The 243,793-nt window shown below is 47.3% G+C and overlaps 7 protein-coding genes, 3 long non-coding RNA genes and 2 other non-coding genes across 27 annotated transcripts in view; 5 read left to right on the top strand and 7 right to left on the bottom strand.

Moving 5' to 3' along the window:
* Positions 1-2,056: 2,056 nt before the first annotated feature.
* LOC105920295 (inactive dipeptidyl peptidase 10) lies at positions 2,057-138,131 on the bottom strand. Of its 2 annotated transcripts, none has more exons than XM_036132600.1 (26): positions 137,946-138,131; positions 64,909-65,023; positions 62,206-62,301; positions 43,381-43,475; positions 41,243-41,317; positions 31,316-31,368; positions 30,200-30,281; positions 26,238-26,358; positions 25,362-25,516; positions 23,858-23,955; positions 23,589-23,712; positions 20,266-20,304; positions 13,529-13,636; positions 13,282-13,373; positions 12,532-12,579; positions 11,756-11,877; positions 11,097-11,141; positions 9,952-10,050; positions 9,805-9,874; positions 8,052-8,246; positions 7,697-7,751; positions 7,529-7,628; positions 7,003-7,061; positions 6,806-6,878; positions 6,458-6,531; positions 2,057-4,838 (listed from the first exon to the last, which is right to left on the bottom strand). In XM_036132600.1, the coding sequence occupies exons 1-26, from the start codon at positions 138,003-138,005 to the stop codon at positions 4,701-4,703; spliced, it is 2,391 nt and encodes a 796-aa protein (XP_035988493.1). In that variant the 5' UTR covers positions 138,006-138,131; the 3' UTR covers positions 2,057-4,700. The 2 variants fall into 2 exon arrangements, with proteins under 2 accessions (XP_035988493.1, XP_035988494.1); XM_036132601.1 differs by lacking the exon at positions 137,946-138,131 and adding an exon at positions 90,839-91,237.
* Positions 38,176-39,118, bottom strand: LOC118561009. Its single transcript, XR_004929718.1, has 2 exons — positions 39,006-39,118; positions 38,176-38,647 (listed from the first exon to the last, which is right to left on the bottom strand). It is a non-coding gene; the product is annotated as an uncharacterized LOC118561009 (long non-coding RNA).
* Positions 138,132-172,881: 34,750 nt separating the features above from the next.
* Positions 172,882-185,825, bottom strand: LOC105922730 (actin-related protein 3). The gene is made up of 12 exons (XM_036132636.1): positions 185,620-185,825; positions 180,532-180,587; positions 180,265-180,389; positions 179,540-179,650; positions 178,594-178,689; positions 178,408-178,515; positions 177,153-177,296; positions 176,561-176,734; positions 176,227-176,319; positions 176,025-176,150; positions 174,914-174,997; positions 172,882-173,503 (listed from the first exon to the last, which is right to left on the bottom strand). Exons 1-12 carry the CDS (start codon positions 185,661-185,663, stop codon positions 173,408-173,410), a joined length of 1,257 nt encoding a protein of 418 aa, XP_035988529.1. The 5' UTR covers positions 185,664-185,825; the 3' UTR covers positions 172,882-173,407.
* Positions 185,826-190,401: 4,576 nt separating this feature from the next.
* Positions 190,402-201,189, top strand: ddx18 (DEAD (Asp-Glu-Ala-Asp) box polypeptide 18). The gene is made up of 14 exons (XM_036132645.1): positions 190,402-190,557; positions 191,863-192,060; positions 192,138-192,275; positions 192,435-192,570; positions 193,825-193,925; positions 193,993-194,192; positions 194,265-194,379; positions 197,171-197,310; positions 198,067-198,228; positions 198,301-198,453; positions 198,527-198,640; positions 198,714-198,770; positions 198,852-199,029; positions 199,843-201,189. Exons 1-14 carry the CDS (start codon positions 190,452-190,454, stop codon positions 199,986-199,988), a joined length of 1,944 nt encoding a protein of 647 aa, XP_035988538.1. The 5' UTR covers positions 190,402-190,451; the 3' UTR covers positions 199,989-201,189.
* A 2,802-nt stretch (positions 201,190-203,991) lies between these two features.
* Positions 203,992-219,648, bottom strand: LOC105922900 (glycerol kinase). Of its 4 annotated transcripts, none has more exons than XM_036132648.1 (20): positions 219,484-219,648; positions 217,056-217,129; positions 215,427-215,533; positions 215,241-215,318; positions 214,374-214,453; positions 214,134-214,271; positions 213,953-214,062; positions 213,343-213,409; positions 211,542-211,577; positions 211,351-211,418; positions 211,228-211,270; positions 211,075-211,155; positions 210,314-210,392; positions 210,106-210,202; positions 209,929-210,013; positions 209,721-209,841; positions 205,343-205,486; positions 205,049-205,129; positions 204,891-204,972; positions 203,992-204,369 (listed from the first exon to the last, which is right to left on the bottom strand). In XM_036132648.1, exons 1-19 carry the CDS (start codon positions 219,535-219,537, stop codon positions 204,899-204,901), a joined length of 1,617 nt encoding a protein of 538 aa, XP_035988541.1. In that variant the 5' UTR covers positions 219,538-219,648; the 3' UTR covers positions 203,992-204,369; positions 204,891-204,898. The 4 variants fall into 4 exon arrangements, 3 of the variants coding, with proteins under 3 accessions (XP_035988541.1, XP_035988540.1, XP_035988542.1); XM_036132647.1 differs by having other exon boundaries at positions 204,898-204,972; XR_004929722.1 differs by lacking the exon at positions 204,891-204,972 and having other exon boundaries at positions 205,343-205,523.
* LOC118561013 (FMRF-amide neuropeptides-like) lies at positions 206,023-209,714 on the bottom strand. Of its 3 annotated transcripts, none has more exons than XM_036132652.1 (2): positions 209,333-209,714; positions 206,023-209,287 (listed from the first exon to the last, which is right to left on the bottom strand). In XM_036132652.1, exon 2 carries the CDS (start codon positions 207,834-207,836, stop codon positions 206,703-206,705), a length of 1,134 nt encoding a protein of 377 aa, XP_035988545.1. In that variant the 5' UTR covers positions 207,837-209,287; positions 209,333-209,714; the 3' UTR covers positions 206,023-206,702. The 3 variants fall into 3 exon arrangements, with proteins under 3 accessions (XP_035988545.1, XP_035988546.1, XP_035988547.1); XM_036132653.1 differs by having other exon boundaries at positions 206,023-209,561; positions 209,597-209,714; XM_036132654.1 differs by having other exon boundaries at positions 206,023-209,538; positions 209,597-209,714.
* Positions 219,649-219,795: 147 nt separating the features above from the next.
* Positions 219,796-231,211, bottom strand: LOC105922898 (high affinity cGMP-specific 3',5'-cyclic phosphodiesterase 9A). 2 transcript variants are annotated; one of them, XM_036132650.1, is made up of 15 exons: positions 231,050-231,211; positions 230,589-230,750; positions 230,382-230,433; positions 230,184-230,286; positions 229,969-230,111; positions 229,834-229,893; positions 228,608-228,785; positions 227,420-227,542; positions 226,652-226,744; positions 226,510-226,577; positions 226,255-226,357; positions 225,000-225,104; positions 223,906-224,052; positions 223,612-223,820; positions 219,796-220,656 (listed from the first exon to the last, which is right to left on the bottom strand). In XM_036132650.1, exons 1-14 carry the CDS (start codon positions 231,135-231,137, stop codon positions 223,635-223,637), a joined length of 1,611 nt encoding a protein of 536 aa, XP_035988543.1. In that variant the 5' UTR covers positions 231,138-231,211; the 3' UTR covers positions 219,796-220,656; positions 223,612-223,634. The 2 variants fall into 2 exon arrangements, with proteins under 2 accessions (XP_035988543.1, XP_035988544.1); XM_036132651.1 differs by lacking the exon at positions 219,796-220,656 and having other exon boundaries at positions 223,469-223,820.
* Positions 223,926-229,306, top strand: LOC118561014. Its single transcript, XR_004929723.1, has 3 exons — positions 223,926-223,985; positions 226,280-226,363; positions 228,755-229,306. It is a non-coding gene; the product is annotated as an uncharacterized LOC118561014 (long non-coding RNA).
* Positions 231,212-237,154: 5,943 nt separating the features above from the next.
* nifk (nucleolar protein interacting with the FHA domain of MKI67) overlaps positions 237,155-243,793 on the top strand; it is a 6,714-nt gene continuing 75 nt past the window's right edge. Inside the window, exons 1-9 of one of the 9 annotated variants that reach the window (XM_036132638.1) lie at positions 237,155-237,394; positions 239,830-239,958; positions 241,448-241,556; positions 241,635-241,870; positions 241,947-242,057; positions 242,168-242,313; positions 242,379-242,451; positions 242,871-242,933; positions 243,150-243,793. The exon at positions 243,150-243,793 is cut by the window's right edge and continues 75 nt beyond it. In XM_036132638.1, the coding sequence (XP_035988531.1) occupies positions 237,269-237,394; positions 239,830-239,958; positions 241,448-241,556; positions 241,635-241,870; positions 241,947-242,057; positions 242,168-242,313; positions 242,379-242,451; positions 242,871-242,933; positions 243,150-243,353 (1,197 nt within the window). In that variant the 5' untranslated portion in view covers positions 237,155-237,268 and the 3' untranslated portion in view covers positions 243,354-243,793. The other 8 variants (XM_036132637.1, XM_036132639.1, XM_036132640.1 and 5 more) reach the window with 8 other exon arrangements.
* Positions 239,994-240,125, top strand: LOC118561021. Its single transcript, XR_004929728.1, has one exon. It is a non-coding gene; the product is annotated as a small nucleolar RNA ACA64 (small nucleolar RNA).
* On the bottom strand, positions 241,913-242,383 carry LOC118561012. Its single transcript, XR_004929721.1, has 3 exons — positions 242,304-242,383; positions 242,095-242,269; positions 241,913-241,979 (listed from the first exon to the last, which is right to left on the bottom strand). It is a non-coding gene; the product is annotated as an uncharacterized LOC118561012 (long non-coding RNA).
* LOC118561022 lies at positions 242,969-243,093 on the top strand. The gene has a single exon (XR_004929729.1). It is a non-coding gene; the product is annotated as a small nucleolar RNA ACA64 (small nucleolar RNA).

Genomic DNA, 243,793 nt, shown 5'->3' with positions numbered 1-243,793 from the left:
ACGTTAGTCAGACGTTAATTAGACGTTAGTCATGAAGTAACAGTCAGTGCTGGTAGTTTAGGGTTCCTGGAGCCCGAGGTTCTGCAGAACTACAGCTTTGGAGTTTCCCGGCTTTTCTTAACGATGTCCAGCTTCTCATGAAAAGTCTGTCCTGAAAAAGGTTTTAACAATAAATCAGCAAACTAATTTATTGCTGCTGTTTCAGCCGCTGTGGGTTGATCTAAAATCAAACTTTGGTTCTGCTGGAGCAGCAGATGAAGCTTTAATATAAATAATAGTTTACCAGCTCTGACTGTCCAATCAAACGGTGCGAATGCGTTGATGTCACCACACACCTGCTAGAAGAAAGTATTCATGGTGAAAATATAATTAACAGCAATGACTGATTGAGATATTTCAGCCTTCCAGGCCCTGATGGTTACATCAATGACTTTAAAAAAGCCGTTAAACATTATTGTTCTTGTAAAAAAATACATTCATGCTTAAAAATACTGAATCTACGGGTTGTTACAATATAAAATAGTAAATAATATAAACATAAAAACGGTAATAAAATGAATTTAGATTATCCAACCGAAACAGAGGATACACTAACATGTATTTATATATATTTCTATTTTCCATAGAGGTAAAAGCAGCTTCCCTGAGCTGATCCAGGTATAATAAAAGGCTCCATGAACTATTTAATTATTATACACCAGTTGTTTTACTCAGATTCCACTTTTCCATTCTAACCACATTTATTAACCCAAACTGTGTGTAATTATGAATTAAATGAACGATAATTCACCAAGTCGGTCTGCAGCCCTGATGAAGGTGAGGAAAAAGCAAACATTGAGTTATTTGGATGATCTGGCATCATTATTAATGCAACAGATGGATTAAGATGGAAACTTCAGCACTGATCAATATTCTAATGTTCACATGTGCTGCTAATTAACAATTAATGAATTATTCAATAATTTATCCAGGGAGGTAACAGATTTAAAGAATAAGTGAAAGGCAGATGGAAGCAGGAACACATGTGGGATAAATAAAAATAAGAATAAGAGCCGGTGGATTACAGAATAAGAAATATATTTTACAGTTATTAAAAGTGACATTCTATGGTGAAGCATCTGAGTAGGGTGGCTTTAAAAAAACCTGTATGTATATTTTATATTTATGCATAACAGCAACAGATTATTAACAAGAATACTGGTGGTGATGTGAAAAGGTGTTTGGTTTGTGGCGAGCAGCGATGGAAGTTTAACGTCTGCTGGGAGGAAGGATCTGTGACTCTGGGTGTTCCCCAGTCAGACACTTCAGCTTCAGTTGGTTATCCTCCAACCTGTTAGCTCTGTGAATCCAGGTGAGCTTTTCCAGCCAGGAAGAGGGTCATTAGTTGGTAATTTTGCTCAAAAATCAGGAAAAAGGTCTGATTTGTTGCACAATAAGCAGATTTAATTATAAACTAGCTCCATATTTAGCCGGTCTTCATAATTAACTTCTACTGGTCATCAGGAAGAAAACCTTCAGGATACTCCTTTTTTATTTTAGCTCAAACCGTCAGACTTAATTATTTCCTAAATATATTTAACTATAAAAACCTGTTTTCCTTTCTGCTGAGTCAGCAAATCAAAGATAATTTTAAACCTAATAATGTGGAAATGACCGTTAAAGCCCATCCAGGTCTTCTTGTCTCTGAGCTGCAGTTTCCAGTTTTCACGTTGCTGATCTTCTCCAGTTTGGTCCAAAATGTTTATTTCCATCAAACCCACAAAATGTTCCAAAGGACACAGGAAACGATCAAAGATGGCGCCCTCCGCAGGCCCAACTCGCTCCGCTTTTATTCTCTGGAGCTTTTAACTGGACGTTTCCAACGTCACAAATCAGAACCAAGCTTGACGGTTCTCACAGGTTTGTTGCTCTCTAAAGGAGGCCAGAGGTCCGGACTTTAACTAGGCCATTAGCGTTCCCATCATGGCGTCCAACCTGATTTAACTCCAGCTCGGTTCCTCCTGATCGCTGGATGATTTATTTGGTTTTCAGCCGCACACATCAGCATAACCCAGAGTTTCTTTCTGTTTTTCTTTATTAATAATCACTAGAGGACAGTCACAATAATCCCAGAATCAGAACCAGAACCCGTCCCTTCCCACTTTAAACAGCAACAAAAACAAGAACAAGCTTTACAAAATCCATCCTAAGAGGAAAATGAACCGCTGAAAGGAAACAACTGAATAAGAAATATACAAGAAATCCAGGAGAAATCAACCCATCCTCATAGACTAAACTTTCTATGAGAGGTGAAGTCTTAAAAATAGATTTATGTACACACTCTGCTGTATTGTACTGTACAAAATGTGGCAACTCTCGACATTTCCCTGTAGAAGGCATGCAAAGACCAGAACTGCCACTGAGACTCTTCCTCTGAATAATTCTCTGTTTTACTCGCAAACGTGTCGTCAGCCTGGCCCGAAGCTCCAGAACCGGATTTCCTGGTTTTAAACTGGAATGAAGGCGGAGAAGCTTTGCAGCGCGGCCCAGACCTGATTAAACGATTAAAGCGCACCATGATCTCTGCTTCCTGTTGTTTTAAAGCGGCTGCTGAGCTCTGGAGGGCCTGAGTTGGTCACGGGTTAAAGGGACAGTCTGGATTTTACTGGTTTGGGTTGTGGGGCGCGCTGACCTGGCTCGGTACCAGCAGCTGGAGCCGCTGTGGTTCTGCTGTCCTCTGACCAGCTGGACGTGATCTTTGACTTTTAATGACTAATAAACAGAGAGACGTGAAGATTAAAGCGTCTGTGGCAGTGGAAATGAGAAATCACAGCCTGGACCCGGCAGCTCGGCCCGCACCTACTCAGGTTTGTTATCTGGACCCGTTCTGACCCGTCCTGACCCGTTCTGACCCGTTCTGACCCGTTCTGACTTATTCTGACCCGTTCTGACCTGTTCTGACCTGTTCTGACCCGTTCTGACTTATTCTGACCTGTTCTGACCTGTTCTGACCCGTTCTGAGCCTCCAGGCCCGTCAGAGCAGAAGACGGCGTGTGATTGGCTGTCAGTCACCTGACGCTGCGTGTTCAGGTGTGCTGAGACTACGGAGGGTCCAGGTTAGCTGCTCTGATCACGGTTCTAAATGCAGTTTTTAACATCGGTTCTCAGCCCTTCACTAACGACCCAGAGGTTTCCTCCTGCTCTTCCTGTCTACTGTCGCCGCGTGCTTGCTGCAAAGCTAATGACCTGCTGCTCCAGGTGGAGTTTTTCCAGCCGGCAGGGAAGTTCCCTGTCTTGTAACTGGGATGGAGAACGTAACGGAACCGGTCTCTGTGGTTCTAGTGGCTGGTTCTGACCGGGTTCTCTTGTAAAAGTCCAGGAGATTAATTAATTTAAATCCTGCCTCTGACATCAGGGTGACAACATCAAACCTCACGGCTGTCCCTCAGCATCATCCAACAGGAGACGTTACTTCAACTGGTCCCGGTCCAAAACAGAGGTCGACCCAGTTCGCTGCTCACCTGGACAAAATCCACAGCGGCTCTAAATTTGGCTGATTGGATCCGGATCCTCTCGTCCGGGTCATGATCCGTATCTACTGACTGTAAAGGAGGTTCTGAACGTAACGCCGGCTCCATCATCAGCGATGCTGCCATGACGCTCCAGCAGCTCTCCTCCTCCAACACACCCGGTTCTGAAGGTCCGTCGGACCCGGCAGATGTGTGGTTCCTGCCAGTCATGGCGTTCTGCAGCTTTAACTTCCTAAAACCTGCGGCGGCGCCGATCTAAAGCTCGTTAGGCAGAAAAGGATCTTTACTGTTATTTAGGTCAGGGTTGAAATCAGGGAATTAAAACTATTTAAAGTTCAAAACAACAAAAAAATTAATTTTCCCTTTATATTCAACCTTCATAAACTACTTAAATGTAGAATAATGACAAATAAAACCTTAATATCATTTCAACATATTAATGGATAAAGATTTCTGTGAAGATTTACATCTGTGGCCCAACTGGAGAGTCTGTGGTTTATTATTATTATTATTATTATTATTATTATTATTATTATTATTAGCTGTCAGGGTCACTGCTGGTCTCTGTAGCTACAGGCTAAGTCGGACAGCTGAACTGGACCTTCGGTTCTGGAGCTGGACTCGTCTTCTCCTGTCGGACCATGCGGGTCAGAACGACACATTTAGGATTTGCTGCTTCAGTCCAGGAAACGTATTCTGGTCCATTTCTAGAATAAGGAAAGTAAAAGTCGAGGAGTGGCCCAGCCCGGTTCTGCGGGCCTTGAAGGTCCAACAGAACCTGCGTGGTTGGGTCTGCTGGAGCTCGCCCTCTGCAGGCGGAGCGTGGATGTGCTGCTGGGAAGGATGTACAGTGATGGAGTCGGTGCTGATGCTGAGGCCCGGCGCCGCCCAGAGACTCCCTGGGGGCGGGGCACCGGGTCGGGTCGGGTCGGGTGGCTGCAGTCTGAAGAACCTGGAACAAACGTAGGAAGTTTTCCGTGTGCTTTGCTGAGAACGTGAGCTTCCCAGGACTAGAAGAAGTTGGTGCTGGAGGCCCAGCGGTGTCTCTGTGGCGTCCTTCAACATATTTATACATTCACACAACAAAGTGCTCATCCAAACCGGAGGGAGTCCAGCAGCTCCGTCACTGCGTCCGTTTCTGGCTAAACACGCGGTCCAAACTCTGGAGGCTTGGAGGGATTCAGGGAACGCTTACTCCTCCTCCTCCTCCTCTTCGTCGGGCAGCGGCTGCAGCTCCTCCTTTAGACACTCCCTGTAGAAGCTGCTCAGCGTGGCGAACAGGTGCTGGCGGCTGGGCAGCGACAGGAAGTGGCCTTCGTCAGGGTAGATCTGAAGAGGAAAGCACAAACACGATTATTCTATGAGCTCACCAAGACCCTCGCTGCTGCCGGTCCGATCCGGTCCGATCCGATCCGGCACGGCTCTGATCGGTTCTGGCGTGTCCGCCTGCCAGCCCAAACGGACATCTTACTGAAAACGACCCTAACCGTCCAGGGCTGCTGATCCAGACTACCAGCCCGGTTGGTCCGGTACCAGCAGAACCATATGTTCTGGTGTGAGGGTGGTTCTTTCAGAATGACCCTCAGGCTGCACAGCTTGGTACCAACACCTGTCAGTGTGGAGGCTGGAGCTGAGTTGGTTCTGATTGGGTCATCAGACACACTGTGACGAAAACCGAGCTGCAGACGGCAGCCTCCATCAGGAGATACATTAGCCGATAAATTAGCTGATAAATTAGCCGATAAATCAGACGATACATCAGCCAATAAGTTAGCCAATAAATTAGCTGATACATTAGCCGATAAATTAGCCGATAAATGAGTCGATACATCAGCCGATAAATTAGTCAATAATTAGCTGATACATTAGCCGATGAATTAGCTGATAAAATAACTGATAAATCAGACGATAAATTAGCCGATAAATTAGCTGATAAATTAGCCGATAAATTAGTCGATAAATTAGCCGATACATTAGCCAATGAATTAGCTGATATATTAGCTGGTAAATTAGCCGATACATTAGCCGATAAATCAGCTGATAAATTAGCGGATAAATTAGCCGATACATCAGCCGATAAATTAGTCAATAATTAGCTGATACATTAGCCGATGAATTAGCTGATAAAATAACTGATAAATCAGACGATAAATTAGCCGATAAATCAGCTGATAAATTAGCGGATAAATTAGCCGATACATCAGCCGATAAATTAGTCAATAATTAGCTGATACATTAGCCGATGAATTAGCTGATAAAATAACTGATAAATCAGACGATAAATTAGTCGATAAATCAGCCGATAAATCAGCCGATAAATTAGCTGATAAATGAGTCTATAAATTAGCCGATACATCAGCCGATAAATCAGCCGATAAATCAGCCGATAAATTAGCCGATAAATTAGCCGACAAATTAGTAAATAAATTAGCCGATACAATAGCCGATAAATTAGCTGATAAATTAGTCTATAAATTTGCGGATAAATCAGCCGATAAATTAGCCGATAAACGAGTCGATAAATCAGCTGATAAATTAGCCGATAAATCAGACGATAAATTAGCTGATAAATTAGCTGATAAATTAGCCGATAAATCAGACGATAAATTAGCCGATAAATTAGCTGATAAATTAGCCGATAAATCAGACGATAAATTAGCCGATAAATCAGCTGATAAATTAGTCAATAAATTAGCCGATAAATTAGCTGATACATCAGGCGATAAATCAGACGATAAATTAGCCGATAAATTAGCCGATACATTAGCCGATAAATTAGCCGACACATCAGCCGATAAATTAGCCGATAAATTAGCCTAAGTGCTGCACCTTTACAGGCTCATCGTTTTCTCCATAGAAACAACAGATGTATAAAACCAGGCGGGTCAGAAGCGTTTCCCTACAGAACCTCCAGAGCAGCAGGGTGATGGAAGAAAGCCGGTGCGTACCTGCATGGAGTAGTTGGCTCCCACTTTCACCAGGTTCTTGACGAGCTCAGCAGTGTGCTGGAAGTGAATGTTGGCTGAAAGAAAGGAAACAAGTCAGCAAAACTCAGCCTGAATCCTAATCAGGAGAAAAAAACACAGACCAGCAGACTCTGCCTCCACAAATCCCACATGCATGATTCATCAGCAGCGTTTCTCCTCAGGATATCCCAGCATCAATTTAGATTAGCAGCTTTTCTTTCATCTGCTGATTAGAAGCTGGTTCCCTCATCACTTTTCAGGATTGTGAGCCTCTTTGTTCTCGGCTGCTGCACATTGTTTTTATTTCAGCGCAGATTACTGTTGTCTCACCGTCTGCTGTGGCGTGCACCAGCATCAGCGTCTGCTCCCGGAGAGCCTGGGCGTTCTGCAGCAGGCTGGAGAACTGGAGGCAGAGCAGAGGCAGGAGATACCGGGTCAGGACCGGGTCAGGACCGGGTCAGGACAGATGTGAAAAATAAGCTGCAGCCTTCAGAACGCCTCACTGTGACGAGGAGCAGAAAACTCACCTGGTACCTGCTGTCGTCCCGTAACGGCATGCCCAGGTAGCGCTCAGAGAACGCCGACGCTGCAGATGACAAATGATGGAGCGTAAAGGATGCTTCAGCTTCAGCTCATTCAGCAGCAAATAACAGCTTTACTCTGATTCTGAGTGACGTTCTAAAGCTCGTATTAACGTTAACTACTCAGTTTTATCCATTTGTTGGACAAATAAGGTTTCATTTATACACAATAGTTATTGTTTGACTTCTCTAGCTGAATAGCTAAAGGCTGATGGAGCGATTAACTTCACCTGGTCTGAAAGCACAAAATCTGTTTGGATTTTATCTGAAGATATTAATATTTCCTGTGCAGATAAGCTTGTTGCTCTAAAGAAAGACTCATTGCTGATGTCTCTCCATCCTGGCGTGGACTGAAGCTGTTTGGTCCAGAGCAGCAGACGGCCAGAGCTCCTGACTGCTTCATCATCAGTTAAACCAGTAAAAGCTGAGCTGTCTGTGGCCATGAAGTCGTTTTCTGAGGGTTTCTGCTCACCGTAGAGTTTCCAGTCTGTCACCGGCGAAACGGCGCCGGCGCATTTGAAGAGGCCGTCAGTGGACCTGAGCATCATCAGCGTCAGGTAGGCTCCGTAACCCTGGAGAGGAGAAGAGTCTGAGAACTGCTGGCTCCATCATGCAGTAAAACAGCTTCTCCACTGCTTACCTTTCCAAACACGGCTATCCGTGTCCGGTCTATGTACGGAAACTTCATCATGTATCTGGAGGAAACACACATGATCAACGTGGAGAAGCTGGAACCAGGCGTCCTCTCTCACTTCTGCCCAACTTAAATAAACTGATTTTAATTTCACGTTATTCTCTTCTCAGTGATTAATTTATTCAGAAGCTGCAGGATGTTTAACATTCAGAATGTTAGTTTAGCTGCATTTCAGTTTCAGCTGACTGCAGCAGCTTGCAGTGAGAACAGGGACAGTGAAGCGGGACAGAACCAGTGGAACCGGGCCTGTGGGCTGCTGTGAACCCATCAGAACCAGAGCAGACACTCTGAGGGGACTCACTCCACCGCGGCGATCTGGTCCTGGACGTCCACCGTCCCCAGCCTCTGATGGACTTCCTGCAGGATCCTCTGGCCCTGGAAGCCGCTGCCCCGGCCGTCCAGGCGGGCCACGATGACGCTGTCAGAACTCACCAGCACCGAGTCCCAGCCCAGAGAGAAGCGGTCGCTCACAGCCTGGCCACCGGGGGCGCTGTCACTGCACCCAGAGCACACAGCTTTGGTCAGAGGGGTGGATTAAGGTTCAAAGGTCACAGCTAGAGTCGGACGCCCTGAGCCTGAAATCTGCTGTGATCCACCAGGGAAGTCTTTCCCGTTAACTACCGCATGTTTCTGACTGTAAGTCAGGTGTGACTTATAGATTAATTTTAAATGGTAAATCATACTGACCAACATGAACCAAGGAGTAAACATTACCGTCTATATCCACAAGAGGGCGCTCTAGGCCTGAGAAAACTATATGCAGCCCTTGCACCATTTAAAAATGAATTAAAACATTATAAACAACTGAACACATGTACATATGTTGTTTTCCTGTTTCGTCTGTATTCACGCAGCAGAGCTGAGGAATATATTAGAGCTGCATATTAGGCTGTATGTGAAGCTAATAGCAGCTAGCACTAGCTTACAGCTCTGATGTTACAACTTCGCTGATGAACATCCGCTTTATGTTGCTCTGAAACATCCATGTCGTACTGTTAGCTTAGCACGTAGCACCGTTACGCTCACGGTGTGATTTCAGCGTAATTAGACTGAAATACTCTGACCAGAACTTTCCTGGTTGGCATTTTTTAGCTTTTTATGCTAATTTACTCCATCCATCCTGCCAGGTGTGTTCCAGGTTATTCAGCAGGTTGTGGATGAAGCTGATGATTGAATAAATTGCCTTAACAGATTAAATGTCAGCTTTTAGTCTTTGATTGTGTGAAATAAATGGCTAAATAAATGTTTATAGTCCGGTGTAACTTATATATGTTTTTTCCCTCTTTATGATGCATTTTTTGACTGATGCGATTTATAATCCGGAACGATTTATAATCCGAAACATACGATCATTTATGGACTCCTAAATGGCTTCAGAGTAAAAGCTTTAAACTGTAAATAAACAATTTAAAGTAATCTCAGAAGGACTTAATAAGAAAAAACAAAGTCATGCGACATGCAGGGTTTATCAGGAATTTAAACGAGCTCTAATGAATCCTGATGTTGCTCAAACGTCTTCAGTTTCCTAAAAGCGTTAAATGAGCCGGACGTCGTTTATCGTGTCGAGTTTCTTCAGCCTGAGACATCTCAGCAGTCGTAGTCAATAAATCAGGTTCTGGTTCTGTTGAGGCCCGTCTGTTAGGCTAAAGAACCTTTGGAACATCATTAAACAGTTAATAAACATATCATTTATTAAGCCCATATCTCTATGAAAATGCGTTTTCTTGCTCTGTTTTATTCTGATCTTTAACGTTGTGTTTTAATGGAAGCCAAAAAAATCATCACCAGAAATAAAAGCCTGAAAACATCAGTTTAGTTCTATTTAATAAAAAATATGATTTTTATTTAGTGGCATCAGTGAATTAAATGATCAATAATATTCTCATTTATTAATTATGACTGTATTTATTACTCAATCTGAGAATATCTGCTGATTAGAAGTTAATGAAAACATCTGTTTCTGCATGAATATGAAGGCTGGATGCTGCAGATATTATGAATAAAACAGATAAAGTGTCATTGAGACGGTGATGATGACATCATGGTCTACTCACATCATCAGCAGCAGGCCGTAGTGACGGGACTCTGAGAAGTCCAGCGGATAAGAAATCTGCAGCGGTAGATCTGAGAAGACGGAGAAAAGGCTTTAAGCTGCGGTTCCTGCGTTTATCTGCAGGAGAACATCAAGTCGTCCCTCTCACCAAAGTGTTCTACTGGAACGGTTCTGTAGTCCGTCAGCTGGATCCGCTTGTACTTCAGAACCGCCTTCAGCAGCGAGTTGTTCTCCAGGATGTAGTAATCTGGGAAGAAGATGGAGATAGAAGACGTGTCAGGGTTCTGGAGCATGATGGCGGCTCCTTCAGTGGACCAGAGAACATCTACTGCTTCTCTCCACATAAAGAACCAGAGCATGAGGCCGGGTTCCTGCAGCGTTCCTGATGGAGACCCAAACCAACAGACAAGCTCAGTGATTGGCCGGCTGTCTGCAGCACCGCCGCTGATGACTGGAGGCGTTGAAGCCGTCCTGGATGCTGAGACGTCACGCTACGCTACGCTACGCTACGCAGGAAGCTAACGGCTAACGAGGAAGACGAGGAAGAAGACGAGGAAGACGAGGAGGAGGAGGCCAGACCTGGACTTCCTGAAGGGGATGGAGGTTTCTCTGAAACCTGAAACCAGACTGGACCGGTTCTGGCCGTGGTGCCGACCTCCTTACCGGTCCTGCTTAAGGAGAAAGGTTCTGGATGGTTTCCCTCGCTGAATGGACCCAATAAGGCTGAACCAGCTAGAAATGGTTTCAGAACCAAAACAATGCTGGAGCCATCAGGTTTCTACTGCTCCCCCCTCCCCCACATATTGCTGCACACCGCCTGGACGACTGGGTGTGAAGGACGGCGCCGTAAGTTCTGCTCTAGCAGGAAATCTTGAAGCTCTCGGGTTTTGGACCAGAACAAAGATCCAGAACTGCAGCAGTTCCGCCTCTGAAAGCATTTAGCCCAAACCCAATGAAGCTTCTGCAGTGGCCTAGTCAAAGTCTGGGTTTACACCAGTGGAGATGCTGCAGGCTGTCCGTCCAAACCACCGAGTCAGAGCGGGTCCGGTAAAGACTCAGAACCCGGTACCGGCTGTAGCCGGGTCAGCTTCAGAGGGTTAAAACTTTCCACGGCAGGTTTGGATCATTTTATCTCCTGATAGATGAAACCGACCAATGAAAACCCTGAAAAACGGTCCGTGTTGTTCAGATTGGTCCATCTGAAGGGTTCTATCACCAGAACCACAAAGTCAGCCCCCGGTTCCCCCGGTTCCACCAGAACATGGACCGGCCCGTTTCCCCCCCCCCACTTACTTGAGTTATTGAGGCTGTGTAAGATGACGGTCGGCGCTCCTGGACCTGAGAGAGGAAAACATAAAACGGACCCGGTCAGAACCTCTTTAGTCCTTCCTGTCAGACCAGAACCTCTGAACGCTCCCCGTCCGTCCCGGTTCTTTAATCCCTCTGTGGATCAGAACCACCAGGTTCTATTGTTTGGGCTGTAGAACTAAGTAGCGTCTTAAAGCAGCTGTCCGGTTCCAGTAAGAGTTAATTTCAAAGTTCTGATCCGATGAATGAATGTAGAACTTGTCTAGAACTGAAAGGTCCGATCTTGACCCGTAAGCTGAAGTTCAGCTCAGTTTGAACATTTCTTCTGTTCTGGTTTCTGTTCTGTTGGGCCGGTGCTGATCCGGCACCACAAAGGTTCAGTCACTGTAGGTGAGAGCAGTGACTGAAGGTCCGAGGTACCGGACAGAACCTACAGGGACCTACCGGAACCAGGGAGGGTTCTGCACTGGACCGGATAGAGAACTTTGATCAGGGAGACTAGTCATAGTAGTAGAACCAGGAGGAATGGACCGATGACGGGGAGGGTTCTGTTGCATGGGCTCACCCCGGTTCCGGACGTTCAGAACCTGGCTGCAGAACCTGGCTGCAGAACCTGGCTGCAGAACCTGGGTGTTCTGACGTACCTTTGCAGTGGAGCAGAACGTGCTGGGTGGACGGGCTGATGTCGGCGCTGAAGTACAGGCAGTGGGCTTTGCTGAGCTCACAGGTGAGACACCTTCGTGGGAACAGACCCACAGTTTTAACGCTGAGGAGAGGAAGACACAGAACATCTGATCAGAACCGTCATTCTGGACCCGCTGGGCCCGTTGGGTCACAGCAGAACCACCACTGACACACTCTGATCTGATGCCTGTTAACGTTTCCGGTGTCAAAGATAGAAATACTGAAAACTTAGAAATAACTCAGAACCATAAGATTCTGAAAGGTGGTCCGGTCTTTTATCCAACAGAACCATAACAGAACCATGAATGAGGACCGTGGAGTAGAAGACACCATCTGTCATCTGGACAGGGTTCTCTGAGTTCTGCAGAACATTTAACCTAATTCAGCCTGATTCAGGTCATCAGGAGAACCACAGGGTACGCTGCTCGCCTCAGAACCTTTCACTTACATTATAGGTCTTAGAATAATGATAATAAACATAGTTCTAGATTCTGGTACCGGTTCCAGGACCGGTTCATGATCATTTAGCCTCATAAATCCCACACATGAGGAATTCACGCCGCCTCCTTGTTGCTGTGTAACCTAACCTTTAAATCATTTAATAAATCACCTTAATCACTCTAAATAATAACGAATATCTTCTAAACTGGACTAGACGTGTTTTTAGCAGTTTTTAGTTCTTGTGTTGCCAATAAAAATAAAACCTGAACTGGAGGCAGAATAAAAAAAGACAAACCTGTAAAGCTGCCGTCTTCGTGGCGACCCCTCTGTACTCAGGAAATAACTACAAAGAGTAAAGACATTCAATAATAACTATAAAGATTAAAGACAGTAATGAATAAATATAAAGATTAGACATTAAATAATAAATATAAAGATTAAAGACATTAAATAATAAATATAAATATTAGACATTAAAGAATAAATATAAATATTAGGCATTAAAGAATAAATATAAGGAATAAAGACATTAAATAATAAATATAAAGATAAAAGATATTAAAGGATAACTATAAAGAGTAAAGATATTAAAGAATAAATATAAAGATTAGACATTAAATAATGACTATAAACATTAAAGACATTAAAGAATGACCATAAAGATTAAAGATATTAAATAATAAATATAAAGATTAAAGACATTAAAGAATAAATATAAAGATTAAAGACATTAATGAATAAATATAAAGAGTAAAGACATTAAATAATAAATATAAAGACATTAAAGGATAAATATAAAGATTAGACATTAAATAATAACTATACAGATTAAAAACATTAAAGGATAAATATAAAGATTAAATCAGCAGCAACAGACACGGTGCATTAATGCTGTTAATCATCTTTGTTCTGTGGTTCTGGTTCCCTCTCTCTGGTTCAGCTGTAACAGAACCAGTGAAGTTCTGCTCTAACTGGATGTACTGGGTTCTGCTGCAGGTTCTGAACGTGTGCTTCAGCTGTGGAAGCGGTACCGGTCCAGACTCACAGGTCATCGGTGTTCTCGTCGTAGGCCAGGATCCGGGTCACCTCCCAGTTACCTGAGGTCAGGTGTCGCACCTCGTTCTGATCCGCTCTGAACTGGAACAAGCAGAGCACAGGTTCTGTTGGGAACAGGAGAACCCTGCATGCGGTACCGCTGACATCCCAGAACCAGAACATCGGGCCGACTTCATGGACCTCTGAGGCCTGAATGACGTCCACCTGTGTGGAGCGCCGTGTGGGCGGAGCCTCACCTGTGTGGTGAACATGGCGATGTGATGAAACTCTCCCCGTCCTCCCTGTTTCACCGGCACCGTCAGAAAGAATCGGTTCCCGTCCTTGGAGAACACGGGTTCCTGGTTCTGTGGAGAGAGAACCTGAATGAGGCGTAGTGCTGAAGCTGGCGGGGAGACGGCCTCCACGCTGAAAACACCTCTGAGCATGAAAGCTGCAGGTGACTGACGGACTCAGAGGACGCTGATGAGGAGCAAAGAGCCGCAGAACGATGAAGATAGCAGCTCGCTACTGAAATAAACTGGACCGAGTTCTCCATTAAAATATGGAGTCAAGCTATTTCCTTCTGGATAATTTTCACCTAAACTAGTGCACTCTCACATCTCCCACAGGTGCTGGGTCCCAGGTATTAAGTGTTCACTTATATACAGAAAGGCTATAATTTATTTATTTACTTTCTTTCACTTTCTTTTTTCAAGTATCACATTACACATGTCAGCTTAAATAATAATACGTATGATTTAGCAATGGTATGAAGGTGTTACACGAGTGTATCTGTTGCTTTATGTCTGTTGGTTGTGCTGTTCTTCTTGTGTCTCTTTCCAGGTGATGGAGCAGACAGAGAACGTTTTATCACTCTCTCCCTTTTATCTCCTCTTTCTTTCACCTCTACTCTTTTTTTCTCTCTCTCACTTCTTGTTCTTCCTTTACTCTCCCATTGTAGTGTCCATATAATTTGAAATTCTCCCTGCATGAATCATAATAAAGCTATTTACATGCATAAATCAAGTAGAGCACTATGGCGAAAGCTGTTTGCTCCACTTGTAAAAGTAAAATCTGTCGAGATCTATCTGGCATTAAGATATCAATTTTTATTGCCATAGTGCTAGACAGGACACTGGAAGAATAAAAATATGGCGTCATGGTACAGATGGGAGCGGGTTCAAAGATCATTGGGTTTTCAGGACGTCTTCGTTCCTCCGTGATGTCAGAGAACAATTACAATATTTGATTAGGTTTTAAACTCTGAGGGTCGGAGCAGAACCAGGTCCATCAGCGCCCTGCAGAACCAAACCAGGAGGAGAACCAAAGCTCCAGAACTCCAGGGTTTGGTCAGTTTGACACAACGTGATGAAAGAACATCCTGGTGACTAGCAGCTGGTTTTCTAGCAGAGGAACTGAATAATGAGGAGAGGAGGCTCTGATATTTATGACTAGATAATTTCTGACTAGATTGTGAGCGGCTGAGACGCTTCTGTTATGATATATTTTTCTGGGATGAACCCGGACACAGCACGCACACACAGAGTCAGTTCTTATGAGTGAGTTTTATTGAATAGTTTGGAAGATGGAGGATGAGACCAGAGTCTTTCAACGGACGGAGGTGAAGGGTGTAGAAGCTGGCTGGCAGGAGGAGTGTGGAGAGACTGACCGGGAGGAACTCTGGAGCCGAGCACTGGAGAGCAGGACATCTGAGCAGAGCCGTGGAGCGCAGAGCATCAGAGCCGAGCAGAGCAGTGGCGAGCAGAACGTCAGAGCCGAGCAGAGGCGAGCAGAGCATCGGAGCCGAGCAGAGCATCAGAGCCGAGCAGAGGCGAGGCAGAACGTCAGAGTCGAGCAGTGGCGAGCAGATCATCAGAGCCGAGCAGAGGCGAGCAGAGCATCGGAGCCGAGCAGAGGCGAGCAGAACATCAGAGCCGAGTAGTGGAGCACAGGACGTCCGAGCCGTGCAGTGGAGGGCTGAACGTCCGAGCCGAGCGGTGGAGGTCTGAACGTCCGAGCCGAGCGGTGGAGGTCTGAACGTCTGAGCTGAATACTGGAGGAAACAAAACTGTCGGAAAGTCTATGGGCTGACTGTAACAAGACCAGGTGAACGGAGTCTTCAGGCTGACGGGTACAAACGGAGCTGACAAGAAAAACTGGCAGGGACTGAGCGGGAGTGAACGCTATGGACCGGCGACGGGAACAGAAAGAGGTGAGTCTGATAAAGCGGTGGAAACAGGTGGAAGCAGTTGTGGGTTAATTGCAGCCTGCCAGGTGAAACTGATCAGGCTGCGCAGGAACAAGAGAGAGGGAGAGAGGCTCAGCATGCAGCCAATAAGCTGCATCCTGACAGTACCCCCCCCCCAAGGCCGGACACCGGACGGCCCAGAATCCCCACGCCGGGCGGGTGGAGGGGGCCCAGGAAGGCGGGCAAGAGTCGAAACCGAACACTGAGGGACCAAAGAGCCTGCAAACACAAAAGGGGCCAGAGAATACGGGGAACCAAAGGGGCCAGAGAACACGGGGAACCAAGGAGCAAGAGAACACTGATGTGCCAAAGCACAATCAGGGGGCGGCACATCAGGGAAAGGCACGAACGCTTGACTGCGCCGGGGGAAAAAGCGAGTGCTTGACAGCGCTGGGGAAAGAGCGAGCGCAACACAGCGCCAAAGGGAAGGAACGGGCGCAACACAGCGCCAAACGGGAAGGAACGGGCGCAACACAGCGCCAAACGGGAAGGAACGGGCGCAACACAACGCCAAAAGGGAAGGAACGGGCGTACACAACGCCAAAAGGGAAGGATCGGGCGTATGGAAACGCCAAAAGGGAAGGAACGGGCGTATGGAAACGCCAAAAGGGAAGGATCGGGCGTATGGAAACGCCAAGGGGAAGGAACGGGCGTATGGAAACGCCAAAAGGGAAGGAACGGGCGTATGGAAACGCCAAGGGGAAGGAACGGGCGTATGGAAACGCCAAGGGCAAGGAACGGGCGTGTGGAAACGCCAAGGAGAAACAACGCCGAAGCGTGAGAGGAGCGCTGGGGCCCAAGGGGCGAGATCGCCGGGGCGTGAGGGAAACGCCGAGGCGAAACGGACGCATGACAGCGTCAAGGGGAAAATATAGGCGTACGAAAACGCCAAGAGGGAAGAACGGACGTACTTAACGCCAAAGGAAAAGAACGGGCGTACAAAACGCCAAGGGGAAAGAACGGGCGTACTTAACGCCAAAGGAAAGGAACGGGCGTACTTAACGCCAAAAGGGAAGGAACAAGCGTACTTAACGCCAAAGGGAAGGAACGGGCGTACTTAACGCCAAAGGGAAGGAACGGGCGTACTCAACGCCAAAGGGAAGGAACGGGCGTACTTAACGCCAAGGGGAAGGAACGGGCGTACGACAACGCCAGAGGGAAGGATAAGCGTACGACAACGCCAGAGGGAAGGATAAGCGTACGACAACGCCAGAGGGAAGAACAAGCGTACGACAACGCCAGAGGGAAGAACAGGCGTACGACAACGCCAGAGGGAAGAACAGGCGTACGACAACGCCAGAGGGAAGAATAAGCGTACGACAACGCCAGAGGGAAGAATAAGCGTACGACAACACCAAGGCTCAACAACTCCTGCTGGAACACGACTGGTGTACAGAAACGCCAGGGGAAAACCCGCCGGGGCGTGAGGGAAACACCGGGGCTTGGGGAAGAGAACGCTGGGGCGTGGGGAGAACGCCGGGGCGCCAGGAAGAAGAATGCCGGGGCGCAAAGGGAACGCCGGGGCACAAGGGAAACAGGAATATCTAAAACACCAGGGAACAAGAACGGAGGGCGTACTAACACGCCGAGGAACCGAGAAAAGAGGGCGTCCTAACACGCTGGGGAACCGAGAATCAGAGGGCGTCCTAACACGCCGGGGAACACTAAATCTAAACGCCAGGAAAACAAGACCTAAACACCAGGGAACTAGAGGGTGTGCTAGGCAGCAACAGGCCAAGTGCGCCAGAGGGCACAGACAGCGACTAAAGCACTGGAGGGCTCTGGCGGCGACCTGCGTGCGCTGGGCAGCGACAGGTTGGCGCACCAGAGGGCTCAGCCGGCGACATAGGGGCGCCGGAGGGCTCTGGCAGCGCCTAAACAAGGGAATAACAACAAGAGGGTGAGCTAGGCAGCAACAGGCCAGGCGCGCCAGAGGGCACAGACAGCGACTTAAGCACCGGAGGGCTCTGGCGGCGACCTGCGTGCACTGGGTGGTGACAGGCTGGCACACCAGAGGGCTCAGCCGGCGTCATAGGAGCGCCGGAGGGCTCTGGCGGCTACCTGCATGCACAGGGCAGCGACAGTCTGGCCCACCAGAGGGCTCAGCCGGCGACATGGGTGCGCCGGAGGGCTCTGACAGCGACCTGCATGCGCCTAAACAGGGGAACAACACAGAGACACTAGGGCAAGACAGAACAAAACAACTACGGAAGGGAACTAAACTAACCTAAACAGGGCAAAACATACAACGAAAACAGGAGAAGGGTGTAGGGACCTAGAAAGCGCAGGGCCCAAGAGAGCGCAGGGACCTTAAAGAGCGCTGGACACCATCCAACGCAGGAACCCATACAGCGCAGGAACCCATAAGGCGCAGGAACCCAGACACCTAAATACTAAGGGGGAAAAAAAAAAAAAAAAAAAAAAAAAAAAAAAAAAAAAACAAACAAAACTAAAATAAAGAAAAAACAAATACAGAACAAGACTAGAACTACCGGGCTAGGACAGAAACTACAGAGGCTAGACTGGAATTACAGGGGCTAGACAGGGACTACAGGGTCAAGACAGGGACTACAGAGCTAACGAAACTACAGGGTCTCAAACTGAAAAATCAAAACAAGACTAGTAAACTAGGAAAGGAACCAAAAAGCTAAAGCGAAACTATGAAACAAAGCAGAACCGGGAGATGAGGGCAAATACAGCTGAACTGATGAAAAACTAGATAACTAGAGCTAGAAATAACACAAACCAAAACAGGAAGTCTAAGGTAAAAAACTGGAACTCAAAAACAAAACTCAGAAAACTAACCTAAAAAATAGAACCGAACTGGATAAACAAAAGCTAAATAAAACTCTAATTCTCAAAAGCAACATAAATCCCAAAAAGTTCTAAGTAAACCAAAATCTAAGGTTGAGCCAAAACAAAAGAACAGAAGGTGGAAATAATTCTTCTAAAACAATAAAAAATATACAAAAAGACTAGAAATTAAAGCAGAACTAGAACACAACAAAACCTGAATAACTTTAAGAAATCTAAGAAACGTTAAGTAAATAAAAAATAACTCAAAAACCAGGACCCAAAAATAACTTTAAACAAAACAGAAACCAGGACGTGCTGGACAGCAAAGTCTTTGTATGCTGGGCAGCGGCAAAAGTCAACGCTGGGCAGCGACGACGAGGAGCGCCGTCTTTAACGGCTGCGCAGCGGAGGAGGCGGAACTTGCAAAAGACGAACCAGGAAACAGAGTCAGAAGCGGGGCGTCGCGGATGCGACCCCGGCAGACGAACCGGAAGCGTAACGTCGCAATCCAGCGACCATGGCGAAACAGAGGCAAGGCGTCGCCGCACGGCGACCCAGGCGAGGCGAGACGGAAGCGTGGCGTCGCAACTTTGCGACCCAGGCGAGACGAACCGGAGGCGAGGCAGATCCTACCAGCTTCTACACCAGGCTCTGTGCGTGCTCGGGTTCATCCCTAGGCCGGTCCATAATGTTATGATATATTTTTCTGGGATGAACCCGGACACAGCACGCACACACAGAGTCAGTTCTTATGAGTGAGTTTTATTGAATAGTTTGGAAGATGGAGGATGAGACCAGAGTCTTTCAACGGACGGAGGTGAAGGGTGTAGAAGCTGGCTGGCAGGAGGAGTGTGGAGAGACTGACCGGGAGGAACTCTGGAGCCGAGCACTGGAGAGCAGGACATTTGAGCAGAGCCGTGGAGCGCAGAGCATCAGAGCCGAGCAGAGCAGTGGCGAGCAGAACGTCAGAGCCGAGCAGAGGCGAGCAGAGCATCGGAGCCGAGCAGAGGCGAGCAGAACATCAGAGCCGAGTAGTGGAGCACAGGGCGTCCGAGCCGTGCAGTGGAGGGCTGAACGTCCGAGCCGAGCGGTGGAGGTCTGAACGTCTGAGCCGAACGATGGAGGTCTGAACGTCTGAGCCGTGCAGTGGAGGGCTGAACGTCCGAGCCGAGCGGTGGAGGTCTGAACGTCTGAGCCGAACGATGGAGGTCTGAACGTCCGAGCCGAGCGGTGGAGGTCTGAACGTCTGAGCCGAACGATGGAGGGCTGAACGTCCGAGCCGAGCGGTGGAGGTCTGAACGTCTGAGCCGTGCAGTGGAGGTCTGAACGTCTGAGCCGAGCGGTGGAGGTCTGAACGTCTGAGCCGAACGATGGAGGTCTGAACGTCTGAGCCGAGCGGTGGAGGTCTGAACGTCTGAGCCGAACGATGGAGGTCTGAACGTCTGAGCCGTGCAGTGGAGGGCTGAACGTCCGAGCCGAGCGGTGGAGGTCTGAACGTCTGAGCCGAACGATGGAGGTCTGAACGTCTGAGCCGAACGATGGAGGTCTGAACGTCTGAGCTGAATACTGGAGGAAACAAAACTGTCGGAAAGTCTATGGGCTGACTGTAACAAGACCAGGTGAACGGAGTCTTCAGGCTGACGGGTACAAACGGAGCTGACAAGAAAAACTGGCAGGGACTGAGCGGGAGTGAACGCTATGGACCGGCGACGGGAACAGAAAGAGGTGAGTCTGATAAAGCGGTGGGAACAGGTGGAAGCAGTTGTGGGTTAATTGCAGCCTGCCAGGTGAAACTGATCAGGCTGCGCAGGAACAAGAGAGAGGGAGAGAGGCTCAGCATGCAGCCAATAAGCTGCATCCTGACAGCTTCATGCATAGAAACAGCTTCTATGTTCCTCAGTGGCAGAAGTTTGGAGGTGTGAGGATGAGGATGAGAGGATGAAGGTTTACCTGCTTGGAGAGCCAGAGCTCGGAGCTTTCCTCGTGTCTCTGGAAATAAAGAGAACAAACTGAGCGTTACGTTTTTCCTCCTGCTTCCCAGCAGCGTTTCAAAAAATTACATCAGAAAAAACAAACAAGCGCTGTTTTTCTATACTGAGTGAAATATGTTGTGGTTCTGCAGTCAGAGGCTCATTTCCAGCCACATAATAAACCTCCTTCTGCTGTTTATTTCCAGCGGCCTCTGGGAAACACCACTTTCAGTCTGTTGTCGGGTTTAAAGCAGCGAGCAGCAGAAATGGGTTCTGGCAGCCAGGACCGGCCCGCTGCGTCCAGAACCCATCTCTGCTGCCGCTTGGCCGCCTCACGCCTTTGTTTGTGCACAAATCGAACAAATTCAGGAAACGCAGATCTGGAGAGCTTCCCGCTGAGCCCTGCAGTTCAGCTCCAGGGTTAAATATGCAGCGTGTCGTCCAAACACAGAGATTACTGAGAGAGTTGACTTTATGCTGCACTTTTTAACCACAAACGTTGCTAAAACAACTAAAACCAGGCCAGCTGCATCAGAAACTGTTTGTTTCTACGGCAGCGCTCAGAGCCAGACATGAAAACCAGACGCAGCATCTATTTATACGTCAGCGCAAACAAAAGTCTTTAAACTTTAAGCTGACAGAGAGGTCAGGGGTCATATTCAGGCTGCACATCATCCAGTTTTAACAGTTCTAGGCCTAAAAGTGTCTCTAAAGTCTCTGAGTTAGTTTTCTAAATCAGCGTTAATGACGGGAGAACGTTCCCCGCCTCAGCGGTTCTGTTTCCTGATCCGACGCCGTCTTTCCTCTCCGTGTCAGAAGCAAAGCTTCACATCAGGAAAAGATCCAAAGTGCTTCATGGCACACGTAAAACATTAAAATGATAAAACCCTAAACAGACAGAATGTGTTAAAGCCAACAGGAGCAGAACCTGGAACCAGGAGGAGAACCATAAATCAGGAGGAGAACCATGAAGAATGTCTGAGGACCACTCATAACCACTGGAAGCACAAACAGGTTCTCCTTCAGACCCGTCCAGGTCCACATCCACCAGGACCCCAACAGCACCGCCTCATCATGGCAGCCGGGTGGTGGTTCCAAGTTCTCCAGGTTCCCCTAGATGTAACTCCAGGTTCTGCTCTTCTGCTGCAGACGGTTCTCTGTAGACCTGAGAACTCTTCTCCTGGTTCTCTAAGCATGAATCCACAGCACCGTGCTCCATCAGCTGGAACCCATCAGGATCAGCACCAACCGCTCCTTAACCAGCTCTGGACATCCGTCAGGTGGATCTGGATCAGACCAGGAGACCATCGGCTGAGAGCCCATCATGCCGTCCTGAAAACTGTAAAACTGCAGCCGAGGTCCAGAGGAAACCTCCCAGGAACCTGAAGGAGATCTTTAAAGGGTTACAGGACAGCCTGAGAAGAAGAGACCAGATCCAGACGTCTGAAGAAGCTTGTAGCAGGTGAGAAGACGCCACACCTGGAGGAACATCTGACTGTCTCCTCAGGGTGATCAGGTGGTCCTCCCTGGAGGAGGAGGACACCCTGGATCTGCTGCATGCTCTGCAGGAACCTGATGAGGAGCACGGCGCTCTGCTGCTCGGTGACGGACATGATGGTCAGCTTAAGGAGACGTGAAGCTGGAGGTGAGAGATCATGGAGGAGATCATGGAGGAGATCATGGAGGAGATCATGGAGGAGATCATGGAGGAGATCATGGAGGAGATCAACGAGGCGCTGATGATTCACTTTAATCATCTTCTGCTTCTCAGATAAAGCTTTTATCGCCACGTCAAACGTTGATATCTCTGCAGCGCAGGTTAAATATTCCTGAGCAGAGCAGATAAGGCGGTGTGATAAAAACGTTAATGAGAGCGGAGGAAAAGCTTCTGCTGGGTGAGAAGAAGCTTTTCCTCCTGCTGCTTCAGCTCAGAGACAACAGAAGACCATCTGTGGAAATGTTGCTTCTGTTTAGCTCTCTGCTGATTTTCACTGAGACAGAAGAACATGAACTGGAGAAGGAAAACATTTCACAACTAAAACGTGTATTTATGCCACGGTCTGAGAGAATACTCCATTCTGATTGGCTGCAGGGCGTCCCTCATAAAGACCATTGGTCCAATAGCCTGACTGATCTAAATTATGGCGCGGGCTCAAAGGCCAGCTGGTAACAGATTATTTAAAATAGTTCTCTCAGCTTCTGGTGAAAAACTTTTAACAGTGTCAAAACATATTAATATTAATAACTAATTTAATATATATTTATCTCTCTAAGTGACCATAGTAGAAGATCGTGTTCTTTAAGGTAATGTTCTTCTGAGAACGTACACCTCCTCTGGTTTTATCCCTCACACCAGAACCAGAACCCAGCAGAACCTCCTCTGGCTGCTGGTCTCCAGCAGCTCTGGACGTCTGCAGACTGACGTTCTCTCTAGAACATCTCCACCTCAGTCACACTGGATGGAGAACATCCAGGAACATCAGATTTCACACATTCTCAGTGAGATTTAAATCTGGACTTTGACTAGGCCGTTCATGCTCTGATCTAAACCATCCCATAATGCCTCTGGCTGCAGGTTCAAGCTGGTTCTCCTGCTGGAAGGAGAACCTTCAGCCAGGTCTCAGGTCTCCTGCAGCTTCTACCATGTTCTCCTTCAGGACGGTCCTGATTCATCTCCATCCATCCTCCACCTGAGCTGTGGGTCTCTGCAGCTCCTCCAGAGCCACCATGGTCCTCCTGCTTCTCTGATCAATGCTCTCCTGGTCCAGCCTGTCAGTCCAGGTGGACGTCCATGTCCTGGTAGGTCTGCAGGTGCTCCATCCTCTCTCCAGGTCCACATGATGATCAGAACTCTGGGAGGTTCTGTAGAACCTGACCTGCTGGAAACTGGACCAGAACCTTCTGCTGGATTCCTTGGTGTCCATGATGCTGGATGTTCTCTAGAGAACCTCAGAGGAACAGAACCAGAACCTCTGCAGATTAAAGAACACCCAGCTGGGCTCTGGCTGCTGATCAGGTGACCGTTGAAGGTTTAAATTGATTTTACTTTTCCTAAACCGTAGATTTGTAAACGTGAAACGCTGGAATCTTTTTCCTTCCACTTCATGGTTCTGATCCAGAACTTCATGGTTCTGGTCCAGAACTTCATGGTTCTGGTCCAGAACTTCATGGTTCTGGACCAGAACCATGAAGTTCTGGACCAGTTGGTGTCGGCGGTCACATGAAGTCCTGAGGAAATGTGAAACATCTGCAAACATCTGCCAGGCAGTGAATGCTGGTTCTAGAGATTCTGCTGGGACGGACCGTAACGCAGGCTCCGGTGGTGGTGTCACACACGGTCAGGATGGAGACGTTCTGGGCCCGGTTCAGCCAGCGCACCGCCGTCCTGGTCTTGCTGATCCACTTCACCATGGTCACATAATGTTCCCTGGAAGAAGAAGATCACTAGCATCAGGCTGCAGGTGCAGACCCAGAGGGAGAAACTAGCAGCTCTGGTTCTGGAGCGGCCCGGTTAGAGGCGCCACCTCTCTGGTCATCTGACATTTAAAACATCTGGGTGGTGAAAGTCTCACCGCAGCTTCAGCGTCTCTGGAGGCATCAGCTCCAGCGTGTGGGTCGGCCCGTAAATGTTCACGACGAAGAGCTTCACCACCGGGTTGGGCTGGCCGGCCTGCAGGACGAGAGGAGAAGGTTCAGAACCTGCAGCAGAACCTGCTGGATAAAACCCAGAGACCCGCCGCGGGCCTCAGGAGAGGCTGAGCCAGGAAACGTGGCTTAAAACCTTCTGGATCGTCTCACATCCAGTCTGTGTGGGGGAAGGAGGGACGTTCAGCAGAACGCTGCGAGCTGATTGGGCGAAGCGACGCCTACTGCCCGCCTACCAGCAGGTGCTTCCTGCTGTTCTATCAAAGCAGAAAAGGTGGATTCTGACCAATCAGACGTGACATCTATGTCCCGCCTTTAACCTTGATACTGCAACGTGATTGGCCCAAACCACTTTGGGTTCGTGCCCAAAGAATTGAGATTATTTATGATACAAAATGAATTCTCATGTGTTTTTGAACGCAGAATTCTGCTTGCAGCCAAGATTAAAACTCAGCTGCACATCTGAGAGCAGAGAGCAGCGACTGCTACGGCTGGTAAGGACCAACATTCACGTTTATCCAGATAAATATTAACAGTCCGTCCTAACTCTTGTTCTCTCCTTCCAGGTCTGAATCTGACGTTGATCTGAAAATCTTTTGGCTTTCAGAGTTTCTCCTGGGAGGAAAAATTAAGAGAAGAACTGGAGATATTTTAAACTCTATGTAACCTCTAGCCACGAGGGGCGCTAGACCTATTACCTCCAGGTTTAGCGCCCCTGCAGGCCACTGGCAGTACTGCACTGTCACTGAATTAAACAGTCTGCCTCCGTGTTTTGGAATCTGATAGCAGAGCAGTTTGGAGCAGCAGAGTGAGACGTTACTAAACACACTGCCACATTTACCTTCTAGATTAAATTCTAATCAGAGAACCAGAAACATGTCTGATCAGGTAAATGTGTTAATCTGTTCTGTTTTGCTGTTAACCGTAACCCAGAATGGTTTATGTGACTTAGAGCGCCATCAGAGACAGATGGGCCATGGGCGAGTTATTAAGAATGGCATAGGTACACAACAACTGCAGTACATGGACTGGAAAATAATTCAATCAACCTTAAATTATGTTAAATTTAAGGGTTAAAACTTACACAGAAGAAAACATTCAGATAAAACCAGATGTCCCACGTGGCTAAAAGCTGAGAGAGAAAACGTAAGTCCACCCTGTGATTAAAGCAGCTTCTACATCCTCATCACTGAGGAGGAACCTTCCTCCACTCTTCTCTCCAACGTTGCTTCAGATCATTGAGGCTCAGCTCTGAAGGTCCACAGATGGTCTGGAGGTGACTAGTTGCTACTCTGAGGTCATTACTGACATGTTTAGTTAAATAAATGATGACTGAGAGTAATATGATCTGAGGAGGATCTTTTTAATAATACACTTTATTATGTGAGCCATCAGAATTATGGCATGTATGGTTTTTATTGTGATGGTTACCTTGGGGTAGCGGTACTGCTTCTGTTTTGGGTACGTTGTGCCGGTGAAGCGAGGTAAAACCATGATGGGGACCTGAGTGTCGTTGAGGACCAGGAAGGCCAACCTCTCGCCATCAGGAGACCACCAGTGGGCCACGTGGTTCTGCAGGATCTCCTCTGTTCAACAAAAGCCTTCAGTTATTCTGGAGAATCAGCATTTAATGTCATTCCAAGCTCAAAGTCTCTAAATGTGTTTACTCTCTAGTACCTCAGCTGTACACGTTTAGAAATCATTTCCATCAGATTGATGGTTTTTAGTTAAAATATCTAACTTCAACAGTCTCTTGTTTTAAATGATTATACTTCATGCTGTTAAAAAGCATCCCAAATGTCATTTTATCATGAAAATACTCACTTTGCCACTAATGGGCGACTACACACTGAAGTAGAAGAAAACAGCTGCTCGTTTAAAAAAAAGGCAATCAATTCAGTTTTAATTTAGCACCAACCATCACTTATTGGTATCTAATTATACTTCATAAAATAATTAACGCTGAACCAGTTTTAGCAGCAGCTTTCATGTTTAGATTTAAAGTCAATCTGCTTCAGTCTTTTCTTCAGAGAAAGTGTAAATCTGAGGAAAAACACATAAATCGATTCCTCACAGCCAGAGGGGAGAAATCTGCACTAAACCAAACGTGATGAATATTTCATGAGTGTCTTTTATGCTAAAATATTCCTGTTTGTAACCAGCAGCCTTTGCAGCTAGCAAAGATGTTAGCGCTGACTGTATTTAACACCATGAGTTATTATTATCTGACGGGAACGTCTGACTGACACCAACAACCTCCCCCAGGATTTATTTGGATGAACCTGGTTCTGTTTCTATGGTCAGCACCTTCATACAGCCAATCAGCGAGGCCGTTGAAGATCACGCCTTCCTTTCCTGAAGACGTCAGCCGCAGGGAGTTGCTCTTCACGTGAGAGCGGTAGTAGATGTTGTTTTCAAATATGTAGAGCTGCACACATAGAGCACACAGTCACAACACTGATCTAAAGTAGACACTAAAAAATAACATCCAGTGGAAAAATGTCTTTTCTGGGACATTAACAGGTTGTCCATTAAGCAGCCAAATGTTAGAACATCTGGTTTACATCGTTTTAGGATGTTTTTATGTCAGGATTACATTTATTCACAGGGCTTAGAGGTTAGTAATGCTTTTATCATCTATATGAAAAATAAGGCTGAAGAGTGAATTATTAGATCAAGGACTTAATCACAGAACCACGAACTTAGGAAACCATCCAGGCCTGAAAGACTGATGTGAAACAGTACATGTCTGGTCCATGTGTAGTACATTCAATTCAGTTCAATTAAATTTTATTTCTATAACTAATCCATATCATCATCTCAAGTCTCTTTCCAGAGTCAGCCTCCATCAGATCCTCCAGGTTGGTGAGAAAGTTTCCTCTCTAAGGAAACCCAGCAGGTTGCATCAAGTCTCTCCAAGCAGCATTCACTCCTCCTGAAAGAGCGTAGAGCCACAGTGGACAGTCGTCTGCATTGTTGATGGCTTTGCAGCAATCCCTCATACTGAGCATGCATGAAGCGACAGTGGAGAGGAAAACTCCCCTTTAACAGGGAGGAGAACCTCCAGCAGAACCAGAACCAGGCTCAGTGTGAACGCTCATCTGCCTCCACCCACTGGGGCTTAGAGAAGACAGAGCAGAGACACAGAAAGCTCAGAAGCTCACATTGACCCAGGAGTACTTTCTATGTTAGAGAAGACAGAGCAGAGACACAGAAAGCACAGAAGCTCACATTGACCCAGGAGTACTTTCTATGTTAGAGAAGACAGAGCAGAGACACAGAAAGCACAGAAGCTCACATTGACCCAGGAGTACTTTCTATGTTAGATGGTAATAGAGGATGATCTGCCTCCCCTGATGATGTCACAGCTAACAGAACGCCAGACCAGGTGTACCTTCTATGAAGAGAAAAATGACAGAGTACAAAAAGTTAAAGCTAAAATAACAACAAACAATGCAGATTGGAGAGCAGTAGGAGAACTCAGCAGAGAGAGAGAAATAGACCCTGATGTCCTCCAGCAGCCTAAGCCTATAGCAGCATAACTATAGAGGTAGCTCAGGGTAACATGAGCCACTCTGACTAGAAGCTTTGTCACAAAGGAAAGTTTTAAGATTAGTCTTAAAAGTAGACGGGGTGTCTGCCTCACGGACCAAAACTGGGAGTTGGTTCCACAGGAGAGGAGCCTGATAGCTAAAGGATCTGCCTCCCATTCTACTTTTAGAGACTCTAGGAACCACCAGCAGACCTGCAGTCTGAGAGCGAAGTGCTCTGTTAGGAACATACGGGGTAATCAGAGCTCTGATATATGATGGAGCTTGATTATTAAGGGCTTTATACGTTAGAAGGAGAATTTTAAATTCTATTCTTGATTTAACAGGAAGCCAATGAAGGGAAGCTAAAATAGGAGAAATATGATCCCTTTGGTTGATTTAGTTTAGATTTCTTTTTCTGTTTGATATATTTATTTTTATTTAACCTTTATTTAACCAGGAAGTCCCTTGAGATTAAGATTTCTTTTTCGAGGGAGACCTGGCCAAGATGGCACACCAGTTAAAATACAAACAGAAGTACAACATAGATAAAATCTCACATAGAGGAAAAGACAGGTCACATAGGGCATTACATGACATTTTAACATGGCTTTAAATTCATTCAATGGGATTAGATAATTTAAATGGAGCAAGTTTTGTAAATTATTCCAAGACCATGGAGCAAAGTAAGAGAAGGATTTCTTCCCCAGCTCAGTAAAAACCATTGGAACCTGGTAAGAGCGCCACCTGGTGGAACGGAGATGAAAGTGACTGGAATTTAGCTTAAGGAGATTACATAAATATGCTGGCAGTTTACCCAACATGGCTTTGTATAAAAAAATATACAGATATACAAATGAAGTTGTCTACGTAGACTTAGTGATGGCCAACCTACCAGTTCATACAGCGTACAATGATGAGTACAGGAATAAGAATTAGTTAAGAAGCGCAGAGCACTATGGTACACGGAATCTAACAGGTGGAGAGTACTAGAGGCTATAAATTTAAGATTATTGTGGTAACTCTGGCTTGGATGATTTTAAGATCATTTTTGCACAGACATAAGTCCAGTATCTGAGGCCATGAGAATATCATTAGTGACCTTCACCAGAGCTGTTTCAGTGCTATGATGAGCTCTGAAGCCTGACTGAAACTCCTCAAGTAGGTCATTACTTTGTAAATGTTCACATAGTTGATTAGCAACTACTTTCTCAAGAATTTTAGATAAGAAAAGAAGATTAGATATAGGTCTGTAATTTATTAAGTCGGACGGTCCTCACGGATCAACGATCTTCAGCCTTATCGGTCCTCTTAACAGTATTTTTAAGGTCAAACTCTTTTTTAAGGGAGACTCCAAGCGAAACCTTGTTTTGCCGATCTTCTCCTGCTGAAGAAACACGTCAGGGGACTGGTGGGAGGGGCCAACGTTCTGCTCTCATCACACGTTCACCTCGCTCATGTTCATCATCACTGACCGCTGCCAACTATTCACAAACTTTTCAGACCATTCTAGTGACTTTTCTATTCAAACGTGACAAACAATGAAACTCACGATTGTTTCCTTTTTGTGTGAGACTTTGGCAACAAGTAAAGACGCCGACTGCTCTGGGTTTACGTCTTCATCAGCTGTCCGTCCCGCTTTAAAGTCAGCTTTAAAGTCTGTTTTATACTAAAACGAGTCACGCATGAGCAAAGCTTCCACTAGATGACACAGCAGAAGTAAATATATCATAAATCTTTAACGGCTAATGGTTTTTCTCTGAAGCACTGAAGCAGCCTCTCATTTTTGCAGCTCATCCACTGTGGGGGCCACTGCTATCTTTTGCTTAAAATTTATCATATAAAAATGTATAAATGTAGTTTGGATTCAGGTAAAAACATTATACCTTCATAATACTTGAAGTTCTTTTTTGTTTTGAGCATATTTAGAGTGTTTTTAATACTTTTTTTTGACTTGTAAATGTAGTTCTCTCTCCTACAACATACGTTTTATTCAAGATATAGTGTTTTAGCCTTTTTTATGTATAACATTATTTATATAATGTTTTTATTGCTCTATTTCTGTAAAAATGTTTATCTTGTGCTTTTATTTAGTTTGAATTTTATTTAGTTTGAATTTGTTCCAAATGTTAAAAAAAATGAACCAATCAGTGATAATTTTTTTTTTTTTTTACCATTTAGTTTGATTTAAAAAGTATTGATAATGGTACCAATAAAAGAGCGGAGCGATAAGGAGCATCGTTAAGCGTAGCAGCATCGATAAACGATCCCCATCCCTGCATGAGAGCAAGGCTCTCCAACCTTCTCTGCATTTTTCAGATCAGTTTCAGCTTGAAGAACCCCAACAGAACACAACGCACCAATAAAAGGAGGATGAGATGAAAACACCCGCTGGTTCTGATCCAGATTATCACCGCCTCTCTGGAAATCCAGCATCTAACTGGAGATGGAAAAGTTCTTTGATTTTTCCCAGTTGAACAAAGATGGACACTTAAAATCTGCTTGTAGGTTCAGCACCAAAAACAATCTAATGATTTTTATCTTCACCAACTTTTATGATAACATGTTGCATTTAAGAGGAATGCAACCTATCAGATACTAATTGGATCCATTATAATTACCACAGCGGATGTCTAACGTTCAGTCAACTCATTCTTTAGCATCTTCCTCATTTTGCACTTTAATAATTATGAGAATGACGTGTTTGAAGTTGTTTGAGGCTCGTGGTTTGGATCTCACCAGTTGTTGGCCAGAGACTCCCCACGCAGCGTACTGCAGGACTGAGTTCACCACCTCTGGAGGGTCCAGCTCCCAGACCTCCCTGAGAAAATACACAAACAGGAAATCAAACTCATTTTAAGTTTACAACCATATAAAATATCACTTTTCTCCCAAGCAGCTCAGATTTGATGTCTTCATCAGTCGAGCTCCAGGATTTCTGAAGAACAATGAAAGTTTTGAGGATTTGGACTTTGGCTGATTTCAGTTTCAGATCTTGTAGTGAATTGTTCTTCAGTAAAACTTTCCTCTCCACTGTCGCTTCATGCATGCTCAGTATGAGGGATTGCTGCAAAGTCAACCACTCAATGCCAGCATCTGTCCGCTGTGGCTCTACGTTCATCGCTGCAGGTCCGTGACTGGATGCTACCTGCTGGGTTCCTGAGAGAGAAGCTCTGAGCTCTGGTTCAACTGATTTAGTAAAGAGCCTGGAGATGACGCGTTGTGAATTGGTGCTAAATAAATAAAACCTAATAGAAAAATAACTGAGGCAGCAGGTCCAATAAAGAAGCACAGACATCTCCAGCGCAGGAGGAGATTAAGGTTCCAGTTATCCAGACGGAGAACTGGTAGTCCATCTAGAGATGGTGTTCTACAGACCTGGGGTGGAACCAGGGATTCTTTTAGCTACATCTAGAACCGGTGGTGTGTCTGTCCTCCTCCACTCAGTTCCAGCTGCTGGATATTTATCTGTTTCAGACCTTGCTCTGTAAACCTGAGAGGTAGTTCTGTCTGAACATACCAGATCATCAGGTTCTGATGTCCTCCTGTCTGGTACAGAGACAGATGCCATGTTCTCAGGTTCAGTGAATCCTTCTTCATGGCAGAAGAACCGAGCAGCTCACATTACTGCAGACATCAGATCCTGGCTCTCAGCGGGAATCCATCCATCAAAATCTAAAGCTATTAAACTGCAGATGCTGCCCTGAAGCTGATGTTAGCATGGACATTAGTCTGAGTGTCCAACATCTGGAGCAGGACCAACATCTGCTTTTCTCCCACATGCACACGTTCCCCATGAAGAGAAGGTCCTGCATCCATCAGCTGTGATGGCAGGTCGATGCTTTAACTACTCACCGTGTGTGGATGTTGTAGATGCTGTAGGAGGCCATGTAGGAGTGGCGGTAAACCTGCAGAGACAGAATCCACGGCACAGAGTCAGAGAGAGAGGGAGCAGCAGCGCCACAAATAATGACATCAGGAGGAAATATTCAAAGGAGCTCAGAATCAAACAAAACAGACTGCCAGCTGTTCTCTGTGATACAATCTGTGGACAATCTCATTTGCATGGGTGACAGCTGTGGGACGAGACATTTTAATTCCCTCTGAGAAACACATGGTGGCAGAAAGTGTCTGCAGGGAAGAGACGGAGACGGAGGGAGGCCTTTATCAAGACGGAGGGAGGGAGGGAGGGAGGGAGGGAGGGAAGGAGGGAGGGAGGCCTTTATCAAGACGGAGGGCTGGAAGTGAAGCTGTCTGCTGACGGCTGGAGAACAAAACACGACTTTACAGCGAGACCATCACAGTTCTGACGGAACATCACCAGCTCCACCAGCTCCATGGAGGGAGGAAGGGAGGGATGGAGGGATGGAGGGATGGATGGATGGAGGGATGGAGGGAGGGAGGGATGGATGGATGGATGGATGGAGGGATGGAGGGAGGGAGGGAGGGATGGATGGATGGATGGAGGGAGGGATGGATGGATGGATGGATGGATGGAGGGATGGAGGGAGGGATGGAGGGAGGAAGGGAGGGATGGATGGATGGATGGGCTGCCGTGTGCGGTGCCTTAGACTTAGACAACTTTATTTGTCGTTCTGTATGCACAGAGTGTGTACAGAACGACATTTCGTTGCATACAGCTTGTAAATTGCATTAAAATCAGTAAATTGCAGTAAATTAATCGGAGATGTACGTGTAGCTGCTGCCTAAGGGGGGCGCCGCCGGAAGTAGGGGGAGCAATCTGGGGTTAAGGGTCTTGCTCAGGGACCCAGAGTGAAGGTGGTGGGAATCGAACCGGGTACTTGCATCCTTCTCAGAGCGCGCTGCTCTGACCACTAGGCTACGACTCCACTAATATTTTATGAATGATATTATATTATCATTCATTGCTAACTGTAAGATTATCAATGTATTATTATTATTTGTTGCTAACGGTAGCGTTATTATTTTATTATTATCATTTGTTGCTAATAACAGCATTATTATTTTATTAGTATTCACTGCTAATAGTAGCATTATTATTTTACTATTATCATTTGTTGCTAATAGTAGCATTATTATTTTATTATTCGCTACTTATAGTAGCATTATTATTTTATTATTATTCGTTGCTAATAGTAGCATTATTATTTTATTAGTATTCACTGCTAATAGTAGCATTATTGTTTTATTATTATCATTCGTTGCTAATAGTAGCATTATTATTTTATTATTTGCTGCTAATAGTATCATTATTATTTTATTATTATTATTGGTTGCTAACGGTAGCATTATTATTTTATTCTTATTATTCGTTGCTAATGGTAGCATTATTATTTTATTCTTATTATTCGTTGCTAATGGTAGCATTATTATTTTATTCTTATTATTCGTTGCTAACGGTAGCATTATTATTTTATTAATATCATTCGTTGCTAATGGTAGCATTATTATTTTATTCTTATTATTCGTTGCTAACGGTAGCATTATTATTTTGTTATTATCATTCGTTGCTAACGGTAGCATTATTATTTTATTCTTATTATTCGTTGCTAACGGTAGCATTATTATTTTATTAATATTATTTGTTGCTAATAGTAGCATTATTATTTTATTATTATTATTCGTTGCTAACGGTAGCATTATTATTTTATTAATATTATTTGTTGCTAATAGTAGCATTATTATTTTATTATTATTATTCGTTGCTAACGGTAGCTAGCGTCGTTACTGGGTGTATTTGGGTCCCACAGCAGAACTCACTGAGGGCTCAGAGAAACCTTCTGACACCAGGTGAGAAAATGTCCTGGACTGGAAAACTGATGAGCTGACGTCAAGAAGCAGGTTTGAAAGGAGGCGGTACCAACTGGACCAGCACCTTTAGCTTTTACCACAGATAATAAAGCTGGGAGCTCAAAGAGGAGCCAGCAGAGCTATTAGCTCTAACTCTGCAGCTTGAGTGAAAAATGTTCATCACGTCAGAGACCAATAATCATTTTAGCAGAAACCAAAGTTCTGATCCACTTCAGCCCTGGAGAAGTCAGCTGTTCACCGCAGAGACCCAAGCAGAGAGACAAAGAAGCAGATCCTGTCAGATCAGCCAGCAGCTGCCTGGACCAATCAGCAGAGACGCAGGTAAAGCAGCAGCAACAAAGCTTTCTAACAATGGGACACGAGCAGCCGACAGCGCCCAGCATCCTCACATCATCTGGTTTCCATGGAGACGCAGCCTCTCAGATCCAGAGTCATAAAGCTTTGAAGCTTCCCGCTATTCTCTCTGTTTCTCTTCAGAACACAAACACAGGAACGTGCAGAACGAGCCCCAGCAGGTGGATCTGAGAGAGAGGACTGCAGACCAGGCTGCTGGCTTTCAGTCAACACAGGAGAGATGGACCGGAACCGTCCAGCTGAACGGCACCAAAACCCTCCAGTCCAAACAGAACCGACTGCTCCAACCTCCGCTGAACAGAATCTAAAACATTGATTAGCCTGAAGCTCGTAGAAAAAGCTGCAGGAAAGTACGTCTTTAGTTTGTAGAACAAACATCCTGATGCCAGGCGGACGATGTGGAGATGATGTTTTTGCTCTAAATCCTCTGCTGTTTATAGAAATAACAGGAAAACATCGATGGCTTCTTGTCCGTCTCTTTCAGAGAACTGCATGACTGACTGAATATCAGAACCGGGCTCCTCAGGTCCAGACAGAAGATTCTCATCAGCAGGCTGGCCTCAGTGTCTGCATTAGAGCAGAAATCAAATTAATTAAAGCGCTAATTGATAAGGAGCGTTTTTGGGTTTCAAACCTGATTAATCTGATCATTGTTTGATCTTAAATCCAGATTTTTATCCTGATGTTTGTTGATAAATGATCTGATGCTGACTAGTGGTTCCTAATATCTGACCTTCTCATGTCTGGATGCGGTCTTATGCAGTCAGACAGGCACCGGTACCAACCCAGCCGGTTCTGTTTGGGTTCAGCCGCCATGCAGGCAGACCTCTGATGAGGTTGAGGGTTTGGATCTGAGTGGCATCCTGAGTGAAGGTGGAAGCAGGCAGTTACTGTAGCGCCCAACAGTGAGTGAAGGTCTGCAGACCCAGAAACGCTCTACCAGAACCTGGTGAGGGTCACACTGCGGGTTCCATGATGCAGAACCATATCATAGAACCGTGTCCAGATCAGCGCCGGCCAGAGGTTCCCAACCCGCTGATGGATGGAACGCCATGTTTATTTGGACTTTCTTCCTCAGGATGGACAGAATAAATCTCTTTATAACCATTAAGGCAAGCAGAAGCTGTGTGGATCCTGAGGGGTGTGATTATTTATGATCCTCAGATTATCATCATTTAGTTCTCTGTTCTGCATTTATGGTAATTATATATATCCTGGTATTTTTAGAGTACATGTTTATTCTTTCAGCAGTGCTGTTACGCAGATATTTATCTAATGCATGCTTTTAGTTTAATATCTGTTCTGTTATTTATCTGCTTACTGTATTCTTGTTACTAATTTATTTATTTAACAGACTCAAAGTCCACATATGACATAATAAAAACGCATCAAAGATCATAAGACATGTTGGAGGACAGGAGGAAACTGTCTGAGTCTGTCTGCTGATATTTTGGGCCTTCCAGCTTCTCCTCCTGCCGTTTTATTGGAGGATCCTGACGTGTTCACGGCTTTAATGTGCCGCCGCTGCTGTTTTCCACCAGAACCTTCAGTATCTGGAACATTTGGCTTTTGTGTGTGAAACAGCAGAGGCGCCCTGTTGTTTCCTCCCTCTCTTCCATTCAGCTCATCAGTTTTTTATTATCAGCAATTGTTCCTCCAGGTGGGGCGCTGAATATGAACTCATCTATATAATGAAATGGAAAGTTGTGATTGTTTTAACACGGCTTATTATCCTGTGTGCTGTGCAGGCAGAGTCAGAGGAAAATAGCTTTTCACGTTCTGCGCTGACAGCTTGAAACATGCAAAGTTTTCTGTTGGTGCCGTACGGAACAAATGGGAACATTAAAGTATATCTGGTTCTGGTTCTGATCCAGCCCGGTTCTGTCACTGCCTGCTGGTGGTGGTCAGAGGGTCCGGTGGCGCCTCAGATGGCCGCCTCTGTGAGTAAAGCGCTTAACAAGCCCTTTAGCATTTACTGCTATGCTATTCCTCAGATTAGTGTTGCTTTTAAAATGTTTAAATGTTTTGCTGTCAGAAGGAAGTTGTAGTTGTCAGATAATGTTCTGTTAAACATGGCGGACGCTGAGACTCCTCCCTGTTCTCTACTACGGTGGATCTCTCAGGCTGTAAGCAGTGGATCTGCTTCATCACTTGATCCTGAAGTCAAACCTGTCGCTGGATGCTGTTTCTACCCAGTAAGGATTATTGGCGGCTGAGCGATATTACAGCTTTGAGAAAAACTGTTTACTATCTATCTGTTCTATTTCTGTTTAACACGCTTAAATCTTCCACTCCAAACTAATTCATTGGGCAAACAGAATCCTGGAGCTAAAGCTTGGCTGGAAGCATGATTCATGATTCATGTTTCACGTTGCCTCTTTGCTCATTTCCAGAAAAACAGCTTCATTTATTTCTGGAGCGAAAAACAAGTGGAGCCAAAAGAGAACAGATAACAGAAAAAGATGGAGGAATGGATGGATGGATGGATGGATGGATGGACGGATGGATTGATAGATGGATGAACAGATGGATGGATGATGGATGGATGGATGGATGGATGGATGGATGGATGGATGATGGATGGATGGATGAACAGATGGATGGATGATGGATGGATGGAGGGATGGATGGATTGATGGATGGATGAACAGATGGATGGATGGATGGATGGATGGATGATGGATGGATGGATGGATGGATGGATGGATGGATGATGGATGGATGGATGGATGAACAGATGGATGAACAGATGGATGGATGGATGGATGGATGGATGGACGGATGGATTGATGGACGGATGGATTGATAGATGGATGAACAGATGGATGGATGATGGATGATGGATGGATGGAGCCTCATTTAAAGCTTATTGATTGTTTGCAGACTTGCTGACGTTGGTTCTGGTTGTGTGAGCCACGGTTATTTTAGGCTTATTATTAATTATATAAATTATATAAATTATATAAATTATATTAATGATATTAATGATATTAAAGATACGCGGCGCTGGTGTGAACTAGCAGAACTAGCAGAGGGAACCTTGTTCCTCGTTAAGAGTCAGAATGAGGTGAGATGTTGGTTCCTGCAGGATGCTGGGCGGGTTTTCATCAAAGGAACCCTGCTGTGCACGTCTGCAGCCTGCAGAGCTACCAGCATGTTCACAGTGGGAGGAGCGATGACAGCGCCGCACACATCAGAACCAGAACCAGGCAGCAGAACCAGAACCAGAACCAGAACCAGGCAGCAGAACCTGCTGACCTGCTGGTTCCAGCGTCTAAGAGCGGCCATGTTGGACCAGCTGGGCGCCTCGGTGGTCACGTTGTTGCTTCCATAGATATCCATAATAAAGGCTAGATGTCTCGTCCGCGCTGCTGGCCAATGGGGGTCGACGTCCGCACGTGGCGGCCATCTTGCCACAGGCAGCTCGCTCATTCGTAACATTGTGTTTCAATGGCGCATGTACTTAAATAACCGTAACTTCCTCAATTGTCTAACGATTCTCAAACTGTTTGGTTTGTTAAACAAAAGTCAGACATGTAGTTATGACACTGCACACTTATGAATAATTATAACCATGGAATTTCATATGAAAAGAACTGAATAGAACATACAGGTGCAATAAATATACACATGCACAAGGTATTTATGTTTATACACACACACACACACACATATATATATATATATATATATATATATATATATATATATATATATATATACACTTTTATATATATATATAACACTTTTATTTGGGTAAGATAAATAATTACACAGTCCTAATTTATGTATATTTACATACAGGATTAAAAGATGTCGGACATCTATGGGTCAGTCCGCCTTCTCAGTGAAAGCATCACATTTATGGAACTCTTTGCCTCTGGAGCTTAAGTCACAGACTGATGTTCGACTATTCTGCACAAGATTGAAAAAATGGTTCAAAGACAATCAAAAGTGTGAACACTAAACTGGCTTGTACTGTATTGTTTCTTTTAACTTTTCTTGTTTTTTATGTATTTGTGTGTTTTTACTAACCTCCCTCCCCCGTAATGTTTACACCTTTTAAAAGCCTAACCAGGGACGAAGGCTGCAAATTAGCCCATGGCTACAAGCCTTATGTACTTGGACATCGGCCACCTGTTTGGTTGCAATGTTTAATTGTACTGTCCCTGCCAAATAAATAAATAAATAAAATAAAATAAAACATACTTTTATAATATGAATATTACTGTTATAATAAAATATGAAATACTGACAAAAAAGGCTTATTGTGTGGCAACCTCTTGGTGTAGAAGCATAATCCAGGTTTCAAATTAAAGGTAACACTTAGAAGTTTCATGTAGACTATTTGGATTATATATCAGGGGTAATTACACAAAAGTTCCTATTTTTAAACCATTATAAAAGTGACATTTATTTGCTATTAAAATTGGTACAATAGTCCCCTTCACAAGTATATATAGATGTAGCATGTTGAAATCCCCACCTGTGATGGTATACACATGGTATACTGTGATGGTATACACATGGAAGACAGAGATTTAAAAAAATGACCCAAAAAACATAGCTTGGCTAATGCCCTTTGAAAAGGACGGTTTTATTGAGCTTCTGTCGCATGTTGTTGCTCTGTAAGCTAAGGTTAGTTATTTTGGCAATGTGGTGCAGCCTTAACTTAAAAAACAAGGACACAACCAATGTTAACAGCGTATGGTGGTGGCTGTCTATGCCATACTGTGTTTCTCCGATGTGCTCTCTGAGCACAAACACATCCTCTGACCCTGTCCTCTTCCGTACAATGTACACGACCTCTAGCACTTTGATGGGCTGTGATCGTCTGGTACATGAGGTCTGACGAATGACCCACTCTGCTGCCCTGACTACCATCACTGTGCCTTCTGATGGAATCACCAGATTTCCATTGTTTTTTTAACTTCAGCAGGTGGTAGCTCTGGTCCTTGATGGCAGATGCAGCATCTGTTAGCAAGCTGGCACGGCAGACATCACAAGACAGCTTTTTCAGAGCCCGTCGCACAACAAATCCTGAAATAAGAGTTGGTATATTAAAATAATTTAATAATTAATAATTTAATAACTACAACCACATCCACAAAGATTGTAATTTATGCCAAAGATTAATTATCATACAATCGTTATTGGTGTCAGTAAAACCTATATAATTAACCAGTGGTCTCAGCCTTGATAACTTGCGCAAGTAGCCGTGATGCACAACTATGCTGCACGATTAAGTCATTTTTCGACAAGAAAATCTGCAATTTCGACATGTTCAAGCGTCAAGAATTATAGCCACGTTCATAACGTTTGTAAGAAACCAAACTGTTTGTAAATCCGTCAAGAATTAAATGAGATAAGAGTATTTGTGTTCGTGCTGATCACTCACCTTACATTAGGTACCCCAGAGCACGCCAGAAAGCTTGCCTGAGGCAAGATGGCCGCCGGTGATGACGTTTGAGACTCCGCCGTAAGACATCTAGCCTTTATTATGGATATCTATGGTTGCTTCTCTAAACGGACTTCTTCTTCTGTGGTTTGCTGTTTGTACGGCTACAGCCCACCGGCTCTCTGCTGCCACGTGGTTCTGCAGCAACAAGCGGTTAAATGGAGAAATAATCCCTCCTTCATAACGGAGGATCCTAATAAAGCTCTAAGTCTCTCATCCAGGCCGTAGTTTAATACTCATGACTGCTTTTAATCAGGTTCTCCCTCTTCCTCCTTATGGACTTATTTTATTCATGGCTCACTCTTCAGGTCCTCTAATGTCATCAGCTACACAAACGTTGTTTTATGAACACATATTTTATTCTATATTATGTATTCAGGCCACAGAGGCAGATGAAGAGCGATGCTCTGCTTGGATCAGACGGGTAAAGACGCAGTGCTCTGCTACGCCAACAGTTTAACGCATTAACTATAACACATGATGATGGCGCTATAACCGTGAAATAAATAAAAAACACAATAAATAGAATTTTCCAGATGGTGATTAAAGTGCCAACAGGCCAAACTTCCTGTCTGCTTCCAGCAGGAACCAGAGAGTCTGCAGGAGAATCAGGTTTTCCTGGTTTTCCTGGGCTTTGGTTTCATGGCTGATGGAGGTCAGCGTGGCGGATGCTGCCTTGCCTTGCCTTGGATGCTGCAGCGCCCCCTCATGGATCACAGAGGAAGTAAACAGGTACGCAGGAGTCAGTTAAACCGAAAACTGCTGTTTGTCCTTTAATCATGCGTCCAAATTAATTAAATTATCCATAATAAAAATCAAATGTTCAGCTGAAATTCAGTATTCACCAGACTGAGGTTTTCAGCCTTTTTAATCATTTAAAGCAGCGAAATCTCAAAGCAGGTGAATCTGCACTAATTTTAGGAAGAAACTATGAAAATCTGATTAATTGACATTTTCTAAATGACTGTTTGTCTTTTTGTCCAGATCTTAAATCTAGAAGATCTGTAAAGGATTATCTAGAGACCCCATGCAGCCTCTGATCAGAAGCGCAGCAGAGTAACCTTGTGCTAAAGCTGAACGTGGCTCTTTATGCTGTTTTATTCCTAACCCTCATACTGAACATGCAAATGAGCCGTGATTAATGGCCGTGTCACTAATCCCCACAGTTGATCCCCTCCACAGTGGAGGGTCTGATCTGCATATCTCTGCATCTCCTCTGTCCTGACGGAAAGCTGGTAATTGGGTGAATGAACGTGACCTGCTGGTCTCAGGTGGACCACGCAGGAATGCTAATCATCTGCTGGAGGCCTGTGAGACGGAACATACTGGTTCACGAGGATTTCTCTGGTTACAATAAAACGTGTCAGAGAAACGACGTGCAGCCTGACCTGTGACTGGTCAGCTGCGTCTCAGAAAGCAGTAAAACGTCTCTGAGCGCCACAGCTGGACACAGCTGGACACAGCTGGACACAGCTGGCCTGATAAGCTGCATTTTAAAAGCTGGAGGTCAGCAGAACATCACTTCCAGGCCGCTCTGCCCTAGCTCCACCTGTGGTCACCCAGGTTCCTCCATCCTGGACGTTAACCCTGATCCAGAACCCGTCTGCTGGACCTTCAGGTCCCGTTCCAACTACCCCTGGTGGTGATGAGAGGAACTGCTCCACTGATGTACATTACCAGTTTATAGTGAACGCTTTTATTTCTGGGTTGGTTAACCAGAACCAAGCCGACCCAGAAATAAAACCGTTTATTAAAGTTTTTCTGCTTCCATCATGCCAAGCTGCCGTGTCGACGGCTGAGAGACAGAGATGAAGATGAAGAGGAGCGGATGGACCATTCATGCTGATAGAAAAGTCAGAGGAGGAACTTTTATTTCTTCTGGTGTAAAATGCTTTATTGTTTACAGAACGCTGAAAAACTCTAATTTCAGGGTCAGTTCTCAGATTTAAACAGGTAAATAATTATTCTCTCAATTTGATGAGTTTATGTTTATGCCTGAAGGTGAAAACATTTTATTTTATAAACCAAATGTAATAAAATCAAAGAATTTAAATGTGAGGTTTCTTCTCAGACTGACTAAATAAACCCTGAATGGAGAGCAGGAGATGAAGGTGTAGCTGTGGATGAAGGTTACAGCGCTGCTCGTCATCATCAGAAGATACCTGCAGGTGACTCACCTGTTTGACATCGTAGGCGAAGAGCACATATTTCAGATCAGGAGACACCGAGTACTTGGCCACGTTGAAGTTCACCTGGAGGGAAACAACAGTTATTACAGGAGGAACTCAGTAGCAGAGGTGAGACAGCTGCAGGGTGTTCTGGGTAAAACCCTCGCAGCTGACTGCAGGTCTTAATTATTATTAATCTAACTTTAGATGAAGTGTCTCCTCGCCACACCGTGGCATTTCCACCGTTCACCCAGGAAATAACACCTGATTTCTAAAGGTCAAAGATTTATTACAAGAGTTCTTCTGCTTCTGTCTCCTTCAGCAAAGAAGCCGTGATCATCAGGGACAGCGGGGGGGGGGGGGGGGGGGGGCTGGGGGGGGGGGGGGGGGGGGGGGGGGGGTCTGATTTTGGAGTTCATCAAGTCTCTCCAAGCAGCATTCACTCCTCCTGAAAGAGCGTAGAGCCACAGTGGACAGTCGTCTGCATTGTTGATGGCTTTGCAATAATCACTCATACTGAGCATGCATGAAGCGACAGTGGAGAGGAAAACTCCCCTTTAACAGGGAGGAGAACCTCCAGCAGAACCAGAACCAGGCTCAGTGTGAACGCTCATCTGCCTCCACCCACTGGGGCTTAGAGAAGACAGAGCAGAGACACAGAAAGCACAGAAGCTCACATTGACCCAGGAGTACTTTCTATGTTAGAGAAGACAGAGCAGAGACACAGAAAGCACAGAAGCTCACATTGACCCAGGAGTACTTTCTATGGTAGAGAAGACAGAGCAGAGACACAGAAAGCTCAGAAGCTCACATTGACCCAGGAGTACTTTCTATGTTAGAGAAGACAGAGCAGAGACACAGAAAGCACAGAAGCTCACATTGACCCAGGAGTACTTTCTATGTTAGAGAAGACAGAGCAGAGACACAGAAAGCTCAGAAGCTCACATTGACCCAGGAGTACTTTCTATGTTAGAGAAGACAGAGCAGAGACACAGAAAGCACAGAAGCTCACATTGACCCAGGAGTACTTTCTATGTTAGAGAAGACAGAGCAGAGACACAGAAAGCTCAGAAGCTCACATTGACCCAGGAGTACTTTCTATGTTAGATGGTAATAGAGGATGATCTGCCTCCCCTGAGCAGTGACTGTACAGTGACTCTGCAGTCAGCGGTGACTCAGCATTTAGCAGTGACTCAGTAGTGACTCAGCAATGATTTAGCAGTGACTCTGCAGTGACTCTGAAGTGACTCAGCAATGATTTAGCAGTGACTCTGCAATGACTCAGCAGTCAGCAGTGACTCTGCAGTGACTCTGCAATGACTCAGCAGTGACTCAGTTGTGACTCAGCAGTGACTCAGCAGTGACTCAGCAGTTAGCTGTGACTCAGCAGTGACTCAGCAGTGATTTAGCAGTGACTCTGCAATGACTCAGCAGTGACTCTGCAGTGACTCTGCAATGACTCAGCAGTGACTCTGCAGTGACTCAGCAGTGACTCAGCAGTGACTCAGCAGTTAGCTGTGACTCAGTAGTGACTCAGCAGTGACTCTGCAGTGACTCAGCAATGACTCAGCAGTTAGCAGTGACTCAGCGGTGACTCTGCAGTGACTCAGCAATGACTCAGCAGTGACTCTGCAGTGACTCAGCAGTGACTCTGCAGTGACTAAGCGGTGAATCAGCAGTGACTCAGCAGTCAGCAGTGACTCAGCAGTGACTCAGCAGTGACTCAGCAGTTAGCTGTGACTCAGCAGTGACTCAGCAGTGATTTAGCAGTGACTCTGCAATGACTCAGCAGTGACTCTGCAGTGACTCTGCAATGACTCAGCAGTGACTCTGCAGTGACTCAGCAGTGACTCAGCAGTTAGCTGTGACTCAGTAGTGACTCAGCAGTGACTCAGCAGTGACTCAGCAATGACTCAGCAGTTAGCAGTGACTCAGCAGTGACTCTGCAGTGACTCAGCAATGACTCAGCAGTGACTCTGCAGTGACTCAGCAGTGACTCTGCAGTGACTAAGCGGTGAATCAGCAGTGACTCAGCAGTCAGCAGTGACTCAGCAGTGACTCTGCAGTGACTCAGCAGTGACTCACTAGTGACTCAGCAGTGACTCAGCGTATAAAGAAATGAGGCCTAATGCTGCAGGAGGACTTACAAAGGTGGTGTTGGTCAGGATGATCTCCGTCTCGTTGGTCAGAAGGTTGAACTTGATGACGTGGCCGTCGCTGTTCCTGTAGATGACTTCAGAATCTGCAAAGAGAAACACGGGCATGAGAAACGCTGCCAGAACCCGCCAGGATGGGTCAGAACCGCCCCGGTGTCATTAGCAGCGTGACGGGACACAGGAGATTTAAATCAGGTCTGAGCAGCTCTGATTTATGGGTTTAAGGTGAGATTTATCTGTGGTGCTGTTCAGATGGACTCACTGGTTTGGGTCGGGTCAGAACCAGAGCTGAGAAGAACCTGTTTCCACAGAAACACCTTCAGACCAACTCATCAGAAATTAAAGCGTAAAGATTTACTCTTCATCCATCCATCCATTCATTTATCCATCCATCCATCCATCTGTTCATCCATCCATCCATCCACGATGGCTGCAGTGGTTTTGTGGGGACGGCAGCAGAGAGCAATTAACCGAGATCTTTATTATTATTATTATTATAATTATTATTATTTTATCTGACCAGCCCAGTGTGCCATGAAAAGGAGGCGCAGGAAGGGAACGCCTCCGCCTCGTGCCACAGTCTCTTTCTGGTTCATCTTCAGACGATTCCACTTTCTATAATAAACTCCAATAAACTATTTTTCTGAGTTCGGCTTTTAGCTTCGCCAACTTCTCCTCGGGACTCGTTGGCCGGTGCCAGTAAAGGCTCCTTTGAGTTCTGTTTGAGTTCTGGCGCTGTCATTGGATGCCAGAACCAGGTAAACCTGATCGGTGATCCAAAGCTTTGGTTTCAGGCTCAGTCCCTTTCTAGCGGCGCCTTTCATGTGCCATGTGTCTCCTCCCAAGGCAGCCAGATAACAGGCGCCCACTTGGATCGCCGCAGGCTGCTGGGAACCCGCTCCAGTTCTGGACTACAAAGCAGACGGGCTCAGCGGGGCGGAGCAGGCAGAACTTTGTAGAACTTTACAAACTGGGCGCGGTAACTTATGCGCTGATGGAGGAAAAGCAGGAGCGGGTTGGAGCTGCAGCGCCGCTGTCCTGGTGATGCATTCTGGGACGTGAGACGATGCGATTGATGCGTTGATGATATAATGGCTCAACGACAGCCCATTGGTTGACAGGCTCAACCCTCGTGTGATCAGAACCGGCCTGGTCCAGACAACGTTTTGATCCGTGCTGCAACCCGGATCTGATCCGAGGACACGACTGCAGAACCCGGCACCGAGACAGGAACCCAACACCAAGACCCGCAGATAAAAACCAAGGTGAGACCAAGTCTGGCCAAGGACAGCTGCTCCTTATGGAACCAGAACCGCTCCCCAGATGGATCCAAGAGGAGCAGTCTGGGTTTCCCTCATGAGCCGGATCCATTTAGCCTCAAACAGCCGGCGAGGAGCAGAACCATAATAAAATATCTGGTTTAGGTCCAAGCGTAGACAAACCGTCACAACAGCCGACCAGAACCAACCGGTTTTAGAATAAACTCATAAAAAGTTTATGAGACCAACAGCAGAACTGTGGAGGAGGGGAACCGATCCACGTAGCTGGAGTCCGTTTGAGTTCAGCTGCGTTTTATCTGGCTCCCAGAAACAGAACCGGCCGTCTACAGAACCAGCGGGTCTGGACTCACCGATGGAAGGTGCTGATGATGCTCAGAGCCCACAGACCAGCAGCATTTATAAACTGAACCACCAGATCTGTTCATACCAACGGGTCCAGATTAAAACAGAGACTCTAATAACTCCATATCCCTTCCTAACATGGTTTGGTCCACAGTCCAGTTTGTTCTTCCTCATCAGAACTGAGGAGGAGCGAGGGAACGGCAGCAGGTTCCTGTGGGCCCACAAAGCAGAGAGGAGGTGAGAAGGAGCCTCAGAGCCTCAGAGGGACATCTAAGCATGGTGAGAATAAAATTCTGTGTACCGTTACCTTTGATGGTAGGTTAGCGGTCACCTGGCTGCGGTGCCGCTTCATAATAACAGGTGAGAACAGGAAGTAGAGCAGCGGCTCCTGGAGTCGCTATAACTGAACGTTATGGGGTTCTGCAGCAGCGACTGTCTCACACCAATCACTGGTGGACAGGTTCCACACCCAGAGGCTGCGCTCATTGTTTTAGAACAAATTCACGTTCTACTCAGTAATTATGACTATCGGTATGGCAAGTCATGTTAACATTTAATCACTAGACTGGATATTTATTACTGACATTCAGGACACTTTATTTATGGCATATCAGTCAGTGCTTGATGGTTAAATACGATAAAACACCAACTGCCTATTTGTTGAGTGGTTAGTTGAAAATGTATTTGCAACCATAGATATAATAACCACCCAGTAAAATTACAATAATACAACCAATAATAGACAATTTACCTAATTTACCTCTATTACCATCTAACATAGAAAGTACTCCTGGGTCAATGTGAGCTTCTGAGCTTTCTGTGTCTCTGCTCTGTCTTCTCTAACATAGAAAGTACTCCTGGGTCAATGTGAGCTTCTGAGCTTTCTGTGTCTCTGCTCTGTCTTCTCTAACATAGAAAGTACTCCTGGGTCAATGTGAGCTTCTGTGCTTTCTGTGTCTCTGCTCTGTCTTCTCTAACATAGAAAGTACTCCTGGGTCAATGTGAGCTTCTGAGCTTTCTGTGTCTCTGCTCTGTCTTCTCTAACATAGAAAGTACTCCTGGGTCAATGTGAGCTTCTGTGCTTTCTGTGTCTCTGCTCTGTCTTCTCTAAGCCCCAGTGGGTGGAGGCAGATGAGCGTTCACACTGAGCCTGGTTCTGGTTCTGCTGGAGGTTCTCCTCCCTGTTAAAGTGGAGTTTTCCTCTCCACTGTCGCTTCATGCATGCTCAGTATGAGGGATTGCTGCAAAGCCATCAACAATGCAGACGACTGTCCACTGTGGCTCTCTCTTATATAGGAAATCTTTGACCAATCTGTATAATATGATTGATTTGACTTTGTAAAGTGCCTTGAGATGACATGTTTCATGAATTGGAGCTATATAAATAAAATTGAATTGAATTGAACTGACATGTTTCGTCGTTAATCATAAACAAGGAAAAAGACTGGCTGTATTACCCCAGAACTCTGAAGAACCAGAACTCTAAAGAACCAGAACTCTGAAGAACCAGAACTCTGAAGAACCAGAACTCTAAAGAACCAGAACTCTAAAGAACCAGAACCCTAAAGAACCAGAACTCTGAAGAACCAGAACTGTAAAGAACCAGAACACTGACGGTGTCGATAAATGGGACAGAGGGCCACACAGAGATCCCAGCAACTGCCTTGCTCACTGGTAAAGTGACTCAGAATTTAGACCAAACTTTAACCTCAGCCTGTAGGCCAGCTCAGAAGTATTCATACCCCTGGCATGCTTCTCTGACTGGAGGTTAAAGTGAGGTTCTGGAGCGCTCCTCAGAGATTACCGCCCCATTTAGAATCAGAACCAAAGTGCCAGGCGTATGAATAATTGTGGGCTTTTTACTGCAGCTCCTCACATGCAGCATAAAGACGATTCATGCAGAGCTTCATGAATGGAAATTATTAGACAACGTCTGAGAAACAAGCGGGAAAACACAATAAATCCCAACGTTTACAGCCCAGAACAGAATAGTTCAAGTCATTTTTAAAATTATCAACACAATTTTCCTTTAATGTCCTGCAGAGTTAGAGCCTGGCTCCTCCCTGTGGGAGAGAGATGAATATTTAAAGCTGATAAAAAGAAACGGGCTGCAGTGATCTTTAAAACATTACTTTGGCTCTCTGCACTTGTCTCTTTAAATAATGGACCGTTCAGAGCTAAAAAAGAACAGACTCTAATGTATAAGTAATGCTCCACGTCTGTAGCTCCATGAATAATGAAACGCTAACTTTCTTCTCCCTGCCAGACGTGCAGAAATGGCCGCTGTGCACGCCGACGCCGCCCGCAGCTTCCAGCGCCGCCTTTCAGGGCGCAGACGCTTAATATGAAGTAAAGGTCATCCTGCTTCCGCTTAAGAAGATTGGATCTAGATCCATCTTCCTGTTTACCTGCTAACATTTTCCTGCAGCTGAAGCACGTTTTCATCGTCTCAGCGGCTGGAACCGACCCTCCCGGTTCTGAAGCAGCCTCTCAGCCTCGACTGCTGCTGCTAGAGGAACCTCGGCACGCCGTTAATGGGCTTTGTGTGTTTCACACTGAGGAAATGTTCAGAGGACTCCTGTCAGAGTATTTCTGTTCCAAAGCAATTAGAGTCAGACGTACGGCCCGCTTTCTGCAGCAAGCAGAACACCGTGGATCCGACTCACATAGAAACCAGTTTTCAGGCTTTGCTTCTTCTCTAAAGCCGTCAGAAACTCCAAACCCAGTGAAGAGCTTCAGGAAGTTCTCTATTTCCCCCAGGTCCATTTCATTATGGCCCCTGAGGCTAAATTTAAGCTTTGTTACGATCAATAAATAAAATGCACTTTCTTTGGGTCACCTTTGGTTTCGTTTTGGTTCAGTTTTCCTCTCCACTGTCGCCTGCTGCTTGTGGACGCTCATCCATCAGATTCTTTACAGCCAGACAACATCTGGCTTCTCTGCCAGTGGATCCGTGTCATCACTGGTCCGGTCAGCAGAACCTCCTCCACCCTGACAGAACCAGCAGGTCCGGTCAGCAGAACCTCCTCCACCCTGACAGAACCAGCAGGTCCGGTCAGCAGAACCTCCTCCACCCTGACAGAACCAGCTGGTCCGGTCAGTTTGTTCTTTGTTCATGAAGTTCCTCACAGCAGGTAGATTCTACTCTATTTTACTGCAGTAACAGTAGTAATAATATGACTAATACGCAGTAAAACTACTCCTAAAAGTACATTTTGTTTAAAAAGTTACTGAAGTAACTGTAACTGAGTAAATGTAACTAGTTACTCCTGCCCTGTGCTGCCAGCAGGAGGTTCAGGAAGAGGTTCTGGTTCTGGTTCTGCTGCTCCTGCGTGTGAGCAGAGCCGTGGAGTTTCCTGCAGCGCGGTGATGCATCAGCTGAGAGAAGCTTGCAGCATTTACACAGAAACTGCGTCTCTGCACGGTTCCAGCACATGTGGAAGCAGGACTGACTGGATCTGGACTCTGACTGCTGCAGCGGGTCGCTTCACCTCCAGCTTCACTCAGACTGCAGACTCACACCAAAGATCTGCTGGAGTTCCTCCACTCACACTCTGATATGAACCCAGCTGAGGAAATCATTTCTGGATGGATGGAAAACATTTTGCTGAGAAAACATTTAGGCTGTGAGTCTGCTTCCCACAGAACCGCCATGGCTGTGGGGCAGGAAGACATTTAGCATCCAGCAGACTCCAGGCAGCAGAGGAACACCAGAGCAGATGGAGATCCTGCTTCTCCATCGCAGAACAAGTTCTAGTGGCAGCAGAACGCTTTAAATGAATAAAAGCTGTTTTATCAGCAGTTTGCTTCCTTGTCTCTGAGGGTACTGAGGTTAATGTGGACCACTACCAGTGGATCAGTACCAGACCTCCTGGATCAGAGGAGATCCAGAGCAGAATCACAGCTCTGGCTTTTTAAAACACTTCAGTCTTTTCTTGTGTAACCATCTAATCCCAGAAACAGAGCGGGTCAAACGGTTAAATGTAGGAACCAGCAGCTGAGCTAGCATCCGCTGGTTCTGGGTGACCTTCAGCGCTCCTCAGAGCTTCTATCATCTCAGTGGCGGCCTCACCGCGGCGTAATGCTTCCTGAGTAACGGCAGCATGAGCAGCAATCAGCGCTGATTTTAGCTAACCTTGCTGCCGGCGCCGTGGGCAGCAGGTCAGAAACAAAATGGAAGCTGCAGACTCTTCCTCCGCTGATCAGGATCAGGCTGACAGGAGTCTGCTCACAATGCAAGAAGTGAATTATTTATCCAAGGTTTGTAAAGCTGAACGCTGCACCTGCTCTCCCTGAAGGGTCCCGGTGAATGTCGCAGCTGGTCAAGCTCAAAGCCAGCTTGTTAAAGACGGAGCGCTGATATTTGCTCCTGCAGAAGCTGACAGTAAATAAAGCAGCAGCTGCTGCAGGGCAGGATCTGTGGCGCTGCGAGGGACCGAGTCTGACGGAGAATCGCTTCACTGGCTGACAGCTTTCAGTCTGCAGCAGCAGCTCTGATCCCTGGAAGCTCTCTGCGCTCCTCACAAATAAACCTTTGGCTTTAAAGGCTTTTCCTCTATGAAAGAAACAAAAACATGCCATTAGGGTTTTCACAGTGCTAAACTTCCCAGCTCTCTTTCTGATGCGTTTTACTGTTTTCCTTTGTCTGTTAATCTGTTGTTGATACATTTAAATGTTTCTACTGAGGCACAAATCAAAGTTGATTCTAAACTGAAATAAATTGTATTTCAAACCAACGCTAACATCTGCTGCATTCAGAACAGCTTTTTAAAAGTGTAAATCCTGATTTATTTCTGCCATTCTGCTCAGTTTGCTGCATATTTTCTTCAGTGATCGACTCCAGCAGCAGAATGAGTTGCTGCTGGTTCCTTCCTGGTTCTGTGCGCCTGCTTCAGTCCGGCTCCACCAGAACCTGGTATTATTAGCCGCATCAGCCTGCAATAGCTTTCTAGTTAAATGAAGGAGTAATTAAGTGACTATTTATTAGCTGATTAACGCTTTGCTGCCTTGATCTGGACCGCAGCAGAACGGAGGAATGGGGATGTCAGGGCAACAGAACCCCGTCTCTGTGAGGGTGAAGCTAATATTTAAATCTATGGCGTTAGCTTATGTCTTCTATGAGGTTTAACTACTTCACTGTTGCAGATCCAGGAGCTTTACTGACCCGTTTACATCATTCTCTAACATCAGTCCCTTGGCGTTAGCTAATCACATTAGCTCATAGCGTTAGCTGCTAGCATTAGCTGGTAGTGTTAGCTGGTAGCATTAGCTTGTAGCGTTAGCTTGTAGCGTAATCTGAACGGGCCAATTTACAATGTTTTTGACGCTTTCAATAATCAGTTTTTTCAGAATTGATCATATTAAACTGATTATTTTGACAACCTGCAATAAAACTGAACATGTGACAGATGTTGGTACATTCTCTTTTTAAATGAAATCTGCTGATAAATGCAGCAACACGCTCCCCGGTGGAGGTCTGCTCCAGCATGTTAAGTTGAATCTTTGGGGACAAACGAGGCTGCGACCTGATATAAAATTAATGGCACACCAGCTTATTTAGAGTTGCTTGGCAACAGCGTTATAAATACAGACAGCGGTAAGTAGTGCTACAGACGATAACGAGCTGAGACGAGCTGCAGCGTGAGGATGTGAGAGTCACGGAGGCTTTGCTGTCCTACGGCCTTTCAGCGCAACACAAAGACTTTCACACAAGCTGCTGTTCTCAGTTTTTAGTGTTAATATCTGAAGGCACTCCAGATAAATTACCCACCTCAAAGCTGGAATATCTGCAACAAAACTGTTTAATAATTTCAGAAGAACTATTTTGCAGCCAGACCCACCGGCTTGTGTGTATTTAATGTTGCAGACATACATTTGACTCTAAACGGCTTTTACAGTTAGCGTGAAGCCACATTAACCTGGTTCTGCTCAGATCATCCAGATAAAGAAGAGAGCGTGGCCCGGTTTAAATCTGGATCTGTTCCTTTGTTTCACCCACAGGTGAAAGCGTATAGCTGAGTGGAGCTAATTATCCTCTCTACACTCTGACACCTCCATTGTTCCCCTGGCTTCCTCCGGCTGCAGGCTTCAGGCTCTGATGCCAGAGAAAAACAGCAAAGTACTGAGTTCAGCACCTAGAAGAAAAGACGTCCCGCTTTATTGTCCCGGCACCAAAACCAGTCGCTTAAGAACAGGAGTTTGCAGAGTTTAGGTCTAGAATAGAATCCATGCTGTGTTCAGTAAAATCAAGCGATGCTTCATCAGTATGACATCATGGAGATGCAGCCCAGCCACAGACAGCAGCAGCATCAGATTACATCTTAACAAGAGATAATTAAAACATGCCTTAGATCCCAGTACCTGGCATTGGATCAGAGCGTCCCGACCCAGAAGATATAGTCCAGTTTGGACCGACTCTGGTCAACATGTGGACCAGAGACGGCATCAAGAGAGGAGCGCTAACTTCATCAGGCAGTTACCGGAGCATCCGACTGCAGGTCAGAACCGATGCCAGGTACGTGATGGAGAACCTGAGGCTAAACCCAACATGTGTCAAACATCCAGGATCTCTGCTCGCTGCTTTCACTGACCGTCAGACACTGCAGTTACTGCCTGATGGAGCCAGCGCTGATCTGAAATCAGACCTTCTCCCGGTCATTACTGTTTCCTGTTAACGACCCATTAACGAGTTTTAAGGATGGAAGGCCTTGGTTCACCATTAAATGATCCTTCATCTTCAGAAAGTCTGAAACAAAGAATGGAGAAACTGTTTCCGTGTCAAACTGGGCGTTTCTGCTTTTTACGAGAGGTTTATTGAAGGGAAATCTAGCTTCGTAATCCCGTTTCCTCGGGGTTTCAGCAGCTTTAACGCCTGGATCTGTGAAAGTGACTCAGCAGAAAGTGACTCCGTCCTCTGATGCCCGTAGCTTTGAATCCAGCAGCACGCTGTGATTGATGAAATAAGAGCAGACTCGCTCCCTAAATTAGAGCGGCCCCCTGTGACCCACGGGGCCTCCGACTGACTCCTTCTCTCCCGCGGACAAATAAACGAGCAACACCTCTGATTAGATTAGGGCACAGATTAACTCCACGCCTTCGCAGCAACGCCACCCTTTTAGGCTCCATCAATAGAGAGATTTAATTAATTAGGGAGCTTTATTTAACGAGGCGGTCTGAATCATTGCAGGAACCTGTTGGGATGATGTCCAAGGACCCCGTGTGATTGGGTCTGGATCGTTCAGCAGAGCTCCGAGCTGCTTTAGGGATCTGGAAGGTCAGAGACAACCAACCAGTTTTAATCCTCGGTGACGACACGCTCTGCTGATGGGTTCCTCTGGGCAGGAACCGGTTCTGGTACATTATGGCCAACACCAGAGCTGATATTAAAAGAGGAAAAATGGTTCATTTAATTTATTTGTCAAGAGATTGTTTTAAATATTTACAGATGAACCCAAGGCCTGACAGTCTGTGGATGTTGAGGTGAGAATCAGATCAGCTTTGGTCTAAAGGTGAAGAAGATGTTTGGATGGAGTCTTAGGGCTCTCTGCTGCCCCCGGTGGAAAATGGAAGAAGCTAAACTGTTGGACCTGTAGAGAAGAACTGAGCGGTGAGAGCAGGATGCTGGTTTTCTGGGTGGAAGCTGGAGCTGTGGCTTCAGCTCCTGATCAGCTCTGAGTCTCTGCCAGACACAGACATCATCTGGGAGCCGTTTAGATGTCTTCTCTAGCAGGGATGCTAACTCTGAGGATGCTCCAGGAGCAGAGCAGCAGATGGTTCTCTCAGCTTCACGCGTCAGACAGTTGTTCTCCTCGGTGCACGGCTGCTTTCTCTCCTCAGTGGGAAACATTTGCAGCTCCTCTGCAGGGAGCAGCTCAGTTTGCAGCAGCGGTTCTCTGCTGTAAAGCTGAGCTAACCTCGCTCATGTACAATGTTCACAGAGAATCTGAGTATGTTTCATTAATAAGTCTTAAAACTATCCCTTCTCTTCCTGCTTTGAGTCACATTGAGTCTAAACAATGTCAGCGACGGCAGCTTGAGGAGCCGCCGGCTGCCTGTCCTCTGGTGAGCAGCGCTCTGGATCAGTCCTTCCTCCTCAGCGAGGACTTTCCTCCTCAGGGCGGCGCTCCTGGCTCCCAGCGGTCTCTCTGCTGCGTTGTTCTGTGCAGTCAGCAGTTGTTCTGTGACCTGCTTCCCCCGTGGCTCCAGCAGGAACACTCCTATTATCTGCAGCTCTGTCATCAGCGGGTCATCACAGCGGCGCCTGACGGAGGCAGACGGAGGAAACGGCACAATGCAGCTAATGCTGCACATTCAAAAGGGACTAAAAATAGTTTTTATTATTTCAGAGGTTAATCTAAACCACTTCTCATCTTCAGGCGTTATAAACTCCCATTTTTCTTGCTAACATTCAGGCAGCTGGATGGCGTCTCCTGGCAGCAGAGGCTCACGCCGGACACTAATGATGATGATGCTGAAGGTCACAGAGTGATGGAAGCACAGAGGAGGACAGAAAGGAGAAAAGACGCAGATATAACCACTGATATAAGATGTTGCCCTGCTTCCATCTGTAGCACAAATCTGGGTTTTAAAGTGAAGTTTAACAGTGATTTGTCCACTGAGGAGGAGCGAGAAGCCTAATGGGAAACACCAGAGCAGGAGTTTAAAGGCCTTCTCCTTTAAAGTCTAGATGGGGACCAAATAAAACCAAATAAAAACCAGATAAAACCAAATAAAACCCAGATAAAACCAAATAAAACCCAACAAAACCAAATAAAGCCGAATAGAACCCAATAAAACCCCATAAAGCCAAATAGAACTCAATAAAGCCCCATAAAGCCAAAAAGAAACCAATAAAACCCAATAAAGCCCGATAAAGCCAAATAGAACCCAATAAATCTCCATAAAACCCGGTAAAGCCAAATAGAACCCAATAAAACCCTATAAAGCCAAACAGAACTTAATAAAACCCAATAAAACCCAGTAAAACCAAATAGAATCCAATAAAGCCCCATAAAGCCAAATAGAACCCAATAAAACCCCATAAAGCCAAATAGAACCCAATAAAACCCAGTAAAGCCAAATAGAACCCAATAAAGCCCCATAAAGCCAAATAGAACTCAATAAAACCAAATAGAACCCGATAAAACCAAATAAAACCAAATAAAACCTGATAAAACCAAATAAAATCCAATAAAACCCGATAAAACCCAATAAACCAAGGATCTGTGAGACATTTCACTGCCGCCTGAAGTCAGAGCAGCAGAACGTTTTCCCAGCAGGACAGGAACGTCTTCTGCTGTCAGGAGAACAATCGTTGTTGCGTCTGCAGACAGGAAGCGTGACGCTCTGAGCTTTCCAGTGACGCGCTGCGTCCATATATGGTCGCAGCACTTCCTGTCAGGGAGGATTTGAAGCTGTAAAAACAGCAGAAATGCGTCTGGGATCAGTTAGTGCTGAAACCTGATAAATATCTCCTCCATGCCAGCATCGCCCCCCCATCAGCACCTCCTCCCTGCTCAGGGCTCCACGGACGGAGGAGACGCACCTCCACCCTGCGACGTTCCTTCAGAACAGTCGTGGTTCCTTCAGGGCTGGGGAATTGTTGTGGTTCTCAGCGCAGCGGCACGTAAACAGAATTATTGCTTAATGACGGTGGAGGCAGATGAATGGAAGCTGGGCTGTTTGCCTTCATGTCTGCCTCTGATCAACACGCAGCATATTCACGTTCTCCTGCACAGTTTATTCTCATTATTCTGCTCGTGGCTTGCCTTTGATGTCGGGGTGTGAAGCGGATGACTGCAGCCTAATCACATTTTAAATTACATTCAAAGAGAGCACCTTGCTCGGCTGGTCTGCCTCGCAGATTTGCTTTAATTTGGATCCGCTGCGTGTTGCAGAAAGCTCTACCTTCTATCTGCTGAAGTGCTTGAGTGGTGCTTAATGATTTCTGAGACACCCTGCATAGTAAATACAGCGTTAAGAGTGTTCTTAGTATAACCTGAGTGTTTTACAGCCTGATGAAACACAATTCACAGCAACCGCTGCCTGCAAGCTGCTCTTTATTAATATCTCCTTATTTCTGCCAACACGCCCGGAGGATCCACGGCTCCTCTGCACTCTGGGCTGAGGAGCCGCTTTAGAACCGACCTTCAGAACCGACCTTCAGAACTGACCTTCAGAACCGACCTTCACACCGACCTTCAGAACCGACCTGCAGAACCTGCACTGATGGAACCGGATGCAGGATTCAGCTGGACGGCCAAAGAGGAATCAAAAGGATGGATGGCGACCCCGTAGTGATAAGCCCCGCCTCCGTTTCACGCCGTGCCACAGGTTGGATGAAGCTCTGTACTTTGACTAGGCCACTCTGAGCATGCTCTGATCTGAGGACCTGCAGCCAGAGGAGGTTCTGCAGGGTTCTGCCTCATGCTGAGAGACAATGACACTTTTCAGATAATTATGTATAAAATAAAAACTATGGTTATGATTATTCATAAGCCCTGAGTGGTCCCATACCCCCCCCCCCCCTCCAGTCTATTTATATTGAATCCTATTTCTGGTGTTTCTCCCCTTGTTTCCCGATAATATGACAGTCTGGAGGAAATAAGCAGCTCAGCCTCCAGGATCCAGCGCGTTGTGGACGTGTTGATCCAGCAGTGAATCATCAGCCTGCTAACAGCTGAACACGCCACACAGCGAGCCGGACACACAATCCAATCTCTGCCTTTTAATCAGCCGCCTTCAGCAGCCTGAGCAGCCGTAATGGGAAAGTCAGGAGCTGCAGAAATGAAACGGGAGCTTAATGGCAGACGTGTGAGGCGGCGCCATCGCAGCTCACACCATATCCTGTCCGTCTGCTTCCAGCTTCCCAGCGAGGGCGAGCAGCCGTCAACGACCTTCACGCTCCAGCAGAGCCGTGGATGTGAGCAGAACCAGCAGCAGCTCCTGCACAGCTCAGAGAGTCTGCTGTTAATTACTGGGAGGCGCCGGAGCCCGCGGTTTCTAATTAACCCCCAACAATGCAGCCGCGTCCGATGGAAACCCAGATATGCAGCAATGCTACCGATGCGCTGCAGAACCTGAGCCGTGGCAGGGAGCGGCCGGGAAACCCGCATTATTTGGAGCAATCAGGTAACTAATTATGTAAATGGAAGCAAACGAAGGAGAGGTTCTGGTTCAGGTCAGCTGAAAGTAAACTGCAGAATGATCCGTCCTCCAGAGACGACAGGGAGGTCCACCAAGATGTTCTGGGTCGGTTCTGTTCACAGATAACCAGGAAGACTGCAAAAACAGACCTTAAAATAAGTAAAATGTTCTTAAAATTTGGGTTTTTGTCCTTGATTTGAGCCGGTAAATGATATTATCTGCCAATGGAATGAGTATTTTGACCCCTAAAATAAGATAATTAGACATCCTGCACTTGAAATAAGACGATGGAGATGAGTTGTTCCTGTTTTAAGAGCTAAAATCTTATTCCATTGTCATATTATCTTATTTACCTGCTCAAATCAAGGACATATACACTAATTTTAAGAACAATTGACTTATTTTTAGTTCAGTTTTTGCAGTGAAAATGTTGGTTCAGGCTTTCTGAGCCTGGTTCAGGCTCAGAAAGACTCAGAAAGTTCTGCTTCACTTCTGCTGCAGGTCCAGTGGGCCTGATAGAAACAGTACACCCCCTTTAGATGCTGTATTTTATCCGGACAGAACTAAACGGTTCTGCTCTATCGGGTTCTGCTGCTATGAGGCGTTTGACCCGCTGGGTTTGGATCTGAGCGTTATGACCAAACATTCTGGTCCCTGATCATTGATCACCTGGTTCTGCCGCACAGCTTAACGGTCCAATACGTGACTAACAGGTCCAGAGATGAAATTACGGCCGAATGATGCTTTACGTAACAAAACATGAACATCAGAAAGCTAATGGACTAAATAGACTAAAATCCTGAAAAGGAGCCAACGTGTTAATGCTGCAGATCCAGGGACACATTATTCCTGCTGTTTCTGTTTTTACGCTCACAGGGAAAGCAGCAGAGATCGTTAGGAGAGCCATTTCCATGTGCTGCAGGGAGACCGGCCGTTTTCCCATCTAGTCTAAACCTCCCACATTGATTCAACAATAAATAGTTTCATTTTCTGGTGATTGCATGCTATTCCTGGGAGCGGCCAGATTCATTAATCTGTCAACTGGCAGCCTGGAGAAAAGCAGCAGCAGCGCCTGGAAACACAAACATGTTGGGAGATGTTAAGCGGTAAATAGTTTGAAGCGAATGCTATCGACTGCTTATTGACGGGCGGAGCCGTTCAGCCTGCAGGATCTGAATGCTCCTGCTTAAAAATGGCTGCCACCCAGATCCGTGGCCTCCCAGAGCGCCGAGGATGTTTCTGCAGGATGACTGCAGCAGCAGCAGCAGCAGCAGCAGCAGCGCTGGGCTCCAGACAAACTTCTGGATCAGCAGGGAAACATTTTAGGATCTCAAGGCGCTTTAGAATAAATCTCTGACACACCTGACCAGGTTAATGAGCCGCTACGGCCCGGTCCACAGAAAACACCCTGAGCTCAGCTGATACACATCCACCCAATCACACGCACCCACACGCAGATCAGCAGGCAACCTGGGGTTCAGTGCTTTGCCCAGGGGCACATCGTCAGGGGGAAGCTGGCATCAAACCCTCAATCTTCTAATTGCAAAGCCTAAAGTTTGTTCCAGCGGCACAGAAAGACTCAGAATAAAGCTCCATGTGGTCGTCTAAACAAACGCAGCGCATGAGTCAGAGAACGTAACGGATTTAAGGACATGTGAGTAAATGATGACACCACAGCCCCCCCACACCCTGAGAGTAATCTGAGAGTAAGGAGCATTAACACCTCTTCATCCCTCATTAAACTGCTTCCCTCACCTCAGCAGCTCTTTATAATGGTGTGAATACCTGGAGACATTCAGAGCATTTCATTCCTACATGGTCAGATCCATCAAAGATACATTAAAACCAAACATCATGAGGAAACTAACGCATCCTGTCCTGCTGCAGCAGAACTCTGGGAACTGTTCAGAACCCAAAGGAAACATTATTTATTGTTATTTATTACTTTATTCTCTCCTCATTTAGATCCACGTAACTCACACTTTTCAATACGCAGTGGTGGGCACAGCAAACCAAAACGTTAGCTTCATAAACTCACATTTTCCCATTAAAAATGTTAGCTTAACTATCATTAAACCGACGATAAATCAGAGGAAGCTAACGCTAACCGCTAACCGCTAGCTGTCACACGTCTTCAGACAAAAGCTGCTACACTCACAGGGTATGAGGATGCAGTGCTGTATGTTTGCATCTGATTTAGTTCAGGATAAATTACTTTTAAAGTTTACCCTTTACACGGCAGTGTAAGCTAATGAGTAGAATTAATATTCTGACTATCACTCTGTGCCCAGGCAGGGACCTATTTTAAAAAAACGCTGTAAATGAGTGTTACCAGTTCCACTGAGAGAAACAAGCAACCAGCTCCATCACCTCCATCTCGTAAACAGTATAAATTAACGAGCCCAAAGTTAATAATAATTAGCAGACATGGCAACACTGCTGGAAGCCTGGAAACAGTGCTGCGTGTTTCCAGAGGTCCCTTTGCCCTGTTATCAGACTCTTTAACAAACCTGCAGTACAGCAGGACTTTTTGAGTTATTTATTGTTCTAACACCAATAATATTAATATTCTCATATTTAATGTGCTCTATTTTTTAGTTGAAAAGCATAAATAAAAAAATGGTTTCATAATTTCTGTGCAGAAACAAGTTTTTTCTATTTTACACATCCTTGTTAAATGTCCCTTGGGGATTGCCAAAGGGCAGCCGGGCAGTAAGCCAGCTGGTGTTTAGTGCAGAAGTGTTATAATAAATGATTCCCACTGAGCCATGCAGAGAGCCTGAAGTCCAGTCCTCCTCCACCTCACAAAGATGAGGTCTCACTGGAGACAAAGCCAGAAAGCTGCTGACTAATTACAGGTTAGAGTCAGACAGAAGAAATAACAGCAGATACCGCCGTCTCTGTTTTTGAGCAACAATATGAAGACCTGATCACAACAGGAAGAAGAAAACATCTCTGCTGTTAGCAGTGGCTTGTTGTGCTGCTGCTGTGGAGGAGTCTGAGTCAGGAAGTGAGGGAAACGGCTGAGGAACATCTTGTTGAGAACGTTAATGCTGCAGTTATTGAAACCCAATAAATGGACACTAAGCGGTCCTAAACTTAGTGTGAATGTGATGAACAAAAAGCAATTATCTGTTTGAGGATTAGGCGACTGAGGCCACCGCTGCCAACATGCAAACCGACTCTGAGGTAGAAATTAGTCTGAAATCAGCGTCTTAAAACCATAGATGATCAGTTTCCACCAGATGAAGGTGGAAATCTCTCTTCATTCAGAGGAAAAGGTTCTGCTGGAGCCCCGTTCATGTGATGGCTGGATGGCGCAGCGGTTCATCTGCATTAATGCAACACGTTAAAGGTAACACTGATTAAATGAGGCTGATGCACCAAGAAATGCAGCTCAGAGGCTCTGAAAGCTCTGGATTAATTTCTCCATCACTGGTCTTCATGAGTCCGCCTCCAGCTAGGAGTTGGTCTTCAGAGATCTAGTTTTTCAGGGTGTGTTCAGGATGGTGGAACCACAGAACCGCTGCTGAGCTGGTAAAAGAAAACTTCAGAGGGAATCACTGGGAGGAGAACCAGAACTCGCTGACGGGTGGTAGGGACAAATGTTCATCGTTACCACTGTCAGCAAATCAGCCAATCCCGGCCCAGACCTGTGAACTACGAGGAGAACATGCCCCCCCCCCCCCCAGCTGATCTTCAGAGGAGATTAAAATCAGTCCTCTAAGAACAGCATCACCAGCACTTCACACATTCTGATTTCTGCTCCAAACAATTCAACCACATCAACGAGGAAAAGAACGCACCGGGCCCCATCAGTGGCTGAACACTAAACATTCTAGGAACCGTGACTTTCCCTGAGCTCAAACGGGCCAGAACCCGGTTCTGCCACCAGACACAGAGGAGCAAGTCTCTGAGAACGGCAGCAGCAGCAGCAGAAGCGCCGTCTCTGGGTCACCAGGACAGCCACCACAGCTAGCTACATGCTAGCTACATGCTAGCTACATGCCAGCTACATGCCACCACAGCTAGCTACATGCTAGCTACATGCCAGCTACATGCTAGCTACATGCCAGCAACGTGCTAGCTACATGCTAGCTACATGCCAGCTACATGCCAGCTACATGCCAGCTACATGCTAGCTACATGCCAGCTACATGCTAGATACATGCCACCACAGCTAGCTACATGCCAGCTACATGCTAGCTACATACCAGCTACATACCAGCTACATGCCAGCTACATGCCAGCTACATGCTAGCTACATGCCAGCTACATGCCAGCTACATGCCAGCTACATGCCAGCTACATGCTAGCTACATGCTAGATACATGCCACCACAGCTAGCTACATGCTAGCTACATGCGAGCTACATGCTAGCTACGTGCCAGCTACATGCCAGCTACATGCTAGCTGGATGTCAGGGAAACGCCTCTTCCTTTCCGGTCAGACTCCAGATGGTTCTGCTGTGAAACGGTTCTGTAAGGGAGGAGGTGTGACGCTTTGGTCCTGGTTCCCTCAGACCAGGCGTCTGCAACCTGAGGCTCTTTATACCTTCAGCTTTGGTTCTTAAAAACTTAGACCAAAAATGGTCAATGTTTCTAAATGTAAAGGTTCAGCTAACAATTTTAGCAGAACCAGCTGAAGAACCAGCTGAGGATCCGGGTTCTGGGTCTTTACCTGATCCAAAGCAGAAAGACACGACTGAACCTGTTCTCAGGTGCCAGTGATGGTCTCAGCTGGCTTTATTTCATAGAAAACTGTTTTTCTACATGAATAAATGTTCTCAGATTAAAGTCCAGACTTTTTATGTCTTAATTTAAATTAGTAAATGAACTCTGTTCTTCACACAAACAGAAAACAGCCTGAAACGTGTTAATGGTGCCTATTCATGTTCCGGGGATCCTCCTCATTATTCAGCGCATCACACCGACTCGTCTGTTAGCGCAGACAGAAAAATATCAGACAAAGATTTTACTTTACGGCGAGAAATAAATCTCATTTCTGCTCCAAATCCAAGTGATCAATCTTCCCTTTGGCCGTCTGTCTCTAATCTTCTCCCATTTGTTTGCAGTCTATTTGCTCCATCCATCCATCCATCCATCCATCCATCATCCATCCATCATCCATCCATCCATCCATCATCCATCCATCCATCCATCCATCCATCCATCATCCATCCATCCATCTATCCATCATCCATCCATCCATCTATTATCCATCATCCATCCATCATTCATCCATCCATCCATCCATGCATGCATCCATCCATCCATCATCCATTCATCCATCCATCCATCATCCATCCATCATCCATCCATCCATCATCCATCCATCATCCATCCATCATCCATCCATCTATCATCCATCCATCATCCATGCATCCATCATCATCCATCCAGCCCTCTTTCTGACTCATTGGCTAACACCGTCTAGCCTGGGCTCAGCTCCCAGAATGAGACGCATTGCAAAGATAGCAGAAAATGTCACCCAGGAATGAAATATTGATGGACAGAACGGCCTTCGCTCTTCCTCTCCTTGCCTCCGGGCAGAGCGAGAGTCACGCAGTCAGCTGGCAGCGAGGAGGAGAGGCCAAAACAAACAAGCGAGGAGCGACGCCACGCTCGGTCGTCTCCCTCAGAGCTCTGCTCATCACCCCCCCCCCCTGATATCTGATTCACTCTCACTTCTCTGGATGCTGTTTATTTACAGCCAAGGTCTCCCAGGGCCAGCATGAAGGGATCGATCCGCCTTAACGAGCAGCGTGAATAGAAACCAGGACGTCTGCATTTGCATAAGGGGATGCACGGTGACGGCGGGGTGAACCACGGCGGCCTTGTTCTGCAGCGAGGGGGGGGGGGGGCTCCGCTCAACTAGAGCAGCGGCGCTGCTTGCTTCTGCAAAGCGGCCTCAGATCTCAATGTGAGTAAATATGTGAGCATAGCGTGGGGACAGCAGAGGAAGAATGTGACTGCTGCAGACGGTTCAGGCCTGCATCTTTAACCCGCATCAGAACCGGGCCCGGTTCCCAGGGTCCACAGCCACTCACCGTTGATCCATTTGGCCTCCGGGTCGTGCACCTTGAACTCAGGTTTGAACAAATCCTCCACGGTCAGCTTGGCGTCGCTTCCAGCTTGGCTGTCGGCTGCAGAAACAAGCAGAGAAAATCATCCATGATTCATTTTCCTCAGACTCAGCAGAAAAACATCGACAGCTTCACAGCTTTATTCAGCCAGACTGCAACGCCGAGCCATTTAAAACCCTCAAAGCCTGAAACAGGCAACTGTGAGAAAACTTCACATGTTTAAAAAAGAAAATATTTCTGCTGCCTTAAAAACATTCAAATAAAAAGTCAGGTTTCAAAGTTTCTTTGTATCATAATTGCTCCTCTAGCTGAGGTTATAAAAACATCATCAGCTACCATCACTATGCAGACGACACACAGCTCTACATCACCATGTCACCAGGTGACTATGAACCAGTTCAGCCTCTGAGGAAATAGAAGAAATCAATGCAGGAGGAGACTAAATGTTCTTTAACTGAATAAAAACTAAACTGAAGGAATAATTTCTGGACCAATAGAGGAGAGATCCAGAGTTAGCTCACAGCTTCAGCTGCTTCAGCTAGGAACCACTGATCAGGCCTGAAACCTGGGAGTAGTGATGGACTCACACCTGAACCTCCATCTGAAGACAAAGTGGACCTTCTAGAACCTGGAGAACATTTCCAGGATTAAAGGACTGATGTCTCAGCAGGATCTGGAGAAACTAATCCATGTTTATCTTTAGCAGAACTGATCACTGAGAACATGGACCCGGTTCTGAAGCTGCTACCCCCACGACCCGACCCCGGATAAGAGGAAGAGGATGGATGGATGGATGGATGGATGGATGGATGGATGGATGGATGGATGGATGATGGATGGATGATGGATGGATGGATGATGGATGGATGGATGGATGGATGGATGGATGAATGATGGATGGATGAACAGATAGATGGATGATGGAGGGATGGATGGATGAATAAATGGATGGATGGATGGATGGATGGATGGATGGATGGATGGATGGATGGATGGATGATGGATGGATGGATGGATGGATGGATGGATGGATGGATGGATGAATGATGGATGGATGAACAGATAGATGGATGATGGATGGATGATGGAGGGATGGATGGATGAATAAATGGATGGATGGATGGATGATGGATGGATGGATGGATGGATGATGGATGGATGGATGGATGGATGGATGGATGAATGATGGATGGATGAATGATGGATGGATGATGGATGGATGGATGAATGATGGATGGATGGATGGATGATGGATGGATGATGGATGGATGATGGATGGATGGATGACGGTTTACTGGAGACAAAATATTAAAAACATATAATATGTTCTGATGTAATAATTTAATCCTAAATGTTTTTGTGGTTCTAAGCAGAAAACTATAAAGGCCTGAAGCATCAGTCTGTGTGTAATTAACTATAGGATGTGTGTCAGTGATGCTGAAATGATGAACTCTTATTGAATATTACTGTAAATAATATAAAGTTCTAATCATTAGCAGAACATTAGCTGGCGGTAAAGCCTGGGTTGTTTGAACACAGCCTCTAGAACTGTTTCATCTTTAATCAGGACGAGTTGTGCGTTAAATGCCAGCGCTAAGCTGCTGGTTCTGAATGTCAGCCATGTTGGCTCCTCCTCATAACTCTGCACAGCATGTTTGTTTGTGCCGGTAATGAAAGTCTAACCAAGCGTGGGATCCAGCGGAGAGCGGCGAGGCTGCAGCGACATGCGGCGCCTCAATAAAACTGACGTTCTGTCATTTTTCTCTAAAACTGCTGATAAAGTGGCAGAAGAATAAAGATTAGCAGCTGGAAACAAACAAGTTCCCCAGCAGGAGGTCTGAAAGGAGCAGGACCTGCTCCACGGCCCGGTACATGGTTCCTTTCTGCTGCCGGGTCAGAACCAAGACTAGGAACCCAACAAGATCATCCAGAGAGGCTGAGAACTCATGTAGGGTTCCTCAACGTTCCACTCCATGCAGCCACAAGATTGGAGAAGCTCTGCTTGACCTTCAAGGACAAAATGGTCCAATGTGGTCCACCGTCAAGTCGTCTGCTGGTGAAACCATCTGCAGACCTCCACCATGGGTCCCTCATCCAGACCCGTAGCTACAGACCTCCACCATGGGTCCGTGATCCAGACCTGTAGCTGCAGACCTCCATTATGGGTCCGTGATCTAGACCCATAGCTGCAGACCTCCACCATGGGTCCCTGATCTAGACCCATAGCTACAGACCTCCACCATGGGTCCGTGATCCAGACCTGTAGCTGCAGACCTCCACCATGGGTCCCTGATCCAGACCCGTAGCTGCAGACCTCCACCATGGGTCCCTGATCCAGACCCGTAGCTGCAGACCTCCATCATGGGTCCCATGGTGGTCCCGCTGCCCGGCGCTGGACGGCGCTCCCTGACGGACGGCTCAAAGATTTCTTCTTCTGTTGTGGTTTGTTCAGAATCACCTCATGAATTAAAGCGTTTGATGAAAGCTGAATGTGTTTTTAAAACGGATCAGTCAAAGGAAGGCAGGTTAGCTGAAGCACTTTTAGATTTAATCATTTAATGATAAAGATTCTTAGAAGTGCATCTAAAACATCAGATTTCAGGACAGTATTTAAAAACCAGCAATAGAAACAGGGACCCTGACCCGGCGGGTCGGTCCAGAGCTTACCTGGTGTGAGGAGGATGACTGACATGGTGATGAGGGAGCAGACCACCAGGATGACCAGCAGGGCGATGGCGATGCCCTTCCAGTTCCTCTGAGGAGGACTGACCCCGCCCAGGTCCTGCAGAGAGGAGCAAACCAGTCAGAGGAGGTTCTGAGAAGGTTCTGAGAAGGTTCTGAGAAGGTTCTGGTCAGTCCAGCGTGGCAGAAGCTACCTCACAGCTTAGTAACCTCATAGTTACTGTAATCCTCTCTATCTGAAGGGGAAAAGCTTCCACCACGTTCTGGTTCATCATCATAATAATGGAAGGTCGCACAGAAACAGCTGATCATAAATAATCATGTCAGATTGACGTCTCTCAGCATTTTTCAGAGTAAAATATGATTAGAATGTTTCTGGTCTCAGTTACCCAGAATCCCCTGCAGGGATGACAGCCTACCTGCTACCCACCAGCCAATCAGTGCGTCAGAACCGCTCAGTTTATCTTCCTGACCTGTAACACATTACATCCCATAACGTACGGCTGGATGTGAGAGGCTACAGGGAACCATCACTGGGTTCCTCCAGGTTCCTTCTGAGGCGGAGAACCACTGAGACCGAAGGGTCCAACGGGCCTAATGGGAGGTTCTGCTGCACCACTACAGCTTCCCCCTGAGCAATTAACCACGAGGCCCAATTTAACCGTCTGTACCGCCTGCAGGGGTATGAGGGGGGGGGGCCACATCTGCAGCTCCATGCACCGACCCGGCGGCTCTGTTCTGGTTCAGCCGCTGAGACGAGCACCAAGAGTCACACGCCATCATAGAACACGCTTTTATTTTGAAGGTTTATGAAATCAGCATAAAAAGGCAAAGCAAACCTTTGACTGAAGGAGAAAACGAGAATCGGTGCTCAGAGAAGGGAATTTAGTCAGTATTTAGAATATTACAGAGATTACTGAAAGCATTTAATCAGCCTCATTAAATGTAAATTACTAAGTGGATAAATAAGGTTCTGGTCCGGTCCACTTCTCTTCCTCCACTGGAACCTCCATGTTTCCACACAGCAACGCTTGGTGGCAGCTGGACTGATCTCAGTCCGGTTCTGGTGTCACTTTTTAAAGGTTCCCTGCAGAACATGATGACCGGGTTCTGCACAGTAAGCATGCTGCATGTGTTCAGGTAGAAAACAAGGCTGGATTTGTTTGGTACCGACCCAACAGGACCCGTTTGGTGGGTTTTTAACTGAAAACGCTTTTACTTTCCTGCATGGGGTGCAGGTTTGTCAGGTCTCCTGGCTTCTGCATCCAGACTGGACCTGTCTGGACTTTGTCCTCCTGGCTGGATAAATCCTCCTATGACGCCATGTTGGGTCTGGATGTGATGCTGTGACTGTGGCGGGATCACATCTTTGTTTTCAGCCGCCTTAGTGCTTTCTTTGATGACTTCAGATGTGGAGATGCCTCCAGTGTCTCTGTTATTTGGGCCACAGACGTGAACACAGATAAAAAAGGACAGGTTGTATAAAAGCGTGTGTGGCCTTTAAGCAGGGCCAGGTTGAGGAACAGCTCTGGACCTTCTCCAGAACCGACATCTCTGCCTCTGCTGAGCAGACGCCTGCAGCTCGGTGGAGCCGGGCTGAGCTCCGGTCAAAGTGGAAATGTTCTGAGCTTTGGCAGCGGTGCAGCACCATCGCTCAGCTGATGGAGACAGAAGATGTATGAAGCCGCCGTGCAGCGAGGAGCCGGGCGCTGTGGACAGGGCGGCCATGCTCCTTAGCCCCTCTTCATCTCCAGCTCCTCCTCCTCTGTCTCACTGCAGCAGCTTCACATCCAGCGCTGGTTTCAGGACAGGACGGCTGACTGCAGCTGTGTCATAAAACAACACTATTATCTACTCGTTATGTCTGGAAACTGGGCCCTAAGGCCACAAACAAGATTAGCCGGAGCGTATCTGAAAAGGCTGCTTCAGTTAAGCCGCTCTGCTCTACGAGCAACACTCCAGCTCCTCATTTCACCTTCAAAAGCTTCATCTTGATCTAGTTCCTCCACTCAGTGTGAGTCCTCAGTGCCGTCTTTAATAAAACCTGATTTATAGAGAAACGCCGTGTAAGCGGACAGTGCAGCGGATGCTCGGTCCAAATGGGCTGTGTTCTGGTTCTGTGGGAGGAATGTGTGCCGTGCATGAAGTCAGGAAGAGTCTCTCCTTCAGTGCGTTAAAGGTGGTTGGAAAATTAAAAGCAGCTTCTTTATTGATATTTTGTATAAACCCAACATAGCGTCCGCTCGTCCTCTGCTTGCTACAAGGTCAGACGTGTGATAGAGACTCCTCGTTAAAGCCTGGGAGGTATTCTGCAGAGATCACAATCTGCCATAAGTCCTCCCTCAAGCTCAGAGGTTCTCGGTTCTAGGCTTAAATCTCTGGAGTCAACCTGGTAGAGTTCAGAAAGCCTCTTTATCAGAGCCAGACTGAAGATTTCCAGGCCTTCCTTGTGTCATTGTTTAATTGTTGTTTAGTGAAGAACACTGATGTAAGCCAGAGGCTTAGAATTAAACTGCTGGTGGAGTTAAAATCACCAACACGCTACCATTATCAGAGACTTGACATCTCTGCGCCGTTTACTAAAGCTAACATGCTAATGCTAATGTTCACGCTTATTATTTTTATATTAAGAGTATTTTCACATAGAACATGAGAAGCTTCTCCCAGCGTTAGGACCAACAGAGCCTCTACAAACATCTCACGGCTAACTTTTCATGTGCCTGCTAACGTCTGCAGGCTGATCCTGTTAGCTTAGTCATGCTAGCATAATAGCGCTAACATTAGCATCTGAACGCTACAAACCACAGAAAATATGATAAGTAAAGTAGATTAGAGTTGATTAGAAATCTTTTTTGTTGCCTTGTGGGAATTCAGCAGCAACGTCCAAGGAAGCCTGCAGATTCACACTAAAGTGAAAATATATAAAAGCTGAATAAGATAAAAACAAAAACAATATGATTAAAGAAACGTGCAGCACAGTAGGGTGATTTAAAAACAATACGTGCATTTATATTTGATCATAAAAAACAACAAACTACAAGAAATAAAAGCCTGTGCTGTGGTGAAGGTTAAATAATTTTAACACAGAAATAAACAAAACAGCCAAAACATGAAGAAAAAAAGCAACACAGACCGTGACTCAGAAATAAATTAATAAAGCATAAACAAACTCAGCGTGCTGATTGATCTTTCTTGGATGATATATTTTCAACATCAGATTTTCCTTCGCTGCCTTAAGCCCAATGAACCACACAGTAAAAATAATCCGTTATTTTCCAGTAAAGACTTCAGATTAATGAGAAGTCGCACTGCAGCACTTTTTCTAGCCATGTCTACGATAACCTGAAAATCAATGTTCCTCACCACAATACGTCTCTTTCTTCTCGCTCTGCAGAACCTTTTTTCTTTGACTTTCTGTCAGCTTGTCATTCATTTTGCAAATGTGTTCATTTACTCGCCGTAAACCAGCGAGTGTGTGGCAGAGAGAGAAAACAGCGGGTGATAAATAAACTGCTGACAGGCTGAGCGTCACAATAAAGACGACAGCTTCTTTTACAATTCAAAGTGAAAGTAGGACAAAAGCTGCTGTTTCTGTCTGGGTGAAATTATTACTTTGCAAAACTGCATTTCTCTAAAGTTACAGCAAAATCTGTCCGTCTGTGTGAGTATAATTACTTCTTTAATTAGCAGCTTCATTTCCCTAATAGAGAAAAGTGAATATATGAGCTCCTTCTGTGGCGTTCATTAAATCTGCTCTGCTTTCTGGGTGTAACGGGCCTTTTGTTCCCCACTGAAACGTGCTCTCTAAGTTCTGGTCCAGTAGTTATGGGTCAAGTTATTTTACGATACCGTTTCCTTTCTACGTGTTTTGTTGGGTTTACCAAAAATAATCTGTCTTTGAGTTTGAGTCGTCCGGGCTGCTTTTCCTAAACTCTGCTTCCTTTGCTTTATAGAGAAAGAAAACAGCTAATAATCCAGCTAACAAATAACTTGTTTTTTTACATTTCTGATGTTTTCTTGCTTCTAAGGACAGTAATTTGAATAAACACATGCTGAAATGAATGAAAGGATCACAGGATTTACTTTTTTACACCAAAACATGAAACGTTAACCTTCATCTCATATTTAATAACGTGCATCAAAAGCCACGCTGTTGGTTAATGGCTTTAAAGACTAAAAGCAGAGAATTCATAGTTTCCATGCATTTACAAGCAGATTTTTCCATATTCAAGCTGCTGATCATCAATCAGAGCCGATGAAGGTCAAACTGTCGACATCTGGGATGCTTTTGTAGATTTTTGGCTCTGATCTCTGTCTCATTCAGGCTCTGAGGGGAGGACCAGTGTTTTATCAACACATAGCAGTAAGCAGATCAGGGATCTTTGGGTTCTCTGGTACCGGTACATGCTCATCTAGACAACACACACCAGAACCAAGCTTCAGTCCTGAAGGTTCACGTCAGCACCTAACAGCAAAGCTTAAATAAGCAGTCTGGACTGAAAAGGACAACCTTAATGTGTAAAAATGTCTTTTCTAAAACAAATGCACTCAGATTTAAAACCCCAGAGCAGCTCGCTGCCTGCCGGGCCGGACCAGAACCTGGGTTCACCACAGAAGCTGCCTAAACCCCCACAGGTGGGCAGGACAGATGAACAGCTTTATTTATGATTATTAGATATAATTATTCCACGTTTCTAAAGCCAACTGCAAACTTAATAACAGTGGAAACTCACAGCTGCTGTTCATCAACCAAACGTAACAACTTTTAGGATAATCTTCCACATTTCTATCATCACTGCAGCTTATTTGAAAAAAAAAAAAAGATAAAGCTTTAGGATTCTTTTAAATAAACTAGAAACAGATGGAATGATGCTCCCTCCTGGTTTTATTAATCTCTGAGATAAATAAAGTTTTATAATCGCTGACTGGAATAAAAAACTATCCTCAGAAGACATTTTAATTCATGTCCACAAATATGTGCTCCTATTTTACATCCATCATTTATTATTTACTTGTTGAGACGACAGTCAGACTCATCTTTTAATTAAAGCGACACAGATTGTAACTCTATCCGTCTCTCTGGAACAAATGCCATCACACTCAATCAATACGGTCAATTATTCATCAGATCCAGCAGGCAGCAGGAAATCTGGGCCTCGCTGGGCGTTTGGGGGTGAATAAAGGGCAAAGCTGTAAAAACACTGCTGATGCTGTTATTCCATGTATGCAGTCCAGCAGGAGCCATGTTGGACAGGGGAACAGGCACTAAATAATTCAATGCTTGTTTTTAAATATTACTTTTCCTGCCAGGTCAGACTTTAGAGGACTACAAAGCTGCAGACCTTCTCGTCCAGAGTGCTGCAGGAAGAATCAGCGCTGGCATGAAAACCGCAGCAGCCTGATCAGCCTGCAGACACTCCTTCATTTCCTCCAAGCTGTTCTCCAAATGTTTGCATCGTAGTAAAAGTGAAAAAATGTAGAGAAATTAGACTTAAAGCTACATCGACTTAAAGTGTTGCTGTTGCAGCCCTGGTATAGTGCGCCTGTGTCGGGATGAAGGGTGTGGACTAACTAAATGCTGTGAAGTCACAGTTTTACTATTTAATTAACATCTGACCAGCTCCAGCTGATTCAATGCTTGTTGAGAGCGCCTCCAAGTGGCCGGCCAGCATTGGCGACATTAATCATTCCTTCCTGTTACCTGCATGAGTTCTGCTCTCTTTACGCTGGAAGCAAAGCAAAGACGGCTTCACATCTCTTTTCATAAAATATTATTATTTATGCTATTTAAATATACAGGTTCCTCTAATGATTTAATGGGGGCCAAACAGATTGTTTGTTTTTGCGTACTCCGTCCAGTAGACATAAATCAAGGTATTTAATATGGAAATTAGCAAAATCAGGCAGAACTGGATGAAACTCTTAGACGGCAGCAAAGATCGTCTCATTCTGTCCTCACGGGTTTGTGTGGAATATTATCAGCTGGTGTTGGTGGAAGGACCCAGGAACTACAGCTCAATATAACTGCTTTTATTTCATAACACAGCATAAATAGTGATTAAAACTGGTTTCAAACCACTGAATTGGTGTCCAGGCCTGTAATGAAATGGTAGAAAGGGTTTTAAAGCAGCCTAGCAGTAAAACAGCGTTTCTGCTGCGGTTCTGTCACAGGATGGATGTCGTCCTGCATAGCTCCACACATCCTTCTGGGACTCGAGTCCTCCATCAAGTCCTTGCATATGATTGGATAAACCCCTTGTCCGTCATCTTTACTGACGCGCTGCAGCTTCTTGCCAAACCCGGTCGGTGAAACCATCATTTCTACCAACAGCAGCCTTCAAAGCCGTTCTCTGGTGTTCTGTAAAGAGTTAATATTCAGCAGATAGGACGACTCTGATGAAACAGCATCAATAGCGCTGCTTCCTCCTGTGAGCCGCCATTGTTGTCTGAAACAGTCGCTTCTCTGATAGGTCACACCTACATAAACCCCGCCCTGCCATCCTGATTGGCTCGTCCGTTTCATGTGAAGATGAAATCAGTGTTGCCAACTCAGCGACTTTGTCGCTATATTTAGCGACTTTTCAGACCCCTCCAGCGACCAATAATCTGACCCCCACCAGGGGGAGTTAATGACCGACGACCCAACAACCAACAGCAAAAACAACAGAACATGAGAACGTCTGGGCTGAGCACCACCACGGCAGAACAACGGTCAGAACCTAGAAGATCTGCTGGGGGGGCAGAACCAAAGCAATATGACCGGTGATGACTCGGAACCAAACACCGTCCATCATTGTACCCGGTCCGTTTGTTGGGACTCATTAAACATTTTATTGTCCTACAGGGTAAATAAAGCTTTTCTCTGTTCAGACCCGGTAAAAAAGTTTTGGTTCTTTAAAGTCTTCCTGATAATCTCTAATCGATTCAGAACCTTTTTCAGAAAACGCCTCTGAACGCTCTGGTTGTGCTGCCACCATCATCATCATCATCATCATCATCATCTTCTTCTCCTTTATTGGCGGACTGCTAACAATCTCAAAGAACACACCGCCACCTACTGTACAGAAGTAACTTTACGACCTCCACAAACTAAATTAGTTTTTCAGTGTAGTTTCATGTAATAATGTGATTAATGCTTTCCTAACATTATAAATATCTTCTCTGTCTAATATTCCTTTAAAACTCCGTTCTCATCCTGCCTTCTGCACCCTTTCCTTTGATTTCTCTCTTTCAGCAAAATATACTGCCGCCATCTTGTTTCTGCTCACCTGAGGCGCAGATATTTCTGGATGGGCGGGGCCAGGTGAGTGATGCATTCAGGGGCATTAAGGAAAACTAAGTTTCCAGAGATTTAGATACAGGAGAGTAAAGATCGTTGTGAAAGCTTATATCGATAAACAACAGAGTCACTCTCATCTTGTATAAATATCGATGTACCGCCCAGACCTAAACAGCTGCCCAAAATACCCAAAGTGCTTTGAGGCAAATTCACGACAACAGTCCACAAAGGCATCTTCATGCTCCAACATGTACAGTCATTGGCATATTGGGTCTGGTACAATTTAAATATGTAGCAGTTTTAGTTGAAAATGCTGAATTATTCTGAACGACTAACATTTTTCTTTAACAAATCTGAAATCATGTGATGAATGGATTTAACTTTGATGAGCTGATCCTGTAACATTAGAAGTGAAACAACGATGAGACGCCTTCATGGCAGAAGGTTCTGGTTGTGCTTCGCTGTTTTTTTCTGGGATGAATAAAGTTGAACAGGAGAAAAAATGCTTTGGATAAACTCGTTAAAGCTGGTTAGACGCTGACGATGAGAGCTCAGAGGAAGCAGAGAGCTGCTGCATTGATTCTTCCTGGGATCACAAACAGCAGCAGGAGCCGCCATCAGTGTTTTCCCTGTAAATTATAGAACATGGTATCTAAGATTCAGATCCGCTCATGTTCATCAAAGCCCAGCTAATCAGCTGATTTTCTGCTGCGTGCATGTGTGCGTGGTCCAGCGGGTTATTTATGGAGCGGGGAGCCGGGCCCAGCCGGTCCTCTGACCTTGGTGACAGCGTGACAAACGCAGAGCAGCCTTTCAGAAGAAGCTCAGCCATTTGTACGATGACAGCAGGTTGGAGAGGGCTGAGAAAATAACGCCGTCTGTACGCGCTGATTCTGTTTACCCATGAAATACTATTTCTCAGCATCTCAGGGCTCATTGACAGAATCAGCCGAGGCTACGCCGCCGTCTGCTAAGCTAACCCAAACCTGAACGATATGTAGGAATCTGCTTTAGATGAAACGATGATTTAATGCATCAGACAGTAAAGCCAGATACAGGATTCTCCATAAAGTGGTACAAAATGTTAACTTATATGACAATAACACCACAGACAAAATCCTTAGTAGAAAAATATAAAATCTAACTTATATGACTGGTTGATCATCAGTGAAACTACTGCAAGAAACAGAAAATCCTCCACTCACAAATATAAGACATAAACTACTATATCTGAGAAAATGATTAATAAATGCAGTAAAAACTGGTTATGGTCAACTTTTGTATTTTTGCCAAATATGTTAGAAGCATTTTCAGTATTTAATAAAAACTGCAGGAGAAATACTTTGAATTCGGCACATGAGCAACACGTTACATAAACCGCACATTATCCTTGAGAATAAATGTCAATAACTGTTTTTTTTTCCACATAACCTGAGTTTATTATAGAGATGCTCACACCACAAAATACGCTAATGTTCATTAAGGTTCACATCCTTCACATCACTACAAATGGACCTTTTCTTCACTGAAGGGAGATTTTCTTCATTATATTATTATGTTTCCTCATCAGTTCAGAGTTTAGAATGAGCTCGTTGTGAATAAGTAATGAATGTTCAGCGGCCACATGCAGACACACCTGGTCTGACTACCTGAGCCGGTTCAGTTCAGCTCAGGTATGATCGCAGAACCTCAGCCAAGTTCTGCTCGGTCTAGTTTTTACTACATGATGATACAAACTATGGAAACATGTTCTCTTCTATACTATATACACAGTTTACACACCATTATTGTGAAAGAAAATATATTATATGTAATGAAAAGTATTATTAAATATATTGTATGAAATAAATGCAAAGTGACATCTTTCATATAAGTCTTATATAAAGTGAACTATATGAAACATAACTGTAGGTGATTAAATGTCTACATCTTTTTATGTTTCTTCCATTTCTTTTCCATATGAGCAGCATCAGCGTTTGATCCAGAGCAGGAAACCATAAATTTCTGTTTTTCTTTTAGCACAGCCTCTAAAAGCTGAGAATCATTGAGCGTCTCCATCGCCTCTGAGTTCGCTCTGCTTCCAGAAAAGCTCCTGATCCTGCAGCTTCACAACATCTCAGCGCCGTCCTGAGCAGAAACGTCTCATTCCTCCCTCTCTCTCATTTTACACACAATCTCAATTATTGCTGCTTTGTCCATTCTCCCTCCCTGAAGGCTGCGTTCAGCTGAAATATGGACTCTGAATGTGACAACGCTTCTGCTGGGGAGCAATGTGAATAAACAGAACATCTCTGCATTTACAGTGTGTAGAGATAAATCTGTAGACACAGGAAACCGCTCCCTCTTCTCTTTATATGCTCCTATTTATGCAAATAATTCACTAAATCAATGTGATTTTATCTGTGGAGCACTTTCCAAAGCACAGAGCTTCACAGAGAACAAAGGCAGGAGCATCAGCAGCGAAAAGGAATAATCTTCCCTCCAGTTCTCCCTAAAGCACCGCTTAAAGGAGCCCAAAACACCAGCGTGTTAAATATTCCTATATTCCATGTTATCTGCATTTATATTACATATTTACCTGTGCTGACGACAGCAGTGTCCAAACATTTAGCCCAAAACGGTTCCTTTTGTCATTTAAAATGCAAAAACTGCTTATGATTCATTTCATGACTAAACTGGTATTATTTGATGAAACAAAGATGTTAGCAGAAAACTATCAGTAAATGCAGAAACATAAAAAAATAAAATGTTTGCCTCATTATTAAAAGACAATTTGCTCCATTTTTGGGTCAAACATTTTCCGTTTTGTTGGTTTGTTCCCAGGATGTGGGTCAGTCCAGAACACAAACTGCGCTTTGTCGGGTTTCATGAATGAATGAAAAGTTCTGGGATGTTTCCCTGAAATAAAAGAAAAAAAAAATCACATTTTTAGAAGATTTAAATTTGTCTGATAAAACCTTCAGAAAGATCTGGAGATGTTTCCAGCTGAACCAGGTCCCTGTTCTGATTGGTTAGCTTTGGTACCAGTACTGGGTCCGTTTCTGGTTCTGGTACTGGCAGCCATTATCAGGCAGAACCCAAAAAGCTGCCAAGGTTCTGGAGGTTTCTAGTTGACACAGAACCAGTCTATTGGTACCGCTCACTGGTTCCTGCTGGTGCTGAACAGCTCCGGTCCCAGTGGAGCTTCCTGTACCACCAAACGGACCGGGCCTAAGGATGTATCACAGAACCAGGGTTCTCCTGTGGTTCTTGGCCTGTTTCAGAACATGATTACATTATTTTGATGCCAAATAAACGTCTGGAAGTTGTGGCCCATCTCTCAGGGAGCAGTGGGCTGCCACTGGGCGGCGCCAGAGAGCCGTCTGGACCTTGCTCAGGGGCCCAGAGAGGCAGTCTGTGGGATTCAAACCAGGGAGCTAGCATCCTGCTCTAACCACCAGGCCATAACTGATATAAATGACAGACGTATGATAGGAAGTTGTTTTGTAGCCTTCTGCTGACTGATACATTGATCCTTAGTCCAACTGGAGCCTTAAAGCGGCCGACTTCACCAATCTCTACGCCAGTCGCTCTCTGGCTGCACACACAGCTTTTCCAATTAAATTCAAATGTATATATATATATATATATATATATATATATATATATATATATATATATATATATATATATACACATACACATACACACACACCACACGGTTTTTGCTCCATTTGTTGGAAAACAAACCATTTTTCTGTATATGTACCAAAATAAGAGCATGTGACCGGAGGTGAGGCATCCCTCCTGCACCTGATGGTTAATCAAGCAGCAGCAATGGAGCTGAGCGCGTCAGCAACGTCCAGCGCAGCAGAAAGATGGAGGTCCAGTAGCCCGGCTCGGTCTGGGACTCCTCCGGCCGCCTCCTTACGGCGAGGCGCTGCAGGACGGTGCAGCGGCTCTAGCAGCAGCAGCTGGGTCGGTTCTGCTGGCAGACGGCTCTACAAGCTTTATGTCTGCTGATGGCGGCCGTTCGTACCAGCCCCAGCGCTTGGTTACATTGCTTTATTTACAGAGGGACAGGCTCAGTGCTGGTTCTGGGAGGCGTAGGACTCCACTGAGATTTGGTTTCTCCAGAAAACGAGAGTCTGCTGCACAAAGACCATGAATGAAGGCATGAACTGAACCTGAACCTGAATTAAAGCCAGACATGTTTCCCACTGCAGCTTCTCATGGTCACATGTTATGGTCACATGTTCCTCTCTAACACGTGTCGTAGTCTTAAACAATGCGTTGCTGCAAACATAACTTCTCGTTAAAATTTATTCTGTTTTGGTGCCTAAATGTTTCAGATGAATCTAAATTCAGACACAGATATAGACAGATACAGCCCTCTGCACCACGCTTTATCGTTTATTACTAGGATTGAACCATCTACCATGACGTACCATGTAACTCCAGAGAACGCTGAGTAACGTTGAAAGAAAACTCTAAATGGTTGTGTACATTATTATTATTCCTGTTAATTCTGCCTGACTGAAGTCAGTGAAGCACATAAAGGAACAAAGGCTGATTTGATTCAACAAACAGAGGCTGTGGGAGGGAATAATGGGACGTATTCATCTGCACGGGGCTGCCGGACCTATCTAAGCTCAAAGCTCCTACCTCATGTGAAGGAAGCCAGACAACGCAGCTAATTCCATTAATCAGCTTCTCTTTGAATCTCTCTGCACATGCAGCTGTAATTTTATATCATTTACATGGCGGCTGCCAAAGCTTTTGTCGGTCTCCAGCAGTCAAATCTCTGATTCCAGCACAATTAGACACAGCTGACTACATTCCCAGGCAAATTAGGCTTCAGCCTGTGGATAAGACTGCAGCCATTTCCTCCCAATTCAGAAACAAATCTCCTTTATCAGGAGGAGGAAAACCTGAAAGGAGAAGCTGACAGTCAGAAACTATACGTGGAGTCTGGAGCGGGCAGGAAATTGTCTCTCAGGTTGAAAAGTGAAGCTGTTTTTTTGTTTCTTCTTACCTGGGGGTGACATTGGAGGATTTGGCGGGCACTGAGCTATAAAATTGCTAGTTGAGAGGGAATTAGTGGGGATGGAGAGGAGGCGAGTGAAGGACAGCACCGCTGGGAGTCGGATGAAGAGGTGTGCCTTTGCAGCTGATTATATCATCTCACCGTCTGGGATGTTTACAGGGGTTGGAGTGGATCGGCAGCAGAACACAGAAAGGGCATCCGCTAAATGCCAAATGACAAAAACCTCTCTGCACGCTACATCCAGAGTATGAGCAGGCGTCCAGACTGCTGCTAGGGTCTAATTGGTTATAAATGTGGTCCTTTCACACCCAGAGACTGAGGCTGGCTTCCAGTTAATTAGGCTGTTCAGACTTTACATCCTAACAGCATCGTTCCTGCCTGGGTTACCTGAAGCTGCACCTCTGCTCTCCATCATCTTCTCCCTCTTTACCAACGCTGCTCAGCAGCACGGCCGCATAAGAGGAAATAAACACGCTTTCAAGCAGGTATGAACACTCTGAAAGAAAACACCTGGCCCACATGTTCACATCTGGCTGCTCCTGACAGCAGACGCTGAAAGAACTCTGATTGGTTCACAGGGAGAGCGGTCCAATCAGCAGCAGCCAATCACAGGCCGGTACTGTCCCAGTTTGAATGAATGTACAGAGTGGTTCCACAGACCTGTGGTTCTGACGATGATGATGATGATGATGATGATGATGATGATGACCTGAGCCTCCATGAAGAACCTCTGGAGAACGTCTGGGTGAGGAGACCCTGAGGCAGACCCAGAGCTGCTGCAGGTTCTCCATTTCCCTCAGGGAACACGCTGTGGGGGTTTCTGTCATTAGTAATTTACTCATTAGTTTATGAACTGCAAAAACAGACCTAAAAATAAGTAAAATGTTCTTAAAGTTAGTGTATTTGTCCTTGATTTGAGCAGGTAAATAAGATTATTTGCCAATGGAATGAGTATTTTGACCCCTAATATAAGATAATTAGACATCCTGCACTTGAAATAAGATGATGGAGATGAGTTGTTCCTATTTTAAGGTCAAAAATTATTTACCTGCTCAAATCAAGGACAAATACACTAACTTTAGGAACATTTTATTTATTTTAAGTTCTGTTTTTGCAGTGTGAGTAAATTACTGTAGCTGAGATTTTTTCACTACCATCTTCTCTCTTATAAAGGATTGTGTTATAAGTCCATGTGTTGACAGGACGGATCGGGTTTTCACTAAAACGCTCGGCTGAACCATCTAACCTCACATCCTCACGTCCCGCAGACACAAAACAGCTTTAAAGCAGTTAGACATTCATTTTTACTCTTTTTAAGGAGTTACTGGAGCCAACTTTAAATCCCTTCTGTCCAGATTAAAATAAATGACACCTAATCTTTGAGAGTTTTCCAGTTTTCTGACCACATGGAGCTATTTTAACCTTTCCAGACTCAAAGCAAAGAGACGCAGTGATGGATGCTGTTGGTGTTTGCTCTGACTCTGCTGGCAGTAAAAACTCCTTTCACTGAAACACGTCTGCCTCTGACACATGACGGCAGTTAATTACAGCTCCGAGTGTCATACTGGCACCTTCAAAGATGCGACGCTGAGAAAGCTTAAAACATGTGTCTGAGTAAATCCAACGCTGAAACACTCAGTCGACAAAGAGAAAACATGTTTTTATCTTTCCATAAAAGCTGAACAAGACAGCAGAGGACGAATACATCTCAGTTAATGCATTCAGAATCCCGCTTTGTATTTATAAAGTCTTTAGACTTAAAACCTAAAAAATATAAAAGTTATTTCCTGGTTAGGAGCTGAATTAAAGTCTCTAACATGCTTTATCTGAACAAATACTGCATAAGATTATACAAGTTAATCTGTGAAAATAACAAGATCCTTGTGTTTAACATCCAGTTTTTACACTACAACTGTCAGCATGACTCAGCAGATCTCTTCCTTAGTCACGTTCCATTTGATTGGGACCTTGCTTAGTGAGATATATATATATATATATATATATATATATTAGGGCTGGGCAACAATTAAAATATTTAATCGCGATTAATCGCCCTGATTAATCGCGATTAATCGCGATTAATCGCATTGTATTTACAAACTCCAAGAATGAATTCAAAAGTAGTGTAAAGAGCACTTTTATTTTAATGTTCTGCTGCCATATGAACAAAAGTGTTGTAACATTTGTAGCACTTATTTTATACTGGATATTTTCAACCCATCTATTGAATTTAGTGCACTAGTTGATCTTTTCTTCATAAGAGAACAGCAAGCACTGCAGCCAAAATATGGCCTTTTTTGACCTGCTGTATATTAGCCAGTCCCTAAGCTTGATGTATCATGAAACTGTTGACCTTTTGGGTTTTGTGGTTTTTATTTTATTATTACAATTAAATAATAATAATAATAATAATAATGTTATGTTCAGTGTTTTTTTCGCTAATCCACCTCATATATTTCAATCCTTATGTAATTTTGTCTGTGTTGTGTGCACCTGCCTGTTGCTTTAATCCTATAAATTTCCCGGTCGTGGGATAAAAAAAAAGGATTAGCTAATGTTATCTTATCTTAAATAACACTTTTTAATATATGTACTGGGTTCTTTCAAGGTCTTAATTACATGTTATGTGTGGGCTCCAGTAACATCCATCCATCCATCCATCCATCCACTGATCTACCTGGATGTTCCCTGGAGGACTGAAACGCCTCAGTCAGAGACGTCAGTCTGTGGGTCTGTCGGGGCAGTGAGAGAAGTTTTGTCTCCTCTCTCCGTTTCTGGGGCTCGACGTTTTCATGTTTTTTCACGTGCTTAGATAAATTTGTTGTGTTTCCACTGAAATGAACCGGCTTTTTACAAAACATACAGCTTGATTTAATTTACGGTATTAAAATAAAGCCAAACGTTGCTACTTCCCCTGTTCATGTTTTTTCGCTGCTGCGGTCTCTCTCAGCTGTTAGTGTATTAAGTTTGTGTGAGAGCTGAGTGGGCGGGCCAGGCTGAGCCTGCGTGCTGATTGGCTGGCGCCGCTGAGCCATGTACGAGAGGGGAGGGGGAGCGAGAGAGTGCTGCAGTCAGCGCGCTGCAGTCAGCGCGCATGCTGACTGACACTGACTGAAAGCATGTGAGCAACATGCGTTAATGCGCGATAAAATAAATATCGCCGTCAATAGTCTAATGAATTAACGCGAAATTAACGCGTTAACTTGCCCAGCCCTAATATATATATATATATATATATATATATATATATATATATATATATATATATATATATATATATGTATACACACACATTGTTGTTTTTTTGAGGTGCAAAGAGGATGAAAAGATTCAACAATAGCTGTCAGCAACCTGTAGCCTATTGCTAACAGTAGTTAGCCCAACAGCGGCTAGGCTAACCGCTGTTAGCCTAGGCTAACCGCTGTTAGCCTAACAGTGGTTAGCCCAACAGCGGCTAGGCTAACCGCTGTTAGCCTAGGCTAACCGCTGTTAGGCTAACAGCGACTAGCCCAACAGCGGTTAGCCTAGGCTAGTCGCTTTTAGGCTAACAGTGGTTAGCCTAACAGCGGTTAGCCTAGGCTAGCTGCTGTTAGGCTAGCCGCTGTTAGCAACACCTGCCAGCTAGAATGTTTTTGATGGATGCATTGAAACGGTAACTGAGCAGGTTCCAGAGGGACGAGGTAAAGCACCATGCCGACAGGCCGGGTCCACCAGATCCCCCAGAGGAGCACCCTGTTTGGTGAGTACCACCACCGGTAGCTGCGTCTGGATGTCGGTCGCTTCCAGAGGTGCTCCCATCTGTCCAGGACCCAGGATTCCTCCGGGACACAAACTAAAGCTGTTCTATTCCCGCTGCAGAGCTCCTGCCTTTGGTCAGCAAATCCATCAGTGCTCAATAAAAATATGGCTTAATTTGATTAAATATGTAAAAAACATCTTTCACTTCATCTCTGCTGCGTTCCTTCCCACTACGTCACGACCAGATCCAGCCCCTGATTGGCTAAAGCAGCAGGAACTGACAGAAAGTACTTATTGTTGTAGTCACGCGTCCACCGCGCTCTTTAAAGTTTTATTTTGCATCGCTGGCCGTTAATTGGCTCCTGATGGCGCCTTGGCATCAGGCTAACGTGTAAATCAGGGAGCAGCGTGCCGCCGACACTGGGGGACCAATCTGGGCTTAACGGTCTGGCTCAGGGACCCAGAGTGACTGAGTTTCAAACCGTCAACCTTTGGGGCCTTTCCAAGACACAACCCCCCCGCTCCCTAACCACCGCTGCCACACTTATGTCCACCATCAGCAGGTTCCACAGCAGCCATATTGGATTGTGCTTCATTGTGTTCTTAAAGAGATAATCTGTGAACTTTGACGTTAAGCTCAAACCTGTGGCAGCAGGTATACCTGCAGCTTCATCGGCGGGTCTGCAGCCTCGCCACAGATGTTGGAGATAAAGGGAGCAGAAAGACCAGCGGGTCAATCATTGGAGAGAGAAGATGCTCCATGGATAATCTCTGCTCTGAATCCTTTGGCTTTGCCTACAATGATGTGGATGAGAGGCTGATCAAAGCGTGTTAAACCTTTAAATGAGTCGCAGGTCCTCTCAGTGGACATTTCCTCATGTTTACCCCTAAACTGCTCATAGATGAACCTGGCTAATTTAAAACTCTGTAAAAGCTTTTTACTTTGGAGTGTTAATTTTCCTTCAAAAGGCCTCCTGGTATTCAAATGTCCTCTGCGAGATGGCGGTAATGCACATCTAAAAGTTGCTTGCCAACCGCCATAAAAAAGAAGAAGAAGAAATGTCCTCTGCCTGCAAGCGCCACACTTCTGAGTCTGGACGAATTTTCAGAGATGGATGTGATTAAGATTAGAACCAGATTTTTCTCATTTCCTTTGTTACCCAAGATGAAAGAAGTTCATTTTAAAACTATAAATAATATTTATCCCTGTGCAGAGTTCCTAAGCTTAAGATTTAAATTTGATGTTGATGTATGTAATTTTTGTCAGAAAGATTTGGAAACACAAGAACATCTTTTTTACAGTTGTTGTGTGGTTAAGTCTTTGTGGGACAAGATTCATGATTGGATATCAACGAAAAATGGGATTCCTAATTTTGAATATAAAGGAGTTAAATTTGGCATTACTTTTCAAGATAAAAGAGTAGAATTTCTGTGTAATACTATATTCATTATTGGAAAATTCTTTATTCACAAATGCAAATTTTTTAAAATTTCTCCAAATTTTCAAGCATTCCAAAATGATGTAAAGAATTTGTATGCTTCAATCAAATTACTGGAAAGTAACAAAGCCTTAAAGTTTTCAGATTTGATAACAGTATACTTTAGCTAAACCCCTGTGTTATTTGTTTTATTTTCTTTTTACTTTTGATTTAACTTTAATGAGACTATTTAAGTTTATTTTATTTTTTGTCTTTCAAAAAAAAATATGTTATGGCTGCCATATGTTTAATTGTACTTATCTGATATTTTGAAAATTGTATTTTGGATTTGCTTAAATAAATTAAAAAGAAAAAAAACTTCTGAGTCTGGACAGTCAGTAGCGCTCGATGCTTCTCACCTTCAATCAGAGCTGACACACCTGAAGCTGACGTGATGCGTTCAGGAGCATCCCGTGGTTCTGCAGCGGTCAAACAGGCCGTTAACGTCTGTTAACGTCTTCCAGCAGCAGCTAAGCGTACCGCGGCTAACGTTAGCCAGCTGAGGCTAATGGCCAAAGCATGTTTTGATCCAGGCTGTTTGCTTTTATTAGAAGTCTGACTGGTGGTCCAGACCAGTGACGTCATCAGTCAGATTTACTAATATATAAACTCTACAGAGTAGACTCATTATAAAGTGCTGATGGAGACTGATTGAGCCAAATCAATTCACCAAGAGACATGGAAATATATTTATTCTTTGATGAAAAAATAAAACTAAATTATTTGTCATTTGATTGGTAACAGTTTATGAGTTATGATGGATTTCTGCATTTGTAAAAACTATAACCCACATTACGCACATTTCATTACAAAAACAAAACTTGAATAATTATTGCTGTCTTACCTCTACTTATAAATGAAGTCCATGCGCCGCTCTTTCTGAACAAAAAATATCATCATTTTCCGGTAAAAGTTCTCTTTATCTTCTTCAGTTTTAAAAGTCTCTCAGTCTCAGTGGAGCTCACTGCCAGGGAGGAAAGCCTTCCTTCATCAGTCCTGTTCCAGCTGCATGTTTAGAGTCTTTTTAGTGCTTTACTTGTTTAGCAAAACTCGCTAATAAAACATCCATAACTTGCTGTTACTCTACAGTTTTAGGATCAGGAGCGGTGCTCCTTGAGCGCCCCCTGCCTAGAGGCCAAGGAACTGCAGGCCTCACCTACAACCAGCTCTCTGCTGGTTATGATCGCCCAGCAGCACGAAAACATGTTACCTGCACACAGTGTGATGACCAAAACACAATTCATAATCCACATACATTAAATTGTGGAAAATCAGTTAATAACTGTTTGAACAATTGAATTTATGATCTAGAGACAGGAAGTTGCATTCACAGAATGGAAGCCAGCGCAGTTAACATGGGATTGCACAATCCCAGGGGAGGCCAAGCTCACTGCGGCCACCAAGGGTTTACATGAAAAATAGCGAAAACTCTGCGATTTTAAAGAGAATATGATCAAAAATTAGGAAATTAGATTAAAAAATACTTATTACAAATGACAGAGTGAATCAACATTTTATTATGTTATTATATATTTTCTTTCTTTCCATGATGACAATTGAGGCCTGGCCACACTTGCCTCCCCTGACTGCACGTCACTGGTCCAGAAGAAGCAATGTTCAGAAACTGTTAAAAGCCATCGAAACGGCCCACAATGCACAGCAGCAACCTTTAGGAAATGAGTCTTCAGCTTCCCAGATATCTCCTCCTCTGTCTAAACCTGCTGATTTTACAGATTATGGGAAAACTTGGTGCTTAAAGCGTATATTAAATGTAGCTTGAAGGTGAAGGACACCAACAGACCCAATGGGCTCATTAGGAAGGCAGCCATGTTGGAGAGGAGGACCCGGTCCAAAATAAAGACGGTCTCAGCTGGTCAGCCACAGCAGCAGGTTCAGTAAACGGGTCAGTGAGAGAAACAGGAAGTCATTCCTACCTGCGGCAGCCAGGCTGTCTGTGAAGCACTATTTCACCATCAATACTGTGTCTATATCAGTTAGAGGCATTTCATGATCACCCAAATTCATTAATGTTTATTCTTAACTAGGGCTGCCAGTTTTAACGCCTTATTAATGACGCCAACATATTGTTTCCACACGTTAATCTCACATCAAAACACCGTTCCCCATGTTTTTCCCCGCAGCCCTCGCCGGATTGTGTTTCTTTTACGCTCGTCTCTTTCCGTAGTTCCAAGTATGCTAAGTGCCAGATGCAAACAAAGTGTAAGACTCTGCAATGACCTGGAGATTTAAAACCTTTTTCAGACAAAAATATGAAGAAATTATTGTTGTTGATGTGAAAGCTCAGGATTAGATGAGAGAGAGAGAGTGAAAAAAATTAACAATAAAACTTTATTAAAATGTAAAATGTATTAATTTATATGTTAATGCTTAATACCATGTCTATCTTTGTTTAAGAGACAAAATATTTCGGCACAAAAACAGGTATTTATTTACACATTTATTTGATGTATACACATTGTGCAAACATCAGGGCATTAAGATTAATGATTTAGCCATTATTAGCCAGAGATTAACATTTTAAGGCACCAGGATGTTTTCACTCCAGTTTCCGAAACTTGTACAAGCAAGTTTTTTACTTGAGTCATTTATTGCAAATTTGCATATTAAAATGGCCAAATAGGCTTTTACACATTCAGAAATAAAAAGATGAAATATGCAGTTAATTTGCGATTAATCTCAAATTAACTATTGAAATTATGCGATTAATTGAGATTAAATTAAACAACAGTATTTTTAACATATTTTAGTTTATCTGTTTTAGCAGATTTCTTTGCCGCCACATTTTAGACAACGTTGGTCTGAGCCAATCAGACATTACCAAGTAGCATCTTGGTAACTCTTTATTTTCTATTTATACACTTTTTTTGGCTTTTCCTCAATTTCCTTATTTAGGAAAATGTTTCCTGAAGAGCTTCAAGGAGCAGCAATGCATTGCAGAACAGTAGCAGTGGAGGACTGGTACAATAAATTCAAATATCTAATTGAAAATGTCTCAACTTTCTCTATTTGGACATTTTATGGCCTGAAAATGTCAGATGGAAAATCCTAAGTAATGGAGCAGTTATACTGCAGAGGTCTGTGCATGTGCAGCCTTTGTCTCTGGTGAGTGAGAACAGTAGAGAGTCAATGATAGAAAGATGTTGGTGTATCGGCCCGTCTGTGCAGCGCTATCAGTGTCAGTGGCCTTTCAGATGAGCCTTTGATTATCCACCCCTGGGAGTGAAATCGATCCCGCCTGCCCTCGGCGCTTACACACAGTCCTAAAGCTGCAGAAAACCCTGTTTGCCAGAAACACAACAGCACTTCATCCAAGCTGAGCTGATGAACTGGCAGGAGCCAATATATCAATATTAATCAGACGTATTCAGGAAGAAAAATAGCTTTTGCTTAAGTTTCTGCACATAACTGAGACATGAAGCGCATAAAGTATTTGAATTTGACTCAGTTTTACAACAAAAATCCATCAGCAGCTGAAGTTTGTGTCAGAAAAAGTCCAATAAGTGTAACGGAGCAGCAGGAGGGAGCCTATAGAGCCGTGTTTGTCCACGCTACGCAATAAATCAGAGCATAAACATGAAATCTAAAGGCTTGCATCAATAAAACAGACACTTGTTGTTTTACTGGCTCCGTAGTTCTGGCATCATGTCTGCAGGAAGGTTCAGCGTTATGCAATCAGTGCCTGCATCCCATCTGAAGCACGGAGAAGACACCTGCAGCATCCTTTACATGTTAAACACCATCTGACCCCAACACAACTTATTATCCCTGCCATCTCCCAGGTCCTCGTCTTTAATTCCTGCTGTCTCAGGTCTGACTGCAGTCTGATGACTCAAACTCTGTAATTGGCTTTTAATCCGCTGGGGGATTGAGAATGTGTCAGCGCCGGTTAATTCGGGGCTCCGCTCGCCTCGGGACACACAGAGAGGCTTTATGACACAAAGGTGGCTCATTTAGGTCACCACCCAGGACAGGAGGAACACTAAAGAGCTGACGCTTTCTAGCAGCGCAGCACCAGACCCAGCGCTGTCAGCGTTAGTCAGAGAGAAGAAAGCTGGAGGCCAAATCATTAGAAAGAAAAAGGGACATTTTAGGGTAGTAAATAAAGGCACATCTGATGCTTTATAGAATCTGCTTCTCTTTGCTCAGCCTCAGCGTTCAGAGTTCAGAGACAAGATGTGGGCCGAGCATCTATGACCTTATAACACATTCATCCAGAGACACTTCCTGAATTCAAACATTTCTGTCCAAATGGATTTTCTGAGTGTTCTCCAACACGCTGCGCTCTCCTTTAGTCATTTTATCCATTATAGCTTCTCATTAATCTGATGATTGACCGACAAACAACAGAAACCATTCGTTTCTCATTTAACCCACGAGCATCTGGAGCAGTCTGAGTGCATCGTCACTACATGACGAGAACAAGGAGCCCACAGAGAGCATGCCCTGCCCTCACCTGTTAGACTCACCTGCTCACACTCACCTGCTCACACTCACCTGCTTAGACTCACCTGACATCCTCCTGTTCTGAATGGTCTGTTTATACTGGGATCATTGGAGGTGAATGAAATTCTGGAGAGATAATTTTTAGCCAGATCACGTCCCACCAGTTCAACCAGTCAGCATGCTGAGGTGAGTGGAACGGTACCGTGCTTCTGCCTGAGGTTATTAGGTCAACCCCACTACTGGGTCACTGTGGTGCTGATTCTGCAGTGGAGCACACAGCCAGAATTCATGGTGTGAGAGAGAGATGGATGATGGATGGATGGATGGATGGATGGATGGATGGATGGATGGATGAATGGAAGGATGGAGGGATGGATGGATGGATGGATGGATGAATGGATGGATGGATGGATGGAGGGATGGATGGATGGATGGATGGATGAATGGAAGGATGGAGGGATGGATGGATGGATGGAATCACCATCAGCGTCATTGGAAAATCAGTGAAATGAAACTGAGGAGGCGTTTGTGACTAAAATACTTCAGCATCTCTTCCTCTCCCTTCAAGGCGCCAGCATCGCCTGCCTTGCGTCTGCAGGGCTGTTTCCTGGTCTGGGGAAACATTTTAATCCAGAACGGGGAGAACAATGACTCTATCCCGCTCCAGGCCCGGTCCAGATCCGCTGTAACAGCTGTCGGTTTATTTACCCACACTGATAAAAGTAGAAGAAATGAAGCGTTTCAGTCTGGAGAGATTGTGGGTTTGTTATCAGTAAAGATGATGAAGTGTTGAGACTTCACCAACAGCGCCGAGCTGGAAAACCCGGATGCTAACGGTGAGAAATAGAAAGTTATCCGGCTAAACAGAGCCCAACTTTAATCTGGGTTTAATCTGGGAGGAATGACAGTGATTCCTAACCCGCTGCTACACTGTGGAGTATTTTACTGTCCATAGATCCTTTACCAGGGATAGAAATGATCCTTTTTAGAACGTTTTGGGTCGCTGGGCCCGGCAGGGACCTCCCAGAACCGGCTGAGCCGCTCCAGCTCAGGCTTTGGATGAGCGGAGGTCTAAGAAACAAAGATGGAGCTTCTCCCATGGCTGCTTTAAGTTAGAAATGAAGCTGTGAAGGTGGAACAAACCAGTTCAGTCCTGATTCTGGTTCACATCAGCTTTCTTAGAACCGCCTTCTGGGCTTTTAGTGATTTTAGCTGAAATTGACCATAAATTCAGAGACTTCTGAATAAAGGAGGTCTTCAGGGTGCCAGCTCCAGGCGTTACTGTCTGCTGCTTTAATCAGTGGAAAAGGTGAAGATCAGCTGTAAAAATCTAAACGTTGCTGCAGAAGAAAATAAGAAAGTTGACCTCAGAGCTTCAGCTGATGTCTAACGGCGTTTTTATCCACTTTTACCACGACGGCTGTAGTTTCTGCAGACATCAGGAAGTTTAATCCCAGATCAGAGAGGAGATCCAGGTTTAAAGCTCAGGATCGGTGCTCAGCGTAAAACAGACGCCTCATTTGTTCTCTAACAGAACCAGAGGCTGCAGCGTTTTTAGGCTTTGGAAATTATGCAAATAAAGTGATAAATAAAGTAAGTAATTTCAGGTAAACTGTAGCCAAAAGCACAGTTATCCCCGCCGTGTGAGAACCAGGAATGTTCAGCATCCTGTGAATTTATGCTTTGGTACCAGTTTCACCAATGAGGAAATAATAAATTATTTTTGCACATTAAATTATTTATTATTATCAGGAGTATGAAACGGTTGTGTGACTTTATTCTCATAATATTGTAACTTTGTTCTGGTAATTGCTTAATTCTTGTAATGTTCTTTATTCTATTATTACTTTATTCTTGTAATTTCTCCCCTAAAATTGGATTAGGACCATTGCAGATTAAAGAAATGACATTATTTATAAAATATTTTAGATTAATTTCATATATTTGTGAGAAAACTCTTTTATTCAAATAAGTATTCGTCAGGTCAGAATCCTAACAGATGCTTCCTGCCTCCGTGACTTTAACGAGAAAACAAACCCAGTCAGGTTTGCTCTGGCTGTGCACTGCTTGTTAGCTGGCTGAACCTTCTAAATGGTTCCCTTTGTCACGAGAAAAACAAAGTTTAGACTTTTTCCTGGTTTAAAAAGCAGACCAGAGTCGACATGATGTGAGTCAGTAGTAAAAATAAAGTGAATTATTGAGTTATTGATTCTCTGCAGACGGTCAACTCTCAGTCAAAGATAAACTGATGAAAGGAGATTATTGCTATAATAAAGATATCGTCCATTTCCAGTTTATCCGTCTAGCTCCAATCACTACAGATATCATCTCAAGGTGTTTTAATATTTCTCAGCAGGTAACGGGTTGCCATGATGGCGTTGCACATAAACTCAATATTCAACAGAAATATGTCCAGTTCAGCATGAAATGAACCCAAATCCCACAGAGCCGGTCGGTTCCGTCTGCTCCATTCGGTCCAGTTCAGCCCTGATTAGATGATTGACTGGATGTCGTGTGGTCAGACGGCCAGCTGACTGATGGTTATCTGCTGAACTGTTTCAGGACGTCACCTTCATCATCATTTCACCGTATTTTACCTAAAGTCCTTCCATCAGAGCCTCACAGGAGCCAGACTAGGTAGAAACGCTCTGGCTAACCGATGGAAGGCCTTTTATGCACCTCAGAGTATTTCTGTGGCAGCTTAACGAAGAACAAATTGGCTGCTGGAGTTGTGCTATGAAGGATTTCCTGACTCAGGCGAAGCAGAAAGCTGTGGGCTTAAGTCTTATTATTCCAGCACCAAGGTTATTTCTCCAAGGCTCCTTTCCACTCTGCAGTGGAACCAGAAAATAAGCTTCCAGTGAAACAACGCTGAGCTGAGCTTCAGCGCCGTCATGCAGTGAAAAGGTGAGCAGCAGGACGACCCGGTCCGAACACAAACAGCTCCGGTTCTGAAAGCCGAGCCTTCAGAGACGTCACAACAGCTGAGACCCTAAAGGAAATCCAACCAGCAACCTTCAGGAGTCACCAGACCAGAGTCCAGCGCTTCTCTTTCTGGCCTCAGAGGTTCTCCATGGCTGAGCTGGAGACAGAACCCAGAAGACCTGCAGCCAGAGGAGGTTCTGCAGGGTTCTGGTTCTGGTTCCTTCCTCATGCAAAAACCAAAGGGCCTTATCTTGGCACTCAGAACCAGCTCTTCTGAAATGATATTTCAGTGTGAGCGCCCCCTGCAGGAAGAATGTGGGCATCGCCCCAATCTGACTGGACTCTATCAGACTGACCAAAGTACAGGGAGGGAACAATAATATTAACAATAAGCAATAATTAAAGCAAATATCTACGACAGAGTAGCTGGGATCAATGCAAAGGCAGGCCACACTTTTCAGATTTGCTCTGTAATGGTTGAAAGCCCCCCCCCCCCCCCACAGCCAGCTGTCCGTCAGGAAATCAGCCTGAAGCTGCAGGGCGGGGGGCCTGTGGGGGGGGGGGGGGGGCTATATCTCAGGGGACCTGCTGCTGTTTCAGGGATCTCTCAGAACACGGTGATCCAGGAAGAAGCACCAGAACCGGGGGGGGGGGGGGGAGCTGTCAGGTGCAGGGACAGGTGAGCTGTGGAGGTGAGCAGGTTGAACGCTGAGGTGTAGGGGGAGCACAGCGTCACCTACACCCAGGTGAGCAGGTCCACACGCCCAGACCGGGACCTCCTGCAGGAGTCAGTGATGCTGCAGGACAATGCCCCCCCCCCCCCGGGGTCCCTGCGGGGCCCCTGCTCTTCCTCACCAGGAGCCTCCGCTCCTCCTCATCATCTGCACAGAACACTGAACCCGAATCCGCTCTAAAGGCGCTTCTGCGCAGAATCAAGCCGCCGGTTCTGTTGGACCTGGCGGTTCCGTCAGGGAGACTGAGGCTGGAATGAAAGGAAGAGCTCACCTCGTCCTGCTGCGGCTGGTTCGGTCTCTGGTTCTGCTGCTCCTTCGTGGCTGTCATGGTCAGGCTCCTCTCTTTAAACTTGGTCCAATCCTTGTTCCCAGAACCCGCGCAGAACCGGACCCAGTTCAGCCGCGGAATGTTAAACAGGAGCGACGGTTCTGTCACGACTGGAGATGTGCGCGGAGCTGAGGAGGAGAAGCCGGTGCCGAACCGCTGCAGAATCGGAGCAGGACCGGAGCAGAACCGCTGCAGAACTGCTGTAGAACCGCTGCAGAACCCCCTCCGGGAAAAGGAGGAGAGTTTGAGACGCGCTGGTTGTGGAAGCGACAGAAGCGATGGAGATGTTGTCACATCGCAGAGGAGGTGCTGCTGTGGTCTGCCAGAGATTCTGGAGGATGCAGCTCACACCGAGAGGAGGAGGAGGGGGGGGGCGGAGGAAGAGGAGGAGGAGGAGGAGGAGGAGGAAGAGGAGGAGGAGGGGGGGAGGAGGGAGGGGGGGGGGTGCAGCCTCCTCAGGAAACGGTCCTGATAAAATTGTGGAGAGCATGATGACTGAACAGAACCCTGCAGGCTCGGTACCATCAAGCCGAGCCGACCAGTCTGGGTCCACTGCTGATGGGAACCAGAACCAAAGCCAGAACCAAAGCCAGGCTGACGCAAGCAGCAGGTGAAATGGGACTCCAGGCATGAATCAGTACAAAGCGGTTCCTCTCCTGGTTCTGACCAGATGTCAGCACGGTCCAAATCCAAATGAACCAACCCAGAAAACATCAGGTGAACGTTAAATCCGTTAAATCCGTTAAATCCGTTAAATCCGTTAAATTAAGAATAAATCAGGTATCATCTACAGTACAAAGGCGTCTACTGGGACCAGAACTTTCTTCATATGAACCGGGTCAGCAGCAAATTCATACAATCATAAAAAAAAATAGTTTCCGGTGTTCAAAAGTACATTTTATTGTGATAAAACGTGTTTTATTTAAATTCACATGAAACATCAAGTTGGTCCAGTTGGTTTCTTGGTTAGAACTTTAAAATGTTTGTGTTTACTTAATTTCAGACGCACACGGAGACTGGTAGGTTCCTTCTAGGTTCCTCGTAGGTCACCACTGTAACTACCGTCTACGTACCCCTACGTACCTCTATAGCTACCTCTATAGTTACCTATAGAGGTACCCCTATAGGTACCTCTATAAGTGCCTATAGGGTACCTATAGAGGTACCTATAGGTACCTATAGGGGTATGCACCTGGTACCTATAGAGGTACCCCTATAGCTACCTCTATAGTTACCTATAGAGATACCTATAGAGGTAGCTACCTCTGTAGGTATCTCTATAGGTACCAGGTGCGTACCCCTATAGGTACCTATAAATGCACCTATAGAGGTACCTATAGGTACCTCTATAGGTACCTCTATAGGCACTTATAGAGGTACCTATAGGGGTACCTCTATAGGTACCTCTATAGGTACCAGGTGCATACCCCTATAGGTACCTATAGAGGTACCTATAGTGGTACCTCTATAGGTACCAGGTGTGTACCTCTATAGGTACCCCTATAGGTAACAGATGTGTACCCCTACAGGTAACCTGCTGTATTATGTGGCTGAAGGAATGTGGTGTGAAAGCTTGCAGGCGCTCTGCATGGTGTCGTCTCATCTGTGACGAGGACTCACTCCTCCACCTGCCCCTCCACCTCCTCCATCACCTCCACCTCCACCTCCACCACGGTCGGCGTCTCACAGCTGCAGTCCTCCCTGCTTTGTCTAAGCTCAGCTGTAAGTTGCCTGAAGCGTTGGGCTTAAATGGTCAATAAAAGCAGAACGGGTTCATCTCCTCGCAGCTCGTTAACAGAGAGGGGCTGAGGAGGCATCTGGAGCACTTAGCAGAGAAGTGACACCTGCAACGCCACGCCAGCCTCCTTATCTGACTCACAGCGGGCCGTGGAGGGAGGCGGCTCAGCCCGCCGTTTTTAGACCCGTATCTGTTGTGGCCAGACAAGGATCGATGGTTTCTATCTGATTTAGACTCATGGTGAATTACTCAGCTTGTTAGGGATCATGAAGGGAACGGCTCACACACATTCAGCCGTTAACATGTGGAGCAGGAAGAGCCCTGCTGCTCGCTGAAGCACTGCTTCCTTATTTCACTTCAGGATGAATTTACAGTTTTTAAAGAAATTAGACTGAAATCCATCGTTTTTTCTCTCATGTCAGTGACTCTCTGGATTTAAAAAGATTATTATTCATCAAGATCTAGTTGCTTTAATTAATGATAGTCTAGAAATGAACTGACTCTGTAACCCTTTATTATGGCCACTATTGAAACTGATGGAAAAAATGCTCTAAATGTTTGAACTCATTCTCAGAATAGAGAAAGCAGAAGCAAAGCAGACTCAGTGTGTCTGCTTAACTCACACATCCCAGCAGGAAGCTTGACTTTCACAGCAGAGCAAAAAGCATCTCTGTGTTTTCAGCGTTAAGAGGGAGCATTGTGCATTCATTTAATATTTCAGTAATTAAGGCGTCCAGTGATGGCCACCAACACACCAAGAAAGCCTGACTGTAATTTTCTCCACTGTAATCTGACAATAAACAGCAACATCTCTGTAGAAATCCGGTTGTTACACTTTGATATTCAGCTCACTAACATTATGCTTACAAAAAACACTGCAAAAAGGGAAATAACAGTATTTTGTCTTGAAATGAGTGCATTTTCCTTCGTTTGATCAAGTAAATAAAAACATTTTCCAATGGAAATGTTTGCACTTAAAATAACAACAATTCATCTCCAAGTGCAGGATATCTAATTATCTTATTTTAGGGTGAAATACTCATTCCATTGGCAAATAGTCTTATTAGGCTGCTCAAATCAAGGAAACATAATTTCAAGACATTTTTACCTCCTTTTGTTCCTTTTTTGCAGTGAAGCCCAGAAGATGGTTCCTGCATGGCAGAACTTTTATTAAAGGAGGTCCTCATTGCAGAGCTTCATGCTAAATTTGCTCCTTTGAGCCCAAACAGTGAAATAAAACAAGGAAACAGCTGAAATCCTTCTCTGGCTTCCTGTCGCCCCAGAGCAGGATCGATATTCAGATTTCTGTCACTCTCCAGACGTCTGCAGATTAAAAACTGAGAGGACATTTGAGTGGAGAGCAGCAGCAGCGTTGAAGAACTGTTTGATCATAATAAAGGCTCAAATTGATTTGTGTAAGTCCATTTTGTGGACAGCGGCCATTAATCTGATCTGAGAAGGAAGCAACACTCAGTGCTGCTAACGCCGCAGCAGCAGCAGCAGCAGCAGCTCCAGATACACATGCAGATATTTAGATGCTGCAGCTGCTTCCCTCAGCGTTCTGTCTACTGACGCCTTCTGTGCTCATCAAACAACCTCCAGCATCTTCCAGTCATCAGCCGTCATGTGGGCTGAGCTGAAATTAGCCTCAGATCTGGTTTAGTTTAAGGCCAGAGGAGCAGAAAGTGCTGGTATCCCTCCAGGTTTCTGGACCCTGCTGGGATTTGGCTGAGCGTGAGGAGGAACCGGCCTGGACTCCAAGCAGACACAGCGTGATGTCTCCATGTTGCTTTAGATTTCCTCGTGTTGCTCTGTGTTTAATCACTGTCTGAATAAAAGCCACGGCTGCTGCTTTCAGGTTAGTTTAACCTGCTTTTATCTCAGATTCCTGGTCCACATGTCAGCCAATAATAATCAGGATAATACATCATTAATGCATCAAGGCCTACTTCGTGCTGTCATGCTAACTTCACCCAGACAAACCTGGACAGGTAAGCTAGCTGCAGCTCCATTCATCGCAGCATTTAACCAGCAGAGTTCCTGTTAAAATAAATATTGCTTAAAGGAATGATTGATGGATTTAGGTGGAGTTACATGAACAAAGTATTTTTTACCGTAAAGTAGCAAAAGAATTACAGATACTATTGAGGCTGACAGCTAATTACAAGGCGGTGAAAATGTGGACTTCCATCATCAGCAGCAGTTTTAGGAGAAGTTTTTACACTATTTGAAAAAGATTTAAGGAATTTTTCTACATTCTGCTGTAAGGATGTGCGGACATGACGGTAAACCAGGTAGTAAAGCAGGAGGAGATCTGCCGTTATTTCAGGATCAGCAGGGACAAACGGGCCTGGATCAGAACCAGAATAAAACAGGAGTAGACAGTAATACTAAGCATTCAGATAACATACAGTTAAATTAAATCCTGACTCTTTACATCATTCATAGAAAGAATTAAAAAGCTAAACTGCTTTGGTTTGAGAACAAAATGGAATAAAAGGGAAGCTGAAAAGTAAAAGTGAAGGTGAACCAGAGCGCCACGTGATCCAAACATTAAACTAGATTTCAACTTTAACTTAACCATTAATATCATAAACGTGCTTAATTAATAGAAGAAATCCTATTCTACAGACGTCTTAATAAAGCAGGACCAACCCAGGGTCAGACGTTGTTGCTATGATACCAGATGTGATGTTAGTGCTGACTCACTTCCTTAAATGAGCTTTAAATAAAAGTTCAGCGCTGTAATAATCACCAGAGTGGAGACTGAGCCAAAGATCCACAGAAGATCTTTGTTTGACAGTATAGTTGGCTTTAAGTTAATAAATCAGCTCATAAAACCTTCACATGTAAAACATTTGCTCATAAATATGTATTTTTCTAGCATCAGTCATGACGACGGACAGATTTCTGGTCAAACCAGTTTGCCTGTATGCAGATGATGATGCGTTTAAAGCAGGTAGACAGTAACTCTGGTCATTTCTCATGCAGATTAAATGGGACTCTATAGCAAACCTTTTTCAGATGAGCTTTAAATGAAAGTTTTCTAAATGAATCAGACCTCCAGGAACAGCTTTTGATCTCTGGTCTGCGTCTACCTGAGAAACACTCCCAGGATGTTCCAGACACGTTCTGCTTCAAACGTGGTTCTTTGGTTCATTCATAACCCGGGTCGCACCGGCACCATAAATAAATCACAGTACCCTCTGCAAACATTAGAACATACAGGTGGAAGATGAATGAAGGTCCAGGAACCGAGCCCTGTGGTACACCTGTGGTACACCTGTGCACCTCTTCACGCAGAACTGGACCTGGTACCATCGGTTCTGACCAGTCGGTAAATACTGACTACTCAGAGCAGCAGAACCCCTCCATACGGGTCCCTGGAAGGAACAAGCTTAGCAGAAACATTTATGGAACCCTATGAGTGAAGAGAAAAGCTTTAGTGATCTTCATCTACTTTGCAGCCGCCTCCCTTCTGCCGGGTCAAGTCGTTAACTTCCAGCAGAACCCAGGCGGCACCAAGCGGACCTCGGACTGTTCTGGCCCCCGGCGCTGTGTGAGGTGCTCCCAGCTCTCTGAGGCCAGCGCTGTTAGAAACAGGACCAGAGTCCCAGAGAGCGAGCACACCGCGTCCTCCCTGCATCTCCACCACACAGCAGCGGGACATCCTGCATCCAGAACCTCTTAGAGCTGGAGACGGGCCAGCAGCAGAACTCTGAGGGCAGAACCGCCACGTTCTCACCCTCATATCAGCGCTTTGTTTGTCCCTCTGCAGCAGCAGGGTGACAGGAAATCATTAGAAAGCAATCACCCTGACAGATTCTCCTGAAGAGAGGGCTGGACATCCTTTAAGGTCAGCACAGGTTCTACCAGAGGTTTTAGGATGAGGAGAACATCTCCGTCATCCTGCTGTGGGGGAGCTGAGAGCCGAACAAGAGTTCAGATTAGCATAAATTCCTCTTAACCTTTGCTTCTGCGCGCCGCCCACTGACAGAGACTAATGCAGTGGACGAGTGGACAGAGCAGGATCTCCATGGAGGAGAACTTCTACAGCATTGGTTCATCTGCAGGTGAAGGTTGGTTCTCCTTCAGAGGAGCAGGACGTCCGTTTGTCTTTGTTAGGCGGTGACGCCCCCGCGGGGACGCCGTGGGGACGCCGCGGGGACGCCGCCGCGGGGACGCTGACTCAGGCCTTTTAAATGTGAGGTGCAGACTCCAGGCAGGAGGACCTCAGGATGGAGGCAGGAGGACCTCAGGATGGAGGCAGTCAGGTGTGGAAGGAGACGGAGGAAAGAGAAACTACAGCGCTTTAAAGACTGTTTAATCTGAAAAGTGTGGAGTGCCTTTATATTCATCCTCTGATCCAGAACCCTGCAGAACCTCCTCTGGCTGCAGGTCTTCTGTCTCCAGCAGCTCTGGACGTCTCCAGACTGACGTTCTTCTCTAGAACGTCTCCACCTCAGACTGGATGGAGAACATCTGGAACATCAGTTTTCACAGATTCTCAGTTAGATTTAAATCTGGACTTTGACTAGGCCGTTCTGACCCATGAACCTCCTCTGATCTAATCCATCCCATAATGCCTCAGGCTGCAGGTTCAGGCTGGTTCTCCTGCTGGAAGGAGAACCTCCACCGAGGTCTCAGGTCTCCTGCAGCCTCCACCAGGTTCTCCTCCAGGATTCTCCATCAGCTCTGACCTGCTTCCACAGCATGATGCTGCCACCGCCGTGCTTCATCATGTAGATGACGTGTTCACGGTTCATCAAGGTGGACCTTCATGTCCTGGTAGGTCTGCAGGTGGTCCATCCTCTCTCCAGGTCCAGATGACCTTCTCCTCCTCTCTGGTTCCTGGCTGCTCAGATTAAACGGGTGGATATATAAACACACCTGTCATGACGGTGGAGTCTGTGGAAGGAGACCACGTGTGAGAAGATGTTTGGCTGTAGGCCTGCTTCACGGTTCTTTGCTGCATCATTTCTGCTCAGTCCCACTGTTCCTACACCAACAGCATGAAGAGCTGCTGATCACTTCCTGTGAGTCCAGCTGTCCTCCTCCTGCAGCGCAGCTACAGGCTGATTGCTCTCAGATCGCTGCAGGACCTCGTTGGGATTTCTCTGCTCTCCACATCCAGCTGCTGCGCTGCTTCAGCTCCAAATCATCCACAGCTGATTCTTTTCATCTGTGCTGAGAAGCTCCCTGCTACTGGACCCTGACTGGACCCCTGACTGGACCCCTGACTGGACCCTGACTGGACCCTGACTGGACCCTGACTGGATCCCTGACTGGACCCTGACTGGATCCTGACTGGACCCCAGACTGGACCCAGACTGGACCCAGACTGGACCCTGACTGGACCCAGACTGGACCCAGACTTGACCCTGACTGGATCCCAGACTGGACCCAGTCTGGACCCTGACTGGACCCACACTGGACCCCTGACTGGACCCTGACTGGACCCACACTGGACCCACACTGGACCCTGACTGGACCCAGAATGGACCCAGACTGGACCCAGAATGGACCCAGAATGGACCCTGACTGGACCCCTGACTGGACCCAGACTGGACCCAGACTGGACCCAGACTGGACCCTGACTGGACCCAGACTGGACCCAGACTTGACCCTGACTGGATCCCACACTGGACCCCTGACTGGACCCTGACTGGACCCACACTGGACCCACACTGGACCCTGACTGGACCCAGAATGGACCCAGACTGGACCCAGAATGGACCCAGAATGGACCCTGACTGGACCCCTGACTGGACCCAGACTGGACCCTGACTGGACCCAGACTGGACAGACTGCTGCTCTGCTGCTCTGCAGGTGGAGGAGATCCGAGCATCAGGTGGAGCATCAGAACCATCAGAGCCATCAGAGCCATCAGAACCACTAGAACCATCAGAGCCATCAGAACCACTAGAGCCATCAGAACCATCAGAGCCATCAGAACCATCAGAGCCATCAGAACCACTAGAGCCATCAGAACCATCAGAACCATCAGAACCACCAGAACCATCAGAACCACCAGAACCATTAGACTGCTCCTCTGCTCTGCTGCTCTGCAGGTGGAGGAGCTCTGAGCATCAGGTGGAGCATCAGAACCATCAGAACCATCAGAGCCATCAGAACCACCAGAACCACCAGAACCATCAGAACCATCAGAACCACCAGAACCACCAGAACCATCAGAACCATCAGAACCACCAGAACCATCAGACTGCTGCGCTGCAGGTGGAGGAGCTCTGAGCATCAGGTGGAGCATCAGAACCATCAGACTCCTGCTCTGAGCCTGAAAGCAAGGCAGCCTGGGATGTGGTGAGTTTCTACATGTGAGTGTTGAATAATTGATGGTGGAGAATGAATGATGAGGCGATGAAGGAGCAGGATGGGGAACACCTGAGGTCTGAGGGGGGGGGGAGCAGGTGGAGCAGGATGGGGAACACCTGAGGTCTGAGGGGGGGGGGAGCAGGTGGAGCAGGATGGGGAACACCTGAAGTCTGAGGGGGGGGGGAGCAGGTGGAGCAGGATGGGGAACACCTGAAGTCTGGGGGGGGGGGGTGGAGCAGGTGGAGCAGCGCCTTGTGCTGAGGTGTCTGCTGTTGATAAAGTATTCATGACCCTGGGGCAACTTAGCGCAGGTACTCAGAACTCCTCGCCACTGATGAAAGTTTCATGAGTGACCTGCTGCGTGGCGGCGAGGCTCGGTGGGAGTTACTTCCTGTTCAGAGCGCCGTTATCAGAGCGCCGTTATCAGAGCGCCGTTATCAGAGCGCCGTTATCAGAGCGCCGTTATCACAGCGCCGGCCGCAGCCTGTGATCCTGACTCTGATGGCAGGACGGCTGCAGCCTGATGAACGCCGCTGCTCTCTGCAACAAGCTCCTCCTGCTGAGTAACTCCATTATGATGTAGATTATCCACATTTACACACAAGGCTGACGTCTCATCAGAAAACTGGGCTAAACTCATCAGAAACATGATTTATTTAGTCAGAACCTGCACAGCTAAACCTGATCCAGGATCAGTCAGGAGACCCATAATGGAACCGTGGTGGCATTTTCACCCATCAGACAGAAAGGTTCTGGTTAAACGTGGTTAATCCTGGTTCCTGGTCTCAGGCCGTGTCCACATGCAGGAAACCAGCGAGTCTTTCTGCATTCTGGCTTTCATCAACATAAAAACTCAGGTTCACGTCACTAAAAAGGATTATTTCTGGAAAACACGATTGATAATTCTCTGTTTTTGAGGCGTGTCAGCCTGGCCAGTCCGAGCGTTTGGGTTCAGAGTTTCTTCATGCAGCAGCAGGGCTGAGCTACCTGCAGCTACCTGCAGCTACCTGCAGCTACCTGCAGCTACCTGCAGCTACCTGCAGCTACCTGCAGCTACCTGCAGCGAGCAGCTACTCCTTTCAGCCTCCGTTTGCATATCTTCAGCCTTTCCATGAGCACCGACTCCAAAATGCTCCAGTTTGGGTTTGCCCCCCGGGTGGTGGGCATCAAAGGGACCTTCTGACCAGCAGAAGCAGCGGCGCTCCACAGAAACGCTGCGCTGTGATTGGAGGCTGCAGAAAGCTTCTTTTCACAGAAGCCAATCAGACTCCTGCTTCCACACATCTGAGGCGTTTGGTCAGAGCGAGCGGCTGCAGGATCTGCTCCATGCTGCTCCTCCATCAGTGGAGTCGCTCCCCTGGTGGCTCCTCCACCTTCTCCTCCTCTGCTCCACCCTCGCTGTTGCTCCTCCACCTTCTTCTCCTTCTTCTCCTCACTGTTGCTCCTCCACCTTCTCCTCTGCTCCTGGATCAGACAGAATGTGTGTTCTCCAGCTAAGCCGTTCCTCAGGACCTCTCGTCAGATCGGTTCCAGGCCTTCCTGGGTTCTGAGGTCCAGCCTGGACGGGTCGCTGGTCTCTAACGGGCCCAACAGAACCTCTTCAGGGTGGGTGGAGCTGCTCCACCTTTATGGTCACAGGACCAGCAGCATCTCCATGAAGCAACCTGTGAGCAGCGGAGGTTGGTCTGATCCATGTTGGTTCTGCAGGAACCGGGCTTCTTCACTGGTTCTGGAACAGCTGGTTCTGAGGAAGGTCCGTTTCTATGAACCGGTTCTAATAATGCTTAATGGTCAGTAGCGGTCCAGAACACAGCGTGGAACCAGGAGGATCTGCTGCCTTTCTCAGAGTGATGGCGACCTTTTCCTCTCAAGGACACCCCCCCCCCCCTCTGATCCCCCCCCCCCCCCCCTGTCTGCCCCCCCGTCCAGAACCTGATGAGGGAGGATTATGCATGCATGCAGTCAGAGGAGACACAAAGCATTATTCAGAATCAATACAGCCTGTGGCTCTTTACAGAGAGAGCTGATGAGAAGCTGCAGCCTTCTCTGACTCATCCTCTGCTCCACCAGAACCCCACCAGAACCCGACCAGAACCAGACCAGAACCCGACCAGAACCAGACCAGAACCAGACCAGAACCAGCCCTCCCTGACTCATCCTCTGCTCCACCAGAACCCCACCAGAACCAGACCAGAACCCCACCAGAACCCATCCAGAACCACCCCTCTCTGACTCATCCTCTGCTCCACCAGAACCAGACCAGAACCCCACCAGAACCCCACCAGAACCAGACCAGAACCCCACCAGAACCAGCCCTCTCTGACTCATCCTCTGCTCCACCAGAACCCCACCAGAACCCCACCAGAACCAGACCAGAACCAGCCCTCTCTGACTCATCCTCTGCTCCACCAGAACCCCACCAGAACCCCACCAGAACCAGCCCCCCCTGTAGCATCACAGCCTCTCTGACTCATCCTCTGCTCCACCAGAACCCGACCAGAACCAGGAGCCGCTGTTTTCACGGCTCCGTGGATCAACGCGGGCCGGGCGGCGCCGGCAGGAGGTCCACTCAGACGGGTTCAGAACTCCTTTCAGAACCAACTTCATGCTCATGTGATCAGAACCAAAACTAACGGGACAGCAAATCAGAAATGTGGATGTTTCTCCTTGAAGGACTCATTTTATCTCCATTTAACTGTTAACTTTATGACAGGAATGAGCCTTAATTCCTTAATTCATTACTTCCAATAAACAATAAAACAAAATAAAAAGCAAAAACAGGCCCAGATCAGACAGTTTACATAAATCTACATAAATGGTTGGAAAAGGAGCGGCAAGAAGATAAATCTGTAAATCTGTATTATTTCTTCTCATTGTGCAATTCTTTAAACATTATTAACATCATTAACATTATAAACGTTATTAACATTATTAAGATTAAGATTATTAACATTATTAACATTAACAACGTTATTAACATTATTAAGATTAAGATTATCAACATTATTAACGTTAACATTATTAACGTTATTAACATTATTAACATTATTAACATTATTAACGTTAACATTATTAACGTTAACATTATTAACATTATTAACGTTAACATTATTAACGTTATTAACATTATTAACATTATTAACGTTAACATTATTAACATTATTAGCGTTAACATTATTAACATTATCAACGTTAACATTATTAACATTATTAACGTTATTAAGATTATTAACATTATTAACATTATTAACGTTAACATTATTAACATTAATAACATTATCAACGTTATTAACATTATTAACATTAATTACATCAATGTTATTAATATTATTAACGTTATTAAGATTGTTAATGTTAATAATTTATAATAATAGTTATTAACCATTAAGGCCCGTTTAGCTCCTCCTCTACCGCATATTTTCCACTGAATGAGCAGCTCAGAATAATTTAGCCATAAAAGTTCTTCCAGCAGTTCATCAAAGGACCCGTTTTAAGTCGGACCTTCAGAGGGTTCAGTACCAGCAGTTTGGGTCCAAACAAACAGAATCCTGAGCAGAACAATAGAAATAAACCATAAAAACCGAGAAGAGGCAGGCCGAACAGTTCTGGCCCAAAGTCAGCGGGTCAGAACCTCCTGATGAACAACGTCTCTGCAGCTTTTACTCACATCCACCAAGACTCACGTCTCAGAGCTGCTGGAAGGTTCAACGCCTCCACGGCAGGAGCACCAGGGACGGATGCTCTACCAGGAACCTGGGACCAGGATCCAAGGACCAGGAACCAGGAACCAGGGACCTGGAACCTGGAACCAGGGACCAGGAACCTGGAACCAGGGACCAGGAACCTGGAACCAGGGACCTGGAACCTGGAACCAGGAACCTGGAACCAGGATCCAGGGACCAGGAACCTGGAACCTGGAACCAGGGACCTGGAACCTGGAACCAGGGACCTGGAACCAGGAACCAGGAACCTGGGACCAGGAACCAGGGACCTGGGACCAGGGACCAGGGATCAGGAACCAGGGACCAGGAACCTGGATCCAGGAACCAGGAACCAGGAACCATCCCTCAGGTTCTGGGCTCAGAGCAACCACCCCCTGCTGGAGAACGGAGAGACGTCAGATGGTTCTACTGGCTGCGTTCAGCTGAGGTGGACCTCTTCGTCGTTGGGGTGAAGAGTCATCAGCAGACGTCGTTCTGCTCAGAGGTTCTGCTCACAGGTTCTGCTCAGAGGTTCTGATCAGTGGTTCTGATCCATGTGTGTCTCCTGTTTCACAGATCGGAGCAGAACCTGTTTCAGGTGGAGCTGCAGGCCTTCATCACATGTTCTCCATCGTGTTCTCCCTCACCTCCACGTTCTCCTCCTTCTTCCCCCGGCGCTGTGAGTTCTCCTTCTCCCTCGCTGCGTTCTCTTTGGGCTCTTCAGCAGAACTTTGCCAGCAGAGAGCGTTTGTGAGGCAGGATTGGTTTCCAGCAGCAGCTGCTATCTGGCTGCAGCATCTCCTGCCATCCATCATGTTCCTCCTGCGTCTCCAAGCTGCCCCCCCCCCCCCCCCCCAGCTGCTACTGTACCTGCGCCGCTATCCTAATGAAATCTAAATTATAGCCGTTAGAGCTCCACCATCACACCAGCAGGACTTTCTGCTGCAGAAAGAGGCTGATTACGGCCGCTTGACATTTAATAAATACCCGTCACTGCAAGAGGAACGGGGGGGGCTGCAACAAGAATCAGCTGAGCTCAAGCTGCTGGGTTGATGAGCAACAACCAGGAGGTTGCTGGTTAGAACCCTGACTCTGAGCAGCAGGTCAGTGATGGAGACACCAGAAGAAGTGGTAGATGATAAAAGTGGGCGGAGCTTCAGCTCCTCACCTGCAGCTGATTCCTTCTGTTAGAATAAATTTATATCAAATAAAACAGATGAAGAATTGATATGATTGTGTAGAACCAGAATAAAAAGGCTTTTCAGTGAAAAATGGCAGACGGGGAGTTTTAGATCATTTGAGCTGAATCTGAATATTTTCTGTTTCTCTCCCAGCTTCTCTTGTCGTCTTGGTTTCTCTCTGCTCCACAGTCTAAGATGCTGTTAGAAGGTCACTGAGGACACTGATGCAGCATGATGGGACCATCTCTCTGAATGCAGAATAGAAATCCTGATAAAGGTGCCCTTGTCCTAAAAAGCTCCGCGTGGCTCTGCTCTCTCGGATAACTGATGCTCTTGACATTTTAGCCAATGAGCGTGTAACAGGCAAAGACAAACAAGGGCAGAGGGAACCTCACACGCGCACGGGCGTGCACGGGCGTGCACGGCGCGTTGACTGCAGACACGTCACACAGACTGATTGTTGTAGCAGAAGATTTCACTGCTTTTATAAAAGGCAAATGTCTGCAGGAAACGCAGACAATGTTCAGAAAGAAGGAGGTTCTTCAGCTTCTCCAGGAGAACATGGAGGATTTTCCTCCTTATTTCTGTATGGAGACAATAATCAGGGCAGGTGTGACAGACCTGCAGCTCTTCACCTGCTCATAATCTACCTGCTCGGTCCCAAATGTGACAGGAACCAGAAACAGAGGACCACAGATGTTTAAAGTGAGACGTCCATGAAAACTAAAGGAAAAACGAGACATTAAGCAAAGGTTTGCTGGGAGGAGGCGTGTTAAGACGGCCACCAGGGGGCGAACATGAGTGGATGAAGGTTTCTACAGACAGTTGCAGGAGCATCCTACAGTGAGTCTGTCTCAGCACCAGAGCAACAGGAGGAGTGGCTCCTGCTGCCGACCTCTGAGACTTTCACCTCCGGCTGCTGCAGCCGTTTTCTCATCAGCTGAGGAGAAAACGGCGTTTTAAACAATTAAATGTCGTAGTTGACGGGAAATAACTCCCTGGAGATTCTAGTTTAAACATCTACAGAGATAACTAGAATCTCTGTTTGGGGTTTTTAACGTCTTTCTTATTTTCAGATTTGGACACTGGTGACCATTGAGTTTATCACCTGGATAAAAAGTGCAGCTTCAGCATATTTTCTGTGGGTTCCTCAGGGTCTGATCCTGGGACTTCTTCTTCTGTACCTACTCTTTGCAGATGACCGTCAGATTTATGAACCTGCATTTAGTCCCAATAAATTCATCCTCCATTCAGCTTCTACTGCTCAGCAAAAGACAACTAAGGTCATTTTATTCAGAACCTTCCTGTCTTACTAACCCTGGAGCTCCAGAACGTCACCAATTATTTTTCTGGATTTGAATTTCAGGACCAGTGCTGCCATGCATCTGTGCTGGGATGTAATTATAATAATATTAGAGTCATGAAGTAATAATAGCCGTGGCCCCGTTTGTAAAGTCACTCATGTGACATTTTATAAATAAAACACAACAAAGCCTCATTTAAACCATCTGCTACACACAGAATATCTTTTTCTAGCTTTAAACTCAGTAAAATATTAAAATGGAGTCAAGAGTTAAAGTTTATTTTATGAGCTGTTATTCGTCTCTACAATCATTCAGACGTGCAGCACAAAGTAAATAAAAAATTTAAACCATGCTTTATTTTTTTATTTTACTATTTTTAATTTTTATTTTCTTCATGAGGTCAGCAGAGATATTTTAGTCCTGAATAAACGCCGGGCTGAGCCACAGGTTCTGCAGAACTCGTTACACGGAGCTTTAATGAACCGGTACCGGCACGTCAGGGTCCAGTGTTAATGTTCTGCTGGGTTCTGATGGATGAAGGCTGCTGATTAGCGAGTTCTGAGAGCCGGAACCATGAATCAGCTGATTAAGTTCAGACACAGGAGGCAACAGTTCCTTCTGGACCCACCAGAACCAGAACTGCAGCCGAAGCCTCGCAGAGGAGCGAGAGATTCTGGTTCTAGATCAGCAGAACCCGGCTGTGCTGCTCCCTCACACACTGGCTTTTTATGTGTATCTGGACAAAAGTTCTGGTTCCATCCGTGGTACCATAGCTGGAGCCCAGGTTCTGATCCAGAACACGAGGCCATTTAAGAGGAAGACCTTCCCAGAGGAAGAGGAGGAAGAGGAGGAAGAACCCGTTCATAATGCCGAGCCACAGCGTCACACAGCGGCACCAGAACCAAAGGGGAGAGCGGAGATCAGAGCAGAACCCGACAGTACCAGAACTTTATGGAGGAAATGATTAAAATGACGGGTTTGTCTTAGATGATTGCTATAAAATGATATGAAGGTCCGTTACGCTCTTAATCGTTCAGCTGCTAAATCATAATTTTATGTAAAACATGCAGATGAGCAGAGAAACGCTCATCTGGTTCCAGAAACATTTAGTTCTAACGGAGCGGACCGGACCTCAGTCAGAATTAAAACACGTACAGAACCGCATCAGAGAAAGGTCCAACGATGAGGTCAGACATGTTGGCCGGTTCTGGACGGTTCTTGGAGTCCAGCTGAACCGGTACCGCTGTCAGGGGTTCTGACAGAACCTTTAGAGGACCCGGTGCCGCTCTGGACAGAACCTGGACCACAGTTCAGTGGTTCTGTCTGTGTGGGTTTACGATGAAAACTGGGCTGAACTGGACCGGCGTGCTGAGGAGACACATTTGGTCCCGTTGGCTCGGTGCTGTAAACCCAGAGCAGCCGGGCCCAATTCAGAACCAGGCTTCATCCGAACCCACAAACATGAAACTAGCAGGTTCTGGTAAGGTTCTGGTCTGCAGGTGGACAACAGCCGGTTCTGTCTTGTAGTACGGTTCCCTTAAAGGAACCTCAATATGTTAAAAGCATAAAACAGAAGAATTCTATGGAGAGCCAAAAGGACCAAAATTCAATCAATTAAAAAATCTCCAAACTGAAGTTCAAACTGAGGAAATTATAATAAAACTTCATCTTTGGTAATATTTCACATATTTGTACGTTCTGCTCAGCTGCTGCAGGCAGCATGAATGTTTTTCTCTCACTCACAAATTAAAATAAATGAAATAGAGTGATTTAAGAGGCGGTCTGCAGGTGAACCAATCAGGTGCTCAGGTTCCTTTAATGAGGCGCAGCAGCAATTAGCTAACATAGCATCATGAACTTTAGCATGTGAGGCACAACAGTTACTGATTAAATCTATTATTTTACCATAAATGTAATTCAGATTTAATTACTGAATCGATCAATAAGGTGAGACCTTAAAAATATAATGAAAAACTTTAGTAACTTGTTTTTTTCAGTCATGTCTAAAACAGGTAAAAACGAATTAGTGTTTTAGTTACGGGTCGTTGGGGCTGATGCTCCTGACCCGGCCGGTACTCCTGACCCGGGTCCAGCCGGGTCGGTCCACTGAAAACAAGCTGATATACCGACTGATGCGTCATGATCTTTTAGCAATAATGGACTAAATTAAAAGCTGAGCCTGGATCTGCGCGCTAACTGCTGACTCGGCTGTTCTACGTCCTCAGAGAGAGAGAACCCGGCACCGTGAGACGGGCCTCTACTCCTCAGGGGCCGGCCCGGTTATTCTGGTTCTCTCATCGACCCAGAAGCCCGTTTTCCTGTCCGGTCATTGTTAATTCATGAGGCCTGTTAAAAACGGAGGCGCTCATGCAATAAAGACAAGGTTGAAGGTTCTGTTTCTGTGCTCAGTGCTCAGGAGCAAGGCATGAAGGGTGACAGCGTCCTGCAGGATTACGCCTCAGCTTCCTGTCTGAGCTCCTGCAGGCGGACGCAGAGAGCAGCTCCTCCTCCTCTGCAGCGGTTCTGGCTTTATGGAAGGAATAATGGCTCCTGGTGGCCAACCAGCCAATCAACAGCCATTCCTGCGCGGTGGAGCAGCGAGCGGTGGAGCAGCGAGCGGCGCCACGCCGACACAGAGGAGCAGACGGGTTGATCTGACCGTCAAAGAGGCAGAGGAGCGAACACGGAGCCGCTCGTCTCATCAGAGACTAGAAGAAAGACGTGAGGCGGGCCGGTTTGGACTTCTGGCTACGCTACGGCGGTTCTGCTGGGAACACGTTCTGCTGAGAGTCAGCGTCACCTCCAGGTCCGGATGGTTCCTGACCCAGCACTGAGACTGCTTCTGCAGAGCTTTTGATACGTCTGAACGGATCAGAACCCGATCTGAATGAGAATGCAGAGGTCCAAAGTCTGGTTCTGTTCAGCTGAGTCGGGGTTCTGTGGATTACTGATGAGCGGTCAGTATCTGCTGCCAGGATCTCATTGGAAGACGCTAACGGGCTCCTCAGAGTCAGAGGAGCAGGAAAGCTGGCCGTGTTTCACAGACATGACCAGAACCAAGGTCCGAGTCTTGGGATCGGATCCAGAATCTTTCCTGCAGAACATTGTTCATTGTTCTGATCCAGGACGAGGAAGACAGGAAGTGGATCAGCTGGTCCACTGGTGCGGTCAGAACCACCTGGAGCTAAACGGGCTCCAGACTGCAGAGATGATGGTGGACTTAGAACCCCCCCCCCCCCCCATCCTCAGCACCCTGTCTGTGGATCACTTCCTGTGAACCACCCTCTCTCTGGACCTGAGCTGGTTCTGACACACTGACTCTGTTCTGCAGAAGGTCCATCAGAGACTGGAGCTCCTGCAGCCTCAGCGGAGGTCCATCCATCCCAGCTAACCTGCAGGAAGGTGAACCTGCAGACCACGTAGCCCTGAGGAGTTCTGCAGAACCTCTGAACGGGCCGGAGGCCTCGCCAGGCGCTGATCAAACCCTGGACTCTGACTGAGTTTACATCTTTGTAGAAATCAGCCTTTTTCCTGCCAACAGGAAGCTTAAAGGGGCTCTGAGTGGAGACGGCTCTTCCTGTCGGGTTAAAAGCGTTTCACCTGTTTCTGTGTGAGCCTCTGAGGCTAAACGCTGGCAGCGAATGAAAGCTGCAGAGAATTAAAGCCTTAGTGCTGATTCTCCTGCAGACCAGCGCCTCTACAGCAGAAATCAGACCGCCACCGTCCAACGGGACCAGCGACCCAATCAGCATCAGCCGAGCCGTGGAGCAGACGGCTGCTGCTGGCATTTCTGTGAAATATCTCTGAGTGACCAGCAGCCACACGCCCAGTTTCCTCAGGTCCAATCCTGCAGAAAAGTCGTGCATGTGCACACGCTGGGCCTCAGTAAGCTTTAAAGTTTGGATCAGAGCCGTTCTGGAGGATCTGAGGGAGGAAAAAGGGTTCTGAAGCGACCCGTTTCTGAAGGCAGAGCTTTTCAGGACTAAAACCTCCCTGCATGTCTGGAAGCAGCATGCACGGTGAAAAGGTTCTGCTTGTGTCCTGTTAAAGTTATTTTTGGGTCGGTTCTGGTTTCACAGTCAGAAAACAACCAGAGACGTGATGCATCAGTTTTAACCTCCGGTTCTGCCTTCAGACGGACAGACGCTCCCAGCTCTGCTCTCCAACATGAGGAGCACAACCAGAGATGTTACAGCACCAACAACCGGACCTCCAGTTTGGTTACCGGACCTTTATTGTTTCTGTTCACGTTTTCTGTGGGAGACTAAACCTCCTGACAGCCGACCCAGGAGGGAGAACCTCAGAGATGTTCCTGCTGGCTCTCTGCTGACCTTCACTGCTCCTTCATCTGGGTCACAGGAGGCCGAATCAAAGAGCCCACCAGAGCCGGACGGCCTTTTATCTCTGGACCCCATGCAGAACCAGAGCCTCAGTCAGCGTTTCTGGCCGGCTGCTGACGTCTCCGGTCAATCGAGTCAATTTCCAGACTCAGAGGAAACAGTTAAAATAAGAGAGAAGTGTCTCTAATATCAGGGAGGCTGATTATCGGCGCCCCTAAGTGGCTCTTTGGCCTCCATGAATCCCGCTGACTTCTCCAAACCAGCAGGAAAAGGTCAGGCTCACTCAGTACCTGCAGCTTAGTGCTCAATTAGCTGAAAATTGCCTTTTGTCTGCAGGGAGCAGGTGATAATTGCTGTGGGTCACCAGTGATAATTGCCAGAAAAGCCCTCAGAGCCGGCGCCTACTAAGAGGAGTTATTTAAATCACATCACCTTTGGGTGCTTCTCTTTTATACTCGTCTTTAATTGGGGAGCAGATTTATGTCACATGATGGCTGCGGCCTGCAGGGCAGTCGTTGGCAAAGTCACAGAAAACTTCTGAGAACTGCAGCCGGCCGTAGACGCACACAAACTTTGTTTTAGACTCCTGCTGGAGCTTTTTGCTAGAATAAAACTTCAGTTTATCCATGAAGCTGCAACAAAAACAGAGGTTATAAAGGCAGGCGCTAAACTAGAAGCGACTAAAAGTGTTTTTCTGTCTGAACCTGGTCCTCTCAGAACCGCCCGGTTCAGGTTAGACCAACAGAACCTTAGATGAACGACTCAGATTCATTACAGGCCCGATATTAGAGCCCGCTGCCACCATCTATGGTTATCTAGGCCCAGAGCCACCATAAAGCTAAGTGACAGAACACATGAACAGAACACGGACGGAACCTCAGAACACATGAACAGAACACGGACGGAACCTCAGAACACATGAACAGAACACGGACGGAACCTCAGAACACATGAACAGAACACGGACAGAACCTCAAGTAAGGTTACAGACCAGACAAACCAACAGGTTAACGAGGGTTAACGAGGGTTGGCTAAGGTTAACAAGGGTTAACTAAGGTTAACGAGGGTTAGCTAAGGTTAACGAGGGTTAACTAAGGTTAACGAGGGTTGGCTAAGGTTAACAAGGGTTAGCTAAGGTTAACGAGGGTTAGCTAAGGTTAAGGAGGGTTAACGAGGGTTAGCTAAGGTTAACGAGGGTTAGCTAACGTTAACGAGGGTTAGCTACGGTTAACAAGGGTTAGCTAAGGTTAACGAGGGTTTGCTAAGGTTAACGAGGGTTAACAAGGGTTAGCTAAGGTTAACGAGGGTTTGCTAAGGTTAAGGAGGGTTAACGAGGGTTAGCTAAGGTTAACGAGGGTTAGCTAACGTTAACGAGGGTTAGCTACGGTTAACAAGGGTTAGCTAAGGTTAACGAGGGTTTGCTAAGGTTAACGAGGGTTAATGAGGGTTAGCTAAGGTTAACGAGGGTTAGCTAAGGTTAACGAGGGTTTGATAAGGTTAACAAGGGTTAACGAGGGTTAGCTAAGGTTAACGAGGGTTAGCTAACGTTAACGAGGGTTAGCTAAGGTTAACAAGAGTTTGCTAAGGTTAACGAGGGTTAACGAGGGTTAGCTAAGGTTAACGAGGGTTTGCTAAGGTTAACGAGGGTTAACGAGGGTTAGCTAAGGTTAACGAGGGTTAGCTAACATTAACGAGGGTTAGCTAAGGCTCCAGCGTAGACTGGACAGAAACCAGGAACTTAAAGCTGCAGGGCAACAAACATCTGGATCTCTACCAGGTGTGAGTTAATCAACAGCAATAGATGCAGCGGGGGGGGGGGGGGCAACCAGGGAGGCTAGAATCCTAAAAACTACTGAATAACCAAACAGGCTTGTGACGCCTCCTGGTGACTGGGTCCAGCTCACAGGTGCATGTTGATGGAGTTATGGACCAGAACCATGAGCAGCACCACAGCTCAGCCCATTGCTTTCAGCGCCACACATCAGTAATCCACGTAGAAGTGAACTCGGGTCCGTTAACGGGGGCCTGGTGGTTAGAGCAGAGCTTTCACTCTGAGAAGGTGTAAGTTCCCGGTTCGATCCCAGCAGACTGTCCCTGTGGGTCCCTAAGCCCAGATTGGTCCCGGCGCTGTGATAAACCGCAGAGGTTGACCCAAACTCTTTGCTGTGAGGTTCTGTCAAAGCTGCAGTTGTTCCTGCAGCTTTTCAGCCACAGGTTAACAGGTGTGGTGCATCCAGCTGTTTGATGCTGGTTCTGGTCGTGGCTGGCAGCCGGCGTTCTCCTCTGGGTAACAGAACATTCCTGTGATCAGACCTTTTCTGTCGGGCCGATGTTCTGACTCTCTGGGTTCTGACTTTTCATCATCAGCTGTAAGCAAGAATCCTCCAAATAGAAGCAAAGAATAGAAACCTGCATGTCTGCACATCAGCTTCACTTTTCCAGCTGAAGGCCATTAAAGTTCTGATCATATTTTAATTATCTGAGCAACCCACGCTCAGAACCGACCCGCAGAACCGACCCAGTTCTCCTCCTCAGGAAGCTGCTGCTACCCTGAGCTCCGTTCCTTAAAGCAGACATTAGGAAAGCTGCGGGGAAATTAGCCGGTGCTGACAAACGGAGCTGATGAGCAACATCTGGATCTTCCTGGCTCTCATTCCTAAAAAGTGTTTGAGCAGAAAGCTTTTTTCCAGCCCTGCCTATGAATACTAATCACAGAGAAGCCTTTGGGGGAAATGTTGTTCTGACTCTAAATAATGAGTTTCCAGCTGGAAATACAGCAGGAACAAAACTTATTGGATGTAAAGCAAGAAAAAAGCTTCTCCGGCTTTGAGCAAAGCTTCTGCTGTGGCCGACTAATTACCAGGAGGGGAAGAGCCACCAGGGGCGCTGGAGTCAGACTGGTTCCCTCAGGAGAGAGGGAGATGTTGAGAGGAGGAGCAGAGGTGGGCGGCAGCAGGACAGGAGGAGCGAGCTGCTCATCAGAGCGATTAGGAGGACTTTACAAAGAGTCCGCTACAACTTCTCTTATTACCAGCAGTAGAAAATCTCATCTGCAGAGTTCAGAACTCCTTCTGGAGACAGACACGGATGATGGATGCAGAGATGAAGGCAGAAGGTTTCAGCTTCATCATCTGACAACACAGTAATGTTTATTCTGTTGTCTACTGCATGAACCATAAACCCGCCGGCCTCTTTATTAGGTACAGATCACCTGCTGCAGTCCAACCAATCACACGGCAGCAACTCACTGCGTTCAGGACAGAAAGGCATGTTTTAAATGAGATATATGCAGTTTTACCAGGAGATAAAGGAGGTAGTGGAAATAAACCAAGTCATGTGTTAAAGCGAGTTAACGAAGCAAAATACAGCAAAATACAGCATGGGGTGGGGGGGGTGGTCTCCCGTGCATATCATCCACACACTCTGAGATTTGGTTTCCAAGCTGAATGTCCGTGTAACAAGAACCATACCGTCTTTATTTATAGAGATGCATTAAAAAAAAAAGAGGGAGTCAGTGGAGTGAACTTAGAATAACGGTGATATGCTTTCTATGGAGGACCTGCTAAAAGACGAGCAGCAGCATTTTGAAACCAGCTGCAGACGAGAAAGACTGATTCACTCCAACATAGAGTCCATTACTGTAATCCAGGCAGGATGATGTAAAAACATGGATCAAGCTTTAATGTCTTCACTGAGACATTAGGCTTCTCACTGCACTGAGAAGCTGTCACTCTGCTTCAGAGGCAGATAGAGCTGACGGTCATCAGCGTAGAAAGGAACTCCATATCTGCTGAGGATGGAGCCTTAAGGCAATAAGTATAAAGAGTAGAGGTCCTAAAAGTGAGCCCTGTAGGACCATGTTATAGTCTATAAGCCAAAAACCAAGCGCTATGCAAAGAGTTTGTGTGTAAAAGGGGGGGGGGGGTTAGGCTGCAGTAGCCTTCTACCAGACCTGCAGGGCCCAAAGCTGATTGTTTGGGCCCTGCAGGTTTTAAACTTCCTGGTAACTCAGCAGCATTTCTGAGGGTTTTCTGCTGCTCAGGCTGCTGGTCTGACTTCCTCATTACTGAGATGTTTTCTAGACTTTAGAGAAATAAAACATAAAAATATTTACCCAAAGTTTGAGTTTTAAATTAAAGACATCCAGGGACTGATGAAATAGTGGAGCAAAATATTTCATCAGTTTAATTAACTTTTCTCTCATTAATTAACTGTGAGATAAGGTAAATCCAGATAAAAACCACATAAAGGAGCCGGTGGGCTTCGCTCCAGATGACTTCAGACTCCACATGTTTACATTCTGCAAATAAATCATTTCTAGATGTTCGTAGAGGAAAAGAAGTTGTTTTATTTCTCCTCAGCAGGCCAACTAACAGCATCAAAAGGCCTGAGAGGCTTTCTGCTGAATGAATTCTCCGTGTAAAGCCCATCAAGGTGAAACAGACTGATTCAATCACGCTTTGCTCAGAGAGAAAATGGACGTCAGAGTACTTCAGGTGTTCTTAGATGTGAGCAGAGATTAAAAAGCTGTTAAATGTTCTTTAGAGGTTCCAGTCGCTGACGACAGAAAACACTCCTGTGAAAAACTTTTCCATTAATGATTTAGAAAAAGATGAAGCCTCCATGTCAGTGGCTGAAAAACCGCTGATAACAGACCCAGACTCTGATCTTTGGTCTTGGTCGTTTTACCTGTAGGAACCTTTCTAACGAACGTCCTAAATGCAGACAGCGTATGAAGCATCCTTCCCTGTTGCTTTGACAAACGCTCAGCTCATCCTGACGTACTGGCAACTCTGACGGTGTTAGGGCTGAGGAGGAGGACTGAGGAGGAGGACTGAGGAGGAGGACTGAGGAGAACTGAGGAGGACTGAGGAGTCACAGCAGATGTCCTGCTGTGACTCCTCAGTCTGGATCATCTTTGAAACTTCCAGCACCGACCTGGACGAGCTTCCAGAAACTCTCCCTTCATACATCCAGGTCTTTAGGGTTAACCCTGGCAGTAGAAACAATTATATCCTAAAACGTGACTAAGAACGTGACAGAAGGGCAACAATCACTTGTTCTATATGAACAATGGAGAACAGACACACAATTACAGCCCAGCGTGTCAGACTCCAGGACTCACCTTTTACAGGACACACCTGGAAGGGAGGAGCATCACAAATCAGTGCCTTAAGCACTTAATGAAGCTTAACTCTAGTGTCCCAGCTTCAGACAAAGACCGTGTCCCTGCAGAGGACAGACAGTCTGCAGAGGGCAGACCGTCTGCAGAGGACAGACAGTCTGCAAAGGACAGACCGTGTCATTTGATAGTCAGAATCCTAGTACTGCGGGAAACACAGCAGTGACTGAGAGTTTTGTAAGCTCTGTTACGCAGTGGAATTACTACACCGGCAGACATGGGACAGAGACCTGCCGTCTAGTTTAGGATTCTCTAGTTTTTAATGATAATGACCTTGGGGTGGGGGGTTAAGCATTTCTGTGCAGCAAAGCATTTTTCTGAGAGACTCAGCAATGTTTGATAGACAGTTAAATGATGTTTTAGTTGTTTAAAATTCTGTAAAACCAAACGTATTTGTGTAAAAATAGGGACGTGTTTTATAAACTTTAACGCCTCCTCCTTAGAGGAGGAGGTGATAAAATAGGCGTGGCTCTGCTGGGACTGAGCTCAGGCTCAATGGGTTTAAAAAGGTTATGAGAAACTGTTTATTGCCCTGATGGGACATTAACGCGCGTCTTCCAATCTGCTCATTACGCTGAAATATGAGTAAAACAAGCCCAGTGGTGCGTTAGCTGCTACAGCTAAAGCTAGCAGCTAGCTTCCTTTGTTGAAACATTCGTTGTTCTTCACTCGTTAACTCTGTGACCATCAGATGTGCACCACTAGTGATCGTATAACATTAATAGAGACATTTATGTTGATTAATAGTATTTTGTGGAACTTAAAATAAAGTATTAAGCTAATTGTTGTTAGCTATTGGTGCACTGGATGTGCAATCTTTAAAAGTTTCCCTTCACATTTTAAGAGTTATCAACTCAAATCTACTATTTCTGGAGAAGTAATTACATTAATTAGGAATCAAATTAGGTTAAAAAAAATTATTTGGCAAATACCATTTTATCTAACTGTGAATTGCATTGTGAATGGGTTGAACATGCATCAATTTATTTTCTAAATTAGTTAAGTGAATTTAACCTCATTGCAAATTCTTTAAGATGATCAGTGGAAATATTCAAGTGAAAAAAAACATTTTCAGGTATGTAGAAAAAGTAAATTTAGTACTTTTGAACTGAAGACGTCTAATTTGATTGGTTGGCAAATCAACACTAAAGAATGAATGCTACAAAATATTATATATAATTTTTGTAATGTTTTAAGGATTTCAAAATGAGCACCTGATTCCAACAGAAGAACTTATTCTAGAGAGGCTTTGACTAATAAAAGGGATTTTTCTACAAACTAATATTCGGAGCACAAAGAAAGGTTTTCTTTTTTCGGCTAGGAACAGTTTTTCTAGCCAACTGTCTGCTCTGTTTACACCGTTATTTCAGTCTGTTTGGTGAAAAGGTCAACACTAAAGTGTTTAAGTATTGCTCAGTTTTTGTTCTGTAGACCTTTCTGACTCCTGCTGGAGACGTGAGCTTTGTTCCAGAGGTCCAGATTAAAGATGTGTTCATTTTCTGCTGCCTTGTCCTCGGTCCAAAACCTGCAGAGCTCAGAGCAACACTGCCCCCCCGTGTCTCCATCCGGCCCACCGGCTGCTGCCTCACATCCTTATTTCATTCACTGTGTGACTGTCACCCAGTTCCTCCTCTGTCTGTCTGTGTATCTGTCTGTCTGTCTGCCTGTCTGTCTGTCTGTCTGTCTGTGTGTCTGTCTGTCTGTCTGTCTGTGTATCTGTGTGTCTGTGTATCTGTCTGTCTGTCTGTCTGTGTATCTGTCTGTCTGTCTGTCTGTCTGTCTGTGTATCTGTCTGTCTGTCTGTCTGTGTGTCTGTCTGTCTGTCTGTCTGTCTGTCTGTCTGTCTGTCTGTCTGTCTGTCTGTGTATCTGTCTGTCTGTCTGTCTGTCTGAGTCCCATTGCCTTACTTTCAGGCCGTCAGCTCTGCTCACGCAGCTGCAGCTTCCTCTCCACCATCACAGCTCTCGTCCAGCAGGTTTGGCTTGTGCTCCTCCATGCAGCTCCTCCTGTTCCTCTTCCTCTCTCTCATCATGGATGCTAAGCTGACAAATCTGCAGCATCTGACTGAAGCTACAGTCTCAGGTCAACATGGACCAGAATAATTCAGGCAGACAACAGCAGCCTGTAAATATTAACTTCTGCCTAATAGAGCGGCCGGTTAGTGCCTGCAGCAACGCTGCTAGATTTACACTTTGTTTCCTGTCGCAGGTTTTTCATCATTTATTCTAATGATTCTGTGGGATAATAATCTGTTTCCTGGTTCACTCTCACACTATTTGTTTAGAATAGTGTGTTAACTTTAGCTGTTAATGTTGAAGTTTGTTGCTGAATCTGTCCTCTGTCCCTGTCATGCTTTCTGTCCTGTTTGTTTTACACTTTGAATTGTCGTATTACTGAAAAGTGCTTTATAAATAAACTTCCTTACATCCTGATCTCTGGTTTAATATGATTTCCTGATTGAAACACCAGAATGATGCTCCCAGGGTTCTGGGCTATGAGCCACATGGTTAAACTTCACAGATTACAAACTGAGATATAATCTCATTCTCACCATGATTTTACCTGTTTTACCCAAATTAAGTTGTAATTAACATCATCATAGCCTTAATCTCAGCTAACCATTTATTTTACTGCATTAACTCGTGAAAGTTTTAACCATATCAAAAATGTTTTACATACAAAAGTTTTATTTTATAGGACCAGCTCATAAAAACAACGTATGCATTAAAAATGGTCACCTAAAGACTTAAAAGTTTTAAAAACAGTAAAAGTTGTTCTTTGCGATCAGTGAAATCTAGACGTGGACCCGATGTTGATAATTAGCTGTTAGCATCGGTGTTTAGCTTCATGCTAACGGCAGCAGGGGCCACAGACGCCCAGCAGGCCGTGAAGAAGGCAGAACCAGCGCCACAGGCGGCCGGGTTCTGGTGATCGGATCACTCAGCCCGTCCAGTCTGGGCCCGGTTTTCAGCGTGGGGAAAGTCATGCGTCTCTCTGCCTGGAGCTGGAGGGCTAAGCAGACTTAGCATTTAGCGGCTAACGTTAGCGGGCTAACAGTTTAGACGAGTGAGGGTTCTGTAAGCTGTTCTCTTGCCAGAGTAGATCAAAGCTGAGCTCAGCTAAGCCTTCTGCTGGTTCTGCTTCCACTCTGAGCGGTGCTGCTGTTAGCATTAAAGTATTAGAAGAGACCTTTGGACCAGGCTGCAAAAAGCAACATTACTAAAGCGTTCATGTTCACGGTAACAAATGACGGGGAGCAGGCCGACTGCAGGAACAGCACCTCCAGCAGACATCATTAGCTTTCTGCACGAGGCAGCCAGATAAAACCGATTTAAAACACACTGAACATAATCCAGGATTCTTCATCAACATGCTGCTGGACCCAAACTTATTTCCATTTTCAGCCCCTATCTGTCCTCCATCCTCTCCTTATCTGCTCCCATCCTCCATATCGCTCCCCGTCACTTGCTTCTCCTCGCATCTCGTATCTCTCCCCACCGTCCTTCTCTAATCTCTCCCAGGATGTGTCCCTGAGGACCGATCCACAAGAAGAATGTCCCCATAAAGCTTGGCAATCAAACCACCGTTGAATGAATCTCAATGCCAGACATATGCGTGTGGGCTGAGGCTCTGCAGGTCTTTCCTCGCTTATGGCCAGCAGATAATAAACGTGGCCCAACGTCACGGCTCCAAGGTTACTCTCCGCCCTGGGAATAATGTTTTTATCACGCCTGTTGGGGCTTATCTCCTCACCAGGCCTGCAGGCCAAGGTCAGCTTCATGCCTGGTCCTGAGGTGCTTATGCTTCCAGGAGGAAAAAAACAGAAAGTCACTGTTGTGGGCAACTTGGCGTAGTGCAGATGGGTCGATAGCAGCCAAACTACGCACCATAAATCTGGCCAAGCAAACAGCGTTCTGCCACAACAGCAGCACTGGCCGCACCAAGACGCAGCTCTCTGTCTCTCACATTAAATGCATCTGATAGAGTCGTTAAAAATGGGCATTTTATGAGGAATTCAAACCATTTCTGACAAAAACATTCCATGAACACCGGTTAAAACTAGCTGTTAACGTCTCACTGTAGAGCTTTTCTCGTCCTTTAACAGCTTCTTTTCTATGAGTTTCATCTATTAACTTTTCCATCATTTCAAATGTTGGTTTCTGAGCTGCTCTGCAGTAATTTTCCTGGAACCAAAGCAGTAATCAGATAATTATTGATAATAGAGGTTATGTGTGAGTATCTTCATAATAAATCAGTGGCTCATGGACAGCACTGTGAGAAAATGGCTCCAGTAAAGATGGTTGAGCTCTGGCCACCATTGGCTCCTTTATGACCAAAAGTTTCACCTCTCCACCTTTTCCCATTTCCTTTTTCTAGTAATGTCGCTTACATTCAGCCGCCTGCTTCCTGCCTGCGTTTGGGTCCAGCTCTGCAGCATCTCAGGCACCTTGGCACTGATTTATGGTGTCAGAAAGAGAAAATAACGTCAGTTCTTCACCTGACCTGCTGCTATTTTCACTAAATTCATGTTTGTTTTGGTCTCCATCAGAGCGGTCAGTGCTGCACGCGTTCTCCAGATTAGAGCACCAGTTGTTTGCATTTATTATTCATCATCTGGCAGAATTATTCCTACTTTAAAATCATAAACCACAAGATTTGCTCCCCATTGTCACTAAAAAGGCCAATTATTCAGGAAAACTAAATATTTTATGCTAAAACGCGTCTCCTTGACCTTGTGATTCTTTTACCAACAGATAAATGAGGAGCTTATTTTCCTTTAAAGACGCATTTTAATCTGGGCAAAATGAAGACATAAAACCATAAGACACAATTAAAGCTAAATTACTAACAGGAGGCTCTTCTAAACGTTAACAATACTAATAAAATAATTAATTTGCACATCTTAAAGTGTCAGAGTTAAAAGTAAAGGTTTAGAATCTGTCAAAGCAGAGAAACGACATAAAGATTAGGAAACAGATCCTGAACATTTATTAAATTTGATCTCACTCAGCATCTTTTTTCCATCTGTTTAGTTTGCTTCACATCCACCGTAAAGAGTTTTTAGCGTCGACTGAAAGCACAATCTGATTTCCCATAAAGCTGCAGAGCAGCTCCAATAAAGCGGCAGCAGCATTAATCCTGGGAGCGTTGGAGAAAAAGCGCAGCGGGCTTCTTTACGGGACCGCCGAGGCCCGTTCTGTCATCGACCTCTCATGAATTAGATTCCCCCCGGACCGCTGAAGGCGAGGAAGACGGAGGGGAATGAGGTTAGGGAGCCAGGAGATTAAATGAAGGCAGAGTTGGGCTGAAACGCTCCCCTGCTTAGATGTTTCGCTCTAATTGCTGCTGCTGTAAAAGCTGCAGGAAAATAACTGTCATGGAAAATCACAGCGGACCGGCTTTGAGGAGCTGATATGTAATTCTGTTTGTCTGGAGATTTTTACCCAGGAACTACATGAGGAGAGCAAAAGGAGGCGCTGACAGCAGGAGGAGGGCACACTGGAAACTTTACTGCTTTGGTATCAGAGCGAAGGGAGAGAATCTGTCCTTCCAGCACAGGGGTGTCCAAAGGGGGGGGCCAGGGCCGTTTGGGGCCCCTGGCCTGGTTTTCAGCGCCCCTCCTTGGCTCCATCAGCACTGGTTTTAATTATTATTAATTATTACAGACAAGTTATAATCTTCTTTCAATTGAAAATATTAAGACAAAGTATCTGTCTTTTAATCGCTAAATTTTTTACATTTTCTTTTATTTCATAGCAGATGGGGCCACAACAATCCAGTGACTTAAATGCAGACTTATGTCCACAAACTGGCTTTATTTCTTTATTAAAATCGGTTGAATTTAGCTGTTCTTACTGCTGACAATATACAAAAAAAATTAGAAATAAAAAGCCAGTCGATTCGGGGAGGTTTTTAAAAATGGATGACGGCATTTTTATTTGGCAAATGTACAAAACTAGTTTTAAGTCTTGGATCTATCAGCAGATTTTCTTTTCAACAAAAAAATCTGACTCATTTAAATAAAATATTACATCAAATCACAATAGAATTTTTTAGGGCAATTCTAGTTTATATCTATATCTATCAACATATATATGCATATATATATATATATATATATATATATATATATATATATATATATATATATATATATATATATATATATATATATATATATATATATGTTTTTTTGTGGCCCTTGCGTACTTCTGACTTTCCTATTTTGGCCCAGGTGATGGAAAGTCTGGAGGTGATGGAACGTCTGGAGGTGAAGGAAAGTCTGGAGGTGAAGGAACGTCTGGAGGTGAAGGAAAGTCTGGAGGTGAAGGAACGTCTGGAGGTGAAGGAAAGTCTGGAGGTGAAGGTTTGGACACCCCTGCTCCAGCGTGACCGCGTCTCCAGCGCCTTCATGGCTTCAGCAGCTCTGCTGATGTTGGCTCAGATGTTCTCCTCGCTCTGAGGACCTCTGCAGGTCGCCTGATGTCTCAGCAGAGCTTTGGGTCGACAGACCTGAGGAATAAAGGAGGATCCTATAGAATGAGAAGGTTTCAGCTGCAGGGATGCTGGATACAGAGGACCGCTGCTGGTGGTAAAAAGCTGCTGTGAGGAAACTGTCTTTATCAACATTATGTCACCATGATGGTATTCTGGTGAGAATTAACATAAAAACAGAGAATGGAAAGGAGGAGTGAGTGTTCCTAGAGAAGAAACGTAAAAACGATTATGAAAAAAGCAGAATTTGAAGCTACGCCGTAGAGCAGAGAGCCTATTATTCATAGATAATAAGGCAGATATGATGCGTGTGGGCCGGGTTTGGACCTTAAACCTGAGTGATTTCTGTCTGATAGCAGGAGGCGCCACAGAAACAAAGCACATTTCCATTTGATTTGACTTCTGAGGTCCAGTGGAGAGGGGAATCATCCTCTGAAGCCTTGAAACTGACGCTTTGACTGAGTCTGCTGGGTAATTTACATTTAGACAGCCGGCTGTCAGCTTCTGCTAGAAGTTAATGTGATTCTGGCTCCAGGTTGTAGAAACCTGACGCTTAGATCCCCATTGTAGACGCGCTGCAGCTAGAATGGACTCTCTGAAGGGCTTCCTCAGCCGTGGTCCAGTTGGACCACCCGGTCAGAACCGGATGTCCGCTTTTATCAGTTTACAGACCTGAACCTCCCGGTTCTGAAGCTGGTTCTGAAAAGTCCACAGCCTCATTAAAACCTTTTGTTCATGTGTGATATTTGTGGAAATGGGGACAAACTTAATATCGATCAATAGACGTATATCGATGAAAAAAAGGTTGATAAAAGTTTAATAGAATAAAAGTTTTTCTTCCTTTTTTATTCTATCATGTAGGTTAATATTACATCATTACATCCTCCCAACCAATCACAACGCAGACACAGGAACCAAGCTCCGCCCCCTTCATAGAGTTCAGAGAGCACACGTTCTTTTTCATTTTAAAAATACTTGAAGTTTAGGTAAAATGTTGATTCAATAAAGGGTTGAGTTAGAATTCAGTGTTTGTGTCTTTTATCTAAAAAAAAGGTTGCTAAGCAACAGCATAAAATGGCCAGGGCTGCACTTGGAATAAATGTTTTGAATTTGTTGATAATTATTGATATTGAACAATATGATTTCTATTTTATGGATATTCTATTTTTCTATATCGTCCAGGCCTAACAGAACCCGGAGGATTGAGCTGACCGAGCAGCTACCAAACGTGTTTTTATTTCCTCCTCACCTGGAAAGCTGCAGCAGTAACGTAAAATCAAACGTGGTCGACTGCAGTGAATTCAGCAGAGCTTTAAACTCACTCAGTGTCACTGCAGCCCAAAGCTAAAGTCCAGTTTGTGCCTGATTCCAGGGACCGATGTCCGGCCTACTTCAGTCGGAACGTCAGGAACAGCAGAACGTCCTTTCATCACAGATTGTAGAGATTGGTCTTTGTGAAAAGAGAGGACAGGTGAGGTGAGCGATGGCCTAAATATGTCGTCAGATGAGACAGACGTTAGGAGCTGAGGACCTCCGTGTTCTGGATGTCTTCAGAGCAAAGCTGTCTCATCTCTTCAGTGATGCTGAGGCTTTAATATTCAGGATCTTAAAAATTAGTCTCACATTTGAGTTTACGATTAAATCATTAAAACCAATATATGAAATTTACTAGCCTGACGTTGTTGCCACCATTAATATTCCTCATTTATTGGTGAGTTCCAGGTGAAATAATCCATCCATGGATGGGAGGAAGCTGGAGAACCCAGAGAGAACCCAGTCATGCACAGGGAGAACATGCAGACAGGCTGAGGAAAGGCTGGGATTCAAACCCAGGACCTTCTTGCTGCAGGGCAGCAGTGCTACCCACTGCAGGTGAAATAACCGGGTGTCTAATTATATTATAATAGTTATTTGAAATATACATTTGCAGTTTTACTGAAATGATCCTGAACACAAATATTTATTCATCTTTATTACTTATTGAACTGCAGCCCTTCTGGCCGTTAACCGCCCACACAACACAGATTAAAATCCCTCTGAGGGACGTTTTTATGGAGCCAAAGAGAAAAGCCTCAGATCTACAGCTTCACTGGCTGATCCATCAGAACCAGGACTTCCTGCAGACCCGTCCGGTTCTGAATGACCGTCCCGGACCCAGTGGACCTGACAGCTGCTTCAGATCTGAGCCGAACACAAAGTCATGACGGTACAAACGGATCAACTGAATCCACTGAGCGGTCCAAATGAAGATGGATCATGGCTGAGCAGCAGCAGCGTGTGTGAAGGCATGCAGGGAGGGCAGCTGTTTACCCGCCACCATCTGCATTCATTAGCGCCGTGCTGCAGGGCTGCGTCTGTGCAGGACGCAGGAAGTGTGTGCAGCGATTACCTGACGCTGCCTCTCAGCAGGACCCGATCACAGCAGCTCCCCTCCTGATCGCTGCTGTGTGTGTTTGTCAGAGCCTGGAAGGCCTGCAGGCTATAAAAGCAAAGACAAGGTGATCCCAGCGCTGCACGGGGCGCGGGGGGGGGGGATTAGCTCTGCGTGTGCAGTGTGACAATGTCTAGTTGTGGCCGGAAACCTCTGCAGCTCTCTGCCCCCCCAAAGGTCCTGATATTACACTTTGTTAAATATTCCAGTTTATTGCAGCTCTCTGCCCCCAGATGCTGATTTCTGCTCGTTTGCTTTCATCTGTGGACGTTCCCAGATAAACTTCTGACCTGCTTCTGATTCACAGCATTTCCTCTAAACAACGACTCCTTCCCTGCCCTTCATGGCTGAGCGCCGCTTTGTGCTGGTGGCGCTGTGAATGACTGGCATCCTCTGATACTGACGAATAACATTTTAAAGCTTCTTTAGTGGAATCTGCTCTACAGCTTCAGATAAACAGCTCCTCTCTGGCTTCACTTGTGATTCTGGGCCACAGCATCCATCTTTATCTCTTCAGACTCATATTCGCAGCGCTCGCCTCCAGCTAGTTGGAGGTGAAAAGGTTCAAAACATCGTAAACTGTTACAGATACGCATAAAGAGCACTGGAAAATCTAATGCATGAAGTCAGAAAAAAAAAAACAGAATCAGTGTGAGGGGAAAGAAACAATAAATTTTATATATATATATATATATATATATATATATATATGTGTGTGTGTGTGTGTGTGTGTGTGTTTGTGTGTTTTAGGTGTTATAAACAATGCCATACATGCTTAATCCTTTCAATCAGTGATGATAAGAAGAAGAAGAGGTATGGTTTGCCTGTTGAAATCTAGCAGAAAAATCTAATTAAATTAATACTAAAGTGTAGAAAATTTAGACAAATAGCAATAAACACTACTACAAAAAGCAAAAAATAAATAAAGTAGGATGAATTCATTACAAAGACTAGAAAATAAGCTGAAATATATTGTAATAAACAATCTGAGCCGTTATGGCTGCAGGACAATAAAGACCCTTGACTGTTGGTCGATGATGTTCAGGCGTAACGAAAAATGCTAAAATCAACAAAAGATGCAGAAAGAGACAGAAAAACATCCTGATTCATCCTGAAATATTACTGAAAACCAGGAAAAAGAACTAAAATGATTCTCAACGGACCGACCAGATTAATACTAGGAAACATTCAGCAAATTATTGCTAAACACAAAACCATAAGATAGTGTTTTTTAAGTTAAAAAAACTAACAAATATCACGTAACAATTGATAACCAAGCTGTTATGCCTTATTGTCGAATCATTAACTGAAAAATGTTGCATAGTATGCCTTTAAAATAAAATGTTAAATGCTGCAAACAAGCAGAAATGATGCTGAATCAGGCAGAGTTGCTAAAACATCAGGAAATAACTTTTAAAAAGTTAGAATAATGCTAACAGCTCAGTCCTGGAAAAAAGCTCAATCTTAAAAAGCTTAAATAAAGTCAGCAAACTCTAAAAATCAGTTAAGATGATTGCAATAAAACCTCTGCAGCGTCTCTGCTAAAGTCCAGCTTTAAAGCTACAGTGAAATGATTCAATTAGAGAGAAACGCTGTTCTGCTCATGCAGAAATGTTTGCAGTAATGAAGGCTGCAGCTCCACAGCATAGAGCCACAGCGCCACCTGCTGGCCAGAGAAGGGGGAGCATGCACAGAGCTCTGACTGATGGGTGAGACTCCTGCAGACTCGTCTGTTTATGTCTGCAATCAGAGCGTTTGCTGATTCTGCTGCAGACTCCACAGCGTTGGCCTAATGTACCTGGACATGGTGCACAGGACCAGGAGCAGCAGCACTTCTGTTAACATGCACAGAATGAAGGACAGCAGCTGCTGTCTGAGCCAGGCAGGAAACTAAAGTTCCTCCAGTCCATCTGCTTCTGACTCATTTCTGCTGAGGACACGTCAGAACCTCCACCTGCTGCCCAGGTTCTACGTTCTAGGCTTTAATCAGCCACTCCAGGGTGGGGGGGGGGGGGGGGGGTTGATTACGGGTGACCAAGCTGTCGCTGCTAGGTGTGCATATGGACCGGCGGCACCAGAACCGCTCCATGCGGCTCACCGTTCCCAGAGACGGATGGAGGCGTTAAGCCAGCTGAGAGACACTGGACCGGACAGTCAGGCGTTTAATATCCTCTCTGCCTCATCCATCGGCTGCTGATCAGACGGTTCTACAGAATCTAATCATCCAAAAGCTGCAAAAAACAAGGTTTCTGGGCCGGAGACCTGCAGGCCTGAAATGTTCCTCACAAAGTTTGAGCCGGTTCTGAAAAAGTTTTAACTTATTTATTATAATTAGACTGAATCCCAAATATCTGGAAAAATCTAGAGGTTAGAAAATAAAAGAGAACGCTGATCTAAGCAGATTTTGTGGATTTAATGCAAAGTTCAGTTTATGGAAGGAGCCAGAACCGCTTGTTCCTCATATTCTGACACTAAATGTGAATCTTGTCCTGTTTACGTCAGATAAGATGAAATTATTTCCAGTAAACATCAGAATAACGACAGAATATGTTTATGTGCCCCGCAGCATGATGCTGCCGCCCCCGTACCCCAGCTAGGATGTTCTCCTCCTGTCTCCTCCAGATGTAACGATGGACATCAGGTCCAGACCTTCGGTTCCAGTCCCTCAGAGACCCGGACCTCTCCGGTCCCTGAGGACATCACCAGGAATCCACGAGCTTTCCTGGGGAGATGATTCTGTGAGGCTCCAGAGAGACCGCCATTAAAATCTCCTGTTTATTCTTTTCCATGCAGTCAGGAAGGAAATGAAGACGAGCATGAAGCACCTGCTGGTCCACATCTTCCAGAACCTTAAGCTCCCGTTTGGTTCTGCTAAAGCCCATTTCATCAGAGGTCCACCTTTAAACCTGCAGATTCCCATTTTAAAGGAGTTAAAGGAGACATGGACACTGGTAGCAGCGTTCATGTGGTCACCTAACAGCCTCTAACTGGATCAGCACCGACTGCTCAGCCGGGCCCGGTGAGTCCGCCGGGCCCGGTGAGTCCGCCGGTACCCGGTGAGTCCGCTGGTCCCGGTTCCTGAACTCTCCCTGAGGGAATCTCCCTCCTGGCCTGAGAACAGGAACGGTGCTGCAGCTGAGGTTCTGCAGAACAATCTGGTGGACCCGTTTTTATTGGTTCTGAAGCGTGTTCTGATCCGTAGGTGATCAGAGGAGTGCATGTAGCAGCTGGCTCCCTGCTGCCTGAGCTTTCCCATTTCTGCGCTTTAATGCAGACGGAGTGAGGAAAGCGGCTCATGCCTCTCAGCCTCTCAGCCTCTCAGCCTCCAGCCAGTTTCTACAGCCTGAACTCAGCAGAGGAAGCTGGAACTGAGACATTTAAGCTCACAGGAAGTCAGTTTTTCTCCTCTGAAGTCCTGTCTAGCGTCTCTGCATCACAGCGAAGGAGAAAATAACATCTCTGCGTTGTGCAGCTGCTTAATTAATGCGGCTGCAGGCCTGAGTGCCGCCCACCAGCCGTCAGGGAAGCCGGCCCTTTGGACCGCTTAGTCAGGGTGAACAAACCTGCAGAGGCCCCGACAGCATGAAGAATGGATCAGAGCCATAAAGCCAATGAATAATCACTATACTTTGGCCTTATCACATCTTTAATTAGGGGTTAGTGAAGACTGCTCCTGGTGCTGGGCCCGCTCACACTAATCATTGCAGCATCATTTCTCCTCACGCTGCTGCAGCTTCATCCAGCACTTACACAACATGGCCCCTCGCTCTCTGAATCTGCTGAGGAGAACGTCCTGCATCCACAGATGGAAGCGTGTGAGAAGAATCCCACCAGACTGATGGGAATGATTCCCTGCTGGTGCTACAGGTGCTAACGTTCAAACTACCTGGACCAGTTCTGACCACACCTTCAGCTTCCTAGCTGCTAACGTCGCTGCTGCAGCTGCTGTAGGGTCACAGCAGAGCAGAGGAAGACTATTATATTTATCACAGATCTATTATTACATCAATCATAGATCTATTACTATATTTATCATAGATCTAATGTGATAGCCAAACCCATGGCCACACCTTCAGCTTCCTAGCTGCTAACGTCGCTGCTGCAGCTGCTGTAGGGTCACAGCAGAGCAGAGGAAGACTATTATATTTATCACAGATCTACTATTATATTTATCACAGATCTATTATTACATCAATCATAGATCTATTACTATATTTATCATAGATCTAATGTGATGCCAAACTCATGGCCACACCTTCAGCTTCCTAGCTGCTAACGTCGCTGCTGCTGCTGTAGGGTCAGAGTTACAGCAGAGCAGAGGAAGACTATATATTTATCATAGATCTATTATTATTTTTATCATAGATCTATTATTATTTTTATCATAGATCTATTATTATATTTATCACAGATCTATTATATCATAGATCTATTATTATATCTATCATAGATCTAATGTGATGCCAAACTCATGGCCACACCTTAAATGTCGGTGCCACACATCCACCTTCACCTTTTTATTCACAAATCAGTATATGTACACTTTAGTTTGCAATAAAACTTTATTCTTAGTTTAAGTACATGTGTTCTATTTGTAAGCGTGCACAATTAGTTCACTTTTGTACTTATAGTCAATTATCCATATTTTCTTAGTTTTTTTGTTACTAATCTTTATTTCTTACGTTCCATGGTGCCGGGGAGGTTAGCCACACAAAAGATGGCAGCCGGGCTGAGATCACCTAAATACAGGGAGGGGGGGGGGGGGCTGTTCCACCTGCTGTTGCTGGAAGGGGAATTCTGTATTTTTCTTTCTTTATTTTTGTATTTCACTTAGGGGTTTGTATTTAGAGGTTGGTGTGTTTTCATCGTTCTTAGATTAGTTTATTGCCAAACCTAACTGCTTTGTTTTGTCATTTGTTATTGTTTGGTTTTAATTGTTTTAATTAACCCTATTGTGTTATTGTTCTGATCAGCCAGTATATATATATATATATATATATATATATATATATATATATATATATATATATATATATATATATATATATATATATATATATATATATATATATACACACCCTTGTGTCATTTCTTTGGAGGTCAGTTACTTTGGTCACAGTTTTGCTTAATTTAAATTTTGTCTTTCTTTTATTACTCCAGAACCCAGAGTTTTGTAAGTTTGGCTTTTGGGTTAAAAATAAAAAATAAAAACTTTTTGAATTAATCCCTGTGACCCCTCATGCATTTTTACCTCAGTCCCTCACATCTAACTATTAGATTTATTATATATATTATTATATTTATCAATATTGACTATTTATTAATATTTTTATTGTGCAGAAATGACAGATCAAAGCCAGTTCTGCATCATATCCTCATAAGTGTCATGAAGCAACTTTTAATAACTCCAGGCCTCATGGCGTCAACATGGACATGAACACTGTGAAAATAGAGAACGAAGATTAAAGATCCTCAGGAACATAAAGGTGATAATTCTCTGTTTTCCCTCCATCTATGAGGTTCATCCTGCTGGAGGAGGAAAACTAGAATCTTAAAGTGCCGGTACCGCGGTGAGCAGCGACCCGCTTCACGCTCTGGTTTCCAGTTCTAATGACTTCCTGTCGGCCCGCTGGCGTCAGCCTCCACAACTATTTACTGGAAGTTCACTGCGACTCTTTCAGAGGCTGAGAAACATTTCTGGATGCAACAAGAACCGGTGTTAGAGTCAGGATGCTGCAGGATGCTGCAGGATGCTGCAGGATGCTGGTGGACCTCTGACTTCTTCTCTGCCACCCAGCAGCACAATCACGCCTCCTCCTGCATGAACCCAGTAGGATCCATAACTGCATCCAGTGAAGATTCTGCTGTCTACAGCTTCTAATTATAATAAGACGTTCTGTTTGCTGAGTGTTTGCTGTCGGATGCTGCAGCGACTGCCTGATAACCACGCTGCCCTGAGCAGGTTTACTGGTTTACTGCTCAGCATCAGCACCAGACTGCAGTCACAGCGTTCCTCTGTGGAGCTCCATGTTCTTCAGCTAGTTTCTCTTTATCTGACCTGAGATCAGACCTGAGATCAGTGCAGAGAGCATTACTTCCTGTTTCTGCTGCTTCAGCATCCTCTACCTGCAGTTCTGCAGTCAGGTGTTTGTGGCTGAAGGTTTAACAGTCACCTTTGGTTCTCCATCCCATAGTTCACTTTCCTACACGAACATGTTAATCCGTCCATGCAGAGAAACTCTGCTCTGAGCACGTTTCTGTCCATGCGAGCAGGAAGGTAACAGAAACAGATACAAAGCTGCAGCACATTACTTCAGGTCATGAGTAAATAATGAAACATCTTTGCCGTACAACAGGCAGTTTTACGCCTCCTCCTGCTCTCCTCGTGTCCTCACACCTCTCTGTGCTGCTGCTTAATGCTCCTATCACCACCGTCGGGGCTGAGCCTCGGCGCCGTGATGAAAATGCATGCTTCATCAACTTTGTCACAAAGTCTATGCATTCTATGGTACAGCAGGACAGGCGGCGCGGCTGCAGCATACCAATGAAGAGCCGGCATTGAGCCGCTGTCAGGCCCACAAACATCCTGGAGCACGCCGGTGAAAACAATCCCAGCTCAGCTTACATCAGCCAGCAGCTCGCTGCATAATCTGCTTCCAGCTAAATCATTTGCTGAGTATCCTGTCATGGCAAGACGGCCTAGAAGCCTGCTGGAGAATTGTGGAGTATGTTGGGTGAGATTAGAGCATGACCGAGGCGCCGCGTCGCTCTGAAGCAGATTAGAAAAGCAGTGAAGGCGCAGGATATTACATCACTTGTCAGGGGGAGATTACTGCTGCTGGAAAATCCTGTTGCAGCGTGAACGGCTCCGTTCTCCCCGCACCGTGGAGGGAAGCCACGCCGTTGTTTCTAATTGATGCTGTTTTCTGCCTAAACTGCAGATTAAACAGCAGCTTCACTCAGATGCATGGAGAGGAACACAAAAAGCTGCTGTGTGGCGGAGGCTGAGTGGACCAAAGTGTGGAAGCGTCAAAGAGCAGAAGGCTGCAAAGAGCTGCAGCTCCACCTGAAACGCCTCACAGGTCCTTAAAGAGCCACCAGACCACGCTTCAGGTTCTCACAGCTTCTCTGCAGCAGCTGGGCCACCTTCAGGCTTTAGATTGATCAGCGCTGTGGATCAAAAGCCTCCAGCAGAACCTTGTTCACTGGTACGGGTCTTTAAGCAGCGTAGAAAACACAGAACCGCCTGGTTCCTCCACCCAGACTATGACCCACCGTTAAACTGTTGTAATTAATCTGCTCTTGGTTTATGGTTCGACCGTCACCTCTGTCTTGACACTCAGATAAAACATTTATTAACTCGAAAACATCGCTGCCCTTCGTTCCATCAGGAACTCTTCATCTCTTTGAGGTGGACTAATGAAACGTTCCAGTATTTCTGATCAGAATGTCTAAAAGCTAAACAGAGCTGCGTATGCAGACTAAAATCATGACCAACCAACTCTGCACTCTCACTGGCCTCCCATCCATGGGAGTCCCGCTGGTTATCTTCAGGAACTGTAGTCCTGCACATCATGAGACGCTTCCTTCGGTCCGCTGGCTTTTCAGAACAAAGTTCTCTGCCTTGTCTTTGTAGTGAAATGTGCGGTTCTAATAACTTTGCCTCCTAGAACATGGCTGACCAGTGGTAGAGCACCGTTCTCCTCGTTAAGCATCAGACTGTCGAGACGTTTAAAACACAACTGTTTTATCTTTAGCTTTTATTATTTTAACATTTATTACATTTGTTAATGTTTTTACTGACGTGGCACTTTGAGATTCTAAATGTGAACTGGAAGTTAAATAAAATGCTGCACGTTACACCGTACCTCATGGAACCTGATTCTTTCTATCGATTCTACTCTATTGTGTTTTTACCAAACTGTGTGAAAATGCCGGTGCTTTTGCAGCGAATTAATGGTGTTTCAGTATATTTTCAGATGTGACATACCAGTAATTTGAATTAGGAGCTCCGTCACAGAACGGATTACACTCGTAAGTCAAAGCCCGGCTGCATGTCTGAATTTATTGCAGCGGGTTAATGAAAGCAGGATTCTCCAGCATCGCCTCCAGCCTCGATGGTCACTGCTGGTTCTGAAGCTACGGATCCACAGAACGCTTTGGGTCCGTTGTGACAGACGTAAAGCTGCCAGAGCGACGGTCCTGGTTTCATGACTGCAGAGAGAAGATGCTTCACACAGCAGGCTTCTTCTCACAGCTCCACATCAATCAACACCTTCCCTGTCTGCCAGGTGGAGAACAGGAGGCACGACTCTAAAAATATAAACTTTACCTGCAGAAAGGCTCTGGACCCGGTCCAGGTGTCATTGGGGCCCAGACAGAATCCCCCTCCTGCCCTCGCTCTTCATGTTCGGTTTGAAGAGAATAAAATGTGAGCACGCTCAGATCAAACCTGTGTTTCTCCTGCAGAGAACACAGAAACATCTCCTGCTTCACGCTAACAGCAGCTTCAGGGTCCAGATCTTCATGAAAGCGGCGCTGATCAGCACAGAAAACACAGAATAACAGAAATGTGCGCCTCACAGCGGCTCAGTGATCCCAGCAGAAGATAAAGGTCAGAGTCAGAGGCGCTAGAGCAGCCAGAGATTATTCTGGAGTTTGAGCAGCACTAGTTCCGTCAGCCAGGAAATGACTCAGGTATTCAGTGAGAAGGCTACTCTAGTACAGAGTAACCATAACGATTTAATGTTTAAAGATTAATTAATCGGACAGACAAAAATATAAGGTTATGTGTGAATTCTGGTATTTTAAAGACAAGAAAGAACTAAATATACCAAGAACATAATAACAAAATAACAAATTCAGGCAGAAGAAACACTTTTCTAAATCATTTTTTTTTTAACATTAAACTTGAAAGTAATACTTACAGCAGTTAATGTACATATAGTATGTCAGAACAGTGCAAAATATTTCTACTGTTTACTGAACGTTCATCTGACCTCCAACTAATCAATGATCTCAGCAGATAAAAAATAACTTTAAAATAATAAAGCTTGTGGACAAATAAGAAGTCTTACTTTAACATAAACTCCAGCATTTATTTCTCTCAAATCTTCATTTGCTTTCTAATAAAACTGCTAGAAAAGGAGCTTTTATTGTGAAGAATGAGGGGTTTGTGTCACACCGCCTGCTGACCACCACTGCAGATCGCTGGATCGCTATGATGAGCTTTTTACCCGTCCACGAACGCCCTGGTGAACAAAACAAACGCTCCTCCTGGTCACAGCGTTTAGCTCCCTCTGCTGGTACCTCCAGTAACTACATCTGCCGCGCATATCGTCACTAGAACCAGAACACTGAGGAAACTACGGGAACTTTAACGCAACTCCACCACTTCCACGTTCCTCACTGACTCGACTGGAGCGGCCGAGCTCCTCCCCTTTAAATGCAGGAAGAACCGTTCAAGAGACTCGAGTCCCGACCTGAGTCACTGGATCATGAGTCAGTGATCCATGAGTCAATGAATCATGAGTCAGCGAATCATGAGTCAGTGAATCACCTCCGTCTCTGTCAGAGTCCCGACCTGAGTCAGTGATTCATGAGTCAGTGATTCATGAGTCAGTGAATCATGAGTCAGTGATTCATGAGTCAGTGAATCATGAGTCAGTGATTCATGAGTCAGCGATTCATGAGTCAGTGAATCATGAGTCAGCGATTCATGAGTCAGTGAATCATGAGTCAGTGATTCATGAGTCAGTGATTCATGAGTCAGTGAATCATGAGTCAGTGATTCATGAGTCAGTGAATCATGAGTCAGTGATTCATGAGTCAGCGATTCATGAGTCAGTGAATCATGAGTCAGCGATTCATGAGTCAGTGAATCATGAGTCAGTGAATCATGAGTCAGTGAATCATGAGTCAGTGAATCATGAGTCAGTGATTCATGAGTCAGTGAATCATGAGTCAGTGAATCATGAGTCAGTGAATCACTTCCGTCTCTGTCAGAGTCCCGTTTCACACCTGATGATTGCCCCATGCTGGGTGAACTCTGGCGCCCCCAGGTGGTCAAAGGTATAACCAGAACTAGGCCGGACTTCCTGCTGCATTCAGTGACTCTAACCCAGACGGATCTGCAGCAGAACCGACTCCGAGCTTCTCAGCAACGACTCAGATGACTCACAAGTTTCTTCAGTCGCTGTTAGAGGAAGCTGATGGAAGTTTAACGTGAAGCATTCCCTAAAACAGAAGAGACGAGGAAACGCTTCACTGGTCTCACACAACAGGTCCTGAACCAGAACCAGGATATCTGGTTCTGACCCGATTCACCCAGAACAGGAACATTTCATCTCTGTGGACGTTTAGGTTGTTTTGGACTATGGGATCTACAGGAACTCAGTAATTCACTGCTGAGAGGTTCTTATGTCTTTTATTCTGTTTTCTAAGGAGCAGCTGCTTTAGATGCTGATCGGTGAAGTCCTGACACAGCAGCGGGTTTTCTGAGGGACCCATCATGAGGGAACCGCTAATCCTCACACAGCAGCAGGTTCTCTTAAGGAGCCATCATGAGGGAACCATCAATCATCACGCAGCAGCAGGTTCACTGAAGGACCCATCATGAGGGAACCATCAATCATCACACAGCAGCAGGTTCTCTGAGGGACCCATCATGAGGGAACCATCAATCATCACGCAGCAGCGGGTTCTCTGAGGGACCCATCATGATGGAACCATCAATCATCACACAGCAGCAGGTTCTCTGAGGGACCCATCATGATGGAACCATCAATCATCACACAGCAGCAGGTTCTCTGAGGGACCCATCATGAGGGAACCATCAATAATCACGCAGCAGCAGGTTCTCTGAGGGACCCATCATGAGGGAACCATCAATCATCACGCAGCAGCAGGTTCTCTGAGGGACCCATCATGAGGGAACCATCAATCATCAAGCAGCAGCAGGTTCTCTGAGGGACCCATCATGAGGGAACCATCAATCAGCACGCAGCAGCAGGTTCTCTGAGGGACCCATCATGAGGGAACCATCAATCATCACGCAGCAGCAGGTTCTCTGAGGGACCCATCATGAGGGAACCATCAATCATCAAGCAGCAGCAGGTTCTCTGAGGGACCCATCATGAGGGAACCATCAATCAGCACGCAGCAGCAGGTTCTCTGAGGGACCCATCATGAGGGAACCATCAATCATCACGCAGCAGCGGGTTCTCTGAGGGACCCATCATGAGGGAACCGCCATTCAGGAGCTGTCAGCAGGTTCTCTGAGGGACCCATCATTAGGGAACCATCAATCATCACGCAGCAGCAGGTTCTCTGAGGGACCCATCATAAGGGAACAGCCAATCATCACGCAGCAGCAGGTTCTCTGAGGGACCCATCATGAGGGAACCACCAATCAGGAGCTGTCAGCAGGGGATCCGTGGCCCTCAGCATCACAGGAGGAGGAGAGCTGCTCTACCAGAACCGCTGATGTTCTGGAGCTCCTCCCGGCGCTGTTCAGAGAAGGTTCTGCTGCTCCAGAACATCAGCATCTCTCAGCTCTGATGTCATTCCTCAGACCCGCGTTCTCTTCAGCTGAAACATCAGAACCTGTCGGAGCGTGACGGAACCGAGCGAGCTGGATCAAAGCCCGGCATTTCCACTTACAGGAACTATTTTAGGAGTCGACACGATTTATTTTAGATGCAGAATAAATCATCTGGTGCAGAAGACGCTGATTGTTACAGGAGGTGGTTCTGAAAGATTCTGAAAGGTTCTGAAAGATCCAGCTGAAGATCCTGGAGCCCAATCACCTGGAGGTCATCTTCTGGAGAACGTCCATCTCCTCTGATTAAACTGTCTGCTTTGGGTCAGAGGTTCTGGTTTGGCCCGCTCCCTCAGACAGAACCGCTGTAACTGGGTCAGAACTGCAGGCCTCCTTACACGCACAGCAGAACCTCCTGTGGGCTGAGGAGGCGCCGGTCCACTACGGTCCGCTAACACAGACACGCCTGTTTATAGTTTTTATTTTACTTCTGATGATGGAAAACAGGATTCTTTCTGGATTTTAATGGAAATATTTTCTGACCAAACGCTGAAAATAATGAATGTTTGCAGATAAAGAGAAAAAGTTCTTAGAGTTTTAAGAAGACTTTGACCCGACTGTCTCATCCAGAACCAGAACCTCATCATTTATTCCTTCAGAGCTTTAAATGTTTACAGCTGAATCACGAATTAAACGGAAAATAGAACCAAAATCATAAAAAGCAGAAGCATCACATCAGCAGGAACCAGAACCGGGCCTCATGGGTCTCTGGGTCTGACAGCCAGAGCTCACAGAACCCGGCCCGTCTCCCCTGGTCCCGACCCGAGTTCTGGGAGCAACAGAGCTTCCGGTCCGGACCTCCCAGAGTTCTGGTGGGGATGGGTTCAAAAGGAGCCAAAGAGGAACCGGACCATGCAGACTTTTAAAAACTAAGAACCAGAACCGGGTCACCGGGGGGCAACCCAGATGATCTCTGCATGCTGTTGGTTCTGGACAGCGGGTTCTGGTACCAGAAGACAACAGACAGATGGGAGGATGTGATGAAACTTCTCAGTCCGCAGAAATAACTGGACTGAATCGGACTCTGAACTGAACTTGGTTCTGATCGGTTCTGATCGGTTCTGAGTCCGATTGTTGGGATTCTTTGCACCGACAGCTTTCTGGGTTTTTACATCTGATGTTTCTCAGGAAACCATCTGCTCAGAACCTTCCCTGATCTTTATGGACCTGGTTCTGCTGTAACTGGGCCGAGCCTCCTTCCTCTTCCTCTTCCTCTGACATCAGCGACGTCATAATCAGCAGTTTAACAAACTACAGATGGTAATAATGCCTTCATCTAAAACTCAGATAGTTTGAACTTATTCATTTAGTTTAGAACCGCTCAATTCCCAGAAAATTAGTCCCAATAAAACCAGGTAACAACAATAATAATAATAATAATAATAATAATAATAATAATAATAATAATAATAATAACAACAATAATAACAATAATAATAATAATGATGACAATAATAATAATAATAATAATAATAATAATAATAATAATAATAATAATAATAATAATAATATTGCTAAAGCTGGATAAAAGCAGAACCCTGCTAGCTGGAAGGTTCTCTTACTGCCACACGTCACCAGAACCTCCTGGCTGTGACCAGCCTCCCACAGCATGATGCTGCCACCGCCGTGCTGCAGGCGTTCCTCTTTATTCAGCGTTCCTCACGTTGCTCCTTCTCTTCTGACCAGAGAACCTTGTTCCACAGGTTTGCTGCGTCTACGTGGTTCTGAGCCTGACAACAACAGCAGCTTTCTGCCATAAAGGTCAGATGTTAGCACATGAGCGGTGGATCTCTGCAGCTCCCCCAGAGCTACCGCGGCTTCTTCTCTAAGAAATGCTCTCCATGCAGGATGTCGTCTTACTGGAAACCACTTTAAGTTGTTCAGAGGAACCAGAGAACATTTAAAGGCGGGAATAAATTCCATTTATTTATATTTCGCCCATTCATCAAACACGTCATCTCTTTACGAACTCAATCAGATCATTCTCTCTGGAGAACATCTCCACCTGAGCTGCTCCAGAACCACAAACCCAGCTGACAGCAGACGAGCCGGAGCAAGAATGTTCTGTCCCGACCCAAGTCTCCTTCCAGCCCGTCCAGAACCGCACGGCTGCGGGGAGGAGCGACACATTTCACCCGCACCACGTTCCTCTGTGAGGACTGGAAAGTGATGCAGAACCTGCCGCCGAACCGATCCCAGCTCAGCCTCCCGGGCCCAGAGAAGCGGTTCTGGAACACATGCAGGCTGCAAACAAACTGCGCATGTTGCGCAGACTGCGCGGTTCCCACGCTCCTTTAGCGCAGGAGCGCTGCGGATTCTGCCGCACGGACGGTTCTGCATCGTGACCGGATCCTCTCACTATGCCTCCTTTCACACACACACAACAGGTCCGGAACCAGAACCTTCAGAGACAGAACCCCGCAGAAAGCTGAGCTCTGCGGACTGACTCGGGACTTAGTTTGAATGGACCGAACCAACAGGCACCGTCCGGGACGTGACCTGAATGAAAAGCCTCCCGAGCTCCGGTCCATGCTGCACACCCAGCGCGCTTCAGAACCAGAAGGTTCGGGGAAATCTGCTCCACGCGCGATGTTTCCGCGGAGCCGCAACTTCAGGACGGCGGCGGCGACGCGTTCAGAGCCCGGAGCGCTCCGCGTCAGCGCGCATCAGGCGCATCAGAGCCGGGCAGAACTTTCCATCCATCAGAGCTGCTGCTCCAGCAGCCACGGCGCAGTACGGAGCTTACCTTGATGGTCTTGGTGGACTGGCATTTCACCTGGTGCGATACGGAGGCCGTTTGGTTCATCTTCTGATCCAAAGTGTCCGCGGAAAGAAACGAGCCCGGCAGTCCTGCAGAAGTCTGCGCGCTGCTTTCAGCCTTTGTTCCGTGAGCGGCTGAAGCGCGCAGCCGCCCCTATAGATGCTGCTGGCGGAGAAAGGTGCGTGCGCAACGATGAGCGGTAACCAGGGGCGACCGCAGGAAACGCTGAGTGTGTGTGTGTGTGTGAGTGTGTGTGTGTGTGTGTGTGTGGGGGGGGGGGGGGGGGGGGGTTACTGAGAGCAGGAGGAAAGGAGCTGAAACCCAGAAAATGAGTCCGGACATCAGAAATAACACGAAACAGGGAAGTTTGTCACACTTAGAGACGGGATGAAAGTTCTTAGTTTACCCAGCATGCAAAGCGCCTGCTGAAAGTGGACCACCAACCCAGAATCAGCTCATGGAGCATGGAGGTTCCCAAGGAGGAGGAAGGCTACTGTTGGAGTGAGGTGGAGGCCCGGTAGGAACCAGAACCAGAAGTGGTGCCGGGCCGTGTGATTGGGCGGAGACCTCTGAGAAGGTCCTGGTGTCCAAGAACCAGGAGAACTTCCTCATACATGGACCCGATTCTGCCGGGACTTTTAGGGAACTTAAGACTTTTTGGCACTATTACGTTTTCATCTTCACCGAACAATTCACCTAAATTTTATTTCTATAGCGTCAATTAACACACGTCACCTAACGGCTCTTTCCAGAATCTGTTCACCCAGATCCTCCAGTCAGTTTCCTCATTGGCTCCCAGCATTCACTCCTCCTGAAAGAGCGTAGAGCCACAGGGAGAGTCGTCTGCATTGTTGATGGCTTTGCAGCAATCCCTCATACTGAGCATGCATGAAGCGACAGTGGAGAGGAAAACTCCCCTTTAACAGGGAGGAGAACCTCCAGCAGAACCAGAACCAGGCTCAGTGTGAACGCTCATCTGCTACAACCACCATAGAAGAACATTTTGTCTTCACCACACAAAAGAAGTTGTCAGAAAATAGCGAGGATCAATCTGACCCCAGTTTCCACATCCTCCGCTCCGTTCCAGACCGTCTCCATGTGTCAGAGATAAAACTACTTTTATTATTCCAACATCAGAAAGTTCTCTGTGTTCTTTATGTTACCCAGCAGTGGTTCAGACGCATCTCTACGTTGTCTTATAATATTTGCAGGACTGAAACCAAAGCATCCAGAGCAGTGGTCCAACCTCCAGTCCCCAGGTCCTAACCCCCAGGGCCGGGTCCTGCTACCTTTACCTCTGTGTCTCTGCTCTGTCTTCTCTACCATAGAAAGTACTCCTGGGTCAATGTGAGCTTCTGAGCTTTCTGTGTCTCTGCTCTGTCTTCTCTAACATAGAAAGTACTCCTGGGTCAATGTGAGCTTCTGAGCTTTCTGTGTCTCTGCTCTGTCTTCTCTACCATAGAAAGTACTCCTGGGTCAATGTGAGCTTCTGAGCTTTCTGTGTCTCTGCTCTGTCTTCTCTAACATAGAAAGTACTCCTGGGTCAATGTGAGCTTCTGAGCTTTCTGCGTCTCTGCTCTATCTTCTCTAAGCCCCAGTGGGTGGAGGCAGATGAGCGTTCACACTGAGCCTGGTTCTGGTTCTGCTGGAGGTTCTCCTCCCTGTTAAAGGGGAGTTTTCCTCTCCACTGTCGCTTCATGCATGCTCAGTATGAGGGATTGCTGCAAAGCCATCAACAATGCAGACGACTGTCCACTGTGGCTCTACGCTCTTTCAGGAGGAGTGAATGCTGCTTGGAGAGACTTGATGCAACCTGCTGGGTTTCCTTAGAGAGGAAACTTTCTCACCAACCTGGAGGATCTGATGGAGTCTGACTTTGGAAAGAACCTTGATGACGTAAGTTGTTAATTAGAGCTATAAAAATTAAATGTAACTGAATCTCTGCTTCTACACACCTGACTAACAGAAACTCAGAGCAGAGCTGGGCTGCCTGCTGGTGAGGCGGATCAGCCTTCTGGGATTCTGACCATCTCTGCTTTTGATGGTCAGAATGTGTGAAAGCGTCCAGCAGGAAATCCTCCATCCAGAATGCTGCTGATGGAGAATTCAGCTCCAGAGAAGCTGCAGCAGCATGAAAACTGCCTCACCTGCAGAAAGCTGCTGCTGAGAACATTACAGCTGAAAGATGAGCACGAGCTGGCAGGGATGAAGAGTTGGAGCCAAATATCCTCCTAGAGAAACTCCCCAACAGTGGAGATGATCTGAGAAGGAGAAGTTAGGAGGATCCACTCTGCAGGCGGTGAATTTGGGGATAAAGCCTCTGAAAAGCTGCCTAACCAGCAGCCGTCACATCTGAACACTGCAGTCATAGTTTCATCAATGAAATAAAGTCAGGAGGTTTCTGGCCGCCGTGCTGTTTATATTTCACCTAACTGATGGTTTATGGTGATAAACGCTTGAATCCTGGGAGGAGCGGTGCTTTGGGACGGAGCTGCAGAGAGAAAGACTGGCTTTGAGCAGAAAGCAGCTGGTTGGAGGCAGGAGACGAGTTTCCAGGTGCCAGAGTGGGTAAACGTGTCTGCAGCAGATGAATTACTCCAGCATGGCTCTGCTGTCGTCCCTCTTCCACCCATCATCCTCTCCTCTCTGCGTTTCTCTCTGTTTCCTGCAGAGATGTTCAGGCCCGTCTGCGCAGAACAACGGCAGCTTAATTGATCAATTAGAGCACATGTTTGACGCCCTGCAGGCTCATCTGGGCCGTCATTAGGGGGGGGGGGGGGGGGTTACACACCCGCCCCCAGCATCAGAAGGCTCTGGTTCAGAGCCCAGGCTGGATGGAGGCGGAGCTAATTAGCGTCAGCAGATGATTAGCAGCTAGCATGGCGTGCTCAGTCAGGTGGACCCGTCTGGTTCTGGCTGTAGGTCACAGTTTGTGGTAATCAGCTCCCAGGTGAAGGAACATGAACATGAAGGAAGAACTGCAGCTCCACCAACATGTTCCCCCCCACTTTAACCCTTCAAACCTCAACGCGGAGCTTTAGCTTCTACGTCCAGGTCCTGATGCCCTGACAGGGTCTTCTGTGCTTTTTACAATAACCTCCTTCATATTTAATATCACTATACTTGTTTTTCTCTGATCATGTTATAAAACGAGTTCCTCAGCAGGAGGATGATGTTCTACCATCTCAGCAGGACTGGTTCCTGCACATGGGACAATTTCACCGCCTAATAAGTTGTGTTACTCATTATTATTATTTTTATTTAATGCTTTCACATTTGTAGGGAAAAGGATTCTGGGCGGAGCTGCAGAATATTTGGTTCAGACTCGTGGAAAACTTTCTCAATCTAATAAACCACACGTGTTTTTTACTGGTTGAGTTTGTTCTAAGGCCCGGTTCTGAGGATTTAAATCTGAGGCTTCAGCATCAATGTTCAGACAAAGTTTAACCAAAAGTCGTTTTCAAACTATAAACTGACCCATACTAGAGCGCCCCCTAGGTTCTGACCCAGATCATTTAAAGATAAACGTTGTTAAATCGGTCAAATTCAGTCAAACTTTAACATTTCTCATTTAGACATGAACCTTAACTCCTCTTGACTTTTGCATCGTCTGCAGAAATAAAACCAGGCTGAAAACAACCAGAAGCAACTGATGCAAAATCATTTTCACCCTAAAATAAAATATAAAATAAAATAAACCATGTTCACCCTAAGAAGAGCGCCACCTGTTGGTGGATTCTTCATTATTGGAGTGGCATGCAGGGAATAAATGTCTTCATAAAGCAACACAGAAGAAGAAAGAGAATAAGAACAGGATTTCATGCTCTGCTGACTGCAGGAAAGGTTGCATTAAATCATGGTAGAAAGGGCAGATTTAGCATGCTGGGTGTTGGAGGTCTGCCTGCTCCACCTCTAAGTTAGTTATCTGAAGGTCCTGAAGCCGGTTTCCTTTTTACCATTTTAAAAATGTTGAATCAAACTGAAGTTAGTTTGTTCTGAGATTAACGGCTGATTTAAATACGTTTCAGTGCCTCCACCATCAGAGGAGGTAACACCACCTTATTCCCCTCAGCAGCATGAGAAGGTTCCAGTGAAGGGTTCTCTGTGTGGAACGCTGACAGGATCACCAGCCGCTAAAACTTGGAATCATGAAACAAACTAAAAGATTTAAGGCGCCTAGACGGACCTTATTGTGCAGCTGCTGTTCTCCAGACCTTTGCATCAATAAAAGTCCCTGTTAATAAAGCAAACAGTCAGACTCCAATACGCTAAATGTTCTCGTCATGTTCTGGCTGACAGTGTCTGCTTCGGCTTCTTCTAATCAGGATCATTAGCTGCACCTGCGCTCCTCTGCCTTCATATACTGGGCTCCCATTGCAACCACAGCCAGATTATTGACAGGTCCAGTGTTCTTCCTGCCTGCTCACGTCTCCAACCAGGTTCTTGTTTTTGGATTTCCCCGCCTAGCCGCCATCACACACCTTATTCAGCTTCCGTTTCCTGGACACGGCTGGAATGTTTTTACGACCACGAATCTTGCCGAGCACTTTGGATCTGACTGTTAGCACGCCACAGATCTGTACCTGCACGGTCCATTTCATCTAGAGCAGGTTCCACATCCGAGCAGGTCTGTCATGGTTTAACCAAGATTAAGTCTTCTTCTTCTTTTAGAACTTGACTGGCAGTCGGCAAACCAACTTAAGGTACGCTTTACGCCACCTAGTGGACTGGAGAGTGGACGTCAATGAAAATTATAGGAAATTACATGTTTATAGCTCAAGGTATACATGAATTAATTAAATATGGTTAAATAACCCTGTATTTATAAGATATCTTATTAAACTATTTCTGAAATTTTTATACATTTCCTAACAAATTACGTAAAGAAAACAAATTTTCCTCAAGCTGAAGTCAATGCAAGCAGCAAGAGGAGAGAAACTGCTGAGCAGGAAGTGATGAGCACAGAGGAGCAGAGGACTAACGAGGGCTGGAGAGATAATTGGTGATAGAAAACAGGTGTGCACTGACTCTAGGTGACAGATCAAGAGGATGAAGATCATCTTTGTTTCAGCTCGATCGGTATCATAAAAACTTTAATTTCTGGTTTAACCTGAAGAACATTTGTTTCTCCACTGTCTGAGGTCTTTATAAAATATGTTATATTTCCCCTACATCGTTTTTAATAATCTCGTACACACTGGCTCGCTCTCATAAACCCGCACAATCCACCACTCAGTGTTGTTTTAGACATGCCGAACCCATAGGGGGCAGTGTAACGCAAAGCTGAAGCCTGCGTCAGCCAGTCAGAACCACAGACATATAAACGCAGACGCCTCATTGGGCGCAGGTTTGTACGTCGACGTCACCGCCATGTTGTGTGTGGCAGAAATCAATTGGTTAAATCTAAACATTGTGGTCTTCATCATTTCATAAACCCGTGTCACATGTGAACCTTTTAAGATCTGGTATAGTCACAGATTAGCAACAGACTTTTTGGGGGAGTGTTAAAGAGATAAAATTACTAATATGAGAAAAAATTCACAGAAGAATAAAGAAAAAAAGGACAAAAGTGATAATGTTAGGAGAAAAACGTCATATTATGAGAATTAAGGGGGAACATTTCCAGAATAGTCACAGTTTGCAGAACTATCTTAGTCCTGGAGTGATAGGGCCAGGTTAGATTATTTTAATTATTTTTATTCTTTACAAGAATAAAGTCAGGAGAATGAAGCCAAAGGGATACGAAAATAAACTCGGAATATTGCAAAAATAAAATTACCAATATAAAGTATATTCCTAGATTAAACTCCCTCTGATACTGTTTAAGTGTCTGAGTCTAACAGCTGATTTGCCACATTCAACATGGCGGACGCTCTGACGCATCAGCAGCAGGCAGAACCCGCCCAACGACGCGTCTACGTTTATAACGTCTATGGTTAGAACCATTTAAAAACGCTGATATTAAACAACAGCATGGTTCTTTATTGGGGGGGAGAATCGGTGTAAAACTGCTGACTGCCAAACGATCTTCCCCCTTTGCACATCAGCGTATCAGAGCCGCTGGTTCGTAAAAACAAACAAGCAAAAAGCTCAGAAATGTTGTTCCAGATATCCGCTAGGTGTGAACAAGGCCTCAGACGAAGTGACTGCAGCGGATCCTGAAGACTGGCGTGTTTAAAGCAGCAGAATCATGAAGCATGTGCTGCAGAACAGCTCGTCCTGTTCATGTGTCTACAGACCTGAGAGAAAGCAGCTCTCTGGTCTGTCAGCGCTTCAAATTAAAGAACCGAGGCAGATAGATGCTCTCTGTCAGACCTGATGTCTCCACGCTCAGCAAAGTGCTGCAGTTGAAGCGCACGGATGAACACGTGTGAAAAGCATTATAGCTCCTTTCAGAGGCGGCCCGGCTTTTGTTGCGTTGTTCTACTGTGAGCAGGTCGATGGGCCAAAGCATCTGCAGGAGAAATTCAGCTCTACCATCCAAATAAATGCCAGCAGGTCTTCCCTTCGTACCGAGCCGCTGTTTCCTGAATGCATCAAGTTCACGCCATGACGTCTCCATCCCTTCAGGGAAAAGTTCAGTTTCAGTTCATCTGCTTACATGTGATGAATAGAAACATGTTTGGGAATTCTTTTATTCAGCCACTGTAAATTATGGCTGATATTAAAGCAGTTTTTTAGCAAAGTGATGCTAAATAATCCTGGTGATGCTGCATGGTTGGTTCAGAAACATCACAGTATACAGAAGTTGTTGTGCTCCACACTAATTGACAATTACAGGTGATCTCCACTCCCATCCAGGAGGGGGCGCTGACATTGCATTACTTTGTGTTGAATTCCAGAAGATGAAGATACCGTCAAAAGCTGTGGTGCCCAAGTCCTCCAGAGCTGCTGTCCTGCTCCTCCATGCCCTCATCAGCATCCAGCTCTGCAGAGGCCTCGTAACAAGCCATCACCTGGCTCAGGTGTGTTGAAGAATCCAGAGCATCTAGATGCAGCAGGATGGGCACTCTCACGCCTGCATCCTGCCATGGTCTTCTGCTTGCATGAGATCAGGTCCTGAAGGTAGAACGTTCAGAAACACAGATAGCCTTTCACCATCAGTATTCTCCAGCTCCTCCTAGAGAACCTCAAATGTTCACCGGCCAGAAGAACCACACACTAACTGGCCACTTTAATAGGTCCGCCTGCTAAACCAAAGCCAGCATCAAAATGGAGAAAACAGGGGAATTAAGTGACTCTGAAGGTCGCACAGTTGCTGGTGGGCTGATCCGAACAGAACCTGATGACAGGGATGTTCACACAGAACCATTTCTCATTAGCTTAGCACCTCTGCTAACATTAGCTTAGCACATCTGCTAACATTAGTCAAGCACCTCTGCTAACATTAGCCTAGCACCTCCACTAACATTAGCCTAGCATCTCTGCTAACATTAGCCTAGCATCTCTGCTAACATTAGCCTAGCATCTCTGCTAACATTAGCCTTGCATCTCTGCTAACATTAGCTTAGCACCTCTGCTAACATTTCCTCACTTATGAAGCTCAGTGCTACCTGATGGCATGTGCTCTTGTCTTTCCTGTTTTGATCAGAGACATTAGATCATATTTATATTGTAGGTAAACAGGAAATGATGGATAATTAATTTAAAATTTCTAAAGAGTTTCAGTGGAGTGATGGGAGTTATTTGCTGTGACAGCAGGTGGGTCACTGGTGAGTTTATGAATAATAATTATTGCTTAAAGTTGAATTTGTGGCCCAGTGAATAAACGTGCTCTAACATCGGCTTTTTACATGTTTAGCAGAGGTGCCAATAAACATGACATTGTAGATCCTTTAAAGATGTAAGAAGAGTTTATTGTGATCAGCATTAAAGTTTAATGTCCTCCTGCGATGAACAGAAAGTTTTTAAGCAGACATGAAAACGTCTCTTATGAACTCGCCAAGCGATCGATGTCGTTAATCAGCAGCTTTAATGGAGAATTGGAGCGACTCCAGTCCAAACGCACCCAGAGGATTTGATTGAAGAGTCTAATTGTCTTTTTAGAGGAATTAATTAACTACACGTCTCCTGGGACGGGATCACACACCAACACGAGGAGGATCTGCTCTGCCTCGCTAAGACCACTCGCCTCACTAGAGAAGCATCCTTTGAAGCTCTCGCCGAGGAATCAATTTGCTCCTGTTTGCTTTGAAGTGGAAATATCTTCCAGCGCTCCATCACGGCGCAGCGGGACGCCCGACGTGTCCCCATTCACCCTTTGTTGGAAAAAGCTGCTAATTTACATGTTCTAACAATGGCCGCCTACCTGCTGCGGTTCTGGAGACAAAGCCGGCCACTTCTGGGTCACATCACTGGTTCTGCTGGGTCAGGTCGCTGGTTCTGCTGGGTCAGGTCGCTGGTTCTGCTGGGTCAGGTAGCTGGTTCTGCTGGGTCAGGTCGCTGGTTCTGCTGGGTCAGGTTGCTGGTTCTGCTGGGTCACATCGCTGGTTCTGCTGGGTCAGGTCGCTGGTTCTGCTGGGTCAGGTCGCTGGTTCTGCTGGGTCAGGTAGCTGGTTCTGCTGGGTCAGGTCGCTGGTTCTGCTGGGTCAGGTCACTGGTTCTGCTGGGTCAGGTCGCTGGTTCTGCTGGGTCAGGTCGCTGGTTCTGGAGGGTCAGGTCGCTGGTTCTGCTGGGTCGGGTCGCTGGTTCTGGTTGCACCTCCAACCAGAGGAAGTCTGGCGCTCTGCTGCTGTGGCCAAACAAACACGGAGGGATAATAAATACTTTTTCCCTGAATTCTGATTATTTTCTGTTCTATCATCTAAATATTTTACTCCATAAAAGGTGCTGAGTGAAGTATTTGGTAGAAAACCAGAAACCAGGGTCGGTGTTCTGAGCCGGTCTCATTACATTAATGAGCCGCAGCCAAACGGACCATTTTTAATCAGAAAGGAGGCAGAAAAACAGGAAAATCATTATTCATAGAAGCAAAGATTATTTTGCTCAGGGCAGCATCCCTGAGGGTCGACTAATGTGAGTTTCACAAATTAATGCCCACATAAATTTCACAAAACCTCTTCAATTATTCAGAGGAATTGACTTGATCCATAAAACATTTCAAGTTTTGCTTCTAATGCAGATTTCTTAGAAACCAAGAGCGTCTGAGAACCCACAGCGGACCATCAGGAGGTCCTGCTGAGCGCCTAAACGTTTCCTGGAGAAACGCTGCTGAAGAACACAGAGACGATGAAGGTCCAGGGATGGAGAAGAACCTGGAGCATCTGCCTCAGAGCTGTGGACCGTTCCACGGGTCCATTCAGCCGTGTTCTCCTCATTCGCTCTTTGATCCGACTGCAGAACCTCAGGTAGCTTCATCACAGCAGGAGCTGAAAACCACCTCCAGCCAGGAGGACCTTCTCCTGCTGTGGGTTGGTTCTGCTTCTCCTCCTGGCTTTGACCATTTCTCCTCAGAGGAGAAGCTCCAGAGACTCCTGGCCTTCGCGTGGGGGTGGAACCTCGCTGTAGGTTCTCCAGATGTTCTCACCACTTAGATCTTCTGAGGGTTCATCTTCCTGCAACGTCTGAAGCTTGATGTTATTCTTCATCCTCGTCAAAGTTTCCTTCTTTAGGTTGATTTTTATTCACCTTTAGTCTAGTTTCATGGGTAAAATAAGGTTAGATTAAAATAAGTTTAGATTAGATAGAACTTTATTGATCTCACAAAGGAGAAATTCACTAAACTCACACTCCTTTGTTGATGAAACATGTTGCTGATAGTTGTAGCCCCGCCCAGGGGGAGCCAGGCTGGAGACTGCGGCGCTGCAGGGGAACACCGTGGGGGGGGGGGGGGGGGGGGGGGGGGGGGATACCAGGCTGTGCTGAAGGGATCTGGGTCTGCTGTGCATGGACCGCAGGTTTAACCTGAAAGGTGCAGAAGACACAGGTGCTGGAGTCCAGGTGAGTTACAGACTAACAGGTCATCTTCTCCAGAGGAAGACCATGAGGACTTCTCCTGGTGGACTCAGATGAGATGCTGCTGAAGCGAGTGCAGACCTCTCTGTAGCAGCCATCCGCTCCCATAATTCCCATAATTCCCATAATTCCCATAACTCCCATAATTGCCATAATTGCCGTCGGGGCTGCCTGGTGCTGCAGCGTCTCCTCAGAGCGAGCCTCTGCTCTCCAGGAGAACTCCAGATGTTCCTCTGAGGGCGGCGAGGAGAGGATCCCTCAGGTTAGACCCTGGAAGAGTCACCAGGAGGAAGTGGATATTAAACAATGAGGCTTGAACATTAATCTGAGGAGAACAGCAGCTGCTGGTTCTGCAGGCTCCATGAATAAATCTGTTTAATGGCATTAAATGTTTGGGCTTGGAGAAGAAGCTGCGGTGGAGAATAACAAGCGTGGATAACAGAGGGAGGCTTAATGAGAAAAATAACTCACTTGTTTCTCTCTAGGATGATAAATTGGTGCAGGAATGTTTGAGAGGAGGCAGAAATAATTACTGAGAGACTCCAGACGGCCATAAAGCCGCTCATGGAGAACCGACACCGGCCCGGTTCATTTACAAGAGACTACAAACGATGCAGCAGAGATTAGAAGATGCAGCGTTCAGGCTTCACTAAGCAGAGGCAGGAAGAAGCTGCAGAACCACGGTGCTGTGGAGCGGGGGAACCGGGTCGGTACTGTGGAGCGGGGGAACCGGGTTCCACCGGGTCGGTACTGTGGAGCGGGGGAACCGGGTCGGGTCAGCAGATCAGAGGAAAAACAGCTTCAGTCATCCTGACAGTGTCAGCAGCAGAAAGTTTAAATGAACGACTCCGCGGTGAGAAGGTCAGGACGACTCAGCGCTGCCACTAAATGTTTCAGGTTAGACGGTTTATTATTATAATTATTAATCATCAGATCAAAATACTGGAGTGAATGCAATAAACAGATGATTTCAGGGGGGGGGGGCTCCCAGCGGTGCAACCAGGCCGGCCTCACACCTCCAGTCCCCCCCAACCTCCCACAGCACCCACCCAGCTTCTCTCCACCCTCTATCATGGTGCATGCATGGAGGATGGAGGATGGATGCCCCCCCCCCCCCCCAGCCTTACAGCCAAATGTATCTTTAGTTCAGCAAAGTTCAGCTGCAGGATGGACCAGGAGAAACAGAGTGGCCCCAAAGCTCCACATGAATGACTGCTGGGGGCCAGCGGCCAGGGCCCCCCAGAGATCTGCAGCCATGCCTCAGGAACATTTCCACACCGTGAAGCTGCTGACAGGCAGAGAACCGGTTCTCCAGCCAGACATGGAGAACGTGTTTAATAGTTACCTGCTGTGGGAGGCTCCAGGCTGGATGTGGATCTGAGCGACGCCTCCCTCTGCAAGATGGCAGCCAGGACACACACGCGGTCCCTGGGAGGTCCAGGAGGAGATGGGTCCAGAGGCCGGGCCCGGTTCTGGTCCAGGTCCGACAGGGACCAGAACATCCACTCACTGGGTTCTCATGTCTGGCAGGTTCTAGGTGGAGAAACAGGTGATGAGTTCCTTAAACCCGCCCACAGGTGTTCCTCCATTTAACTCAGGTGTGAAGGAACCAATCAGACGCTCATGGAGCCATGACATCATCGCCTGGCTCTCCCTGATTTAAAGGTTTAGTGATATTTGTGTTTTTTATTAAAATTAAGTTAGAATAAAAATTTAATTTTTATTCTAACTGATCTAAACAGTTTATTGTGGTTTCATGTCAGACTGAGGAATAAAGGATGATTTTCTACAGTTTCTCTAAATCTCAGTTATCGTTGAAATGAACTCTTTTATATTCCAGGAAGTCTGTGACGTGTGAACACTGGCTGTAGGCGGAGAACACAGGTGTTACAGTTCTGGGCCAAACAGAACCAGCAGCTGGGTTCTGGTTCTGTACCGTCATCACTCGGTGTTGTTGGGTCCAGCGCTGACAGAACCACGGTTCTGGAGTCATGATCCGCTCATTCGGGTCATTCTGCAGAAACTAAAGAAGAGAAATAAACTAAAGACTCAACATGTTTAAAAACTAAAGAAAAAAGAACATCTGGATTTTATTTGCAGGATTTTTGTTTTCGTCTCTAAATAAGAAAATTTCTCCCAAATTTCAGCGACGTTTAAAAACAGGAACCAGAACCTGCCGTCATGGCGTCTTCAGAGACGCCATGAGTTAAATCACAGGTGGAGGGAACCTGGAGAACCGTACCCAGAACCCTTCTGGATCTTCTGCCTAACGGAACCGTCATGGCGCTGACCCACCCTCTGTGTTTCTCCTGACTCATCATTTATTCACGGCGGCCCGCTGATTAACGGACCTGATCCAGAACACAGCTGAGCTCCCACCCTCACCAACCTTTCAGTGGGAGAACCCCCCCGGTGGTTCTCATGTCTCTCCCCCGTCTCCGGTTCCACTTTTCATCGGCTTCCCTGATTATCATCCAGAGAGACACTGATGAAATGGACCCCCTGGTGCTGCTCTGGGGTTCTGGTCCTTTGTTCTGAGGGAGGTTGGCTGATTATCTGGGTCGTGTTCCGTTGCAGGTTCTGCTTTAGATCCATTTCTCTAACGGGTCTCTTGTCTAACATGTTAACACACCGTTCTCTGTTTAAGATACATGACCATGGGCTAAACGTCCACATCACCATCCAGCAGCCTGTAGAACCCTCTTAAGAAGCCTGTGGAACCCGAAGAACCCCCTTCAGCAGCCTGTAGAACCTGAAGAAACTCCTTAAGCAGCCTGTAGAACCTGTAGAACCATAGAACCCCCTTCAGCAGTCTGTAGAACCTCCTTAAGCAGCCTGTAGAACCTGTAGAACCTCATTCAGCAGCCTGTAGAACCGTAGAACCTCCTGCAGGACTGAAGCAGCTTCAGAGGAAATGATCCAGTTCCTCCTCTCTCTGCGGCGCCTGCCAGCAGAACTTCAGCCTAAATGGGGAGAAGATCACCAGCAGTCTGCCCACTTATCCTCTTCACAGAACCGTTCTGCTGTACTATCCCTCTTCACAGAACCGTTCTGCTGTACTATCCCTCAGAACAGAACCGTTCAGGTCGGCTGACCCTGCAGAACCTAAAGGAAGAGCCTTTCAGATCATTGATTGCATTTTCCCCTCGCTGGCAGGAGAAGCAAACCTGCAACCTGTGGCAGATATCAAACCTTGACGTTTTATTTCTTTTTACTTCTGGTCTTAAATAAAAACCTTTCACTCAAACATAAATTTCTAGCGTGCTTTCTGCACGGTACACTGTCAGCACCAGGAGAAAGCCCAGAATGTTGTGGAGAGCAAGGTTCTGGTCAGCCGGCTGCAGCCGTGGGGCCGAGGGAACGTGGAGGGAACCATGGTTCTACCTGATGATCCACTTCATGAGGAACAGAGGCTGAAGAACCGGTGCTGCCTCTTCATCTGTGGAGCCAAAGCTTCACCAGATGCATGATTAGAAGCTGGACCTCTGATTTCTGCAGACTCGTTGTTCTCAGCTTGGTGCTGAGTCCGTCTGGCAGCACCGTTTAGTGAGATGATTAAACTGGATGATAAATGTGACTTTATGTGATTAAAGGTTGTTAATAATCTTTGCAGAGCTAATATTTAAACTGCAGAATATTATATAACACCGCGCGTCTTTGTTTATAACGGTGGTCACTGGGCGAGAGGCGGGACGTCCTGCAGAGGTCGCCGTCCGTCTCAGCGTCCCAGAGACACAGGACAGTCCACCATGCTGACACTCACCCTGGACAAGCAGCCATGTTGTTGGAGGAAGACGGAGAACCGGGGAGAACCCATGCATGCTGAAGCTTCAGTCCTACAGCTTCAGACCTACAGCTTCAGTCCTGCAGCTTCAACTCTGCAGCTTCAGACCTGCAGCTTCAGACCTGCAGCTTCAGACCTGCAGCTTCAGTCCTGCAGCTTCAACTCTGAAGCTTCAGACCTGCAGCTTCAGACCTGCAGCTTCAATCCTGCAGCTTCCATCCTGAAGCTTCAGACCTGCAGCTTCAATCCTGCAGCTTCAGACCTGCAGCTTCAGACCTGCAGCTTCAGACCTGCAGCTTCAGCATCAACATGAAGCTGGCAGTTCAGAAACCAGCATGTTTAGCGAGAAGAAGGAGCTGCAGGAGCAGAACGTCTGAGCTCTGAAATCTTCATCAGGAGAAACTATTTTCACCAGAATAACCAGAACAGACTGAAGTCGTCGCCTCCTCCGCTTCCTGAGATGTTTCTGCTGGTGCTGAACATCAGAAACATCATTTCCCCTCAGTCCTCCATGGTCTGGGAATGTTTACCACAATGTTAATGATAAGGAAGCCAGAAGCTCAGTTCAGCTGAGAGTTCTCCATCAGCAACAGCTCCAGGCGGGAGCCGAGGTGTTGCTGGAGGAACCCTGGTGAGCAGCGAAGGTGTGGGAGGTGAGAGGCCTGGAAGAAGCTGCAGGGAGGTGAACAACAGGGACACCAGAGACACCAGAGACACCGGAGACACCAGAGACATCAGAGACACCAGAGACACCAGAGACACCGTCCTCCACGCTGAAGCTCCCCTGGAGGACGCGTCTCTGCCTCCTCGTTCCTCCCAGGCGGCTGCATGAAGCCACGGACGCGTCTCTGCAGGGACACTTTCTGCAGCAACCTACTCGTTCACAGCGAAAATAGCAAAGCAGCGGTGAAAGAAGAGAAGTTTGGGAGCCGCGTGTGGGCGGTGTGACTGGACCGTTTCCATCCCATAATTAGCCACTTTCTACTCAGTTACTTTCTGTTGGTGCTCCGAGCAGAAATCTAACATTTAAAGGGAACCTTCAGCACAGAACCGGATCCAGTCAGAACCCAATGTGTCAGAACCGCTCCAGGGACGGAGGATTTCACAGCTGCAGGTATTTTAAAATCAACACCTTTGGTTTTATAGTTTAATTATTACTCATAATTATACATACAGGCTCAGACATAACAGTGATGACCTTCATCTCTCTTCTCGTTGTAACTCCTCATCCTCAGCATCTGACCCGTCCCTCAGGGAGCTTTGGGCTGCCACTGGGTGGCGCCGGGGAGCGTCCGGGGGCTGAGGGTCTTGCTCATTGACCCAGAGTGTGGGATTCATGCAGGTAGTCCTCCTCCATTGCTTCACCTGCTGTGTGCTCCGTCTGACAGCAACCCCCCCCCCCACAGCATGATGCTGCCTCCACTATGCCTGACAGCTGCTGCAGGGTTAGAGATGTCACCGCTGTGAGGCGTCTGCTAGCAGGAACTCAGACCCGTCGCTCCGGGCGTTTAAATAAACACCAAACACAGAGTTAAAGAGGCCAAATCCAGCAAAATCCACGTTTTTAGCCCTTAAACACGTGTCGCTGTGTCCGTGGAGTCTGCAGGAGCTGCTCAGATATCTGTGGTACATGGCTGGGCCGTATCTTTAACTCTGTTTGGCTTTCTCTGTTCTCTGTTACGTTTTTTTCAAACAATTACTACGTCACAGTTTTTGCTGCAGAGCTGGAAATGTCTCACTAACTTCCTGAATTCACCGTTTTTATCTGTCGCAGCTGAAGGACGCTGAAACTACAAGTAGATAATTCATCTGCTCTTCACACCGTCCCCCAGGAGACTACAAAAATGGCCGATGGGGGTGGAGTGGAACGCTCTGCGACCTGGAGGGGGGGGGGGGGTAGATTTAAAGAGACGGCACCAAAACGAGTTGCTCTCAGACGCCTGCAGAACAGGAAAGAGGAGGCAAATAACGAGGAATATAGTTGTAATATCGACACTACTGGGTGATTTTAATGGAAAAGCAGCACATGTCCCCAATAAAAACATGTTTTTAAGGCTCGTATTAAACTAAACACAGAAGATGATCTTCATGCTTTGCCTCTTGAGCTCATTAAGCACCAACTTATTAGTATCTTGGTCAGAATAATGAGCTTTTATTCATTTAGAAAAAGTTTCAATAAACCTGACCTTATTGTTCAGTTTTCATGGTGATAATTGAATATTTAATAAAACGTGTAAAGAATTTAAAAGGTTGCCTAACTCAGCTGTTTGGGCTTAATTGACCTGATGAAGAGTTTAATTATTTTTCTTCATCCTCTGAGATTTAACAGAACAGTAAACAGAACTGTTGCTTTGCAGTTTAAAGCAGCTGGGTTCTCATTACATATATACATATATTCAACATTTTCTTCTGTTTTTTAAAGAAATGATTTTTTCTTTCCCACCTAAATGTTAATTTTACTATTTAAAATGTCTTCACTGAGAGGAAAGTGGAACCAGAGTCAAATTACTGGTTTCTGGGCCCAAACTTGGTGTTTAAAGCTGGTTCTGGTTTTTATTTGGACCCACATCAAACAGCCGTGTTACAGTTTCATAAAAGCTCTGATTATTTTCTGTGTTTAATCAGATTTTAAAGCCCAGAGAGTTTTTTAAACGACTGGATGGTTTAATTGATGCAGTTTTGATGGGAAGCGTTCAGTGACTTCTGAATGAAAGAGCCGCTTTATATCAGCCGACGCGTCTAAATGTCAGACACGCTCGCCTCAGATGGCGTCTGATGTTAATAAAACGTGTAAAGTCCCCAGGTGAGCCGACATTTATCAGTAACGGCTGCTGCAGCGAGTCGCTGGAAAGCTTTCCATGAGCGCCGTCTTCAGGTCAGGAGATCAGATCAATATCCTCACCAGAGTTACATAAAACCATCGCTTCAGTTTGCTTCCAGGCAGGAAATGCTGAGGGTTCTCCAGACGTTCTGCGTATGGGTCTGGTTGGAGCTGCTAGCAGGAAGCAGGAGTCCTTCCTGTGGTTCTCTGGGACCTCCTCCTGGGCTCCGTATCAGAACATCTCTGTCCTGAAGACGGACCAGCAGCTCAGAAATCCAACGGGGAGACGGTCGCCGTACGCCCGGCTGATGTGGATCAGGGTTCTCTGAGCTGTGCTGCAGAATAACAGAACAGTTCTGTGTTCTCATCTACAGCCACGCCAATCACACCAGCTGACATCTGAGCTCAGCTCTCAGCAAATGAAGCCGTTAAAGGTCACTGAGACAGAAACGTTGCACCATTGCTACCATTAAACCGCCGCTAATGCCCACAGGAGGCTGATAAAGGCTGCTGGAGAACACAGTCAGCGTCAGGCGGTGGATGAGGAACAAACAGAACCAGCCGTTCCCACCTGAGACCAGAACCGAGGAACCAAACCCGCTAATGTCAGTAGACCAGAGAACTTCAGGTCACCACAGACACCGCAGCAGAACCTGACGATGCGTTCTGTCTAATTTAAGAGGAGAACCTGATGATGCGTTCTGTCTGATTTAAGAGGAGAACCTGACGATGCGTTCTGTCTAATTTAAGAGGAGAACCTGACGATGCGTTCTGTCTAATTTAAGAGGAGAACCTGACGATGCGTTCTGTCTAATTTAAGAGGAGAACCTGACGATGCTTTCTGTCTAATTTAAGAGGAGAACCTAACGATGCGTTCTGTCTAATTTAAGAGGAGAACCTGACGATGCGTTCTGTCTGATTTAAGAGGAGAACCTGACGATGCGTTCTGTCTGATTTAAGAGGAGAACCTGACGATGCTTTCTGTCTAATTTAAGAGGAGAACCTGACGATGCGTTCTGTCTAATTTAAGAGGAGAACCTGACGGTGCGTTCTGTCTAATTTAAGAGGAGAACCTGACGATGCGTTCTGTCTAATATAAGAGGAGAACCTGACGATGCGTTCTGTCTAATTTAAGAGGAGAACCTGACGATGCGTTCTGTCTGATTTAAGAGGAGAACCTGACGATGCGTTCTGTCTAATTTAAGAGGAGAACCTGACGATGCGTTCTGTCTAATATAAGAGGAGAACCTGACGATGCGTTCTGTCTAATTTAAGAGGAGAACCTGACGATGCGTTCTGTCTAATTTAAGAGGAGAACCTGACGATGCGTTCTGTCTAATTTAAGAGGAGAACCTGACGATGCTTTCTGTCTAATTTAAGAGGAGAACCTAACGATGCGTTCTGTCTAATTTAAGAGGAGAACCTGACGATGCGTTCTGTCTGATTTAAGAGGAGAACCTGACGATGCGTTCTGTCTGATTTAAGAGGAGAACCTGACGATGCTTTCTGTCTAATTTAAGAGGAGAACCTGACGATGCGTTCTGTCTAATTTAAGAGGAGAACCTGACGATGCGTTCTGTCTAATTTAAGAGGAGAACCTGACGATGCGTTCTGTCTAATATAAGAGGAGAACCTGACGATGCGTTCTGTCTAATTTAAGAGGAGAACCTGACGATGCGTTCTGTCTGATTTAAGAGGAGAACCTGACGATGCGTTCTGTCTAATTTAAGAGGAGAACCTGACGATGCGTTCTGTCTAATTTAAGAGGAGAACCTGACGATGCGTTCTGTCTAATATAAGAGGAGAACCTGACGATGCGTTCTGTCTGATTTAAGAGGAGAACCTGACGATGCGTTCTGTCTAATTTAAGAGGAGAACCTGACGATGCGTTCTGTCTGATTTAAGAGGAGAACCTGACGATGCGTTCTGTCTAATTTAAGAGGAGAACCTGACGATGCGTTCTGTCTAATTTAAGAGGAGAACCTGACGATGCGTTCTGTCTAATTTAAGAGGAGAACCTGACGATGCGTTCTGTCTGATTTAAGAGGAGAACCTAACGATGCGTTCTGTCTAATTTAAGAGGAGAACCTGACGATGCGTTCTGTCTGATTTAAGAGGAGAACCTGACGATGCGTTCTGTTTGATTTAAGAGGAGAACCTGACGATGCATTCTGTCTAATTTAAGAGGAGAACCTGACGATGCGTTCTGTTTGATTTAAGAGTAAAAAAAAAAAAAGCATTTTGTAAATGTGGGAGAACAGATCTTTGAAATTATTCAGCGACAGGAATAACCCGATCATTCAGCTCACAGGGAACATTTTCATTAAAGCAGAGAAACCCACAAAGAGCCGAGCAGGAACCTTCATCCTGCTGCCTGAGTGGAAAGAAGTTTATGTCTTTATGTATTTGATCTATTTCTTTATGTATTTTGATGCCTTTAACGCCTTGTTTATTATTCTCAGTATTTACATGGAGGAGGAACAAAACGACGGCTCGATAAAACCAAATGGCGTCGCAGTAAAAGAGTTGAGGTTTCACCATAAACATTGAGACTTTATGGGGAAATCATTAGTTTCTGTGGTTTACCGCGCTGCAGCGGCTCACAATTAGTTACTTAATGGAAGGAAGCAGGCAGCTGATATTCACGACAGAACGTTGTTCTTTATCTGCTCAGAAAATAGATTCTGGTCCAGAACCGGCCTCTTTGATGAAGAACGAGCTCCAGCCAGGAATCTCTGTTTCCTGATTAATTTCACATCCATTAAAGATAAAGCAGCCATTTCTATCAATAAAGGGGTTTCCCTGTGTGAACGTGAGGAATTCAAGCACTTAGCATTCACTTGTTTTAACCCCCATCCATGAATATTGTAACACTATTCAACTAAAGATGGTTTTATTTGCAGGGATGCTGCTTGTATGCAATAAATATGCTAAGAGAAGAGCCAGTGGGAGCAGCGCAGCACGATGGCTCACGCTGAGAAATCATCTTGTCTAAATGAGCAGCTATGAAACATCCATCAGAAAGCCATAAAACATGCAAAGATGCAAATGAGTTTGTCTTAGAAAGGCTTCAGCTGCAGACTTCTGTTTCATCTCTGCTGGTTATTATCCCACAGCTGATAGGTTTAATAATCTCTCTTCATGTAAACGACTGAAAACACACCAGGAAGTATTTAGTCCCCCCCCCCCCCCCCTTTACTGCTTCACATGATGGTTTCAGTCATTATTGGACTTAATAAACAGATTTCCCTGCATACTGCCCGGGGGGGTTCTGGGGGCAGGTCCTGGACGGGAGGGGGGGGGGGGGGGGTTCTCTCCCTCCTTGTCTCTGCTCGCTGATTGCTACTGTGCCCCCAGCAGCCGGTATGGGCTCGTGGGCCGTGGTTCTCCAGCCGGTCAGAGGAAACGCCTTCCCCAGTCTGGGTCCCCAGTCTCTGAAGGTGTCCTCCTGCACAGGTGCGTTAGCTTTAGCGCTGTGCAGACGTCCCTGGTGGTCGTAGTGGCAGTAAGATGCTTCTCTGTAGCAGCTGGCCGTCATTTCTGTCTCTGTAGCTCTCTTTCTCTTCCTCCGCCGTGTTTGGCATCAGTTTGCACCTGAAACCTGAACAGCAATAAAATAAATCATGGATAAATGTGCTGCAGGTTGACCTGCAAAGGTTTCAGAAACCACCAGCCTATTCAGCTGAAAAACCAGAGCAGCATCGCTCTCTGTAAGGATTCAGCAGCAGGTACCAGAACTACCGGGGTGAAGTCTCTGCAGATTCACCAGATTCACCAGATTTACCCAGCTAGCCTCCCAGCGTCATGCACACTGACATAAACACAGAATATTCTGCTGTGGCTCAGCGCTACAGCAGATACTGAGAAGGTCCAGACCAATGTGGCCACAGAGCCGTCTACAAAACCTCCAATCATTCCCATCATTTCTAGAAAACCACTTTAATAGACTATTTATTATTTGTCTATAAACGCTGTGATGCCAGGGGAATAACAGGCCCACAGCAGCTTCCTCCACCCTGACGCTGCAGCCCATCAGGTGACTTCCTGCTGGCATGGACCCGTTTCCAGGCTCCATTAACAGCAGCTGGTGGACACGCCCCGATGAAACGAGTAGAAATAGAATAGAAATCTGCTTTATTGCCTCTCAGTGGGGAGACCCAGCAGCAGAGAGCATGCAGATAAACTCAGGACAGAAACAAGAAGACCGAGAGGAAAATATGAAAGAGACACATTTACAGTTAGAAAGGTCTGTAGGTCTGTAGGTCTGTGGGTCTGTAGGTCTGTAGGTCTGTGGGTCTGTGGGTCTGTAGGTCTGTAGGTCTGTGGGTCTGTGGGTCTGTAGGTCTGTGGGTCTGTGGGTCCTGTTAAAGGTCTGTAGGTCTGTGGGTCTGTAGGTTTGTAGTCGGTAGTCTGTAGGCCTGGGGGTCTGTGGGTCTGTGGGTCTGTAGGTCTGTAGGGTCTGGTGGGTCTGTGGTCTGTGGGGTCTGTGGGTCTCTGTAGGGTCTGGGGGTCTGTGGTCCTGTAGGGTCTGTGGGTCTGTGGGGTCTGTAGGTCTGTGGGTCTGTGGGTCTGTGGGTCTGTAGGTGGTTGGTCGGTGGTCTGTGGGTCCTGTGGGGTCTGTGGGGTCTTGTGGGTCTGTAGGGTCCTGTAGGGTCGTGGTTCGTGGGTCTGTGGGCTGTTGTAGGTCTGTTGGTCTGTAGGGTCCTGTAGGTCTGGGGTCTGTGGTTCTGTGGGTCTGTGGGTCTGTGGGTCTGTGGGTCTGTAGGTCTGTGGGTCTGTGGGTCTGTGGGTCTGTGGGTCTGTAGGTCTGTAGGTCTGTGGGTCTGTAGGTCTGTAGGTCTGTGGGTCTGTGGGTCTGTGGGTCTGTGGGTCTGTAGGTCTGTGGGTCTGTGGGTCTGTAGGTCTGTGGGTCTGTAGGTCGGTGGGTCTGTAGGTCTGTGGGTCTGTGGGTCTGTAGGTCTGTGGGTCTGTAGGTCTGTGGGTCTGTGGGTCTGTAGGTCTGTGGGTCTGTGGGTCTGTGGGTCTGTGGGTCTGTAGGTCTGTGGGTCTGTAGGTCTGTGGGTCTGTGGGTCTGTAGGTCTGTGGGTCTGTGGGTCTGTAGGTCTGTGGGTCTGTAGGTCTGTAGGTCTGTGGGTCTGTGGGTCTGTAGGTCTGTGGGTCTGTGGGTCTGTGGGTCTGTAGGTCTGTAGGTCTGTGGGTCTGTAGGTCTGTAGGTCTGTAGGTCTGTGGGTCTGTAGGTCTGTGGGTCTGTGGGTCTGTAGGTCTGTGGGTCTGTAGGTCTGTAGGTCTGTGGGTCTGTGGGTCTGTAGGTCTGTAGGTCTGTAGGTCTGTGGGTCTGTGGGTCTGTAGGTCTGTGGGTCTGTGGGTCTGTAGGTCTGTGGGTCTGTGGGTCTGTGGGTCTGTGGGTCTGTGGGTCTGTAGGTCTGTGGGTCTGTAGGTCTGTGGGTCTGTGGGTCTGTAGGTCTGTGGGTCTGTGGGTCTGTAGGTCTGTGGGTCTGTAGGTCTGTAGGTCTGTGGGTCTGTGGGTCTGTAGGTCTGTGGGTCCTGTAGGTCTGTGGGGTCTGTAGGTCTGTAGGTCTGTGGGTCTGTAGGTCTGTAGGTCTGTGGGTCTGTAGGTCGTGCTGTAGGTTCTGTGGGTCTGTAGGTCTGTGGGTCTGTGGGTCTGTAGGTCTGTGGGTCTGTGTCTGTAGGTCTGTGGGTCTGTGGTCTGTGGGTTTGGGTACTGTGGTCTGTGGGTCTGTAGGTCTGTGGGTCTGTAGGGTCTGTAGTGTCTGTAGGTCTGTGGGTCTGTAGGTCTGTGGGTCTGTGGGTCTGTAGGTCTGTAGGTCTGTGGGTCTGGTGGGTCTGTAGGGTCTGTGGGTCTGTGGGTCTGTGGGTCTGTAGGTCTGTGGGTCTGTAGGTCTGTGGGTCTGTAGGTCTGTAGGTCTGTGGGGTCTGTGGGTCTGTGGGTCTTGTGGTCTGTAGGTCTGTGGGTCTGTAGGGTCTGTAGGTCTGGTGGTATGTGGGTCCTGTAGGTCTGTAGGTCTGTAGGTCTGTGGGTCTGTGGGGTCTGTAGGTCCTGTAGGTCTGTAGGTCTGTGGGGTCTGTGGTCTGTAGGTCTGTGGGGTCTGTAGGGTCTGTGGTCTGTAGGTCTGTAGGGTCTGTGGGTCTGTAGGTCTGTAAGGGTCTGGGGGTCTGTGGTCTGTGGGTCTGTAGGGTCTGGTTGGGTCTGTGGGTCTGTAGGTCTGTAGGTCTGTGGGTCTGTGGGTCTGTAGGTCTGTAGGTCTGTAGGTCTGTGGGTCTGTGGGTCTGTAGGTCTGTAGGTCTGTAGGTCTGTGGGTCTGTGGGTCTGTAGGTCTGTGGGTCTGTAGGTCTGTGGGTCTGTAGGTCTGTAGGTCTGTGGGTCTGTAGGTCTGTAGGTCTGTGGGTCTGTGGGTCTGTGGGTCTGTGGGTCTGTGGGTCTGTAGGTCTGTGGGTCTGTGGGTCTGTGGGTCTGTAGGTCTGTGGGTCTGTAGGTCTGTGGGTTAGTAGGTCTGTGGGTCTGTGGGTCTGTGGGTCTGTGGGTCTGTAGGTCTGTGGGTCTGTAGGTCTGTAGGTCTGTGGGTCTGTGGGTCTGTGGGTCTGTGGGTCTGTGGGTCTGTAGGTCTGTGGGTCTGTGGGTCTGTAGGTCTGTGGGTCTGTAGGTCGGTGGGTCTGTAGGTCTGTGGGTCTGTGGGTCTGTAGGTCTGTGGGTCTGTAGGTCTGTGGGTCTGTGGGTCTGTAGGTCTGTGGGTCTGTAGGTCTGTGGGTCTGTGGGTCTGTAGGTCTGTGGGTCTGTAGGTCTGTGGGTCTGTGGGTCTGTGGGTCTGTGGGTCTGTAGGTCTGTGGGTCTGTGGGTCTGTAGGTCTGTGGGTCTGTAGGTCTGTGGGTCTGTGGGTCTGTGGGTCTGTAGGTCTGTAGGTCTGTGGGTCTGTGGGTCTGTGGGTCTGTAGGTCTGTAGGTCTGTGGGTCTGTAGGTCTGTGGGTCTGTGGGTCTGTAGGTCTGTGGGTCTGTGGGTCTGTAGGTCTGTGGGTCTGTAGGTCTGTGGGTCTGTGGGTCTGTGGGTCTGTGGGTCTGTAGGTCTGTAGGTCTGTGGGTCTGTGGGTCTGTGGGTCTGTGGGTCTGTAGGTCTGTAGGTCTGTGGGTCTGTAGGTCTGTGGGTCTGTGGGTCTGTAGGTCTGTGGGTCTGTAGGTCTGTGGGTCTGTGGGTCTGTAGGTCTGTGGGTCTGTGGGTCTGTGGGTCTGTAGGTCTGTGGGTCTGTGGGTCTGGTGGTCTGTGGGTGCTGTAGGTCTGTGGGTCATGTGGGTCTGTGGGTCTGTGGGTCTGGAGGTCCTGTAGGGTCTGTGGGTCTGTGGGTCTGTGGGTTCTGTGAGGTCTGTGGGTCTGTGGGTTCTGTGGGTCTGTATGGTCTGTGGGTCTGAGGGTCTGTAGGTCTGTGGGTCTGTGGGTCTGTGGGCTGTAGGTCTGTAGGGTCTGTGGGTCTGTAGGTCTGTGGTCTGTGGGTCTGTAGGTCTGGGGGTCGGTGAGGGTCTGTGGGTCTGTAGGGTCTGTGGTCTGTGGGTCTGTGGGTCTGTGGGTCTGTGGGCTGTGGGTCTGTGGGTCTGTAGGTCTGTGGGTCTGTGGGTCTGTGGGTTTGTGGGTCTGTGGGTCTGTAGGTCCTGTGGGTTCTGTAGGTCTGTGGTCTGTGGGTCTGTGGGTCTGTGGGTCTTAGGGTCTGTGGGTCTGTAGGTCTTGGGTAGTAGGTCTGTTGGTCTGTAGGTCTGTGGGTCTGTAGGTCTGTGGGTCTGTAGGGTCTGTTAGGTCTGTGGGTCTGTGGGTCTGTGGGTCTGTGGTCTGTAGGTCTGTGGGTCTGTGAAGGTCTGTGGTCTGTGGGTCTGTCGGTCTGTAGGGTCTGTAGGTCTGTGGGTCTGTGGGGTCTGTAGGTCCGTGGTCTGTAGGTCTGTGGGTCTGTAGGTCTGTAGGTCTGTGGGTCTGTGGGTCTGTAGGTCTGTGGGTCTGTGGGTCTGTGGGTCTGTAGGTCTGTGGGTCTGTGGGTCTGTAGGTCTGTAGGTCTGTAGGTCTGTGGGTCTGTAGGTCTGTAGGTCTGTGGGTCTGTAGGTCTGTGGGTCTGTAGGTCTGTGGGTCTGTGGGTCTGTAGGTCTGTAGGTCTGTGGGTCTGTGGGTCTGTGGGTCTGTAGGTCTGTGGGTCTGTGGGTCTGTGGGTCTGTGGGTCTGTAGGTCTGTGGGTCTGTAGGTCTGTAGGTCTGTAGGTCTGTGGGTCTGTAGGTCTGTGGGTCTGTGGGTCTGTAGGTCTGTAGGTCTGTAGGTCTGTGGGTCTGTGGGTCTGTAGGTCTGTGGGTCTGTGGGTCTGTGGGTCTGTGGGTCTGTAGGTCTGTGGGTCTGTAGGTCTGTGGGTCTGTAGGTCTGTAGGTCTGTGGGTCTGTGGGTCTGTTGGTCTGTAGGTCTGTGGGTCTTGTAGGTCTGTAGGTCTGTGGGGTCTAGTGCGGGTCTGTAGGTCTGTTAGGTCTTGATAGGTCTGTGGGTCTGTGGGTTCTGTATGTCTGTGGGTCTGTGTGCTTCTGTAGGCCTTTAGGTCTGTAGGTCTGTAGGTCTGTGGGTCTGTGGGTCTGTAGGCCTTTAGGTCTGTAGGTCTGTAGGTCTGTGGGTCTGTGGGTCTGTAGGTCTATGGGTCTGTGGGTCTGTGGGTCTGTAGGTCTGTAGGTCTGTGGGTCTGTAGGTCTGTAGGTCTGTGGGTCTGTGGGTCTGTAGGCCTTTAGGTCTGTGGGTCTGTAGGTCTGTAGGTCTGTAGGTCTGTGGGTCTGTGGGTCTGTGGGTCTGTAGGTCTGTAGGTCTGTGGGTCTGTAGGTCTGTAGGTCGTTTCCCTGCAGCTCTTCACGTATCGATCACCTGACCAACCTCTGATTCCTGCTGTTTTACGGCCCAGCAAAGATAATAGAGAAGTGAGAGAAAATGCAGCAGCTCACAGAAAAACCATTTAGAAACAATTAGCGTGTATCATTAGGCAGGAGGAGGAGGAGGAGGAGGAGGAGGAGGAGGAGGAGGAGGAGGAGGAGGAGGAGGAGGAGGAGGAGGAGGAGGAGGAGCAGCAGCAGCAGCAGGTCCAGCTTCTTGCTCACCTGACTGTTTCTCATGTCTTAATGGCTTTAAACGGCTTACCGCTCTAATTACTGTTAACCTGCAGTGGCTCCTTGGAGCTGATGCAGGTGTCTGAACACCTGAACTCCTCTGCAGGTAAAATGATTTCTATAATTACAGGTTGTCTGCTGCCTGGGCGCCTGCTGGCCTAAATAAAGTAAAGTTGGGATGACGGATTTATCCGCTGGTTTTCATGGTCAGAGCAGAAAGTTCAGCTTTTGTCCACAGAAGCCGTCTTCGCCTCACAGGAAGCGAGTTTCCTTTGTCTCCGGCTGGATCAGCTGCTAAATGAGACAACAGCACCACCTGCTGTTTGGTCTGTGCATGAGTAGCAAGGGATTCTGGGTAATCCTCGGAGCAACGGCTTCATTGCTTTAGCGTAACTTAGTGATGAATAAAGTTAATAAACTCCTGAGAGGGTATAAATCCTTACGTCTCTCAGACGTTAGAGTAAATATTTTATTCTCCTCATATTTCTGCTGGTCTGTCTCAGGTCTGTGTTTTACTGGTGATGATGACGCTTCCTAAATTAAACGACATCGTTAGAAACTCGGAGCAGTTTAAGTTCAACGCTCACATCCTGTTTTTATCGTCTTCTTGTTGCTGAACTCATTATTTTGTAATAAACTGCATGTGGGTTCAGAAATGACCTCAAACCAAGACATTAATGCTGTTATTAACATTACATAGTTTATAAAAAAGTCGTTGGAAACGGTTACAAACCCATAAAGGGATTCTGGGTAATCCTGAGAGCAACAAGTGGCCTTATTTTTAGGTTTCAGCTTGGCTGGATGGAGGTTTTGCTCGTTACAGGAGGAAGCAGCAGAAAGGTCCTCCACCCACTGCTGTGGACCAGCGCATGTCTGCAGGGCGACAGCAGCTGCTGCAGATGTTCTTCATCTCAGCCAGACTAATGAAACTGTCCTGAAGCTGCTGTGGCTCTCTGCTCAAGGCTTTGTTTGGACACAGCATGAATAAAACATGACGCTGTTTGGGAAGCATCATAACAGCCGTCCGCTCACACACCATGATTAATTAGGATTCTTTAATGAGAAGTTCAGCAGGACATACACCACTGGAGGGTTAAATTAAACTTATAATGAACAACAGTTTCTTGAGGAATTATGAAATTCTTAACCTTCATAAGGTCAGCTCTGGATGCACTGCGCTAAATTGGCATTTTCACCTGTTGGGTTATTAAATCTGAGCTCCACAGATCCACACAAAGCTCATTAGACTCTCCCTAAAACAATAAGACCTGCATGGTGTTGTTCTGCAGCGTCGAACTGTGATAATGTCACATTTATGCCAACAACCGTCATGCAGAACCTGCATCAATGTAAAAACACACCTTCCTATTAACAGCTACTAATCTGCAGGTAATTAATCATTCATTATCTTGTTTTTATCTTGCTTTGTCTCTGCTTTAATTTAATGCAATCTTTTATATTTGACCAAAAATGAAATGTTATGCTGTTTGACCTCATGATGCAGATCGCTGCTGTAAGAAGAACAAGCTGCAAACAAACATGAGAAAATGCTGAGTTTCAGTCTTCAGCTGATCCAAAATGCTGCAGCAAGAGTTCTGATGAAAATCAACCAGAGGGATCATATTTCTCCAATTTTAGCTTCCCTTCATTGGCTTCCTGTTAAATCAAGAATAGAATGAATGCTGCTTGGAGAGACTTGATGCAACCTGCTGGGTTTCCTTAGAGAGGAAACTTTCTCACCAACCTGGAGGATCTGATGGAAGCTGACTTTGGAAAGAGACTTGGTGATGTGATGTGAAGTGGCGCTATATAAATAAAATTGCATTGAATTGACTGCTGCTGTACTGCGATAGACTGGCGACCTGTCCAGGGTGAACCTCTCGCCCATTGACAGCACCCCCCCCCCCTCACCACCCCACAAGGGGTAGACGTGGTAGAAAATGGATGGATGGATGGCTGCTGCTGTAGATCTAGAACATGGAGATGTTGCTGACAGACACTCTGTGCTGCTTGCATAAAAACATGGACGTTCCAACCGGAGAAGAAGCTGGAGCAGATGGTCATGAACTTCAGCAGAGGGGATCAGACCCTTGTCCCCTCTTGATTGGAGGAGAAGCTGCAGAGATGGTTTGCTGCATCAAGTACCTGCTAGTGCACATCTCCAGTTACCTGAAGTGGACCAGAAACACCATCAGCATGGACAAGAAGGCCCCCCCACCCCCTCCACAGGAGACTTAGGCAGGTCAGTCCAGCTCCTGCAGTCCTCACAACCTTCTACAGCTGTTTGGTGGAGAGCGTCACCTCCTGGTTGGGAACCAGTCCCTCCTGCAGCAAAGCAGCCCCCAGCATCATGCTGCCACCTCCGTGCTTCACTCACCAGGATCTTCTCTGGCCTCCAGCTTCTCCAGCTTTCCTCCAGACGTAACCATGGACATCATGAAGACACTTCAGCTCCATCAGACCCAGGACATGTCTCCATGGAGCTCTGAGGACATGTCCACGCTGGACTCTGTGTCTTTCTGCAGGACTGATGGCTTCTTCCTCTCTGATGGCCTTTCAGCCTCGTTGGTCCAGGACGTTCCCAGGATGTTCTACCTGCACATGATGAAGGTGGAACCGGGACATTGGACCCGAGGCTAAGCCGGACTGAATTAAGAACAAGGATTTATGCAGAGTTCTCCTCCTGCTTCCATTGTCTTAAAAATCCTGGAACTAATCTAAGGTGGTTCAGGTGTTTTCTGGAGCTTTTCTTTCCTCAGGTGTAAAGCTAAATGTGCAATAAACTGAGATTGTTGCTGATTCATGAATTTTTACTACATTGAACTCTTTTCATTGTGATTGAGCTCAGATCAAAACTGACTTTTATTCACAGTAGAGATGATGGACAGTAAACACTGGCCGCTGTAGAAGTTGCTGTCTTACAGTTTCTTTATTTTTAAATTTTCTTGGATACCAAAAAGAGGTGAACACAAAGTAGAAGCATCCATAGCTGCTCTTCTCTTTAGTGTCAGGTATATTAATAAATAATTTTATGTCTTTTTAAACATTGGAGTGAAGAAAGGCAAAGAACAGAAATCAGTGAGGATGAATACTTCTTCACAGCCCCTGATGATACATTTAAAGAATGATAAATCCTGATCACAGTGACCCTTAAGCTAACAGCCAGAGACGCTGATTGAGAAGCGGACTCGTTGGTTTGTGGTTCACCAGCTGGAGATGACGATGTTTAAAATGATGTGAAAACTAAACTCTGCAGCAGAGAGCGGCTGACTTCCTGCTGATAAATTAGGATTTTATGGCTTCTATAATCAGGATGTTCACAGCAGGTTTTCCAAAATGAGGAAAGCTTTTCTGCATTTAGCCACAAGCTCCCAGCCAATCAGGTCCTCCTGCAAAGCAGAACTATTAGCATACGAGCTTCTATTTAATCCCCTCGTCTTTATCTGCACCGTTCATCATGTCGACTCCAGCAGGAGGAAATGAGCAGAACCTTCACATGTGACCCAGAGCTTTACTTTAGTTACTTTACTTTAGTTACTTTACTTTAGTTACTTTACTTTAGCTTAGTGCTAGCTACACTCATGAACAGAACCCCGTTAATTACTCAGCTCCAGCAAAGGAAATGTTGCCATTTGTGAGCAGCTTTATCTCTGCTAAAGATCATGATTTGATGTCAGGCACCAAACGTTCTTCTTGTTTTACTAATTTTAAGCCGATGAAGAAGTTAGGACACCCTGGTCTCTAACAGCGGGGTGACTACCTGAGGTTAACCCACAAACTGCATATCATTTGCAGAACGTGTTCTTCAGCTGCACTGATTATTTCAGCGATTCTCTGTTAAAACTGATATTAAACCTGCAAACAGGGCAGCTGCAGGTTGTCCTCATTTCCTCATCATGAAACCAAAGTGAAAGCCGGTAAACTGCTGATGTTTCACCATATGTGACAGGAACAGAACTGAAGCTGTTTTTCTTCAGTAGATTTCAGGTTTTTTTCCATCCCTGCTGTGACTTCCTCATCGATCATGGAGCTTAACACCATCAGTTATCAGCAGCTGATCATCTCTCCAGCCTGTGAAGGTCTCACAGCTCCACCATGACCTGCTGGGAGTCACAGAGACGCCTCGGGACGTTTGGAACGGCTCTTCTCTGAACACAAACCAAATCGTCTCCAGAAACCTGCAGGAAGCCTGGATTTCTGCTGGTCTGTGAGGAACTTCTGCCAGATTCCCGTTGGTGTTTATGAGCCTGCAGAACCCAACCTGTTCTCTTCTCAGAGCTTTTCTGAGCTCAGACTGTGAGTCCAGATAATAATAATAATTCAGCTCTGCTGCTTTTATCCAGGCTCTCCTTCATCTGGTCAGCATTCATGTTTCAGGATCGCAGCGTTTCTCCTCATTTATGTAACAACCTAAAGGTCCAAACATTCATTCTATACACTCATCTGATCAAGTTGCTCATGTTTCCTAGATGGTTGGTCGTTATTCATGTAAATCACCCAGATCCTCACAATCCTGCAGCCGTTTCCAGATTAAAACAACACATCAGCCTTTCAGTCCCTTGACTTTTCCCATCAGCTCTCGGGTTCTGAAGGCTCACTCCCTCCTCTCAGGACACAAAGCTTTGAACCAGCAGAACCATCAGAACCCAAACCAGGTCGGATCCAGAGACACGAGGGCTTTGAAATCCTGACAGGGCTCTTCTTGCATCCCTGACACCACCACTCACACCTGATTAGCTGCCAGCGGCACCAACAAAGGGATCCCTGAGGTCACAGGCACGGTATTTACCTCACCTGTCACCTGGCTCAAAGGCTTTTGTTGTAGAAGCTGCAGCTTTGATCAAGCAGATGTCCTAAAAACAGCCAGCTCTCTGCTGGATGCTCGTGTTTTCTCAGCTTTATCCTGCAGAGGCAGAAACTCTACCAGGAGGTTTATTTATCAGAAGAAGGGAAATAAGTTTATATCAGAAATGCTGCAGCAAAATGAATCAAAGCATGTTGATCTCCTCCCAGTGGAAATCACCAGAAATCTGATCTTGTTTACCTCGGGGGTTAATTAGGAGCACATGTGCATCAGTTTATCTGCAGCCTGTCAAATGCTTTTATTTTATCCAGCAGATTTTTCAACCGTTGGACCTTTTGTCCCCTTCCAGCCCAAACTTCCATCTAACTGGGACCAACATGATGCATGTAGCTGGAAGTTCATCCATGGTTTTCATCGTTTCTACAAATAAAACTCTGAAAAGTGTGGAGTGCCTGTTTATTCATCCCTATGAGCCAGAACCCTGTAGAACCTCCTCTGGCTGCAGGTCTGAATGTCTCCAGACTGAGGTTCTTCTCTCTAGAACGTCTCCAGCTCAGTCAGACTGGATGGAGAACATCCAGGAACATCAGATTCAAGAATGTGGAGCAGCTCCTCAGGCTTCAGGAGAAATCTGCTGAAGGTTCTGCCATCATCCAGAGGAAACCTGCTGATGATCATCATGATGGACCAGAAGGTTTTAGGAAAGCTGGGAAAGATCAGAAAATGAAATGAAGAAATAATCCAGCGTGAATCAGCCGTCATCAGTCTAGGTTTGGACCAGAACATAAAATCCCTGATTTTCTCTTGACCACTCTTCCATAAAGGTCAGATTTGTGAAGTGTGAGCCACATTGTCCCACCTGAGCTGTGGGTCTCTGCAGCTCCTCCAGAGCCACCATGGTCCTCCTGGTTAACCTCCACCTGAGCTGTGGGTCTCTGCAGCTCCTCCAGAGCCACCATGGTCCTCCTAGTTAACCTCCACCTGAGCTGTGGGTCTCTGCAGCTCCTCCAGAGCCACCATGGTCCTCCTGCTTCTCTGATCAATGCTCTCCTGGTCCAGCCTGTCAGTCCAGGTGGACGTCCATGTCCTGGTAGGTCTGCAGGTGCTCCATCCTCTCAAATGTAATCTGCTGGTTTTACTGCATCTTGGAGTGAAAGGGGCAGAACTCAGATGCACGCCACACTTTTCAGATTCTTACTAGAATAAAACCTTTAAAAAGCACGGACCTTGGTCTAAAACCCACTGAGAACAGGACACAATGTGGAAAACTTCCAGTACGGATGTATTTACGACTCAGGTGTACTGAGTGCCAAGAAGCAACAGGTGAGCTGGAAACCATGGCAACAGCGGGCTTATCATGGCTGAGTTCCTGTTCCATTAGAAAAACTAGCAGAGCCTTCATGCATTGGGCAGCGTCTTTTCTACAAAGAACTTCCCACAGATGAAAGAGGCCCTGATGGAGCAGCTATGACAGCCACGCTTTGAGTCCTCTCCTTTCTTTCCATCTCCTGATTGCTCGGAACCGCAGGAGGAGTGGATCTGTCACCCTTTCTAACTCCCATCACCCTCCACATCTGGGTCGTCTCCTTGATACGTCCTCCTGGACCATCTTATCTACTTCTCAACAAACCTGACTGCTTTTATCTCCACTCTTCTCCCCCTCACTCCTCCGAGTTTAAGCCTCTGAAATAGAAAAAGAGGAATCCTTGATGTCCTCCTTGTGTTTTTTCCGTGTTTCTGTTTGACCAGAAAGGAAGATCAGAACAAAGACGGGCCTTTGGTCTTGATCCGACTTTAATGTGAACTGATTCTCAGTCTGTGGAGCCGTGAGTCTACACAACGAAGGTCGACCAATGGTGCTCCTCTGATATTACAACCAGACCTGCTCTGCGGCTTTAAACCGAAGCAGTAATGTAATAAATATAAAATCATATCAATATTAATTCTCTGGCTCAAACAGAAACTCTCAGAAGGTTGTTTTATATGTGCAGGAACAGCTTTAAAGCTGCTGATCATCAAATACTGAAGGAATTCTCTTTATAAGTTTTCTGTTTTGCTTGCAGTGAAAATTAAGCCTAAAGCAGAAAAACTTCCACTTTGTTTCTGCTTTGACTCACGCTGCCTTCATGTCATCGTGGGTTTAAGAAGAGCTCTGATGAATGGAAATAAAACAACCTGATCCTCCATCCATGTGGACCACAGGCCTGCAGAGGATGCAGCTGGAGCTGAGGAACCACCGGTTCCCTGCCTGAACAACAGACCCATGTTATTTCTCCTATAACCAGTATCAGCTGAGCTCTGCAGGCTCTAGCTGCATCGGTGCAGAGTGGTGGTGCTCCTCCCTCAGCCTGTTCTTATCTGCATCAGATTCTGCTGATCGACGGGTTTCTCACATCTGATGGACTCTGCAGGTCCTGTCCTCCTCAGAACAAAGAACTAGACAGAAAGGCCAGGTAGCAGCAATGCTGCTTTCTTAGCTTTATTGCTCAAAGTCAGGCTGGTGCTGGGCTTCTTTAGCCAGAAAGCATCTGGTCCAGCCTTTGTTTCTTCAGTCTGAGCAGCATAACGCCATCAGAGCGGCTGCTGTCACATCATATTAATCCTGATGTTCATGTATTCAGAGAGCATCAGCCTCCTTCCTCTGACTGACACTCGCTCAAGTGAGCCAGCATCTGATTCCTGTCTGCTGCGGAAGATAAAACGATACGGCTTTCTTTCATGAAGCTCAGGAATGAGCAATCAGTGCAGCGTTATCTGTCATTAGGCCTCAGATGAATCAGGACAATGGCTTTCTGTGAAGTGGAAGCAGCAGCAGGAGGAGCTTTCCCATCAGATTGATCTGCCTGCTCTGACAAATCACTATTTAACCTTCCTGTGGCTCTTCACAATCATCATTTGGCTCCTAAAGCTGCTCTGGGCTTCAATTTCTACTTCTCTGACCTTTGAGCTCCGCTGCTGCATGAATGAAACGCTTAAGAACGCTCAGAGGATGTCTTCATCACTGAATAACTGGCTTTTCATCTGAAAACCTCATCTGGTAAGAAGCAGATGGAGAGACTGACACCTGCTGGATACTTAAGGAACTACACCCATGAAACCTTTTAGAAAGGCTTAGGACAACATCATCACCTTCCTAAAATAATGGCCTAAATTAATTATTATTATATTATTATACGTTTTGCCTAAATCATCTCCTCTGGAAGGATGCTGGCCACCTCTTGTGACATTGTCTAAATCCTCAGTTACATTGTTATAAACTTGTTGTGACTTAGACCGTATTTATTTTGAAAAACCTGAATAATGATTTAGGCCATTGTTTTAGGAAGGTGAGGAAATTGTGATTTATCACTGAAGTTTATTTGATGTTTCAGGGAAACAGTTCCACTAGAACAGTCAGAGGCAGCTCTGAACAAAAAGGTTTTTAATCTTGATTTAAAGGAACTTTTCCACTTTTCTGGGAGTTTGTTCCAGATCAGTGGAGCTAAATGCTGCTTCTCCATGTCTGGTTCTGGTTCTGGTTCTGGTTCTGCAGAGCAGGCTGGAGCCAGAAGACCTGAGTATGACAGAGTGATGTAGAACTACTCAGAGGAGCAGCTTTCTACTCAGGCTAGATCAACCGTTCTTTTTTCTGCAACGAGGCTCAGAACCGAAGCTGGCGTGAGAAAACTGAGCCACACCTTCAGCAGCAATGAGGCCTAGAAACGGGTTCTGCAGAAGTTCCCTGATGTCCCTTAGAACGTAACGCTGCACAGGTGAGCCGCTGCAGGTAGGGTGGAACCCAGATATATGAAATATGTTCTGACCGAGAACCGGGAAGCAGAGACTTGTTCGGGTCAGAAAGATTCCCTCTGCAGGACGACGCATTAATGGACCATTCAGACGAAGAACCTGTGGAACCTGTGGAACCTGCAGCAGACCATGTTCTGGCTGCTGGTCTGATTCCCAGCAGGGGGCGCTGCCCTCAGCTGTGGCAGATGAACATGTGGAACAGCTGGCCGGGCCGGGCCGTCTCTGGTTCTGATCAACCCAGCTGTCAGCTCTCTGTGGTTCTGCAGTGCAGAAGAAAAGCAGAACCTGAAGGAACCTCAAACAGAACAGAGCGTGCAGAATAGTCCCTCCTGCTCGCCTCCCTGGGTCCGGTCCAAATGGGTCCGGTCCAAATGGGTCCTAAACGGGTTTTACTCAGAAGTTGGACCTGTTGGGTTCCGGTCCAGACACGGTGCTGCTGGAGGAACCATGAGGAACACGGGATGAACTGGACCGGAACACAGAAGGACCCAGAACACGGTTCTGTTCTGCCATCCGAGATCCAGTCAGGGAAATCCGTTGGTTCTGGTTTCAGGAAGACGACCCGTCATGGATCAGAACCGAGGGAACCAACTCCTGATTAATCATCAAATTCACCAATAAAACAAAACGGATCAGAGACAGAAGTTCTGAAAGAACCTGAAGCTTTTATTGGACCTTGGAAGGCATTAAAACACAAAATCACTCCTAACAGAACTTTATTATCGTCCTGACGGTTCTGTTCTAGCCGGCATCGTAAAGGTTGTGTGACATCAGAACCAAACGGTTCTGAAACCGTCTGAATACTTTGAACAGAACCTGAGAAGCTGCTGCAGGTTCTTGTGGTTCTGGCTTCAGTTCATGGATTAAACATAAAAAAACTTTAGTATGAAATAGAAACAAGTTCTGAGCGGATCCACCGACATGAGCAGAAACAACGAGAATATGTTCTGGTTCTGGTCCTGATTCATTAACATAAATATGTTCCTGAAGGTCCAACAGAACCAGGAATGCTTTGGGCTTAGGAACACTTCCCTTTTTCAGAAAAAGCAGAAAAGAAACAGAAGAAAAATTCACAATAAAAACCCAGCCGTCCGTTTGGTCTCCTCTTTGTTCTTCCCGGCCGCCGGCGCTGATCCGATCCTCGCTGGCAGAACCGGCCCGGGTCCACGGGTTAGGACATGACGCCGAACACGGGGTTGTGGCGACAGATGCTCGGCCCGATCTCCTCGTAGTCCTTTTTGGTGTGACACACCTGGTAGAACTCGGGCTGAGGAAACAGAACCGAACCGGTTTTGGGTTTAATCACGCCTCACTGAGCAGAACCGGGCTTTTAGTTTATAAAGAAAAAAACACGTTAAACTGCTCCCCCTGCTGGTCAGCGGCTGGAAGTTTCTCCCTGTTTGAGCTAAATTCTGAGCGGTTCTAGAGGTCCGGTCCGGTTCCTTCACTGATCTCAGCTCTAACTTCTCCTAACAGGTCAACAGGTGTGTTCTGATCCCAGACCCAGCCGGTCCGGTTTTGTCTAGTGAGACGTTTCCAGAACCGAGTCCAAAGCAGGCCAGGTGGTACTGATGCAGTAACTAGTTCTGGAACTAAGTTCTGGTTCTGTCACAGCAGCTACGGCTCATCTACAGACTCGCTGCTGACTGCAGTTAACCGGGTTTAAAGGGCTTCCTCTGATTTGGACTTCTGAGTTCTGTTGGTTCTGAAACAGTCAGGAGGAGTCGGGCCACTCAGATCTTCAATAAGTGTCCCAAAGGAGCAGAACCCAGAACCGGACCGGGCAGCACCAGCAGCACCGGATCATTCCTTAGATTCTGCCGCCGCGCCTGAACCCATGAGGTGAGTTCTGGTGTCGGAAATGTCCGCCAACCGGACCGGACCGGGTCCAAACCAGGTCCAGGAAACGGTTCCTGCAGCAGAAACCAGCAGCTGCTCCACTGACCCTCCACCAGCAGGGGGCGCCACCTGGCCCACGTTCATCCACTGGACCTGATCAAACGGGTTCATTTTGGGTCGTTAACATTTAAAACTGATTAAACTTATTTATTAGTAATTAGAAACAAACATTTCTGCCTGAAACCTGCAGATCTAACATTAGAAACTAAATAGTTATTATTTTAAAATCAGTTTCCTTTAGTCCATATTTATTAAGTTTAATCAAACGGTTTGGAAACGACTCACCTGGAACAATTAGTGGATTAATTGATAATTGAAGCAATCGTTAACTAATTTAGTGATGGAACATCGTTAACTAACCAATCCATGATAACGAGATAAATCTGCTCCATCCAGAACTTCTGGGTTAACTTCAGCTGGTTCTGGTTCTGGAATAAAACCTTTTTAGGCTCTTTGCTGTCTGTTAATCAGAACCTGACCCACAGCTGCAGCGCTAGCAGTGACTTCATTCAGCTGGACTGGAACCGTTGCAGAACCCGGTCCGCTGTCACTCGGAACCAGCAGAACCCCGTCCGCTGTCACTCGGAACCAGCAGAACCCCGTCCGCTGTCACCCAGAACCAGCAGAACCCGGTCCGCTGTCACCCAGAACCAGCAGAACCCGGTCCGCTGTCACTCGGAACCAGCAGAACCCGGTCCGCTGTCACTCAGAACCAGCAGAACCCGGTCCGCTGTCACTCAGAACCAGCAGAACCTGCAGGTGGAGAGGAGGTGCTTACGGTGGAGGCGAGCATGGATCCTCCGAACCACACGGCGTATCTCTGCATGTGATGGGTCACCACCTGGACGTCGATGGGTTTGGGCTGCAGAACAGAACAGAACAGAACAGAACAGAACAGAACAGAACAGAACAGAACAGAACACAGGTCCAGTTAGCAGAACCCACACACCTGTAAACACCTGAAGTCAGCTGTGGGGGGGGGGTCGTCATGACCCGATCGGTCCATCAGCTCATTTACGCGAACAGAATAACTTCCGGGGCGCCAAAAAGATTTATGTAATTACGGTAGTGAAAATACTTATTTCTATACTTAAATCATTAAATAATGTTAAACTATATAGTATAGAAAATATTTAAGATGTTTCTGGAAGAAATTGATGCGTTTTACATTCTCCATTGTATTGACGTCATCATCAGATATGCTCAGAAGTCTGGAATATATCATTGCGTAACGTTTTGTCTGAATGTACTCTATTAGTTTTATTATTTGTTCAAACAGGACTGGGAAAAATATTTTCATCCTTAATTATAAAGGTGAATTTTGTTATACAAATAATCTTGTACTAAAAAATAATTTTATTAGAAAGTTAAAACTATTGATTAAGAGTTTAGCGCCCTCTGGTGTACAAATCATGAACAAGAGAAGACCCCGTCATAAAATCACCCGCATTATTATTATTTTTTTATTTTTATTACAAAAACCTAACAGGGAATAAAACAATGAACACATAACAAAGCCAAGGCATACTTTTTAAATAATAATAATAATAATAATAATAATAATAATAATAATAATACTACATTTTATTTCAAGCGCCTTTCAAAACACTCAAGGTCACTGTTCATGTAAAAACAATAAATGGTAAAAGCAATGTTATAATTAAAAGAAACAACACAAACTACACACAGGAAAGTGAGATAAATTCATAATGAAAAGGCAACATTATAATTCCGTTTCTGTTATATATATATATATATATATATATATATATATATATATATATATATATATATATATATGAAAAGATCAGATCCGGTTCTCCTGAGCTGCTCCGTGTTCTGCAGGTACCGAGCCGATCAGGAACCAGAACCGGCCGGTCGGACCTCACCTTGAGTTTTCCTCCGCTCAGCTCCTCGCTCAGCTTCAGCCGCGCGTCCACCGTTCTCTTCAGGTCTCTCTGCAGGCGCCGCCCAAAGTCCCTGAACATGGTGGAGCCTCCGGACAGAACCACGTTCTGGGGAAGGAGAACAGCCGGACGTCAGAACCGGAGCGGGACAGAGAGGGTTCTAGGAGAACCCGGCGGCGCTGACCTTGTAGAGAGGGCGGCGGACGTCGATGGGACAGTTCTGGATGACTTCGTCCACCACCTCTGAGATGGGCTGCGTGAAGTCCGGGTTGGCAAACTGGGTCAGAGGAACCAGAGACAAGGCGTCAGACGGTTCTGATGGTCCGGTTCTGCTTCACCTGACCCGGTCCGCTCCTTTCAGCCCCAGCAGGTAGCTGGTTCTGGTTCTGCTGGAGAACTTGTTATGCCCTGAATGATCCACGTCTGTTCTACTGAACAATCTATCAGAACCGGATCAGAACCGGAACCGTTCAGCACCGTCGCCCTCAGACGGAACCGGCAGCAGAACACGGACTGACCTCCGGGTGGAAGAAGATCTCGGGCCCCAGGAAGCGCTCGTAGCCCACGTCGATGGTGAACTCCTTCTTGCTGATGGCGTTGGTTCCGGTGTACTGCTTGATCCATTTGGACCCGTCCGAGTCGTACTTGCTGAACTCTTTGACCAGGTCCGGACACACGTAGCTGAAGCGTTCCTAAGGGGAGAACGGCAGAACGTCAGGAGGCTCGGTTCCTCGGTTGGGCTCAGAACCTGCTGATGGACCTGCAGAGGGCCGGTCCGGATCAGAACCTCAGAGGTTCTCCTGCCAACCCAAACCCAGCAGAAGCAGACCCACAGCGCCATCTGGTGCCCGTAGGTAGAACCTCTGTCCTCCTGGTACCAAACAGTTCTGATTCAGAACCTTCAGGCCGTAGACGTTCAGAGCCGGCAGAGATAAAACCCGGCCAGAGGCGGTTCTATAAGGTTCTGCTGCGGTTCTGAGAAGGCTGCTAGAACCCGGTTTAATTCCCGCAGAATGCCGCTACAGCCCCAGATTGCTCCCAGTGGTTCCCCCGGTGTGAAATGTGCTGCCTGTCAGAACCCAGAGGAACCGGAGGAACCGGCGGACCCACCTTGACGGCCTTGGCGGTCTCCAGGGATTGTTCCGGGGGGATCCCGGCCTCCCGTTCCCTCAGCAGCTGCTGGGTGAAGTAGGTGATGTCCCGCCCCGCGATGGGGATGTGCTTGATGCAGCTGCCGATGACGTAGCCCTCCGCCTGCACACGCAGAACCGCAGAGGAACGTTAGGCAGAGGAACAACAGAGGAACATCAGAGGAACATCAGGGGGTTCTGCTCTGGCCCTTTAAATCTAGAACACCTGCAGTTCAGCTCTGGTTCCGCTCCAGTCCCTTAAATCTAGAACAGCTGCAGTTCATCTCTGGTTCTGCGCTGGCCCTTTAAATCTAGAACATCTGCAGTTCCTGCCCTTTAAATCTAGAACGCCTGCAGCTCCGGCCCTTTAAATCTAGAACGCCTGCAGCTCCGGCCCTTTAAGTCTAGAACGCCTGCAGCTCCGGCCCTTTAAATCTAGAACGCCTGCAGTTCATGCCCTTTAAATCTAGAACGCCTGCAGCTCCGGCCCTTTAAATCTAGAACGCCTGCAGCTCCGGCCCTTTAAGTCTAGAACGCCTGCAGCTCCGGCCCTTTAAATCTAGAACGCCTGCAGCTCCTGCCCTTTTAAATCTAGAACGCCTGCAGTTCCTGCCCTTTAAATCTAGAACGCCTGCAGCTCCGGCCCTTTAAATGTAGAACAGCTGCAGTTAATCTCTGGTTCTGCGCCGGCCCTTTAAATCTAGAACGCCTGCAGCTCCGGCCCTTTAAATCTAGAACGCCTGCAGCTCCTGCCCTTTAAATCTAGAACGCCTGCAGCTCCGGCCCTTTAAATCTAGAACTCCTGCAGCTCCGGCCCTTTAAATCTAGAACTCCTGCAGCTCCGGGCCTTTAAATCTAGAACATCTGCAGCTCCTGCCCTTTAAATCTAGAACGCCTGCAGATCCGGCGCTTTAAATCTAGAACACCTGCAGTTCAGCTCTTGTTCCGCTCCAGTCCCTTAAATCTAGAACAGCTGCAGTTAATCTCTGGTTCTGCGCCGGCCCTTTAAATCTAGAACGCCTGCAGTTCCGGCCCTTTAAGTCTAGAACGCCTGCAGCTCTGGCCCTTTAAATCTAGAACGCCTGCAGCTCCGGCCCTTTAAGTCTAGAACACCTGCAGTTCCGGCCCTTTAAATCTAGAACGCCTGCAGCTCCGGCCCTTTAAGTCTAGAACAGCTCTCTGGAACGTTCTCCGTTCAGGAGCTTCCTGTCCAGACGGCGCTCAGGAGAACTCACCACGGGGATGACGTGCGTGACGCCGTCGCCGCTGTCGATGACGGTACCCGTCAGCGTCCGTTCTCCCACCTGCCTGGAGGTCCAGGAGGCAGCGAGGGCCAGCACAGCCTGCAGAACACAGACGGAGAACGTCAGACACGGATCAGAACCAACACGTTCCTGGGCTTTCTGGACGGTGTGAGCGACCTGCACGGCGATGTAGAGCCCCGGGACGTTGAAGGACTCGAACATGATCTCAGCCGTGTACTCCCGGTTCTCCGGTGTGTTCAGAGGAGGCTCCGTCTGCAAACACGAGACACAGTTAGTCCTGGAGGTTCTGCTCCACCAGAACTGGACACACGTTCTCCCACAGGACCTGAAGACCTGCTGCTCACATGTCTGGACCTTCACGTACGAGAAGATCCAGATACCTGCACTCTGAGCTGACCTCAGACACTTTACCTTACAGGTTCCTGGACCATCAGCAGATGTTTGGTGGGTTCAGGAACCAAACATCTGCTGACGGTTCAGGAACCAAAGATCTGCTGATGGTAAAAGAACCAAACATCTGCTGATGGTAAAAGAACCAAACATCTGCTGATGGTTCAGGAACCAAACATCTGCTGATGGTCCAGGAACCAAACATCTGCTGATGGTTCAGGAACCAAACATCTGCTGATGGTCCAGGAACCAAACATCTGCTGATGGTTCAAGAACCAAACATCTGCTGATGGTTCAGGAACCAAAGATCTGCTGACGGTTCAAGAACCAAACATCTGCTGACGGTTCAGGAACCAAACATCTGCTGATGGTTCGTCAAACATCTGCTGATGGTTCGTCAAACATCTGCTGATGGTTCGTCAAACATCTGCTGATGGTTCGTCAAACATCTGCTGATGGTTCAGGAACCAAACATCTGCTGATGATTCAAGAACCAAACATCTGCTGATGGTTCAGGAACCAAACATCTGCTGATGGTTCAAGAACCAAACATCTGCTGATGGTTCAGGAACCAAACATCTGCTGATGGTTCAGGAACCAAACATCTGCTGATGGTTCAAGAACCAAACATCTGCTGATGGTTCAGGAACCAAACGCTGATCCAGAACAGATCCTGGACCAGTAACCTGGATCCCAGAAGAACCCCACTTACCAGGAGAAAGTAGTGGTCCTCTGGCTCGGCCCGCAGGTACTTGAAGATGACCTGCTCCATGAAGCGCTCCATCAGGTCCCAGTCCTCCACGATGCCATGGCGGATGGGCCACTGTTGTCAGGACAGGGAAGGTTAGAACATCATGATCGAGGAGAACCTGCAGAAACTGCTAGAAGGTCTTCAGCAGGTCCAACAGAACCACGTTTAGGACGTTTCTGAACCTACGTAGAGAACAGAACCCAAACCTGGAAGGACTTCATTTGGTCCGCTTAGATTCACGAGGACTGAGAAGGTTCTGGATCAAGGTCCAGGCTGAGAAGATCCCGTTTAGACGTGGAACCTTCTCCTAAATGAGCCGACCCAGTAAAGCCGCTTCAGGCTCAGGGTTATGATGGGATGCAGCCAGAACTGGCCCGGTCCAGAACTGGTCCGGTCCACCAGGATCAGCCAGTCCATGTTCCACTGTGGGACCATTCGGGTCCGATCAACACCAGCCCAGAACCTCTGGCTGACCTCCGTCCCAATCAGCCAATCACAGAATCAACCTCGGACCAATCAGAGCCCAGAGTGCAGACCCTCTGAAGGGTTCTGTAGAACCTGGACCTGAAGGTTCTGTTAGACCTGTCAGCTAAAATGCAGACCACTGTGGCCCCAGAAGGTTCTGAGACAGAACCCAGAGCCGTGATTGGTTCTGGTGTGACCCGGCTGGTTCTGGTGCGACCCACCTTGGTGGAGTAGGAGGGCTTGTCCACGGCTTCGTCCCCGATGAAGAAGTCCAGGTCGTCCACGCCCTTCATCATCCTCCGCTGGGCCTGGTCGCCCACCTTGGCCGACTCCCTGATGGCGATACCTGGCGGGACAGGAAGCGTTAGAGGGGCGGAGCTTCCTGCGCCGCGCGGCGAGGGGGCGGAGCTTCCTGCGCCGCGCGGCGAGGGGGCGGAGCTTCCTGCGCCGCGCGGCGAGGGGGCGGAGCTTCCTGCGGCGCTACTCACATGACGGAACGATGAACTGCGGCTCCGTGTTCCCTGCGTATCCCAGCTTGGTGTAACTGTGAGAAGAAGAACCCAACGTCAGAACCAGAGAACCGGACTCTGCTGCCACCCTGCCGACCGGGCCGCTGGTTCTGATCAGAGCTGTCCGGACCGGTCCAGAACTGATCTAGAACAGAGCCAGAACTGGGCCGGAACAGAGCCAGAACTAATCTAGAACAGGTCCAGAACAGAGCCAGAACTGGGCCATAACTGATCTAGAACAGAACCAGAACTGGGCCGAAACAGAGCCAGAACTGATCTACAACTGGTCCAGAACAGGTCTAAAACAGAACCAGAACTGATCTAGAACAGAGCCAGAACTGGGCCGGAACAGAGTCAGAACAGAGCCAGAACTAATCTAGAACAGGTCCAGAACAGAGCCAGAACTGGGCCAGAACTGATCTAGAACAGAGCCAGAACTGGGCCGGAACAGAGCCAGAACAGAGCCAGAACTAATCTAGAACAGGGCCAGAACTGGGCCGGAACAGAGCCAGAACTGATCTAGAACAGGTCCAGTATAGAGCCAGAACTGGGCCATAACTGATCTAGAAAAGGTCCAGAACTGATCTAGAACAGAGCTAGAACTTGGCCATAACTGATCTAGAACATGTCCAGAACTGATCTAGAACAGAGCCAGAACTGGGCCGGAACAGAGCCAAAACAGAGCCAGAACAGAGCCAGAACTAATCTAGAACAGGTCCAGAACAGAGCCAGAACTGGGCCATAACTGATCTAGAAAAGGTCCAGAACTGATCTAGAACAGAGCTAGAACTTGGCCATAACTGATCTAGAACAGGTCCAGAACTAATCTAGAACAGAGCTAGAACTGGGCCATAACTGATCTAGAACAGCTCCAGAACTGATCTAGAACAGGTCCAGAACTGATCTAGAACAGAACCAGAACTGGGCCGAAACAGAGCCAGAACTGATCTACAACTGGTCCAGAACAGGTCTAAAACAGAACCAGAACTGATCTAGAACAGAGCCAGAACTGGGCCGGAACAGAGTCAGAACAGAGCCAGAACTAATCTAGAACAGGTCCAGAACAGAGCCAGAACTGGGCCAGAACTGATCTAGAACAGAGCCAGAACTGGGCCGGAACAGAGTCAGAACAGAGCCAGAACTAATCTAGAACAGGTCCAGAACAGAGCCAGAACTGGGCCAGAACTGATCTAGAACAGAGCCAGAACTGGGCCGGAACAGAGCCAGAACAGAGCCAGAACTAATCTAGAACAGGGCCAGAACTGGGCCGGAACAGAGCCAGAACTGATCTAGAACAGGTCCAGTATAGAGCCAGAACTGGGCCATAACTGATCTAGAAAAGGTCCAGAACTGATCTAGAACAGAGCTAGAACTTGGCCATAACTGATCTAGAACATGTCCAGAACTGATCTAGAACAGAGCCAGAACTGGGCCGGAACAGAGCCAAAACAGAGCCAGAACAGAGCCAGAACTAATCTAGAACAGGTCCAGAACAGAGCCAGAACTGGGCCATAACTGATCTAGAAAAGGTCCAGAACTGATCTAGAACAGAGCTAGAACTTGGCCATAACTGATCTAGAACAGGTCCAGAACTAATCTAGAACAGAGCTAGAACTGGGCCATAACTGATCTAGAACAGCTCCAGAACTGATCTAGAACAGGTCCAGAACTGATCTAGAACAGAACCAGAACTGGGCCGAAACAGAGCCAGAACTGATCTACAACTGGTCCAGAACAGGTCTAAAACAGAACCAGAACTGATCTAGAACAGAGCCAGAACTGGGCCGGAACAGAGTCAGAACAGAGCCAGAACTAATCTAGAACAGGTCCAGAACAGAGCCAGAACTGGGCCAGAACTGATCTAGAACAGAGCCAGAACTGGGCCGGAACAGAGCCAGAACTGATCTAGAACAGGTCCAGTATAGAGCCAGAACTGGGCCATAACTGATCTAGAAAAGGTCCAGAACTGATCTAGAACAGAGCTAGAACTTGGCCATAACTGATCTAGAACATGTCCAGAACTGATCTAGAACAGAGCCAGAACTGGGCCGGAACTAATCTAGAACAGGTCCAGAACAGAGCCAGAACTGGGCCATAACTGATCTAGAACAGAGCCAGAACTGGGTCGGAACAGAGCCAGAACTGGTCTAGAACAGGTCCAGTACAGAGCCAGAACTGGGCCATAACTGATCTAGAAAAGATCCAGAACTGATCTAGAACAGAGCTAGAACTTGGCCATAACTGATCTAGAACAGGTCCAGAACTAATCTAGAACAGAGCTAGAACTGGGCCATAACTGATCTAGAACAGGTCCAGAACTGATCTAGAACTGGGCCAGGACAGCGCCATCTGACCCACTTCCCCCAGAAGGCTACCGCTACCACCCCATGTGGTTCCAGCTGTGGTTCCGGTTCCAGCTGTGGTTCTGGTTCCAGCTGCGGTTCTGGTTCCAGCTGCGGTTCCGGCTGTGGTTCTGGTTCCAGCTGTGGTTCCGGTTCCAGCTGTGGTTCCGGTTCCGGCTGTGGTTCTGGTTCCGGCTGTGGTTCTGGTTCCGGCTGTGGTTCCTGCGGCCCTGGTTCCGGCTGCGGCCCTGGTTCCGGCTGTGGTTCTGGTTCCGGCTGTGGTTCTGGTTCCAGCTGCGGCTGACTTCCTCCCACCTGGAGGCTGGGAGGGTTCCTCAGCTCTCTGAACACGTTTGGTTCTGATGTCACATTCCGGGTCAGACTCAGTCCGATCTCACCTGGAGGAGCGTCAGCGCCGCAGAATCTAACCAGAACCGCTCAGACCAGCAGAGAAACCACATCACTCCGGGTTCATGTCCAAGACGGAACCAGAACCACAGCCAGAACCAGAACCACAGCTGGAACCGGAGCCACAGCCTCAGAACTGGGTCTCCCTGCTGCCTTCTGGGCCCAGAGCACCGCTACCAGAACCCGTATCGGACCACGTCCTGGTCAGAACAGCGGCTGCTTTCAGGTGAACCAGGCAGAGCAGAACCAGCAGAACCAGCAGAACCAGCAGAACCAGGGAAGTTTTTGACACAACAACGGCTTTAACTTCCAGACAGAACATTTTTGCACCTAAACTGAAGAAGAACCCGGATCAGGTTCTGTAAAACTAGAGCCAGGAAACCATGAAGAACCCGTTTATGACCCGTTGTTCTGCAGAACCGCAGCAGCAGAACCAGAGGTGAGGAACTCTGCCCCCAGGAGAAGAACCTTTTCCTCCGTCTCTAAGAGGAACTTTAACACGCTCCGGTTCTGTTCCTCCTCATCGGGTCTCACTAGAAACAGCAGGATCAGAGCCCTGACTGGACTGGTACCAGAACATTCTGCTGTTTGGGCTGAGAACAGCAGAGAACCACCAGAACCATCAGAACTATCAGCACCATCAGGACCGCAGGCTCATTCCAGAGAAGTCCTGACACGTCTGCCTGGACCTGCCGGGACAAGCTGCAGTATGCAGGGGAGGCCCGGCTGGAGCCCGCAGGAGGTTCTGGAGCCCGCAGGAGGTTCTGGTGACCGCAGGAGGTTCTGGTGACCCGCTGGAGGTTCTGGTGACCCGCTGGAGGTTCTGGAGCCCGCTGGAGGTTCTGGAGCCCGCAGGAGGTTCTGGAGCCCGCAGGAGGTTCTGGTGACCCGCAGGAGGTTCTGGTGACCCGCAGCAGGTTCTGGAGCCCGCAGGAGGTTCTGGAGCCCGCAGGAGGTTCTGGAGCCCGCTGGAGGTTCTGGTGACCCGCAGCAGGTTCTAACCCGCAGGAGTCCAGAACCGGCCTCTGCACCGGGACACTTCCAGCCCAGCTGCCAGAAGAACCTCGTCTCCAGGAGACGGGTCGCAGGGTTCTGTCTGAACACGGCCGTGACTGTGGACCCGATCAGAACCAGAACCAGCCAGAACAGGTGGAGCTCACATGTGGAGACAGGAAGTTCTCAAAAGCATCAGAAGCAGGATCCTTCTGGGTCTGTGATCATCGCAGCTGACCTCCAGAACCTCCAGAACCTCAGAACCCGGACCTGAGATCCATCCGTCCCATTAGGGGACAGCAGCAGAACCGAGGTCCACTTGGGAGAACTGACACTGGAGCACTCGGTTCTGGCCAGAGGCTTTTGGGCCGCATCGGTACCGTCCTGCAGTACCAAGGCAGAACCGTATAACTGGACTTCATGTTCTCCCCTGCTGGTTCCTGCAGCTGTGAACACAGAACCAAGGTGGCCCAGAACCCAAGCAGAACTTCATCACTTTCTCTGGTGCTGATGGGTTTACAGGTTCTTCTGAGACCATCAGAACCAGTCGGCAACCAGCGGCTCAGTTCTGACCATGTTCTGGAGGTCATGAGCGGACCAGAACATCTCCGGGTTTGCTAGGACCGGCAGAACATCTCCGGGTCACCCTTCCCGTCTACAGGTCCATCAGAGCTCTGCTGCAGAACATCTTCTGACTGAAGAACCCGGTTCCAGGACCAGAACCGGGTCCGGCTGACTGAAGAACCCGGTTCCAGGACCAGAACCGGGCCCAGCTAACTGAAGAACCAGGTTCCAGGACCAGAACCAGGCCCAGCTGACTGAAGAACCAGGTTCCAGGACCAGAACCGGGTCCGGCTGACTGAAGAACCAGGTTCCAGGACCAGAACCGGGCCCAGCTGACTGAAGAACCAGGTTCCAGGACCAGAACCGGGTCCTGCTGACGGTAGTCTGCGTGCAGGTGAGCCGTGCAGGAACCCTGGAAGAACGGAGCTGCAGCAGAGTTCTGACCATATATGGAGCAAAAGGCTCAATGAGGAAGTGCAGGTTGTTTTAGGAAGTTGCTCTGCGCATGCTCAGAGGAACTGATGTATAAAGTCTGGTTTGTGGAGAAAAAGCTCCAGCATCATGTTAATGTCAGCCTGCAGCAGGAAAGTCTCCTCATCCTGACCCACCAGAGTAAGCAGACGGTTCTGATTGGATCCGGTCAAACCGAGCAGACAGAACCAGAACTGCCGGTAACGGCTCGGTAAACAGACCCCCTGCCCGACCCCCGGACCCCCGGACCCCCGCTTCATCGCCTGCTCCCCCGGCTCCAGCAGCTCACCCTGTGCCGCAGTCCACCACACACGCCGGTAGCCGTCCAGCCATCTCTGCCCGGGTCTGTGCTGTCGTAGAGGCGCTGGGTCTGTGTGGAGGCTGGAGGAGGCGAGCCGGAACCCTGCTGAGCCCGCACACAACCGTTTCCTCTTCCGCGCTCGGTTCTGGCAGCAGGGAGAGGCAAGATGGCGGAGGCCGGCCAGAGGGGCGGGGGCGGGGCGGAGCAGCTGTCACTCCGCGGGGTCCGCTCCTTTCCCGTCAGCCGGAGAGTGAGGCGGCCAGAATAGACGAGGGAGGAGGCGTCACCTTAACTCACACATGACGCCGCCCGGGTTTGATTCAATTCAGTTCAGTTTTATTTATAAAACATCAATTAACAACATATCATCTCAATGATGACAAAGTCAGCTTCCATCAGATCCTCCAGGTTGGTGAGAAAGTTTCCTCTCTAAGGAAACCCAGCAGGTTGCATCAAGTCTCTCCAAGCAGCATTCACTCCTCCTGAAAGAGCGTAGAGCCACAGTGGACAGTCGTCTGCATTGTTGATGGCTTTGCAGCAATCCCTCATACTGAGCATGCATGAAGCGACAGTGGAGAGGAAAACTCCCCTTTAACAGGGAGGAGAACCTCCAGCAGAACCAGAACCAGGCTCAGTGTGAACGCTCATCTGCCTCCACCCACTGGGGCTTAGAGAAGACAGAGCAGAGACACAGAAAGCTCAGAAGCTCACATTGACCCAGGAGTACTTTCTATGGTAGAGAAGACAGAGCAGAGACACAGAAAGCTCAGAAGCTCACATTGACCCAGGAGTACTTTCTATGTTAGAGAAGACAGAGCAGAGACACAGAAAGCTCAGAAGCTCACATTGACCCAGGAGTACTTTCTATGTTAGAGAAGACAGAGCAGAGACACAGAAAGCTCAGAAGCTCACATTGACCCAGGAGTACTTTCTATGTTAGAGAAGACAGAGCAGAGACACAGAAAGCACAGAAGCTCACATTGACCCAGGAGTACTTTCTATGGTAGATGGTAATAGAGGATGATCTGCCTCCCCTGATGATGTCACAGCTAACAGAACGCCAGACCAGGTGTACCTTCTATGAAGAGAGAAATGACAGAGAACAAAAAGTTAAAAGCTGAAATAACAACAAACAATGCAGATTGGAGAGCAGTAGGAGAACTCAGCAGAGAGAGAAATAGATCCTGATGTCCTCCAGCAGCCTAAGCCTATAGCAGCATAACTATAGAGGTAGCTCAGGGTAACATGAGCCACTCTGACTAGAAGCTTTGTCACAAAGGAAAAATCTAATTAGTCAGATTGTGCTGCAGAATAAAAGTCTGTAAGAGGAGACATTAAGGAGACTTTAAGGAACCTAAAATGGACAAAGATAGCAAATCAAGCTTGAAACACTGAAGAAGCTGACGTGGAGGAGGCGAATGTCACGTTATAAATAAATGAAGGAAGTGAACTAAAGTGTGAGGAAGGTGTTACTTTCAGTCTCTGACCCAGTCTAGGAACCAGAAGCTGTCTTGGTGCTTGATGCTGGGGGTCCGATTCATTTTATCCTCATAAATCCACCAGTTCTGGGGACGTGACCGCGTTTTAACATTTTATTGGTTAAAGGAAGAATGATACGTTTTTGTATATATTTATCAGGCATAACATTATTAGAACATTAGTTTGAAATGTTATAATATCTCGTCATCGTGGTGCTTATCACTATTTAGGAAACAAAATGGACGCTTTTCCCTCAGAGTTGAGCTGTTAGAGGCAGAAAAAGGATTTCAGCAGCTTTGAGGACCAGATAACCCCCCCCCCCCCCCCCCCCCCACATCTGTGGGATGTTCTGGACAAACAAGTCTGGTCCATGAAGATCCAGCTCAGGTTCTGCAGGTCCTCCTTCAGGAACGCCCCCCCCCCCCCCCCATCCCAGGACGTCTGCGTGGGAAGAGTGGTTTTACGGCTGCATGTGAGGATTTTCTGTGCATAAAGATATATTGCTGAGTATTAATCATTAAAATGTAAATGTTTAACCTTTATTGTTCCTGTTTTCTGAGTGGACCAAAAACAGGAAGTAGCTCAGAGATGGTGCCGTCATCATGAGGAAGGGAGTCGTTTCTAGTTCAGGCTGACCGCTGCACAAACATTGGGTTGTCATTTATTTGGGACCTCTGTGGATTAAACTGTTAGTCTGGTGATCCCTGATGCTCGGTTAGATGGAGGTCTGGGGAATCTGGAGATACGGTAAACACCTCAAACTTGTTGTGCTCCAGAAAGCACTCCTGACACGCCTTTCTATCAGAACCACCATGGATCTGGTGAGCCTTGGCCGGCCATGACCCTGTTGCTGGTTCTCCACGGTTCCCTCTTTGGACCACTATAGATCTCAGCAGACCAGGAGCACACTAATTTTACTGCTTTTCACACATTAGTTTTCAGGACACATATTTCTTTAAGTCCTGATATATCCCACCCACGAACAGGCGCCAGGTGAGAAGGTAACCGGCCGTATTCACCTCACCTGTCAGTGGTCATAATGTTGTGCCTGACTGGTGTAGAATGGCGTGTGGTCACATTGCTAATGGTAGTTAACCTGGTCACTGACGAACCCATGTAGCAAATTCCCCTGGAACCTCGTTAAATTAGGCTAAATGTCATTCCCCAGATCCAGGTTCCAACCTCAGAGGTAAATATTCCCCCAGAACCGACTGAGAGACGTCCTACTCCATTTCTGCAAGCAGTGCTGGAAGTTCACACCAAAAGCTTTGGACATCAGAATACCTGGAGAGAGGTAAGCACATCTAAACCTAAGGTTAATGCCTAAACCTAATTTAATATCTGCAGGCTATCCGCTCCTCTGAGAGCTAATCCTGACATTGGTGGGCGAGAAACCTAAATCTAAGGTCAGTGGATTTAATACAAACTGATTTCTGCCCATTTCTGCAGCAACTCTTTTTCTTTATATTTTGTTTTGCTTTTATTCAAGTCATGAACAACAATTACAGTCAGGTGATCATTCATATCAAAATAATAAGCGTTTCAGGATCGGCTTGCTACCAGTTCACCAGACTTCTGCCACTGATTGTAAAAATGGCGGCGTTTTGCTGATGCAGTGTGATAATCTGGCCAGAACTACTTTTTCCTGGTTTCCTGTTGGCCACCTTAGTTTATAAACTAACATTTCTAGAACATTTCCAGAACTCCTAGTATAAATACCATGAGTTCTGGAAACGTTCTCTCCTACTTGCAGATTAATTCTGGACAGAGCAAAGGTCAGAGAGCTTGAGAACCACAGCCTAAAACATTTAATCCTGTCAACCAGTTTCCCCATCCAATATGGCGGACACCTTAAAGGGGAAGTCCGGTCAACAAGGAAAAATCAGGGTATCATTAGCTATAACTAAAACTAATACGTTTGTGGTTATTTAATGAACTTATCTTTAATCAATAAGAAAATAAAAACATAAATTGTCGTCTGAATCACTGTGTATGGGGGCTGACATTACTGCCCATATTTGGGCTGTAAGGGGCGTTTGACATCACATCCTGGGGCGTGGAAAAGCGGAAGCGGCGACAGCATTTCTCTCCGCTTTCCATGCAAAGTCAATAGGAGCCGTTCTACACAGCTGCGATCATCAATAATTTTTTCGGATTTCCAGAGGACTTCACTGCTGACATTCCCACGAGCAATTGCTAAAGGAACAATGCCCACGTACATGGCCATCGGATGTTCCAACACAACTGGTAAAAGTGGAAAAAACATTGCTTATTTCAACACAGTCACTTCAGCGATCTCTCCTCCGCTGTGTGTGTGTGTGTGTTTGTGTCTGTGTGTGCGCGCGCTCAGCTGCAGCGCCGTGCAAAGCTGTGCTCCGCCCAGCATGTGCTGGAATGCTCTTATATTTTAATACTTATACTATAATAATCAGCTAACTTAAGTCACTTCAGCGATCTCTCCTCCGCTGTGTGTATGTGTGTGTGTGTGTGTGTGTGTGTGTGTGTGTTTGTGTGCGCGCTCCACGGCTCAAAGCCGTGCTGCGCGGAGCGCGCACATACACACACACACACACACACACACACACACACACACACACACACACAGGCGTGTATAGATATATTCTGTAGGACCCGACTGAGTTTGCAATGGAAAAAGGTGCGCTGGATTCCGTCAAAAGTCCGGTTTCTGTCAAGAAACTCTTCTAAAACATCCATATCACTATCAGATGATGATGACTCCACAGAACTCTCATCACTGTCACTAAGTACTTCATCACTCTCTGCTTCGTACAGAGCACCAGCCCTCGCCATCTTGGAAAATAGTGCGCGTGACAAACAGAGCGTTGAAACTTGCTCAACAGCGGGTCCGCCGAGTGACGTCAAAAAATGGGAGGTGACAGTACTATTCTTGACCAAGATGGATTCCTCCAAATAAACATGATTAAATGAGAATTATTATTAATTAAAAAAACTTATAATTTTTTGCACAGTATGTAGTAGTTTTATATTTAAAGTACTTTCAGCAGTTTGAATTCTGATTTTGACCGGACTTCTCCTTTAACGTGTCCGGTTATATGCTAGCTTGGACTAACTTTAGTGTGCCTGCTTGTTCTGGTTCTAACACCCCCGCGTTCCGTTTTAATTTATTAAAAACGTTGTCAAATACATTATTTATAAGAAAATAAAGTTATTTCGGCAGAGCTTCAGGACCAACATTTTTATTCAGGCAGACTTCGGGCGCCTCTCAACAGCGACGGGCTGCGCCTGTTTTTAGACAGGCACAGCAGCGGGTGTCCCGAGGGGTCCTGATCGTCACATTTTTACACACGTGTAGCGCAGCCATGGCGGACCTCCAGATGAAGCTCATCCGAAAGAAAATCCAGAAAAGAAGCGAAAAGGACCGAGAGAGAAAGCTGAAGAGGAGGCAGGCAGAGGAAGAGGAGGCTGGTGAGTGATCCGGAACCGACCGAGGGCTCAGAACCGAACCGGTACCGGTACGGTAGTCATCACAGGATGGAGTTTACCGGAAAACCAGGAAGCGGTCTGAGAAACAAAAGCTCGTTAAACGGAGAGATTTCGGTGTAAAAGCTGAGCTGTTAGCAGGAAATGAACTTTAGACTAAATGACGGGTTCTGATGGGTTCTGATGGGTTCTGGGTGGTTTATCTGCCACAGCGGCTCGGACGCTTCGGAAAGCCGTCTTAGAGTTATGCTGAACGGAACCGTGACCCACAGAACCACCAGACCCTCATGGATCAGTTTAATAAAATGTTTTAATGAAGTTCTGGGATCAACCCGGTTTCGGTTCGGTCCGAAATCCTCGTCCTGCGTTCATTCAAACAGCAAGTTGCGGTTCCGATGGATCAGATTTGTTCCTTCTGGGCCGAAAACGGAACATAAACGATTCTTAATTATTTATGTGAAACATCTCCACTGGCGGATCTTTGTCTCCATCGGTCCATTAATGTTCTGGTCCATTAATGTTCTGGTCCACCAGGTGTCGGTCCATTAATGTTCTGGTCCACCAGGTGTCGGTCCGTCCAGTCCTCCTGTGCCTCTCAGACTGGACCGCTGTGGTTCTAACCTGGTGACCCAGAACCGCTGCAGGTTCTGCCATCTTCAGCTGGACCTGCTGAGCTGATGGCGTGGAGCCGTTCTGCTCTGAGGTTCTGGAGCCTCTGAGGTTCTGCACAGCGTCCAGAACTTTGGAGTCCGGCTGGAGAATGAATGGCAGTCAGAGGTCGGCCATGTTTGGTCACGATTAACGGGTCAGAACCGGCGTGACGATTAACGGGTCAGAACCGGCGTGGGTAAATGTTTAGAGGTTTGATCCACGTGGAGGAGGAGAGCTGCAGCAGTGAGATGATCTAGTTTATATATTTCTATAATCAGCAATAAGCTCAGACTGTTTAACATAAACTGTTTTGTTCTTTATGCTCAATAAGGATCCGACTCAGTTAAAAGTTATTCTCCTGAATATTAATAAAAAGTTACATTTCTAGTTTTAAATGATCCTGCTTATCATCTTTATCTAGCGGCCATGTTGGTTAATTTTGGTTTTACTGCAGAGAAAAGTCAGAATTTAATCACAGTTATTATTGAAATATAAAAGTATCTGGATTTTTGGCCAAATGGTTCCGCCCTGGTTCCGAGGGATGAAATGAAGAGTTCAGCTTTGGTGACGGAGGTTCTGGTGGAGGTTCTGGTGGAGGTTCTGCTGAGATCCACCTGACTCACCTGTTGGTCTGTCTAGTGTCGGCGGCGTCCAACGGCCTGCAGGATGAAGGCTGTGAGGAAGCTGCTGCTGAGGGTAAAGCCCACAGAGAACCCAAGAAGAACCAGGAGAACCGGGCCGAGGAACCAGCGGAGGAGACCAGCACAGAAGAGACTCCTCTGAAGAAACAGAAGAAGAAGAAGAAGAGAAAGTTAGCAGGAGCAGAAGAACCAGTAGGTACGATGACTAGCAGCTCACCTGGGGGGGGGGGGGGTTCCACTGGTTCCACTGGTTTAATGGTTCTTTAATTTCAGCTGAGAAGAAAATCAGGACCGAAGAAGAGGAGGCAGCAGATGAGGAAGAGGAGGACCTCAACGATGGTCCAGCAGGAGCTGCAGAGGAAGAGGAAGCTGCAGAGGAAGAGGAGCCTGAGCTTCCCACAGGACTGACAGGTACCACAGGCGGGGGGCCTCTGGGTCGGGTCTTTAGCTCAGAACCGCCCCAAACGCACCACCGGGTGGCGCTGTGTGCGGCGGTGCGTTGGTGTGCTGAGGCAGTATATCATTACTATTACCTGTGAGGGTCAGTAACACCTGGTTCCCCCCCCCCAGGAGCCTTTGAGGACACGTCGTTCTCCTCCCTGGCCGGCCTGGTCAGCGACAGCACCCTGAGGGCCGTCAGGGAGATGGGCTTCCAGCACATGACCGAGATCCAGCACAAGACCATCCGCCCCCTGCTGGAGGGAAGGTACGCTGCACCTTCCTCTGAACACCTGGGCACACCTGTCCAGGTCCACTGTCCCCCCGCCGTTACCTGTCTCTGCTTCAACACACCTGGTCCTCAGCAGAACTCTGGAGAACCTGCAGACCCATTCAGGAGTGTTGGACCAGAGACACGCCTGGGTCAGCTGGAATTGCTCTGGTCTGGAACGGGAACTGTTTGCCGGCGAACGGTGAACGGGAACTGTTTGACGGTGAACGGGAACTGTTTGACGGCGAACGGTGAACGGGAACTGTTTGACGGTGAACGGGAACTGTTTGACGGTGAACGGGAACTGTTTGCCGGTGAACGGGAACTGTTTGCCGGTGAACGGGAACTGTTTGCCGGTGAACAGGAACTGAACGGTGAACGGGAACTGTTTGCCGGCGAACGGTGAACGGGAACTGTTTGCCGGCGAACGGTGAACGGGAACTGTTTGCCGGCGAACGGTGAACGGGAACTGTTTGCCGGCGAACGGTGAACGGGAACTGTTTGCCGGCGAACGGTGAACGGGAACTGTTTGCCGGCGAACGGTGAACGGGAACTGTTTGCCGGCGAACGGTGAACGGGAACTGTTTGACGGCGAACGGTGAACGGGAACTGTTTGACGGCGAACGGTGAACGGGAACTGTTTGACGGCGAACGGTGAACGGGAACTGTTTGACGGTGAACGGGAACTGTTTGACGGTGAACGGGAACTGTTTGACGGTGAACGGGAACTGTTTGACGGTGAACGGGAACTGTTTGACGGTGAACGGGAACTGTTTGACGGTGAACGGGAACTGAACGGTGAACGGGAACTGTTTGCCGGTGAACGGGAACTGTTTGCCGGCGAACGGTGAACGGGAACTGTTTGCCGGCGAACGGTGAACGGGAACTGTTTGCCGGCGAACGGTGAACGGGAACTGTTTGCCGGCTGAACGGGAACTGTTTGCCGGCTGAACGGGAACTGTTTGCCGGCTGAACGGGAACTGTTTGCCGGCTGAACGGGAACTGTTTGCCGGCTGAACGGGAACTGTTTGCCGGCTGAACGGGAACTGTTTGCCGGCTGAACGGGAACTGTTTGCCGGCTGAACGGGAACTGTTTGCCGGCTGAACGGGAACTGTTTGCCGGCTGAACGGTGAACCGTGAACTGTTCGTGGCGTCAGGGGAACCGTGAACTGTTCGTGGCGTCAGGGGAACCGTGAACTGTGAACCGTGAACTGTTCATGGCGTCAGGCTAACTGGGCGTGTCTCTGCAGGGACATCCTGGCGGCGGCTAAGACGGGCAGCGGTAAAACTCTGGCCTTCCTCATCCCGTCCATCGAGCTGATCAACAAACTGAAGTTCATGCCCAGGAACGGTGAGTCCCCCCCCCTTCCCCCCCCCCTCCCCCCCCCAGCTCTGGACCAACCAGCTGCTCTCTGCAGGGACGGGCGTGGTGATCCTGTCGCCCACGCGGGAGCTGGCCATGCAGACGTACGGCGTGATGAAGGAGCTGATGGAGCACCACGTCCACACCTTCGGCCTCATCATGGGGGGCAGCAACCGCTCCGCCGAGGCCCAGCGCCTCGCCAACGGCGTCAACATCCTGGTGGCCACGCCCGGCCGCCTGCTCGACCACCTGCAGGTGAGTGCCGCCCTCGCAGGCTAGCGGGAAGGTGTGGGCGCGCCGGTGACCTCTGACCCCATCTGCCTTTAGAACACGCCGGGCTTCATGTACAAGAACCTGCAGTGCCTGATCATCGACGAGGCCGACCGCATCCTGGAGGTGGGCTTCGAGGAGGAGCTGAAGCAGATCATCAGGCTGCTGCCCAGTACGTCGCCTCCTCGTCTCCTCGCCTCCTCGTTTCCTCTCCTCGTCTCCTCACCTCCTCTCCTCCTCGTCTCCTCTCCTCTCCTCCTCTCCTCCTCTCACCCACTCTCTCTGGTTCCGGCAGAGAAGAGGCAGACCATGCTGTTCTCCTCGTTTCCTCGCCTCCTTGTCTCCTTACCTCCTCTCCTCCTCCTCTCCTCCTCCTTACCTCCTCCTCACCTCCTCCTCGCCTCCTCTCACCCTCTCTCTCCGGTTCCTGCAGAGAAGAGGCAGACCATGCTGTTCTCCTCGTTTCCTCGTCTCTTTTCCTCCTCGTTTCCTCGCCTCCTCTCCTCTCCTCTCCTCCTCCTCCTCCTCCTCTCACCCACTCTCTCCGGTTCCTGCAGAGAAGAGGCAGACCATGCTGTTCTCATCGTTTCCTTGTCTCCTCTCCTCCTCTCCTCTCCTCCTCCTCGTCTCCTCTCCTCCTCCTCTCCTCCTCGTTTCCTCGTCTCCTCTCCTCCTCACCTCCTCCTCGCCTCTTTGCCTCCTCGTTTCCTCGTCTCCTTACCTCCTCCTTACCTCCTCGCCTCCTCGTTTCCTCTCCTCCTCGTCTCTTCTCCTCCTCGTCTCCTCTCCTCCTCGTCTCCTCTCCTCCTCGTTTCCTCGTCTCCTCCTCTCCTTGTCTCCTCTCCTCCTCGTCTCCTCTCCTCCTCGTCTCCTCGCCTCCTCACCTCCTCTCCTCCTCCTCTCCTCCTCTCCTCCTCTCACCCACTCTCTCCGGTTCCTGCAGAGAAGAGGCAGACCATGCTGTTCTCCTCGTCTCCTCGTCTCTTTTCCTCCTCTCACCTCCTCCTCTCCTCATCTCCTCCTCTCACCTCCTCCTCTCCTCCTCGTCTCCTCTCCTCCTCTCACCTCCTCCTCTCCTCCTCGTTTCCTCGCCTCCTCTCCTCCTCTCACCCACTCTCTCTGGTTCCTGCAGAGAAGAGGCAGACCATGCTGTTCTCCTCGTTTCCTCGTTTCCTCACCTCCTCGTTTCCTTGTCTCCTCTCCTCACTCGTCTCCTCCTCCTCTCCTCCTCTCCTCCTCTCACCCACTCTCTCTGGTTCCGGCAGAGAAGAGGCAGACCATGCTGTTCTCCTCGTTTCCTCGTCTCCTCGTCTCTTTTCCTCCTCGTTTCCTCGTTTCCTCTCCTCCTCGTCTCCTCCTCTCCTCCTCCTCGTCTCCTCCTCTCACCCCCTCTCTCCGGTTCCGGCAGAGAAGAGGCAGACCATGCTGTTCTCCTCGTTTCCTCACTCGTCTCCTCGTCTCTTTTCCTCCTCCTCTCCTCCTTGTCTCCTCTCCTCCTCACCTCCTCTCCTCTCCTCCTCCTCCTCCTCCTCTCACCCACTCTCTCCGGTTCCTGCAGAGAAGAGGCAGACCATGCTGTTCTCATCGTTTCCTTGTCTCCTCTCCTCCTCTCCTCTCCTCCTCCTCGTCTCCTCTCCTCCTCCTCTCCTCCTCGTTTCCTCGTCTCCTCTCCTCCTCACCTCCTCCTCGCCTCTTTGCCTCCTCGTTTCCTCGTCTCCTTACCTCCTCCTTACCTCCTCGCCTCCTCGTTTCCTCTCCTCCTCGTCTCTTCTCCTCCTCGTCTCCTCTCCTCCTCGTCTCCTCTCCTCCTCGTTTCCTCGTCTCCTCCTCTCCTTGTCTCCTCTCCTCCTCGTCTCCTCTCCTCCTCGTCTCCTCGCCTCCTCACCTCCTCTCCTCCTCCTCTCCTCCTCTCCTCCTCTCACCCACTCTCTCCGGTTCCTGCAGAGAAGAGGCAGACCATGCTGTTTCTCCTCGTCTCCTCGTCTCTTTGTCCTCCTCTCACCTCCTCCTCTCCTCATCTCCTCCTCTCACCTCCTCCTCTCCTCCTCGTCTCCTCTCCTCCTCTCACCTCCTCCTCTCCTCCTCGTTTCCTCGCCTCCTCTCCTCCTCTCACCCACTCTCTCTGGTTCCTGCAGAGAAGAGGCAGACCATGCTGTTCTCCTCGTTTCCTCGTTTCCTCACCTCCTCGTTTCCTTGTCTCCTCTCCTCACTCGTCTCCTCCTCCTCTCCTCCTCTCCTCCTCTCACCCACTCTCTCTGGTTCCGGCAGAGAAGAGGCAGACCATGCTGTTCTCCTCGTTTCCTCGTCTCCTCGTCTCTTTTCCTCCTCGTTTCCTCGTTTCCTCTCCTCCTCGTCTCCTCCTCTCCTCCTCCTCGTCTCCTCCTCTCACCCCCTCTCTCCGGTTCCGGCAGAGAAGAGGCAGACCATGCTGTTCTCCTCGTTTCCTCACTCGTCTCCTCGTCTCTTTTCCTCCTCCTCTCCTCCTCTCCTCCTCTCCTCTTCGTCTCCTCTCCTCCTCCTCTCCTCCTCCTCTCACCCACTCTCTCCGGTTCCTGCAGAGAAGAGGCAGACCATGCTGTCTCCTCTCCTCCTCATCTCTCCTCCTCGTCTCCTCTCCTCTCCTCACCTCCTCCTCCTCTCCTCCTCGTCTCCTCTCCTCCTCGTCTCCTCTCCTCCTCCTCCTCTCCTCCTCTCACCCCCTCTCTCCGGTTCCGTCAGAGAGGAGGCAGACCATGCTGTTCTCCTCGTCTCTTTTCCTCCTCGTTTCCTTGTCTCCTCTCCTCGTCTCCTCTCCTCCTCTCCTCTCCTCCTCTCACCCTCTCTCTCCGGTTCCTGCAGAGAAGAGGCAGACCATGCTGTCTCCTCCTTACCTCCTCCTCGTCTCCTCTCCTCCTCCTCTCCTCTCCTCCTCTCCTCTCCTCCTCTCCTCTCCTCCTCTCACCCTCTCTCTCCGGTTCCGTCAGAGAAGAGGCAGACCATGCTGTTCTCCGCCACGCAGACGCGGCGGGTGGAGGATCTGGCCCGCATCTCTCTGAAGAAGGAGCCGCTGTACGTTGGCGTGGACGACCACAAGGACAGCGCCACGGTGGACGGGCTGGAGCAGGTGGGTGGTTCTCACGTTCTCTGACGTTCTCTGACGTTCTCTGGTGTTCTCTGGTGTTCTCTGGTGTTCTCTGGTGTTCTCTGAGGTTCTCTGGCGTTCTCTGGTGTTCTGTGGTGTTCTCTGACGTTCTCTGGTGTTCTCTGACGTTCTCTGGTGTTCTCTGACGTTCTCTGGTGTTCTCTGACGTTCTCTGGTGTTCTCTGGTGTTCTGTGGTGTTCTCTGGCGTTCTGTGGTGTTCTCTGGTGTTCTGTGACGTTCTGACGTTCTCTGGTGTTCTGTGACGTTCTCTGGTGTTATGTGGCGTTCTCTGGTGTTATGTGGCGTTCTCTGGTGTTCTGTGACGTTCTCTGGTGTTATGTGGCGTTCTCTGGCGTTCTGTGGTGTTCTCTGGTGTTCTCTGGTGTTCTGTGACGTTCTCTGACGTTCTCTGGTGTTCTGTGACGTTCTCTGGTGTTCTCTGGTATTCTGTGATGTTCTCTGGTGTTCTCTGGCGTTCTCTGACGTTCTCTGGTGTTCTCTGGTGTTCTCTGGTATTCTGTGATGTTCTCTGGTGTTCTCTGGTGTTCTCTGATGTTCTCTGTCTGACGTGGCATTCTCTGGTGTTCTCTGGTGTTCTCTGGTGTTCTGTGATGTTCTCTGGTGTTCTCTGATGTTCTCTGATGTTCCGTGACGTTCCGTGACGTTCTCTGATCTCTGACATTCCGTGACGTTCCGTGGCGTTCTCTGACGTTCCGTGACGTTCTGCGGCGTTGCAGGGCTACGTGGTTTGTCCCTCGGAGAAACGGTTCCTGCTGCTCTTCACCTTCCTGAAGAAGAACCGTAAGAAGAAGCTGATGGTGTTCTTCTCCTCCTGCATGTCGGTGAAGTTCCACTACGAGCTGCTGAACTACATCGACCTGCCCGTCATGGCCATCCACGTGAGCTCCCTCAGAACCGGGCCGGCCCGCTGGCGCCGCCCGGCCCGGTTCTGAACGTTCTCTCTCCTGCAGGGCAAGCAGAAGCAGACCAAGCGGACCACCACGTTCTTCCAGTTCTGCAACGCCGACTCGGGCATCCTGCTGTGCACCGACGTGGCGGCCCGCGGCCTCGACATCCCCGAGGTCGACTGGATCGTCCAGTACGACCCGCCGGACGACCCCAAGGTCCGGCCGGTTCCGCCGCTGGTTCCGCCGTGGACCCGGTTCCTAAAGGCTGACGTTCTCCTCTCGTCCTCAGGAGTACATCCACCGGGTCGGCAGAACCGCCCGCGGCGTGAACGGCCGGGGCCACGCGCTCCTCATCCTGCGGCCCGAGGAGCTCGGCTTCCTGCGCTTCCTGAAGCAGGCCAAGGTGACGCCTCGGACCGGGCCGGTTCTGCCGGTTCTGCCGGCCCGGCCCGGCTGACCTCTCTCTCTCTCCTCAGGTGCCGCTCAGCGAGTTCGAGTTCTCCTGGAGTAAAATCTCCGACATCCAGTCCCAGGTAAGGTCCGGGCCCAGAGAGGCGTTGTGCCGGGTGGGAACCGGGTCGGAACCGGGCTGACCCGTTTGTTCTGCTCCTCAGCTGGAGAAGCTGATCGAGAAGAACTACTACCTGCACAAGTCGGCGCAGGAGGCCTACAAGTCCTACGTCAGGGCCTACGACTCCCACTCCCTCAAGCAGATCTACAGCGTTGGAACCCTCAACCTCCCCCAGGTGGCGCTGTCCTTCGGCTTCAGGCTGCCGCCCTACGTGGACCTCAGTATCCTGCTGGCGCCGCCCGCCGGCCCGGTTCTGCCGGGTCCGCCCGCTGGCTTTGAGCCCGACATCCGCATGTTAGCTGTCTGCTTCTAGCCGCGCCCGCTGCCCAACGGTTCCGGTACTGGAACCTGGGACCAGTTCTAGTTCCAGGTACCAGGTTCCAGCACCGGTACCTGGAACCAGAACTGGTCCCAGGTTCCAGTTCTGGTACCGGCTCCCTGTTCTGAAACCAGGTTCTGGTAAAACCAGCTGGACTTCCATCAGAAAATGATCCGTTGAGCATAACTTGGTTATTAATGCTGTCAGAACCAGAATGTTTCAGAACCAGAGGGTTCTTCTGGACGACATAGAAAATTAACATATTGATAAAATAGAAATCATTGATCAATAATTATCAACAAATTAAAAACATTTATTCTAAGTGCAGCCCTGGCCATTTTAAGCTGTTGCCTAGCAACCTGTTTTTAGATAAAGACATAAACACTGAATTCAAACTCAAACCTTTATTCAACCAACTTTTTACCAAAACTACAAGTTTTATAAATAGAAAATAAAACACTCTCTGAACTCTGAAGAGGGCGGAGCTTGGTTCCTGGGTCTGCGTTGTGATTGGCTGGAGGATGTAATGATGTAATATTAACCAACATGGCTAGAATGAAAAAGGAAGGAAACTGTTGAACTTTTATTAATATTTTTACTATCATGGATTGAATTATCGCCCTGCGCTGACGGGCCTCTGGCCAGCAGGGGGCGCCAGAGCCCCAGATTGCCGTTACTGTGTCCAGGCTTTGTTCTCCTTGACCCGCTGCTCCAGACGTCCACAGCAGCAAAGGCGTGAAGCTGCAGAAGCGAGGCGGCGGCGGCGGCTTCGGCTACCAGAAGTCCAGCAGCGTGAAGAAGTCCAGAATGTTCAAGCATGTGAGCAAAGGAAAGGCCGAGCGCCGGCAGTTCTCCCGCTGAGCCGCCGGTTCTCCCGCTGAGCCGCCGGTTCTCCCGCTGAGCCGCCGGTTCTCCCGCTGAGCCGCCGGTTCTCCCGCTGAGCCGCCGGTTCTCCCGCTGAGCCGCCGGTTCTCCCGCTGAGCCGCCGGTTCTCCCGCTGAGCCGCCGGTTCCTCCATGAACTCTGTAGTGATGCCGCTGCATCTGTAAATGTCCTCGTGTGAACCAACATTTCTAATAAACGACACCAAACCAGCAGCGCCGCCTGCTTCTCACCTTTATTCCACGCTCCTCTGGAGAACTTTACAAGACAAGCCTTCATCAGAACCCTGCCAGAACCACACGTGATTAACAAAGACCCAGATCCTGTCTCTAAAGTTCTGCTCGGCAGCAGCAGCACCGACCCGGTTCAGATAGTCGAGCCTCACTGGATCACCAGAACCCACCACAGCATCAGAATTAGAGACATGTTCTGATTGATTTCACGTTTATGTCCAGTGGGGATAAAATGTCTTTAGTTACCGCAGGTTAGAAACAATTTAAATTTAATTTCCTGAGAAATATTAAAACTCCTTCATATTGCTGTGCAAAAGTTTTAGCGGTAAAACGCTGAAAGAATCCTTCAGAATCTGAGTTAAGACGCAGCAAATGACCCGCAAGAACCAGGGTACTACACGGTAGGACGGGTCCAAGTCCAGGCCGTCGGTACCTGCTGGTCATTGGTCCCCAGCAGGACCACCAACATGGCCAGAGGAGGACACGGACGCCACTGATACCAAAATGGGTCCAATGGGGTTCTAGTGAGCCCCAGAACCTCGGTCCAATGATCTAGCACATGAATGTTTCAGGCAGCAGAAAGCTAACGTAGACGGGGCCGTGTCGGGGGTAGACGGGGCCGTGTCGGGGGTAGACGGGGCCGTGTCGGGGGTAGACGGGGCCGTGTCCGGGTAGAGCCCAGGTGTTGTAGCATGTGGCGAGGGAACTTCTACCACACGCCTATTAGTTATATTTGCTATAATGTCCCCATGGCTTCTACCTGGCTGATGTTTTATTGCTAACACAGAAGACAAGTTGCTTTTGTTAAACATTTATTTTAAATACATTTTACGCCAAATGAGCTGAATATTGAATATTATCCTTTAATAAAGTTCGTTAACGTGAGGCATGCAGGTTAAGTTGTATTTTCTGTTTCTGTGTGTAAATATAACAGACATCAGATCTCAGGCCTGTTGTTGGTCTCATTCTTTCCAGGAATATTTCCTGCAGATGAATATAAATGTGACCAGATTCTCTGCTGCCAGTTTAATTTTGACTGCAAATATTTTATAACTGATTATAGATCTAAGCTGAATAGACAGTAACTGAAGACAACTCATGACCCACACCTGGTAACTGTCAGGGTAACCTGCTTTGTTACACTTTGTGATAAAGTACAGAATTATGTAACATGCTTAAAAAATAAAAAAAGGGTAATGTTTCATGTTTGACCCAGAAAGTTGGCCTTAAAGGCTGATTGTGAGTCACTAATCTAACCTTTAATCAATTTATAGTAATTATGTTGCTTTATTAATGAAATGCAGCGCAGATGGATCCTGGAGAAGGTCTTGTTCAGATGGAGAGGTCAGCCCAGGGCATTATGGGATGCCGTCTGCCAGAACTGGGCTTGGTTTCTGCAGCATCAGTCCAGAGAAGGAACCGCCGCAGGGTTTGGCCTCTGCATCAGGGAGACGCTGCAGGATCATCAAGTCCACAGCGAACTTCTACACGTTACAACACCACTGAATATTTTTGGCACTGTTAACCAACAGGAAGGTTTCAGTTCTAGATATTAAGGTTTGAGAATATTGCACATTAACAGGAATGCTCGTACAGTTTCAGACTCTTTAGTCCTAGCAGACCCCAAAGACCGTCATCCTTAATGTCTTAAAAACAAACCTGCACCCGTTGTTTGTTTATTGTTAGTTTATTGTGTCTAAACTGTAATATAGAAATAATTTCACCGTGGTAACATGATAAAAGATTCTTGGTTCTCCTTGTTCTGAGCTGATTGTTCTCCGGGGGGTACAGCAGTTTAATACTTGGTTCTGTTTCCAGTTTGTGTGAGAAGTCAACCTGCAGTGCTGAACTTTATTAAAACAACGTAACTGGTTGACATGATGTTCAAACTGAGCTGAGAATAAATCTCTGCAGAGCACCTGGCCCCAGAATGTCTGCAGAACCAGGAGAACCCAAAGCCTGGAGTTCTGATCCAGGAACCAGGGAGGTATCCGGGTTTCTATCGTTATTTAATCACGTAGATATTTCAGTAATTAATTAGCTGCTACATTTAGGGGAAGATTTAGGAAATATTTATTGAACTGTGGCCCATTTTGGCCCGACGGTCCAGAACCGGCAACATGTCTGCACATTGGTCCTGGTGACCAGATGAGGTCCAAACTCTGAAGATCCAGTTGGTTCCGTGTTCATCCAGACTGTCAGACATGTTGGATTTAAAGCAGGCCAGGAGCAGAACCACTGACGGACCTTAAAGGGAGCAGCTCTTCATGTTAACGAGGTCTGAGCTGAAGGTCCATCAGCGGCCATCTTGTTTCCACCAGGGCAGAACTTCTGAGGAGAACATCAGGTAAGAACACAGTCTAGAAGTGAAACACCGCTGTCCAGCCAGTAGGGGGCAGCATGTCCCCCCAGGAGGAAACTGGACTCGTCTGTCATGTCTGGCCCTCAGATGGCTGGGAACCAGTCTGGGTCAGGAACATCCCAGGAACCAGCAAGGGTCCAACCTGCCATGAAGCTGCTGGGACACCTTGATGGAGCTGGGCACCATCACCCTGGATGGAGAAACAAGTCAGTCCCTTCAAGCTGGTTCCTTCTGAATACCCTCATTAACATCTCCTGTCTCCTGTCTCCTACCTCCTATCTCCTAGCTCAGAGACATGGAGGATGGAGTCAGATCCTACAGCCTTCTGGACATGAGCTACAGAGAGACGCTCTCTGCTCTACGGAGGTTTTAGTTGGTTTCTGTGAGGAGTCATGTCATGCAAAGGATTGTGGGATATCTAAAGGGTTCTTAACGTCAGTAAGGGACGTTTGGAGCTTCCTAGGCTAAAGGAGCCATGAGAGGAAGCATCCAGGCTCCTTTCCTGCCTCCTTCCTCACTGACTGATTCAGACTCTCTGATCATGGAGACGCTGATGGACTTCTGCTCTGGCTGAAGAGTTCTGACCCCATCAGGGTGTTCAGATGGAGCCCGGGTCCCCTGCTGGGCCTGGTTCCTGGGGATGAGGCCCCTGGACCTTGACATCCATCTAAAGGAAACAGCTTCTAGAGATGTTCTCATTCACACCAGACTGTGACCAAATCATTACAGTAACCATGCCGGGCCTCTGGGTGGCGATATAACGGCGTAGCTGAAATACACCGGAACCAAACGGGTTGGAGAAGAAAAACTAATAAATCCTGCAGCTGCTGTCAAAGGAGGACTTTGTTTAGAGGAGACGAGCTCTGGCTTTCAGCCCAGACGGTGCCGCAGCACGGTGGTGGCAGCACCATGCTGGGGCCCCATGCTGGGGCACCATGCTGGGGCACCGTGCTGGGCTGCCAGGGGTTCTGGTGCGCTGCAGGAAGTAATAATAATAGTAATATCATCTTTATTGTCATTGAAACATACATTACAATGAAATGTGTTCTCTGATTTTAACCCATCACCCTGGGGAGCAGTGGGCTGCCATGTGCAGCACCCGGGGAATAATCTGGGGTTAAGGGTCTTGCTCAGGGACCCAGAGTGCAGGCAGTGGGGATTGAACCGGGGACTTGTATCCTTCTCTGAGTGCAAGCTGCTCTGACCACTAGACCAGCATCTTGGAGGTGGATGGAGTGATGAAGGACTCGGCTAGATGACAGAAAGTTGGACACAGGTGGTGGATCCCAAACACCGGTTCTGGACAGGCCGGTTCTGGACAGGCTGGTTCTGGACAGGCCGGTTCTGGAACAGATGTCCAGAACCATGGGTGGACCTCACTGCTGGCTACAGGAATTATTATACCTTTATTTCTACAGGCAAGTCATTAAGAACAAGTTCTTATTTACAATGGCGTCCAGAAATAGATTGGGTTGGTTCTGCTCCAAAATGTTCTAAATCTGAGGTTCTGCTCAGAGTCCAACCCGTGATTAACTCTCAGAGCAGAAAACGGGACGGTTCCAGTAAAACGTCCGCTAGCTGCCCTCAGAAGATCCAGGGTTGGGCTTTAAGTCCAGGTGGTTCTGAGGTCTTGGACCGGATTCTTCTGCAAGGCCTCAACCAGAACCGAGGTCCAGAACCAAGGTGTTCCTCCAGCTGTCCTCCTCTGTAGTCGTCCTGTGGGCCGACCAGAACCTGGCAGCTCAGTTTAAGCCCTGCTGCTGACCTGTGGGGTGGAGAAGGAGATGTTTCAGTTCAGGACAGCAGATGCACAGCCAGACATCTGGGTCTCCCCCAGAGGAACCCGACCATCTGGTCCCGGAGAGAAACCCGCTTCCTCTGACCCGGATCTGGTTCCGGAGGGAACTGTAGTCCCTGGAAAGCTGGAGGTCCACCTGGAGGTCTTCTACCAGACCTCTAACCCAGGAGTCTCCAGCTCCAGTCGTCCAGGGCTACGGAGGACTGGAGTTCTGGTTCTGCAGCTCTAAACGGATCCTTGGTCCGTTTGGTTTGGGACCAGAACCAAAAGCAGCTGCAGCAGCAAGCAGAACAGAAACTTCAGGCAGAGACATGCAGACCTGAACAGGACGACACGCGGCTTTTTACACGCAGCCCGGCGCCGTGTGGCAGAACCGGGTCAGCTGGGCTTAGAGCCGCTGGACCGGCTGCAGCAGAACCCTGCAGAACCCTGTTAGTGATGCGTTAAAGTTCCCATGCAGCCGCAGCACGCCACAACATGCAGCTGACCTACTACCTCAGGGGTCCACTCTGAGGGGGGCCAGGGTGGGGGGGACCCAGCGGGGGGCGCCGTTGGTCTTCTTTCCTACGCCTGTTTTCAGCCAATGAGAAGCCAGTGAGCCTCCTGGGAGGGTTTCAGGTTAAATTCCCACCACGGCGCTGCCTACCGGTGCCGCTGCTCTCTGTGGTCTCCCAGTTCATGGCCTTCTGGACCGCCTTCTTCCAGCGAGCGAAGCGAAACTCGCTCTCTGAGGAGAGAAGATGGATCACCTTTCAGTCTGAGCAGCACACGGAGTCCTGCTTTCTGCACAAACCGCCACTAGGTGGCAGCAAATCCCCACAACTCCAATAAAAGCTGAGGTCAGAGGAGAGTAAGGCTGCTTTTCACTGACATTTTACAGCATTTATTATTATTCTATGAGGAGATAATGTTCCACCACATGCTGCCTGTGTTCTCTGACCTTCGGTGTTGATCTGGGGCTCGTATCTCTCAGACGTGACGTGTGGGAGCTGGTCTGGACTCAGACTCCAGACGTCCACCCCCTGAGCGGCGCCCGCCGCCATGGCTGCTCCCAGAGCGGTGGTCTCTGACATGGTGGGTCGCACTGCAGACAGCAGAGAAATGGAAACCTGACCAGAACACTGGAGAAACACAGAAATGAAAGGTCCGGCCTCCCTATGGAGACTGCTGCCCCGCCACCCGACCCCGGCTGACCAGAAGGAGACGGAGGAACAAAGTCCAGAGCGGACGCAGACAGAAGCAGTTCTAACGTCCTTCAGGCGTCTAGATAAGCTAACGCTGGGAGTCCAGTCCTGCTGACTCAACGTCTGACCCACGTCTGACCTCGTCTGACCTCGTCTGACCTCGTCTGACCCACGTCTGAACCACATCTGACTCCACGTCTGAACCACGTCTGAACCACGTCTGACTCCACGTCTGACTCCACGTCTGATCCACGTCTGACTCCACGTCTGACTCCACGTCTGACTCACGTCTGACCCACGTCTGACCCACGTCTGATCCACGTCTGACTCCACATCTGACTCCACGTCTGACTCCACGTCTGACTCCACGTCTGACTCACGTCTGACCCACGTCTGACCCACGTCTGACCCAAGTCTGACTCCACGTCTGACTCACGTCTGACCCACGTCTGACCCACGTCTGAACCACGTCTGAACCACATCTGACTCCACGTCTGAACCACGTCTGAACCACGTCTGACTCCACGTCTGACTCCACGTCTGACTCACGTCTGACCCACGTCTGACCCACGTCTGAACCACGTCTGAACCACATCTGACTCCACGTCTGAACCACGTCTGAACCACGTCTGACTCCACGTCTGACTCCACGTCTGACTCCACGTCTGATCCACGTCTGATCCACGTCTGATCCACGTCTGACCCACGTCTGATCCACGTCTGATCCACGTCTGATCCACGTCTGATCCACGTCTGACTCCACGTCTGACCCACGTCTGATCCACGTCTGATCCACGTCTGATCCACGTCTGATCCACGTCTGATCCACGTCTGACCCACGTCTGATCCACGTCTGACCCACGTCTGAACCACGTCTGAACCACGTCTGAACCACGTCTGACTCCACGTCTGACTCCACGTCTGACTCCACGTCTGACTCCACGTCTGATCCACGTCTGATCCACGTCTGATCCACGTCTGACCCACGTCTGATCCACGTCTGATCCACGTCTGATCCACGTCTGATCCACGTCTGACTCCACGTCTGACCCACGTCTGATCCACGTCTGATCCACGTCTGACCCACGTCTGACCCACGTCTGACCCACGTCTGATCTACGTCTGACCCACGTCTGACCCACGTCTGACCCACGTCTGACCCACGTCTGACCCTCGTCTGACCCACGTCTGACCCTCGTCTGACCCACGTCTGACCCACGTCTGACCCTCGTCTGAACCACGTCTGACTCCACGTCTGACTCCACGTCTGACTCCACGTCTGACTCCACGTCTGACCCACGTCTGATCTACGTCTGACCCACGTCTGATCCACGTCTGATCCACGTCTGATCCACGTCTGATCCACGTCTGACCCACGTCTGACCCTCGTCTGACCCTCGTCTGACCCACGTCTGACCCACGTCTGACCCACGTCTGACCCACGTCTGATCCACGTCTGATCCACGTCTGATCCACGTCTGACCCACGTCTGACCCTCGTCTGACCCTCGTCTGACCCACGTCTGACCCACGTCTGACCCACGTCTGACTCACGTCTGACCCACGTCTGACCCACGTCTGACCCACGTCTGACTCCACGTCTGACTCCACGTCTGACTCCTCGTCTGACCCACGTCTGACTCCACGTCTGACTCCACGTCTGACTCCACGTCTGACTCCACGTCTGACTCCAAGTCTGACCCACGTCTGACTCAATGTCTGACCCACGTCTGACCCTCGTCTGACCCTCGTCTGACCCACGTCTGACCCACGTCTGACCCACGTCTGACTCACGTCTGACCCACGTCTGACCCTCGTCTGACCCACGTCTGACTCCACGTCTGACTCCACGTCTGACTCCACGTCTGACTCCACGTCTGACTCCAAGTCTGACCCACGTCTGACTCAATGTCTGACCCACGTCTGACCCACGTCTGATCCACGTCTGACTCCACGTCTGATCCACGTCTGACTCAACGTCTGACCCACATCTGACCCACGTCTGATCCACGTCTGACTCCACGTCTGACCCACGTCTGACTCCACGTCTGATCCACGTCTGACCCACGTCTGACCCACGTCTGATCCACGTCTGACTCCACATCTGACTCCACGTCTGACTCCACGTCTGACTCCACGTCTGACTCACGTCTGACCCACGTCTGACCCACGTCTGACCCAAGTCTGACTCCACGTCTGACTCACGTCTGACCCACGTCTGACCCACGTCTGAACCACGTCTGAACCACATCTGACTCCACGTCTGAACCACGTCTGAACCACGTCTGACTCCACGTCTGACTCCACGTCTGACTCACGTCTGACCCACGTCTGACCCACGTCTGAACCACGTCTGAACCACATCTGACTCCACGTCTGAACCACGTCTGAACCACGTCTGACTCCACGTCTGACTCCACGTCTGACTCCACGTCTGATCCACGTCTGATCCACGTCTGATCCACGTCTGACCCACGTCTGATCCACGTCTGATCCACGTCTGATCCACGTCTGATCCACGTCTGATCCACGTCTGATCCACGTCTGACCCACGTCTGATCCACGTCTGATCCACGTCTGATCCACGTCTGATCCACGTCTGATCCACGTCTGACCCACGTCTGATCCACGTCTGACCCACGTCTGAACCACGTCTGAACCACGTCTGAACCACGTCTGAACCACGTCTGACTCCACGTCTGACTCCACGTCTGACTCCACGTCTGACTCCACGTCTGACTCCACGTCTGATCCACGTCTGATCCACGTCTGATCCACGTCTGACCCACGTCTGATCCACGTCTGATCCACGTCTGATCCACGTCTGATCCACGTCTGACTCCACGTCTGACCCACGTCTGATCCACGTCTGATCCACGTCTGACCCACGTCTGACCCTCGTCTGACCCTCGTCTGACCCACGTCTGACCCACGTCTGATCTACGTCTGACCCACGTCTGACCCACGTCTGACCCACGTCTGACCCACGTCTGACCCTCGTCTGACCCACGTCTGACCCTCGTCTGACCCACGTCTGACCCACGTCTGACCCTCGTCTGAACCACGTCTGACTCCACGTCTGACTCCACGTCTGACTCCACGTCTGACTCCACGTCTGACCCACGTCTGAACCACGTCTGACTCCACGTCTGACCCACGTCTGACTCCACGTCTGATCCACGTCTGATCCACGTCTGACCCACGTCTGACCCACGTCTGATCTACGTCTGACCCACGTCTGATCCACGTCTGATCCACGTCTGATCCACGTCTGATCCACGTCTGACCCACGTCTGACCCTCGTCTGACCCTCGTCTGACCCACGTCTGACCCACGTCTGACCCACGTCTGATCCACGTCTGATCCACGTCTGATCCACGTCTGACCCACGTCTGACCCTCGTCTGACCCTCGTCTGACCCTCGTCTGACCCACGTCTGACCCACGTCTGACCCACGTCTGACTCACGTCTGATCCACGTCTGACCCACGTCTGACCCACGTCTGACTCCACGTCTGACTCCACGTCTGACTCCTCGTCTGACCCACGTCTGACTCCACGTCTGACTCCACGTCTGACTCCACGTCTGACTCCACGTCTGACTCCAAGTCTGACCCACGTCTGACTCAATGTCTGACCCACGTCTGACCCTCGTCTGACCCTCGTCTGACCCACGTCTGACCCACGTCTGACCCACGTCTGACTCACGTCTGATCCACGTCTGACCCTCGTCTGACCCACGTCTGACTCCACGTCTGACTCCACGTCTGACTCCACGTCTGACTCCACGTCTGACTCCAAGTCTGACCCACGTCTGACTCAATGTCTGACCCACGTCTGACCCACGTCTGATCCACGTCTGACTCCACGTCTGATCCACGTCTGACTCAACGTCTGACCCACATCTGACCCACGTCTGATCCACGTCTGACTCCACGTCTGACCCACGTCTGACTCCACGTCTGATCCACGTCTGACTCCTCGTCTAATCCACGTCTGATCCACGTCTGACTCCACGTCTGACTCCACGTCTGACCCACGTCTGACCCACGTCTGACTCCACGTCTGACCCACGTCTGATCCACGTCTGACCCACGTCTGACTCCACGTCTGACTCCACGTCTGAGCCTTCTTACCCACAGGGATGCAGAGGATGTCGGCCTGCAGCTGCATCAGCAGCCTGTTCCCCGTCATGCCTCCATCCACGCCCAGCACCGACAGCGGGATGCAGCAGTCCTGGTTCATGGCGTCCAGGATCTGACAGACAGCAGCGCACCGTCAGCGGCGGCTCGGTTCTCCGGCCCGCGGAACCGCGGAGAACCGAGGCTCGTCATGTCTGCTCACCTCTCTGGTCTGGAAGCAGACGGCCTCCAGGGCAGCGAAGGCCAGGTGCTTCCTGTTGGTGAACTGTGTGAGGCCGCAGATGATGCTGGAAGGACATGAAAGCGAACGCCGTTAGGACTGGAGGACTCGGGGCTGGTGGTGGGGGGGGGGGGGGGAGACGTGCTCCAGCCGCCTCACCCTCTGGCGCTGGGCTCCCAGTAAGGAGCGTAGAGGCCGGAGAACGCTGGAACGAAGTAGCAGCCGTAGGAGGTTCCTGCTTCAGCCGCTAACTGCTCTGAAAGCAGACGGTGATGTGAAACACGCAGATCTCCACCGTGACGTCACCATCAGCCCCTCCCTGGGCTTCATGAAGAAGAAGAAGAAGAAGAAGAAGAAGAAGACTTACCGATCTCTGAGGCCGACTGCACGATGCCCATGTTGTCCTTCAGCCAGCGCACCACTGCTCCGGCTATAGCCACCGAGCCCTGCAGACAGACGGGTTGCTGCTTAGAGGTCCTGGTCCAGGAGGACCTTCTGCTGGTCTGCTTCCTTCAGACACCAGCAGAAGGTCCTCCTGACGCAGAAGGTCCTCCTGACGCAGAAGGTCCTCCTGACGCAGAAGGTCCTCCTGATGCAGAAGGTCCTCCTGACGCAGAAGGTCCTCCTGACGCAGAAGGTCCTCCTGAAGCAGAAGGTCCTCCTGACGCAGAAGGTCCTCCTGACGCAGAAGGTCCTCCTGACGCAGAAGGTCCTCCTGATGCAGAAGGTCCTTCTGGTGCAGAAGGTCCTTCTGACGCAGAAGGTTCTCCTGACGCAGAAGGTCCTCCTGATGCAGAAGGTCCTCCTGGTGCAGAAGGTCCTCCTGACCCAGAAGGTCCTCCTGGTGCAGAAGGTCCTCCTGGTGCAGAAGGTCCTTCTGACGCAGAAGGTTCTCCTGACGCAGAAGGTCCTCCTGATGCAGAAGGTCCTCCTGGTGCAGAAGGTCCTCCTGACCCAGAAGGTCCTCCTGGTGCAGAAGGTCCTCCTGGTGCAGAAGGTCCTCCTGACCCAGAAGGTCCTCCTGGTGCAGAAGGTCCTCCTGGTGCAGAAGGTCCTCCTGACCCAGAAGGTCCTCCTGACGCAGAAGGTCCTCCTGAAGCAGAAGGTCCTCCTGACCAACCCTCTCACCTCCAGGGCGTAGCAGGCGGGCCGGTCCGTTCCCAGCTGGTAGGCCACCGTGGTGAGCAGGCCATGGTGGGACATCACCGGCTGGAAGGAGACACAGACGCAGGTTCACAGCTCAGCAGACGCTCCTGGCTGCTGCTCCTCACACCTCCTTACCTTCGTTCCTGTGTTCCTGAGCAGGAAGCATCCGGTCCCGTACCTTCACAGAACATCTCGTTTAAAGCAGAGGAAAAGGCCCGTTTGCTCAGGATCAGAATCGGGTCAGGCGGTTCTGCTCACGTGTTTTTGGCCTGTCCTTCTTCAAAACACATCTGACCAACCAGAGCTGCCGACTGGTCCCCGAGACACTGGCAGAAAAATTACAGCGTCACTTCGGTCCCGCTCAGGTCTGGAGGAACCGCGTCAGAACCTGCAGAACCTGCAGAACCTGCAGAACTCCTGCCAAATCAGTGAGATAAAATGTTCCTTACCCCTGAGATGGGAACCCCTGCCAGCGAGCCGGTTCTCTGGAGGAACAGGAGAACGGGTCAGTTCTGCAGCTCAGCTTCAATATTTAACTTAAATGCATCATTGTTCTGACGTTCCTGTAGAAATGGCAGGATAAGCCGTTCCCAGGTTCTCTGGACTTTGTTCTGTCCGGTTCACCTCATCGGCCTTTATGACAGGAAATGTTTCTTATTTCAGAGATAAAAACTAACCTTGTTGGAGGCAGATCTAATAATCAGATCTTTTCTTAGAAGCTTTAGGCGTTCACGGATAAACCAGGAGGTCTTTGACTTTACTGGACCTTCTAAAGTTTCTGCTCTCTGCTCCAGGAGCAGAATCAGCAGCTTTCTCTCGCTCTTCATCCAATCAGATGACTTCATCATTCCTGCCGACCAAAGTCCCAGCTTAGACGCCGTTATCCGTCAGCCATGGAGTCAGACAGCCACGATAAGACAGACAGAGCAGCTCTAGATCCACTAACTTAGTCAATGAATAACTATTCATAAAGCAACAATAAAGCACCGACAGACTGAAACACCCAGCAGCGGGTTTAAGAGCTTTTTATCTGCAGCAGTCTTCCTCCAGGGTTCAGTCCGTTCATTCCCCCAGCACCTCACTGCTGAGGTCAAAGTTTAACAGCGAATCTGTTATCAGGTCAGATTTCCAGCAAAGTTCAATAAAACCTAAGACAGAGCGAGGTTATCTGATACCAAACGCACGCGTGTCTCGCTTAGTCTGCTTTAACAGATTCAGAGTTCAGAGCTGGAAGAAATCTAATCACTGCAGACGAGCTGGAAGAGCAACGAAGCCGTCATGGAAGGAGATAAAAACCTGGAGAGATGCTGCCTAACGAGCTTTAGAAGCAAAGAGAGTGAGGGCCGAGCAGCACACCTGAGAGGCTGAGAGGACACACCTGAGAGGACGCACCTGAGAGGACACACCTGAGAGGACACACCTGAGAGGACGCACCTGAGAGGACACACCTGAGAGGACACACCTGAGATGCTGAGAGGACACACCTGAGAGGACAAACCTGAGAGGACGCACCTGAGAGGACACACCTGAGAGGACACACCTGAGACGCTGAGAGGACACACCTGAGAGGACACACCTGAGAGGACACACCTGAGAGGACTGCCCGGCTGGCCCTGAAACCGTGACAGTTGGGTTTTTGCTCTGAAACTGGGCGATATCTGATCTGCAGCAATCAGGACTTTCATAGGAATCTTTTTATCAGAGCAAAGATAAACAGATTTAAAAAGAACAATAAAATCTTTATTGGTCTGTTAAAAGCCCAACTGGTCGTCATGGTAACTCATACCCACCAATGTTTATGTGTGTGCTGCAGGTTATTAATCTGTGGTTGATTAAATCTAAAACTTTCTCTCTGCAGAGCCAACAGTCTTCCTCGGCTCCAACCAATAAGCTGCTGCTCCCACAAAGCAGAGCTTTAACCTGATTGGTGGACGTCTCAGAGCTCCCACAAAGCAGAGCTTTAATCTGATTGGTGGACGTCTCAGAGCTCCCACAAAGCAGAGCTTTAATCTGATTGGTGGACGTCTCAGAGCTCCCACAAAGCAGAGCTTTAATCTGATTGGTGGACGTCTCAGAGCTCCCACAAAGCAGAGCTTTAATCTGATTGGTGGACGTCTCAGAGCTCCCACAAAGCAGAGCTTTAACCTGATTGGTGGACGTCTCAGAGCAGACTTTATATCACCTGCTGGTCTGAAGCGTCATGCAGCCTCAGCGTGTTCTGTCCGCTCCTCGTTTAGCTCGTTAACTCACCATCCGGCCATAGATTTCAGAGGAGCTCCTGACGTCAGGCAGCATTTCCATCGGGACGTCAAAGAAACTGCAAAAACACGACAGAGGCGTCAGGATCCATCATGGAACCCACAGAACACCTGCAAGCTGCAACCTGCAGCTCTACTGGTGGAACGTCGGAGAACCTGCTGCTTCCTGGTGATCCCACCAATAAAAGACCTGCTGACTCCAGCAGGCTGGAAGCAGCAGATCTGGACTTTAGGTAAACAGTTACCCTACATGTTCTACAGCTTTGCTAGAACAAAAGCATCAAATCCAAAATGAACCCAAAGACATGAAGGAAAAAGGCTACAGAGTAAAAGTCTTTGCTGTTTGTTCTTAAATGGGAGGATATCAGCGACGCTGTGAATCTCTCCAAACACTTCTGGGAAAATATTCCAGACACCAGGAAGTCTTCAGTGACCTTTGAGATACCAGCAGCCACCAAAACATTCCTGGGAAACACGATAAGCTTCACCGCTTAGTCCAAACTGCAGAGAACGGGCGGAGTGAAGGTCGGCGGGCTTTTATCTGACCTTCCTGCTCCACCTACCTGCTCCACCTACCTGCTCCACCTTCCTGCTCCACCTACCTGCAGAGCTCAGGGTCCCAGCCCAGGGTGTAGATGTTGAAGAGCATGGTGCGGCTGGCGTTGGACACGTCTGTGATGTGGACTCCTCCATCTCTGCCGCCCGTCAGACACTGGAACACAGAGAAGGCCGTTTTAGCCGTCGGCACTGAAAGGCTGGAGGCGGCCTTCCTGCAGCTCCTACCCAGATGATCCAGGAGTCCACGGTCCCAAACATGGCCCGGTTCCTCTGCACCGCCTCCTGCACCGCCGCCACGTTGTCCAGCAGCCAGCGCAGCTTCACGGCGCTGAAGTAGGTGCTGATGGGCAGGCCGGTTTTATGCTGGAGGCGAGTCAGCAACAGCGTGACCCACAGCGTTCTCTGCAGCTCCTACCTTCTCCCACCTTCTCCTACCTTCTCCTACCTTCTCCTACCTTCTCCTACCTTTAGGTGGTTCTTGCTCCTGCCGGGGGTTTTGCTGATGAGCCTCTCCACCGTGGACTGGGTCCTCAGGTCCAGCCAGACTGCAGGACAAACCACAACGTCACAGTGGGACCTCTGCTGGTGGCTGTCCACTGTGTGGATGAGACCTGCAGGTCCACAGCAGGTCCACAGCAGGTCCACAGCAGGTCCACAGCAGGTCCACAGCAGGTCCACATGAAGCCAGAACTTCATTATCACTCAGCATGTTTCAGGAGAACCTGAGCTAGAACCGATGATGCGGACAGAGACGAAGCACCAACTGACCCACTGAGGGAAAGATCTGAATGCAGGTTTCCTCCACCCACAGCCAGACCTCATCGCTCCTCTGACTCCTGCTCGCCCACAGCTCTCCTCCCACCCAGCAGACCCCCCCCTCTATGCAGAGGAGCGGTGACTCTGGGCCCAGGCCTCCTTCACAGGCTAGAGCCTCCATGCTTCAGGGAACATCAGTGTTCTCTCTGCTGACCAGTCTTCATTGAGCTGGGTTTACTAGAACCTGACCCAGAACACTGACCGGTTCTGAAGCATCCTCAGTGGAGGAACCGCGTTTGATTTGATGAAGGATGAAATAATCCAAAGACACGCCATTCAGCGATGATTCCAGCTCATTTCATCCTGAGGTTCTAGCAGCGTCATTCAGACCCAGGGTAGAACAAATAAGTTCTGTCTACGCTGTAAGAGAACTTAGACCTGAAGGTTAGCACGGTTCCTGGAGGGAAAAGCAGCAGAACCGAGCCACGCTGCAGAACAAGGGGAACCAATGAACGGCTGCAGCTCCTGTGGGAGGAGAGAGTCTGCAGGTTTTACTGGAACCGGGTCTGGACTCACCGATGGCGTTGTAGAGCGGTTCTCCGGTCTCCTTGTCCCAAACCAGGGTGGTCTCCCTCTGATTGGTCACTCCCACAGCTGCAGAGCGAGCACATGATGAGCCTGTGGCTGCAGGCCTCAGCGCCGTGGCGGCGGGCGGCGCCATGGCGGCGTGGCGGCGGCGGCGTGGCGGCGGCGGCGTCTCACCTGTGATGCGGCCCACGTCCACCTGGAGCTGCCGCAGCTTGTGGCACGTCTGCTCCAGGCACTCGTAGACCGACTGCAGGATCTCGCGGGGGTCCTCCTCCACCCACCTGGTCCAGACGCAGCATGTTGAAGGAAAACAGCCGTCAGAACGTTTCTGTTTGGACCGCTTCAGCCCAGACATCCATCAGAACCACCATTCACAGTTTAAACGGGCCACTGGGCCCGACTCTGCTCCTGCTGTTCCACAATCACAGTTAAGTTTGAGGAATACTTCAGATTTTACCCCAAAGGTTCAGCTTGGAGAGAGACTATGGTTCTGACCCGGTGAAATGTTCAGAACCTTTGAGCTTCTACCTCCTGTGGCCACAGCTTCATCTCTATGGATCCAGGTTCTACATCCAAACGTCGGTACCTCTGTCTCCGTTCCGCCAGAACCTCGTTTTCACTCACATAATGAATAAAGTGCTGCTGAGTAGCGGCCCTGAGAGACGGTACCGTTCAGAGACAGAGACGGTACCACTGACCCAGTTTATCAGCTAGCTTCATCGTTTCTGCTAAAACATCCACAGACCTGGAAAACATTAATTTCCATCTGATTCAGGGTTTAGATTCAGGGAAGCCAATCCCAACATCAGAGGAACAATCAGAACCATAGCAGAACTTCTTCACTTCCTAATCTGCGTTCACAAGGATTAAACTGCAGAACAAACAGATTTTAAACGCAGCGTCTAATTCCAGGTTTCTGAGTTCTAAAAGCTGAACCTGATCTAATATTTCAAATATTTCTTCCTGGGAGCGGACCTTCACCTTCATCAGTCCAACTAAAAACAAACTCAGAGGTAAAACTCTTCATCCAGACAGAGTCAGGTCGGTGCCGTAGTCCTAGATTTAAAGAACGCCTTGGATGCTGTAAATCATGGAGTTTAGTCCAGGTTCATTCTCTTAATTCTACCTTAATTCTATCTTGATTCTAGCTTAATTATATCTCATTTCTAGCTTAATTATATCTTATTTCTATCTTAATTATATCTTAATTCTATCTTAATTCTAGCTTAATTCTAGCTTGATTCTATCTTGATTCTAGCTTAATTCTATCTTAATTCTATCTTGATTCTAGCTTAATTATATCTCAATTCTAGCTTAATTATATCTTATTTCTATCTTAATTATATCTTAATTCTATCTTAATTCTAGCTTGATTCTATCTTAATTCTATCTTGATTCTATCTTAATTCTAGCTTGATTCTAGCTTAATTATATCTTAATTCTAGCTTGATTCTAGCTTAATTATATCTTAATTCTATCTTGATTCTAGCTTAATTATGTCTTAATTCTAGCTTAATTCTACCTTAATTCTAGCTTAATTATATCTCAATTCTAGCTTAATTATATCTTATTTCTATCTTAATTCTATCTTAATGCTAGCTTAATTCTATCTTGATTCTAGCTTAATTCTAGCTTGATTCTATCTTGATTCTAGCTTGATTCTAGCTTAATTCTAGCTTAATTCTATCTTAATTCTACCTTAATTCTAGCTTGATCCTAGCCATTTTCTGGGACAGGAGGACATGTGGGTAAACTGCATCAGTGGGTTTCATGAGTGAACCCTGAAAAGCAGCAACGTCTCACCCTTCCTTTGGGAAGTGCTGCTTGATCTCCACTTGGTGGTGACTGATCAGTTCGGCCGTTTTCGTGTTGAAAACCTGCAGAGAAAAGCAACTGATCAGAGACCAGATCATAGACTGAAGCTCTATAATAACCAGACTGAGGACAAACATAATTCGTCATCAGAACCTGGATGCAGTTCAGCTTTCGGATATGAAGGCTGCAGCAGAAACTGGCAGCAGGAGAGCATTATGGGAAACTTTTAAATAGATCATGTTTTATTTGCTCAGTGACGTAAAGAGGAGAAGCAGAAGACGTTAGTGGCAGCCTGGCGGCTTATTAACCCAGAAGTCAGCATTTCCTTTAATTCAGTAAGAGGATAAAGGTCCTGGGCGCTCAGAGGCCACAGCGGCTCAGCGCACCGACGTCCTGCACGTCTCTGACATCCTCTGCATTTCTAAACTCCTCAGGTTTTCCAGCTTCCTTCTTAACCTCTCATGTGGTGGTGGGGCAGCTGGAGGCTTGATTGTTTGTTCCTGCTGCTCCAGAACCACAAGACTGACTCTGGCAGGTTTAAATGAAGGAACGTCTGTGGAACCACAGTAAGAACCACAGTGGGAACTGGTCTGTGGATTTTAAAATTCATCCTCTATTTTATCATGGTGCATTAAATTAAATATGACAGCATATTATGTAGAGAACCACCTGCTGATGACAGTCGCCTGATAGTAATAATTAGTAATAATAATCAGTAATAATCAGTAATAATAATCAGTAATAATCAGTAATAATCAGTAATAATAATCAGTAATAATCAGTAATAATCAGTAATAATCAGTAATAATAACCAGTAATCAGTAATAATAATCAGTAATAACCAGTAATAACCAGTAATAATAATCAGAAATAATCAGTAACAATCAGTAATAATCAGTAATAATCAGTAATATTAATCAGTAATAATCAGTAATAACCATTAGCAGCTGATCAGACAGGAACCGAGTTGATTCATGAGATGCAGAGAAGCAGAAATCTGATGTAAGAGTGGAAAATCTAAACTTTTGCAATAAGGTTTGTCAGCAGCATCTTCTGGGTGAATCATCTGCTGCGCAGGAATCCTGCGATTTTCTCTCCATTAAACTATTTCTGGAGCAAAAACGTGAATAATCCTGGTGCTGAAGCTGAAGGAGCTGGAATATTAAACTGCATCAGTTAACAGCCCCTTAACTCAAATGGGTCCGCAGGAGAACCCGGAGCAGAACCCTTACAACGAGCCTCGGTACATCAGGCTGTCCGGGAGGTCCAGAAGAACCTCAGATTATCTCAGAGGTCCAGCAGAACCTCAGATTATCCAGGAGGTCCAGAAGAACCTCGGGTTATCTCAGAGGTCCAGAAGAACCTTAGATTATCCAGGAGATCCAGAATAACCTTAGATTATCTCAGAGGTCCAGAAGAACCTTAGATTATCCAGGAGATCCAGAATAACCTTAGATTATCTCAGAGGTCCAGAAGAACCTTAGATTATCCAGGAGATCCAGAATAACCTTAGATTATCTCAGAGGTCCAGCAGAACCTCAGATTATCCAGGAGGTCCAGAAGAACCTCAGGTTATCTCAGAAGAACCTCGGGCTGCAGGAACATGATCAGAAATGTAGAAACTGTCTGACGTCTTTCCTCTTCTGGTATTTTCACCAACAGCCTTCAAAGTTCTCTGAGGACACGTGGACCTTTGCTCCACCGTCTCTCCTCTCCTCCAGAGTCACACCTCAGACTGGGAGAAGATGTTAACTGCTGGTAACCATCTGAACTGGTGCCGCTGAGTCCAACATGTCTGCAGGTCCAGGTGAATCAGTGAAGAAGCTCCTCCGCCATTAAAAGCAGGGAAAACCTGCAGCTAACGGTCCTGGTGGAGGGAGCAGAGTTTGGACCGAGGAGCAGAAGAACCGACGGACCTCATCAACCCAGGAGGGACAGGAGGGATCAACAATAACCCCCCCCCCCCAGCTCCGCGTGGTTCCAGCGAGAAACAGGAGGTCCCGTTATGAGACAGGCGGTCTGCTGCGGGAGGTTCCGGTTCTCCTCTAAGGCTGCAGGAACCACCAGAGTCCACAGAGAAGTTCTGGTTCTCAAGCAGAACCAGAACTCCCTGTGAGGACACACACCTGTACGCACACACCTGTACGCAGCAGAGCAGCAAAGGGCCAGAACCGCTGCTGTAACGGAGGTTCTGTGCTCCTGAGTGAAGAACGGAGAGAATCCAGAACCAAAGAAGCGGACAGAGTGAAAAAGCCCGGAGAACAAACGTTTAACAGTAAACCTGCTTTATAAGCCGAGGTTGTGGGTTAGAACCCGTCTAGAGGTCCAGATCAGCTGCTGATAAACCTGCGGATCTGTGGTTCTGACTGAGGTCAGACGGTCCAGTCAGCGGTTCGGTTCGGTTCGGTCCACTCACCAGGAACCTGGTGGAGCTGGTGCCCTGATCTATAGCAGCCACCAGCGGCTCCATGTCTGCAGATCTTCCGGAGGATCCTTCACCCGAACCGCGTTCCGCTCCTCCTTTAGTACCGGCGATCCTCCGGGAAGGGGCGGGGCCACCGAACCCGCGTCTGCTCGGCCCTCTGACGCTGACCAATCAGAGCGCAGGACGCAAAGCACGCCCCTTGCTCCTCCCCCTGCAGGTGGACCTCAGATCACCTGATCTGGTTGGGAAAATACTGAATTAACGTTTAAAAGGACGCGAGAAGCTTCCGAAAAACCAAATAATATAAAATCTTTATTTTCACACTGATGCAAAATAAACTAAATTCCTTGTCTTGTAAAAACGTTTCTTTAAAAGACCTTCAGCTGAGGAACAGGCTGTTAACTAAATATTCCCCCCTTCACTGGGATCTCATGTGACAGAACACAGAGTAGAACTGTCCATGAGGGCAGAGGAACGTGATCTGTGGGTTTCAACAAGAAGCAGAAGAATCTGAAAAGTGCGGCGTGCTTTGATTCAGTCCTCCACCTCATTCCTGCTGAGTCAGCGTAAACATGGCGATGCTGTCAGAATCCAGCATTTCTTGTTAGAACAGGAAGAAGCAACTTGAGCAGCTTAGCTCCTCATCACGTCTCTGCTAACCTTTTAACTTGAAACCGTGATTGGCTGAAACCGACCTTTGGTAGGCGGGCACTAGGTGTCGCCTCGCCCAATCAGGTAAGCTCTGCTCCTCTCACCAAAGTGGAGCAGAACCAGGTGAGCCTCCTTCAGCTCCTCAGCTCAGCTGCTGGGATTTCATCTGAGAGTTGATCTGTTCTATGAAGAACTGACAGAACTGGGTTTTCATATCAGTCTGAACACTTTGGTCTGCCTTTATATTCATCCTCTGATCCAGAACCCTGCAGAACCTCCTCTGGCTGCAGGTCTTCTGTCTCCAGCAGCTCTGGACGTCTGCAGACTGAGGTTCTTCTCTCTAAAACGAAAAGGTCAGATTCATGGAGACCTCCACTAACAGTTGTCCCATGGTCAGATCCTCCTCCTGAGCTGCTGGTCTCTGCAGCTCCTCCAGAGCCTCCATGGTCCTCCTGAATCACACAGCTGGACTCTGGTTCTGATGAGCAGGTCTGAAGGCGGTCTTTGGGTTTTCTGTAGGACCAGCAGAATAAAAGTGCAGGTCAGGTTCTACCTGGGAAGCAGCGGCTCGTGGTTTAACAGAACAAAATGTAGAACCCAGATACTGTCCGGGTTCCTCTCCTGGTTCTGCGACCCGATCTTGGATAAGTGGAAGACAGAGGATGTCTCACAGTTCATGAACTGTTCTGTTACTGTGAAGGTTGGGCTCATCGGTTCTGACCCGGAAATTAAAACAAGACGCAGAAAACACGAGGCCCCGGTCTGCAGAGCTCCGTCTGGCTGCTGCAGCATCGGGTCGGTTCTGGTTGGTCGGGTCTGAACCGGTTTTAGCACCGCGGTCCAAACTAGGCTCTGACTTCTGGTCCTGATCCAGATTCCAGGTCTGAGTCCGCTCCACAGATCTGACGAGCTAAAGGAAAGCGCCTGCAGCTGCCGCCTCCAGGCTCTGACCTTCCAGCACAAAGTACTCCCCCCCCCCCCCTGCAGCTGTCTGAGGAGGTTCAGAGAGGCCACCCTCCTCCTCGCTCTCCAACATGCTTCTCTGATGACCAGGACGTAAAAATAGCTGCCTGACCTGCAGAGTCCTGGATGTGTAACGAGGCTGCAGTCAGACGCAGCGGGGGGGGGGGGGGGGGGGTACCAGCATGCATCGGGGCGGCTTCAGTTGTCCTGGGTTCAGATTGCTGGAAAAAAAACTTAAAATAACCTTCAGCACCAACAAAACTCTTTAATCTGGCTTTTCTTCAGAATGCACTGATGTTCTTCTCTTTTCTGAGCGTAAACTGTCAGACGTCTGTGTTTCAGAAGCTCTGCCTCCTCCATCATGGCTGTAATCTCTGGTTCTCCACCAGCAGCAGGGGGGTTCTGTAGCTGCTCAGATGCTGCAGGTTGGAGGCAGAAGAAGCTCCAGAGGAACATCTGAGGAACATCAGAGGAACATCTGAGGAACATCTGAGGAACATCTGAGGAACATGTGAGGCTGCCCTGCAGTCACAACTCAGATTTATCATTTATTATCATGTTCTCATCATAAAGATACAGAACAAGTTCATTCCTGCTCCTGCATGGCCCACACCATGATGACACCTCAGCGTTACTCAGGTGTAACAAGGTGGAAAGAAGTCTTCCTTAAAGTTCAGACTTTACTCCATCACCTTTAATAACCCGGAGGGCAGATCCTCAGGGTCTACTGCCCCCTGCTGTCCAGGAGCTGCCCAGCATCTGCCTTTGTTCTGCTCATTAATCACAGTTTTAACAGAAGGTACCAAACAATCCTTTAAAGGAAGTAAAGAAATGAATAAAAACGCCAGAAATGCAACGAAGCAAATAAAAAATACCAAAATGTCCTGATATAAAGATGTGATTCCAACTGTGTGATTGTCAGTAATTACTTGTTTTCCTGTCTTGCAGAGATATAAATACGATGGCTTTGTCCAGCTGCACCAACACTGCGAGGCGAGTCTCTGTATTTTGTTGGTTCACTGAATCATTCACTGAATCATTCCCTGAATCATTCACGGAATCATTCACTGAATGAGCACCACGGGATACCGGGACCTGGTGCATAACCAGAAAGACACAGATATAAATGTCTCAGTAATTTAAAACAAATCTTAGTGAAAAGACAAGCAGCAGACTGAAGAGTCTGTAAACAGGGATAGAGATTCATCCACAGGGCGTAATCCTAAAAATGGGCATAATGCTGCCATCGTGTGGTTATTCTTTAAAATGTTTTTAAATCTAAATCTGAAACACTGGACACTGGACCCCCCCACTAATTGAAATGATGCACATTGTAAGATGTTCAGTAGAGGCTGTGGTTCAGGGTGAAGCAAAGATAAAATGTGTTTTGTGCTTCACTACTAAGAGAACCAGACACGTCCTTCCTCTATTAATAAGAGAACCGGGGCACTTTACAAAGCAACATATAAAAGTCCTTTCAAATCCATCCACTATACATTGATCTACAGTAAAAACTTTAATGGAATTTACTAGAATAAATCAACACATAGTAGTTTATGATTATGAAGTAGAAGGAATAGGATACATTGTGTATTCTTTTTCTCTAATTTGCATTCTGCCGCCCTGAGTAAAAACCTGTGGAACCATAATTTGGTATCATTTTCAGCTGAATGTCTTTTGTGGTGTCTCTGCCACCTTTACACGTCGAGAAGGTGAAATATTTACTGGTTCCTGTTTGCCAAATAGCTAAAACTTAGATTAGATGGAGATCATGTACCAACAGCAATGTTAAAGTCTTGGAACAGATTCTTCAGTGGATCAAGGTACCAGAGTTCTGCAGCATGCTGCTCCAGAGCCACGTTTCTCTTAAGAATTTGGCCTAAAATGCTAAAGAACTGACCAGTTTTTAATAATGTGGAGGTGAATAAGCAATGCTAGCTGCTGCAGTTTTCCTCTCTCAATCCACTGTATATATGTGGACACACTGTATATACCTTTTTTGATTATTGAGCCGATGTGACACGTGAATTTCTCCACTGTGAGATCAATAAAGTCTGTCTTATCTTATCTTATCTTATCTTATCTTATCTTATCTTATCTTATCTTATCTTATCCAGGGCCCAGAACAGGCGACATCACATCCTACCTGAAACTACTGGCTAAGGATTAGCATAAATACAGTAAGATTGTTATTCAGGCTGGGGGTCACTCATTTATTCTACATGTGTGCAGAGTTTGCTGTTAAAAGATCACCAGAGCTCGAATCATCCAACTATTGTCCTGCTATCAGCTGTCTGGGCTGATTTTCACCAGACAATACCTAACAGAGTTATTTATTAAACATTAAATAACTAAAACAGAGTAATAATAGCACAGCACCAGGGGCCAGAACGGCGACAGTTTACTACTATAATAAATGTTCCTCCTTTAAGTGCCATACAGCAGCTATGTTTAGGTGAACAAACTAAAAAAGTGGATGTTTTATATGATTTAAACAAAGTTTACATGAAATAACAGCCAGCCGTGGGTCACTGTGTCTCTGGGTTTGGGGGTTCTGGTCCCGGACCGGTCTGGCTGTTGGTTCTGCTCACAGCTGCCTCCTTGGTCCTGGCTACACTTTCACTCTGAGACCAGTTCTGCTTTTCTCTGTCCAGAGCTTTCTCCATCTCAGTGTAGTAGTCCAGGGCCTTTCGCACCGGGTCGATAATGTGTTGCTGTGGGACAGAGGAAGACTAATTAATCACCCCGGTAACGCTGTAATATTCTTCTCTTTACAGCTGATATATTTTATGTTATTACCTCCAGGCAGGGGAAGAGGTTGGCGAGCTCCATGAAAAGAGGCAGAAGGACGAATCTGATGAAGCCGATTTGAGATGAAGGTTTGGTTACTTTGTCTCTGTCCATGAAGGGGCTTACTGGAAGACCCTCCAGCTTCTCCACGTCACTCTGTGGACATAAAAAGCAGCCATGTTTCCTGATTATGAAGCACTTAAAGTGAAAACAGAAGTTGTCCAAGGGTAGAACCCAGTGGGACACCAGAAGGTTTAGTACAGCTCATTTTTTATATACAGTATTTCCTCATTTGCTGCTTCTAAATAATCAGATTGTTCTGCTATCTTTGACACGTTAGGGGTTAATCAATAGTTAATCTTTAGTCTTTGAGGTTGTCTGATGGACAGCCAGAGTTTTACAGGCCACTGAACACAAGGCACACTTTATTTTCTATTTCTGTAGTCCTGCACCTAAAAATACTAAAGAGAACAGTTTGTTTTTTACTTGACCTCAGTTTAGTTAAACTCACCTAACATAACCTTATTTAATGTATCTTGGATTATCGTATTTTAGTGTAATTTATCATATTGTAGCCTACCTTAGTTTATCGCAGGTTAGCCTAGCTAATCCTAATTTATCTCAGGTTAGCCTAGCTAATCCTAATTTACCCCAGGTTAGCCTAGTTAATTGTAATTTATCAAAGGTTATCTTGGGGAACTAGACTTGAACTTAGTTGCTTTATCTTAATTTAAACTATCTTTTTTAGAAGATGTTTTTTACATTAATATTAATTAACTTTTCTACATTTATGTTAGCTACTCATAACATTAACTAGTTTAACTTCTCTAGCTAGCCTACCAATCCTCTGGCTAATTAAGCTCAGCTAAACTTATTATCCTAATTAAACCTTCCTAATTGAGTTTTATTATTTATTCAGAAAGCCCGGAGAACCTGAGATCAACACCAACAAAGTCTGGCTGCTAGGATTTCTTGTAAAAGAAGTGAGATGTGACTTCCACTTTAATTTCCTGAATCTGGTCTTCAGCAAACCTGGACCTGATTTCATGCAGCCTGAAGCACATTTTGTGTCTGTTGTGATTTTGTGTGTTGGCTGCAGGTACCTGGTTGAAGAATTCCTGTAAGAGACAGTCCAGCCAGGGCTCAGCCACCTCCATGGGCCGCGCTTCGTTGGAAATGTCGCTCACTTTGATCAGAATCATCATGAGCTGCACATGAAAAGAGCAAAATCCTGGAATTTTACTAATTATTCTCTTAGTTTGTCTCACATTGTCAGAAATTTAAATGTTTCCGTTTATTCATTTTTTTGACTATAACTGTATGAACATGGTTGGTTTACAATAAAAACGTAATAGTAAACAATAAAACTTTTAACAGCATTAATTGGCCTCCCAGGTTTTGACCCGTTAAGTCATCCACAGGTGAACCATTTTTATCTTGAAATAATTTAGTTCTTGTATAGATTGTGTTTTAACTTGCCTCCTTTGGTCAAGTTTTAGTTGAGACCCCAGATCAGTTTCTGCTGAGTTTTTCTACATGTGTGGCCCTGAAGCTTGGTGCTGCACACCCTTCCTCCTGCCCATATATGGAGGATGCTGTGAGGTAACTCGTTTATAGAGAAACACAAAGAACCGTGGGCCGGTTTTCACCCTAGAGGCTGACCTGCTACTGTTTCAGTCGTGGTTTTAGTTCTGTTTTCACTACTGTTTCTTTTGCCGTCTGGTTCTATCTCATTCACTGTGTCATGTTTTCTGTGGTTAATAACAGAACTGCAAGTTCTCAGAGTCAGGATAAAAACTTCCACAGGGGCGCGCCCGTGGCGGAGCGGTTAGCGAGAACCATGTTAGGAGGCCTTTAGTCCTCGACGCGGTCGGCCCTGGATTGATTACGACCCGCGGCGCTTTGACACCTGCCCCCCCCCCCCCTCTTCCTGTCAGCTCACTGTCAATAAAACGCGTTCCACTAGAGCCGCAAAAAAACAAAACTTCTACGTTCCCATTTTAATGTTCCAGTGGAATCCAGCAGATGCAAAAGGTGCATCTAGATAATAAGTAGCTAATATCTAGATAATAAGTAGATAATATCTAGATATTACCTAGATAATATCTGAGGATCTAGATAAGATCTAGATATCAGGCATCTAAATGCCTGGTATTATCTAGTTATTATCTAGCTAATATCTAGATAATAACTAGATAATAAGTAGATAAGTAGATAATAACTAGATTTCTAGTTGCCTGTTATTATCTAGCTAATATCTAGATAATAACTAGATAATAAGTAGATAATATCTAGATATTTTGTAGATAATAACCAGCACCACAGTCCCTCTGCGTCCCAAAGCCGGGTTTGTCTCACCAGGTCTTTGTGTTCCTTGTTGCAGAAGTCAAAAGCAGGCAGGATGGACTTGAACTTGTTGAGGATCTCGTTGTGCCTCGTCATGTCGGTGGCCAGGATGCACCTGCAGGTAAAACAGACAACGCTGCAGCTGCCGCCCCTGATGCAGCCGCCGCTGCTGCTGCAGCGGCTGCTGCTGCCGCTGCTGCTGCCGGTGCTGCTGCAGCGGCTGCAGACAGGCAAACAACAACGAGCTCCTGGAGGACAGGGACTCACTTGATGATTCCCTCCCTGATGCGTTTGTACTGATCCAGGGACAGGTTCCTGAAGATGTTGCTCTCTCCCTGTGAGACAGAACAATCTGGTTCTGGGCGTTCAGGTGAAACCTAAATATGTTCCTCAGATACGTCGTTCTCACCCTCTCCAGGATCTCAAAGGCTACGGCGCAGTGGTGGTTTTCCAAAGGAGAGATGTCGTTGTACCGCAGAGCGAGTTCCGTCCGCGCGTTAATCTGCGAACGCTCAGAAAGGTCAGAGGTTCTCACAAGACTTTAAATCTGCAGCTTCAGCGTTTGTTAGAACCGACGCACCAGTTACTAAATACAGGCATGCAAGGAGAACACAGATAGACCCATAAAAATAAGGCCAGATAAACACTTATTAAAGGTTCAAACGTGTGAGGAGTGTGAAACCAGCAGGGTTCTGTAGCACTGGCTGCTGATTGGCTGCTGACTGGTGAGGAGAACCGCAAAAAGGTTCCTCTGTCCCAGCAGAGAACGCTCACTAATATCATTTTCTGAACTGATCTGATGTTTCAGACACGGATCAGTGATACAGGATCTGGTTGTGAGTCCAGCTCACCCAGAACCAATGTTCATAGTTCCTCCACATGTTCTAAGGTTCTCAGCATCAGACAGGAACGGCTTGGTTCTCGTCTGTTCCTCCGTTTTTACAACATAAAGACTCATAAAGGCGTGAATCCTTTAAAGGACACAAAGAATCAGTTATGGAACCGAAGCTGAATCTGTGACTCTGGGGAGAAACGAGCTGAGCTCCTTTCTGCAGAACCCTCGGTGATGGGGTTTGGTGTGAGAAGGTTCTGCTGACGGAGAACGTCTGACCTCCACGTTCTGTTTCTAAAGCCCAGAGGGTTCCTCTGGTGCTGCGAGGCCTGGAGATGCAGCCACCTGGTAGGCGTTGTTGTAGCCGGCGTGGTCGAGATCGTGGCAGACCGCCGAGGTCAGCATGATCAGCAGGTCGACGTTCTCCATGTTCCTCCTCAGGTCCGTCAGCCAGATCAGCCCGTACATCTGTTCAGAGAGAACCGAAATGTTTGTTCTCCATCACTTACGTTCTCCATTTCACATGTGTTCCTCACACACGTTCTCCATCACACACGTTCTCCATGTTCCTCCTCAGGTCCTTCAGCCAGATCAGCCCGTACATCTGTTCACAGAACCGGAACGTTTGTTCTCCATCACACACGTTCTCCATCACACATGTGTTCCTCACACATGTTCTCCATCACACACGTTCTCCATGTTCCTCCTCGGGTACGTCAGCCAGATCAGCCCGTCCATCTCACATGTTCTCCATCTCACATGTTCTCCATCACACATGTTCTCCATCACACACGTTCTCCATCTCACACGTTCTCCATCACTCATGTTCTCCATCACTCATGTTCTCTATCTCACACGTTCTCCATCACAGACGTTTTCCATCACACATGTTCCTATCACACGCGTTCTCCATCAGATGTATTCTCCATCACTGATGTTCTCCATCACACACGTTCTCCATCTCACACGTTCTCCATCTCACACGTTCTCCATCTCACACGTTCTCCATGTTCCTCCTCAGGTCCGTCAGCCAGATCAGCCCGTACATCTGTTCACAGAGAACCAGAACGTTTGTTCTCCATCACACATGTTCTCCATCACAGACGTTCTCCATCTCACACGTTCTCCATCACTCACGTTCTCCATCACACGCGTTCTCCATCACTCATGTTCTCCATCTCACACGTTCTCCATCACACACACGTTCTCCATCACAGACGTTCTCCATCTCACATGTTCTCCATCTCACACATTCTCCATCACACGCGTTCTCCATCACTCATGTTCTCCATCTCACACGTTCTCCATCACACACACGTTCTCCATCACAGACGTTCTCCATCACTCATGTTCTCCATCTCACACATTCTCCATCACACGCGTTCTCCATCACTCATGTTCTCCATCTCACACGTTCTCCATCACACACACGTTCTCCATCACAGACGTTCTCCATCACTCATGTTCTCCATCTCACACGTTCTCCATCACACACGTTCTCCATCACACGCGTTCTCCATCACACGTTCTCACCATCTGGGTGACGCAGAAGCAGTGTTTGAAGTTGTGGAACGGGATGTTGTTGTATCTTCTGTAGACCTCAAACAGGAACTGCTGCAGAACCTCAGGCTCGATGTTGAAGGTGGAGAGGAAATCTAAATCTGTGTACATGACCTGCAGGAGAACCATGATCTCTGCGTCCTCCCACTGCCTGAAGAGACAGAAGCAGAACATGAGCCCAGAGCGCCTACAGATGAGGATCTGCTAGAACACGCCGACTAAAGGCTGGAACCTGGACACTGCTGAGCAGAACGTTTAAGACCTTTTCGCCTACTTCGTGTTGTCAGACGGGTTCTACTGCAGCGGTTTCTTGGTCAGGCAGGAACGACGCTGAGTGTTTGGAGAACCACAGCTGACTCTTTGTATTCAGTGAGAACGGCTCTCAGCTGTAGCATCAGGAACGTTAGAACGCTTAGAACCTTCACTGGATAACCTGCAGCCACAGCTTTGACTATTTTAAACGTGTTGAGTCCGTTTTTGTCGTATATCCTGTCGTCTGTAGCGACGCTGACACCAACCAGCCTCCATGGCCAACATATTTACATGAGCTCTTTAGAACTCGGCCTAATTAATACGTGAATAAAATAAAAAGCTGATTTTAGTACTTCAAACGTTTGCTGAAGGCCTTCCTTTGATGTGCAGCTCCTTCTGAAGGCCCATTCATATTCAGATGTTGATCATCTGAATAACATCTTTAGCAGCAGCAGCAGCAACGGCAGCGGCAGCAGCAGCAACGGCAGCGGCAGCAGCAGCAGCAGTGGCAGCAGCAGCGGCAACGGCAGCAGCAACGGCAGCAGCAGCAACGGCAGCAGCGGCAACGGCAGCAGCAGCAGAGGCAGCGGCAGCAACGGCAGCAACGGCAGCGGCAGCAGCAGCAGCAATGGCAGCAGCAATGGCAGCAGCAGTGGCAGCGGCAACGGCAGCAGTAGCAGCAGCAGCAGCGGCAACGGCAGCAGCAGCAGCAGCAGCAGCAGCGGCATGGAGACCCGCTGCTGCTAAAGATGAGCAGATGATCAACATCTTCTCATCTTTAGCAGCGGCAGCAGCAGCGGCGACGGCAGCAGCAGCAGCAGCGGCAGCGGCAGCAGCAGCAGCGGCAGCAGCAGCAACGGCAGCAGCGGCAGCAGCAGCAGCGGCAGCAGCAGCAGCAGCATGGAGACCCGCTGCTGCTTTACGGCTCTAACTGACCCAGAGCTCACCAGTTGTCAAAGGTCGGCGTCTTCAGGTACTGCCGCAGTTCCTCTGAGACCTCCAGGGTGCTGCAGGAGAGAAACATCTGAGAGGAGAACCACACAATCGGCTCTCTGGCTCTCTCTCTTCCAGGCAGGCCTCACCTCATCTGCAAGAACGTCTCCCGGACGTGTTCGCACTCCTCCCGGGTCTTATGCAGGGTTCTCTTGTGGTAGAACGGGGACGGCTGGTGAGGTCCCTCTGAGAGGTCTTTGAAGAACCCGAGCCAACTCAGATGCTCCACACTCTGAAACACCAAGACCACGGGTTAGTGGCAGTCCTCCATGTTCCTGCAGGATGGACCTTGGTGAGGTTCTACCTCCAGCTTGTGGCGGAACGCCTCCACCTGCTTCTTCATGTCCTGGACGGCTGCAGGCGTGTCTCCGGCCTCACACAGGATCTTCTTCTCCAGGCCCTGCAGTCTGGAACAGTTCTCCTCCTTAGCACCTCTTCCCATCCTGGCTCTAGAACGCAGAACCTCAGAAGCGGTTGTCATGCTGGGACATGGACCACCTACCTTTTCTCCATGGAGGAGAGATCAAAGCCAAGCGCTCCGGCCATCTCTGCGCCTGAAACCAGGAGAAAACAGAAAACAGGTCAGCAGCACAGAGTCTGGCTGGTTCTGGTTCTTCTCCAGGGTTCTGTGTGTGGTTCTGGTTCTTCTCCAGGGTTCTGTGTGTGGTTCTGGTTCTCCGTCTTGGCCAGGGAAGCAGAGCGGCGGTACCTAGGGGCTGGCGGTTGCAGTCGGCAGCGACCACCTGCAGCTGGTAGCAGGAGGCGGGGCTGTTGGGCTCCAGGTGCGGCGAGATGTTGGTGATGTTGCCTTTGGGGTTGTAGAGCTTCAGGATGTCGTGAGGTCCGGCCTCGGCTGCAGAGCGGAACAGATCTGAGGAATAAAGATAAATCATCCACCCTCTTTGGTTCTAAAGGTTCTGTTAAAACGACGTCAGAAGACCCCCCCCCCCCCCCCCCCCGTCAGCAGCAGCTGCTTCTGTCTGCTTTAATTTCCTTTGATCTTTATTCCTCTGAGCGTAAACAGGTTTATTATATTTACCTGCAGTCAAACAGACACATTATATATTTCAGTCATTTAACCTTTAGTTACGCTGCAGTCTGCTCTCATTAAACCACACTTTGACTCTTTAATCAACAGAAAAGAACCTTCATCCATAAAGTCAGGCTGACCTTTAACCTCCTGAGCCGGACAGTCGGCTGGGAACTCGGCGCGCTCCGGGATCCCGTTCACCGTGAAGAAGATGATTTTAGACGCCATGAGTCCTGGTGCTGCTGGAGCTGCTGCTCATCTGCCTCCTCTGCCTCCTCTTCCTCCTCTTCCTCCTCATTAGACCAGCGCTCCACCTCCTCCTCCTCTTCCTCCTCTTCCTCCTCTTCCTCCCCGCTGTCCCTCAGTGTTAGCGTCTAAACGTTCTCCATTTATTTACGTCTTTTCTTGGTTCTCAGCAGGGAAATCTAAACTCTATTCACAGGATCTCTCAGCCAAAAGTAATTTAATCAGGCGAGTAAACTTCTTCCATTCTGAAAGTGAGGCAGCAAGTTTAGTTTTTATAAACTAGATTTAATATACTTTAAAGTATAGTGGAGTATACTTGACTTATGCTGAAAAGTATAAACAGAACTCTAAGATTAAGTACGTGAGCTTTTAAATATACTTTATAAAAAGAACTTCAAGTATACTACTACTGCAGTTTTATTTATTTATTAATTTATAAGGTAATAAAATAAACCTTTTCATAAAATAGCATTATACCAGCAAATATATCTGATGAGCAAAAATTTTGATTAAAGCTTTTAAAATTAAGCTTAGATAATATTTCCATAGCTAAAGGTTCTTACGTTCAATCAAGACAGAAATGGTTAGAAGAAAAAAAATGATTGTTACTTTTTTAAGTTGGAAAAACTTCCAACATTGTAAAACTGAAAAAGAATAACAGTATCTGTGAAGAGCTGTTCACATTTCCACCTTCCTCTTTAACAATCAGGACGTTCTAATTAAGCTGCTTCCCCTTTTATGCACTTTCTAAACGACATACAGCAAATTAGTAAAGATAATAAAAACCGTGAGACTCTGATCAGCCTTTAAAACATTAACACGTCCGTTAATAGATGAAAATGAAATAAATAACCGGGTCTTAATGTGGAATATTATAAAGAGTTTTCAGAACTACTGTCACCTTTTTTCTTAGAGTTTATCTTGAAAGTTTAGACCCTGGACATATTCCAGCAGCGATGACCCAAGGTGCAGGTGAAGATCCCCAGTCAGCAGGTAAGGATCGTAATATTACTAGATTACCAGGATCGACCCAACAAAGGTTAAAGATAAAACACCTGGACTTTTATTCTGAAGCTGAAGACGTTCCTCTTCCATCCAGGAAGCTTCTCAGTTCTAAATGTCTGCAGTGGTGAGAAGTTCCAGATTTATGGACCTGCAGGCCTCCTTAGAGCTTAGACTCACCTGGAGGTTCACCTGTAGACTCACCTGTAGACTCACCTGGAGATTCACCTGTAGACTCACCTGGAGGTTCACCTGTAGACTCACCTAGAGGTTCACCTGGAGGTTCACCTGTAGACTCACCTGGAGGTTCACCTGGAGGTTCACCTGTAGACTCACCTAGAGGTTCACCTGGAGGTTCACCTGTAGACTCACCTGGAGGTTCACCTGTATGCTCACCTGTAGACTCACCTGGAGGTTCACCTGGAGATTCACCTGTAGACTCACCTGGAGATTCACCTGGAGGTTCACCTGTAGACTCACCTGGAGGTTCACCTGTATGCTCACCTGTAGACTCACCTGGAGGTTCACCTGGAGATTCACCTGTAGACTCACCTGGAGGTTCAACTGTAGATTCACCTATAGACTCACCTGGAGGTTCACCTGGAGATTCACCTGTAGACTCACCTGGAGGTTCACCTGTAGACTCACCTGTAGACTCACCTAGAGGTTCACCTGGAGGTTCACCTGTAGACCCACCTGTAGACTCACCTAGAGGTTCACCTGGAGGTTCACCTGTAGACTCACCTAGAGGTTCACCTGGAGATTCACCTGTAGACTCACCTGGAGGTTCACCTGGAGGTTCACCTGTAGATTCACCTGTAGACCCACCTAGAGGTTCACCTGTATACTCACCTGTAGACTCACCTGGAGGTTCACCTGTATGCTCACCTGTAGACTCACCTGGAGGTTCACCTGGAGATTCACCTGTAGACTCACCTGGAGGTTCAACTGTAGATTCACCTATAGACTCACCTGTAGACTCACCTGGAGGTTCACCTGTAGACTCACCTGGAGGTATACCTGTAGATTCACCTAGAGGTTCACCTGTAGACTCACCTGTAGACTCACCTGAAGGTTCACCTGTAGATTCACCTGTAGACTCACCTGTGGACTCACCTGAAGGTTCACCTGTAGATTCACCTGGAGGTTCACCTGTAGATTCACCTGGAGGTTCACCTGTAGACTCACCTGGAGGTTCACCTGTAGACTCACCTGGAGGTTCAACTGTAGACTCAACTGTAGACTCATCTGGAGGTTCACCTGGAGGTTCACCTGTAGACTCACCTGTAGACTCACCTGGAGGTTCACCTGTAGACTCACCTGGAGGTATACCTGTAGATTCACCTAGAGGTTCACCTGTAGACTCATCTGTAGCCTCACCTGAAGGTTCACCTGTAGATTCACCTGTAGACTCACCTGTGGACTCACCTGAAGGTTCACCTGTAGACTCACCTGTGGACTCACCTGAAGGTTCACCTGTAGATTCACCTGGAGGTTCACCTGTAGATTCACCTGGAGGTTCAACTGTAGACTCAACTGTAGACTCATCTGGAGGTTCACCTGAAGGTTCACCTGTAGACTCACCTGGAGGTTCACCTGTAGACTCACCTGTAGACTCACCTGGAGGTTCACCTGTAGACTCCCCTGGAGGTTCACCTGTATACTCACCTGTAGACTCACCTGGAGGTTCAACTGTAGATTCACCTATAGACTCACCTGTAGACTCACCTAGAGGTTCACCTGTATACTCACCTGTAGACTCACCTGGAGGTTCACCTGTATACTCACCTGTAGACTCACCTGGAGGTTCAACTGTAGATTCACCTATAGACTCACCTGTAGATTCACCTGTAGACTCACCTAGAGGTTCACCTGTATACTCACCTGTAGACTCACCTGGAGGTTCACCTGTAGACTCACCTGGAGGTTCACCTGTATACTCACCTGTAGACTCACCTGGAGGTTCACCTGTATACTCACCTGTAGACTCACCTGGAGGTTCACCTGTAGACTCACCTGGAGGTATACCTGTAGATTCACCTAGAGGTTCACCTGTAGACTCGCCTGGAGGTTCACCTGTAGACTCACCTGGAGGTTCACCTGTAGATTCACCTAGAGGCTCACCTGTAGACTCACCTGTAGACTCACCTGTAGGTTCACCTGTAGGTTCACCTGTAGATTCACCTGGAGGTTCACCTGTAGATTCACCTGGAGGTTCACCTGCAGGTTCACCTGTAGATTCTCCTGTAGACTCACCTGAAGGTTCACCTGTAGACTCACCTGGAACTGTAATTACAGTGTAACCAAAATAGACTTTATCTATTATTTATATATTATCTTTGTCCCATAAACAGACGTTGTTAAGCCTGTCACTCATGTAGAAACACAATTTCTCTCCCCATAACTATTACATCTGGAATAATGACATTAATATAAAAACAGGACAATCTTTAATATAAAAATGGTTTGAAAGGGGAATATATCTAATTCCTAAATCCAGATGTTCATCTGTTATCTTACTGTTTTGTCAGTATTTAAATTTCCTGTTACTTCAAAGGGAAACGCTGACAGGTGAGCCTCACAGCTTCTGTCAGCTCTACCTGCAGGACATCATGATCCTACGGCCCGTTTTCATCCAGGCACCATCTATATTATAGATAATCTAATATATACTATATTCACCACAAATAAACATTTTCACTAAGAAAACAAATAACAGAACTTTAAGAAACCTTTTCTCCTCTGTGCGTATTCTGCCATCTAACATTTACTGCAAGCGGACTAAAGAAATATTTAATAACCAATAAAAGGAGAGACATCGCGTTTTAATTTTTCACAATTGTTATGCGGTTAAAGCTTCTTGATAACAAAATGTGAATGGGACTAAATTCATGAAGAAAGCATTCTTCCTCTGTTTCAGGGCTGTTGCTACACTAGAATCTTAAAGAAATGACAAACTTCTTCTGTCAAGGAAATTTTAACATTACTTTTATGAATAAAAAGGTTTTGTTGGGAATAGAGAAAAGTGACCTTAATAATGCAGACCTTTTATATGTCTTTAATTTTTTATTATAGAGTGCTTACAATAAAATACGAATATTGAAACTACATCAACCCTCGAGCACCAGTGTGATTTTAACGTTATAATATTTTTGTTTTTATCGCCCATAGATAGTGTACCTGCGTATAAACTCTGTTTTCTGTTCTTATCTTCTCTTTTTGAATGTTCGTGATTAAAATAAAGTAAAAAAAACTGAACGCGGAAGCAGAGTGGGAGCGCCGGGTCTCTGCCAGGCTCACCTGTGACCAGGTGAGCTGCTGTTGGTTCTGAGACAACTGGCTTCATCATTTCATTTTTGGAGGGTTATGAGAAAAGCTTTCTCTCTATTTCTGGCACCTTTGCAGCTTTTCTTGTGGGGCTGAGCCCTCAGAGTGTTAAAAAGTAATAATAGTAGTTATAGCGTTATTCTTCATTAGTCCATAACAGGTACCTGTTCTACCTGTTCAACCAGTAAGGCCAACAACACACAGGTGGAAGGTAGCGACGGTCCTTCATTGTTTACATTCATTTGCATGCTGCTCTAATCTCCATTGTAGTCCATCAAAGCAGTTTCAGAGCAATTTAAAAGTCAAACTCCCAAAACTAGAAAGGAAAAACCTCCAGGAATAATATAACAAGATCAAAGTTCTTTTCAGAAATATATATTTACTTTAGTATCAACCAACACGAAAATCAACAAAGTATTACAACTTTGCTATCTATCTATCTATCTATCTATCTATCTATCTATCTATCTATCTATCTATCTATATGTATATATGTATATATGTATATGTATATATGTGTATATATACATATATATATGTATATATATATATATATATATATATATATATATATATATATATGTGTATATATATATATGTATATATATATATGTATATATATGTATATATATATATATATATATATATATATATATATATATATATATATATATATATATATAGCAACAGTAGGTCTATAAACATTTGATGGTTATATGGTTCAAACATTTGATTTATTTGTCTATAAATCAAATGTTTGAACCATTCATCAGTTTATCTGTGAAAAACTACAGTTTCTATCATCCACACTAAAACATTTTCTCCTTCTCTGAGCAAAATAACCAAATGTTCTGGCAGATCATGGTGATGTCCCGGTTCTTGTGGTTCCAACCTCCTTCCGTATTTAGTTTAAAATTTGTTGCAAGTGTTTATGCATGCTTTTAAAACGTTGATGGTACTTTTATTTACTTCTGCTTACTCTTTGTTCAGACACATTGCTGAAAGCCTGAATGTGTTGATTGTGATTTTCTTGTAATTTTGTTGATCACTTTTTTTCAGTTAGTGGAATATTCTGTCTGCAAAAAAATGTATTCAAATAAAAAAACACTGTCCATAGGTGATGCATTGCTGTTTGTGAATGTGATGAATTGTTTCCGCCACCAGAGGGCGCTCCAAATGGAGTCTAGCGGGGCTCCGTGTGGGCGGGGCTAAACGTTTAGACACGCCCTCAACGTTGAGCCACGCCCCGATCTGGGGTCTGCAGTCAGCCCAGACATTTCTTAATGTTAATTTAATTGAAGTCAAGCAATATTCTCACATTATTCATCTCTCTTCTCAGCAGAAGGCAGAGAACATCACAGCAATCTGTTACCAACTAAGAATTCTGGACAACTTAATGTTGTAGAACATGTTTATTTGTAGAATATATACACATGTATATATGAAACTCCTCAGCGCATATATGTGTTTGTCTTTCCTCCTTACTCTACTTGTTTATTATGACATAACCCTGGCATATTTGTTTATTCGGTTATTTTTTATATTATCGCTGACTTTAGACTTTAAGTAAAAAAACAAAAACATAGCAGACATCTCTGCTGACGTCATGGCGGTGCGATCTCTGATCTCTGATCAGTGGGCTGCGTTGCAGCTCCGGACCGGATACACGTCATCGCGCATGCTCAGAAAGTCCTTGTTGTCGGCACATGTTGGGGAAGGAGCGCGGTGGAGAGGAGACTCCATAAGCCAGCTAGCGTGGCAGATTGCGGGGCTGTTGAGCAGAAATGACGGAGAGCAAAGCCGAGTCCGCGTCCCAGCGGCCTAAGGAGCTGCTGGCGCTAAACCCGGAGCAGGAGGCCGAGTTTAAGAAGAAGGTCCAGGAGGTGAAGAAGAAGAACCGGGGCCCCAAGGTGAGCAAACGGACTCTCCCTCGAGGCCGCAGGCCTCATAGATATCCATAATTAAGGACAGCTATGGTCGGCCTCGCCGGGGTTCCTGCTGTAGCTGCGGGGTTCCCCACAGACCCGACCTCGTGGTCTTTAGCTGCTGATCCAGAACCTCGGAGGTCATTAAAGCTGTAGAGGAACGCTTCTGGTTCTACTGGCTAACCCTGGCCTTCCATCCAGAAACTAGTCCATACGTTCTGTATTCAGAACAAGGTTAGAAATTAGATCTCTGGAAGCTGCAGGCCTGTAAAAACTCTGGCCAATCCGCGCCGTACGGTCTGAACGGAAAGAGCCAATCAGAGGCCTTCATGCCTGGTCTGGCCCGCCCCCTCTGTCCCTCTTCCGGGGGAATGTCCTCTTCTATTGGTTGAGCCACATGTCGGTCATCGTTCCCTCTGGGGTGGGACTAACGGGTCACAGAGTAGAACTCCTCCAGGTTCCTTATTTTAGGAGCTAGATGTTCATGTCAGGCAGCCTGGAGGTTCCGTTTATTTTGTTCTTATTTTAGGAGCTAAAAGTTCATGTCAGGCAGCCTGGAGGTTCCGTTTATTTTGTTCTTATTTTAGGAGCTAAAAGTTCATGTCAGGCAGCCTGGAGGTTCCGTTTATTTTGTTCTTATTTTAGGAGCAGGGCGGCTAGTCCAGCTACTCTGTTCTCCCACAGAGACGGACGGCAGCTCTTCCTCTCAGGAGGCAGCGCCGCCGTTAAGAGGAAAGCGCAGCAGCTTACGCGCATCCTGTGTTTAGGTTAGCTTTTCCTTTTAATCAGTCAATAAATGTTCACCAGAACCATAATACGGACTATAACACACTTATTTAAGCTACACGACTCCTAAATTAGATTCAGGTTTTTATTGCAGACGCGTTTGGTAGTGAATAAAAATAAAAACAACATCCTGTGTCAAAGTTCACTTCTGGAAGTATCCCGAAATAAGAGTCGTCAACAACAAAGCGCTGTGGATGACGTAACGAGCTAAAAAACTAAAATATGCGACTTATAATCAGATACGGTCAGGACTCGCACTGTTAGGCGATGAAAACAGAAATATTACTGGAAACTTCTTTATTTAATGACTTACCCACCATGAAACTTCTCCTCTCCACAGAATCATCGGCTGTGAAGGAGGAAATACACCGGCTACGTTACGCTGACGTTATGTAGCCGGTGTATTTCTGTTTTTTTTCCCGATCACTTGAATAATCTACAGAACAATTAATAGAATAATCAATTACTAAAATATTTGATGACAGCCCTAGAAGCACCGTCTTCCATATGAAAGTCTTGGCTGAACGCACCGCGGACAGGAAACCAGCGCGCTGTGCCGTGTAACTGAAAATATCGCTCCACCCTAAACAACCCGTAGAACATTAGTTCCACCCTAGAAACATTTTACAGGACCTTTTTAAAAATGTGCATTTTAAACATCAATTAACATATTTAAATCTGATCTTATTAATTCTAAACTATTTTAGCTCAGATACCTGTGAGAAAGCGTTGATCAGGTTTAAAGCAACCTGGGGTTTATTACCACGACCCGTGGCAGAACTCGTGGATGCTCTACCTCAGGGGTGTCAAACTGATTCTGGTTTAGGGGCCGCATTCAGCTTAATCTGATCTCTAGGGGCCACACGAGTAAACTCATTGCAAGATTAAACTAATAAAAGTGGACTTGTTGTTGATTTTTATATTAAACGAATTTCACTTTTACACAATATATTATGAATAACCTCTGCGTTTTTAACAAAGTATGTGCAATTTCAACAATACTTTTACTTTTACTTGTGCATTATGCATAAGAACTGATCACAGTGATTATACAATGTTGAAAAACATTTATTCACATTTTTTGGAACTTAAAAACGCTGTCCTACATGACAAAATACATCAAACAGATAAAAATTAGGAAATGGTTTTTAAGAAAAAGCTCAGTGCTACCATATGCTGATTAAAGCACAGCGCCCCTCGTGGACAATATAGGAACTGCATATTTTCAATCAAACGAAGTACATGTTTTTTTTCAATAATTGTTTTTTCATTCTCTTCCTTTTATCTCCTCTTTCTTTCACCTTTTTGTTTTTTTTCTTATTCTTCCTTTCCTCTCCTACTTTCCCATTGTAGTGTCCATATCATTTGAGATATTCCCCGCATGAACCATAATAAAACTATTCACATTCATAAATCAAGCGGAGCACTATGGCAAAAGCAGTACTGCTCCACTTGTGAAAGTCAAATCTGATGAGCTCTTTTTGGCATTAAGACAACAATTCTTGTTGCCACATTTTTTTTTTTTAATAATGATAATGCATTTAGCCACCGGGCCGGACTAAATTGTTTGGCGGGCCGTATGTTTGACACCCCTGCTCTAACAGCTCCCTGTCCTCGGTGTGTTTGTTCTTCAGGGGAACCGGCTGACTCCAGGCGTGGTGTACGTCGGCCATCTTCCCGTGGGGCTGTTTGAGCCGCAGCTCCGGTCCTACTTCGAGCAGTTTGGGAAGGTGCTGCGACTCCGACTCTCCAGGAGCAAGAAGGTGAGGAAGCACCAGCAGGTCCGGTTCTTATCGGCCCGGTCTGAAAATGACCGCAGGTTCTGACCGTGTTCTGGGGTCAGATAACCGGGCCGACAGGATTCTGGTACATTAAGCTCACGGCCTGCTCTGTCCGTCAGCAGACTGATGAAACCCATGTACCGACACGCCGTCCTCAGTGGGGGGGGATCAGCAGCACGTCTGTGATTCATGCTGCTGGGGGGGTCTGCTTTGAGCAGCAGCTGCTGTGCCTGTGAGACGACGCTGAGGGAAGCAGGAACTCAGCTCTGGCTGCTGCTTCCAGTAAAGTCGCCTTTAACCGAGAAAAATTAGCTGTTTCAAAGAAAAGAAAAAAAATCGCTAATGTAGGCAGACAGGAAGGAGCAGGTAGTGTTGGTTTTTCAAAGTAAAGTTCATTTTAACGTTTCATGATATTTGAATTCATTTCAAATTCAGTGAGGTTAGTATAAGTGTGCATAATATATCCAACAAAGGTTAAAGATAAAACAGCAGCACTTTTATTCTGAAGCTGAAGACGTTCCTCTTCCATCCAGGAAGCTTCTCAGTTCTAAATGTCTGCAGTGGTGAGAAGTTCCAGCTTTATGGACCTGCAGGCCTCCTTAGAGCTTAGACTCACCTGGAGATTCACCTGGAGGTTCACCTGGAGGTTCACCTGGAGATGGTCACCCCTCACAGAGAGAGTCGTTAGGCTCCTCGTTAGGCTCCTCGTTAGGCTGGCTCCCAGGAGGAATGTTCTGATCTTCATGATGGAGAAACCAAACGACGTCTCCACAGACACACGGCTCAGCACAGGTGAGCTACCTCCTCAGGAGGACTCTGCTGTCCACCTCAGGGACAGAGGACACTCTCTGAGGACCAACATGTTCACATCGTGGACAGAGAGGACAGATGGTTGGAGAGAGAAGGAAGACATTTAATGAAGTGAGAAAAACCAACCTTAACCAGAGGAGGACCACTCAGGTTTCCACTTTCAGAAACTTCCAACACAGCTGAAGGTTTGATTCCTTCACATCTCCATGGTGTGACCACAGCATTCCTGCTGGGAGCCAGCCTAACGAGGAGGCTAACGAGGAGCCTAACGAGGAGCCTAACGAGGAGCCTAACGAGGAGCGACCATCTCCAGGTGAACCTAAGCTCTAAGGAGGCCTGCAGGTCCATAAAGCTGGAACTTCTCACTACTGCAGACATTTAGAACTGAGAAGCTTCCTGGATGGAAGAGGAACGTCTTCAGCGTCAGAATAAAAGTGCTGCTGTTTTATCTTTAACCTTTGTTGGGTCGATCCTGGTAATCTAGTAATATTATGATCCTGACCTGCTGACTGAGGATCTTCACCTGCATGATACATTTATGTGATGAGCTTCAGGTTGTTGCAGTCCCTGTAGAATGGCGGGACTCACCTGTGCTGCCGGCTGATTGTTTCAGGTAAGCGTGGCGGCGCTCATTTCTTCTTCTTCTTCTTCTGTGCTGCAGACCGGAGGAAGCAAAGGTTACGCCTTCCTGGAGTTTGAATGTGACGAGGTGGCAAAGATCGTGGCTGAGACCATGAACAACTATCTGATGGGAGAGCGGCTCATCAAGTGTGAGTAGGATCCGCTCTGGTTCTGGTTCTGACCGGTTCTGGTGTCGGGTGGGTTCTGACTGGCGTGCTGTCTTGCAGGTCAGGTGATTCCTCCAGAGAAGGTCCATGAGAAGCTCTTCGTGGGCTCCCAGAAGATGTTCAAGCGTCCGTGTGACCCGGCGGTGAGCCGCTACAACAGGAAGCGTTCAGCGGAGCAGATCGCCACCATGACGGAGCGTCTGCTGCGCAGAGAGTCCAGGCTGCGCAGGAAGCTGGCCCAGCACGGCCTCCACTACCACTTCCCTGGATTCGTACGTAGTTCTGGTTCTGATCCGGTTCTGGTTCTGGTTCTGGCTAAGCTGGCCCAGCACGGCCTCCACTACCACTTCCCTGGATTCGTACGTAGTTCTGGTTCTGGTTCTGGTTCTGGTTCTGATCCGTTACCTGGTTCTGGCTAAGCTGGCCCAGCACGGCCTCCACTACCACTTCCCCGGATTCGTACGTAGTTCTGGTTCTGGTCCGGTTCTGATCTGGTTCTGGTTCTGGTCTGGTTCATTACCTGGTTCTGGCTAAGCTGGCCCAGCACGGCCTCCACTACCACTTCCCTGGATTCGTACGTAGGCCCGGTTCTGGTTCTGGTTCTGGTCCGTTACCTGGTTCTGGCTAAGCTGGCCCAGCACGGCCTCCACTACCACTTCCCTGGATTCGTACGTAGTTCTGGTTCTGGTCCGGTTCTGATCTGGTTCTGGTTCTGGTCTGGTTCATTACCTGGTTCTGGCTAAGCTGGCCCAGCACGGCCTCCACTACCACTTCCCTGGATTCGTACGTAGGCCCGGTTCTGGTTCTGGTTCTGGTCCGTTACCTGGTTCTGGCTAAGCTGGCCCAGCACGGCCTCCACTACCACTTCCCTGGATTCGTACGTAGTTCTGGTTCTGGTCCGGTTCTGTTCTGGTTCTGGTTCATTACCTGGTTCTGGCAGGATCACACTTTGTTGCCTTCATTAGTTTCTGTTGGACCCACTGATGGTTCTGAGGCTGCCAGAAACCTCCAGATCACTGGATGAAGGTTTTAAGCCGGACCTTCGGTTCTGGTTCTGGTTCTGGTTCTGGTTCTGAAGCCAACAGCCATGAGAGACGGGTCATAAAACCCAACTGGGGACCTGTTGGTCCTCAAGGTCCATTCTAAGCAGTTTGGAACGGTTCTGGCAGAATTCACCAAGGCATGTTCTATCGGGTTCTAACGGGTTCTAACGGTTAATGTTCTAATGGGTTAATGTTCTAACGGGTCGTAACGGGTTAATGTTCTAACGGGTTCTCTCCTCTGGTTCTGGTCCAGGCGGCTCAGGTTCCCCAGAAGAAGCAGGCCACAGACGCGGTGAACGTTTCCTCCTGCAGCGACGTAAGAGCAGCTCACGTTCCCTCGGTTCTAAGGGCCCGGTCTGAAAATGAGCGGCGGCGGTTCCGTGGCGCCGGGTCAGATAACCGGGCCCAGAGCGACGGGCCGTTAAGCTCATCGCGTGGCGGCGTGGCGGCGCGATGAAACCCACGGCCCAACATGGCGGTGCGGCGGCGCCGGTTCCTAACCGGTTCCTAACCTGTTCCTGTTCCTCTGCAGACCACGCCCCTCTGCACGCCGTCCTTCCTGGAGAGGAGGAAGACCACGGCGGGCGATGAAGATGAAGACGCCGAGATCATCATCAACATGCCGGCGGTGGAGGAGGACGACGACTGCTTTGTGGTGGAGAACGACAGCGAGGAAGAGGAGGAGGAGGAGGAGGAAGACTCTGAGAGCGACGAGGAAGACCCGCAGACCCAGTGAGGGTTCTGGGTCTCCACGGACTTGGACTTTGCTCCAGAGGCAGAACCGCTCACAATCAAACCATCCAGATTCTGCTGCTGGGCTCCTCTGGCCCGACTGGAACAGAACCGGCTGACCCGGCTCTGGTTCTGACAGCGCCCAGCGCCCCGGCCCGGTTTCTGAGCTCTTTAAGGATTGTTCCGGTCCGGTTCCAGTGATGAGCTGCAGGGGGCAGCAGTGGTGCCGTCTGGCAGCTGCTGGAGCGTCCATCAGAACCACAGCGTGTTCTGGTGTTGGCTGCTCCGGTACCGGTGCTGCTCATCGGGCTGACCGCAGCACTTCTGCCCCCTGGTGGCCACTCTAGGTGTGGCAGCGCCACAGAACCCCATCAAGGTTCTGGAAGGCGCCGTGAACGGGTCACTGATGACCCGTTCACCTTCTGGACGTTCTCCATCACAGAA

Source organism: Fundulus heteroclitus, unplaced genomic scaffold, assembly GCF_011125445.2.
Source record: "Fundulus heteroclitus isolate FHET01 unplaced genomic scaffold, MU-UCD_Fhet_4.1 scaffold_53, whole genome shotgun sequence".
Classification (NCBI taxonomy): domain Eukaryota; kingdom Metazoa; phylum Chordata; class Actinopteri; order Cyprinodontiformes; family Fundulidae; genus Fundulus; species Fundulus heteroclitus.
Note: the sequence above shows the minus strand (reverse complement) of the source record. Positions and strands in the feature narration are given on the sequence as shown.

Coding starts and splice junctions, on each gene's coding strand:
- LOC105920295 (XM_036132600.1), bottom strand. CDS start 138,005: ATGAACCAAACGGCCTCCGTATCGCACCAGGTGAAATGCCAGTCCACC. Junction 41,318..43,380: donor TCCTGACCAACACCACCTTT/GTAAGTCCTCCT, acceptor GTTTCCCTCCAG/GTGAACTTCAACGTGGCCAA. Junction 10,051..11,096: donor ACACAGCCTCAATAACTCAA/GTAAGTGGGGGG, acceptor TCTTCTTCCCAG/ATTACTACATCCTGGAGAAC.
- LOC105922730 (XM_036132636.1), bottom strand. CDS start 185,663: ATGGCTGGACGGCTACCGGCGTGTGTGGTGGACTGCGGCACAGG. Junction 178,690..179,539: donor AGGACCACTACTTTCTCCTG/GTAAGTGGGGTT, acceptor TCGTGTTTGCAG/ACGGAGCCTCCTCTGAACAC. Junction 177,297..178,407: donor TCACGCACGTCATCCCCGTG/GTGAGTTCTCCT, acceptor CTGCGTGTGCAG/GCGGAGGGCTACGTCATCGG.
- ddx18 (XM_036132645.1), top strand. CDS start 190,452: ATGGCGGACCTCCAGATGAAGCTCATCCGAAAGAAAATCCAGAAAAGA. Junction 192,061..192,137: donor AGGAGCAGAAGAACCAGTAG/GTACGATGACTA, acceptor CTTTAATTTCAG/CTGAGAAGAAAATCAGGACC. Junction 198,641..198,713: donor GCTTCCTGAAGCAGGCCAAG/GTGACGCCTCGG, acceptor CTCTCTCCTCAG/GTGCCGCTCAGCGAGTTCGA.
- LOC118561013 (XM_036132652.1), bottom strand. CDS start 207,836: ATGTGGTTCAGACGTGGTTCAGACGTGGGTCAGACGTGGGTCAGACGT.
- LOC105922900 (XM_036132648.1), bottom strand. CDS start 219,537: ATGGAGCCGCTGGTGGCTGCTATAGATCAGGGCACCAGCTCCACCAGG. Junction 215,534..217,055: donor CAGCACTTCCCAAAGGAAGG/GTGAGACGTTGC, acceptor CGTCTGGACCAG/GTGGGTGGAGGAGGACCCCC. Junction 214,272..214,373: donor GGAGCAAGAACCACCTAAAG/GTAGGAGAAGGT, acceptor ACTCGCCTCCAG/CATAAAACCGGCCTGCCCAT.
- LOC105922898 (XM_036132650.1), bottom strand. CDS start 231,137: ATGGCGTCTAAAATCATCTTCTTCACGGTGAACGGGATCCCGGAGCGC. Junction 228,786..229,833: donor ACGCCGACCTTTGACAACTG/GTGAGCTCTGGG, acceptor CTGTCTCTTCAG/GCAGTGGGAGGACGCAGAGA. Junction 223,821..223,905: donor ACCTCTTCCCCTGCCTGGAG/GTAATAACATAA, acceptor TCTGTCCCACAG/CAACACATTATCGACCCGGT.